The sequence below is a fragment of the Ammospiza nelsoni genome, chromosome 16 (genome assembly GCF_027579445.1).
Source record: "Ammospiza nelsoni isolate bAmmNel1 chromosome 16, bAmmNel1.pri, whole genome shotgun sequence".
Classification (NCBI taxonomy): domain Eukaryota; kingdom Metazoa; phylum Chordata; class Aves; order Passeriformes; family Passerellidae; genus Ammospiza; species Ammospiza nelsoni.
In genome coordinates, this window is record NC_080648.1 from 12,860,014 (window position 1) to 13,077,805 (window position 217,792).

The 217,792-nt window shown below is 55.7% G+C and overlaps 15 protein-coding genes across 26 annotated transcripts; 7 read left to right on the top strand and 8 right to left on the bottom strand.

The window, feature by feature from the left end:
* Positions 1-5,655: 5,655 nt before the first annotated feature.
* ARSI (arylsulfatase family member I) lies at positions 5,656-8,676 on the bottom strand. The gene is made up of 2 exons (XM_059483760.1): positions 8,357-8,676; positions 5,656-7,309 (listed from the first exon to the last, which is right to left on the bottom strand). The coding sequence occupies exons 1-2, from the start codon at positions 8,674-8,676 to the stop codon at positions 5,902-5,904; spliced, it is 1,728 nt and encodes a 575-aa protein (XP_059339743.1). The 3' UTR covers positions 5,656-5,901.
* A 20,225-nt stretch (positions 8,677-28,901) lies between these two features.
* On the top strand, positions 28,902-48,850 carry TCOF1 (treacle ribosome biogenesis factor 1). 3 transcript variants are annotated; one of them, XM_059483369.1, is made up of 18 exons: positions 28,902-29,039; positions 29,570-29,625; positions 32,226-32,368; positions 33,100-33,206; positions 33,484-33,832; positions 34,661-34,746; positions 35,202-35,420; positions 36,013-36,282; positions 40,102-40,276; positions 40,429-40,571; positions 42,366-42,539; positions 42,946-43,165; positions 43,391-43,479; positions 44,161-44,389; positions 45,349-45,945; positions 47,017-47,114; positions 47,608-47,644; positions 48,096-48,850. In XM_059483369.1, exons 1-17 carry the CDS (start codon positions 28,929-28,931, stop codon positions 47,638-47,640), a joined length of 3,099 nt encoding a protein of 1,032 aa, XP_059339352.1. In that variant the 5' UTR covers positions 28,902-28,928; the 3' UTR covers positions 47,641-47,644; positions 48,096-48,850. The 3 variants fall into 3 exon arrangements, with proteins under 3 accessions (XP_059339352.1, XP_059339351.1, XP_059339353.1); XM_059483368.1 differs by having other exon boundaries at positions 47,608-48,850; XM_059483370.1 differs by having other exon boundaries at positions 43,394-43,479; positions 47,608-48,850.
* Positions 48,851-48,919: 69 nt separating this feature from the next.
* CD74 (CD74 molecule) lies at positions 48,920-52,878 on the bottom strand. 2 transcript variants are annotated; one of them, XM_059483371.1, is made up of 9 exons: positions 52,733-52,878; positions 51,390-51,565; positions 51,185-51,276; positions 51,043-51,096; positions 50,786-50,881; positions 50,464-50,554; positions 49,965-50,153; positions 49,562-49,654; positions 48,920-49,460 (listed from the first exon to the last, which is right to left on the bottom strand). In XM_059483371.1, exons 1-9 carry the CDS (start codon positions 52,801-52,803, stop codon positions 49,453-49,455), a joined length of 870 nt encoding a protein of 289 aa, XP_059339354.1. In that variant the 5' UTR covers positions 52,804-52,878; the 3' UTR covers positions 48,920-49,452. The 2 variants fall into 2 exon arrangements, with proteins under 2 accessions (XP_059339354.1, XP_059339355.1); XM_059483372.1 differs by lacking the exon at positions 49,965-50,153.
* Positions 52,879-56,887: 4,009 nt separating this feature from the next.
* Positions 56,888-59,741, bottom strand: RPS14 (ribosomal protein S14). The gene is made up of 5 exons (XM_059483585.1): positions 59,640-59,741; positions 58,313-58,463; positions 57,868-58,029; positions 57,608-57,684; positions 56,888-56,996 (listed from the first exon to the last, which is right to left on the bottom strand). Exons 2-5 carry the CDS (start codon positions 58,459-58,461, stop codon positions 56,929-56,931), a joined length of 456 nt encoding a protein of 151 aa, XP_059339568.1. The 5' UTR covers positions 58,462-58,463; positions 59,640-59,741; the 3' UTR covers positions 56,888-56,928.
* Positions 59,742-64,678: 4,937 nt separating this feature from the next.
* NDST1 (N-deacetylase and N-sulfotransferase 1) lies at positions 64,679-86,080 on the top strand. The gene is made up of 15 exons (XM_059483777.1): positions 64,679-64,712; positions 75,850-76,750; positions 77,295-77,777; positions 77,983-78,070; positions 78,273-78,427; positions 79,442-79,627; positions 80,007-80,135; positions 80,291-80,473; positions 80,796-80,892; positions 81,037-81,160; positions 81,334-81,508; positions 81,975-82,145; positions 83,332-83,441; positions 84,161-84,263; positions 84,368-86,080. Exons 2-15 carry the CDS (start codon positions 76,241-76,243, stop codon positions 84,485-84,487), a joined length of 2,634 nt encoding a protein of 877 aa, XP_059339760.1. The 5' UTR covers positions 64,679-64,712; positions 75,850-76,240; the 3' UTR covers positions 84,488-86,080.
* An 11,608-nt stretch (positions 86,081-97,688) lies between these two features.
* On the top strand, positions 97,689-118,591 carry SYNPO (synaptopodin). Its single transcript, XM_059483919.1, has 7 exons — positions 97,689-97,740; positions 102,950-103,054; positions 105,428-105,523; positions 106,250-106,278; positions 108,026-108,335; positions 114,509-116,445; positions 117,652-118,591. Exons 1-7 carry the CDS (start codon positions 97,689-97,691, stop codon positions 118,417-118,419), a joined length of 3,297 nt encoding a protein of 1,098 aa, XP_059339902.1. The 3' UTR covers positions 118,420-118,591.
* Positions 118,592-119,995: 1,404 nt separating this feature from the next.
* Positions 119,996-126,511, top strand: MYOZ3 (myozenin 3). Its single transcript, XM_059483946.1, has 7 exons — positions 119,996-120,159; positions 121,053-121,139; positions 121,445-121,608; positions 121,855-121,929; positions 122,032-122,179; positions 122,453-122,624; positions 125,059-126,511. Exons 2-7 carry the CDS (start codon positions 121,109-121,111, stop codon positions 125,219-125,221), a joined length of 753 nt encoding a protein of 250 aa, XP_059339929.1. The 5' UTR covers positions 119,996-120,159; positions 121,053-121,108; the 3' UTR covers positions 125,222-126,511.
* Positions 126,512-127,220: 709 nt separating this feature from the next.
* RBM22 (RNA binding motif protein 22) lies at positions 127,221-134,386 on the bottom strand. The gene is made up of 11 exons (XM_059483509.1): positions 134,297-134,386; positions 133,503-133,556; positions 132,569-132,598; positions 131,399-131,531; positions 131,033-131,133; positions 130,697-130,869; positions 129,965-130,165; positions 129,317-129,481; positions 128,821-128,909; positions 128,184-128,315; positions 127,221-127,540 (listed from the first exon to the last, which is right to left on the bottom strand). Exons 1-11 carry the CDS (start codon positions 134,348-134,350, stop codon positions 127,410-127,412), a joined length of 1,263 nt encoding a protein of 420 aa, XP_059339492.1. The 5' UTR covers positions 134,351-134,386; the 3' UTR covers positions 127,221-127,409.
* Positions 134,387-135,556: 1,170 nt separating this feature from the next.
* Positions 135,557-148,093, bottom strand: DCTN4 (dynactin subunit 4). The gene is made up of 13 exons (XM_059483823.1): positions 147,927-148,093; positions 146,577-146,647; positions 145,991-146,169; positions 144,061-144,104; positions 143,213-143,320; positions 141,635-141,708; positions 141,206-141,318; positions 139,807-139,916; positions 138,340-138,413; positions 137,934-137,988; positions 137,336-137,443; positions 136,861-136,958; positions 135,557-136,690 (listed from the first exon to the last, which is right to left on the bottom strand). Exons 1-13 carry the CDS (start codon positions 148,059-148,061, stop codon positions 136,477-136,479), a joined length of 1,383 nt encoding a protein of 460 aa, XP_059339806.1. The 5' UTR covers positions 148,062-148,093; the 3' UTR covers positions 135,557-136,476.
* A 2,055-nt stretch (positions 148,094-150,148) lies between these two features.
* On the top strand, positions 150,149-152,299 carry SMIM3 (small integral membrane protein 3). Its single transcript, XM_059483643.1, has 2 exons — positions 150,149-150,586; positions 151,296-152,299. The coding sequence occupies exon 2, from the start codon at positions 151,297-151,299 to the stop codon at positions 151,474-151,476; it is 180 nt and encodes a 59-aa protein (XP_059339626.1). The 5' UTR covers positions 150,149-150,586; position 151,296; the 3' UTR covers positions 151,477-152,299.
* Positions 152,300-156,682: 4,383 nt separating this feature from the next.
* Positions 156,683-159,426, top strand: GPX3 (glutathione peroxidase 3). The gene is made up of 5 exons (XM_059483652.1): positions 156,683-156,925; positions 157,914-158,067; positions 158,238-158,355; positions 158,524-158,623; positions 158,714-159,426. Exons 1-5 carry the CDS (start codon positions 156,836-156,838, stop codon positions 158,933-158,935), a joined length of 684 nt encoding a protein of 227 aa, XP_059339635.1. The 5' UTR covers positions 156,683-156,835; the 3' UTR covers positions 158,936-159,426.
* A 621-nt stretch (positions 159,427-160,047) lies between these two features.
* On the bottom strand, positions 160,048-175,458 carry TNIP1 (TNFAIP3 interacting protein 1). 5 transcript variants are annotated; one of them, XM_059483420.1, is made up of 17 exons: positions 175,439-175,458; positions 168,106-168,276; positions 167,000-167,122; positions 166,631-166,713; positions 164,487-164,678; positions 164,224-164,318; positions 164,064-164,145; positions 163,735-163,827; positions 163,424-163,489; positions 163,034-163,165; positions 162,821-162,949; positions 162,428-162,544; positions 162,001-162,126; positions 161,632-161,712; positions 161,222-161,416; positions 160,887-160,977; positions 160,048-160,531 (listed from the first exon to the last, which is right to left on the bottom strand). In XM_059483420.1, the coding sequence occupies exons 2-17, from the start codon at positions 168,236-168,238 to the stop codon at positions 160,506-160,508; spliced, it is 1,764 nt and encodes a 587-aa protein (XP_059339403.1). In that variant the 5' UTR covers positions 168,239-168,276; positions 175,439-175,458; the 3' UTR covers positions 160,048-160,505. The 5 variants fall into 5 exon arrangements, with proteins under 5 accessions (XP_059339403.1, XP_059339404.1, XP_059339401.1 ...); XM_059483421.1 differs by lacking the exon at positions 175,439-175,458 and adding an exon at positions 173,951-174,074 and having other exon boundaries at positions 163,735-163,824; XM_059483418.1 differs by lacking the exon at positions 175,439-175,458 and adding an exon at positions 173,951-174,074.
* Positions 175,459-180,440: 4,982 nt separating this feature from the next.
* On the bottom strand, positions 180,441-196,819 carry ANXA6 (annexin A6). 4 transcript variants are annotated; one of them, XM_059483473.1, is made up of 26 exons: positions 196,801-196,819; positions 193,913-193,971; positions 191,323-191,407; positions 190,983-191,077; positions 190,711-190,824; positions 190,514-190,604; positions 190,322-190,401; positions 190,189-190,245; positions 189,948-190,041; positions 189,771-189,866; positions 189,465-189,523; positions 189,087-189,209; positions 188,848-188,906; positions 188,354-188,429; positions 187,388-187,469; positions 187,059-187,153; positions 186,543-186,656; positions 186,040-186,130; positions 185,573-185,652; positions 185,325-185,378; positions 183,508-183,525; positions 182,608-182,704; positions 182,211-182,306; positions 181,870-181,928; positions 181,059-181,181; positions 180,444-180,782 (listed from the first exon to the last, which is right to left on the bottom strand). In XM_059483473.1, exons 2-26 carry the CDS (start codon positions 193,928-193,930, stop codon positions 180,723-180,725), a joined length of 2,016 nt encoding a protein of 671 aa, XP_059339456.1. In that variant the 5' UTR covers positions 193,931-193,971; positions 196,801-196,819; the 3' UTR covers positions 180,444-180,722. The 4 variants fall into 4 exon arrangements, with proteins under 4 accessions (XP_059339457.1, XP_059339456.1, XP_059339454.1 ...); XM_059483471.1 differs by lacking the exon at positions 196,801-196,819 and adding an exon at positions 196,240-196,366; XM_059483472.1 differs by lacking the exon at positions 196,801-196,819 and adding an exon at positions 195,804-195,873.
* Positions 196,820-198,780: 1,961 nt separating this feature from the next.
* LOC132080668 (cationic amino acid transporter 2-like) lies at positions 198,781-205,534 on the top strand. Its single transcript, XM_059483920.1, has 13 exons — positions 198,781-198,789; positions 200,468-200,840; positions 200,941-201,096; positions 201,353-201,521; positions 201,790-201,926; positions 202,288-202,510; positions 202,966-203,102; positions 203,430-203,532; positions 203,628-203,770; positions 204,080-204,246; positions 204,765-204,873; positions 205,122-205,222; positions 205,406-205,534. Exons 1-13 carry the CDS (start codon positions 198,781-198,783, stop codon positions 205,532-205,534), a joined length of 1,956 nt encoding a protein of 651 aa, XP_059339903.1.
* Positions 205,535-205,562: 28 nt separating this feature from the next.
* On the bottom strand, positions 205,563-215,076 carry CCDC69 (coiled-coil domain containing 69). 2 transcript variants are annotated; one of them, XM_059483695.1, is made up of 9 exons: positions 214,936-215,076; positions 209,960-210,029; positions 209,391-209,548; positions 209,123-209,198; positions 208,878-208,951; positions 208,567-208,668; positions 208,266-208,385; positions 207,933-208,030; positions 205,563-207,760 (listed from the first exon to the last, which is right to left on the bottom strand). In XM_059483695.1, exons 1-9 carry the CDS (start codon positions 214,981-214,983, stop codon positions 206,992-206,994), a joined length of 1,515 nt encoding a protein of 504 aa, XP_059339678.1. In that variant the 5' UTR covers positions 214,984-215,076; the 3' UTR covers positions 205,563-206,991. The 2 variants fall into 2 exon arrangements, with proteins under 2 accessions (XP_059339678.1, XP_059339679.1); XM_059483696.1 differs by having other exon boundaries at positions 207,386-207,764.
* Between the last annotated feature and the right edge of the window lie 2,716 nt (positions 215,077-217,792).

A 217,792-nucleotide genomic window follows, 5' to 3' on the forward strand; every position in this document is an offset into this window, starting at 1 on the left:
GTCGCCTCTCTGCTGTGCTGAGCCTAAGAAAGCACAAAAAGTGCAATAAAAGTGGAGCTGTGAGGTCCAAAACCTCAGGGAAGGGGTTTCCCTCTGAGTCCCCACCAACCGTCACTGGGGATCCAGCAGCACCCTCTCTGTCTACACCACCCCTTGCACTTTCCACCTGCTGACTTCCCCCAGAAGAGCTCTCTACTCAGCTTTTGTCCCAAATCTGGATGATTTTGCAGCAGCAGGGCCCTCCTCACAACAGGAGAAGGGACTCCCTGTGCCAGCTGGGAGAGCATTGCCTTTGGCAGCTGAGATGGATTGAGTTCCCTTTCAGGCTGCCATCGAAGGGTTAAAAGGAAAAGAAAAGGTTCTAACCAGACAAAAATAGGGAGAAATCTTTGAGAGGGGAGAGAGGAGGAGCAGAGAGGGAGAGAAGAAAGGAGGTGGAAGTGGAGGAGGACAGCAAGTGGCGGAGTGAGGAAGAGGAGGGGGAGGAGGAGAAAGGTCTAATGGCTTTTCCATTAATTGCACCATTACCCACCTTCATCCCCACCTTGCACCCCTGCATCCAGCCTCCTGCTCCTGCCTGGTCCCATCCAGGGGACCCTGCTGGCAGAGCAGGGACTGATTCCCAGCCAGGGAAGGGCACAGGGATGGGGCCACAGTCCCCAGGGGCTGATGACCTCCAGACCCACCCTGGCCGTGCCCTGGCACGGGCAGAGCACCCCCGGCACCCTCGCTTGGGCTGCAGGCAGTGCACAGGTGCCGTCCGTGCCCTGGGGACATCATGGTCCCCAAAACGCCTCCAGGCATCTGCACAACCCCTCCCCATGCTGCTCCACAAAAAGGGGGTTCACTCCCCATGCCAGGGCGGTGCCAGGAGCTGGGTGCTGCCATGGGGGCCAGTGCACCCAGGTGTTTGTGGGAGTGCTCTCCTCCTCCTGCAGCGTTCTGCTGCCAGCCCCCAGCAGCGCCCTGGGACCCCAGAGGCAGGAGCAGGAGGCCCCCACTGCCAGGACCCCCTGGGTGCCCGTGGGCAGCTCTGAGCCCCCTCCCCACTGCCAGTGCCTCCCACCTGCGCCGCGTTCGTGTCCCCGTGCGCTCGGCAATGTGACCTGCCCCCTCCCGTGCCACCCCCGCGCTGCCACACGTGCTCAGCCCCACACGCGTGACTCTGCGTGCTCCAGGGACGGCTCTGGCCCTGCTGCAGCCCGGCCCTCACCCGGGCAGGGCTGATGGCACAGTCCCCACCAGGACCCTGCCTCCCTCCCCAGGGCTCTCCAGGAAAAGTTTCTCCCTCTCTGCTCTTCTCTCTTTTCATTTATTTTTTTCATTTTCCTCGACATTTTTCCTTCTGGGAGTAAGGGGGTGTCAGACTTCTGCGTGCTGAACAGGCTCTGCTTTGCTGATAATGTTTTCCCAAGCAGGAACTGCTGAGTGGTCCCAATGCTGGGTGCCTGGGGACAATCCCAGGGGAGCAGGAGCTCTGGGTGGAACCTTCCACCTCTGGGCTGGGGGCTCCCCTGCAGGGGGGAGCAGTCCCAGTCCTCTCCCAGAGGCTCAGGATATCCTTAGGACGTGTGTTCCCAGCCATCCCAAGATTTGCTCCTGCAGGGCTTTGGAGCCATGCCGCTCTCCTGCTGCCATGCTCGGGTCTGGCCACCTGATGGAGACCTTCATCCCCAGTGCTCCTCTCCATCACTGGGCTGGCCTCTCCAAAAATGCATCCTGCTCTCCCCACCCTGCTCCAGCTCTGCCTGCAGAGCTCTGGATTCTGCATCCCAGCACGGGACTGGCCCAGGGTGAGCACCCGAGGTTGGATTCTGAACCCCAGCCAGACGGGCTGGGGCGCTCAGGATGGACCCACGTGTCCTGGGGGGGCTGCAGCAGTGCCCCTGCTCCCAGGGGATGGGGCTTGCAGCAGTGCCTCGCACACCAAACCAGCCAGGCTGCCAATTACATACTGCAGAGATCCCAAAATTACTGGGACAGCTTCACATGCAAGCTGGGGTCTGGGGGATGCTCAGTTGCTGTCCTCTGGGAAGCTGAATTTGGGGTTATTTTTAGATAAGATTATAAATACCGTGCTGAAGAGAGCTGATTTACATTTAGGGCTGTGTTTGCAAACGTGCCCTGTCCCTACAGGCCCAGCACCTGCTCCTGCAAGCACAGGAAGATGGTTTTGCCTGAGACAGGGTGCCCTCGGTGCCACCCTCTCCCCTGCAGCTGGGCTCATAGGCAAAGACCCTCCTGGGGACATGCCCATGAAACCTGGGGACACTCAGCAGGTGCCAGTGGCTCCCTGTGCACTGGATCTGAGTGGGGGAACCTGCAAAACCACTTGTGATCCTCAGATCTCTGGCACGAGAAAGGACACAAGTGCCCCCGATGCAGAACACCTTCTGAGGTGCTCAGGGTGCTCTGCCACAGCCACTGGGCAGTTTGCTGGGATGCCCATCCCCTGTCCTGACACTGGGCTCCTTCCCTCTCTCGGGTGGGAGTTGCCTGCAGGGCTGGAGAGGCTCTGACGCACCCCCAGCCCTGCCTGATGCATCCCATCCCTATTCCATCCCTGTCCTATCCCATCCTCTCCTCTTCCAGCCCAGCCCAGCCCAGCCCCACCCTCCTCTTCTCCTCCTCCCCATCTCTATCCCGTCCCAACTCCATTCGTTCCCAGCCCATCCCCTTCCCCCTCGCTCCAGCCAGCCCGGGTGGGGACAGCGGGTCCATGGCTGCAGGGAGGCAGCCACGGCCCCCCTCCATCCCCCAGGGCCCCGATGCATCCATCCCCTGCCCTGCCCTGCCCTCCCCGTCCTACACCCGGCTCCTGCGGGGCTGGAAGGGAGGCTGGCAAGGAGGGGAGCCTCAGCCTGTCTGTGAAAACATCTCCCGGCTGCAGGGAGCTCCACCGCCCGAGCATCCCTCCAGCTGCATTAACTCCTTGGCAGCCAGAGCGTGCACACAGCCCCAGGGGAGTTCAGCTCTCTGAAAGCACGGGGTTTTGGCACATGGCTGTATTCTCCCCAGCACAGACCATTAATGAACATTGCTCTGATGAGGAGAACACGTGGCAGCAGCTGCATCTCCTTTCCCAGCCCAATGTTCAGACACAGCACAGCTGGAATCAGGGGTGAAGGACAACTGCTGCCCTGGGGCTGGAGGCTTTGCTCTCTCCAAGCACCCAGAGATGCTCCTGCCCACCTCTCCTCTTTGTTTTCAGGGACTAAGATTTTCCTTCAGCAGTTTCTTCTTGCAAAGATTCAGAATCCAACTCTTTTTAATTAAAAATAGAGATGACAACAGATCCACCACTGTGGCCAGGCTGACTGCAAACCCAGCATCAGCCCAGCAGCTCCAAACCTGGAAAAAGGAAGTGTGACCAGAGGAACATTTTCATGGGGATGTTAGTAAAAAGGGAAGGGAGAAAGACTGAGCACGTTTTCATGGAAATTTCCATTTTTGAATGAAAAGAAAATAAAATAAGGAGTAAACTTGGATGCATTTATGTAAATATGGAAATGAAAGCTGTTTCCCGAGCCTTGTCATCACCTCATGTCCAGCCCTGCTCTCTCCCATTCCCTTCAGCACCAACTCTCCCTTAGGCAATATTTGTTCCCAAGCCCCTGCAGCATCACCCCCTGCTCTCCCCTGGCTTTGGCTCTGCCTGCAGCAGCCTCCTCTTCTTCAGCAAAGTGTTGCTTTATTTTCAGCAACTGCTTGGCTCTGCCAAATGGGAGCCGGTGCCGCAGTCCCGCTGATGGAGCACATCCCCAGGGACCAGGCTGGCTGGTTTGGTTTGAGGTAGTGTGAGGATGTGGAGCATCCTTCTGGGGCTCACCCAGGTGATGCTGTGGGGACCAGTCCTCTTGGAGTAACACGCTAAGGGAGCAGGGATGGAGATGGGGCTGATGGAGGAGATGAGCCCCCTCTGAACCCTGTGCTTGGGATGTGCCTGCAGGGATGCAGGGATGCAGGAGTGCTTGGGATGTGCCTGCAGGGATGCAGGGATGCAGGAGTGCTTGGGATGTGCCTGCAGGGATGCAGGGATGCAGGAGCCAGCAGGGTGGGATGGCACAGCAATGGGCGTGCGCGGAGCTGCAGGGACTGGCGCACACGCTGCCACACTCCAGCTTTTCAAACTCCTTCCCAGCTCCACAAGAAGAGGCCTCCTCTCTTCTGCCTTGCTGTCAGCTGGTTTTTTTCCTTTGTTTCTATAGAAAATCCCAATACCCCCAAATAATCCAGCTAAGAGTAAGAAAAAAAAAAATACAAACATGTCATTTTCTTCCCATCCTCATCCCTCTCTCACACACAGGACTTGAAAGAGCACTGAAAGGTATTCAGTGTGCATGCTGCCAATTGTCACATCTTTCAATGACAGATTTTAAATGAATGTTATTTTGCAAGGGAGAAAGAGAGGGGGGAAAAGAAAAAAAATAGAAAGCCCACACTGCTCATCCAAGAGCTGACAAGTCCTAACGGGCCTCATTTTCCAGAGACAAAAATAACTATTTTCAAAATTCACAGCAGGGCCTTCGCCTACACACGCTGCACCAAGAGAAACCTGTGGGGAGAAATGTAAAACACATTGTGTAAATGGAAATGCACCATGCATCCAAAATGATTTCAAAGCTATTTACCCCCTTCCATCCTCGCCAGCTCTCCTGCGAGCGCACGTATGCGCGCTCTCACCCCGCCGAAGGCACGGGGGCTCTGCTGGCTTCCCTGGGCCCGGAGCTCCGCTGGCCTCCCTGGCCCCTGGCAGTCCCTGGGCTGGCTCCCCCAGCCGTGGATGATGGGGAGGTGTTTTCCTCCCCACGCGTGCGCTGCTGGAAGAGCAGTGCCCATCTGCGAGGAGGGGACGTGGCGCGGTGCTGGCGGGCGGGAGACGGCCCCGTCATCCCCGTCCTCCACCGTGGCTTCAAAAGTCCTGCAGCTGCAAAACAGCAGATCAGCTTCTGCAGAGAGGTTCTTGAGATCTTCCCTCTGCCCCAGGTTCAGCAATGGGATGTGGGGACAGGGACAGCTCCAGCACTGGGTGGTTGGCTGGTTGGATGTGTAGGATTCATAGGGAGGAGCAGGGGTGCCTAGAGGCTTGCACGTGAAGGGGTGTCCAGGCAAATTTTGGGTGAAAGGCTTTGCTCTACCTATGTAGAGTCCACCACCAGAGCCTGGGACAAACCTTCCTCCCAAATGTGGGGCCAAAGAGAACCACCTGTCCTCTGGGAGCATCCAACCATGCCTCCATGGGCCACAGCTCCCCATCAGGGCTGCTCCTGGCTCCCCAAGTCAGTGGAGAGGAGAAGCCATAGCCCCACATGAGGTCACTGTAGCAGCATGACTTAGTCCAGCCACGTTGATCTCAGGTCTGACATCCATGGTCAGGAATCCATCCCTCCACAAAGAAGCAATGTGGTCTTGTGTTTGGGGAAGGCCCTCGAGTTCCCAGAGCAAGAGTAAATGTTGCAGCTGCTTGGGAGCAGGCTACAAACCAGGAGCAAATAGAGGGGAATGGCGAGGGTTCACGTGAAGGCAGAGCCCCCCATGACTCCTCCTGCCCTTGCAATGGCCAACACTTAAAGCTTATGATTGGCTGCAGAATCCTTGAGGAAAGGGTCTCTCTCTTTGGAAGCCACTGTGCAGGGCCAGCCCAGCTCAGCACAATCATTCACCACCACCAAGCACCACAGCAGAGACCACATCACCCTTCCTCACCCACTGGGAGCAGCTCCCTGTGGCCACCACTCCAGCCAGGGAGGAGAAGTGTTTTGGAGTGAACCCTGGAACAAGGGAGAGCAAGAGAGCACTGGCCACCTCCCTGCCTGTCCTTCTCCCTCACTCCCATCCCATGGCACTGCAGTCCAGAGCTCCACCCTGGCCAGGATGGGTGGATGCTTGGGGAGTGTCCTGTCAGATGCGGTTGGACATGAGCCTGGTGTTCAGCTTGCGGAAGAAGGAGCGCAGCTTGCAGATCTTGCACTTCTTCTTCTTCTTCTTGTTCCTGCCTTTCAGGGACTCCCGGCCTCCTTCCCACTCCTCCTCCTCATCCTCAGTGGCCCACGGTCCCCAGGCACCGCCATTGAAGTCGGGGTGAGCGCGGGGGTTCTCGGCAGGGTAGCGCACCGGGATGGCCGTGCGGTTGTAGTGCACCAGCCTCAGCAGGAGGCTCCTGACCACGTCTGGCCGCTGCTCTGAGAGGTCGTAGCGCTCGTAGGGGTCGGCGGTGATGTTGAAGAGCCACACGGACTTCCTCGGGCCATCGGTGAGACGCTCCAGGTTCCACCAGCTCCCTGGGAAGTTGGTCAGGGTCTGTGGGGGTATCCAGTCGCTGTACCCTGGGTCGCCAGTGAGGAGCTTCCACTCCCCAACCCTGATGGAAGCTTGCACAGCCGTGTTCCAGATGCCGAAGCCGTCCTCCAAGGAGCCGTACTTGGCATGGTTGTACAAGGGGTCAATGTTGTGCAGGATTTCAGTGCGTGGCGACTCCTTACCCTCACTGATAGCAGGCCAGACATCGTAGCCATCCAAGCCTTGGACATTGCTCAGGTTGCCCCTGGCCAGGCTGATCAGAGTAGGGTACCAATCTGTAATGTGAACCAGCGCCCAGCTTGTCCGACGCTTGCGCTTGATCAGGGGACTGTGCACAAAACCAATGCCCCGCACTCCCCCTTCCCAGTACGTCCCTTTGCGACCCCGCAGCGGCCAGTTGCTTCCCCCGGAGAAGGTCTGCCCACCATTATCCGTGGAGAACACGATCACACTGTTGTCATAGTACCCATACTTCTTGAGGGCCCAGGTGATGTTCTTGACCGCCTCGTCCATGCAGGTGACCATGGCCGCGTACTTGCGGCGGGCGACGTTGCCCATGGAGCGGTAGCGGTAGATGTACTCCTTGGGGGACTGCAGGGGCGTGTGCACCGCTTGGAAGGCCACGTAGATGAAGATGGGCTCCTTGGGGCTGTGGGATGCCAGGATCTTGCTGACTCGCTGGGCATAGAGGAAGGTGGAATATTTCCCGCTCTGGTCCCACGCCACGTCCTCCCCCTCGTGCAGGTCGTAGCCGCAGACGTCGGGCCCGTCGCAGTTGTCGTAGGTGTAGTAATCCACGTTGCCTGTCAGGGAGCCCAGGAAGGTGTCGAAGCCCCGGCGAGTTGGCAGGCACTCCTTCTTGTAGAAGCCCAGGTGCCACTTGCCCACCATGTGCGTGGAGTAGCCGGCTTCCTGCAGCTTCTGCGGCAGGGTGACCTGGTCCAGGGGCAGGCAGTTGGGCTGCCGAGGGCGGATGATGGAGTGCTGCAATCCTGTGTGGATCTGGTACCTGCCAGGAGGAAGAGCCAGAGGAAAGCAATGGTGATGAGGAGCAGCTCTGGGTGAGGATGTGATGGCACTTTATGTGTTGGAAACCCAAAAACAAATGCAGATTTCCATGTCACCCAACCCAACCCAACGAAGCAAGCTCCAGCCAGGGACAGGGAGCTCCTCATCCGTCCATAAGTACCAAAAGTAGATGCAAAGAACACAGAGAGAGGCTCAGCAGACATCTCACAAAAATGCCACAAGCGTTTGTCCCCACTGCTGCCAGCCTGGGGAGGTGGCTGGGCTGTGTCAGGGCTGGGCAGCACAAGCAAGAGGGTTCATAATGCCCCACGTGAATGTCCCCACCATCTGTCCTCCCCTGCTTTGCACACCACAAAGATGTCTGGGACCCCTTAAGAACCATCAGGAGAAAAGGGACGCCTTTTCTTGGACTGTGGTGGGCTCTATCACCCCAGGCAGTTGGTGACCTCATCCATAGGCACCTCCCTGGGCCCACTCCTCAGCAGGAGGTGGTCTGGTGGGATCTGCCTCCTACAGGGAGTGCTGACCACACAGCACTTCTCCAGAGAAAGCCCCACCTATCCCAGAAGGCAGAATGGCCCAGGATAAGGGGGCATCTGACTGTGGTGCCATGGGAGAGGACAATGGAGCAACATCCAGCCTGTGCTGGCCAGTGCAGCACTGAACACACATACAGGCAAAGCACAGACCAAGGGCCTCACAGCAAATCTCCAAGGGCCAGTGTGTCATGGGGACACAGCTGCTTGCCCAGCACCAAACACCTCCTGACCAGAGACCACCCTCTCCCAAAGTGTCATCCATCACCCAGCAGCATCCACAGTTTTGCTCTTGCCATGTGCCACTCTTTATCCTGTGTGGAAATCAACTATTCACCCAGGAAGCTTTCTAGAGAAATCCAGATGTGCTGGAGGATCTCCATCCTCTGCCAACACACCAGGGCATCACTCTGGCAGCAAGCTGGGGTTAAGCCCCTCAGAGAAGGGACCAAAGGGGGACATGAGCAAGCTGTGAGCAGGCCCTGGCTTACCTGCCAGTTATCAGCTGGCTCCGGGACGGGGTGCAGATGGGCTGGATGTAGTAGTTCTCCAGCTTCACACCCTCTGCTGCCAGCCTGTCCAGCGTCGGTGTCTGGATATCTGAGCCGTGATAGCCGATATCGTGGTAGCCCTGGTCGTCGGTCAGAATGAAGATGATGTGGGGTGGCCTGGTGAAGGTGGGAGGCGGTGATTTCTCCATGGGGTCTGTGGCCACATCAGCCACCAAACTGGGCTTCATCCAGTCCCAGGACAAATAGCCAAAGCTGAGCAGGCTGACGAGCGAGAAGCCCGTGAGGGCATAGACGGCCATCCCGAAGCGCTGTGCTGCCTGCCGAGGGTGTTACTGTCCCAGCATCGCCCCAGAGCCACGAAAACAGGAGGGCTCCCCCTCCCTGCCCTAGAGGATGCTCCCCGCACCCCTCACAGCCGGTTTTGCGGGAGCAGCTTCCATCCAGGCACACTGGCGTGCACACAAAGAGCTTAATCCGCCGGGCTGGGTCGCCTTCAGTCAAAGGAAAACGAGCCCAGCGCTGCTCCAATCGCGCACATCTGCACGGCAGCACGGGCCCGGGGCCGCTCACCAGCGTCCCGAGCGCTGCAAACACTTCCTGCCTTCCTGGGGCTTTCTGCCTTTATGGAGAGCTCCACAGAATCCTCCTCAGACAAAGTTTCTGCGGCGCCTCGCCCGCTCCAGCCCTGCGCCTGCCCGGTCTCCAGCCGGCTCCTCGTTAAACTCCTGCGGAAGAGGGTGCTAAAGTTCAAGCCAGGGGTGCCGAGCTCTCCTCCGAGCTCTCGGGCAGGAGCCGCCCTCTCCTTTCCCAGCCTCCGCTCCGAGGCACGGTCCCAACATCTGTCAGGAGCTGTCTGAGCCGCCAGGTTTATGGGGAGCCGCCGGCTCGGCCCCTCCCAGCTCAGCGGCTCCAGCAAAAAGCTGGGAAGCCCCAGGGCATGCGGGGTCCTTCCTGAGCGTGGCATTCCCTGAGCCACCGACGCTCGGATCAGGGCCCTTGGTGGGATGCTCAGCTGAAGCCCCCGCAGCATCCAGCCCGGCAGGGCATCAGGGAGAGCTGGATCTCTGTCTGGGAGGGATGGCTGGTGCCGGCTTCCCACACTGGCAGGATCGTCATCCACAGAAATCCTGAGCAAGGAGAAGCTGCAAAAACTTGTTTGAACATCCCCAGTGTTAATAAAACCATCCTGGGATTTGTAGAGCACTGAGTAGTGGGTGCTGCTGCACACTTTTTCCAAGTGGGGAAACTGAGGCAGCAAAGGGCCATTGTCACATGAGAGGGGCAATGTTTGGTGGGAACCAGAGACTTCTGCCAGTGCAGGGGTACAGATCTGAGCTTGGTGTGCTGGGACAGGGGACCAGTGCCCTGATGCTTCAGGGAGGGGGCTGGCAGAGATGAGCAATGGCCCTGTGCAATTCCTTCTGCAGGGCCAGCATGCATCAGGGAGCCCTCGTGCCTGGTATGCCTCTTGTCCCCCCACTTTCCCAGCCAAGGACATGGCCCAGGAAGGGGCATTTTTAGCACAACCCCCTGTCAGAGCTGGGAGCTGCGCCCTGTGGCTGTTTGCAGTCCCAAAATGATGGGGACCTGAGGGGTCCCAGTACAGTGGGGACCCCAAGAGCCCCCAGCCCAGCCATCCCACCTGCCTTTACAACTGCAGGGCTGCGCTGGGGGCTCACTGGGGGCTGGGAGGGCTCTGCCTTCAGAACTGGCTCAGAAGAGCAGATGAGACAGATGGCTCCATGGCTCCCTACACATCTCCTTCCCCCACTCCCTGTCCTTCCACTGACCCTCCAGCCCCCAGGTGTCCCCCCTGCCCCACACCAGCCTGCTCCCTAGGACCCCAGACACCATGGAGGAGCAGAGAGGAGGGACCACCAGGCTCCTCACTCCCAGGGACTCCCTTTAGACACAGGCAGAAAGGATGGGGTCAAGGACAGGCACCAGGACCAGCTCCAGCCAGGGCTCAGGGGCTTGCAGGAGCACAGGGACGGGTGCAGGGGACAGAGCAGGAGGCAGGGAGGGATCACTGTGTTCTGTGCTTTTCCCTGCTGGCAGCAACCCCTGCTCACTCAACAGCTCAGAAGGGCTGGGCTGAGCCCTTCAGTGAGCTTTGATTAATCCCCAGGGGTTCATCTCTCATTTCCTCCAACCAATTCTCTTCTCACTTTCCCTCACTCCTTCCCACCACTTGCCTCCCTTTCCTTCCCCAACACCTTTAGTTTTGAACAATATCCACCTCCTGGAAAAACTTGGACCTGACTGAAGGGAAGTAGAGGTGGGGGATCCAAAGTCTCCTGGGTCCTGTGTTCTCCTGCACACATGGCTCTGCACACACCCCAAAGCAGAGATATTGCCAGGGCTTGTAATCAGAGCTCTTCCCAAATAATAAATAATGGCCCATTTGGGTGAGTGTTACAGATGAGAGAGGAAATTGAAGATGTCAGGCCTGAGACATGGCAGAGAAACTGTGTTCAAGGCAACACAGATCACTGATAAACTGTGTCTTGCTTGGGGCCAGGGGATGAGCAGGAGGGAGGTGCAGGAGGGGGCAGCAGGAGGGATGTGTGGCCACAGGAGTGGGTCTGGAGCCCACCTACGAGGAGCAGGGCTGGATCCCACCTCTGAGGGGCAAAGCAGAGCCAAGCACCTCCTGGGTGTGTGATTTGCTGCTGCACAGGCGTGTGGTGGGGCACATCCAGCTCACACCCTCAGGATGAGGAGGCACAGGCTGGGAGAGTCATCCTGAGCTTCAGCTGCTGTCAGTGGCCAAAGCTCAGGGTGGAAGGAGGGAAGGAGGTGGCAGCAGGGCTGACAGGGGCAGGGGACCTTCTGTGCCAGCCAGGGCAGCTGGCTCAGTTAAATCAGTGATGGGTCCAAGCTGGCCCCAGGTCTGGGGAGGAAACAGCAGGGTTAATTCAGCTGAGAGAGCTTTTCCAAGAGCCAAAGAGGGGATAAATAGTGAATCTGTTGGCAGTGACCCTGATCAGAAGGTTCAGGAACAGCTGGCCGGGTCTCAGCAGCACATGGACACCTTCTGGGTGCTCCTCCAAGAAATGATAAAAGGGTGAAAAGCAGCAAGGGGTGCAGTGAGAACACTCTAGATCCCAGGAAATGGGGTGCAATGGCACCCTCCAACCAGCCCTACTGATATCAGGACAGAGGCAGGAGAAGGGAGTGGCTAGCAGGGAGGAGGAGGAGGAAGAAATGACAAGTCTGGAGTTTTGGGGTCAGGACGATTTAAGCTGTCTGCACAGCTGCTCTGAGAGTGATTAATGCATCACAAGGTCTAGGGATGGAAAAAGCACTCATGGCCTGCAGGCACCCCCTCAACCGCTCTTAATGCAAGGCAGTCACTCGTCCAGCCTCACTCAGAGATGTCTCAAGAGCCAGGAGCTTCCTTGGAGAGCTCCAGCATGTTGCACAATGGGGAGATTTCCCCTGGCAGGCGGCCCGGCTGTGAGCGCTGAGCCAGCCAGCAGACCCTGCCTGCTTTGGTCCTGCATCTGCCCTGGCAAGGACAGCCCTGCTCCTCCCATCACACCAGCTGCTGTGACACAGGACACTGAATCTCCCTCCCAGCCCGGTCTGCAGTGGCATTGCCAGTTCAGGGTGATGAGGGGGTCCATCAGCTGAGCTGGGTGCTGGATGTGGAGCTGGCAGCAGAACATCAACCCCTGAACCCCAGCCCAGCCCTTCAGGTGCCTGCAGACCCTTCCCAGCTGGAACAAAGCTCCCCATGCTGAGGAATCACTCAGCAAAGCCCAAACTGCTCCTTTTTGGTGCTTTGACACCAAGGAACATGACCTGCAGGGCATCAAACCCTGACCAGTGCCTGGACCATATCCCTCCATGTCCCTGCAGCTGTCACAGCTCCTCAAATTTGCACAGCTGGTTCTCTGACCAAATATTTAATTATTCTTTTTTCTTTTTTTTTCTAAATTATTAATTTTATGTGGCCTGGGGCAAGAATGAAAATAAACACAGCCCTTCCTGCTTTTTTCTCCCCACCGCCCCCCGGCTCCGGCCGCACTTGTGTTTTGGCTCCAAAAGTGCTCACTGCAAATGGGGTTATGCAAACAGGCTCCACATATTTCCCTGTGCCTGAGATCTGCCACGAGGGCCACACAGCAAAGTTTAAAACTAAGCCTCAAATCTTTCTTTTTTTTTTTTTTTTTCACTTTTTCCCCCCCCTTTTCTTTATTTTTTAACCCTTCCTGAGGCCGTAGCTGTTTCAGCACTCAATACTGCCTTTCTCCTGCCATCAATGGGGCATTATGGCAGGGGATTTATTGGAAGCAGAACTCCCAGGCTTTACAATGGGAGCTCTGTGCAAGGCAAATATTGCACAATCTGTTTGCACGCCGTCAGCTCGCTGCCCTTCCCCTCCGACAGCCCCACTCACGCCTCGGCCTCCGGCCTGCTGAAACAGGACCTTAAAAATCAGAAAAATGAAAGGTTTTTAATAAGTCCCCTCTCTCCCGCTTCAGAGCAAGACATTTGACCTAACAGGGCATCAGGGAGCCTCAGAAAAACACCTCTGGTCGCTCTCGCCTCTCAGATGTTTAAGGGTTTCCACTCTCCCTGGCCAGCCTGTGATGCATTTACTCTTTTATTGGCATGATGAAAGAGGCTAGGCAAGTCTGGAGAAGAAGGGAGCAGTCCCAGGAATGGGGAAAGGTTGTTTTGTCTAGAAAGGGGGGGGAAAGGCTGACAGAAGGGGTTGGCCAGGTAATTTGTGGTGAAGGAAAGAGGCTGGAGGCATCACCAGTCCCAAGCCCAGGAGAGGATGGTGCTGGAGGTGAGTTCTTCTCCACTGACTTCGGGAGCCTTCAGGTGGTCCTGGACATCATGTCCTCAGCCTGGTGAATGGTTCTGTCCTGGTCTTCTCCCTGTCAGGAGCACTCTTTGCTCAGTGTCTTATCCTCCAGGGATATCCCCAAGGATGATTTTCGCTCCCTGGTGCAGTTCAGGCAAGCAGTATTTCTGCCAGGCAGTGCCAGGCCCTGCCTCCTCCCCCACCAGCCCTCCATATTCTTTTGCCCACTCTGGGACCTCATTTTTCCCACACAGAGCCCAGCACCTCTCTGCCTCTGGCCACATGGACCCTGTGGATAAAAACCAATTTTCCAGTGACAACCGCTGCGGCAAGACCTCCACCAGATTACAGGGTTAGGGTTTGAGTTGGGGAAACTCAGAGGTTTTTAAACACACCATAATTCACTCTCTGGGAGCTGGAGCAAGAGGAAGAGAAAACAGCAAATCTGCATCAGTTCCTGGTTATGCAACCCTGATCAGTGCTGAAAGGACGAGGAGCGGTGCAGCAGCAGCCGTGGCACAGGATGCCAAAGCCACCAAGGCAGCACGTTATGGAGCAGAAGGGAGAGGATCAGCTGTCCCTCTGACAGGGGCTCTGGATTTTTTTCTTGAAGCCAAATGGTCTTTTTTTTTCAATTCCCTGCCTGTATTTCACACCATTTGAGCAGTTGAAAATAATCATCACCATCAAAATGCACTTGGAAGCCATAGCAGAGTATTAGTCTTTTCTAATGTAAACCATAGCCTCTAACAACACATGCTGGGCTTGGCCAGGGTTTGTTCCCCATCAAAACATTGCTGCTCCCCTTCCTCCTCTCCAGGTCCTGCAGTACCAGCAAAATAGGAAACAAAAGCCCTGAATAAGAAAAGTTCCTCTTAGGGTAAGGAATTTTTCTTCTGTTTTTGGTCACTGTGATGATGAATCTAAATGATTCTGCAAATCCTCCTATGAAATTACTTCTACGCCTTCCTGCTCATGTTTGTTTTCTTCCTTCTCTCTCATTCAGGAGACTTCAGTCCATCAGCTTCCCTTCCTTCACATAATATTCCTTCCCTTGCCTTTTCTCCACCCTCTGGGAAACTGCAGCTCGCCGCCTTCTCCTCTCGTCTCTCTAACGACTTGCTTTGAAGAGCTGGAGAGGAGCCCATGGGTTTGGCACCGCTCCCTCCTTCCCATGCCTTATGGCAAGCTTTCCACGTCGCCTGGGTGCTCTCCCTCCTCGTCCTGCTCCCTCTTCTGCAGCCCAAAACCCAGCACTCCCTGAAGCGAGGTGCTCCCCCTGGAGCTGTGCAGCTGAGCCCCAGGGCTCACGTCGTGGCTTGGCAGTCTGGATGGAGAATTCCCTTTGCTTGTGAACCAGGGGTGACTGGAGATGTGGATCCCCACAGGTTTCAGAGAGGGTGATAGGAAGCAATTCAAGTCCGGCTTTGCAGGTAGGATAGGCTGGAGATAGGGAACCGGCCCAGGTGTGGAAGTGTTTGATGGAAGATTGAGAGCACGTGGGCATTGCCTGGTCCCGTCAGGCTCTCATGGCTCAGGTTCCTGGTGTGGACTTCACCCCCAAGACACCTTCCAGAAGGACTGAGCCTTGCTAAAAAAATTTATAAAAAAAGAGTCAGCAGTTCCCTGGACTCCAAGGGCTCTCTTTGAAGCAGAGAAGGTCCCAAGGCAGCGGAAGGAAGGATTTAAGCATTTAGCATAGCTGGTTTCTGGCAGCACTGCCATGTGACCCTGACACTGGCTTCCCCAGCTTATTGATTTTGGACTCCCCCACCTTCATTCCTGACACGATTTATCATGGGAGACACAGAAACTCCTCAATCCTCAAAGTATGCAAGATGCTGGCATCACTTTCAGCCTCACCCAGGCTGGGAAAGAAAAAGCAATTCTTCCCACCACCTGCCTGGCAAATGTCTCCCTATCCCAAAGCCATTCCAGGCTGCAACCCAGCACCTTTGGTGGATTCCCTGAACAGGTTTCCCTCCTGGATCAGCCATGGCCTTCAGGTATGAGGGACTCTGCAAACTCCTGGGTCCACGGGAGCAGCCCCAGCCCCTCCTTGTCCTCCTGATACCCCACCAGGCTCCTGGCTCTCCTCCCAAGCCACAGCAGAGCAAGGGACCAGCCATCCTCTCCCCAGGGCTGGGCAGCCTCCTGGCTCCTGCCTGCCCTCAAATTCCATCTCCCCTTTCAGGTGCAGCCTCTTCAAAGGCAGGCAGTGGGTTTGGGCTGGCAGAAGATGCGAAGGGCGGTGGGCAGGGTGCCCACCCAGAGCTCTGCCTGCTGCCCCAGCCAAGGCATGGAGCACGAGCAGGGTGAAGCCCAGCTTGGCTCAGGTGCCTGCCCCAGACAAGGAGCCCTTTCTCACAGCTGAGCTCGCAGCAGGGCAGGGCAGCATGGCCTCAGCACCCTGCTTGTTTATAACCCCACCTCAGCACAAGGAAAACACACCTGCCCGTGCCAGCAGGGCTCACACCTGTACCCCCTTCAGGCAAACAGCCCCCTGTTTATCCAGGACATGTTTCCTCAGCACCTGGGGGCCATGGCAGAGATGCTGCTGCTCCCCAGCACCAGGGGTTGTTTTCCATCCTGGCAGGAGACAGAGTCAGAAAGCTCAGGAGTGGCATTTCAAAGAGTTTGACATCAAGGCTGTCCACAACCACACTGCTGGAGCTGGAGAAGGGCAGGGAGAACATCCAGCCAGACCCCACAGCTGCTCCCCCATCCCTGCAGGCAGCAGCCAGCCCTGGGCACAGGAGCTGGAAGCTGCTGCCCCCACCCTTTCCAAAGGTCTCTGTGCTGTTGAGCAGTGTCTGGGGAGTGGTTCAGAACAGGCAAAGAGCCCAATTAGACGCTGCATTGCTTAATACAAAAGGTATCAATAATCCAGCAGGAGATGAGAGCTCTTTCTCGCCCAGGATGCCAAGAGCACAAATTGCCTTCTTGTAAAAGAACGGCTTAATTTCCATAGAACATGACAGATTAAAGTACAAGTGGGTGGGTCCACTCTATTATTCATCAGTCTTCAGTGCTAACAGAAGAGGGTGTGCTGCCTCCTTTGAAGTTTCTTCGAAGGCCCAGGGTGCCCACAGATATTTTACCAGGGTGGGAAGCAAAATATGAGGGAATGGAGCTTTGAACACTGAGCACCCTGGGTTTCCCTTCGCCCTGGGTTTGTAACACAGCAGCCTTGCTGTTGCTATTTCTTCCCAAGAGGAGTCAAACCAGAAGGTTTGATTTAAACCCAGACACCCTATAGACCTTAAACCAGCAGAGAAGAGGTGCAGGACAACCATGGTGCTGTATCAGCTGTGCCCAAAGCCCAGCAGAGCTTCCTTTCCTGGCTGTGCAGTGATCTCTGTCAGCAGAGAAATTAAACTTTGGAGCTTGTATTCCACCCTCCTGAATGAGAAACAGAGCAGAATAATGAGAATAAAACCCAGTTTCTCTCAGCTGAATTTACTGAGGACAACACTGGAGTATTTCACTCAAACAGAAAGCTCCAGGAGTGATTCCTCAGAGGCAGCACATGGCATTTGCAGACAAACTCTGCAGGGTGAGATTTTGCCAGGGGAGGTTTAGATTGGATGTTGAGAAAAATTTCTTCACTGAAAGGGTGGTGAAGCATTGAAACAGGCTGCCCAGGGAAGTGGTGGAATCAGCATCCCTGGAAGTGTTGAAACAACATATAGATTTGGTGCTTAGGGACATGGCTTAGGAGTAAAACTGCCAGTTCTGGGTTAATGGCTGGATATGATGATCTTAGAGGGCTTTTCCAAACTTAATGATTCTAAGATTTTGTGAAGGGTGCAAATAACTTCATTCCAAAGCAGAGAGGGGCCTGGAGCAGCCTCCTCCTGGAGCCATGGGTGAGGGTGAGCTCTGCTCACTCCAGTGCAGGCAGCTGCCCACCAGGCACCAGTAAAAACACCAGATCAAGCAAAGAGATGCAGTTTCCTAAACAGAAAACACCAAACCCAGCACTGGGAGATCATGTAGGGCAACATGGGCACCCAGCAGGACAAATGTTGAGAAAGGGCTGGAGGCAAAGTCCCAGGCTGGAACGGGGAGCTGGAGCTGAATTACAGCATGTGTACCAGGACTCCTGCCACACACAGGAGGAGAAATGTGCTCTGTTGGAGAAATGTGCTCTGCAGACAATGGATGTGGAGCATCATCCCCATATTCCAGTCCCACCTGTTACCATTGAGGGTTTTCTGCTTGTAATCACTGGCATAACTTACAGGGTGGTTGTTGGGAGGCTTTGAGTACCTATATCAATACTGCAGAGGGTGATTCATGATTATCTGCAGTAATCCAGAAGCTATACAAAAAATTGCTAATAATAGGTCTTCAAAACCGACATTTTAGTCAAGATAAAAAATGACTGGAACAAAATCCAATCATGCTTTGCTAAAACTATAAATGGAAAGGTATAACCCATATTCAGCTCCCCTAAACACCAAGCTAAATGCAAACAGGGGATGCAGCTCCAAGTCAAGGCAGGGTTGGGATCCCTCCCTGAGAGAAGTTGATTCTCAAATATGCTGAAAGCAGCTCCCAGTGTACCAGGTGCCACAGGACTGGCTTAAATCCGGGATGATGGAGGGGATTCAGGAAGGGGAAAGCATGAGCATGGATTATGTAGCTGCCCTGGCAGCACATGACAGACTGCGTGCTGGCAACTGCAGAGCTGCCAGAGCCGAGGCTGCAGCAGTGGGGATGCAGATGTGGGGCCCGGCAGGGTTCACAGTCCTGCTGAACACCATTTATTTCAGGCTGCTGTGCGATCTGATGCACAGTTGCTAGGTGACCAGAGCCCAGGGATGGAGGATAACGGGGGAACGGCTGCGCAGGTCAGCCCTGGTCCAGCTCCTCAGCACCACATCCCCAGGATGGTCTCTGGGATGCATCAGGATGTGCTTCCAGCACAAGGAAGGGGATAAATACAGAGCTTGTGCAAGGAGATGCCATGCACATGGTCCTGCCCCTCAGCCTGAGCTCCCAGCCAGGAGAAGGGAACAGAGCTTTCCCCAGCCCAGGTCCCAAACCTTCCTCTCCCTTGCAGTTCCCACACTCCTCCTGCCTCCAAATGCCTGCTTACCCTGTTGGGAAATCTCTTCTCACCCCGCCTGACTCGCAGTGTTTCATCTGCCCACGGATGGAGAAGCTGATAAGATGTGCTGAAGGCACTGAGCTCCCTCCATCCGCTCCCTCCATCCACCAAACCCGCGGCCAAGCCCCGAAAATCTCCCCTGCCATTAACACTGAAACAGAGCACAGCGTCTGCAGGGCCAAAGTAAACACCAAATCTGCAGGGATTTTTGTGGTATTGAGGACAACTTAACGACTGGAGCCTGAGGCAGATTTATTGTCACAATTTTCACTGAGGTCGGTAAAAGCCAGCGTGTTACAAGCCAGTCGTTAACATTGGCTTTGGGCTTTCACAGTTCTGCCTTGGGGAGGGGCAGAAAATGTTCCTGTGTGTTGCTGTGGGACTGAAGGTAAGCGTGGGATCAGCTGTTTCTCTCTGAAAAACCCTGGCCCCGTTAGTTTTGGCATAACCAGCAACTCTTCCACCTTCCCCACCCTTCTCAAGGGAGAAAATGTTTTCTCCCACCTCCTTCTTGGGGGGCTTCACAGTCCCAGATGGGTGAGGAAAGGTGGGCTTTAACCCCATGGCAGCTCCTGGGAACCTAAAAGAGGAGTCTTTCTTACTTTTTTCCCTACCAAACCATCAGGCGTTTCAAGCCAACCACTTAAATGAAACCAGACTCCTTAGTCCAAGCAATTACTCATAAGCAGCTTCTAATTACTTCTAGTATTTAAAGAGAACAGAGAAGAATCTCCTTGGAGTGTAAACTCAGTGAAGAAGTTGCAGCTGCAAGGAAAAGCCTGTGTTACCCAGGCTCACACCCTCCCTCCTTCACATCACCCCATGTCCCTGCCACACATGCACCTCCCAAAGCACTTAGGGGTAATCACCCCTTTGTCCCCTTTTTACCAATAACAACAGAAACAGCTAGAAGCGAGGAGATTTGCAAATATACATCCCAATATACCATATCCATAATATACATCCCAATATACCATATCTATACATACACTCCTGCAACAGCATGAGGGGTAAAAGGAACCCACACTCTGTGGGAAAATGTTGCCCAGCTCTCCAGCCAGGCAGGGCCAGCCCTCAGCAGCCAGATAAGATCAGAGGCTGGCAGAGCCACCCTGGTGTCTGCTGCACTGTGGGCTCTCCCATCCCAGCCCAGATGAAGCTGCAAGGGAGCTGGGGCTGGCACTCCAGGCTGGAGATGCCTCGAGCCCACACCCGCTGCCCCAGCCTCCTGGGACACAGGGAGGGTGAGACTGGGGCTTGGAAACCTCCCAGAGCACTGCAATCTCCTGTCTTGGACAGTGCCTTCTGGACACAGAATTGCAAAGATCATCCTGCAGGAAGTTCCCCAGTCTGACCACACCACACCATGGGCAATGCTGCTGTCTCAGAGGGAGGGAGAAGAGGCAGAAGGGGCCACTGGTTCTTCCCAGGGAGAGCCACAAGGGTTGGGATCTGCAACAGAGTCCCCACAGGGCCAGCAGACCCCCAGCAGTACATGGCCAGGGACAGAAGGCCTATAAGGTGTGACATGTCCAGGGTGACCACACACTGGCACCTTGGGGACATCCCAAGCAGAAAGAAGAGCAGGAGCATCTTCCCTTTTCAGAATCACTTCAGGTGGCACAGATGCTCCTGGAGCATCCTGTCCAGTGGCACCAAGCTGCCTCCATCCCATCCTTGTCTGAGTTCAGGCAGCTCCTCCACCAATCCATGTCCCTGAGCCCCCAGCACGTTTGGAGCACTGGAAGGTGCAGGTTTGGCTGGTCATGAGTTCTCCATGAGCACAAAAACCAGCCATGGAGCAGCTCTCTGCTTTTCCAAATTTACTGTAAAACATGGGTTTCACATTAGACCACCAAGGGGGAGCAAGGGCAAGGCTTTTCTCTTTGTCTGCTACAGCAATTTTGGGGAGTTCCCCCCCTGCTTTTGGCAACAAAAATGGTTTGCTGATGCCAGAACTGATGCTAACTAAAGCTAGGTGGAATAAAAAGTCCCCAGCTCCTAAGTACCAGCATTCCATTTCCAGCCAGCACTCCCTTCCATCCAGGACTTCATCGAGGACTTTCCAAGAGTGTCTGGTTGCCCTCCAAAGGAGATCACTGTCCTCTGCCAGCCCGGGACACCTTTGGGTTTGTCCTGGGCCACCACAGCACAGGATGGCACTTTGTCACCCTCTTGTGGCTCACAAGGGCTGGCAGGCTGGCTGTGGCTTTGAGGTGGCCATGGCCAGGACTCCTGCTCCAGGGAAGGCAGGGGAGTGCATTCAGCATCCTCCTCATTGCAGCATCCCTGCTTTGGCTTTTGCTCCCAGGGATTAGGGGAGGCTCTGCACCCCTGCAGGATGGGCTCTCCCAGCTCTCCTGCCCATGAGTCAGGAGTCTCCAAGGCAATCTCAAGTTCAAGGAGGAGCTTCCCTCGACAAAGACATCCCTGCTCACCCCACACTCAGCAAGCCATGGAAAGTGCCTGCAAGTCACTCAGGTTGGGTTGCTTTAAGGCACTCCCTCCTCCCCGGTTTAGGTGGCTGAAAATCTCCTACCCAATTCCCAACCCACCCAAATCTCAGCTAGGAAATTAAGCTGCATCAGCCTCTGAGACACAGAGAGATTCATTCAGCTTTATCTGAAAGCCATTTCAAGTATGTCCAGATTCCTAATGAAACTTGGATAAAGCTCCAGAGATTAATAACAGTGCAGGGCTTTTTCAGATAATGGTTTTCTTCTGTTCCCAAGAGAAACATATATAGATGTGCTTTGGTGGAATCTCTGCATACATTTTTTGGCAGAAAAGCCAAAATAAATCCTTGTACTGCAACAACCCTCGAGCAAGATAAGGCAAAAATCTGTTTGCAATTCCTGCATATTGTTGTCATACACAGATAAACATGGCATCTCTGGCCATGCTGCCCCCTCAGCAAGGCAGGGAGAACAGGCACTAATGTTGCTACAGAGGTTCATCTTGGCTGTACCCATCAGTGCAGGTGCAAATCTTGTCCTCCCACATGTTAATTCTTCACAAGCACACATGCACATGTTGCTCCTGCCTTAAACTTGAGTTTTTCTGGTACATCCAAGTTACATTAATGTAGAGAACCTGTTTTGAGCCAGTGTGGGGTTGTGTCCCACTTGAGCAGAAGCAAAGTTCCTCATAATTCACCTGGGAAGCCCAGGAGCAGAGAGGTTTGGGTCCCAGGAGCACAAGCTTTCCAACCTGCCCACCTTCCTGTCTGGCAGAGGGCAGGCAGAGAGCAGAGCCTGTGCTGGGTCACCCACCCCTCTGTGGCTCCTCTGCTGGGCAGGGGCAGAGGGTTTGGGCTGCAGCCAGTCAGGCTGGCTCAGCACCCACACTTTTAGAGGATGAGGATGCTGTGAGCAGGACCATTGCCCTGCCCACCCCAAGCATCAGGAAGGGCTGGCAGCACTGTGACACGAGGCAAGGTTCATGCTGGATGTGCTCACACAAGTCTCCCCTGCCTTCAGATGAGCCCTGCCAGAGCAGGCTAGACCCTTGCAGGGTGTCATGACCCTTGTGGGGTCCCCCCTCAACCCAGAGCCACTTGGTCATTGAGTGCAGGTCCTGGGGGAGCCATGTCCTTCTCAACTCTCCTCCTCTTCCTGAGGCAAAACTCCTAAGGAAGGAGGCCTCCATGGCTGCCCAGAGCACTAAAGCTTCTGGCATCTGTCCACTCCACTCCTTTAACCACTGTGGCTTTTTCCATCTTCATAAGCAGGGAAAGCAATCAGCGTAATGAACGTCTCTGAGGCTCTCACCAGGGCTCTCAGGATGTGCTAAACGAAATAAACACACATCAAGAGCCCATTAACGGGGCTCTCTCGTGCCCAGCAGCCACATTCAGGCACAAGGGGACCAGGAAGGGATGCTAATGCACAAAGCAGAAACCCTCAGAATGAGAGGCCTAAATTCTTTTTCTCTTTTTCCCTGTTTTTAACCCTGTTTTCAGATTGCTGCATCCCCACTGCTGGCACATGGCTGTGCCCCACTAGAATGGTGCCATGCTAGGGTGGTGGGCCATGCTGCTGCACAGTGGTGCTCCCCTGCGTGATCCATCCTGCTGAGCCTTCCTCTCTTCCCCAGCCTCCCAGACTCTACACAGGGAGAATTCAGAGCAAACCAGCTGGCCACAGGTGGTGGTTATGGTCAGGGACTGTGGGACAGAGACTGCCAGGCTAAGGGGACAAATGCTGCTGGTCTGGTGGGAGCACAAGCAACAGGGAAGTGTCCTGAGGCAAAGCAATAGGATACAGCCACAGCAGTTGGGCTGCTGAAAAACAAGGGGTTGTTCCTTCTTTCCCAGTCTCATATTGTGGCATTTAACCAGGAACAAGAATGGAGCTGAGGAAGCTCAGGAGGCTGGAAAGACACAAACCCCAGCTCAGGTCCACAGCAGGACGCCAGCACAAGCAGCCCCTGCCTCCCACTGCTGCCTCCTTCCCCTTTTCCTGCCCCACACCTTTGGACTTCACTGGGAGCAGCAAAGGATGCCCGATGGGAGAAAAATAATACCCCAGATCCCCGAGTTCATGAAGGCAAACAGAGCCCCTTCCCTCTCCTCCCAGGTAGAGCTGCTGAGTCCTGGATCAACACAGCAGAGCTGTTGTGGCTGTTGGTGTTGGCCGTGCTGCAGGCGAGGCTGCCAGGCCTTTTAACAGGGATAGGCTTACAAAGGAGAGCAGGGGGAAAGCAGGGCTGGGCTGGGGGCTGGTTAATAACAACAGCCCTTCTGCTCACTGCACCCATGTGCCTTGGATCTGCTCCCCAAAAAAATGAGAAATTAAATGGCCTAATGCTACTCGATGTTCAGTGCCAGCACTGAGTATCTGCCACGCCAGCAGACACACAGGCAGTGAGACACAGCCAGAGACACTTCCAACCGAGGCTGTTAAGCATATTGCAACAAAATGTTAATGTCACGTCTTCTGCTCGTTGGAGTTCTCAAATCTGTTCTTTCAGCTACCAAATTTAAAAGACTGCTTTATATTCCGCAGGCTCAGAGGTGACTTTTTTCCCCCTAGTTAATTAGTTTGAAACTAAAAGGGCTGGGTCATTCTGAGTTCCAGTGATGGAGCTGTTGGGATATGGGTATATATATACATTTTAATATTTTTCTTTTTACTTCTGAGCTGCTCCTTCTCATCTGGCAGCAAGCTGCCAGAGAGTGAGTCAATATTATTCGATGCCTGCCTCATAGCTGAGGGGAAATGATCTGATCACCCCAAGCAAAGCCTCAACAGCAAGCAGCCACATCACAGCCCTCAGGTCTGGCTCTGTGAGTCCATCCTGGCTGTGGGGCCAAGCAGGAGGCAGGTGTGGGGACACAGCTTTCCAGAGGGGCCAAGGGCTAAGCTGGAGGTGAGGGGGAGGGCTGTGATACACCAGGTGAGGCTCCCTTGATCTTGTTCTTCCACCTTGTGCAAAAATCTTTTGAACCTAACATGAGAACTGAGTATCATTTATAACTCCTGGAATCCCCAAAGGCAATGTGGAGCAGATGTTTCAAAACTAAACACTGGTTTCACCACTGGCAAAGTATCATGGGCTTGGTTTGGCCTCCAGAAATGCATCTGTTGAAATGAATGAATGTTACTTGGACACCCAGGTCGGGGAGGGCACCTGCCACCAGGCTGGTGGGGAGGCCTGAATGATCCTCAGTGTACTTGCAAAGCTGGAGGGAGAAAGCTGAAGCTGCCCAAGCGAGGGCAGCAGGGCCGGTGCACAAAACAATGCCATGATTCATCCGAGATTGCCATAACCCATCGCATTTCATCAGGATGCTGTGGCATTTAAAATGGCATTTCCTCCCATCTGCTGTGCATTAGCAGACAAAGAAAAAGGAGGAGGGGGGAGAGAACAGCAAAACAAAGTGGGGGGGAGAATAAAACGGGATTCCTGAGTCAGACTGTTCCCAAAGCAGCTCCTTGTCCTTGCAAAGCCCGAGCCCACTGGCTGGGCAGAGGATGGTGACAGTGGCACTGCCCAGGGACAATCCTGCCCCTGGCACTCCCTGGCTGCAGCCCAGCACGGTGCCCAGACGTGGTGAGACCTGCTGTGACTCAAATCCCTGCCGAGCAGCACCTGGCAGCCCCCTCCACACCCAGAGCTGCCCAAGCAGGGGCCCCACTGAGCAAATCCCCACAGGCTACTTTTGTCATTTCCTTCTCAGCCCTCCTCAGATTTTCCTTTGCTTCGTACCTCCCTTCCCTGACTCATCTTCCCTTGCAAATAAGAACCCCTTTCTCTGTCCCTTCACTGCTCCCCCTGTGCCTCTCCCTGCCCATGCTCCCACCTTCTCTCCTCACTGTCCCTCAACACCTTTCATCTCCATCCACCTCCTGCACCTTGTCCTGCCCCATCTGCACGTCCTCCACATTCCTTTCCCTGCTCAGCCCAGGTGGTGCTCCCAGGGCTCTTTCCAGGAGACAGAGGGCTCCAAGCTCTATGGACAGGGCATTCCTATCAGGGAAATTCAGCTCAGCTTCTGAACTGGGCCATGAAGATTATCCTTCTAAACATGACTTGCACTTTCAGCCAATGCTCTGACCCATGAGACACATCAGAGTTACTTGTTTGGGGTCACAAGGGTCCTGTCCCTGGCCACTCATCCCACCCCACTCTGGAGCAGAGGCAGAAGGAGCATTGTGTCTGCAGCTCACATTCTGGATGGGATCAACAGCCATGAAACATGTCAGGTGAGGAGCTGCTGCAACTGAGGAGCAACCAGAGCACCTTTCCTCTTGTCCCTGCTCCACCAGAGCACTTTTCCTCTTATCCCTGCTCCACCAGAGCACCTTTCCTCTTGTCCCTGCTTCACCAGAACACCTTTCCTCCTGTCCCTGCTCCACCACCGTGATGTAAACACCAGCAGCCAGAAGCAGAAACTTCCTTGGGCAAACAGCCTGGGACCTTCCCACATCTAGACCCCACATGTGCTGTGTACCACCCTGCCCCGTGATCCCTATGGATCACAGTCCCTTCATTCTGCAAGCCCTCAACATCATCAGGCATCAGCAACCCCATATGCACCAAACAAAAGGAAAGAGTGTGACAGAAGATGTGTCCCACACTGCTACCACACATGGTGTGCCAGGGTGGACAAAGACCTGAAGCCTGGAGAGCAGCAGTGCCTGGGGGCTGTCAGCTCCTGCTGGGGAAAAGCAGCGAGGACAGAGCTCCCCAGCCTGCAGGCACACTCCTGACCCCAGGCTTGGCTGGGACACAAGCAGTCATTCAGAATGGAATAGGTGTGGACAAGTTTGACCCCAAGCAACAACCAGGCAGCCTGTGAAAGTGGCAGCAAGCAAAGACCTCAGCTTGTAGGCTGAGGGCAGGGAAGGGCTGTGTGGTTATTAGCAGACTGAGCTGAGCTGGCTCCTCAATTACAGCTGTTTTATCCTGTCTGGACTTCCAACAGCTTCCTCCAATCCTTTCGTGACTCAGTGTCTTGGCATGGAGAACACATACCCGAGAGGTTGGCTTTTGAAATCCACCAGGGACGTTTCACCTTCCTAAAATAAAGAGTGGGCAAAATATTTTCAACCTCCTTCCAAAAAAATGTGCACACAAAATAAAATACCACTCCTTAATAAGCGCATGTTGTTGGGTCTCAGCTGGTTTTGGGCTGGGGTAGATTTTCCTGGTTATAATCACACAGCTGTTTGCTGACTGAATAGCTGTATTTATTTTTTGACATGTTTACTAACCACCTCAAATACCTTCTCTACCTGTAATTGTGGTGCAGCACATATATTATTTTTTTTCAGATTTCTTCATTCAAGTGGGTTGTGTTATTCCCAGGCCCTGCACTGAGGTTTGTGGAGCACATTCGTGGTTTGAGGGAATGAAGCTTTGGACTCAGGTGACCCTGAACTATGGCAGATCAGTGAGGAGATACTTGGTGGGGGCAGGGGGAAAATGGAGTCAATTTTCAAGCCATTTGGGTGCTCAGAACTCTAAAATCCTCTATTTGCCTTTCTCAAGCAGTCCCTTGTGAAAGCGTTTCCTCCCATCTGTGCCCATCCACCTTCCTCCCTTCTAGGTTTTATTGAAGTTGGTAAAAGCCAAACCCTTTATGCTTTCTAGTGCATGAGCCATGGGAGAACAGGGGGAGGCCTGAAAATGCAGCAGAGCAGGGGCTGGTTGCATTCCTGGCACCCAGATTCTGGGCTGCTTTCCCCGGGCACCCTGTAAAGAATTGTCCCTTGGCACGGGGATCAGAGGGCTCTGGAAAAGCCAGGCTGTAAAAACACCTCCAGCCTGACCCTGCAGGGCTGTGCTCCCTCTCCTGCCCTCCTTGCCTTGTCCCATCCCTGCAGGTCAGCAGGATGTGCTCCCCTCCTTTGTCTCTCTGCTGGCATCTTGATGATTTGCTGCTCTGGTCACCTGCCACCCTCCCGGTGCGTAATGTCCCACCCAGCCTCTGTCCAGACCTCTCCAAACAGTGCTTTTGCAATTCCCTGCACCACACAAGCCTCCATTAATAGCTTGACATTTGTCTCAAGATGTTTGGAGAGTCTTGCTGCCCAGGAGAGACCTTGAGCCCGGGGCAGCAGCTCCTCTAATCACCAGGGTTAGATGGTGTTAGTGTTCAGATTTGGGATTTTTTTCTTTAAATAAACAAAGCAAACTGAGCAATTCCTGGAGGTATAGAACCATTCCAGACCATGTCAAAGTAGATCCAAAGCTGTTCATTCATATCCCTGCAGCAGACAGAGCTCTTTTTGGGCTCCAGGGGCTCCATCTGAAACCAGCCTCACTTTCTCAGGCTGCCTCTGCTTGCCCAGCTCCATCCATAGCCTCAACAGGAGACATCCTTCTCTCCTCTCTGCTCTGGGATGCTTCATCTCGCTTTTCCTCTCCAGGCAGGGCCACAAACCAGGCCACCAGCTGGGACTTTGTGCCTCATGTCACCTCGGAGCAGCCAGAGCTGTGCTGGGACACCTCGTGGTCCAGCCACCCCATCATGGTGTGTGCTGAGGCCACACTCACACCAGGCTGCAGTGACCGCTGGAGCAGGGGGAGGTCAGCCCCAGAAAGGGCTGTCCAGGGCTGGGATTCATTTACAGGAGCTGTAAAACTGCCACCTGGACCGTGCCTTTACAGCCTTGGACCGTGCTGGTGTCAAAGACGTTTGGTGCAGCAGCCAGCTGGAGCCAGGCCAGTTTTATATTTAATCCTGCCTAGGAATACAAATACAGGGTCTGTATTTCGAATGAACGACAGGCGCACCACGGACATTATTAAACCTTCCAAAAATAAACCCCTGCCAAAGTGATGGGAGCCAGATTTTTCCTGGAAAGTATCAGCACGGGCTGAGGGGTGCTGGTGGGGCAGCCCCTCCCTCACAGGCCCCTCTCCAGCAGCTGCTCTGCATCAGGAGCAGCTTCTTCCCTCTGCCCCCTTGCTTATTTAAGCCCCACAAACACCAGTGTGGCTCTTCCGAGCAGCTCAAAGTCCACTCGGCACTGTTAGGAAAATTAATCCACAAACACCAGAGGTTTATGTCCAAAAAGGAGGCAGAGGAGTCATTTCTTGCTTTATTCGAATAAAGGGAGAGGCCATGGGGCATTCCCCTGGGATGTCACCAATTTTTGGAGCATGCAGCCTCCTTTTTATCCCAATTTCACAGCTGCATTTCCCTTCTCTCTTTCCCCATTGGCTGAGGTATTTGAGAGGTTCAGACTCCCCAATACACCTGATACCAAAGATTTCTCTCTAATGTATAACTCTCCCTTTTAATATTTAATTTTTACGGAATTTAGACGTTTTTCTTCCCCATTGTTTCTTTCATCTCTCAATGTCTAATTTCATTTATCAGCAAACCTGAAGTTTATTTGTAAAAGCAAATATCTTTTTTTCCATTCACCAATCAGTGGAATCCTTCCCATTGTTTCTTTCGCCTTCCAGAGCTGGCTTTACCTACCAGCAGACCCACAGCTTATTTGTAAAGACAAATCCGCTATTCCTCTCGGCATCAGCTCCGAGGATTCGCCTTCAGAGCGCTTTGGATGAATCTTAGGGAAAACTGCTCTGAAATATATAGAATTACATATGGTGCTGCTGAGGCAGCCCCGGTGTGCCACCCCCGCTGGAGGGCGGCTCATCCTTCCCTCGCCCCCATCTCCGGCGCAGGGCTCTGAGGGGCCTGGCTCCGGCCATGGGGTGAGACCCCGCTTTCCTTGCTCTCCATCCCCCTCAGGGCGGTGGAGGGGCCGCCGTGGGCTGGCCGCCCTTTCCCTGCTCACCGTGCCCCGCCAGAGCTGCGGGCACTGCGGGAGGGGACCCCGCTCTTCTTTGGCGCCGTCCCCAGCAGAGGGGGTGTGAGGGAACCTCATAGGGCGTGAGAGAACCTCATGGGGCGAACCCCCCACCCTTCCGTTCCCCCCATCTCCCACCAGGGCGGCATGAAAGAGAGACACCATGGGGTGATCTCCTCCTTTCTCCCCCTTTTCCCCCGGGCCTACCCCCGTGAGGTGCCAGACCGCTCCCCGCCGGGCCCCCCCACATGGCGCCCCCCGGACACTCCCGGCACTACGTTTCCCGTGGGGCCGCGCGGCGGAAGCGGAAGTGGCGTCTCTCCGGCGCGGCACGCGGGCCGCGCCATGGCCGCCGACGGCGGCGGCGGGCGGGAGCTGCTCGCCCTCATCTACCAGCACCTGCTCCGCAGGGGCTACACGCGGGCCGCCCGGGAGCTGCAGGCGCAGAGCGAGCAGGTAACGGGAGCCCGGGCCGCGCGGGAGGCAGCGGAGGCGCGGTCCCGGAACGCGGGCCTCGGCGGGGCCGCACGGCCCGGTCCCGGTTCGCGCCCTCACCGACCACCGGCAGCGCCACGTGGGTGCCGGGCGCGCCGCCGGCCCGTGGCCCCACGGCGGCCCGCAGGTCCGTGCTGGACCCACGTGGTGTCCCGGCACCCAGCGGGCGCTCCCGGTGCCCGCGGGCCGGCCCGCCCCGAACCGGCTGGGGAGAACGCTGGCAGCCCGCCCGGTGGAGGCTCCGGTAGCGGGGGGCTGCTGCTCCCCGAACACGTGCGGCTCCGGGAGAGCTCTCCGGGGAAACACGCGGCCCTGGGTGCCGCGGGGCGGGCAGTGGGAGGGGTTCACCGGGCGGTGTGTGCCGGGAGCGCGGTCCCGTTTTCCGGGGAGGTTTGGATGGGCCCCGCGGTCGCTGCCCTGTCCGGTGGGCACATCCCGAAACTGGGTCACATTTGGGCCGTGCTTGACTGGTGTTCGCTCTGCTTTCACAGAAATTGCTCCCTTCCTTCTCGACCTCTCTCGAGGACATCTTTACCCACTGGGAAAAGTAAGTCACAGGAGGGATTGAGTATCAAATGGATTGCAGACTGTGCTGACATCTAGGCTGCGTGGCATGAGTGATTTCTATTTGTTGGAATTCTATGTTGTCAGAGGATTTCGGGTGATAACTGTGCTCAGTAGAATTCTCTCCTAACCGCTGGTTTCACAGCAATTCATTCAGATGTTCAGGGTTATGCTGGTTTAAAATCTTCTGAACTTGGAGATAAGTTGTTACTTTAGTTTTGAGCAGCTGATGCTGTTTGTGCTGGATGATGCTGGAGTGTTGTGGAGCTCAGAGTCATGCTTTACTGTAAGAAATCTGTTCCAGTTCTGTTTCACTTTCTTTTTAAAGCCACGTGCTTTGCAGGATTATTGACCCGAGAACAGAGGAGTTGAGCAGGTGCTGAAATGCCAGAGCTCTTACATGGACTTAAACCTTGGCATAGATCACAGATGATGTGACTTAGAGGAAATCTCTTGCTTTCAGCCTGTCCTTTCCAGTCCTTACATGTTCCAAACACCCCTTTGAAGGTCTGCAGGAGGGAGCCTTCCCATCTGTGGTGTTTGCACCCACCCTGTGCCTTGTTGGATGTTGAGTGCAGCACTGTGAGGCCTGGGGCAGCCTCAGTGCTGGGTTATCTGGGAATCTGTGGAGTTGGGAGCTCTGGAGTGAGGATCTCATTAGCATGGCCATGTCAGCAGCCTTGGGAGGTGTTTTTTCCAAGGTGTTTTCTGCTCAGTGTTCTGTGCCTTGCTCTGGTCCTCCATACCTGAGCAGGAGAAAGGCTGGATCTACATGAGGATGTGGCAGCATAGAAATGGGTTTGCAGTTCCTCCCTCTCCCAGTTTGTTGCTCTGCTGGGTGCTGATGGTGACCTTCCCACGTGCTGGTTGTCCTGCCTGCTGCAGCAAACCCTCCCAGACACTTGCCTTTAAACCTGGGGGGCAACAGGGCATTTGCATCAGGTTTGATTCCTCTTTCTTCAGCATCACCCTTCTGTTCTGATCCTGCCCTACAAAGACATCTGTTATTCCTGGTCTGCCTGGTTGGGAGTCACAATGAGGGGTGTGTTGGCCACTGTCTTTATCCTGGAGTGCTCCTGTGAGTGAGCTGTCTTTATCACATCCTGTTGCTCCTAGGCTTTTAGCCCAAAAATGTCCTTCCTTAGTCTGCCCTGTGGTTCTTGCCCTTCTCACCAAGGCCACCCCTGGTGCTGTTCTCCAGAAACTCTTCCAGACTGAGCCTGAAGCTGAGATTTGCAGTTCCACAGTTCCCTCCAGAGCTGCATTTACACTTGGAGGATGCAGAGAGGGGGTGGAAGGGTGCCTGGGAGCTGGGGAAAGCTGGTCCAGCTCAGCTCTAGGAGCAGCCTGAGCCCTGCAGGCCTTAGATGATCCAGAATGCCACAGGGGCAGTGCTGGCAGTCACCATTTCTTCCCCTCACAGGGTGTCCCTGAGCTCCTGGTCACTCACAGCAAATTCTCACATCACTCTGTGCTGTGCTGTCAGCTGCCACTGGATCAGGATGGTGCTGCAGGATCAGAGCTGCCTGTGTGGGCTGCCCTGTTGCTTTATTAAAAGGATTATTGGAGTAGTTACAGGACTTTCCAAGAGCAAACGTGCCTTTGGCTTAGCCTGCTTGCACAAAAGTTGCTGTTACAGCTGTGCTGCCAGAACACTCTGACACTAAGCACAGCCTTTACTCGTCAAATTGTTAAACTAATCTTGTTTTTAAAACAGATGAACAAATAAAATGGGCTAAACTGGCCCAGAAGTGAGGATATTTGCTTCTGATAACTGTGTGTCTCAGGGCTGAGGAGCATTGCATGTGTGAGTCACACCAGCTTGTTCCCACTGTTACCCTTGTAATGAAGCAAATGTGTTGTCTTTAATTCTCAAATGAAAACATGGGTAACTTGAGCCACATCATCTCTCCTCGTACAGGTGGGATTTAGAGCCTGGAGGAATCTTTCTCCAACTTCATGTTTTAACTCAATTGAGCAGCTTAAGTGTTTAATACTTATGTGTTCTTTTCCTCCTCTTTTTCTAACACATCTTTTGTAGCTCCAGCCACTTCCTTTCTTAAACTTCTCTGCAACCTGGCTTTCCTTTTGACTTGGGCGCCCAAGTTCAAATGGCTTTTGTACCTTTTAGATTGGCTTCTCCTGGCCCTCTGGAATACCAGGACCTGGTATTTTGGGGATATCTGCCCTACCCCGAGGCTACACTTACTCTGAGGCTGTGACTGTAGCCCCTGGAGAAGGAATTTGTTCTGTAGGATGCCTTCTATCCAGCACCAGCCCGACTCTGTATGTTTTTATTACTCTGCTAAAGTAAGAAGGAGTCTGCCTGGGGCACAGAAAAATCATCTAGGTTCAGTATTTACCTAAGTGTTGCAGGAATATGTTGCTCTTGGAAGTTTACTGAGGACTGGAGATGTCCCTTGGAGGTTAGAGAAGTATTTCCCACCCCCTTAGGAATTCCTCTGTAGAGAGATTACACTGCCTATTCTTAGGCTGGAGCCTGATCTGAGAGTAAATGAATAATTATATTCTGATTTGTTCAAGATATTTTTCCCCATTTTGACACCTATTGTCTTCTCTCAGAACTCCACCAAATTCCAAGAGAAGAAATGTGAGTGATGAGGAGGCAGCGATCCCAGAAAAGATCAGAGTTCCTGATCCCGTGAGCAGCTCTGAGAGCTCAGAGAAAGAAGAGGATGAGAAAGAGAAGGCAAAAGCTGCAAATGGTAGGAGCCTTTCATCTCCCTGGAGCTGACAGGGTAGGATGGAGACTTGTGTAGGAGCAGCCCAGCTTGCTTGGCTGGAGAAAATGCTTGTTAAGTGATGGCTATTTGTTTGTGCTCACAGAAAAATAGGACAACTAATTTAGCACCCCCTTCTCATGTGGAGTTTCTGAGGAGCACAGATGTCTGCTGAAGCTAGAAAAAACCTGTTATGATTCACTGGGGAGGGATGGGTGTTGTGCTGGGTGATGAAGCTTTGGGAACCTCTTTCTGCCCACTGTGGAGCACCTTCTAGTTGGTGCCAGGTGTGTGCTGGGCCAGCAAAGGCAGGCCTGTTTCACAGGTCAGGGAAGGTCTTGATAGTTGGTCTGGAAGGCCAGTGCCCTCTGTCTGAGGTGGGGATGGATCTTGGGTACAGCTGATGTGGGAGGTGTTGGCTTGCAGAGTCTAACAAAAACTTGTGTCTGATACATTTTCACAGATCAGTCTGGTCTGCTGTAGACCAGCCTTTAGAAAAGTGCAAATCTTGACAGATTCCCTGTCTTGGTGGCTGGGAGAGGGATGGGGTGGAGGAGCAAAGTCCTTGCCTGTCATGGGGACAGCAGTGGTGATGGTGTGGGGTCAGGTGTGCAGATCGGACCCTGCCCTGCTGCTGGGGCCCTCCTGCAAACCAGAGACCATGTTAGTGTGAGACACACTCTGACACAGCTGCTCTGTGGCTCTCTCCTGTGTAGCAGCCAGCCTTCGTCTGGCCACAAACTCGGTAGTGAATATAGAAAGCAGTGAGGAAGATGAGTCCTCGTCGGAAGAGGAGGATCTGGCTGGGAAAGAAGCGGTGACGGTAAGGCAACGCTCCTGGCTGTGAAGGCTGGTGGTACTCTGGGGCCAGGACTGTCCCAGACTCCTCAGCATGTGTAGAATTCTCTCCTGGGGTGAAAATCCTGTTTAAATGACCCTCCTATGCTGCCATAAGCCTTTTCTTAGATATCTGCCCCCCAAACATTGCCCTGAAGAGCTCTATGGCTTACCTTGCTTGCCACATGGCTGTTGCAGGTATATTGTCTCCAGTTTTGCTCCTCATCTGTGTGTAGCCTTCTAAGTGCCTTTGTTTCCCATAGGTGACAGCAGCTGTGGTGGGTGGCAAAGCTGCCAACTCCCTGCATTCTCCTGCCAAGGCTGCTGCCCCAGCAGGCAGAGCAGAGGGGCTCTCTGCTGCTGACAGAACTGTGCTCTCCAGCAAGCAGCAGCCCAGTGCCCCAGCTGCAGCTCCATCCCCAGCCAAGGCCCAGAAACTGCCTGGTCCTGGGAAGCCTGGACATGCCACAGCAGCTGTGGCCAAAGTAGGACAAAGCAAAGCACCAGTACCAACCAAAGCACCAGAAAGTTCCAGCAGCAGCAGCGGCTCCTCGTCCGAGAGCGAGGAGGAAGAGGAGACGCCAACTGCGAAGGCTCCATCCCCCAAAGCAGGTAAGGAGCCTGCAGGGTGGTGTAGATGTGTGTGAGCTCCAGCTCTGCTGCAGATTGGATCAGAGACGTGCCTTCAGCTTGTTCCTTTCAGCTCCCTTGCTGGAAAGCTCAGAGTGGTGCTTGTTCCTTGGAGAGGCTGCTAGAACATTGCAGAGCAGCCAGCTCTGGAGCTCCGTGGGATGGATGCTGCATGCCTGCTCCCATTTCAAGCAGCAGATCCTGTGCTAAGATGTCTGGCAGCACCCAGCACGTACCCAGGGGTTGGGGCTAACAGTGTAGCATGTCCAGAGGAGGTGCAGTACTAATGCTGCTGATACTTTCAGCTTTATGGAAAGGCTCTCCAGTGGTTTCTCTTTACTCCCAATTGCAAAGTGATTCGTTTTGGGGTTTGAAGTCTTCAGGGAAATCTTTAAATGCTTTGAAGTGTGTCTGTGTGTGTTGGAGGAGGAGGGTGAGAAATAGATCATTGAAGTTCTGGAAATGATCCTCCTCTTGGCTCTTATCCAGAGGAGGCCCAGCCAGGCTGGGTGCCTGTGCAGGGAGCTGTGTGTGGCTGGGCAGCACTCCATAGGGTCAAGGGGTGGCCAGGCAGCATTTCCCATCTCTACCTGCACTCAAGGAGAGGTGTTTGTGGGCCAGCATTTGTCTGGAGAAGCTGTTCCCAACAAGCTGTTGATGTTTTCAGCAAGGCTAGGTCCCCTTCCCTGCAAATCCCCTTAGCCCTCTCCGTGGCTTGTTTTGCTTCCCTGACTTCAAAAGCCACATTAGCATCACACTCTGGGGGCCCAGAGCAGGCAGCAGCTGTGACATCTCCTCGTTGTGTTTCAGAGCCGGCAGCTGGGGCTGAGAGCAGCAGTGAGGAATCAAGCAAGGACACATCCTCTGAGGAGGAGCTGGTCATTCCAGCCATCCAGGTAACCTCTCCAGCATGGATTCTTTGTCCCTAGGAAATCACTTCCCTTCTTTTGAAGAAGAGGGAAATGCTGCAGGGCTATTCTGACAGCACCCCTTACCTTGGGTGTTCGAGATCCCCAAAACCAGAGCACATGCCATGTGGCTGAGAGCCCCACTAAACCCTGCCGACATCAACCATTCTGTTCCAGTTTTTTCTAGTGCCTGAGGCTGAGGGAGATCCTTGGATCTGTAGGAGGTGATTAGTATGCAATTTGATGGATGTAGTCAGGCAGTCCATGGAAAAAGTGACTTGCTTCAGATAAGCCACGGCTCATGGGTCTGAAAAAGCCTGTCCTGGTCAAAATTAGCTAGGTAGCTGGCTTTAAAACAGATTCCATGCAGTTAGAGCTTTCAACTATTTTCTTCCAAAGTGTTACCTGTTTCTCCTGTTCCCTTTTGTTCCCCCTGTTCCCAGGCCAAGCCAGCTGTGAAAACAGTGCGGTCTAATGCAGCACCTGTGAAAAGTGCACCTGCTGCTGCTTCAGTGTCCCTGAAGAAGAATGCAGTGAAGCAAACAGCCCGGGCAGCAAGCCATGCCAAACCAGCATCAACAGCAGCTCCCAGGGCTGCACAGCCCAGTGACACAACAGAGAGCAGCAGCTCCTCAGACAGTGAAGATGAAAAACGTCCATTGGTAACCCAAGTGCCTGTCTCTGAGATCCTCCCTCTCCTTGCATGCCTCTCAGGGCTAGGAACTGCAGTGAGAAGAAAATTTTGTAAATGCATGTAGTGTGTAGCAAAGTCATGTTGGGGGTGGGAGGAAGGAGGCGTGAGGTGTTAAAAGGCACCTCCGTGTCTTTGCTCTGAGCTTTAATCAACCCATTGTGCCTTTCTTAGAAAAATCCATCAGTACTTTAAAAAAAAAAAAAATACCCAGTGATTCTTTTCCCACCTGAAGGGGCAAATTAGCATGGTGGAATTCGCTTCTCAGGTATAAATTGCAATAAATAGTGTCTAATTTGTCAAACTGTAGTGCAGCTCAGCTTCCCTACTGTGGAGAGTGCAAAGTGCTGCCTTGTACCTCACTGGGGGGGACTGGTAGTAGCAGCAGACTGATGAAGAAAGCCAGATGAAAGAATTCCTTGTGTCCTGCCAGTCACTAATCTCCCTTCAGGGTTTGCCTTTCCTGGGGGGCTCTGAAATTTCTTCCCTTGATTATAGTCTGAGCAAATGAACTATGCTGCTGTGGGATTTGCCTTATTTCACTCTGTTCATGTCTTGTCCAGACAAAGCCACCTCCAAAATCCTCCCATGCCATCCTATCCCCAGTGAAACCTACAGCAGCAGCATCACTCTCTGTCAAAGCAACTCCAGCAAAAACACTTCCAGCATCCCCAGGGAAGGCAGCACCAAAACCAACAGTGCCCAAGCAGGTTAAAGCGTCACCGGGAAAGACTGCTACTCCCACAAAGCCTGCTGAAAGTATAAAGCCAGTGGAGAGCTCTGCCTCGTCATCCAGTGAAGAGGAGGATCTCCCTGTGCCCATCAGCCAGAAGGTAGGTGCTGCATTCAGCCCAGTGCCAAGGCATGGAGTATGCAAGACAAGGGTTTATCCCTTAAATGCTGCCACTGATCTTGTGTACCTTGTTTCTGCAAGGACAGCCTCACTCTTCTCACACAGTTGTACCAGAGGCAAATGGTTTGATACCAGCTATTCACTCCTGCCCCTCTGGAGTGGCCTTGTGTGCAGGGTCACAGGTATCTTGGTCTTGGCTCTCTTGTGGGGTTTGGTCAGAGTTCTCAAACCAAAGGAGAAGGACTGGGAGCTCACAATGGACTCAGGTGACTAAACTCAAAGGAGTGCAAATCTTCCTGAGAGTACAGGAGTACAATGCTTCCTGAGAGCATCCCTAGGCATGTTGTACTGAGACCTGCCTCAAGTCTGGGCTGCAGGGGCCTTCAGAAAGTGCCCTGAAAGCAGTCTTGTGGAGATGCAGCCTTACTGTCTGCAAGGGAAGCTAGGGGTAGAGCCTCACGTGTCCTTGCAGGGAGGCTCTTTGTCAACACATCCTTTGACTATTGACAGGCAAGAGCCAGCAAGGCTCTGCATTTTTGTCTTCATAGCCTTGGTCTGCTAAGGTGGGTGGAGGGGGATGTTTCTCTCACAGTTGGCTCTGTGCTGCTCTCTTCCTGCATGATTGATTTTATGTGAAGATTCAGCTCTAGGTGACAGGAGTAGCTATTTGATATCTGTGCCATGAGGTCCCTGTGTAAAACTATCGAGATTTGTCCATTTTCGCAGGGTTTATGTGCTGGGGTAGGTTTGTGTCCTCTGGTGTTGATTCTGTGAAGCTTTCAACAGCAAGTTTTACCTGCTGATTTAACCACTTCAGCATCTTCCCTCTTGCAAACTGACATGTACCCCTCCACAGCCAGAGTCAGCAAGGAAGAGCTTGTCATCAAGGGAGCTCTATTTTTGCTATGCAGGCTGTTCCTTCCCTTGTTGGTAGCCTACAGGCAGGGACCACGAGTGAAGACTGAAGATAAAGCATTGGGCTTAGCTGTGTCCACAGTCCTGTCCTCCCAGTCAAACTCTTCTTAGCTCATTCCTCACCATCTGCTACTTGGGCATATGCTAACCACTGACTTACTGTATCCTGCAACTTCCTCTGGCTTCTGTGCAAGATCCAAACAGATACAGAGCGTTGGAAGCTGCTTCATCTTTCCCTGTGGGGGTGGATTAGCACAATTGAAATGAACATCATGCCTAAATTGAACTGCTTAATTGGTATGTTTACCCCTGAAGACTCAGGAATATTTAGTGAAAGAAGTTGACAAGGTGTTTGCATATTTTGGGGGGACAGGATAGTGATGGGGGACAGTCTGATCTTAAAGATGCTGTGAGCTGCTTTTCTTTTGGAACTGCTAAATTTTGCTCTGCTGCTTCTTTCCTGAGTGTTTTGAGCCAAAGGTGGCACTTGAGCCCTCTATAGACAGGCTTTGGCTTGTGTTTACAAGGAGTGGGCGTGAGGTACACGTGCATCCATGTGTTGGGAACCCGTGTCTTCCTTGAGCATCCCAGGAAAACCCGCGTGGGTTGTGCTGACAGAAGTTGTGCCAGTAACTTTTAATCTTGCACTGCAGGCTGCGTGGGGAGAGGCCAAATCTCCCAAGAGACAGAGGGTCTCTTTTCCTCCTTGAACACTGTTCCCCCTCCTGTGCAGGTGGCAGTTGCCCCTGGGCTGGGCTGTGGCACAGCTGAGGTGCTGGTCCCAGTGCTGGTACAGGCAGTGCTCACACAGGCAGTGCTGGAGTGTGATTTTACAACGTGCTGGGCACACGTGGCTCAGTGTTGTTCCTCCTCTTGTCATGCAGCGCTGCAGGATGCAAATGGACCCATCGAGTGGCAGATGGGTTGTGAGGGAGCTGAGTCATCACACTCACTGAGCCACAGGCAGCTCCTGCTTTGGGGGCTGGAGAGGGAGCAGGAAAAATGATTTCCTCTTGAGTTATTTTCCTCCTCTCTGAGTAACTTCAGTACCTGTGACTCTCAAGCTGTCAGGAGCTCTCTGCCTGGTTTACCTGCTCCCTGGATGTAACTTGGCTGTGCTGTTGGCCAGATCCCACCTGAGACTGTCTGATCCATCCATCTGATGTGGATGGATGCACCTTGGCTGCCTCCCAGGAAGTTCTGAGGCTGTGTAAACCTTATGGTGGTTTCTGTTGTGTTCTTTCTGTGTGTTATGATGCCCCTGCGTGGCAGCTCTTTCCCACTCCATTACTAAGTTAGGAAATGGAGCAGCCCTGTGCTGTGCATCCACATAGAGGAAGAAGCCAGACCATTGGTATGAAGCACTTAAAACTCAGTGGGCTCAAATCTTGGTAAGCTCTTCCCTTGCACAGCAGTGTTCAGAATAGCAGAGAGGAGTTAGCACGTTCAGAGCAGTGTGTGTGAATTCTTCTGACTGCTTCAAGTACTTGTGTCTCTTCAGCAATGCAAAGCTGGCCTCTCTCCTGGAGATTGTGACTCACTGGTATCAAAACAAAACAGAGAAGTGAGGTTTGTGGTCCCCCCTTCCCCAAGCACTTGTGGAGGTTTCTGTTTCTCTAAGCAGTCAAAATGTGCTTGGCTCGTTTAGAGAGCTGTTCTGTAATGGGATAAACATGCAGATGCTGTTGTCTGTTTCGTGTTTGGCTTGGAGATGATAAACAGTGCCCCAATGGCAGCCCATGGCAGGGCTGTGCCAGGAAGCACTGCAGGATTGATCTTCCCAAAGGGCCGGTGCTCTCTGCTCTGGGGGTATCACTGCATTAGCAGCATAGCAGGGATGGTGCAGCTGGGCAGGAATCTCTCATGGGGCACCAAAGCAGGCTGGCAGCACATGCAGGGTGCACAGGGCCTCCCTGCCCTGGCAAGCACAATGTTCTCCTTGGCAGAGCAGCCCGGAGATGAGCCACGAGTGGAGTGAATGAGCGGCTGCAGAGCACTGCCAGCCTGGGGAGTATCTGCAGGGGAGCAAATTCCCACATCATTCCACAAGCACTTCCTCTCCTCTGCCACCACTGACCTTCAGTGTGCACGAGGGGGATCTGCAGCCCTTGGACAGGAGCCAGGAAGAGAGAGAGTCTCACCTGGCAGTTGTGTATGTGGGGCACAGGTGACTGTGGCTTCCTGGTGCTGACACAACAGGAAAAGTGGCTTGTGGTCTATCCTGAAACATCTGAGTGTTGACAGGTGCTGCACAAAGACACAGCCCAAGTGAGTGTCAGAGGTGTTTTGTTGTCTGGAGATTTCTAAATTCTTAGACCTGTTGACAAATCAGCTTCCAAGTTGAGTCACAGTCTGTCTCTGCCTGCCCTGTGTTCCCAACCCTTGTCTCAGCCCTGTGTCTCTCCAGCAGCTCTGGGCTGTAGCTGCTCCAGTGCTGTCTCTGAATCTTGCAAGTGTGATGGCCCAAGGCTTCCCAACTCCTGCTGATTCCCTGAACTGTGGCTAGGTTGTGCTGAAATGGCTTCCTTGGAGTGGGAGTCTTGGGGCTGCAGTGCTTCTCCTGTTCTCAGCCAGTGTCTCTGTCTCAAGAAAGAATTGCTTTTAGAAACTTACAAGCACTATTAGCCTGTGTGCTCATGTAAAATGTGCTTGGGCTTTCTGTCAGAAGGAAATTGCTAAATTCAGAGGGATCTATCTACAGCAGCTCAGCCCAGGCAGTGGCTGAAGCCCTTTCACTCATAACACACCAAGGAGGGTGAGAATGTTAATAACAGCTCTGTTAGGGTAAAACAAAACCCAGCCTGAGCTGAAACTGCATTTAAACTCCTAAACAACACCTGTACTAATACTGCATTTCTGGGCCTGTGTTTCTTTTTTTGTTAAGAGGTTATCAGACCAGCCCAAGCCTATTCCCAACCTGAGCCAGGCTGCTAAAGCTGGGCAGCCTGAAAAAGCAGTGGTGAGCACCTTGAAAAGCCAGGTTTCAGAAAGTGGGAGCAGTGACTCATCTGACAGTGAAGAGGAGCCTGCAGCAGCACAAGGACAGCCTCCAGCAGCTGGTAAGTTGTCTGGTAGTAGCCAGGATCCCTCACCTGCATCCTTATGGGTTTCTTACTCTCCCCTGCACGTGGAGCAGCTCCTGCTGTGGACAGCCCCAGAGAGCAGGGGCAATCCTTTCTCACAGTGACAATCTCTTACACTCTTCCTGCAGTGAAAACCAATTCTGTGCCCCAACCAACCAACGTGAAAAAGGCACCAAGTTCAGCACCAGCCACAGCCCCACCAGCTGTGGACAGCAGTGGGGATTCCAGTGAGGAGTCAGATTCAGAGAATGAAATAGTCCCTCCTTCCCAGGTGAGGAGCTGCTGACCCCCTGGCTGTGTGGGCTGTAGTGCTGCACTCTCAGGGGTTGGGAGGTGGTGGTTGTGCACGTGGTGAGCAGTGCAGAGCAGCCTCCCCTTGGCTGGATTGGGTTTCCTTGGCTGTGTCCGTGGGTCTGGCTGACCACAGCAATCCTGCAGTGTGTGAGAGCAGTGGAGAGTGTGAGTGCTCTGACAGGAACGTGAGCAGACACACAAGCCCAGGCTTTCCCTGGGACTCTGTCCCCTCTGCTCTACCCCAGGAATTTAGGCTGGAAAAGCAGCCAAATCCCTACAGGAAGAGTTTTTCCATGACCTGTGTAGCTCCAAGGCAACATATTGCCTGGTTCCTCACAGACCTCTGAAGTTCTTTTGCTTTTCTTTTCCACAAGCCTTGGGAAGATGGCAGGATCTGCCCTGAGGGTAGCACAGCAGTCCTGCTGCCTTTCAGCTGGAGAGAAGGGAAGGTGACCCCATATCTGTGCTGAGAGCTCCCCTGAGTGCCATGGAGCTGATCCCAGCTGTCCCACTGGAGTCTCTTTGTGTCCCCATGCCAGTCCTGCAGAGCTGTGGCTGAGCTCCCTGGGGCCAGAGCTGCCTTGGTGTGAAGCTGTCCTGGGGCTGTCTGCACTTGTGCTGCAGTTTGAGCCCAGGAAACCACATTAAAAACCCACTGACTGAGGAACGTGGCTGCTGTTCCACATGGGGGTGGCCTGGCTGGTGTTCTGAGCCCAGGCCTTGGTGGCCAAGCACACCTCATACCCCACACATGCCTTTGCTGGGAGGGGGACATTATGAGCACTCAGGAAACCCTTCCCCATGTTGGCCTAAGGCTGTGGACAGTGCAAAGGCACTCTCCCTCCAGCTGATGGGCAGGCAGCCATCCTGAGCAGTCCCTGAGTACAGCATGTTTATATTACTGGGGTTTTATACAATCCTGCAGTTGCTGTAACTTGAGCTCTGTGTGAGAGGGCCGAGAGCTGGCGTTGGGCTGCACAGCCAGCAGGGCCTGCTCCTTCCCAAGGCAGATGATGTGTGGGGGAAATGTCAGCCCACAAAGGCCCAGCTTGTCACAGACCTGCAGGGAGAGAGCTGCTCACACAGCCTCGTCAGTAACACAAACCAGCAGGCTGAGTGCTCCCCCGTGGCTCTTTCTCCCTCTTCTGCTGCCATTTGTGTCATGGTCCTGTCCTCAGTGCCTGTTTCCATGCCCCTGGCCTTTCTATTTTTAACCCCTCTTATGGTCAGTTTGATGGGAGGTTTTAAATGTGAGGCAACAAAATTGCTCTTGTTAATGTGACCCCTAATCTGTCTTTTGGCTTGTGGACCTGGAGGCAGATTTTCCCTGTGGCTGGTGTCTTTGTTTATCTCCGTTGCCAATTAACTCTTGCTGTGTGATTTTTAGAGTGTAAAAGACATCAGGGAGTCCAGATGCCCCCTCTGCAAAGGTTTACAGCTGCAGACTTGCTGGTGCTGCAGTGGGTAGGGATTCACAGCCTGCAAGCACAGCACGTTTCCCCTGCCTGCCTTCAGGGTAGGTGCCTTTGGGGCTCTGAGCTACTGCTGTTGGCACTTTTGGGGTGCTGGCCCTCATTTCTGCTCCTGGCTGTGCCAGAGGCTCATGGGAGGCAGATCTGGTTTGTAAAGGAGAGAATTAAAAAACAAAAGGTCTTGGTGCTGTGCTGAAAATGATGGAAAGGCTTTGGAGTTGGTGCTGGATTGGTGTAAGCCTCTGTAACATTTCCCTCCAAGTTTGCTCTGTCCTGATTTTCTTTCTCATCTCTTTCAGAGTCTGTCCCAGCAGAATGTCAAAGTAACTGCAGTTTCAAGCATGGTGGCTGCAAAGGCAAATGCCAGCCTGCCTTCAGGGAAGAGGACAAAAGCCCCTGCTGTCCCTGCAGTGAGCAGAGTGTCTGAGAGCTCAAACACTGGTGCCTCAGAGCACAGCATGCTGGCAGGACAGGTAATGATGGAGGAGATCAAGGTGGGGACTTTCCTGGGGAGAAGGAGAAGATGGATCAGCCTGGGGCTGGTGCCACATCCCCAGCTGAGGGAAGTGTTCATGAGGCTGGGAGAGAGGGGCTGCCCTATCCTGACCACAGTGATCCTGCTGTGAGATGAGGCAGAGGAGCAGAGGGCAGCCCTGGTACCTTTGCTGTTCCTGGCTCCCAGCTGGCTCTGGCTGCTTCTTTCCTTTTGTGATAGCAGTTATCTGCTTGGCTTGGGCTGACTGACACAAACTGGAGCAGTACAGCTGAGGAAGGGCCAAGGTGCTCCAAACCCATCTACTCTGGGCTGCTGCTTGTAGTTTATGGATGTGAGCAGTTAGTTATTCCTCCTTCAGATCTATTTCATCTCCCTCTCCACAGGTCCCTGCTGCTTCCAGCCAAAAGCAAACGGTTCCAGTGGGCAAAGCTGCTCCTGCCAGCGCTGCCATCCCAGGAAGTTCCACTGCCAAGGCCAGGCAGCCAGGACAGGACACCCACCCGAGCCAGGCTGTGCCACCCACTCATGCAGAGCACACCTCAGACAGCAGCATTTCCTCTGACAGTGAGGAGGAGGAGGCACCCAAGGACGCTTCCACACCTGGTCAGTTCTCTCCGGAAGATGCTCTCAGTGCTACTGGAATGGGGACAGCCTTTTGTTACCCCATGGCAGGTTGGCAGTGCTTGGAGAGGCATTTCTCCTCTCCAGCCTGGCAGAGCACTCCCCTGGTTTTGGAGGTAGAAGGGCTTTTGGTGGCAGTGCCTGTGCTGGGAAGGTGAGCTCAGCCCAGGCAGCAGTGGTTTAACAGGAGGAACTCTGCTCTTCCAGCAGGCTCCCTGCAGAAACCAGGAGGGACCCAGCCAGCCCACAGCTCCTCCTCAGAGTCCAGTGAGGAGGAGGAGGATGCAGCATCACAGGTATGGTACTGAGCAGTCTGGATTCTCTGGGGTCTTGCAGCTGGCTCCCAAATATGACTGAGAGACTGAATTCCCAGCCATAGCAGATGGGGTGCTGGGTGGGTTTGCCAGCAGAGAAGTGGTGGTTCTCCAGTGCAGTGGTGTGAGCAAGACCTTTTGGCAGAGAGAGAGAGAAGCTTTTGAACCTGGAATGCTTCCCCAGGCAGCCAGGCCTTGGGTCCAGGGTTCATGGTGCCTTCCCTGGGAGAAGAGACAGCAGGATACGGTGCCTTGCAAGGGTTAAACCAGAACTGCTGCACAGTGCCAACAGCAGCAGGGATTTTTTTCCCCCCACTTTAGTTTGTAACTTAAGCCATGTCCATGAAATTACCTTTGTCAGTAACGTGCAGGGCGTGCAGCACATCTGCAGAGCATTAAGTGTGCGTGGGTGATGGCCAGGAGCCTCCCCCAGCCTGCCTGCCTTGCTGGGCGAGAACAAAGGAGAACCTCTGGCTCAGCTGGTGTCTGTCACTGCTGGCCCCTCTCCTGCTAGCCCTGGGCTCTCAGAGCTGCCTCCATACGTGGCCAAAGGTGGGCCCTTCACTTGAAGTGTGGGGATAATAGCAGCAGAGACAGAGCTGCACGTCTGGTGTGTGGGAGGCTGCCCTGCTGTGACTCCTCAGTGTGTCTGTGCTGTTTCAGTCCCTCCTCACAGGCTACCCAGTCCTCTCCAAGAGCCCAGTAACACCCCATGCACCAAAGACGGTTCTCCCCCAGCCTGGGGGTGAGGTGGGGCCAGGGAAGGCAGCTGTGAGTGCTGCAAACTCCCTCGCCAAGGGCTCCCTGAAGGCAGCCCTGGCCAACAGCTCGAGCAGTGACAGCAGTGACTCTGACACAGATGACAACCAGGTGGCTGCAAACCACAAAGCAGGTGGGTCTCCTTTGGCAAGGCTGGGAATTTGCTTGGCCCTGGAGCAAAGCCGTGCTGGCACAGGGGGGTGGCACTGGGGAGGGTGGGCCCTGTTCCCAGTGTGTCTCTGCCATGGAACCCCAGCATGGAGCTCTGCTGCCGTCTGCTGGCTTCCCTGGCCACAGCACAGCCCTGCTTGTGCTGGCTGCCTGCAAGGCTCAGTGCCTTTGCCTCTTCCAGCTTTAACCTCAGTAATGAACAGCAGCAGGTAGGGCTCTCCCTGGAGCCAGTGTACACTGCATTGCTGGCTTCTGTGGAGGGCTCAAACACTGCCTCAAGAACATCTGCTGGTATTCAACCCTCCCCTTGGGCTGTGTGGGCTCCTCTGCATGTCTGGAGAGCAGACGAGAGGAAGCAAGTGAGAAAACCTGTGGAGAAACAGAATGTCCCACCCTTTCCCTGGTTTGTTGGCAAATTGTAAAACTTGGAGCTGAAAGCTGCTTCTGCTCTGGTGTGACCCTGGCACCTTCAGATGAACTCTGGCCTGCTCTAGAAGTTCAGATGGGTCTCTTGGTCCCTTGGGGACATCATGAAATTGTGTAAAGGGCTGTTGAGGAAGGCAGAGCTATCTATATAGGGGCTCAGGAGGGCCCAGGGGCTCTGGGCTTGGCCACTGGTGGTGATTGCAGGAGGCAGTGTGAAGACCCCCACCACCTTGGGATGTCCCCAGTCACTGGGGATGGTGTCCTGGGGAAGGACTGCTCCATCTATGCTCACCCATCTCGTGAAACAGCCAAAGCTGTTGTGGCTGTTGTCACCCACTTCAGGCTGAGGCATCTTTCTCTGACTCTGCTACAGATGCCAGCAAGTTTAGCTGTTTTGGGGGAGAAGAACTGGATGCTCCTCTTCAAATGCATATTTCCATCCTCCTGTGACTAGTCTGTGTAATGAATGCTTCCTGAATTTCTCTGTTTCTGCAGAAAACAACCCCCCTTCAGGGCAGGAAGCTACAGAAGCCTCCAGCAAAGAGAAGGCGGCAGGAAAAACAGAGCCAGGTCATGCCAGCCTCAAAGCTTCCTCACTGAAGAAAACCCTGGCCATGAAAGAGAACAATGTTGGGGCAACAGGGGTGCAGGTGATCCCAGCATCATCACATGCCCTGCCCTCCGTCCCACAGCCACAGCAGCCAAGCTCAGGGAGTGAAACTGAGGTCACCACTGCTGCTCAAGTCCCTGCAGTGCACACAGCAGAGGGCTTGGAAGTGAAGAAGAAGAAGAAAAAAGAAAAAAAGGAGAAAAAAGAAAAGGAGAAAAAAGAGAAAAAAGAAAAGGAGAAAAAGAAACCATCCTCCACAGTAGACAAGGCTGTGAAAACACCCAAGAGCAAAGACAAAGAGAACAAGAAGCAGAAAACGTCTCAGAAGCGGAAGCTGACGGGACAGGATGGGGCTGTGGGGCAGCCCAAGGAGAAGAAATGGAAAGGGCAGGCTGATGAAGAAGCACCCAAAAAGAAAAAGAAGAAGGCAGATGGTGACCTGGAGAAGGCAGGCAGCAAGGAAAAGAAAAAATCAGCTAAAAGTAAGCATCTACACTTGGGGCCTAGTTTGCAGTAGGTTCTTGCAGCTGATGCACTTTCAGCCTCTGGTGCAGTGCCTTGCAGATAGCATCCACTGTCCTATTGGCTTCCTGCTTGGCTGCTTCCCTCGAGGAATCAGTCATGTGGCTTGAAAAAGGTCTCTTAAGATCATCAAGTCCAACCATTAACCCAGGCCCACCCCCAGACCATGTCCCCACATACCATATCTACACATCTTTTAAATGCCTCCAAGATTAGTGACCACATTACTGCCCTGGACAGCCTGTTCCAGTGTTCTAACAGCCCTTTTAGTGAAGAATTTTTTCCCTAATATTCAACTTAAACTTGCCCTGGCTCAACTTGAGGCTATTTTCTCTTATCCTGTCATTTCTGACCCTTCTACAGCTTGTTCTGTAGTGGCCTGCTCTCTGCCCTAATCCAAAGACCATTTTTTTCTTTACAGTGCAGCCTGTATTTGCAATTCAGAGCTGGTTTTGTACTAGATCTGGTAGAAAGAAAACAAAAAAAAAGGAAAGAAAAAGAAAAAATAGGGAGAGAGGATGTGAATTGGCTGGGCCAGGTCTGATGGTATTTCTGTTCTGCTGAAACACAGCCCTTATTTTTGGAGGAGACAGACTTGTCTGTTGGCCCTTGTGTGAACTGTTTAACAGGGATGAGTGGAGCCTCTTGTGCTGAGCTGAACCTCATGTCCACCCTGTGTCAGCAACTCCCCTGGCTCTCATTTCTGCCATGTGTCCATCTACACCAGCTCTGAAGCAATTCCTTGGAGCAGGTGGGCAGCAGGAGGTGGAAAGAAGGGAATTCTGTGTAATTCCACCCATGTGTGTGCACAGATGGTGGGATCAAGCTGCTCTGGCTCAGGGGTATTGGGGAAACATCCCTGGGTGCAGCTGCCTGTGGGTAGAGCTCTGCCTTCACCCAATTCCTGCTCTGGAAATCTTGCTCAGGTTTGGATGTGATCAAAATCTTATTGGAGATGCTCCTACCAGTCTCTGCTCCCTTTAACAATACCAGAGTCCCTCTCTTAGTTGGCTTTTCTTTCTCACTCCTAGAAAAGAAGACTGGAAAAGAAAAGAAGATCAAAAAAGCATTTTTGGAAGGGGAGCCTGCAGCAGATGGCTCTGCTGAGGTTCACAAGAAGAAGAAGAAGGTATCTGTCACACCCTGGGCTGTGGTGCTCACCCCAGCAGAAGTGAACAGAGCCATGTCCTGGCCTTGCTGGCAGTGCAGGGAAGCCCACAGTTCACTGTGGTCAGTCTGGAGACACCCTGTCCTTTGGTTGGGGCTAGAGTGACTCAAAGGCCTTGTTCCTGTATTGCTGCCCTAGGAGATTCCTCTCCCTGGAATGCTCAAACCCAGGGACCCTTTGGTGGCAAAGGACTTGGCCCTGTCCAAGGAGCAAGTGCTGCTCTCCAGCTGCCTGCTCATCTCATTCTCAGCAGAAGCTGGATTCCTGAGGCCTTGGTAGACTTCTGTATCCCATCCCAAGGGCTTGAAGGGTGACAGAGGGAGACTACAGGATGTTCCTTGTGGTGGCTGCCACCTCTACAGGGACATGTCCATGAAGCCTCTCTGGCTTTGCTGGGTCCTTCATGTCTGTGGTGCAAATGATGCTGATGTATTTTCTCCCCTTTCCATTTTAGAAGAAGAAAGGAGCTGATCCTGAAGAATTGTGAGAAGGTACATGGCCTGTGGGGACGGGCCATTGGCACCCTGAGCGGCGTCACCTTGGCCACATTCAGAACTCCTGGGCCAGATTTGGGAAGACAAAAAGAGCCCTCTGAGAGCTCCCTGAGCCAGCCTGGCCTTGGATCAGAGGGCCAGGGAGTGGAGCAGTGTGAGGAAGGTCGTGCAGCCGTGTGCTGGCTTCTCTGGATGTGTGTGACCTCAACTCTGTAGCTGCTGAGATGTCCAGCCTGGGTGTTGCTGACCTCTGTCACAGCAGAGATGAGTGACCTCTGGAAGTGTCTGTCTGTCCCTGCTGACCCCAGGGAGCTTGGAAAAGTGATGGGATTGGATGGTGATGTTGTAGCCACCTGCAAGTGGACCAGCTGCCTTTGCCCACGCTCTGCTCAGCTGTAAGGCTGCTCTCCTCCTCCCCATCCCTAACTTCTAACTCCTCTCCCCAAAGGTACCGCATTCCTGTGATTAAAGATTTATGGGTGAAGATCAAACAGAAGAGAGGAAAAGGAAGCTCACCTGGAGAATTCCAACTTTTTTTAAAATAGTAATTTATAATTTCTTTTAACTGTGACTTTTAGAACAGTTGTGTAACTTTCTGCCTCCTCCTGCCCTCCTGAGGCTCAGAGATGTGTTTATAGTCCCTCCAAATGGAATGGAAGTGGAGGAGGCAGTTTGACCAGAGCAGAGCATAAACTGCTTTTCCCCTTGTTGACACCCAGCCATCCCTTTCTCTTACCACAGAGCTATATTTTTGAGAAAAACTTTTACCTTTTTTCCCCTCCTCCTGTGACTTGTGGTGTCAGTCCTTTTGCTACTACAAAGAAAGCTCTTGGGTTTCCTTTTCACTCTAACACTGACAGCAGTGATTATCATGTCCCTGGAGTTGCACTGAACAGTTGTGTCCAGCAGCTGTTCTCAGCCAAGGCAGAGTCGGTTTTTGTGTTGTTTTTTTTTTTTATGAAATACAAAATAAAAAAAAACAACAGACAGATTTTTCTTCAGCTGCTTTCTTCAGAGCTGGCTGGCTCTGGAGGATGTTATGGGTGGGAGAGCAGAGCCCAGGTCTGCCTGTCTGGGGCAGGGGGACCCCAGGGCCCCAATGACACCAAACAAGGGATGGGACAAGGAACACAGCCAGTCCTGGGTGGAGACACAGCTATCCAAGTGCCTGCAGAGATTTTTTGTTATCTCTTTTTTGTTAAGTTTCATTTCTTTATAACCTCAGACAGCTGCAAACAGCACACGAAGCCCTGCTGGAGTTGCTTACAAGGCTTTGTTATTCAAAAGTTTATTTGAGATTATTAGCTTGTGAGATCATTTGTAAAGGAACAATCAGATATAGTCAGGAAAATCAGCCCCTCTGCCTATGGTTACCCACTGCTGAGGCTGTAGGCGAATCTCTGTACAAACCTGAGCACTCCACAATAAAAACCCATTTACTCCTGGAATCTAACAGGACTCCAGCCTACAGCAATCAGTTAAGAAGCTGGTGGGGGTTATTTGGCTGCTTTTAATATTTGTTCAGTCTAAGGAAGCTTAAGTTCTACAGCAGGGGTGAGCTGCACTGCTGCCTGGGTGTTGTTGGAGGTTGAGTCAAAGAGAATGGGATTTATAGATCTGAGGTGGTTGAAATAATTTTCCAGCCTGCTCTAACCACCTTCTGAGGGGACTCTGATGGTGGTGGCAGCTGTGCAGCCATGCCAACTGTTAACTGCCTTGGAAAAGCAATGTAAGAGCAGAAAAAGAAAAAATTAATCAGGAGCTGAAGGAGCAGGGATGCTGAAGGCAGCTGCTGGCATCCTCTTCTACGCTTCTGTGGGGGAACAAGAGGAGGTACTCAGTAAAACAGCTCAAGGACTTCCCAAATCCCCTCTGCAGCAGTCCCCAGGACTCTGGGGGCTCTAGGACACTCACCTTTGCTTGGGGTCAGCTTAAGCATGTCCACCCCAGAGAAGATCATCTCTTCTGGGTCTGGGGTGCCAGCAGCACCACTGGGAGCAGCAGTGCCTGCAAAGGGAGGGCAGGATGTGGGTGCTGGACCCTGGGGCTGCCCCATCACCCACCCCCATCCCTCTGAGGGCAGCAGGGCACCCAGTGCTGAGTGGGGGGCAAGGGGGGCTCATGGAAAGCCCTGACTGCACATCTCTGCTCCAGTTACCCACGGGGGGCTGTGGGTTTTGGGGTCCCTTAAAGCCTCGACATACTGGCGCAGGATGGGTGAGGGGTGCTCCCTGAAGCCTGGATGCCCACCTCTCCTAGCTCTACTCCCAAGCAGTCCAGGCACTCCTTCCTCTGTATCCCCTCCCTGGCCACCTACCAGGGCAGTCCAGCTTTCCCCGAGTGGCAGTGCCCTCAATCTTGGTGCCATTTTTGTAGCAGCACCAGCAGTAGCCAGCGGAGGGGAGGCACTGCTTGGGCAGGTAGTCGCCGTTCTCATCGCACTGGGGGCGGAAGTGGCCCAGCAGATCACTCCCAAAAGCTGCCTCTGCTTGGCACTTAGTTAGCACTAGGGCAATAGAAACACAGGGGACACTCCATCAGTCCCCAGGGCCTTCCCCTCAGCAGGAGATTCTGTCTACAAACAATTAAAGGTGAACAAGCCCTGCTCAGGGACCTTTCTGAGGTTCTCGGTCTGACCAGGGATGGAGGATTTGGGGTGGGGCTCCAGCCTTTTGTTCACCCTATAGGCAGAGATGTTCTGTGATGTTCCAACAGCCCCAAAACAGGGTTCCCCACAGAACAAATAGGTCCATGTGAGATATCCCATGCCAGCATCTCCCTGCCTGTGCCCAGCTCTGCAGCCCCATCCCCAATACCTTTCTCTGCTGGGATTGTCTTGCGGTCCTCAGCCTGGGGGTTGTTGGCCATCAGGAACAGCAGCCACTTGTGCATCCAGGACTCGAAGGACTGCAATGAGAGGGTCCAGCACATTAATGGGCATGGGGGAAGTTCACCCCAGGGCAGCCATGTCCTGAGCTCTGGCTTGACAGGGAAGGTGGCGAACACCATTCCCTCCTCTGGGTGGGAGCAGCCCAAGCCTGGCTAAAGCCAGACTTTGTTTATCCTGATAAATGTCCCTTCCCAAAGCACTCCTGGACAGGAGGCAGGTGGGACAGGATGACAGTGACAAGCACTGACCTTCCAGTCCATATGATTCATGGTGCTTCTCAGGTGCTTCAAGTTGTCCATCAGGTTGTCCTTCAGCTCTGGGAACTTCCTGCTGGGGTCTCCTTGCTGTAGAGCAACCACCACAGTGAGGGCAAAGAAAAATGAGGTGGGAGGGTGGGGGTTGGAGTTCTGCAGGATCAGCCAGACATGCTGCAGGAGATCAGAGCTCCCACCAGCTCTGAGCACCTGAGAGACCTCAGACCAGGGCAGGGAGCAGGGGACCTTACCAGCAGCAGGTGCTTCACAATGTCCTCGGTTTTGTTGCTAGCAGGAGCCTTGAACTTAAGAGAAAAGGCAAAGGGGCAGTGTGAGCACGGCAGCAAGGCCTGAGGGCAGCAGGAGTGCCAAGCAGTGGTGGACTTCTCTTACCGAGAGGTCTTCAAAGGATGCGGGATGCAGGACATTCATCACCAGAGGTGTGTTTGCCTTGGCCATCTTCATCTTATTCACTGGCATGGCATCTGCCGAGGAAGGAGAACTGTGAGGGGACCCAACCGGGCCGGGTGATCCAGAAGGGTCCCGGAGGGTTTCATCCCTTCTCCCCCTCCACCTCCCTGCCCATGGGGCTACTGACTGCCAGGCAGCTTCCTCTGCAGAGCCTCCAGCTGCAGGTTCTGGGAGGTCTTGGTCAGCTTGCTGATCTGCCCGCTCTGCTGGTACACGTAGTAGACGGTGACAGCCTGGCCGGCGATGAGCAGCGCCACCAGGATGGAGAGCGTGGAGAAGGCGGCTTTGCGCCCCAGCGCAGCCCTGCGGGACACGCACAGGGAGCTCAGCCGCCCAGCGGCAGCGGCAGGTGACATCCTGCTGTCCCCCCCTCCCGGGGGTTTGCAGCCAGACAAATGCAAATTCCCCCATCGCAGAGAGCAGAAGTGAAACCTCAGCACCCCTCCACACCGGGAAGCGAAACCCACAGTGGGGGCGGGGGAAGGGGGGACACGGGAGGGGGACCGAAGGGCGCTGCCAGGGGATTTTGGGGAACGGCATCACTCTGGGCACCGCCTTCTGCGGGATGATGAAGCCGCTTGGAAGGAATCTCGCTGGTCCATGGGGCAGGGGACACGACTCATGGGATGCTGTTCAAAATGTTGTGCCCGATCCTGCCCCGCTGGCTGAATGTGGCGCTGTCGAGGCGCAGCGGTGCCCGGAGGTCCCCCCCTGTCCCCGCGGCCCGGGGACGGAGCGGACCCTGCCCGGCCCAGGGACAAGTCCCGAGCGGGACGCGCTGCGCGGGCGTCTGCCTGGTGACTGGTGACGTCACAAATCTAGGGCTTCTGATTGGCTGCAAGTTTTGGGTGGGGTGTCCCCCCCTGCGGGGGTTGGGACATGGGGAAGAGTTGGGACATGGGGGAGTCAGCCCCATAAAGCCATTCGGGTCCAGGGTCCGCTCCTGCCCCATGGCCACGCCTTCATCCTGCCCGTCCCACAGCCTCTTCCCACAGAGCTGCTTCCCCCAGAGCTTCAGGCCATGGCTCCACGCCCCACCCTGTGAGCCTGGCCCCCCCACCGCCACGCCCTGTCCCCTTGGCCCAGCGGTGCAGTGACCCCTTTCATCCCGCTGCAACCCCGTGCCGTCCCATTCCACAGCCACCCAAATCCCCCATCCCACAGCCGCCCCATGTTCTCCTCCCACTGCCGCCCCATGCCTCCCATCCCACAGCCACCCAATTCTCCCCATCCCACAGCCCCCCGTGCCCCTGCCTTGCCTCACAGACCCTCCCATGGCCCTCTTAGCTCCACAGTGCCCCATTCCCACAGCCTACACCCCATCCCCTGCCCCACAGTCACTCTGTGTCCCCTTGACCCGACTGTATCCCCTTCCATCCCACAACCACACAATACCCCCCTGTTCCACGTCCTCGCTGTGCCCACTTTGCCCTCCCCGTGTGCCCCATCCCCGTGTCCCAGCAGTGGCACCTCTGGGTGTCCCCAACGCTGAGCACACCGCTGGCGCGGTCAGAGATGAGGTCCCTCTGCTCCTCAGCCATGGCTCCGTTGGGGTCCCCGAAGAGAATGAGCACCCCGAGAGAGGCTTCTGGAAATACCCTCGGGTCCCCACCCCGCCCTGACACCCGGGGGGGGAAGCCAAAAAAAATGTCCTATTGGCTGCTGGCACTTGCATCACTCGTTGTCAGGCAGAGCTCTGCTGCAGAGGTCTCCAGTTCAGAGATGATGCTGGACACAGCCCTGAGCTCCACGGCCGCTCTGTGGGGCTTCACTGCCCACCCCACGCCACCAGCAGGTCACCGTGCCCCGCTGGTGACACCGGTGCCAGGGGCCCAGAGGCTCTGGTACCCCCAGGGGGGCAGGAGGTGAGAAAAGGGGGGGTGGCAGTGGGGAGGGTGAGAGGAAAGGTGTGAGGAAGGAAGTGAGGTGCAGAGCTGGGACAGGGGGGTGGGACACCATGGGGAGGACCCCCCGCACCAAAAGCTGAGCAGGAGCCTCCGTGGGGGCACAGTGCCAGGGTGCACCCCTCCTTCCTGGCCCCCTCCCCTGCTGCTGGGGAAAAACTGCACTTGGGCTCAAGCCCCTCCTTGAGGGTCACTCTGGACCCTCCCTGTGTGGGGGCTCTTGGACAGCGCTTCTCAGGCTGAGGGGATGGTGACTAAAGGATCAACGGCTTTCAAGCCCTCCTTCCTTCTAGCATTACCCTCTTTGCTTTGCCTGCAGCAGCTTCCAGGGCTGAACTCCCACAGCCAAGAGAGAAGAAACAGCCCCTCAATGTGAGCGATGCAAAAGCACCAGTGGGAGTGGGGCAATGAGGGTCTCCAGCCCCCCACAGCCCCACAAGGGCCACATGGGCAGGAGCAGCCACTCCATAATGCTGTTTTTGAGGTGTTACACAATGTCCCAGAGCACCCAAGGGTAACAGACCCCCATGTCCATGCTGGGCTGAGGTCACACTGAGCCCAGCACCAAGCTGGCTCCAGCATCAGGGCTCAGCACAACCATGGCCAGAGCTCAGCCAAAAGTGAAACTGCAAATGTGGAGGTGAAAGTCCTGCCACACCCTACCTAAACAGGCACCACGGGTTACCTGGCAAATCTCCTGGGGCGAGCAGGGACATGTTCAGAGACTCCATTTCTTTTCCCGATTCACTGCTGAGCCTCCCAGCTGGCAGGAGCGCAAGCAAAGGGATCATTTCAAAGCACTTAGAGGGGTAGGGTGGGGTCTCCTGGCAGATGCTGTTCCTGGAGGAAACGTGGTGAGACTATGCTCCTGCTTTCCAGGTGGGAAATTGCAGCCCCGCACAGGGAAAGGGTTTTGGTGCCTGGAGCCTGGTCCTGACCGTGCAACCCAGCTGAGAAAGGCCTGGGCACCCAGGGATTCACACAGCACTGCCCCAGGGTGTCCATCAGCCTCACCCCAGGCCTGTAGCAAAGCTGTGTTTAGAAACCATCAGAGGGGTTTGAAAAGAAAATAAAATGGGAGAGGATATCTAGAGAAAATGGAAGAAAGAGAAGTTAAAAAAAAAAAAAAAAAGGAAGAAAAAAAAAGGGGTGGGGGGGAAGAAAGAACACAAAAGCCTTCCATACATTTTTTGTCTCTGCCATCATGGGCACTGGGACTTTTGGGGGACACACTGGTTTTCCTCACAGCCCCAGCCCACACTCAGCTCCTCATTTTTGGGCCACAATCCCTGCCTGGAGGCCACGCTCCTGGTGCGTTCAGTGACCAGCCTCAGCCATAAGGGGAACCAGAGAAAGTCAGAACAGGAACTTCACCAACAAAACCCCAGCAATTCCATGGAGCTGGGCCGGCTGTGCAAACCACAAACGTGGGTGACAACCTGGGGGTGAGCAACATCCCCTCCCAGGCAGGCTGAGCCCCTTGAGCCCCAGCCTGGAGGAGGAATGCCAGCCCCAAGTCAGCCCCTGCTCCACACACAGACATTTCCAGTCAGCTCTTCAATGCCTCACACACAACTTTCTGCCCAGGGCTGTGATAGCCACAGGGTGGTGGGTTCTCAGTCTGTGAACTGATTTTCCAGGGAAGACAAAGACTTTCAGAGAGCAGCTTCCATCCTGTCTGACCCTCCTCACTCTCCCATTGCCTGAGGCTGGCAATGAATTGTCACCACCCTCTTACCCCAAGGCTTTGTGTTTGGTGCTGCCCATCAAAAATTTCACAAGTCTTTTTTGAGGACAAAAAAGCCATCTGGAGCAAGGAGTGATTTCAGGACTCTGATGAGGACCAGGCCAGCAGAGTAATTATTTCAGGCAGTGAGGGGGAATAACCCAGTGGGCATTCACAGGAAGCCATTCACCACCAGCTGGGCCTCATCTCACAGCTCTCAGCCCCAGACCCTGCACAAAGGTTTGGGGAACACACCCACATTTCCCACCAATCCTGAGGTGACACCCTCAGCAGCACAGGACCAGCCCTGGGCAAACCTGAGGGGAAAGGCTGAGCCACAGGGCTAACCAGTGACCACTGACGGTGTCTGGGGAGGGAGCACAGCCCCTGAACAGCCCCATGCCCTCCACAGGACGAGCATCCCTGCCAGGGCGACACAGGGTGGGCAGGCAATCACTCAAGACAAGCCAGTTGGTTGAGACCAGGGAGTGTCCAGAGCCAGGAGATCCATCCATGCCACTCTGACAGGAGGGCCTTTCCCTACAGAAAGCCCCAGGACATGAGCCAGGAAGCTGCTCTTTGCTGGGGCTTTGGTTTCTCTTCCTCATTCATCATTTCCTCTTTGGGGTTATGCATCAACACAGGAAACTGCTTCAAAGACGTCAGGTCAGCTAAGAAGTCAAAGCAATTTTAACCTTTAATTGTGCAGTGAGCCCAGGCACCAGCTTGCCCATGGCACAGCACTGCCAGGGCAGCATGGCACAGCACTGCCATGGCACAGGCTGGATGCACAGCAACTCAGTTCAGCCAGCCCTGTGTGCACCTGCACGGATCCAGCTTCCAAGGACTAAGGGTTAATAGAGCAAATCCACCTTCCCGTGGAGCAGACACCTTCCCCTTTCTACATGTGGTAGAGGCTGAACCAGCCTGGACCAGGGCGGGCAGCAGAGGGAGTCAGTGGAAACACGTCCCCCTGCACTGACAGATGAGCAGAGCCTGCTGAATTTTTGCTGCAGCAAAGGTCCTGTGTTGGATTTCTGATATAGAGCTCTCCCCAGATGTGCCCCATCAAACAGCCATGGTGATGTCCCCTGGGACAGAGTAACTCACATGGAACACACAAATCACTAGACTGGAAGAGACTTCTAAGATCACTGAGTACAACCCAGCCATAACACCTCAACTTAACCATGACAGAGTGCCACATCCAATCTTGTACTAACTGTGGCGTTTCATCGTGTAAAAACCATTACTAACAAAATAACCCAACACCAACCAACCAGCAAAATTGCAACAAACATACTAAAAACCCCACATGCCCTCAGACGTGCCACATCTGTGTGGCCAACAAGAACAGCAACAGCTTTCACAGCATGCAAAGCCTATCAAAAAACAGAGTTGGAGCTGTTGGTAACAGTGCCCCATTCCCTGCTCCCTCCTCTCTCCTGCCCTTTCCTCCTTCAGCTCCATGTTGGCTGAGCTGCTTCTGGTTTCATATTTTTGACACCTTCTCCTTGTGGAGTTCAACCACCACTTTAAGGACAGGAAAAGTGATCTGAATGGCAAATGGTGCATGTTTAAGGCAGTAAGGGAAGTTTGTTCTAATATTTTCCATGGCCACATATAAAATAACAAATAAATCACTATGGCTGTGCCAAGGGAAATGCTGGCTTAGGAACAGATATCCAGGCAGAGAAAGGACTTTTTCCAGAGAAAGGGGAAGTGATGCATTAAGCAACATTTTGCAGAAAATCCAGCAGCAGTTGCTCGTTCCCAGTCCAGCTTTCTTTTCCAGGAGATGCAAGAGGTTATGACTCATTTCAAAAGCAGCTTTTACTATATGAAGCCCAAGACCCCTATGGCTTTGGAGCAGCCAGCCTGGTTCCCCCTCCAAGCCAGAGGCCTCACTCCACAGCACAAGCCATCTGTGGATGGAATTACCTGAAGCCCCTTGGCTTCTGAGCACACCCCAGTAAGGAAACACAGAGCCAAACCGAGGTTTAAGAGAGCTTTAATAACAGAAGGTGCTGCGCTGGTTACAGACGACGTCCACGGCGACCGCCCTTCCTGCGAGTGCTGTCGGAGGGGATGGGGGTGACATCCTCTGCAGGGAGAGAATCCAGAGCACAGTTACCTTCCAGAGGCACCCCAGACACCACCTGGGCACAGCCATCACCCAACACCTGGACACCACAGGAGCTGCACATGTGCAGAAGGAACTCTCTGCGAAGGGATCTAGGAACTTGCCACAGGCTGGGTACCGAGGGCTTTGACGCTGTGCAAGCAAAAAGTCCCATCTCCCATCCCACTTAAACCACGCAGCCACAGCAGTTCAAAAGAAACACAGGACGTTTGAAGAATTTTCAGCATAACCACCACCACTGCATCTTGTGACTTCCCCACAAAGTTCAGGAGTCTCCCTACAACAGCTGGAGAACTCCATTATTACTGAGTCACCGAGACCAACAAGGTATTTTTAGGTGCCAGAACAGCCATGTGACATCAGAGGAGGAGCAGCAACCTGCTCCGAGCTGGGGTTTGCACTGCACACAGAAACCTGGGTTCTGAGTGCTGCTCTCACCACCTACTGGTCAATTTAAGGATCTGTTTACATGAAATTCTTTCACTGACGCCATCTAAGTGACCACGAAGAAAGACCCGAAGTTAAGATCAAGCAGAGCCATCATTTCACTAGATATTCCCTTTTTTCCTCACCAATGCGGCCAATCTTCATTCCAGAGCGGGCCAGAGCTCTCAGGGCTGACTGAGCACCGGGTCCAGGAGTCTTGGTCCTGGAGGAGAGTCAGAACCAACAACCCCTTTAATGACCCAGAAGCTGAACACAGTTTACAAACAGCCAGGAATATGAAAGCCACACTTTCCCCATACCAAACCACTCTCCTGGTGTTCCCCACCCATTCACCACCAGCCCCCACAGCCATATCCCCATCGGTGCCCCAGCCCTGCTGCTGTACCTGTTGCCCCCAGTTGCACGCAGCTTGATGTGCAGGGCAGTGATGCCCAGCTCCTTGCACCTCTGGGCAACGTCCTGGGCTGCCAGCATGGCTGCGTAGGGAGAGGACTCATCTCTGTCTGCCTTCACCTTCATCCCACCGGTCACACGGCAGATGGTTTCCCTACAGAAGGAAAAGGTGATGCTCAAAACAAAGCCATTCCTTGCTCCTCCCCCAAATCAGAACCTATTATTTCCAATGTTACCAGATCAATAAGCCACACAGTACCCTGAACACCACCTTGATCAGATGAGCTCACCAAGCCACCCAGTTCATGTATATGCACCGTGCATGAAGCTCAGCAGAAACTCAAGGATTTGGTGGAACCTCTTGCCAAACCCATTTTCTGCTTTCACACCCGAAGTAGCTGGGCACTGCAGGGAGGTGATGCCTGTCCCATACTCACTTGCCAGACAGATCAGTCACATGGACGAAGGTGTCATTGAAAGAGGCAAAGATGTGGCAGACGCCAAACACATTCTCTCCTTCAGCAACCTGGGGTCCCAAGCTGATGACCTGCTCTTCCTTCTTCTCCTTGCCCTTGCGAGGTGCCATTTCTGAGCAACAACAAAAGACATGTATGAGTGTCAGCAGTTTCTCAGCATTGTTCAAGAATTTTATGAAATTCCTGCTATTTCAACCTTTTACCAAGCAAGAAAAAATGAGTTACCACTGGCAAAACACAGGTACATTTCTTATAAACCCCTTAATTCCCAGCTTTGCTGTATCCTGGCACGCAGGTCATCATGTACAGCTGTTAAGTGGAATCTCTCCTGCTGCACTTCATGGCAGCTGATGTCCCCAAGTCCCAACACAGCAGTGCACAAGGGAGCTCATTTCCTTGATAACCAGCAATGCTGAGCATTTCCCTTTGTTTAAGTGGGTTTATGGGAAGAAAACACCAAAACAAACAATTACACAGACCCGGTATTGTCAGTAAGCCCTGAGTCTGCAGACCTTTAAAGTACCAGCTTGGGTTTTTCCATATTATTGGTCTCCCAACCACATCATTAGGACTAGCCCAGCCAAGTCTCCTGCTCCCGAAGCCCACCCTCAGAGTTGGCAGACAGCAGGAGCAGCACTCGGCTGTGCTCGGTTTGATGGCCGCGGATCTTGTGCATCCGCTCCCAAGCGCAGAAAAACGGTTCCCTATTGCCCTCTCCTGCCAAACTCCTGCTACAGCCGGCGCTCTGCACAAGGGACATGTCCGGCCGCTGCACCGAGGTACCCAACCCAAACACAACCCAGATCACCCTCGGCCGTGCCCTCTCCACCAACTGCCCTGAGCACTATAACATCGATTTACAGCAATATCTGCGCGGCCACTTCCATAGCACCACATCCCCTCCTCGACCCATCCATGGCGCACGGGCTCCACGGACAGCGCTCTCCCCAGCCCAGCGAGGCCCGCAAGGAGCACCGAGCACGCAGCACACGCTGTATCGCCGGTATCGAGCTGCGAGCCACGAACGCGCCGCGTTTCACCGCGGCCCCCACCGCTTAGGATCCGGGGGAGGGCCGGCCCGGGGCCCTGCAGCCCCAGCCGGGCGCTCCGCTACTCCAGCCCGCGGCTCTCCCGCGGCCCATGGCCCCGCTCCACCGGGCGCGCCTGCCCCGCGCCCAGCGCGCTGCCCCGCGCAGCCCCGGTCCCGCGAGGACGGGCGGCGGGCGCGGAGGCGGCGGCGAGGCGCGGGCGGGCGGATGGCGGCGGATGCGGCGCGGCCCGGACTCACCTGCCCGTCTGCTCCGGCGGCTGCCGCGGAAAGGAAGCGGCGGGGTCAGGGGGCGTGGGTCACCGCCTCACCCGGAAGGGATGGCGGGAGGCGGCGTGTCCGTTGCCGCAGGCGCAGGGCTGTGTCCCCATCCCAATCCCGATGTCTCCGGGTCGGGCCAAACCGTGACCGTCCCTCCCGAGGCCGGGCCGGGCCGAGCTGATCTCTGCGGTATAGCGCGGCCGCCTCTGCCCCGCACACAATCAATTCTCCCGCCGGCCCGACCTCCCCAAGATGGCGGCGTCCCGCCCGGCTCCCTCCCCAAGATGGCGGCAGGTCCGGGGGTGTTTGCGCTCCAGACGGAGTCGGCCCGGGAGAGCTTTGGAAACGAACCGGTTTAAAAAACAACCGGAGGGAAATGTGTGTAACTCCAGCAAGCATTCTGCTTCCCCCCGGCCACGCCGCTGCAGCCGGCTGTGCCCCGGCTCGGCTACAGCCGGGTTGGGGCGCAGGCCTTTCTCCCTCGCTCCCTGTCGGGGCTGAGCATGGTGAGGGGTCCTGGGGGTCTGCAGGCAGCTGCTTGTCCCCGCCGGAGCCCTGACTGCGAGGAGCTGGTGGGGAATTCACCCACAGGGGGATGTGTGTGGTGGTTTAATATGTGTGAGTGGCGTATTTTGTCAAGGAGCTGATGGGAGAGGTTTCAGTCGCGGTGATTCTCTCAGGAGCTCTGGCAGCGGATGGGAGAAGCAGAGACTGCAGCTGTGAACCATGAGTGATGGTGCAGGAATACCCTTGAGCTGTGATGGAGGGAATTTGTTCAACTTCAAAAAGAATGTCAGTTTGTAAAATTTTACATAAAGGTAGTCCAACAAGGCAATATTTTCTGTTTCCAAGTGATTTAATAAGTGCTCAGGAGGGTAAGGATGGGGAACACCAAAAACCTTCAGAACAGAGGCACAACAAAATTGAATTTATAGAGCTGATGAAATGCTTCCTGGGCATCATCCTGCCCTGCTTCCAGCTGCTCCACCTGGTGCTGGGCTGCCTCTGGAAAACACAGAGCTCTGAGCCACATGGGCTGGGGTGTGAGTGACAGAGCAGAAGCACCCATGGTCCCTCCATGGGAATGCCTGACAGAGCTTCAGATCTGCATCCAGAACTGTGCTCAGAGTGGGCTGGTGGAGGAGAAGCAGCTGGACAAGGGAGGCTCCTTATAACAGCACTGCTAGCGAGGCTGCGCAGTCCAAAGGCCTGGAAACATCTGCAGGGAGGGTCCAGCACCTCTGCATCACTGAGAGCATTTGGTGCTGGCCCATCAGAAATGTCTGCCTCCCTTCTCATGCCCATCTCCTCTGCAGCTGTGGGGTGCTATGTGTTTTTAGGGTAGCATCCACTTGCCCATATTGCTCATCCAGATTTCCCATACCTTTTCCTTCCTCTGGCCAAGCATTCCAGGATGCAAACCTCTGGGCTGCCAGCAGGAAAAAGAGATTTGATTCTGAAGGCTCCTTGTCCGGCTGCACCGCCCCCACTCTTGCTGGGACTTTTCCCTGGGAAAGCTCTCTGTGCTCAGGGATGCCACTGTAACCCCGGTCTTGACCCTGTGAACACCTTCACTTGCTCCTGTGCTCGATACACTTTTGCCACTGCATCAGGGTTCTTCCTGTTTGGATATTGAAGGAGAGGCTTTTAAAATACACATTAGCAGAGCTGCTGTAATTCTAGCCAGGAGCTCTGGTGGCAGCGGCCTGATTTGGAGGAAAGGGGAAGGAAAGAGTCAGCAGCAGAGGTCAGCCTGTGTCAGGGCATGTGTGCTGTGGGTGCCCTGTCTGAGGAGGAGCCTGGGGCTGGTGAGGTGTGCACAGGCAGCCAGGCAGGCTGGCTTTGTCCCCACGGAGCCACATGTGCTGCTCTGCCTGTGACAGTCCTCCAAGAGGACTGTACGAGACTATGGATATTCCCCCTGGAACAGATGCAAGCCAGAGGCAAAGAGACAAGCCTCAGCTTATGGGCAACAGGCTGAAATAACCATATGAGCTGCTAAAAGAATTAACCCACTGGTTCAAAATCCTGTGCTTCCCTCAGCCCCAAAGTTGCTGGGAGACAGACTGCTCCACTGTGCAGGATGGAGTTTTCTCCACTCCCTGGGACACATTCTTCCCTTTCACTTTGCCTTGCACTAGTTCTGGTGTGTCTGCAAGGGAGCTGCCTGCCCTGCAAAATGTTCCTGGGGCTGGAACGCCAGCTCCAGCCAGGCCGTCCTGCTGCTGAGGACAGCGCTGAGAGCATTCCCTGGCTGGGATGAGAAGGGAGGGGCTTCCAGCAGGGGCTGCAAGGATTGCGTCCTCCAGCCTGGCTGAGAAGGATGCTCAGGCCACTGTGGGGTTAGTGCCAGAGATGATGTGTATTTGCTTTGAGAAATCCCCCAGATTTAGTTCCTTAATGGGTAATTAACATTCCAGCTGCTCCTTGGTAATAGCCTCTCCAGCCCATGGGAAACCCACAGACATGGTGACGCTGCAGGCGGATTTCATAACTCAGCTGGTGACTAAACAAAAAAGGGCAGGCAAAGGGGAATGCTGCTCCTAACATCTTCTCCTGCCGGGCTTTGGCCTTGGGGTAAACTGGTTCAGGCTGAGTGGGGTCAGTGGCAAGTGACTGGCCTGACCTGCAAAGGCCCCAGCTCCAGGCTTCCCACAAGAAAGAACTTTTGGTGCTCAGATATCACTGCTTCCATGGCTGTGAGTCGTTCCCATGAGCCATGGACCAGTGGCCTTACTGGTGGCCTTGAAACAGAGACTGGAACTGGAAGAGGCCAAAATTCCCCCTGCAGCAGGCTGAACCCCAGCTGTCTGCCTAATAGGGAGCAGAGTCTGCAGTTGGGGCTCTCTAACAGACCCCTCAGGATGGCATCTCTCCTCTAACAGCTATGGCAAAGAAACATTCAGGGTCCCAATTGCATCATTCACAGGTGAAAAAAAAATCCCAAACTTTTCCATTTGCTTTTAAGGCCATTTTTAGTTTCAAGAAGGGCAGTTGGTGCATGCACACATATAAAATGATGTGTCAGAAACAGGCGTAGGAAGATTAAAACAAAAATCTCTAACACTGAAGTTAAAGCACTTAAGGAATTGGCAGAGACTTCAAGAGCGAGTTTCTGGTCCTAATGAAGTTGGTGGAAGTGCTGCCATGGACTTCAAGGGGACCATAATGTGGCTGTAACTCAGTAGGGAGCTGGAAGTGTTGATTAATAAATTGGAAACAATGCAGAGGAAAGCTGCTGAACTGCTTTCTGACAGATGTGCTGAAGAAGAGCCTGTAGCTTAAAGCACGCAGGAAAGGAATTGGTTTCCTTTGTGTTTGCAAACAGAAGACAGGCAAGAAAAAAAAGCTACCTGATACTCATGTAAAATGGCAAAGCTGGTATTAATAAATCCCAGTGCGTTTCTGAGCAGTTTTCTGTTTCCAGTGAGTCTTTTTTTCTTAAAAAAAAAAAAAAAGGTATTCACAAATGCCAGACCTAGAAGACCTAGAATTCAACAAATTCCTTTTTCTCAGAAGAAATTATTCAGTGGAAAACTTTACCGCTTGAGACTGTGGATTCTGCAGATTGTTCTTGGAGTTTGGTGCGTGCCTTTGATTACTCATTGCTGGCTTTTTGCTCAATGATTTGTGCATGAATCTCCTCTGGCGGAGGTTAGTGTGGCCTCAGGATGCTGTTCCCAGGGGAGATACTTTTTTCAGGCTGAGTTTGCAAATCATTTAAGGCTGAAAAAAAAAATAATCCCTTTAATACCCTTTACAGCAGTTCACAGTTGAAAAACTTGCTGTTTGTCCCTTTTTGTTTTCTGAGCTTTCAAGTAACTTTGGCATTTGAAAAATATTCAGGGATCTTCAGAGAAAATGCTTGTGAGGGAAGTGAAATGTTTAAGGATAAGAAGTCTTTGACTTCAATGAACACTTAGAAAATTTCCAACCATAATAGTTTGCCATTCTTTGTGTCTATTTCCCTTCAATTTCCTTTCTTGTTTTCCTTTTGTTTGTTTATCTGCTTGTTGCATTTGATTGAAATTGCTTCCTCGACTCTTGTTCAGTCGGAAGCTCTCCCAGGGTATGCTGCCTTAACCAAACCGAGCAGACCTTCTGCCACATATCATCCCCACGGGCTGGACATGAAACTTGTCCCCATGGGCTGGACAGGGTTGTCTTAATGCACCACATCCCTTCTAACGTGGGCAGTGAGGCAGACCTGGGCGGCTCGAGTGGGTGATTAACTCTGGACCTGAGCGTGTCTCCACATGCCGGCACAGTCGCCAGCAGCCTCCAAGGGCAGGGCAGGAATGGAGCAGCTCATTTCCCCCCTCTCTGAGGAATGAAGGGAATTTTGTGTTGTGTGCATGCAAGTTGGGGGCAGCCAGCCAGTAACTTGGATGTGGCCCTTGAGCTTATCTTGAAGACAGGGAGGAAAAGCTGAAACGATGTGATCCCAGCACCCTGAAATGATACCTGGGTTCTGCAGATGGGCAGGAGGCTGGGGACAACCTCAGGTTTGACCGGCCTTAGAAATCTGACACAAAGGGTGTGTGCACACTGGGGGAAGGACGAAAAGGCTCTGGGTAGGAGCCTGACACCCCAGCTACACCAAACACAGCCTGGGCCATACCCTTTGGACACCCCATCGTGCTCATCCCGGCAAACAGTGGGAACGTGAGGGCCTGGCGGGAGCATCGCCGAGCACCACGATCATCACAGGCACCCGGGGCGCGGGGATCTGAGCCCTCCCGCCGGGGGATTACCGCCCGGCTGCTCACGGCCACCGGGCCCGGAGGGGCGCGGAGCGGGGGCTGCGCTGGGCGGGCGGGGCAGCCCCGAGCCCCGCGCTGCCCCCGGCGCTGTCCCGGGCCAGCCCCGCTCCGGACGAGCCGCGGAGCCCCGCGCGGCCCCCGGGCGGTGCTGGCGGGGGGCGGCGGGGGCGGTGCCTGCCCGGGCGGCGGGCGGGACGCGCCGAGCGGGGCCGGGCCGGCGGAGCGGGCGGCGGCGGCCTGGCGGAGCGGAGCGGAGAGGAGCGGAGCGGAGCGGGCCCGGCGGCGGCAGGTACGGCCCGAGGGGGCGGCGGCGCAGACAAAGGGCGGGCGGGGGAGCGGGCGGGCGGCCGCGCGGGCCGGGCCCGCCGGGCCTCGCACCGCCCCGGCCGGGCTGCGCCGGGAACCGGGCCCGGCGGTGCTCCCGTCCCCCGCCAACGGCGGCACACCCCGCCCGGCCCCGCGGCGGAACGGCCCGGTGCCCTCGGGAGGAGCCGTCCCGGGTGGAGCGGGGGGCCGGCGGGAGCTCCCCGAGCCGAACCGCGGCCCCGCCAGGCCGAGGGGTCTCGGGGCTCGGAGGAGGCGGCGAGGCCGCGCCGTGCCCGGGGCTGCCGTGGCCCCGCCGCTCCGGGCACCGCCGGGAGCAGCCGAGGCCAGGCTGCAGCACGGTGCCAGGCGCGGGTGCTCGGCCTGGGGTGTCCCCGCTGCCGAGCAGTGCGAGTGGAGGTGGATAAAACCGTGCGGGAGCGGAGAGCCAGGGCAGCGCGGCCAGGACACCTGGAGGTGCACACCTTGCGCATGGCACGGCTGGCCCAGCCTGGCTGGCGCTCCTGTGGAGCACCACACCACCCCCTCTTGAAGAGGTCCTGGCATTTTCTCCCCCGCTGGTGAGCTCCTGGGCCGCTCGTGCATTGCTGTGTGTATTATCTCCCCAAGTCTTTTGGGTTTGCCTCAACCACCGCACCAGGCTGTCCCCTGCAGATGGGGGCAGCCCCTGATGCCCGGCCGCACAGAAGCCACACCAGCTTGGGCGACCTTTGGCATCACCTGGAAGACTTGGCTTTCTATCGAGGCTGGTGCTCCCTCCCAGCACTGCAGTCATATCCCAGCACCGGGACTCTTCCATCTCATGATCCCAGCCAGCTGCTGCCCCAGCACACCATGGGATGGTTGTCTTCCCACTAACGGTGCTTGCAGGGCTGGGAAACCGGCGCCTTGCAGTGCCCCTTTGTCACCGGCAGCCTTGGAACAGCAGCTCTTCCTGCAGCAAAGCAGCACCTTTGTTACTCACATCTCGACTGTGGTTTTTACTGGGCTGGGCTGGTGAAGATGGGGAGGTGAGCAGCCCCGTGCCTGCTCCTCTCAGCTGCACATGGGGACCACAGCTGAGGAAGCTGCCCTTTTCCAAATAAAACAAGCAGGACAAATTCAATAGGAAATAAGTTCCTCTCTTCTGAGTGAACTTGCCGTGGGTGGAGAAGAAGGAAATTAAACAATAGAAAAAACGTGCGGGGCTTGATATGGCAGGAAAATAAACCCCAATGCTGGTGGCCTCTGGCAAAATGACTGAGCATCTTCCCTTTGCCTGTGTCAGTGTTCATTTTGGGCAAGGATAGTGAAGGCGAAGCTCATGTTTCCCAGTGCCCCTCCATGGCTGGGGCATCCATGTGTGGGTATGGGGAAGCCAGGACCTCCCCATGCCACCCATTGCCCAGCCCCAGTACATGCCATGACACCTCACCAGCTACAGCCCCCCAAATCTGCCCCTTCCAACCTAGAGCTGCTGGCACAGGGCACAGATGCTGCTGGGGAAGCTCACACACACAAAGCCCTTCCCGCTTCCTGTGCCTTTGGGAAGCTGGTTTTCTGATATGATTTTGTTTGGGAAAAAAAAAATCCATTGGAAAATCCATGCCACCAGCATCCAGGCAAACAGACTTTTCCTGACAGGTTGTTTTGGGTTTTTCCCCAATTCCTGTGTGTCTCTGTCAGTACTGTAGAACAGGATGTATTTAATTTGCTGTTGGTGGTAATTTAAACTGAAGGAAGAAGACACCTCGTAAGTCAAAACCCAGGCTGGAATGAAGAGGCAATGATTAATATTTTCTTCAGTAGCGTGTCATGGTGAAGTATGGCACAGCCGAGTGTGTCCCTGCTGCAGAGTGTCACCATCATCGCCTGCTTTTGTAAGCAGGTTTGATTTTGGGATATCTCTGGGTGCTGGGCTGAGGATGGAGGGCTGTGGTCTCACCAAGTTTCCCATCTTGGCCAGCTTCTGACTGCATGCTGGAGATGGAGATGCTCTCTTGGCTCTTTGTACTCTGGGGCAGAGTCATGGAGGGTTTCGCTTAAAAGGGGTTTTTTGTGTAATTCTGCCTTCTAGATGTACGTTAATGAGCTGTGTTTTTATTTTTGGCTGTTGAGGTAGAGCTTGCCAGAATAAGGTTAGGACTCCAGACAAGAGAAGCAAGATACTACGTTTCTGTGTCTTGTCTTTGCTTCATGGCCTCAGAGGACAGGGGTTGCCAGTCTCTCACTGATGTTTCCAACCCTTCCAACTTCAGGACAGCCCTTGACTTCCCTGTGTGTTTTTGGCTGAGGTGGTGGCATTGCTTTGTGCCATTGTCACATGTATGTTGGTGGTATTGGAACTTGACACAGGGGCAGGAGGACCTCAGTGAAGGGAAAATAGGATGCTGCTTTCTTGGAGACCATCCTGTGAGCCTTGAGGGCTGTGCCCAGTCTGCAGGTGCCAATGGGAGATGATGCCCTTGTGCCCCCTCTGTCCCCAGGTGTGGAGGAGCTGGACAGCCCTCATGCCAGGCCCCTGGAAGGGCTGGATGGGTCTCACCCTGCAGACACGGAGAGATGGTGGCCTGTAGCTTGTGATTCATGTTGTTTTCCTGCAAAAGCCACTGTCTGTAATGGCAGAAGACTGATCAATATTGAGCTGTAAATCCCTGTGTGACTGTGGGCAGTGACAGGGGACTGCCACTGGGAGCACCTCAGTTTCCATGCCCTCTCCAAAACCAGCAGGACCTTGCTGCAGCCTCCAGAAACAGGACACTACCTTCTGCACAACCTTCAGGTGGCACAAGCCTTCCTAAAGGGGTTTAGTAAGGCCAAGAGATCCCTAAATGGGAGGTATCCCAAGAGGAGCTGCTCTGGTATTAATGAGTGGGCATGTCGTGAGTTCAGCCCTGCTACTGGTCTGGTGAAAGCTGTGGAATTGGAGGTTGTCTTGGAAAGGTCAGGACTCTCTTCTAGGACCTCTGTCCTGTTGCCCTGCTTCTGCCAGGGAACCCAAAATATCTTGGAATTTACATTCACTAATGTAAAGCGGGAAGAAGTGTCTCCTGTCTCTGAGCTTGGGCATGTTGAGGGTTGGATGTAGTGAGGGATGTCCAGCTCAGCTCCCTCTGCCTCATGGGGAGATGTGTGTCTCACCCCAAAGCTCTGGGTATGCTTAGGAAGGATGGCAGCCCCTAGGATGTTGCTGCTCCTTGGGGTAGCCTGCTGCTGTCCTGGCTCTGCTTCCCATGTCTGGCAAAACCCAGATAGCTGGGTACAGGTATCCAGATACAGGGCTACAAGTAGTAACCTTTTAGCCACTTGTCAGCACTCCACCAAGTATTCCCCTTCCTTCCAACACTATCTGCATCTTCACAGCCTTGTACAGGCCTACAGCCCTAGGCTAAAGAAAGGGGATGCATTAAAGAGTGTTAGCCACAGTTTTGAAGTATGGCTGAGTGCTGTCAATGCCTGGACACGTGGCTCAGGTCATTTTCAGTCTCCTCCATCGGGCTTGATCCATCCCTTGCTGTGCTGGTGCGCTGCTGGTCTCATGGATTTGCGTCAGAGAGTGGGATTGAGGCCAGGAGGGGAGGAGTTGGTGCAGGTGGGGCATGACAGGTTGAGCATTCACTTGCCTTGGAGCCCCTGCAGAGAAGGAGAGGATAGGGCTGATGCTAGAGCAGAAACCAAACCAAAGCAACATACTTATCCTGGACATGCCATTAGGTTCCTGCACCCTCAGACCTGGGTCTGGAAATAGGAGAGGCAAGAGGCAGCTCAGTTGCTTGTTGGGGGCAAGTGTTGCCTTTGCCAGTGATGTTCTAGGGGGTGAAAACAAAACAAATCTCACAAGTGTCCCCTGTGCTCTGTTCCTGCTCCCTGTGTTTTCCCTGAGCTGCTGAGCCTTGCAGCCTCTGGTACATTTGAAGGGTGACAAAGTTTACATGCAGAGGTAATGTCTTTTATTAGCCTAACTAATACCTTTAGGAAAAAACAGATGTGCTCTTGGGGCTGAGAAATGCCTCAGCGGCCAAAATGTGTCGCTTTTTCCAACTGTGTCCATTGGTCTAATAAAAGATCTGACCTCCAGCCTGTCCTGGCCATGACCTTGGAGCGTGCAGGCCCTGGAAGCTGCTGCCTGTGCATCAGTGTGTGCTGCCCAGCCCTTCCCAAAGGACCTGCCACCCCAGGAGCCCCCCCTGGAACACACCCACGGCATGGCAGGGGCTGCCCTGACCCCTCATTCAATGCTGGCTGCCAGCACAGGGCCCTGAGGCTGCTTTGGGCTCCTGGCGGTGTCTGCAGCAAAGTGGAGGTCAGAGGCAGCTCAGCAAAGCACTGGGACATCAGGCAGGATGGATGTGGTGTGACAGGAGCATCCCGGGGAGCCCCTGGGAGGAGGGAGCAGCTCCATCCTTGCAGGGATTTCTCTGGAATGTGGGCACTGGCAGAGGGGGTGGGTTGCTCTGTGTGAGCTGGTCCATGCTGTGGTTTTATGGATTCTGCTTTGCAAAAGTGCTGGTTTGGGGCTGGGTTAGCACTCACAGGGCAGCCTGTGCTCCCCTGAACAGCTGGCAGGGTGGCTCTGCTCTCCTTGCTCTCCTACCAGCTTGGGAAGCTGTCGAGAAAAGGAAGCAGCTGGCCCATCCTGTGGGGCTGGCAGTGCTGCCATGGCTGAGCACAGGGAATCGCTGCTGCCTCAAGGCTCTCTGAGATCCAGTGTCACCCTCACGCTCGTGGCAGGACCAGCATCTCTGCAGGGAAAGTCTGCCCAAGCCAAGTGTCAGAGGCAGCAAAAGGTGGCATCGAGGGGTTTTCAGTCCATGTTTTTTAGGTAAGAGTCCTTGTGCGACCTGCCTGTGAGAGGGCAGGCTGCCACTCCAGTGAAATATAAAAATGCATGTGAGATTATTTTCCCCTCATTCTTTTCCCTTTTAAAATGCTTGGGATTCAGACCCCGATTATCCAGAAAGGCTCTTGGGTGCTTGGAAAGCCACAGGAACCGACACGGCACATTTCGGAGCAGGAAAACCCAATTCATTGAGTGGATTTTTTCCCCCTGTGAACCCACTTAAAATTCATGGGGAGTTTTGTCGGTAAGAACCTGTTTCAATTAACAGACAAAAGAAACTCTCCTCGTTAAGCGCCTCTTTCAATTAAGGTTTGGGAGAATTCCCCAAGCTCTGCTCCGAGGCTGTTCGCGAGGATTCAAGGACAAAAAACACCCCTGAGGAGGAGTCACCTGTGAAGGGCTTCTGCTTTTTTGGGGGGGCTGCAGTGGCACAACCCAAACCATAACCTGGCTGAGGAGTGTTGGGGTGTTTTGTTGGGGTGGTGTTGGGGATCATCAGTGCTGAGGGATCAGCTGCCCAACCCCAGTGCTCCTGGGGCATAGGAAAACTAATGACTGCTGCTAATTGCTGGCCTAGTTTGTGGAGGAGACTGATTTAATGTGGGGACTGGGAGATGGTGAGTGCTGGTCCAGATCAGAGTGCTGAGGACAAGGAGGGTGGGAGCCACTGCTGCCCCAGGATCAGAAATGGGGTGACCTCTGCAGAGGATTCCTCTGTACAGCCTCACTGATGGGGCTGGGGCACCTTGGGGCTGGGGAACAGAGTGGGAGATGGGGATTAGCAGGGACAGGACCTTGGGATGTGGGTTTGAGATGTGGGGTTTGCTAGAACTAGTCTTAGAAACCCACCAGTTAGGCTTACCAGCTGTTCTGCCATGAAAAGTTTTAATCATGGGCTTCCATAAACAACCCAGTTTTTAGGGATTTAGATTAAAAAAAAAAAAAATCAGGTTTTTTCTCCCCTAAAAATTCAGCATATACATGTCACACACACTGAACCTTGCTTTTTAATCCCTCTGCAGGCAATGAGCTGTTCTCATGATTGTTTTTTTGAAGAAAACCTGAGAAAAACATTACTTTTATCTTTTGCAGTAAAACTGAAGTGCTAACAGGGCTTTGTGGGTGAAAAAAAATGCCTCTTCCAGAGCTGGACACTTTGACTAAAAATAAATTTTTTTAAAGTGAAAATTCTTAACCACTTTCACTGGTCTCATTGCTCATATTGGTTTCTTTTCCCCAGGAACAGGAAGGTGGTGGGCAGGCAAAGCCAGAGGTTTATTTCCAGAGCAGAGTGAGTGTCAGGAGGAAGCTTAATTTGGCAATCCAGGTGAATGGTCCAACTGCTCATTTCTGACCAGGCTCTATAAATCAGATCTTAACAAAAAAGATCTGAGAAAAAGGGAGGATTTTCCTGCTGAAGTCCTCCTGGGGTGGAAATTCTTCAGACTTTATAAATCACAGATGAGTTTTCCTGATACTGCCTTGTGTCTGGTCATACCCAGCCTGTGCAGGAAGGGGAGAAGCTGAGCCATGTGTGTTTGCAGTGGGAGCAGCACCAGTGGCTGCCTGTCACTGCCTATCCCAGGGGCAGCTGCTGGGGCTGCCCTTGTCCATTTTTAACTTGGCACCTCTTGGGGACTGGTGGGAGGCTGGTGTCCTCAGGAAAGGAGCACAGGGATTGTCCCTCTCCCAGAGCAAGGTGTTTTTCTCCCTGGTAGGTTGTAACTACTGTTTGCAAAGCACTTAAGCAGCCTGTGTAATTACTACTAAGATGCTCCTTATCTGGCATTACAAAACCTCTGGCAAGTGGGTGACTGGGACAAGCTCTTTTCTGCTCCTCTGTGTCCTTCTCTGTGTTTTCCTCTCTCTGTCTGCTCCTGCCCAGACACCCAGGCTTTGCAGCTTGGCAGGAGGCAAATGGATGTCGCTACAGCTGTCCAGGTCTCTTGGGCCCGTCCTAAAGGCTCATCCAGGCTGTCAGAACATGGGAATCACCTTGGTTTTGCAGTGTTTTTATGCTGGGTTTCTCTTCCTGGGCTGCTATGGTTCATCTCCTGTGACCCAGGGATTGTGCCCCAGCTCCAGGGGCATCCTGGTGGGATCATCACCCTACCATGCACCGCAATAAAGGAGATCATTTCCTGATTGTGCCTTCTCTTGGTCAGTGGGTCCAGCTGTGGCTGGGGAGGGAGGAGATGGGGACAGGGACAGCCAGTGGTCCTTCACACCCTGAGATAGCTCTCTTCCCTTGCCAGTGCTTCCAGCTGCCTGCAAATATTTCCAGTCATAGCTGGGATCACTGTCATTTAGAGCTGATAAAGGCAGCAGTGCAGAGGTGGGTGTTTAAAGGCCATTTTTCCATGCCAGTTACTTTTTAATTTTCAAAGCAACCTCCCCTGTCTTGAGCTTGCAGTTGTCTCCTGAATAATGTGATGGCATTAATCTCCTCTCTAAGGACATGCTTAGCTCAGTGGTTTTAGATCTGTAGCCCTCTAAATATTACCAGTGAGTGAAGGGGATTCCCTCTAGAGGGAACTTAAACCTATTAATAATAATTTAGCTGCCTCTTGTGCATCTTTTACAGGTAGTGCTTATTCCCAGGGCTGCAGGGCACCACTTGGTGATCTCTGGGGATGCTGGCAGGGGTTCCTGAGATGTGGGAGAGACAGAAGATGGGGTTGGACATGCACTATCCACCTGCTGGGGACCTGATCCCCAGCCTGGCCAAATTTAGACCTTCCAGTAGCCTTTTGCTTTCAAGTGGGAAGTGCAGCAGATGTGTAGGTGAGGCTGATCCATCCACATTCCCTGCAGTGGTCGGAGAGGGGAAGGGAAGTGTTGGAGCGAGCAGGAGTGATTGCAAATCGCTGAGCTGTGCAATGCAATTTAGCATCCTGCCTCTAAATCCTCCTCCATCCATGCTTAACCCCCAGGGCTGGCTCACATGGAGAAGTGGAGCTGGCACGGTGCTGAGGAGGTGATTAATCAGCGGTGGTGGGCCTCTCCCTGCACTGATGAGGAGTGAGAACCAGGGATGCCCACCCAAAGGGTGCCAGCAGGAGAGGAGCAGGGTGACCCATCTGGCTGGGATGTTTAGGATGTGGCTTCATCTTTGTGGGTTGAATGTTGGAGGTTTTGGAGCTCCTAGAATTGTGGACCAAGGTTCTTGCACAGAATCTTGAAGTATTTTCTGCATGACAGTGGATGCCTGCTCTTCCTCTTCCACCCTTTCCAAAGTAGTACAAAGGAAATGTGTGAGCAATTTCTTGCTCTGTCACACCCATGGTTTTGAGCTCTCCTCTTGTTTATGAGCCATGGGCTTGGGACAGTTGATTTATCCAACATATGGGACTTGTGAACTGCCTGATCTTCACTGCTTGCACCTGCAGTCAGACCTATTCCACTCCCAATAAATCAAACCCTGCTGTGGTTGTCTTCTGGGATCACTGACCTTTCCTTGTCCTCCAGATATGTTTGCACTTCCTTGCTTATATTCAATCCTTCCATTGCATCTCTGCAAAGTCTCACTGGAATTTAAAGGAAGAGTGCTGTAAGCCACTAATGGAGATGGTTTCATTCCCTCTCATCCCATCTGGTGCCTCCCTGACTTTCTGGGGTGCAGTGGTTCCCCAGGCAGCATTTGTGGAAAATAACTCTGAGCAGGGGGAAACCACCATCCCCAAACTGCACCAGGGGGTGTGTTTTGAAAAGCTTTTAAAACATTTTTCCTTTCCTCCTGCAGCTCTCTTAGATTTGAAAAGCAAAGGGTTTCCCTGTCCCCTGGTTGTGCTCCGTGCCCGCCCTGGGGTTGGATCCGGCTCCGCGGGGCGCTCCGGGCTCCCAGCCACGCCGGGAAGCTGCTTGGATGCTGATTGTGTTTGTCAGGGCAGCCGGATTAAGAGCACAGTGGCTAAGCCTCCTCACTGAGCCTCCTCTCCAGTGGAGTCTGTGCCAGGGCATTGCTCAGAGACCCACAAGAAAAGAGCATTTTCCAGGGCTCTTTCTCCGGGGGTCCTTGATGTGCAGCTGTGGCTGAGCACCTGCCTGGAGATGGGAGCCTGCCAGCACCGATTTTGGGGGCCTGAGGTCTGTGTGTGAGACTCAGGCTGACATTTCCAGCTGGTGCCTTTTAAATAACCACTGTGGTTTTAAAAGGCACCTTAGCCGCATCTAAAAATCAGGTTAAAAGGAAGTTTGACCCTGGCTGTCACCTTGCCAGGTCTTGTGGTTTTTTAAATTTTGCCATCTTGTTTCTGTTTTTGTTTTAGAAAAGCTGTTGGTCTCAAGGACTTGTTTTGTGCTTTGGGGCATGAACCTGCTTCCTTCTCTGGCAATGAGCTCTCCCACCACTGCTGGGGCTGTGCAGCGGTTTGCTGGGCAGGATGCAGCCAGCACCCACTGCGTAGGGGAAAGCCCTGGGCAGGAGCATCCCCACCCTGCAGCATCACCCCAGAGCCCTTGGCATGCTCCCCATGGAGGGTTTGCTCTGGCAGTGAACTGGCAGAGCAGGATTCCTGCCTGCTTCCTGCCACACTGGCAGGTCCTTGGGGCAGGATGCTGCCAATCCCAGCCCCAGCTCTCACCTGGCTGCTCTAGGGGTCCAGTGCTGGCCCCCTGCCTGGGCAGGCTTTGACGTGGCAGCCTGGGGAGACTCAACCAGAGTCTGGCCAGGGATGCTGTCTCCAAAGCCTGATCATTAAGTACCTGTAATTAAAAGCTCTTAGGAGAGAATGGACTAATGAAGCGCTCTTGGAAGTGGCAGGTGATGTAGATGCAGAGCCCTCTTCCCTGTTTCACGGAGGGTGGAGCAAGGATGGACACACAGTCCTGTCCATCAGCTGCTGGCTCTGGTGCTTGGCATCAAACCCACTGCTGCCATTTGCCTGCCTGTCACTGTGGGAATGCAGCTGCCAGCACCCTCTCCTCCTGGCAGATGAAAGAAATGGAGAGGGAGTGGGATGGCACAGCCAGGTGCTGGATAATGCATTCCCAGCTCACTGCATCCCTAGGCAGGGAGGTGCAGGGAAGCCTCTGCACAAGCACATCCCTAAAATCAGCAGACCTGGAGAAGTGCCCTGTCCCAAAACCCCAGCAGTGCTGTTGTCTCAGGGATGCTGGAGGGGCAGAAGGACTGAGGTGGAATAGACAGGATGCACCTCAGGGGGGCTAAGGAGAGAAGGTGCAATCTCTCTTGATTGCCTGGAGATCATCCATGTGCACAAAAATAAATTACAAATCAATAAACCCAAGTGTTCCACCATGCCCAGCACAGACAACAAGGGGAGATTGCTGGTGTGTCCTGGAGATGGTGAAGGAGGAGGAGACAGTGATGGAGGCTGCAAGAAGACTGGCTGCCAGCAGCACCTACAGAGGGCTGGCTGAAGCAGTGCCATGTTGGCAGGGTTGGGAAGCACTGCCTGGAGCAGGAGTTGCTGCTGGGAAGGGCAGGGATGACAGGATTACCCTGCCAAGCCCCAGCCTGTAATCCACAGTGCTGCTCAGCCGGCCACATTTAATCCTGTTAGGAGCCCGGCTGGTCAGGGTGTCAGCAGGAAGGGTGCTCAGCCACGGTGCTGGCAGGGCACAGGGAGCTCTCCCTGGGAGGAGCAGGGACTCCTGCCCTTGTCCCCAACACTGGTAATGCGTCTGGGGACAATGCTGTGAGTCACTTCTTTTCCTTAAATGCATTGGCCTCATCAGTCTGTCCCCTAGTTGGCTTCACCTTCTGGCAAGCAGTGCTTATTGTTTTCCTTTTCTTTTTTCAAATGAGCCTTTCACAGGGAAGACAAAAATATTCCCAAGGTCCCTTTGGTTCCATGTGGTCACTCCTGCATTCCCATCTCGGTGACCTTGGCTGGCGGCTCGTGGCTCAGCATTGAGCCACCCAACTGGCAGGCTCCCCATGTCCCTCCCGTGTCCCTCCCTGCCAGCCGAGCTGGGCCATGGGGGCTCAGACCACCCCCCATTCTCCTCAGCAGAGTGCAGCTCCTGCTGGGCACAGGGAAGAATGGCTTGAGGTACCAGATATTCACTGGGGTCTGGGGTCTCCCCTCCATAGCACCTGGTGATGCACCTGCACTCCAGGTGCACCCACAGCCCGGATCCCACGGCACGGCTGTGTGCCGCACTCCTGCTGCATCCCTGGTGCCACAGCATTCTTGTGCAAGCCCTGGCACGCCAGTGAGCTTGTGAGAACTCTTCTGGGGCTGTCAGGCTGGCAGAAACAACAGCAGCAGGTTGGCACTGTCCCTGCCCTCTCATCCCACCCCTCTCTCTCTCTCAGGGTGCCGTGTGGAGCCGGGGAAGCAGGGATCCGCCATGCCCACATTCCCAGCAGGATCCACGCCGAGGCCGCCCGCCGCCCCCTCGCCCCACTGAGGCCATGGAGCTGCTGCTGCTGCTGTTGCTGCCATCACCACGAGAATTTTGGCTCAGCACAGGGACTCTTGGTGCCTCTGCCATGGTGACATGAAGCAGACGGCGAGGGACGCCGGACTGCTGGAGGGGAGAGCCTGCACAGGCAGCCTTCTAGTATTTTAATTTATTAGTAGTATTCAATTTGATTTTACCTGATTTTTTGTTGGTTGGTTGCTTGCTTCTTCCCCTCCCCGGGGCTCGTGAGGGGAGGGGGCGGGCAGGGGAGAGGGACCCCACCTCACCCAGCGGATGCAAGGATGACTGTGCTGGCCAGGGCCCGGCGGGGTATCTGGCAGCTCTCTCCGCAGGTGGTGTTGCTCCTGCTCTTTGCTTTCTGCCTGCTCAGTGTTTTCGTCTCTGCTTATTATTTATATGGGTGGAAAAGGGGCTTGGAGCCCTCTGGGGACGTGGCGGGGCCGGACTGCGACGAGCCCAAGGTCGCCCCTTCCCGCTTGCTGCCACTGAAGACCCTCAAGGTGGCCGACTCCTCCCGCACGGACCCCTTGGTGCTGGTGTTCGTGGAGAGCCTCTACTCCCAGCTGGGCCAGGAGATTGTGGCCATTTTGGAGTCGAGTCGCTTCAAATACAGGACAGAGATTGCCCCGGGCAAGGGGGACATGCCCACGCTGACCGACAAGGACCGGGGACGCTTTGCGCTCATCATCTACGAGAACATCCTCAAGTACGTCAACCTGGACGCCTGGAACCGGGAGCTGCTGGACAAGTACTGCGTGGAGTACGGCGTGGGCATCATCGGCTTCTTCAAGGTAAGGGGGCACAAGGGGCAAACCAAATCCCATGGCCAGGCTTGATGTGAGCCCTGTGTCCTGCTGCCCCACAGAGACTTTGCCCTCCCCATGCTTTCTACAAGCAGCATGAGTTGGTGTGGGGCACAGGCTTCTAGCAGAGAAGCTCTCTCCCTTTGGAAGGGCTGTGTAGCCTTTGGAGATTTTGGGAGGAAAAAAACACACTTCTGGGATCAGTCCAGTTGCTTTTAGCACTTGTTTTCTAGCAGTGACCCTTGCTGGGGTTTGCCAAAAGCATGAATAGATATTTTGCTCAGCAGCCCTTCTCCTGCGCAGGGCTCCTAGCCTTGGGGCACTTTGCACATAGGACATGAGCAGGACTGAGTGTGTGAGGGGGATGAGGGCACCCCATTCTCCAGAGAGGAAAGAGAGAACCCAGAACCTGGATCTCAAGGGGTGGTGAGCTGCTGCCTCTGTTGCTGTGGCTGTTGGTGAGCTCACCCCAGGTGAGCCCCTGCCTTGTCCCCAGTGTCCCATCTCCTGTAGCTCCCATTTTCCCCATCAGGCTAATGAGAACAGCCTTCTGAGTGCCCAGCTGAAGGGCTTCCCACTCTTCCTCCACTCCAACCTGGCGCTGAAGGACTGCAGCATCAACCCCAAGTCGCCCCTGCTGTACATCACGCGGCCCAGTGAGGTGGAGAAGGGTGTGCTCCCCGGGGAGGACTGGACTGTCTTCCAGTCCAACCACTCCACCTACGAGCCCGTCCTCCTGGCCAAGACCAAGTCAGCTGAGTCCATCCCTCACATGAGCGTGGATGCTGCCCTGCACACCACCGTGATGCAGGACCTGGGCCTCCACGATGGCATTCAGAGGGTGCTCTTTGGCAACAACCTCAACTTCTGGCTGCACAAGTTGGTCTTTGTGGACTCGGTCTCCTTCCTGACTGGCAAGAGGTTGTCTCTGCCCCTTGACCGCTACATCCTGGTGGACATCGATGACATCTTTGTGGGCAAGGAGGGCACACGCATGAAGGTGGAGGATGTCAAGGTGTGTCTGTGCTCTCCTGGCTGGGTGGGCAGGGCTGGACTCTTCTGCTTGCTCAGGGGTGCTCCAGAGATGGACTTTCCTTCTCCCTTCTCCCTCTGAGAGTCCCTCTGCAAAGCGCTCAGGGACATTGGTGCTTGCCCTGATGTGGCAGCTGTCCCTGAGGCCACACGCTGAGGACACTTTGCTTTCTCTCCCCTTGTCCCAGGCACTCTTTGACACCCAGAACGAGCTGCGCACCCACATCCCGAACTTCACCTTCAACCTGGGATACTCAGGGAAATTCTTCCACACAGGTGAGGAGGGCAAGGGCACCGCTTCTCCTGGGTGCTGTACAGCTGGTGCTCAGAGAGGATGCTGTTGGGCTGTAGGAGAGTCCTCAGGCATCCCACCCTATTCTTCCATCACCTGGCCACCAAGAGGGGCTGGCCCTCCCCCTGCCCCAGCTGCTCACACAGCTCTCTGTGCTCAGTGGTGACAGCAAGTGTCGTGCCACAGGTACTGATGCTGAGGACGAAGGTGATGACCTGCTGCTGTCCTACGTGAAGGAGTTCTGGTGGTTCCCCCACATGTGGAGCCACATGCAGCCTCACCTCTTCCACAACCAGTCGGTTCTTGCTGAGCAGATGACCTTAAACAAGAAATTCGCTGTCGTGAGTAAAATGCTTCCTGTGGGGTTGCTTGTGGTGAGGGGAGGATGGTAGAAGAGGAGCAAAGAAGATTCCCAGGGAATACCCCCTTCTTGCTGGAGCAGAGGGACCTGGTGACATTAAGTCATGTCCCCCATGTTGCAGCTGTGTGGGTAAATCCATTTGTACTCCAGTAACTAGAGCTAAAGGATTTATCTGCAGCAGCCAACTTGTTGCTGTGGCAGTGAGCTGCCCCAGTGGCTGTTCAAGGGCTGTGCTCTGCAGCTGTGCTCACCTGGCCTGGAACTGTGGGGATGCAGAGGTGCAGCCCAGGGGGATGCTCAGCCTGGCACCATGTGAATGTGTGCTGGTGATGATGTGGGATCTGGAGCCGTGGCTGTGCTGGGAGGCTCTGGCTGGTGGAAACTCCCTCTACAGGCTGGACTGTCAGGGACATGTTTGGTTTAAAGGGAGCCTCTGACCTTCAGCTTGGTCTTGTGCTGTCCTTTGTGTGACACTGACACCAGTTCATGCTGTGATTGACTGACAGCTGTCTTGAATCCAAACTGGTAAAGCCAGACCTGTTAATAATTGGATCCTGTGGCCTAAGAGAGGGATCTTCAAACTAACTTGAATTTATTATCTGATAATTACAAGTGCTTAATTAGAGAGAGACCAGACCTTTCCTACTTAGGATGGGCAATGTTCCGGCTCAGAATTTCCAGGCTGTTTTGTGTCTACTGATACAAACCAATCTGCAGACCTATATAGCTGTACCTCCTCATTCTTCACACAACAGCTTGGCTGTGGCTGTTCTGTGGGTGACAGCAGAAGACAGGGATGAGGATGGTCTGAATGAAGCAGAGGAGTGGGTGTCCACCCAGCATGGCTGCTCCTGGGCTCCCTTTTGTGGAGACAGCCAGGCTTAGGAGAGGATGCAGAAGCACAAATAGACACTTTGTAGCTGGGAATGGAGAGGGATTGGTTTGAGATTTTGGGGTCTCCACAGTCACCCATTCCACACTCTGTTCTCTGCAGGAGCATGGCATCCCCACAGACATGGGGTACGCTGTGGCCCCCCACCACTCGGGCGTGTACCCTGTGCACGTGCAGCTGTACGAGGCCTGGAAGCAGGTTTGGTCCATCAGGGTGACGAGCACGGAGGAATATCCACACCTGAAACCCGCCCGCTACCGCCGTGGCTTCATCCACAACGGCATCATGGTGGGTGCTGCCCTTTGTCTCTGGGGCCTCTCTTCTCCTGCCTCCCCCACCAGAACCAGCACCTCGGGACGTGGTTTCTGTGCAGCTCCAGTTTGAGGGGGTCGTTCACCCTTGCTCATCCTGCATGGGTGAAGCTTGTGTGAGGACGGTTTTTGGTGTTTCCATCTGTCCACATCCTTCCTTTCTGTGTACAGATTCAAGTCAAGGGTAGTGTGGGGCAGTGGAACTGGTCCTGGCCTCTGAGGGATTGAAGCCAGGTTCCCCCTTATTTTTGGGAAGGGATGGAGACCCAGCTCTCAAAGCCTGGGAGAGGCCATGTGGCCATTTCATTGCCCTGGTTCTCCCACCTGTTCCATCCATATCTTTTTCCCTGCCTCAGGTACTCCCCCGGCAAACCTGTGGCCTGTTCACACACACCATTTTCTACAATGAGTACCCTGGTGGCTCCAGTGAACTGGACAAAATCATCAACGGGGGTGAACTGTTCCTGACTGTCCTCCTGAACCCTGTAAGTACTGCCCAGGGACAGAAAGACAGATGTCTTGCAGAGCTGTCCTGGCCCTGCTGCGGGAGATGTCCCCAGTGTCCTCAGCCAGGGTGGGGCCATTTGTGGGATGGCTGCTGGGTGAGGCTCCACTAACCCCTGCTCTGTCCTGACTTCAGATCAGCATCTTCATGACCCACCTGTCCAACTATGGCAACGACCGCCTGGGCTTGTACACCTTCAAGCACCTGGTCCGCTTCCTCAACTCCTGGACCAACTTGAAGCTGCAGACATTGCCCCCTGTGCAGCTGGCACAGAAATACTTCCAGATCTTTTCCGAGGAGAAGGACCCACTGTGGCAGGTACCCCTGTGCCTATAATAGACCTTTTTTATTGTGCTGGGAGAGGGTAGTGGGGTGCAGCTGGCCCTGCTTTGGGCCTCAGGTAGCTTCCAACCTGGATTTCTTTCTGGTTCCCTTTGTAAGCTGTGCCTTTTCACCTCCTGCTGGTTCTGCAGGCAGTGCCAGAAAGGGGTTTGTCCTGTGGACCTGGAGATAAGCCCAGTCTTTGTCCTGCCTGCTGAGCAGGGTGGCCTCCCCTGTGTCTGCTGAGACTGGAGGGGCTGAGCAGTGGTGTGGGGTCCCATCCAGGCTGCTCTGTATCTGATCCTCCACACTGTTTCAGGATCCCTGCGAAGACAAACGACACAAGGACATTTGGTCCAAAGAAAAGACCTGTGACCGATTCCCAAAGCTTCTCATCATTGGGCCTCAAAAAACAGGTGATTCCCTTCACCTTCAGTTCTGTGAGCATGCTGGGGGGATTGGCAGGACCCACAAAGAGCCTCTGTCAGCCCTCCTGCCCTGAAGCAGAGCTTGGAGGGAGGTTTGGCCTGTGTCAGCTCCCTATTTCTCTCTGTCCAAAGGAACCACTGCCCTTTATCTCTTCCTGGGGATGCACCCGGACCTGAGTAGCAACTACCCCAGCTCAGAGACCTTTGAGGAGATACAGTTCTTCAATGGACACAACTATCACAAGGGCATTGACTGGTGGGTCTCTGCATTGTGGGGACTGTGCTATGGGGGAGTGCCCATAACTTTGGGAAGGCGGGCAGTGGTGCTGTGAGATTTCCCTTCTGAGTGTCTGAGATGTCACCTGTGAGGGCGGTGCTGGGGCCATCTTGTGGTGCCTGTCTGCCAGCCTCACTCTGTGCCTTCCCCAGGTACATGGAATTCTTCCCCATCCCCTCCAACACCACCTCTGACTTCTACTTTGAGAAAAGTGCCAACTACTTTGACTCTGAAGTGGCTCCTCGGCGAGCTGCAGCCCTGCTGTCCAAGGCCAAAATCATCACCATCCTCATCAACCCTGCAGATCGAGCCTACTCCTGGTATCAGGTCAGCCTCTGCCTCTCCCCTGGGTTGGGCAGCCCTGTGGGTTTGGTTTGGGATGTGGGGTGACTGTGGCTGAATGAGGACACATCGTGGTGGCCTGGGAGCTGCTGCACCTCATGGGCAGCCCAGGATTGGGTTACCCTGGGGACAAACCTGCCTTGCTCCTGCCCCCTTTCTCCGGGCAACAACAGACAGAACAAGAGGACACAGTCTCAAGCTGCATGAAGGGAGATACAGGCTAGAATTAAGGAGGAAGTTTTTCACAGAAAGAGTGGTCAAATACTGGAATAATCTGCCCAGGGAGGTGGTGGAGTCACCATCCCTCGATGTGTTTAAAAAAAGACTGGGATGAGGCACTTGGTGCCATGATCTAGTTGAGGTGTTAGAACATGGGTTGGACTCAATGATCTTAAAGGTCTCTTCCAACCTAGAAATTCTGTGATTTTCTGATTCTGTGATTCTGTGACAGCACCAGCGAGCTCACGACGACATGGTTGCCCTGAAGTACACGTTCCACGAGGTGATCACGGCGGGGCCCGAGGCGGGGCCGCGGCTGCGGGCGCTGCAGAGCCGCTGCCTGGTGCCGGGCTGGTACGCCACCCACATCGAGCGCTGGCTCAGCAGCTACCACGCCAACCAGGTAGGGATGGCAGCGACCTGGCACACACACCTTCTATGAAAAATCCTTTCCTTAGGATTTTTTCCTCCTGAGAAGCTGAGAGGCCTCAGGAACAAAATGTAAACAATGGTTAACTGCTGCTGTGGAATGCAACAGGTGCATCTGTGATTGGTCTCATGTGGTTGTTTCTAATTAATGGCCAATCACAGTGAGCTCTCTGTCCGAGCCACAAGCCTTTGTTATTATTGCTTTTTTTTCTATTCTTAGCTAGCCTTCTGATGAAATCCTTTCTTCTATTCTTTTAATATAGTTTTAATATAATATGTATCATAAAATAATAAATCAAGCCTTCTGAAACATGGAGTCAGATCCTCCTCTCTTCCCTCATCCTAAGACCTCTGTGAACACTGTCACAGCAACCAGTCCTACAGCACTCACCCACGCAAGGATGTGGGGGAAAGAGATCTTGCATCCTTTCCCCTGGGAGCTGTTTTTCTTAGACCATTCAAACTACGGGGAGAGGAGTAAAAGTACTTGGAGAAGGGGCAGAGGAGAGGTTCTGTGCAAGAAGGGAGCCTGGTGATGGACAACACACAGTGATGGCCTTGTGTGGGTTGCCACAGCAGGGTTGAAAGGGAGTGGGGGCAGAAGGCTGTGGGTGGCTCTGCAGGGTCACCCAACACTGACCCTCACTCTTGGCCACAGAGCCCTGAGGCTGCCCTGTCTGGTGGCACCATGGCATTGAACAGGACAAAAATAGCTGGTGAAGATGCCCATAGTTCAGGCTGTCTGCAGGGAAAATGGGAGCTGGATGGCAGCCCTGCTGTGACCCACACAGTGCAGCACTGCTGGAGAGCATGGGATCAATCCCTGAATGATTTTTCCACTGTTGATTAACCTTATAAAGTCTTATTAGTTGCCTGCTGCTAGTGTAATTGCTGTGTTGCAATCCCAGCTGCCTGTGGGTTGGGTAGCCCTGAGCAGAAGCTCTGATGTTGTCCTGGGTGTGTCCTGGCCCTGGCTTTAGTTGCATTTCATTTTCCAGCAGCCAGTGTAAGGGAGCACCAGGGCACTTTGGTATTTAGCAGGTGTTCTGGTGGCAGATTTGGCTCCAAGGTGATCTAAGGTGTGTTAAAGGTGTCCTCTTGCCTCAGGAGAGCAGGGCTGGAGCCAGTGACACCTCACCCCTGTGCCTTGCTCCCTGCAGATCCTGGTGCTGGATGGCAAGCTGCTCCGAACAGAACCCGCCAAAGTGATGGACACAGTCCAGAAATTCCTCGGTGTGACCAACTTCATCGATTATCACAAGACCCTGGCGTGAGTCCTTCCCCAGCTTCTCCTTCCTCCACCCTGCCACTGCTCCCATGCACTGCATGCCCTGGGGACACGGACCCAGAGCAGCCCCCAGCCCTGGCCTCTCCACAGAGCTGCTGTTGAGCTGCATGAGGCTGAGGTTTCACCTGAGACTTATCCAAACACTACAGTGAGGTCACTGCAGGCAGCCCAAGAGCAGCCCTGGGCTCGTGGAGGAGGTTTCAGCATTTGTGACACAGATGATGGTATTGAGCCCTGGCACTCCATCTCCTCATAAATGCATGAGAGGAGCTGCTGGCTGTGTGGCACCTCTGCTGGTGTCACCTTGCTCTGAGCCTTCCATTAAACCCCACCGTGGGAAGCCTCCAGAGAGAAATAATAATTTACCTCTGCCATGGCTTGTCTATGTATTTGTCCACTCAGGTGCTGTGGGGCACTTGAGGGCATCCAGGGACAAAAGTGTCACAGAAAATGGTAATTAAACCCAGGTAGACTCTGCTCCATCAGGGCAGTGAATGAGCCTTGGTGGACTGCTTACTGCACAGCTGCAGGGGGGTCCTGTGGTACCAGGGAGTTGATGACAAGATGTTAGTTGGGCTGTGGATTCCAGAGGTGGAGAAGTGCCCTGTGCAGGGCTGGACAGCAGTGGGACCTGCTTGACAGGATGTCCATGGAAGGTGTGAGGGGGATAAGAGGGCTAAGGCAGAGCTCTCACTTCGCAGGTTTGATCCAAAGAAAGGATTCTGGTGTCAGCTTCTGGATGGAGGAAAAACAAAATGCTTGGGAAAGAGCAAAGGGAGGAAGTACCCCGAGATGGATTCGGATGTGAGTATGCAGAAAGCCTCCTGGGCTGGCCCTGAGCAGGGCTGTGCTGGGCTGGTGGGCTCCAGGCGGGTCCCCTGACTCTCCTCTTTCCTCTCTCGTTGCAGTCACGCTCCTTCCTGCGGGACTATTACAGGGACCATAACATAGAGCTCTCCAAGCTCCTGTACAAAATGGGGCAGACTTTGCCCACCTGGCTGCGGGAGGAGCTGCAGAGCACCAGGTAGCTGCTGCTGCCACCCCCAGCAATACCTGAGCGGGGCTGACCCTGTGCTAGCAGGACCTTCTCAGCAATACCTGGCCTTGGAGGGGACCCCAGGAGCACACAGCATCACTGGAGGCTTGGAGGGGATCCCCAGGAGCGTATGGCTGCACCAGAGGCTTGGAGAGGACCCCCAGGAGCACAGGGCTCCACTGGAGGCTGTCTGAGCAGTGATCCAACTCTGCAATCCCTGTGCTCCCACCTCTCTGCCTGCCTCACACCTGTATCTCTTTCATTTTATTTTTCCTTTTTAATTCCTCGTCACTTCCCACCCTGCTCTGGCATAGGGAAGTGGCACAAATCCCCCCTTTCTCTGCTCAAAATGGGTTCCAGCTGCCTTGGGCCTGAGAGCAGCACCAGAGCTGTCCCTCACTTCCTGGTCCAAGGGTGGAGGAGCTGTTCTGGGTGCACTGTGGTGACTTTGCTGAGCTGGAGCAGAGGGATGGAGCTGGTGGAGACCCAAAGCACAGGGGAAACCAGACCCACTCCTGCCATCAGCTTCGTGGCAGGAAACAGGAGAGTCTGCTGGATTCCCCCAGCACCTACTTGGAGAAGCTGAGAACAAGGTGGATTTTCCTTTCAAAGACTGGGGCACAATTTCTTTTGTCATCTCTGTCATCATATTCCAGCTCCTCAGCCTCTGGCTCCCCCTCCATGGGCAGTGTGGTGGGGATGTGGCCTAGCAGGAGAAGGGGCTGGCATGCTGATCTGGGCATACTGGTCCCAGTTTGCTCATGACCCCCAAGCCCTTCCTGTACTCTTGTACACACGTGGTGTTTCCTGTGGTAAAGCCAAGTGGTGCCCAGCACACCCTGGCATGGAGGAGAGCTCGGGGACAGAGCAGACATTGGGATAAAGGCAATCAGAAGAATGCTGAGAGAACTTCAAACCTCTTGAATATTAAAAACGAAAGTATTTTAATAATGCTGGGTTTTAAGGGGGTGGGGTGGGGGGGTGTTCATTTGGTTCCCATTTTGCAGGGAGGTGTTTTTTCTTCAGTGCCAGGATTTGTACCTAAACCCCGAGGGTTTTACATGGTCTCTTTGGTCGTTAGACATGACAAGGACAAAGGTCAGAGGGGAAACAGGAAGATTTCCCAGTGGGAGACACATCTTTGTGCCAGTGGGGCTGCACAGAGCTGCAGCCTCTCCCACGCCCTGGGATTGCTGGCAGAGAGAGGAGACTGAGCCACCACGGGTTTGCTGGGATGTGGGCCCACAGTTCCCCTTGGGCAGAGCTGCCCTGCAGGGTGTGGGATGGCAGCAGTTCCATGGGAGGGGAGCAATGCCCAGTGCTGCCCGAGGGGGCCAGGGCAGTGGGGTGGATGGGGATGGCAGCAGTTCCATGGGAGGGAGGCCATGCCCAGTGCTGCCCCAGTGGGGCCAGGGCAGTGGGGTGGATGTCTCACTGCCCTGCTGGCAGCAGCATTCCCACCTGGACGTTCACAGGAACCTTGTAGCCCACCTGGGGCCACGGGGGCTGTGCTGGGGAGGCTCCCAAGCACTGCTGTAGGGTCCTCTTGAACCAACTGCTAATAAATGGGGGGGCTCTGGTTTTATTTGCTGTTGTTGCCTGTGTCTCTGCTCGCTGGCGTGATCCCGCCCTGCCCCTGGGGGTCCTGGCTGCCTTTGGGACCATCTCTGTGGGGTTTGGAAGGGGCTGTGTGGGAGCAGCTCTCCATGCACGAGGTGGCAGCAGCTCTCCAGTCCCGGATCCGTGGATGCTGCTCAGCTCCCACAGCCTCCTCCTCCTCCCGGGACAGCATCCAGCACCGCCTGCCTGAGCACTGGGGAGGGATTTGTGGGGCCGGGGGTCCCTGCTTGCCTTTCCCCCCTGCCCCACGCTCCATTCCCTGCCTGCCCGAGCCTGCCCGCCCTTCTGCTGCTGCCGCCTCCCCGCTGCCTTCCTGGCCGGCCCCTGCCGAGCGCCGCAGGAAACCAAGACGGAGCCTAATGAATCCCAGACGGCTGTGTTTGAACCTGTCCGAGTGACAAACGACGTGTGGTGCCGCAGGAGCCGCATGGAGGGAGGAGAGGGGGCTGCAGGGGGAGATCTGGGGGAACCATGGAGCTGCTTGCCCAGGAGAGGAGGCTGCTCATTCCCTGAGCTCATTCCCTGGAGCACATCCTGGCCAGGCACCCACCACGGTTCCATTCCTGTGTCCCCATGCCTAGGAAGAAGCATTCTCCAGCCCCAGATGATGTGTAAGGAAACTTACATATTGGCCCTGGGCTGCCCCAGGTGGGCCCAGCTGGTGTTCAGCTTAGTCCTGAATTAATTGCTTGTTAATTAACAGGTTCATAAGCACAGCTCAGCCCCATGCCATGGCCCCGGGGTGCCCAGGAGGATGAGGAGGTCTCTGCCCTCCCACAGCCACAGGAGAGCACTGTGTGAGGGAGGATCTGTTCCCCTTGCCTTGGCACCAGTGATGTTTTTTAGCTTCTGCCAAAAATGTGCAAAGTTGGCAAAATCCTTTCTGGGCTGAGCAAGGGCCAGAGGCTGGGCAGCTGCAGCCAGCAGGCTCAAACCCTCACTGCCCCTGGACTGCAGGGCTTCTCTGGGCTGTCCCTGCTGCAGCCTTGTCCTGCAGCCCCCTACCAGAGACCCCACGGCAGCCCCTGCCCAGCTCTGAGCTTCCACGAGCTGCATGGAGCACTTGTGGCAGTCAGCAGCTCCCTGGGGCTCCCAGAGGAGCAGATGAGGATGCTCCTGGCAGCCCCAGCCTGCAGGCAGGATGCAGTGGCCATGATGAGGGCTGCTTTCCAGCCCACAAACTGCTGTGAGGTTGAGTTCATCCCTGATGGCTGCACTCTGCACCTTGATTCATCCTGCAGCGTGCCCTGACACGTCCCATATCCTCGTCCTGACACATCCCACCTCCGTGCCCCAACGTGTCCTGTGTCCTCCTGGCTGTTGGGATGTGCCAGGGAATCCCTGCTGGAAATGTCTGCAGGAGGGACAGGGAGCACAGCTGTGCCTGGGCTGCTCTTCTCAGGGGGTCAGGGAGTGCTGGTGGTGCCACAGCCCAAACAGGGGCCAGGAGGGACATGGGCAGGGAGAGATGTGGGCAGGAGGGATGCAGGGAAGGAGGGATGCTGGCAGCAGAGTGCAGGGAAGGGATGATGATGATGATGATGATGATGATGATGATGATGGTGATGATGTGGCAGCAGGGTGCAGAGCTCACCTGGCTGGGCTCAGGGCTGGAGGCTGCAGCTGCAGGCAGTGGGGTAACTGATAGAGATGTGCCACTGAATGCAGGGACCTGTGGCCCCCTAACCCTCTCCTTGTCCCCAGCACAGCTGAACAGACCAAACCAGGATCCCACCCCTAGGTGCCTCACTCGATTTGAGACCCCCAGCCGTGGGAAGGAGGGGTTGGAGAGGGGTTTTGCAGGGAATGAGGTGGCAGTGGCAGCTTTTGGGGTCCATGTTCACCCAGCCAGCTCCTCCTGCCTGCTGCCAGCAGTGCCCTGGCTCCTTGTGGCTGCTGGGATGCAAACCCCTGCAGAGGGATATTGTGCCTTCCATCATCTGGTGAGCAGGGTGGGTGGGGGGACAAGAGACAGAACTCTTGGATGACTTGAAAGCCATCTCCTGTGTTTGCTCCCCAAAGCAGATGGAGGTGGGGGTGCTCAGCAGTTTATGGGTGGGATGGGTTCCTCCTCCATTCACTCTGTGCTCTCCCCAGCCTTCTCAGCCTGCTGAGCCTCGACATTTAAATCAAGCTTTACAATGAGACTCAACAGAAATCAGAATTATTTCAATCAAATTATATCTAAACCACAGATTTAGCTTGAAGGCATGTCATTGTCACTCCCCCATCCCTGCTCCTCCAAAGAGGCACACAGAAGGGCCAGAGCCCAGCCAGCACTGGGCTGTCCAAGACCTTGGCTCTGGAATCCATGCAGGAGTCAGGACAGGCCATGGACACAGCTCTCTCACAGGCTGTGTGTGCACCCAGTCAGTAACAGAGATCCCTGACCATGAGGAGCTCCCTGAGAAAGGTGTCCCCAGCCCAGGTGAGGGTAAAGCAGACACTGCAAATATTTCATACTGTGGCAGGACTGTGAGCACAGCAATGGCTTCACCTCCTTCCACAGCCCTTTGCTGCAAGCTGGGGGCCTCCCAGGGGATCTTGTCATGGACAGGGAGGTGACAGAGGTGCTGCTGGAGAGGCTCTGTCTGGGGTCATGCTCCTGCTGGGATGATGGGACCCTCATGGAAGGTCAGATTCAGGGCTGTTGAAAGCCTCCTGAGGCCCCAGGTGGTGTCACACAGTGCTGTGTGCTGGGAGGGGACTGTGGCCATGCCAGGCCCCCCCTGGAGAGCTGTGTCCCTTTGCATCCCCACCACAGCTGCTGGGATGTGACCTTGGCTCTGCAGCCCTGACCCTGCTGCATCCTTGTCATGGGACCTGTGATTGGAGGGGAATGATGCCTGGAAGGGGGGAACCGTGCAAGTCAGCAAGTCCTTGAATAAAAGCCATGCAAAATATTTCTTTTAATGCCTCTCATGATTTTAAAGTGACATATTTACACTTTGTGATAAAACAAGACTAAATCCCAGTGTCTGAAAAAGTCAATGTATTTGTTTACATGTTCATGTTCATCTACCCTTTGACTACAAAGCTGATATAAATGGTTTTGTAGATCTACATTTTCCTGTAAAGATTTATAGCTCTTGTTTCAAAGATACAAATGTATAGAATGTCTCCTATACATGCAAAGCCATTTATATATAAGGTATTTACAACGCCTAAGACTGTAAACACAAATTGCCCATTTTAAATGTCACAGCCCAAATCAGAAAATGCTGGGGATGCAAAATAGACTTGAAATGTCAAAGGACAGATGACAAAAAGATGTTTCTTCCATCTGGGAAAATTCTTATAACCAATTTCCATTAATCCCAGCTTTCCGGTGCTGCAGTTAACCCCTTAGTGTGAGTGCTGTTTGTTCAGAGATGTGTTCATGGGCAGCTGGGCCCTTCCAGCCCCCAGAGCTGCTGGGCTGGTGCCCCCTCAGCCTGCCCCCCATCCCAGCCCTGCACTGCCCCTCTCCCTGCATCCCCCTACCCTCCTGAAGGCGCCTTTGTCCCTTGCCCTGTTTGTTATTGGAACCAGGTGTGGGAGCAGCTCCAGCCTGGGGCAGCAGGGGCTCCTTCCCAGGGCTCTGGAGGCAGGGAAGCACTGGGTTTGTCACCCCCAGAGGGCACAAGGGGATGGACTGAGGGGCAGCACTGAAGGGAGGACCCAAAGTCCTCAGTGCTGGAGGTACTGATGGCGGGCAAAGCTGGAACCAGGCAGGTTTTGCATGAGTGGAAAAAGATAAAGGCTGATAAGGAGGATCTGCTTTAATAATGCAGGGGCCAGCTGGGAGGCAGGCTGGGGTGTCCTGTCACGTCAGGAGGCCGAGGATGAGGAAAGGGTGTGGGGGCATGCTGAGCCCTAAAGAAAAGCAAAGGCAGACACTAAACAAGGCCCCAGACTCTGAGGGGGGCAAAGGGTGACAAGATGTGTGTGATTCTGGCCATCCTGGCAACTTTTCCTTGAGCAAATCCAGCTTCTGGCCACGTCAATGCAGATGGAACTTGTCTGAGCTCACAGAGAGGCAAATCCCATGCTGGTACCAGCACATTCCCACTGACAGGGGGCTGGCACTGCTGTGGGGGTGGAACTCAGCCCACACAATCTGTAATTTTCAACCATTCTAATACTTCTCCTTGGCATTTTAAGCCCCGTGGGGACTCGGTGGCCTTTGTTTGCTGGTGCTTTCGGGTTGCTGCCCTCCCCAATGATCCCAGCACTGCCCAGAGCTGCTGGAGCATCCCCCGTGTGTCCCTGCCCTTGTTCCTCCCTGGGGCAGCATCTGCAGCTCCTTTTCAGGGCACACTTGGGGAGCGAGAGAGGAGAAGCTCGGGAGCCAGGGCTGCTGGAGGGGCTTTCCAGCTGCAGGCACCGAGCAGGGAAATGTTAAAGAGTTCCCGCTGCTGCACATCTGGCTTGAGTTTCACCGCTGGAGCCTCCCGCGCATCACGGGGGGCGCCGCTGCCGGAGCCCGCGGGGCCTGGGGAGCCGTGCCGTGGGTCCCAGCGCCGGGGCGGGCAGGGGAGGCTCGGGGTGTCCTTTCCTCCCGAACTCGGAGCCCATCTCAGCTCCATCTTCCCAGCCCATCCAGGGCGTGAGCAGCCCAGCCCTGCCGACCACCCAGGCGTGCTGGGGTCGCCGCTGCCACCCCGGGCCCTCCCCTGGTCCCTCCTGCCACCTCCACCCACCTCACCGCGGGTGCTTTCCCCCCTCATCCTTCCGTGCAGGACATCACCTGCACCCTCCCCTGGCCCGTGTCCGGCAGGGCTGGGGGTGCTGGGCTTGCAGTAGGAGGGGGTTTGGAGGTGCACAGTGAGCCGGACCCCCAGTCCCGGCTGCCACCAGGGTCTCCTCCCCGGGCCACACACATCCATGTGGATATTTATACAGGAAGGGAGCGAGCATCCAGCCCCGCGCAGCCGCGTGGCTCCCCACGCACACCCCCCCAAGCCGTACGGACCCAACACGAATCAAACGCCTTGGAATGAGCCAGAATAAATATTTTACGGTAAATTACCAAGGCTAATAATTATAAAAATCTGTTCACATAACTCGGAGCCAGGGAAATGTTTCCAAGCAGCTGGTGACCACATGGGTGACGGTCCCCAGCTCCCCAGCTGGGATGGGGGAACCCCCCTGCTCGTGGGGAGCAGCCCAGGGTAGGGATGGGGTGGGTCTGGGGTGGGCCTGGGGTGGGTGTTCTCCCTGGATCCGGTGCTGGGGTTGCTGGGGGGTCTGTGAAATCCCTTGGAAGGGCTGGAGTCAGGATTTCCTGCAACAGCGATTGCTGATGGGGTTTTAGGAGGGGACGGTGTGGGGAGGGGAGGTCCAGATGCCCATGGGATGGGCTTGTTTTGAGCCATTCGACCACTCAGAGATGAGTTTTGGTGTGCAGCCATCCTCCCCAGCCAGCAGGATCCAGATCTGCCCCTGGCCCGCAGCTCTGCTGGGATGGGGCTGTCCCTGGGGGAATGTCTCTTGTCTCAGATTTGGCCCCGTGCTGGAGCTGGAGCAGGCACATGCCGGGCGAGATCCCCATCCCCGCCCAGCGGGAACTGCGGCTCAGGGAGGGGACCTGGCACCGGGGGTGGAAAGCTCTTTCTGCTTCTTCCCCTCTTTCTTCTTCTTCCAAGGATTAGTTGGGATGAGCCCAGTGAAAACATGGGCACACATACGCCTGACATCTCCCAGCCCCTTCCTTTTCCTTGCAGGCTGTCATCTCCTTGTGTCTGTCCCCATTGTGACTCACTGCAGCCTCCCTCCATCTCTGTGGCACCGCCTTGGCCCTGGAGCAGTTTGAAAAAAGGGGAGATTTGAGCAGCCAAAACCCACTCACTGCTCCCCCCTTCCCCCAGCCTTTTTCCCTCCCTCCCTGCCCTGATTCAGAGAAAAGAACCGGCTGGATTTCAGGTCAGCACCCGGCCCTGCCTTGCTCAGCTCCCGCGGGCTGATGACTCAGGCATGAGCGGCAGGGTCTGCAGCTCCGGCTCCGTCCCAGGCTGGCTCCGCTCCCCCCGGCACGGCTGCACCGACAATGGGGTTGGCCTTGAGTGAGCTGCAGCTCCTGCACGGCCTCCAGAGGGATCCCACCAGCAGCAAGGGAGGGAGGCAAGGGGGGACCCAGCACCCGTCCCCAGCCCGGGGCCTTGGATGTTCCTGGTGAGCACTGAGGGTGAAGGAATCCTTGATGGAAATGGGATGGGCACTCCCAGCCCTGCATGTCCACAGGTGGCCATGAGCATCCCACCCACACTCCTCGGTGCTGAGGAGTTGGAGGAAGAATTCCCAATTCTCTGTCTGAGATGGTTGCTGTGTCTCACCAGAGAGCTGTGATCAGCTCCCAGGGGACTCTGCAGCCCCCCAGGAGTGGTTCCCCATTCCCTGAGCTCCTGACTGCCCCGTGCTCAGCCCCTGCTCGGTCTCACAGCGAGACGTGCGCGGGCGGCGCGGCCCTTGGCGGAGGGACCTTGGCTCCCAGCGATCAACAGGAAACGGGAGATGGATTTCTCGGCAAACTGGGCTTTCCATAAACAGTCTGAGGGGCCGACCCGCGACGGCGGGAGCAGCGCAGAGCCAGGGCTGGGCTTTACAGCTGTTTATCACATTTCTCTGCTCTCGTTTCCTCTCTGGCTCAGCAGCTCAGGGTTCCTCTTCTCCCGCATGCAAACCGGGGATGAGTTGGGTGCTGTTGGATGGGCTGCTGCCATTCCCAGCTGGGATGCTCCTGCTGGAGCAGGATCAGGGCAGGCATCGTCCCATGGGTCCTGTGCCCTGCTCAGCCAGGGTGCAAAGTGCCAGAACAGTCTCCAATCATTCCCAAACATAAACACAGGTCCTGTCAGGCTCCCTTTGCTTTGGAGCACACAGAACCCACTGGCACACAAACCTCCAATTTCTCTGCAATCAGGACTTAAGAAAATACAGGCTGACCCCGAGGGCTGAGAAAGGCTGGGTGGAGGGGGGGGGGATGCTGGGCTCTCCACCTGTTTCTCATTAGCAGCAGCTTGTTCAGCGCCAGCTCCGCTCCCCATCCCACCCTGGTGAGCTTGGCAGCTCCACTATTTCCCACTGATTTCTGCCCGTCTCAAAGAGCATGAGATGAAAGGTTTGGCTGTACAGCATCCCTCCATCCATCCGCCCATCCCTCCTGGCTGGACAGAGCAGCTCCATGCCCTTGCACCCTCAATGACCCATGCCCGTGTCCCTGGGCACTGACCCTGACCCAGGAGGGGTGTCCGGGGCTGTCCCCGTCCCTGTCCTCATGCCTGCCCTGACCCATGGGACAGCAGGGACTGTGTTTTCGGGTGGTGAAGGTCACTGGGGTCAGCCAGCCCTGCTGGCTCAGCTGAACAAAGGGGCTTTCTTTGGCTGGGGCTCGGGGCGAGCGCCGCCCGTCTGGGAGTGAAGCCGCCTGCGTCACAGGAGACGGGATGGGATGGGATGGGATGGGATGGGATGGGATGGGATGGGATGGGATGGGATGGGATGGGATGGGGGGGTCCTCCAGAGGGCAGGAAAAGCAGTGGGGCTGCACTGGAGTCCAAGGGGAGCTGCCACTGGACACCTCAGAGATGAGAGCCTGGGACCCTCATGCCCACATCCCCTGGCAGGAGGATGCTGGGTGCCCAGGGCTGATGCATGGCCACTGTCCTCATCCCACGATGCCATTGTGGTGCCAGTGGTGCTGCCAGTCTGCCAAACAACGCCCAGCTTTACAAAATCCATCTGGTTTTGCCTCTGAAAGGCACAGAAATGCCCCACAGCAAGGCCACAGTGGGCACACAGACAGATGTCCAAGCAAAGAGTGAGACACCTGGCGCCACACTAATTCCAGCAGGTCAGTGTTGATGGCAAGTGCCAGCTCCTGGCTCCTCCCCACCATCCCAGGCACCGCCAAAACCACCCCACAACAGCCAAGTGCGATGCACAGCACAGCAGCAGCTCTGTGCAGCCGTGCAGGCGCTGCTGGCGCGGCCGGCCGTGCGTGCTCTGGCACCAGAACGCACATCCCACTGCCACGTGATGGAGGTGGAACAAAATGTGTTTGCCTGTGGAGAGGGGATGTGGATGGCGGGATGGGCCTGGGAGTGGGGCTGGCAGAGGAGGCAGGATGCTGGGATATGGGACTGGCCAAAGGGGGAAGGCTGCCTGGAAATGGGCTCTGCCGGGCCAGGGCTGTGTTAGGGAGAAAAGCTGGTATGTAGGTGTGCTGGTGCATGGGGACATTGAGCTGGGGAGTGTGTTGAAACAGAAGGGTTTGATTTTTTCATTTGAAATGGCATTTCTGTTCCCTTGGAGTATAAAATGAAACATTACCAAAAGAGGGGGAAAAAAAGGGGGGGAGAGACATCAGTAACCATTCCTTCCCACGCTGAAAAATCCCCTTTGTAGTTACATTTTTGCCGCCTTGTTTGTTTTCCAGCCTGGACGTGAAGCTGCAGCTCAGAGGCTCCTGTGTCCCTGTGCCATGGCTCTGCTGGCCTCAGGCTGCAGGGTGGGATGGCCCTCAGGGAGCCACACGGTGGGGATGCTCCCAGGGAATGCAGCAGCATGTGGTGGTGTGTTTGCATCACCCAGTGCCTGGAGGGACACAGCTCAGTGCCCACACTCATGGGAAGTGCAGCCAGGCAGTTCCTGATCCTGCAGAGAGGGATGCTCGTGCCCCCTGTGCCTCCAGCCCTGCATCCCAGTCCTCAGCAGGAGCAAGGGCACTGTCAATAAGGGCCAGGAGGTTCGTTCCAAGGAGGAATTGTGCAGGATTTGCTTTTGCAATTGTAAATCCAAACAGCAGCTGGTCCACGGGCCAGTTTTCTCGGGAAGAATGCTTCCAGCCACATGGAGCTCTGGAGCTTCCCCCTGGCTTCCCCATGGGGGCAGGACAGGTGAGGGATGAAGGTTCTGGAGGTGCAAAGACCTGTGGGGGTCCCTGGCACAGTCCATGCTCCTGCCTGGTCCTGGGAAGCAGTCAAGAAAGGTTTGGATCCATATCTTTTCTCCCATAGAATTTGCACCTCATATTCCCACTTTTAAATCTCTCTGGCAGTATTTGGTTTAATCCATGTTGAACCTGCAGGGTGAAGTGTCTGGAGCCATCCCAGCCACAGCCACTGCTGTCCCACACTGGGCACTGTGTCCTCTGTGTGCAAGGCGCACCCAGGGGTGCAGATGCCAACTCCCCCCAGAGCTGGGAGGCTGCTGGGAGAGTCTTCTCCAAGCTTTGCCCAGTCCCCACAACTTCTCAGCTCCCTGCCAGCTCCAGGAGCACTCCAGGCCCCAGACCCTGCTGATTAGAGACATTTAACATTCTTCCCAATGCCAAAGGGATCTTTTATCAGTGGGGTTTTTTTCCTGCAGACTATTTTCTTTGCATGAAAACATTAAATGGCCTGAGAGATAAGGAACAAATTTATAGCAGTTCACACCGAATCAGCCAAGGCACTGGCAAGGAAAAAATGCCTTCCCTCCTGCTACCCGCCTTCCCTCGCACGCTCCCCACCCCGGCCGCTTCCTCTCATTCTCTCCAAATTCTACAGACTCCCACGAAAAGCTTGGCCAGCCTGTCCCAGCTTTTCCTGCCCAGGCAGGGCTTGGTGCAAGGTCTCCACAGAGCCAGGGGATTTGGCACAAGGAGGTGCTGGCACAGTCCCATTCATCATCTCCCTGCGATGCTGCTGAGGGCTGCCTTCATGTCAGGGTGATGCAGCCCTGTGTCCAGCAGCCCTGGACATGAGGACAGGATCCTGGACATGAGGACTGGATCCTGGACATGAGGATTGGATCCTGGGCATGAGGATAGGATCCTGGACATGCACTCCCTCCTGGCACGAGGATGGATTCAGTCTGTGCAAAGCCTTGCCTTAAAAACGAGCCAGTCTAAATCTGGGTGGATGTTAACTGTGGGTCTGGGTGAGACCTGTCAGCCCCCCCTTCCCTTCCCCAATAAAGCATCCCTTGTTCCATCCCTGCCGCTGGGAGCTGCTCAGCAAACCAGTCCCGGGGCTCACAGAGCTGTAATGTTTAAGTTACCAAAATCTGCAATAAATTTTCCTAGCAGCCCCCAATCATCTGGCCCCCGTCCGCCAGCACTGCCGGTTTATGAGCTCTGAAGAGCTATAAAGGCCTTTTACTGGCTGCCTTTTTTATTTCAAATTAGAGTGTGACTGGATAAACACTGGACAAAGTAAGGATTTACTGGGCATCCTGCGTAGAGCAGGGCTGGGGGCTCAGGGACAAGTGGAGCTGTGGCTCTGTGGGATGGACAGCATATCCCAACACCCTGCGTGAGTGGGCTCCTGCCTTTCTTCCCCTGGCTGGGCAAAAACATGAGGGCTGGTGAAGGGGAGCCCACTTTGGGAGCCCTCATGGGTGCCAGTCAGGGGTGGGCACCAATGAAGGGCCCCAGTGCTGAGGAATCCACCCAATCTGGTGAAAACAGAGCATGCATGTGGCCCACTCCATCTCAGACCACACTTGGAGTTTTGCCACCTGTGGATGTCCTCTCCTGCACAGAAGGTCAAAGCCAACATCTCTTCTATGGGATTAAGGGAAGGATGCAGTGCCAAGGACCCTAGACATCCCCATCCCACCCTGAGGGGGCTGATGCATGGGGCAGTGGCAGTCACTGTCCGTGCTCAGGACCTGGAGATGTCCCTTCCCCACTTGCAAAGATGGTGTTACCCATTTTACAGGCACCATGGCCTGTCCCCAGACACCACAAAAGGGGACAGAGGGGAGAAAATGGGTAAACAGCATGAGGAGGGTATCCCATGCGGGTATTTCCCACTCCTTCCCTGTCAGCACCTTGCCTGCTTGCTGCCCCAGGGATGTCTTTGTGTCCTTGGGATTTGAGCAGGGAGGGGACATGACACCAGCCCTCCTCAGCCCCTCTCTGCCACTGTTAGCCACAGCTCATGGGACCTTTGGGCTCTGCCATGTCCTCAGGACAGGAGGGATGTCTGGGGTCTCATGTTGGGGATGTTTGGGTTAGTTTCTCCCACTTCACATCATGCCCAAAGAACAGGGAAAGGGACATCCCTTTCTTGGCTTCGAGTCTGGGGGCTTGGTTGCTCTTTTGGGCGGACAAAACCATGCAGGGGGTGATCCTGGTGGAGCAGAGCAGTTCTCCAGGCTGTAATTTAGGGTCTCCCCATTCCTGGGGGGGGTCCCAGGGCAGAGGGGCTGCTTGCTGCTTGCTGCAGCCCCCCAGGACAGGCGCTGTGCCCCGAGCTGAGCTCAGGGCTGCGCTCCCAGCCGCCGCCAGCGCTTGAAGAATATAGGTGGTTAATGCCTTCAGCATGTATGAAATATCCCATATGCTGGGAAACAAAAGGGGCTCTGTGCTATTAAAGTTTCATTTCCCCCCTCCCCTCCTCCCGCCCCTCTCCCCCCGTTCTCGCTGCCCTGCGCGGCTGCAGCGGAGCAGGAGCAGGAGCAGGAGCAGGAGCAGGAGCAGGAGCAGGAGCAGGAGCAGGAGCAGAGCCGGGCGCTGCGGCCCCAGCTCCGGCCCCGGCTCCGGCCCCGGCTCCGGGCACGGCTCCTGGGCAGCGGGACGGGACCCGCTCCGGGCTCGGCCCGAGCGCATGGACAGCAGCCAGCTCCGCTTCCCCAGGGAGACAAGGGGAGGAGAAAGAGGTGAGCGTGGCGAGAGCGAGCATCCCCGGGCTCACCAGAGGTGCCCCCCATCCGCGGCCATCCCAGCGGGATGCTGGCAGGGCACGGCTCTCGGTGACCTTGGGGACAGAGCGGTGTCACACGGCAGCCTCCAGGATGGAGAGGGCTCCCGACAGAGCGGAGAACCCTGTGGGGTTTTCTGCTTCCCCGGAGTGCTTTCCTCACCATGGGTGGCTCCTGGCTCCTCTGTCCTGCCCAGAGTGAGGTGCCCCCCTGCCAGCGCCCAGTGCTTGGCTGGGTGAACTGGGAGCTGGAAGGGGGAGCAGCCCTTTCCCCCAGGATCCTCCGGAGCTGTTGGGGAAAGGATGAGCTGTGGAGGGCAGAAAGGAGGTTGGGGAGGAAGAAGAGGGAGGGAAACGAGAGCCAGGGGACTTGAGGGCAGCAAAACCAGCCCAGGGGGGAGCCCTGGAAGCTCACTGCTGTCCCAGCCCTTCCTTGTGGTCAGAATCCCAGGGTTTCATGGGGTTTGGCTCCAGCAGCTCCTCGGGCAGCTGGGCACAGGTCCCCCGGGCTCCTGAAGGGGTTAAGAGATGAGAGGAAAAGCAGAGAAAGAAAAACAGAGTGTTGGGAGAGAGCAGCTCGGTCAGGGGCTGTTTGCACTGGCCTGGATGTGTCCTCGGCGTGTTTATTCCTACTGCACAAGCGGCTCTGCCAGAAGGGAGCCAGACTGCTGAGCACACACACAACAGCCGCAGCCCAAAATGCTGGGGGACCCCTCTGAGCAGCGAGGTGGTGGCATTGCCCTGGCCTCAGGGACCCCCAGAGCCCCCAGGAGCACAGGGCTGCTCTCCTGCCTTGCCTGGGCTGGCCAGGCTCAGCCTTGGGGGAGGTCAATGGGAAAGGACCTCATGTCCCAAGGCCACCAGCCTGCTGTGCTGCTGGGACCAAGGCCTGGGAATGGGCATGTGCTGGGGTTTGGCTGCTTTCCTGGTCTGGAAAGAAAACACTCCCTTCCCCGGGATGCTCTTTGTTTCCCATGGACAGACCCGTGGGGCTCAGAGGGGCCAAACCCTGCACTCGTGTGCACTCTGTCCCTGTGCTGCTCAAATGTCCTTTATCCTGGGCCTGGCAGCTCCCAGGCTGTGTGCACCCATCTCTGCTCCCAGCTCCCATCCTGCCTCCCTGGGATCAGAGCTGGGGGCTGAGACATGGCCCGGGCTGCAGGTTTGGGAGGCAGCAGGGAGCGCTCCCTGTTCCTTAGCAGCACAGTTCTGCTCTTCAGGGAGCTTTAGGGCTTCAGGGATGCCTGGAGGTGATGGTGAGGGGTTCACAGAGGGGAGGACAGAGCTGCTGGGCTCAGCAAACCTTGGCTGAGCTGTCAGGTCTGCTATTGACCTTGGGTCTCTGCACTAGCATGTCACATGCCCTGATCCTGACAGCCCCAGGTCACAGCCCCTGGTTCATCTGTCCAGGAGGACCCAGGCAGGGCTGTGACAATGTCAAACACGGCTGTGCAACCCAGCAGTGGCTGTGCCAGCCCCCAGGGTTACCTGGGAAGTTCTGCAGCCTGGTTGGGAGCCTGGGGAGCTGAGATGCTCAGACTCGGCTGTCCCAGCTCAGGCAGCCCTGAATGCTCAGAGGTTGTTTAAACTGGATTTTCGAGCCCCTGTGGGGTTTGGTTGCTGTCTTGTGCTTTGTGTCTGCTGAGGCTGAGCTCCCTGGGGCCACTGAGGCTGCAGGATGAGCTGTAACTCCACTGCCAGAAAGTTCATCCCACTCATCTCAGGGCTGTGGGATGAGTTCCACCCCCACTGCAGGGTGAACCCCAACCCCACTGCAGAGGCTGCCCTGTCCTCCCACCCAACACAGTTTTTGGCACAACCATCAACAGGTATCTGATATGCAGGGGTGACCCCATCCCCAGAGTGCTCTCCTCCAGGAGCAGGGTTTTGTTCAGTGAGAGTTCCCTCATTCCTCTCCCAGGAAATGTGCTTGGTATTGCCTGGGAAATGCGTGAAGGCGCCGCTGTGCCAGCCCGCCCTCCCTTCCCTTCCCTCCCTGCCCTCCCTCTGGCAGCTGCTGCTGCTGCAGCTCTGAGGGCAAATCTGGGTGTGGGACCTGCTGTGCCAGAGAGCTGGGATGTTCCTGCAGGATGGGTGAGGAGGGGGAGCTGCCCCGGGCACACAGGGAAGTGTGGAGCTAAAAGCTGCCAGAGTCTGGCTTGCCAATCCAGCTCACCCTGCAGCCGTGGTGGTGCCAGTCCTGGGACAGCTGTGCCACGCTGACCAGAGCTTGATTTTCAGTTCATCTTCTCTCTTGGACCTCTGTGGTTTTTACATTCCATTTGAGCTTTGAAAAGGCTGAGCTGCAGTTTCATCCCTGGCTCCCTGTAGTGATCTGCTGAGGCTCCAGCTGATCCCCCTCTGTCCCACAGCAGCAGAGGAGAGGTCCCTGAGGATGGCCACCCCCCGGTGACACCTTGGGCTGGCATCAGGCTGAGCTGGTGGGACATGGCTTTACTCCCTGGTGGGACATGGCAAACCCAGTGCTTTGCTCCCCAGAACTGCACTGAGGAGAAGAAGGGCTTGAGGCAGCTGTGAGAGCCAGGCTGGGGCTGTGCTCGCTGCCTGGAATGCAGCAGCTGGAGCTGGGATCAGGGTTCAGGCTGAGCACAGGGCAGGACAGGACAGGCTGGGACTTGCCCTGCGTGGGGCTGTCATGCACTCAGGACATGGGCAGCTCCCAGGATGGCCTGGTTGGGACCCCCAGGTCAGATGGGCCCCACAGGGGTGGCAGGGAGGGGAAGACTCACTGCTGAACCCAGCCAGGAGGGCAGAACAGGATCAGTGCTGCTTGGCTGGAGTGCACAGACCGATGTTTGATGGATACAAACCCTGTGGAGCATCAGGGTTTATTGGGACTGGGACTGGAACATGGGCTGAGCAGTGGGAGCGGGGGAGTGGGCGTGCTGAGCACCAAAACCTGACCAGAACCCCCATGGAACAGGGGTGGCAGAGTGGGGCAAACACCCTCTGGGGCCGGGCTGGGCTGGCTGTGCCGGGGTACAAACACATTTCAGCCCTCCAAGGGGCAGCATCCCCTTCCTGCTCCCCTTCCTGCTCCCTGCCCTGCCCAGGGAGAGCTCCAGTCCCCCTGAAGGCGGAGGGACGAGCCCCGGGCTGGAGGAGCGGTGCAGCAGCTCAGAGGGATGCGCTCTGCCCACATCCAGCCCTTCCTCCCAGCCTGGGGCGCACAGGGAGGAGACACGGTCCAGCTGGCCGGGATGCCACTGTCATCCTCCTCCTCCTCCTCCTCCCTGCCTCTCTCAGCGCTGAATCACGCCCGCAGCCCCCGTGCCCATCCCTGGCATTCCCCTGCTGCCTCTCCGCAGCAGCTGCGGGCTCGGGGTGCGGGCACAGGGCAGGGACCGGCAGCCGTGCCCAGCCCGGGTCCAAGCTGTGTCCAGCCCGTGCCCAGCCCGTGCCCAGCCCGTGCCCAGCCCGTGCCCAGCCCGGTTCCAGCCCCTGCCCAGCCCCGGTCCCCGCCGGCCGGCCGGGGTGCTGCGCATCGCAGGGGTTGCACGGGGACAGGAATTCAGGAATGTTGTTTTTTCCATCCCGGTTTCCGTCAGGTAGTAAATCAGCGCTGCAAAAGGGTTCTGTTTTCCCCAGCACGCTGCCGTGCCTGCCCTGAGCCAGGACTGAGCCATCCCTGTCCACACTGCCATTGCTCCTCACGGGACATCCCTTGTCCTGCCGAGGGAGGCAACCACATCCATCCCTCTTTCCCTGTGCCCCTTCCCTGGGCACTGGACCCTGCCAGAGAAGGCTTCCCTCCCTCTGTCCCTCCATCCTGCAGAGCCCAGCTGTGTCTGTCCTGCTGCCATCCCTTCGGGCAGTGAGCAGCCTGGCTCTGCCGTGGAAGGATGCTGGGGTGGCACAGGTGACACCTGCAGGGTTCAGCAGTGGCACCTTGTGCAGGGGACACAGGCTGCTCGGCTGTGCCCTGCCCCAGCACACAGCTCAGCCCTCCTGGCCAGGTATCCAGGGAGCCGGGGGGATATTGGATTGCAGCAGACGGAGCGTGGCTGTGCACGGGGCAGCCAAACGCTGCTGGTGACACCCGAGGTGGCTCCGGTGTCAGCTGAGAGGGCAGCGCTCCCTGACAGCGATGTGGGGCTGCCCCCGGGATGCGGCCGCCCCTCTCCGGAGGGAAAGGGCCACGGGAGGAAGGTGCCACGTGGAGGAGGAAGGTGCCCAGCTCCCCCGAGGGGACACTCAGCTGCTGGCACAGGGGAGGTGTAAAGCTCCCCAGATGTATTCATTGCAGCTGGGCTATTTTGGAAAGGGACCGCGCCGATCTTGTGACTGGAGCTGGGGACTGCAAGTCTGGGCAGCAGGGTCTCCAGCCTGAGTGACAGCGACCCGCTGCCTGACCCGGGAAACCCGAGAGCCCCGCGGGGCTGGGGCGGCTTCACAGCCCTCCCCGGCTCGTTTCATGGTGATGAAAGCCCAGCGAGGGGCAGGGATGTGGCTGAGAGCAACACGGGGAAGCGGGAACAGGGCCAAAGTTTGGGTGTGAATCTGCCCCCCATTTCATGGCACTCCCGTGGCTGGGTCACTCACGGTCCCCAGGGCTGTCCTGGAGGTGTCGCCCGTTTTTTACAGCTGTGCCACCTCCTGTCCCTGCGCTGCGTCTGGGACAGAGCAGCCCAGACCCCCAGCCGGGTGCCGGGAGCAGATGGAAACAAAGGCTCTGAGCAGACCCCGTCTCCCCCGGGCTCAGCAGCCTGAATGCCAGCAACGCCTGCCAAAAATATTTGTGTGGGACGTGGAAAGTTAACTTTAGTTTTCCTTTTTTCAATAGCTGGGGGGGGGGAGGGTGACAGGGTGTGAGAAAGGCAGGTGGGGGGGCCGTGCATCACTCGCCAGCGAGTGGGCAGGAAGAGAAGTCGAGCAAAAGATCTCCTCGCTGCCAGATTTCAACACTTTGTGAATTGAAGGATTTTTTGTTGTTGTTATTGTTGTTACTCCCTCCCCAGCACCATTTTGCTCGTAGGGACTTGCTGCCATCAGGAATCTTGAGGAGCCTCTCAGATGGACACAGTGAGCAGCTGCCTCTTGGGACTCTGAGCTGGGCACTGCTGCTCTTTTTGGGTGTCCTCTGGAGCTGCACCCCTGAAATGCTGTCTGGAATGACCCTCACCCCTCTTTACAGCCTTTGTTTGCAGGTGGGGGCTATCTCAGCCTGGCTTTGAGGCTGTGGCTGCTGTTGCTGCCTGTTATTGCCAGCACAGTGATGCACCCGAGGCATTTACACACATCCTACCTGGCTGGTATTCCAACAGGCAGGATCAGCCCAGCAGCTTCCGCTCGAGATCCGTGGCACTCATAAATATTCCCCTGCTGTGCTGCTGGTAGAGCCCAGGAGCTGTGTCCTGGGGGAAGGAGGCTGCTCTCCATAGCTCTGCCACCATTGCCCACCTCTGTGCCAGCCCCAGCTTAGCCCCCAGAGGGGCAGCAGATGCCTGGTTCTGAGAGTGTCCTCAGGGAACACCACAGCTCGGGTCTCAGCAGGAAGGGTTTGCCTGGGGGGCCCTGGGGCTGTGGGTGTCACTCCCAGGAGATGCCTGTGCATGGAAGGTGCTCTCACATGGAAGGGAAGCTCTGGAAGAAGCTTTCAGGGAGTTCCAGCCCTCCCAGCAAACTGTCAAGGCAGCTCTGGATTGGATGGACATGATTGTGCTGCCCCAGAATCCTGCTCCCCAGGGATAGGGTGAGGAAATGGGAGTGGGGAGATGCAGACCCACCCTGAGAGGTTCTCTGCCCACCCACGCCGGGCTGGGGCTATTTTGGGGAACTTTTTCTTTGTCCTCATTTGAGATAAACTGGCTCTCTCCAGCTCCAACAACTTGCCATGTTTCTAAGGAAAGATGTGGGTGGCTTCCTGCAACTATTGATCCCCCAAATTACGTAAAGAGGAGAGTGAAATTTCTTTTCAGAGAGAAACATTGACATTTTCTCCTCAGGTTCTCTTTGCAAATCTGTGCTGAATAATTGCAGCAGAGAGGAAGGAATTCAAAAAGGGCAGAAGATTTCCTTTGGGCGTTCTCCAAAAAATGCAGCCTTGTGTTTGGGAAATGCCCGAGCGCCTGCTTTCTAATCTGCTTTCTTTTCCAAAATAACCTTGCTAAGGACAGGAAAAGTTTTGCAGAGAAGCTGCGTGAGCCTCGAGGAAGCTGCAGGGTGTATTCTTGCCAGAGCTTAACCTGTGATATTGGTGCTTTTTCTTATTTCACTGAGAAACCTCACAATAACTCAGGGAGGGGTGTGGGATGAGCAGGAACCTCTTTTCCTCCCAGCTGGCTGCTAGTTTGGGAAATCCATCATGCTCCACGTGCCCTGGGTGCTGTGCATCTCCCAGGAGGTGCTCCCCAGGACCAGCCTTGCCGTGAGCAGGGCTGGGTGATGCTGTGTGAGAGGACTCACAGGAATTTCCGTACACTGCAACCCATATCCTGCCCTGGGAGAGATGACATCCCCCTGTCCCAGCCGATAACTCATCTGTGCTGGTGCTTGGCTCCGTCATCCCAGCAGGATTTGTGCCTGGCAGGAGGGAAGTGTGTCTGTCTGCGCTGGTCCTGGCTCCGCATGAGTCACTCAATGGTTAAACACAGTTTAATGTGTGCTGGAAATTTTCCCTTTTTTGTTCCTGATAACCCTGAGCAACATCCTCAGGGCTTTGGTGCCTGGCTGGGCACTCCCAGCTGCAGAGCAGTGGTGCCCCAGGGCTGAGCACTGACAGGGGTGCCACAGCCACCTCTGGGCTGGCAAAGCAGGGGGAGCAGGGCACAGGGGGCTGTCCCCGGGGTGAGGATGGATGGATGGATGGATGGATGGATGGATGGATGGATGGATGGATGGATGGATGGATGGATGGATGGTGCTGGGGTGGTGGATATGGTGGTGGGGTTGGGGCATTTCCAAATTGCATCTCAGGGGGTTCTTCCTCATGGGAAGTGGTGCTGGAGCTGGAGTTGGGTTGGGTGTGCTGGGAGCTGCTCCATGGTCATAGGAAATCAGCATCCTCAACACTCTTCCTTCCCTTCACACAGGTCTTTGGATGCTGGTCCTCTGCCTGGAAAAGAGAAATTCCTGCAAAATCCTCCCTGCTGGCCTGCCTGCCCTGGACACATCTGGGTCTCCAAAACCCACCTGCTCCTGTGGCGCCGTGCCTGATCTTCCTGCAGGAGCAGTGGCTGCCCTCCCTCATGTTGCCCCTGCTCTGAGGGGGGATCCATCCACCCCCCTGGCCATGCAGAGCCTGTGGAGTGCCAGTGAGGGCAATCAGTGAAGAAAGATGCTGAGGACAAGGCTGCAGCACTTCTGCCTCCACGCCCAGCCCGGCTGCCCCGTGCCTGGCGAGGCTGAGCAGCGCCCCTGTGTCCGAGGGACAGCCAGGGGGGACACTGGGGGGGACAGGGGCAGCAGAGGGGGGCAGAGCTGCCCTCGGCTCTGGGACGCTCCAGCCTCCGAGCCAGGCGAGCAGGAGGCACAGATGGCACTGCTGGGAGGGAAATCCAGTGGGAGCTGCCAGAGGGACCTCAGGGGGCTCAATGGGGAGGCACCACGGCCCCCAGTGAATGGCAGCAGCCTGGCCTTGGCAGAGGAGCCTGCAGCCCCCCCAAAGTGCCCTGGCTCTGCCCCAGAGCTGCCCCCCACAGCAGAGAATCCCAGCCAGGAGTGGAAAGTGGTGAAGATCCAACGGGTCCTCATCAACCCTGACTTTGAGCCAAGGAAAACAGGTAAGAGAAACCCCCTTTGGCCACTGTCCCCCTGGAAAGGCACTGCTGTGCTCCTGGTGAGAACACCCAGCTCTTCCCAGGGCAGGACTTTCCCTGGGTTTGAGGTCTCAGGCTTCCAGCAGAGCTGCTGGGACTAATTTAGCTTGAGATGATCTCTTTGGCCTTACAAATAAGGAGGAATCTGTGGCTTTTCTCGGGAGGGGGGTGGGAAGGCAGCGGGCGGGTTCCCACTGTCCCCAGGAGCTCAGCCCATCCCTCAGTGGGGCAGGGCCAGGATGGAGCTCCCAGCCCTCACCCTGGCCATGGGACTGGGTGGGATCCTGCCCAAGAGAGATCAGGAGCAGCTCCTGTGGCACTGTCTGGGACAGGGACACCTCTCCTCCATCGATTTGGGATGGCCAAGTGTTCCTCACATGGCTTTGGGCCATTTCTGTCAGCCCCTGGTTTAAATACCAAGCACTTCATTTCAGGCGCTTGGTTCCTACAATGCTCTCTGCCATCTCCTCACTTCACAGCCCGTGCCACAGCCATTCCTCCCTCCATGAGTGTCCCTTCAGCCACAGTGACACCACTACAGGCTCATGCCCAGGGTTCCTGTGGCTGCTCCATGCCTTGGATGCCCCACGTCCCTGTGGGAGATGCTCCCACAGCACCCATCCTCTTACAGGCACTGGACCCATTTTTAAACCCCTCTTCCACCCTGATTTCTATTTTGCTCCTGCCCAGCTGTTATCTCAGCTGCCACACCGTGCCAGGTGTGTCCCTGTCCCCATTGGGGGGGGGGGGGGGGGGTGGCATTTTGGGATGCTGCTGCTCAGCTCAGAGCCCCCAGGCAGCCCCCAGGGCTGGGTGGGACTGACTGGGGGTGCTTGACACAAACCCAGTGTCCAGAACCCACTCCCTGCCTTTCTGCAGGGTCAGGGATCCTCCAAAACAGCAGCTCCTGGATGGGAACGGGCTGGGAAGCTCAGCCAAGCCCTTTGGCTCCCAGCTGCCCCAGCAGCATCGTGTTTCAGGGCTCAGCACACAAACCAGATGGACCCAAATAGTCTTCCCATTTCTCACTGCTCCGGGATGGCAGATCTGTGGTGGGGAAAGGTCAGGCCTGACTCTGTCCAGGCTCAGCATTTTCCTAATCCATGCAGCCATCCAGCGCTTTTGCTGCCAGCCTGGAATTTTAAAGTAACTCAACAGGTTTGTTGGAAAGAGTTTGTCTGTCCCGTTTCCTCCCCCTCCAAGTGAGATCACCAGCAGCCAGTGCCTGCAGGACCCGTCAGACTTTCCAGAGCCTGCAGGCAGGATGTCCCCGAGGGTCCTGGCAGCAGGGACCTTGCCAAAAGCCTCCAGGTTTGGGGGAGAGAGCTTTGGATCAGTGCAGGTGAGAGGGAAGGGCAGGAGCCCTCACAAGTGGCACTGGGGCTGTTCCTGCAGCAGGAGCATCCCTGGGTGGTGTCAGGGGCTTGCTGCTCTTCTCTTTAGCTGCCATGGGGTGCAGGACCTCCCCACCTCTTCCAGCCTCTTCAGGAGAAGAGGGAACATCCATCCACACCCACAGTGGTGCAGGCTGGCCCTGGGAGCCCCACCTGGAGCTGTGTGGAGCCACCCAGGCGGGTCCCAGGCGCCCCTTTGGTCCCCATCCAGCAGCCCAGGGCCAGGCTGGCTGCTCTCACACATCCAGCACGGCAGCCCGGGCTGGTTGGCACCTCTCAGGGCAGCCTGGGGAGCACAGGAGCCCCGGGAAGAGGCAGAGCATGGGACATGCAGGAGGCACGACTGGTTTCTCTGTCTGGTGTGCAAATAAACGGAAGGTTTCACTCCCTGGGGGCTGCAGAGCCAGCGCCAGGCTCCCTCAAAAAACCAGGAAAGCACAAAAAAGCACAGAGGGGCAGGAAGAAAGGAAATTAGAAAGGCAAAAAATCGAGCCAAGAGCTCATCCTGAGGTGTGGACAGGCATGGCAAGGGGGTGAGGCCGGTCTCACTCTGCAGCCCCAGAGGGGTGGTGGAGGTGATGCTGCCTCCCCAGGGATCCTCTGTTGTTCCCTTGGGAGCAGCCCAGCCCTGGCAGAGGGGATTGAGGGCTGTTCCCAGCAGGTCCCCAGGGCAGTGACACCCGGGCTGGATTTTTGTCTCTGGATTTTTGCCTCCCTCCAAGTGCTTCAGAACTTTAGCACTGAGGGAACCTGCGGGAGGGGGAAGATCCACACATCCAGCAGGGTCTGAAACGGGAGGTGCTGTGGGGGGAAGGAGGGAAAAAGGGTGAGGGGCTGGGAAAGGGAGTGTCCTGGGATGGGTGAGAGGATGCTCAGGACGGTTATAGGGAATGTGCAGGGCTGGGAGAGAGGGATGCACCAGGATGGGATCAGGAGATGCCCCGGAGTGGGAAGGGGATGTGGGAAGCTGGGTAAGGGGATGCCCAGGCTGGGTTAGAGGATGCCCAGGCTGGGTTAGGGGATGCCCAGGCTGGGGAAGGGGATGCCCAGGCTTCTCCCTCTGCCCTCACAGCGGGCTCAGGGCAGACCCAGACGGGCCGAGAAGCAGCGGAGCAGGAGCATCGGGGGCGGCGGGGCGGCTGCCAGAGTGGCCGGGCGGGGGGACCCGTCCCGTCCGGTCGGTCTGTCGGTCTGTCGGTCTGTCGGGGCGGGCAGGGGCAGGGGCAGTGCCGGCGGGACCCGCCACCCCCCGGGCCGGCCCCCGCCCGCCGCCCCCCCGGGCCCGCTCCGAGGGCGGAGCTGCCGCAACTTTCCTGCCCGCCGCCTCCTCGCCGGTGCAGTCGGGCTGCGCGGGGAGGCGGCACCGGCACCCGGCACCGCGGGTACGGCGGGGCTGGAGGGGTGCGGGGGGCACGGACCGGGGGGCTCCGGGCGGGGGGTGGCACTGCAGAAGGGACGGGGCAGGGAGGCTGTGCGGGCACGCAGCGGGGCTGTCGGGGTCTGGGGGTGTCCGGGGGGTGGCAGTGAGCAGGGGGTGCTCAGGGGTCCGGGGCGCACGGGGGGGACGGGAGTGCATGCCCGGGTGTCCCGTGGGTGCCGTGGTGGGCGAAGGGTGGGCGCTGGGCGCACCCAGCCGGGGCTCAGCGGGGTTTGTGCCCAGGAATGAGCGGGGCAGGTGTCGCTTCCCTGCGCCGGCACCCGAGTGTCCGATGGGGGTGTGGGAGGCACGGCGAGGACACAGGCGGGGACGTGGAGGGACCTGGGGGTCCTCCCTGGGGGCTCGCAGGGTGGCACCTCGCAGCTCCACAGAACTCCTTCCCAGGCGATGTCCCCTGTGCCCTGCGGCAGGGACGTGACCTCCCCTGGCCGTGCCACCCATGCTGGGGACACGAGGCTGGCCCTGGGCTTGGCAGCCAGCAGGATGGATCCCTTACGGGTTGTGCAAGGGACAGGCAAAGGCCCCGTTGCGTTCCGCCGCCCTCCCCGCTCTGCCCACCCCGCAGGGACACTCGGAGCCGTTTGACCTTCTCGGGGCACCGGCCCGGCGGGGCTGCCCCGGACCTCGCAGCCCGGGATGGGTCACAGAGAGCTCCAGAGGCTTTGGGCACAACGGTGCTGGGAGGCATTTCCCAGGCGGGATGGATGGAGCACCCGTGGTACCCGTGGGACGGGCTGGTTCTGCTGCCCTCGGGGTGGATGGATGGCAGGGCTGTCTGGGCAGCTTTTCCAAGATAAAAGCTTGATTTTAGCCAGCTGGGCAAGGTGCTGTCTCCAACTATGTGGTGGCAACAGCTTCTTCTTGCCCACTGTGGACACATTTAGGGCTGGGGCTGCTCACTGCATCCCCCAGTTCCTGGGGATGGGCAGGGGCAGGCAGCCCCCACTCAATCCCCACCACCCCTTCCCCTCCCCTGTGTGGGAATTGGGTGCCCCAGCACTTGCTGCTTGGAGCCTGTGGGGCCATTTCAGCAGGATTTGGGTGCTGAGTGCCAGCCAGGGCTGGGGACGCAAACAGCTCCAAATCCAGCAAAGCCCCTGCAAACAGAGCACAGGCAGAACTTGCAAGCGCAACGAATTCTCTCGCTGTGCCACATTTTGTCACTGGCACAGGCGCCCGTGTGGAGAGGCCCAGCACAGAGCGTCTGCCAGGCAGGAGAGGCTGATCCCACCACAGCACCCACCACTTGAGCTGGATCTTTTTGGTGCTGCAGGGCCAGCAGGGATGAGAACTTCATGGAGGTTTTGTATCTGGGGCATAGGAGGGCTGGAAGCTGGGAATGAGGCAGAAAATTGTCATCCTTCTGTCCGTATGTTTGAATCATATCCGTTTCTAGCTAGCTCAGCTGCCTGTCTGTGCTACCCTCTGTGTTTTCCTAGCTGCAGATTATTTGGGATAACTGGGAGCTGGAGGGGAATGTGTGCACAGACTGAAATGTGGGTGAGTTGGTACGCGTTGCAAAAAATCCTGCACAGCTGTAGCTGGGGCAAGGGGCCAGCTTGCTGCTCTGCCAAAAAACCTGCTTACATTTCCTCAGTGGCCAAAGTCCTCAATGTTTGGGTGAAAACACTGCATCTCCTCTCCCCAGCCTGGCTGTGGATGTGCACTGGGGTTGGTGTCAGGTGGCACAGAGCGCGTCCCTCTGGAAATGGGGTTTGTCTTGGTTTTGCCAGTGGGATTTTGCCAGCAACAGGCCCCGTTTGGGTTGACCACAGAAGTCCAAGAAATGTTTGGAAATGGGGAAAAGTGCCTGCTGGTTGTGGATGGTGGGTGCTGTGTCAGGGGGTGGTCTGGTAGGACACCCTGAGCACGGCCAAGCTGGGCAGCAGCACCAGGGTGGCTGAGCATCCACACTTGGGCAGGCCAGGGACAGAGCCCAAAATGGAGACTTTGGAGTCACCTGCCAGCTCTGACTCTGATATTTCACCTGTGACACCCTGCAGGTCCCATTAATGCTTGGGTACCTCTTGTCTTCTTCAAACAAGGACTTCTCACCAGGCACAGCTCCCAAGTCACTTTTTCCTTCCTGCGGCACCCCAGCCATGTCAGGATCATCAGCTTTCACTGAATTTGTCAGTTCAGTGAAGCTGCAATTTAAGGCCAGATCTTCATCCCATTTCAGCTCTTGGAGTCCACCTTAGGGCAGGACGGGTCACCAGCCATGTCTGAAACATCCTTCACCTCCATTTGGGGTCAGATGGTGATTCCAGCCTTTCCTGGCTGCACTTCAGACATCCTGCTTTAGCACCCTTCAGGGGGATCCATCCTTTGCATGGAAAGCTGAGATGGAAGGAATTTTTTCCCCCCATCTGTCCAGGAAGTGAGAGTAACAAAAATGCCTTTCATCACCTTCGTCATCCTCTCTCTGGAGGAGAGAGCACTGCACATGCTGTGGGGAGGGTGACTGACAGCTCAGAGAGAAGCTGTTAAGCCCTGCACTCGGGGGATGTTCACCAGGAAATCACCCCTGGAGCAATGGAAAACCTAAAGAGCAAGTGCCTATGTAAATCTATAGATAGAGATCTATAAATCTACAGATAAAGGTCTATAAATCTATAGATAGAGATCTGTAAATCTATAGATAGAGATCTATAGGCTCCTGTGGCCAGAGCTGGAGTGTGTTAAACCACAATAGCACCTGGGGCTGCTCTGTGTGCCAGGACTCTGGCACTTCCATGGGGCACAGGATGCACAGGGGGCACCTCCTGCAGCATCCCTGGACCACAGAGAGACCCAGGGAGGGCACAAGGCAGTGGAGAGGGCTGGTGGGGCTCATTGGCTTGGAAAAAATGGGATCTTTGGAGAGGGGAGATGTTTCCTGCCCAAGGGACTGTGGCATGGCAAGCTGCTGTATGGTGTGGGAAGGAAGGAAGTGTCGGAAGGAAGGAAGTGTCGGAAGGAAGTGTCGGAAGGAAGTGTCGGAAGGAAGTGTCGGAAGGAAGTGTCGGAAGGAAGTGTCGGAAGGAAGTGTCGGAAGGAAGTGTCGGAAGGAAGGAAGGAAGGAAGGAAGGAAGGAAGGAAGGAAGGAAGGAAGGAAGGAAGGAAGGAAGTGTCGGAAGGAAGTGTCGGAAGGAAGTGTCGGAAGGAAGTGTCGGAAGGAAGTGTCGGAAGGAAGGAAGTGTCGGAAGGAAGGAAGTGTCGGAAGGAAGTGTCGGAAGGAAGTGTCGGAAGGAAGTGTCGGAAGGAAGTGTCGGAAGGAAGTGTCGGAAGGAAGGAAGGAAGGAAGGAAGGAAGGAAGGAAGGAAGGAAGGAAGGAAGGAAGGAAGGAAGGAAGGAAGGAAGGAAGGAAGGAAGGAAGGAAGGAAGGAAGTGTCGGAAGGAAGTGTCGGAAGGAAGGAAGTGTCGGAAGGAAGGAAGTGTCGGAAGGAAGTGTCGGAAGGAAGTGTCGGAAGGAAGTGTCGGAAGGAAGTGTCGGAAGGAAGGAAGGAAGGAAGGAAGGAAGGAAGGAAGGAAGGAAGGAAGGAAGGAAGGAAGGAAGGAAGGAAGGAAGGAAGGAAGGAAGGAAGGAAGGAAGGAAGGAAGGAAGAGCTGTCACCTGTTGGAATTTGGACTGGGCTCAGGGTAATGGGTGGAAACCAGTTCCCAGTGCCCTTGGACACATGTAATCTTTTTACTTTCTCCTCCTTCCTGCATGGCTTTGGCTGTCTTCAGCCCCACAGCCCTTTTCCTTCTCCTCCCCGGCACCTGGACATTCTCAGTGCATTCAGCTCCCTCCTTCCTGCCTGGGGCTGGGGAAAAGGACCATCCTGAGCCCACCCAGGGCTGCCAGCTGGCAGGAGATGGCAGGGAAGGATGAAGGAATGTTCCCTGTGGCTGGGAGGGGATATGTGGTGTAGAAGCTGCCCCAGGTGACAGAATCCCTCCAGACACCATGGCACATGGATAAAGGGTGAATAACCTCATCCCATGGCTCAGGCTGCAGCAATTTCCTCTGGACTGCCAGAGGCTTCAGTGCTCTTCATCTGTGTCATAAAAATCGGATGTGAAGAGCAATTCTTACCCCCAGCATCCCCAGAGGTATCCTGAGGGATTCATTTCCAGTGGATCCAGGTGGTACAGCCCTGGGATGACCAGTGCTGGGTGGGCAGGGGGCTGCTGGGAGACTGGAGGGGATGGGTGTGGATGGAAATGGATCGCAGGTGGGGATTTTAGCTGTCAGAGCCCACCCTGCAGCACACCCTGGCCCGGAGCAAAGCCATGGAGACACCCAGGGGCAAAACCCCGGCGGGCAAATCCCGGTGTCGGTCCCGGCTACGTGGGAGCGTATCTGGCGGCTAGTGCAAGCGGGAACGGGCTGGCCGAGAGCTGAGTCATCCCTCCAGCACGGAGGAGATCCCCCAGGGCCCCTCGTTCGCTGCTAAAAGGCAGTAGCAAGAGCAAGAGGCTGCGAAATGGCTCCGCCGAGAGCTCGGCTTCTGAGGCAGCCCCGGCCGCCTGAGGAGGGAGCGGGGATGGATGCTCCGCTCGGAGCACGGAGCCCGCAGACATCTGGAGCCTGTGGCTGCTTTCTCAACGGCTCCTTGGCCGCGGTTCGGCTCCGCTTCGGAGATAAAGGCGGCGAGGGTGACCCCGCGGAGCGGAGCCGCGGTGCTGGCCGCCCTCCAGGCAGCCCGGCCGGAGGAAGCAGCGGCCCCGCTCTGTGCGGCCGCCAAAGCAAACAGAAATGGGGCATAAAACAATGCTGGGCGCGAACGGGGGACTCTGACCGCCGGCGACACCGCTGCCGACGTCTCCAGGAGAGTTTCCACTGGCATCTCTGCCCCCTGCCCAGATAAAACCCTCCCGAGGGCTTCATCCTGCACACCTGAGCTGTGTGCAAGGACTTGCCGGGTGCTGAGGGAAGCAGGAGGGATGAAGGGTGAGGAACAGGAGTTGCCCGGTTTCCAGCAGCCCTCCTGCTAACCGTGGGCTTGCTGGAAGGAATTGGCTTAGTCATCCATCCCTTTCCCTCGCTGGTAGGCTGAGCCACTGCTGAAAATATCCTGGAAGAGTCCCAAGCAGCACAGAAGGCAAGAAAATGAGGAACACATGAAGGAAGGGAAGACGAGAAGGGAAGGGATGGGAAGGAAAGAAGAGCAGGGCTGGGAGCGGGCTGCCTTGGCCACCCACATCCCTGCTGGGGCCAGAGCAGAGCAGAGGCACCGTCAGAGCCCTCCTGGCAGTGCCTTTGGAGAGGGGCTGCCCCCTTGCTGCGTGCGGGGCTGATGCCGATGGTGTCTGTGCCCAGCAGTGCCTCGGCAGGGTGGGGGACGCTGCCCTTCCCACGGACGCTTTCGGGGGGGCAAGCTCATAGGAAATGGCTCACGCTGAGAAAATGCATTCCCGGCAGCTCCACATCCTCTCGGTCTCAGGGAAGGGCTGGTGCCCTGACCTTTGTCCGGCACAGGAGAAGCCCGGCGGCACCGGGCTGGCTCGGGCCAGGCTTTTAGCACATCGCTTTTAGAGCTTGTATTGAGTCCCGAGGTGTGAGCCTGGCTCCTCGCTGTGTCCGTGCCTGTGTCCGGCTGGGCAGGATCTGCACAGCCTCTGTCGGCTGCTGCCATCTCGTGTCGCTTCACACATTATTCTCCCACCAGGGCTGCCCACCGGCCTTGCTGGCATCTCCCCGGGTTTGTGTCCTGCCCGCTCGGGGCTGAGCATGCCGGGATTCGGGGCGAGGGGCCGGGGGACACCCCCTGGCCTCTGCCCTTCCTCTGTGAGCCGGGGTCGAAGCCATGTGAGCTGCAACCCGAGACCCGCTCCGAGAAATTCCTTTCCCATGTGGTCAGCGCAGTGGGTGCGCAGAGCCCAGCCGAAACACGGGCTGGGATGGTGGGAAGGTCCTGAGTGTCACTGGGTGTTCCCTGGGCCTTCCCATCTGCCCCAGCATCTCTGTGATGGCTGTGCTGGGTCCCCGTTGTCCCCGGACCGTGTATCCCAGCCCCGGTGCATCTCCCCTGATAGGGAAGGAGTAGGGATGCTGGGGGATACGTGGAGGAAAGGCTGCCAGTCCTGGGAGGGATGATTCCACCCCACATTCCCTCTGAGAGCCCTAATGCCCCTCTCCTCTGTGCCCAGGTCTCTCCCGCAGCGCCAGCCTCTCGGAGAAGGAGCTGAAGGAGGCAAAGGCGCGGAGCCAGAGGATCGCGGCCCAGCTCACCACGGCGCCCGGGCCCAGCTCCAAGGGCGTGCTGCTGTTCCACCGGCGCCGGCAGCGCGTCGAGGGGCTCACGGGGGCCGGGCATGGCGGGGGGCAGGCCCTGAGCCCCCCTGAGCCCCGGCCTCGCCAAGGAGCCATGGAGCACAGCCAGGGCCAGGGCATGAAACCAGAGCCTGGCCAGCCCGGCAATCCTGGAGAAGGGATGCTGGCAAATGCCTCCCCGTGCCAGGAGCTTCCTGCCGAAGCCCAGCAGGTGCCACTCAGCGTTTACCTGAAGGAGAACATGGCAGCGGCCGCCACCAACGGCGTGCAGGAGCAGGCGGCCAGCGGGATGGAGAGAGGGGTGGAGGGGCTCGGAAATGCAGCAGCCCCTGCGGGGCCGAAGACGGCGGCTTTTGTCCTGCCACAGAGCCCCGAGGAGGGGAAGAACGGCAAAGTGCCCGGTGAAGTTCCTGCTGAGATGCCTGCTGAGGTGCCCAGCGAGGTGCCCAGCGCGCCAGCGGGGACAGCCACAGGGATGGCACCCCCAGGAGGGCAGCAGCAGAATGGGACACAGGGCCGGCAGTACTACGAGATCCATCTCACCCTGGCCAAGCCCAAGCCCGTGAAGAACAGGACAGCCAGACCCTTCGGCACCCAGGCATCCCCTGCCAGTGCCCAGCCGGCCGAGGAGCCCCCTGCCCCCGAGCTGCCCCCACCACCAACCTATGCAGAGACCCTCAGCAGCCCCCCACCCCTCACCCGTGTCCGCTCCCCCCCTGCCTACTCGGCCCTGTACCCCAGCCAGGAGCAGAAGGTGCTGCCAGATCCCCTCCTGGGCTGCGGGGTGAGCGGACCAAACCCCCTGCCCAAAACTGGGATCCTGGAGGAGTCGGCTGCACGCAGAGGCAGCAGAAAGTCCATGTTCACCTTCTTGGAGAAGCCAAAGCTGAGCCCCAACCCCGACCTGCTGGACCTGGTCCAGAGTGCAGACAGCAGGAAGAAGCAGAAGGAGCAGGGGGAGCCCAGTGCCGAGGATGAGCCCTTTGCCCTCGGGGCTGAAGCTTCGAACTTTGTCCCCAACAGCACAGCCAGGGGTGTGCAGCACCTCCCACCAGCTGAGGATGCTCCAGCGTGGTCCTCCTGCCTCAAGTCTCCCACCATCCAGCCCAAGAAGAAGCCACAACCCAGCCACATCCTCACTGAGGCGAGAGGGAAGGGGGCCGAGCTCTTTGCCCGCCGACAGTCCAGGATGGAGAAGTTCATCATTGAGGCCCCCTCCCAGCCCGAGCTGCTGCGGTCGCCATCGCCCACCATGTCCCTGCCTCCCTCCTGGAAGTATGACAACAATGCCTACCTGTCACCCATGGTCTCCAGACGCCCCTCCAAGAGTCCCTGCAGGCCCTCCAAAACCCCTCCTGCATCACTGTATGGCAACAACCTCATGGAGAGCGAGGTGTCCCAGAAGGAGCTGGAGATCTCCAGGCACCAGCCTTACCAGCTCCAGTCTTCTCTCTTCATCCTCTCCCCATCCAAGGGGCCAGCAAGGTCCCTGCCCCAGGAGGTGCCTCCACCCAGACCCTCTCTTCCCGACTCCTACCCCTGTACCCAGCAAGCCTCCTGCCCGGCCTCTCCGCTGCCTCCTTCCCCGGTTTGGCATCCCCCCGTGGTGCCCAGCGCCGGCCAGAGCAGTGCCAGCCCCTTCCCCAGCGCTGCCGGGGCTCTGCCCCTGGCCCAGGAGAGCCGAGCCAGCCCTGCAGCCCCGGCCGAGGCGCTGCTGGCCTCGCCCTGCCGCCTGCTGCCGCCGCGGGCCAAGGCGGGGTTCCAGGCACCCCGGCCCTCCTACTCCACCAGGAACGCCGGCATCGAGCCGCAGGTGTGGAAACCTTCCTTGTACTACAAGTAGTGGTGGCAGAGAGAAAATCACAGCGGTGCTAGGCTAAGTCCTCCCGAACTAGCTGCTCATGGGAGAGCCAAAAGCCAAACCAACCACGAAAAAAAGTTGTGGGGAGGGGGCAGAAAAGAAAATAGAAAAGTGGTTGTGATGTGAGGCTGCAGCGCTGGGACAGTGGGTGACAAGCGCTGCTGAGCCCCTGTGAAAGAGGAGCTGAGGAGTCTCGGGGAGGCAGCAGGAACTGGGCACAGAGGTGCAGGATTCCCAAAGAATCCTGCTGCTCTTGCTCTTCTCTCTCCTGGAAACTGTTATGGAGCATCTCACCTCTGGCTCCCTCCTTTCCTCACCTCTGGCTTTTCCACTCTCAGAGCTCTGCCTGCTCCTCCACATCTCCTCTGTTCTGGGCTCTTCTCAGCTCAACCAAAGCAAACCTGGAAGGGACACACTGCCTTTCTGCCTCACTGTGCCTGCTGCTGGCTCTTCTGTTGCTCCTTCAGGATCTGTCCTCGTTTGCTTCCTCACTGTGGAGGAAGAACTGCATCCCTTGGGGAATGGCAGAGCCCAGTGTCACTGAGCCCAGAGTCCCTGTGGGGTCCCTGTCCCCACCTGGGCTCAGTGTGGCACGGCTGGGATGAGGAGGGTGCTGAGGGCAGGGTTGCTGGGTGATGCTCAGCCCAAGGTTTGTCATCCAGCTGTGCCCCTGCCCATGTCCTCCTGCCACTTTCCCCCTGGTGCCAAGTTGCCTTTTGACTGTGCTTGACTTCTCCTGCATTTTTCTTTTCCCCCTTTCTGAATACACTCTCTGCGCTGTCACACCTGGCTGTTCTCTTTCCTGCCGCCTGGGGAGCAGTGCTGGGTGATGGATCCTGGGGCAGTGCAGGGGGGCTCCGAGCATCCCCCACAGGGAGCCTTTAGGAAGCTGCAGGTAATGACAGGTCCTGGGACATATTCTGGGCAAGGTTGATTAACGGCGGGCTCAGCCTGCCCTCATCTCCTTGGTGGGCGAGGGGGTGCAGGATCAAATGTGTTTTGGGGAGAACTTGCAGGGGTGCAATGCACGAGGAGACATCCCCAGCTCCTGTGAGGCTGTGCCAGCATGAATCTTCCCTCGTCACCCTCCTGGCACTGTCCCACTGCTCTGTCCCCGCGTAACCCCGAGTCACTAACCCGTTCTCTGTCCCTCTCCAGGACAGGCGCTCGTCCCTCCCTGCATCGCCCACCTGGACGCCCCGGCTGGCGCGGCGCCCGGGCAGCCTGGACGGCTGGGCCAGCCCGGCCTCGGTGCCCGAGCTGGACGAGGGGCCCCCCACGTCCCCTCCGTGGAGCGAGCGGTCGCTGTCCCCGCTGCGGCAGGACGCGGAGCCCCGCGCCAGCCGGCAGATGCAAGCGCGGCTGGCCAGGAACATCATCAACGCCGCCCGCAGGAAGAGCTCCTCTCCCAAAGCGCTGGGGCTGGAGAGCTCCCGGCCCTTCACCCCCATCCCCGCCGGGCCCCCCAGCCTGCCCCAATCGCCCCGGCTGGGGCCGAGAGCGCCGGCGCTGCAGGCAGCGGGCAGCGCGCTGGGCAGCCTGGGCAGCCCCTCGCCCACCCACAGGAGCCCCCTGCGATCGCCGCGGGCCGGCAGCCCCCAGCCCTGCGCCTCCCCCGGGATCCCCCGGGCCGCCTGGGCCGAGGGGCGCGGGCTCCTGCCGCCGTCCAGCGCCTCTCCCTGCCCCGTGGCCCGGCTGTCCCCCGTCCCCAAGAGCCCCCTGCCATCCCCCGTGGTGGGCGGGCGCTCCCCGGCCAAGCGCGGCACCTCCCGGTCCCCGACGGACTCGGACGTCTCCCTCGACTCCGAAGACTCGGGGACCAAGAGCCCGGGAATCCACAGCTTCAACCTCTGTCCGCGGGGCTGGAGCAGCAGCCTGAGGCTGAAGACGGGGGCTCTGCCCTCAGGGGCTCCCTGCACCTCCTAGACCAGCCAGCCCCGCCAAAAAACCCTCTCCCTGCACCCGTCAGCCCGGGTGATGCCCCCGCTCATCCCCACCGGGAACACACCAATCCCCGGGGCTGAGGTCCCCATAAAACAGTGTCCCCCCAAAAAACAGTGTCTCCCCAAAAAACAGTGTCTCCCCAAAACCAATGTCCCTTCGGAGCTGCCACGACCCCTCTGTGTGCCAGCGGGGTCAGGTGCCTCCCGGCCGCCCGCCGTCCCATGGCCCCGCTCTATTTTTAGACGCTAACCTTTCGGGGCAGGACTGCGTGCTCAGCAGGCAGGAGCAGAGGGGGGAGCCGGCCCGTCCCTGCCTGCCTGCCAGCCCCATCCCGCACAGCCAGCATGGGATGGGCTGGGTGGTGCCCCGTGAGCCCTTGTCCCCAGCTCCCAGGTGTTATCCCGCAGTGTCACTGCAGCTCTGCTTCCCTTTGGAGGGGGGGGCACATCTGCTGAGGGTGGGCTGCATCGATTGGATGCCATGAGCAGGCTCTCCCAGCCTCCAGATTTGGCTGGTGTCAATTAAAACCAGATTTTGGAGAGGAAAACTTAGTTTTTAGTTACAGCCCACAAGTTCTTCATTGCCTTTTTTTTAAACTTTTGACTCCTTCTCAAAGAAATTCTCCCAAATCCTTCTTTCCTTAGAGACCAAAAAGAGCCAAAGTTATTTATTGCCATGTTAAGGGGACTGTTTACAGGTGCCCTCCCGCCCTGCCCAGACCAAGAGGGACAGCCCCACCGTGTACCTGTCACTGTTCCCCTATCCAAGTTCACCACATCCCCACTCCCATGGATGGAGGCACACACAGGAACCAACGGGTGCTGTGACAGCCAGGGCAGGTGGGGAACTGGAGGAGCTGAAGGAAATGGTAGAAGTTGCAGAGGGTTTGAAGGAGGTGTTGGCACAGAAGGCGATTCTGAGGATGTCAGCGTCCCCACACCTCGGGGCCAGCCCTGGAGAGGAGGCTGTGTTTGGGCCGCCAGGGCTCTGGCATATTCCTGTTCACAGAGCCCATCACCCCTTCCCTTCCCCCAGGACACACTGCTGAAGCCATCCCTGATCCCTGGAGCACCTCCACACTGCAGCAGCCCCTCCTGGAGCACAGTCCCCATTCCCAGGACACATCTCCCCCCCTGGCTGCAGCAGCCAGCACAGCCTGCCTTCACCACACCGCTGTATACCCAGTTCTGAAATAAACCTCCGTTATTCCACCCAGGCTGGCTCTGATCTGTCCCCCAGGTGGCCTGGGCACAAATGGCACACTGCCACCTCCTGCTGCTGCCACATGTCCCCAGGGGTCAGCCCTGCTCCGTGCTAGGTGACAGAGTCTACATCCATGTGGGTGAGCCCTGCTTCACGCTGGGTTGTGGCGTCCTGGTCCCCAATGCTCAGAGCCCTGCTCCATGCCAGGATTGTGGCATCCTCATCCCTGTGAGTCAGACCTGCTCCACGCCGGGGTGATGGCATCGCAGTCCCCAAGGGTCACAGCCCTGCTCCGCCCCCTTTCTCAGCCAGAAATAACTTCTGTCCCTGGCTGGACCTTGGCATCTGGGCTGGAGCCCGGCACGGCTTGGGGCGAGCAGCAGGAGCCTGAGGGGGCCAGGGAGGGCCAGCAGAGGCCACCGGGTGCTGGTGGCTGCAGCTTGGCTTCAGCCTCATCCCCAGCACAGCAGGAGAAGCATCTTCAGTGCCCCAGAAGCATCTGGGGTATCCCCTGGCCAGGTAGGGAAGGTGAGGCCCCACGTGGGGGTCAGCAGGTGGGTGGGTGCACAGGGCTTGGGGATGTCCTTGGAAAAGGGGACAGCACCACTGTGGGGGTCAGGGTACGGTCTCCCTGGAGGAGGGCAGAGGGAAGGATGGGGTGCAGGTCCCTGGCTCGTTGTGAGGATGGTCAATGCTGAGCTCAGAGCTGGCAGGGAGCTGTGCCAGGCACCCCAGCCCCACGGGAACCCCGGCACTGCAGGGCCCTCAGGGGAAGCTGCCCTGCATCAGCCCGAGCTGAGCAGTGCCAGAGGCACCAAACAGGGTGGAACAGCACTTGGGGAGCCGAGTGTCCCAGCAGCACAGGAGGGCTCTGCTGCAGGTGGGCAGCTCAGGGGGCTCACACTGGAGCTGGTTTCCAGCCACCTCTCCACATTGGAGCAACTCAGCTGAGTGGTGCCATGATCCTTCTTGCTGCTGGCTGGGCTCACCATCTCCCTGCAGGTTCAGGGCTGCAGCTCCTGCACCCTGGGAGCCAGCAGCTGAAAATAGCTCTGCTAAGGCGGAGGTGCTGGGGGGGCAGTAGCCAGGGCCCCTGCTCGGCCAGCACCTGCTGCTCTGAGGGCACCTAGGGCACAAGGACAACAGCTCACTGTGGGAAAAGACAGGGGCGAGGACAGTTTCTGCCCTAAAGAAAGGCAGAGAGGAAGAAGGACAGGCAGGGGCTGAGGGACAGTGTGATATGAACATTCCCTATGTCTGTTGAAGGGGACAGAGAGCGGTGCAAGAAGATGCTTAGGGGTGATGCTGACCAGGGGAGATGCTCAGCTGAATCCTAGCACCTCTCTGGGGCATGCCTGGGGCTGACATGTTCCCATGTTTGGTGTCACTCCTGGAGTGCCTTTCTCTTCCAGCCTGACAGGATCCATCCCCCTCGCCCAGAGCTGCCCCAGGAGCACGGCAGCAGGTGATGGCCATCATGAGACCGGGCCCTGAAAATGGTAAGGGAGTGCAGGTGTGTCACCAGCCCCAGGACAGTGCTGGCCTCCCTGCCTAGGGGCCAGACCCAGCTCTGGTTGAGGCCACTTGCCCTGTTTTTGCTGGAACAGTCCATGCACAGGGTGGGAGAGGCTGCTTGAACATCTGGAGCTCCCTGGCACTCCTCACACTGAGGAAACGCCAGTCCCTGAGGTGGGCAAATGGCCCAGCCACAGAGCAGAGACCCCAACAAGGGGACACACGGTCTGTGCTGCCTTGGGGGGGTCCCCAACCCTGCAGCATCCTCAGCTGTAGCTGTGCTCTCCAGCCTCCTCAGAGCCCCAGCTGGACCTGGGGAAGAAGATGAGCACAACACAGGACCTGATGATCGAGGAGCTCTCCCTGCCCAACAACCGCGGCTCCCGGCTCTTCCAGCAGCGCCAGAAGCGCGTGCAGCGCTTTGTCTTTGAGCACCCCAGCGGCTCCAGGCAGGTGGGTCTGAGGCCAGCCCTTCCCTGGCCCTTGCAGCCTTTCCAGGGAAGGAATTCCTGATTCCTGCCAGGGTCAGTGGTCTCTCTGCAGGGCAGCCATGGTTGGCTGACTGCTATGCAGAGGTGAGGGGGGAGGAGAGATGTCATGGTGGGCTGGGCATGGAGATGGGCAAACATGGGGTTCAACATCCAGGAAAGAGGGGGATCATGCTGATCCCCCTCTGCACCCACTGACTGTCTCCTGCAGCTCCCAGGGCAAGGGGTAGGCGGGTCCCACCACACTGGGAAAGGTGGTCCAGAAGGAACAGTGAATGAGCACATGGTGAGTAGATGGAGGAAGCTCTGAGGTGCTTTCAAGCACCCCCTGAGTTCCAGATGGGGCAGGGGGAACTCCCCCTGTGCCTGTTAATTCTCCCCTCCACAGGCAGGTGAAAATGCTGGGGGCCAGGAGAATTATCACTCCGAGCTCCACATAGCAGCATCACCCCAAGGTGGCCCCCCAGAAGTACCCAAGAAGTCAGAGAAGGTCCTGCACATGAGCAAAGTGCTGAACCCCAGTGCCCTGGCCCCAGGTAAGTCAAAGCTTCCTGCACCTGAACCCAGCTCTGCTGTGATCTCAGCAACAGGGGGCTGGAAGCAGTGAGCTGCTGCTTGCTCAGGGGTCTGCCCAACCCTCCTCCAGAGATTTTATGTGTACAAATATGTATGTATAGATACAGAAATATATATATGTTAGAGATACTCATTCCTGCACCAGTAACAGGCCGTGGCCATGCAGAAACCAGGCTGTTCCCAGCCCCCTGGCTCTGGCCCCAGCACCCACACTGTGTCTCTCCCCTGCACAGGGTACTCCAGCCCCCTCAAAGAGATCCCCCATGAGAAGTTCAATGCCACTGCCATCCCCAAGGGCTACCGGTCCCCGTGGCAGGAGCTGTTTGGTGACAGGGACAATGCTGTGTACAGCAAGAACCCGCCACCCATGAGACCCCCTGCGTGGGACTTCAGGAGCTTCAATAGGTAACGGGGGCTGACACCACCAGCCACAACAGCCCTTGGCCAAGCCCTTGAGCCTCCAGGAGCACCCAACATCCTGCCAGGGAAATGTAACCATTGATGTCCTCTTTATACCCCAGAGGGGCTCAGGATGCTCTTTTCTTACTCAGGAGCTCCTCTGTGGCTCCCTGCTGCCTCCAGCAGCTCTGCCCCAGATCTCCTCTCAGCTCCACTACTGGGCTCACACACCCTTAAGCAGCTTGATCTCACTGGGTAACCTCAGTGAGAGGGATGAAATTTGGGAGGACCATTTCTTACAAACATGGCCCTGGAGTAGGAATCACTCCAGTTCCCAGCTGGGCTCAGCTCTGGGCTGCATGGAGGAATGACACAGTGCCAAGTCTCTTTCCTAATTCCCTTAAGGTATTCAAGCAGCTGCTGGAAGCAGTGGGGGTATAAGGTTAATCTTCCCACAGAGTGCTAAGAGGTGACCAGATTCCTTCCAAGCACCTGCTGGAGCCCAAAGCCTCCAGGCCAGGGCAAGCTCCCTGCCCTCTGGCTGCTTCTGGGGGAGCACAGCTGGTGCCCCCTCACACCCCCAAATTACACTGGGGTCAAGGGTGGGACCCTGGAGCAAAGGCTGCCAAGACAGATCTCCTTTCTGGAAAGGAGTTTAGGGGGGATCCAGGAGATGGAGATCTGCTGGCAGCAAAGCATCAGCAGCCCATGGCAGAACAAGGAGAACTGAAGTTTTAAGCTGAATATCATCCCAGGGAATCAGCAAAAAGAGTCCTGTCTGTCCTCCTCCCTGAAATTCTCTGTGATGAGGATGGAATTACATTGGCTTTGGTGGCCTGGCCAAAGTCACCTTCCAGTAGTCAAGTTCCCACTGGAGTTTCCCCCTGGGACACAGCACTGGTCCCCAGCAGACCATGTGCCAACAGCAGCAGCAGCTCCCCAGGGCTGGATTTGAAGCGTGCTGTGCTTTCAGCACTTGGCAGAAGGGGCTGTGAGGGCTTTTCCTTGTGGGAAAAGCCATCCTAAAGAGCAAAGATGAGCCTGGCCACCACCATCCCTTTGCTGCTCTCCTCCCCCTCAGCCCTGGGGCTTTGCCATGTGGCTGTCCTTGAGGAGTTAAAGCCAAGGAGGGGCTGCAGGGGGAGGACAAGGAGCTGCTGCAGACACTTGGCTCTTTTCTTTCAACATTTAGCCATGTTTCTGCCTCAGGATTTATTTATGGACAGGGACTGAAGCAAGGGCATGTTTCTGAATAATACTCTACCCTGTACCATTTCTCCCCTCTCACACACTGCCTTTCTATTTTAAGTCTTCAACTGTAATTTAATACAGATGGATGCTAATTTAACTCCAAGGCTCTTGCCACCTCCTCTAATTCTTCAGTGAGGCAGGAAGATTCAGAAAGCCAATCTGCTTTTAACTGGGCTTTTCACAATTTTCCAAGCTTTTAAATCACTTCTCAGTTCAAATACCAAGCCACAGACAAACTTTTTGGAACAAGCTGGCTATCGAAAAGCCAGTGGTCTTGCCTAAGGCTAGCTGAATCCCAGCACAGCTCTCTCTCATGGGTCACAGAGCAAGGGCAAGTCCACCATCTCCACAACAACTGCGTTAAAGCAGGCTGATTTATCCACAATTTAAGATATTCAGACTGATGCAAAAACCTGGGCCACCTTGCTAAGATGTGCTGCTTTAAGAGAGAGTGAAAACCAAGCTTTGACAAAGACTGTCTTTTCCCAAAAGAAAGTTCCTAGAACAAACTTGTCTTATTTGCCTTTCCCCTCTTATTGCAAAACAGTGCCACGTTATTAATGTTCTAGCTGTGCTTCCCAAAGCAAACATTCCCAGTTTTGCCTCACTGATAACTCAGCCCCATGTGCTGCTCCAAAACCAACATTCTTGGCTTTTTGGGGGCTGGCACACTTTTCCCCAGTCCCTTTCCACATTTCTCCAGAAAGAGATGACAGCTCTTGCCCCCACACTGCTCCTCCTGTTAGTCATTGTTCAGGAGGAGCGGTCCCAAAAGGCAGGATGGAGGCAGGGCCAAGAGAGCTGCATGTGCTGGTGTGATCCAGAGCAGTGTCAGCCCCAGCCCTGTGCAGGACACAGGAGCTGCAGATGAGGCACTCTCAAGACCAGGGGTTTGTCACTGTTACTGGTTTGAGTCTAAGCCCTTCCACGTGCAGAACACTTCCACCAACACCCAGGCATCAAACCCCACTCTTCAGGCTTGAGTTGAGGTGGGCTCTGTACCAGAGAACCATCCCAGTGGGCTGGCAGGGCTCTAACAGTGTCCTGGGGAGGAAGAGGAGGGTTAGGCAATGCAACAGGCATTGCTACATTGTGCTGGGCTCAGTAAATCCAAATTTGTTTTTTCTAACACCTTCACAACACGGCCAGCCTCTCCTTGGGACTAAGTGTGCTTCTCCTTGTGCTGCAGGACCCCAGCCCCGTTTGACAGGGCGTTGGTTGGTGAGCTGTTCTCCCTGCCCACCGTGGAGCTGGATAACCTGAGTGTGCTGGAGGTGATTTCCCACAGGCCCAACTTCAACAGGGTGGCCCAAGGCTGGGTGCGGATCCTGCCGGAGAGCGAAGAGCTGTAGGACGTGTTCCCTTCCCCATGGCCACGGATGGTTCCCTCACTGGACTCAGACATGCTCACAGGAGAGGGGAGGGAGGGCAGGAATCCTCCATGGAAGCTCAGCTGGTGGGCTTGGGTTGTCATCTTTGAGTGGGGTTTGAATGAGCTCGAGTGTGGGACCATTCTGAGCTCCCCTTGCAGTCAGTGCCAAGCCAACCAGCCAAGCCCTCACTGTTAATCCAGCAGATCCCTGCAAGCTCCCACAGAGCCTGTCCTCTCCCCTGCCTCATGGAAAACAGCAGCACCACCAGCTGCAACACACCAAGGCTGCCTCACTGCATCCTCACTGGCACACGAGACCTGCTCGCACACCTGGTGCTTTTGCAGAGAAATTCCATCTTCAGGACAGCTCTGCATCTGTCATTGCAGTCAGGACACAGAGAGGAGGTGATAATGGAAGAGCAATAATAAAACAAGTTACTTGAGGCACTGGCACGTTTAAAGTACCTACCTTGAGCTTGGCTGGACAACAACAAATGTTTACCAATACAGCACAGCCATGATAGAGGGGAGAGGAATGCTGGGAGTTGGAAACTTGTGCTCTGTTTTCCAGAAGCTACTGGCTAGCACTTGGCAGCTATTTCCCCTTCCTACTGCCCTTTGCATGTCTTGCTTGAACATCTAATCCAGGCTCTCTGAGTGACTTATGACAGGTTTGCTTCATGTAGTTGGTCAATGATAGGCCCTGCAGAACCACAGCAGTGTGAGGATGTGCCAGGGTGCTCTGGTAACTTCCACACCAGTGGGAAGGAAAAGCAGCACAGCTGTGCCTCCAGAGCAAGCACAGGCTTTCTTGGGAATGTGGAAATCAGCAGTGAGGATCCAACTACACCAACATTTCTAGCAGTGACACACAGTGGGACATGCAGCTAACAACAGCTACAGTCACCAGAATACCTGGGGAACCCCATTCACAAAAACCTCTGACTCAACACAGGCTTCCTTCAACTGCTTTTGTCAGGTTCTTAACATTACCCTTTCTTATACTCCCAAAAGCACCAGGATAAAAGTTCCTTTTTCCACCACTGTGGTTAAATGGGGCAAGTTGTGGTAAAATTGCAGTTAGCAGCTGCCTCATTTGTGAAGTTTGTAACGCTGTGCAGAGCAAACCCCACGCAGGGATTCTGCTGCCACAACACATCATTCAGGTGGGAAGCTTTCATTACTCAGTTTCCCACAGAAGCAGGAGGGGGCAAGCAAGCAGAAAGAAAAATGGTTTGTTCCTTAGAAACAATAAATCTGTGATGTTTAATTGCTGCTCTGTTCCAGTTCCATTTCTCTCCTCTTTGTCCAGCATCTGCAGAATCTAGGCACTCCGGGTTACTGGCTGGTTACTGGAAATAATAAATAAATTGGGATGATGTGAAGTCTCCTGCATGCCAAATCTGTTACAGCATTCACAGGTTCTGGCTACAGACACTCTGGACCAGAGCAGTGCAAATGCCACAGCTCTCTCCCATCCACCAGCATGTCCAACACACCCTGGGTGAGCTCTCCCCTGACAAAAGCAAAACTAATCACCCATACACAAAGCCCAGCTCTTTCTCCATAGAAAGCCAGCCTGTGGTGCCACAAGTTCTACTCCTCCTCTGCTTTGTTTTCTTGTCTTTTCTTAACCAAGAAGTCAGGAAAAAGGAGGGAGAAAAATTCTGTACAGTGGTAAGGCCAAGCCATGGGTTTGGCAGGTCTGATGAACTCATTTTCCAACTCCTATTCAGTCCTGGTTTAATACCTCATTAGAATAATACATCATTAGTTACCTGACAGAAAAGTCTCTGGTTACATTTTTACAGTCCATAACATTCCAACTGAGGATATCAAATGGCTAGAAAAGGGTTTGGTTTTGTTTTTCCAGAAGTTTATTTCAAAAGTGTGCCAATGGGATACACAGCTAGTACTGCAATTCTGGTACCCCAGACCCACAGACCCCTGACAGCCCTTCTGTCTGTCCCCCACCCACCCCCCACACTAACAGAAAGACCTGGGACATATCAAGAACCCGATTATAAGTGGAGACACGGAGCTGAGCTTGCCCTGTGGCTGCAAGCAGGGAAATAAGGCATCTCTAGCTCACCCACAGCTCAACATATGGTGCTACCATGGTAACTAGAAAATAACATTTACTTCAAGGATGAGGGTGGCAGGACGTGCTAGGGGCTGCTGTGCTTTCCTGCGTGGGCACCCATCCTCTGGGGATCCTGGGATGGGTAGTGGATGGGGCCTGGGGCTCTCATGAAGGGAGGTGGGGGCCCCATGGCGTGGAACATGTGTGGTCCAAAACCTGCAGAAACAAAAGTTGGCAGCTTCAGGCAAAGCAAAAGAAAACCTGCTGTGTGTGTACTGCTGCTTCAAAGTGCTGATACCACAGCTGGCTGACAGCTGTAACCCACAAATGTGCACATCTCCCATCTCCCCAAACTCCTGCCCTCTTTTCAGTACAACTAGGGCCAATCCCTACCCAATACACATCCTTACAAATAAAAGCTGGTGGGGGGACTGGGCAGGTGTCTCTTATACCCATCTAAATGTTTCCTACTCAACCACAGAGCAGAGCAAATACATCTGTGAGAGTCCAAAATTCCATTAAAAAGAAAAAAAAGTATCTCTGGATAGATATATAGAAAGCCAAGGACATGCCAGCATTCAACCATCTGCAAAATTACCCTTTCAAGTCTGGGTTAATGTGCCATTTACACAGCCAGCAAAAGCACTGAGTATGTCTCGGTACCAGTAATCAACGTGCCTGGGAATTTGCAAGCAAATACCAACCACAACAGGCAGCTCAGTTCAATTAAACTGTGCTGACAGCTCAGTTTAGCTCATCCATTTACACTGTGTGATCAGGGATGAGGAAAATGAGCTCAGGAGGAAGAGACTGTCTAACACTGAATTTCACACCCCTCTGGAGGGGGAGGCACAGGTACCTGGAGGCGGCGGTGGAGCGATGCCAGGAGGGGGTGGCAGGGCAATGTTCACCACGGCTGAAGGGCCACTTGGAGGTAGATTGAAGTAATTTGCAGAAGCCTCCTCTTCTGCAGCTGGAGGAGGGGGGAGGGCTGCAGAAAAAGTACATATAGTTATGGAAAATCTCTCAGGCAAGACAAGCAGAGGTGTCTGCCTTCAGACACGGACCACAACCCACGCTTTCACAAGGGCAAACTGTTTTTACTATTTCATGTATGAACTGGAGTGAGAAGCTGAACTGCCCTGAAACTCCAGTCACCACATTCCTTCATCTGAAACCAGCTTTGCTTTGTCCATCACACAACACTCAATGGACATTAAAAGCGTGGGTTGCAAGTATCTGTGAGCTAAGGAAGTTGAATTCAGCTTTAACTTTTCACTCATCACATAAAGAACTCTCTTTTCATCAAGGATCTGCTCCTAGACAAAGCTCATCTCCCATCCAGCTGGATGTGCTGCAAACCTCCTGTAACTGCTCTGGGCTCACCACAGCCTCTACCATCCTGAACTGTCACTGCTCCTGGAAGTTTAACAGCAGTCTCACTGGTGGAAGTGGGTCAGCATTAAGTGTTTCAGGGATGAATACAACTCCTTTACCTCCAGGAAGTCCTGGAACTGGCTCCAGCTTTATCCCTGATTCTGTAGTGCCTTCCTTGTCTTTTTCTTTTCCTCTTGCTGCCTGGGACCTGAAAAACAGACAAAAGTTTGAGAGCAAGGATGAGAAAAGCAGGATAAGGAGATATTTACGTCACAGTGGCTTCACACTATCTATTCCAGATCTATTTCTTCAGGCCAAAGACGAAAAACTCATAGAACATCAGACAGATGGTACCAAGTTTGCAAACAGTGTTTACAGGAGATGGACTAGGAAAAAAGCTACCAAAGCTCATCCATAATCCTCAGCCAAGAAATCCTTTATGCTGTTTGTGTCATCTCCAAGCCAGATCCCATTGTAAAAATAAAACCAAAATGCAAGAGGACCCCAAATATTTACCAAACAAGTATCAACTTCTGCATAATAATCCTGGTGGTCAAGACTGTAAACTGAGAGAAGAACTTGCAAATCCTCAAGGCTTCCTCCCCCCACACTTACCTTCCCCATTTGACATTGAGCCTGCGGCCGTTGACGATGAGTTTGTTGAAGGATTTCTCAGCAGCCACCTCTGCAGCCTGCCTGGTGGCAAACTGGATGAAAGCACATTGCTGCCTCTGCACCACCGTGATCGTCCGGATCTCCCCAAACTGGTAGAAGTGATTTCTGTATGGGACAAAAAAATGTATTATGATTCTCCACTCCTCCCAGTCACAGGGTATAGAGCAGGTGAGATAGGCATGCTCAGAAACTTTGTCTTCTCCATTTCCAGCTCGAACTAATCATTAGAAATCAATAATCAATCAGTTAATCATAATTAGCCTCCATGCAATTATGGAGCAATTAAAGCTCTGCAGCACCTTCTCTCAGTAGCTAGCTAGAGGATACAGGACCTCCTTGTAAAAAGGGTTACACAGTATCCCCAACAGCACAAAGGGATGGCTCATCTTTAAAGAGATACATTTTAATCAAAGCATTTGAAATGTGCCTGCTTGTTCTCCAACAAGAGGGCACTCCTCTGCACTTGCCCACCAACCAGTTCCCCATTAAAAAAACCTGAAATCCAGATTTATTTTTGTTCCTCACTTGAAGAGCCATTATCAAAGTGTCAAACAAAAAGGCAAGGGCAATACAAATTCACCAACATACCGGAGATCTGATTCAGTGATGGTATCTCCAAGCCCTCCAACATACAGTGTAGTAATAGTCTTGTCCTCAGGAGGATCTAGACGAGGCATAGTTGATGCTCGTTTCAGAAGTTTGTCAGCTACAGGATCATTAATTCCATAGTAACGATCCTTGATGTTCTGGTCAGCCAGAGGATCATCTGGATCTGTAGGTTTCTCATGTCTAAGGTTCAGCAAACAAAGCACTTTATAACATCAGGGATGACTGAATGGATTAAAATTACTGTAGCTGCCAGTTTCCCTTCTCAAAGCCTCGGGTCAATTATATCCTTAACCCTGTCCACATAAACATGCCAAAATGGAACAAAGCCCTGAAGACTTCAGCTGCAGCCAGGACTGCGTCAAGTTCTGAATGAATGGTGCTTCTGACAGCTCAGCACTCAGCACTACAAAACACAAGAGCTGGGTTTGAAACGGCCTCTTGTTCAAATACAAAGATCTCTGCTTGAGGGGACTGACGCCACAAAGGGGAAAAATTGACTACACAAGAGAAGAGCTGCAGTCACTGCTTTGGTAAAGGACACAGCCAACTTCTCACAAACCAACTTCCACCACAGAGATTCATTTGCTGGCACTGGATGCAAGTGTTGCCCTGACCCAAATCACTGTAGTGTCTCCTGCCCACTGCAGCATCTCCAAGGGAAGCTGCATCTGCCTGTGGTGCAGAGATGGACTGTCCAAGCTGTGTCTGTACCTGTAGGGACACTCCTCTCCTCTCTTGCACTCTCCTTTCACCCAGAAGGAACAGATGTGAGGACGGTTGCGTTTGTAGTATGGAGTGGTTCGGGCCAGCTTCAGCAGCATGTCACTGGTAGAAGTAGCTTTTCCTAGTGCACCAACTGGTCTGGTGCCATCAGAATTGGCTATCTAAAAGCAGGCAGAACACAAATAATTGTGTGCATATCAGCACTGAACACTAATGCACAGAATCAGAGCAAGCAAGTGGTCTTAAGAGAAGCTAGGTCATTGCTGCCCTTTCCTCCCTACACACAGGCACACAAAAACCATGATCATGGCTGGCTACACTCACCTCTCGCTCCATGTTCTGGGTGTAGTATTCTTTGTTGACGTCAGATTTAGGCATTTCATCCTTAAGGGAGAGTCCTGCATCCCGGACTTGGATAGGCAAACCTAAAATGAAACAAAAAACCCCAACCAATCCATATGAAGAACAAGCTGAAAGAGCAGAAAGAGTGATTTCTGTAACCTGCAGTGACCAGAGGTAAATCATCTGCTTCTCAGGGAAACCACTCTGCCCTTGAACCTCTGAAGAGACAAGACCTGCTCATCTCAAAGACTGTGCAGTGCCAATTACATGCACACATTTAAAGTGATTCCACCAGCTCCCGTTTCAGAGGGCAGCTCCCTGTCCTGGATGAGGTTTTTGGGTACACACCATACTCCAGGTCGAGCAGGCAGGTCTGACAGACATTCTTCAGCTTGCTGCAGGTCTGGCACACTTCTGTCTTCTTGAAGCGCATCCGCACGCCGGGGCACCAGCGGAACACCGTGAAGGGCCTGGCACAAATCTGGGACACAAAGGGGGCACTTGGTTCACCCTGCACACAGCTACTGTCTGCTCCTGCATGGAAACACACTCCAAACCCATCCAGCTTCTCCAAACCATAAACACAACTTCTTTGTCCTAAAGCTAAAATTCAGAGCTCAGGAAAAACTCGTTTCTAATTGGGGTTTTACTTTGACAGGAATAAGTGTTAGGGAAGCTGGTTTTTTTTTGACTGCTGTTTTTATTTTTATTTATTGCATTTATTTATTTCTTTATTTAAATGCAGATCTACTCAAAGATAAATAAATTCTCTTTGATTCCAGGTGATGTCAGTGTGGAGCTTCTAGAGATGAATTACAATGATGAGTACATCAGGCACCAGCACAGCAGCAACCTGCAGGAGGTCATGAGAGCTTTGGTGCAGAAGAGTGATGTTCCCTCTTATCTCATGGAATGATGTATTTGCTTCCTCTGCAGGTACAGCCTGAGCTCATAATACAATCTCAGTATGTGCAGACTCCAAATTACACCTTTTCTCTACCTCAGATGAAAACTGATAAAAGGGCAAAAATTTAATTTCCCTCAGTCCAGGCAACACTGAGTATTTTTTGTTCTTGGAAATAACTGTGGCTTATTTCTTGGACAGCCAACACAAATCACCAAATAGCCATTAATAACATACACAGTAAAACCCAAACTCCAGGTATTTTGCACTTCTCAGTAAAAACAACCAACTCACCCAAGAAAACATGGATCATTTAAAATCCTGCAATAACTTCACATATAGTACAAAAGTATTTGCAAAACCTCATTTTGATAAACATGAAAACTTGTTTAGACAAACTCAGGATTTGCTCAATAATTTTACTATTTTAGAACCAACTGACTTTGTCTAACAAGCACAGTAGACCGACCTAAAAATTTAAGTAGTTACATAAATATTTTAAGTTAACCCAGATAAGCACTCTTCTGAAGCTGACAGGTTTTTAATCATTAAAATGGATTGTTCCTAGATCTGCACCAATTTTGACAATCTTTCTTCAAAACACACAAACATACCTTGCATTCTTTTCCATATTTTTCTTTGGTCTGAAATATAGAAAAATAAAAATGAAACATATCATTGATATGATAACACAGTAGGTTTTTTTATATTTATGCTGCATTTAGATACACTCATCCCTATGTATTTGGTTTACACCTTGGGAAGTCAACAGGACAAAAAATAATAAATTCTAAATACTCTCAATACACTTTTGGTTTAGAAACTTTCAAGTAACAGAGTACCTCAAGTCCCACCTCCTGTACTGATGAAAGGTGAGAATGAAAAGGAGCATTATCAGCTCTTTTTAAGGAAAGGTGATGTTACATTAAATAACCCATAGAAACAAACAGGTTTAGAAATATCCCCCACAGTAGCATTAGGGTTCTGTTTCATAAGAACAAACCAATCTCTCTGAGAAAATTTGTGGAACATGAATATGAAGGAGATAATGTCAATGTAGGTCATGGGCAACCAGGCCAGGCAGAGAAAAGCATCAGAACATGGACTGACTCACCCTGCACAGAGCAAACCCAGGAAAACAAACAGGAATTTAAACTACCTTCATAAACCACTTTTAACTTAATTTTAGAGGTGGGTATTTGGCACATTTTAGAAATTGCACTTATTAGAATTTGAGCAGCTCACAACTGTCCATGTTGGAGATTGCCAACACTAAAATTTCATTTTCTACCATTTCCTGCACTCCAGACACTGGACTGGATCATCTTCTCTCCTTTGTCATTGATTTGTTCTTAAATCACACCTCTAACTGTGATATTACACACCAACAACAGCTGGAACCAGATCCTGTTGTGCAGAACCAGCTGTTCAGCAGTGTGTGCTCATTTCAGCACCTCCTCCTGTACCTGGCCCTATTTCAGTCCCCAAACCCAGTTTTAGGGCCAGCACAGAGAGAGGGAAGGGCTGCAGGGCCCAACAAGCACCTACCATCCGAATGTAGGGATTTTCTCCAAGACATGTCTGGCACAGGATAGGGAAGTCCTGAATGGAGCAAGAAGAAAATCAGGAATTTTTAACAAGCTCTGCCACCACAACAGCATTCAAGTCACACTATGAAAAATTATCTAGTTTAACTCATCAGACAGATTAAAAGATGCAAATGGTTTCAGAGACACTGGGAGAGCTGCAAACCATGACCCAGGCCCAGCTTCTTGCAGAATGATAATCTGCCGGCTATTATACTTGGAGTAAATCTTAGAATAACCAAGTAAAAATCGTATTCTTGAGATGTGAACCTGTCAGCGCCCGGACTGCAGCAGGCGACACCGCCCCCGTTATCCCTCAGCAGCGATTGCCTGCACTGGGCCCGCTCTGGGGAGGCTTCAGCAGGAAGGGACGCGGCCAGGGGCACCCGAGGGGCCCAGCTCGGCCCCGCAGCTGCTGCAGCCCCTCAGGGCGGCGCGGGGGAAGGAGCGGCGGGCAGCTCGCTCCCTTTGGGCCGCGGGGAGAGCCGGGGAACCGCGGCACAGCCTCAGCCGAGCTGGCGGGTCCCCAGGGCGGGTGAAGGGTCCCCACGGCAGCTGGCGGGTCCCCAGGGACGGCAGCGGGTCCCCAGGGACGGCAGCGGGTCCCCCTGGCAGGTCCCAGCCCCGGGGCCGCCTCCCCGCGCTCCGCCCGCCTCGCGGCCTTGTCGCCCCCCGCGCTCCCGCGGCGGAGCCGAGCCCGCCGGCCCAGGCCCGCCCCTCCCGGCTGCCCCGGCCCCTCGCGGCCGCCCCGCTCACCGCATCCTCCCAGTTCTGCCGGTTGTACGTGTTGGAGCCCAGCGATGTGGACATGGCGGCCCCGCTCCGCTGCCGGCAGGCGGCGGCCGGAAGTGACGCCACTTCCACCAGCGCCGTGACGGAAAAGGCGGGCTGCGGCAGCGGTGACGTCACAGCGGCAGGGGGCGCTCCAGGCACGGCTGAACGGGCGAGACCACGAGAAATGAAGGGGGGGAGCACGGGGACGAGACCATTGGGAACGGACGGGGGAGCCCCGCCTTTTGTTTTGTTTAAATAACGATTGTTTTGGAATAAGAGGCAGCGCACTGAATCCGAGAGCCACGTGTGGTTTATTGAAGGTCACTACACGACGTCAAGCACAAGGCAACAGGCGCCTGTCGGGGAGCAGGGACAGGGGCAGGGACACGCAATTCCTTTCCTATGGCCTACAGCACCTGCGGGGAGGGGAGAGCAGCTCGCCGAGCTCAGAGCGCCACAGCCCAGTGCACCCTTTGTTTGTAGTGACAAGAGCCCAGGTCACGTTGCCTGCAGCAAACCCCAGGCACAGCTCCAGGCCTGGGTCCTGGGAGGTCTTTCTGTGGTGGTGTCCAAGTGCAGCAGCTGCTTTGGCTACTGAACAGAGAAGTTGTGGCCAGAGGTGAAGTGCTTTGTTATCCGGACAGGGAAAGCCACAGCAGGCACTAGCATTACACATTAACTACTAACTACAAATCTCAAACTCATGCTGTACATCTGTGTGTCACCTACACAGAGCTGTAAACGTGATGCCTCGCTGCTTTGAGACCCGCTGCAGGGCCGGGCTGTGAGTTGTGAGCCCCCAGCACACCACAGCAGGCTCCTGGAGCTAAGGGAGATGTTTTGGGGGGCTGCAGTACCCCCGAAGAGAGCAGGCAGCCTCATCCTGCCCCTCCATGCAGAGGATTGCCAGAGCCATGGCACAAGCATCATGACAGGGCCATGGCTGGCTGGTGTTCAAGCCTTTCCCAGCACAGCAGCGTGTCAAAGCCCCTCAGAAATGTTTAACAAAGGTCAAGGTCTGAAGTGGGAATGCTCTGCAGGAAGAGCCATCTCACCTGCCTGCACCAGCCATGCACTTCTCAGTAATTCAGTCTCCTGGATACACAGCTCTTAATCACCCATTTTAGCTTGGACTGCAGCCAAATTATACCCTGGGTAAATGACCTTCTGGTACAGTGTGTGTCCTTAACACATAATGAGTTTCCACCTTTACACCTCCCTCCCACCCGCCCTAACTGGAAAAACAAAGATTACACACCCAAATCACCACTGTAGCTTTATAATTACCAGAACTAATCTTAACTATCCAGGTTTCATACCCTCATAGCTACAACCCCTAGCAACACAACATTTACTGAGCTGAGGTCTGCCAGGGAGCCTCTCGGGAGCATCCCTGCCTCTCCAGAGCTTTCTGAGAGCTGCAGCAGCACCTGAATTCCCAGCTTGCAGCACATCCTTCTGCCACACCCAGCTGAGATGCAGCAGGCTTGGTTGCCGGTCAGATCCATGAACACTACAGTACGCTATGTTTAAAGGCAAACTGATCAACTCCTTTGTGAAAAAACATCTGCCACCTTGGCTAAGCAAGCTACATATGCCAGAGGGGTAGGGCTCTACAGCCCAGCCCACACAGCTGAGGTATCCTATGAGGGAGCAGAAAACCAAACTAAAAGATCATGCTGCTGGCAGTAACTTGCCAGGATGCAGAAGGCAGGGACACTCCTTAAAATGTTTGTTTGGGAAGGGCATTGCTCTGTGTGAAAGAGAAGTTTTTCATTATTGGGTATGTAACATCAGGTTTGTGGGCTGAGAAAAAACCAGTATGGGTTCTTTTCTGCTGATAAATCCAAATTCAGCCCCAATCATCTGTTGATAAAGCCCAATTCAGTGCAAACCTGGAGGGAGATCTTTTTCTGTGCTCTAAGTCGTGCTGCAAGTTACTCTAGCCTGGGGCAGTGAGGGGAAGTGGAGTGGTGGTTAGTGGGCACTACACAAGGGGAGAGAGAACAAACCAGCCCAAACCACGGCAGCTCAGCCCCCTCCTGGCAGCTGGCCGGGCCCGTGGCACACCCACACATCACAGGGGAGCTCTGCAGAACCTTTCAGAGGCGCTTCCTCAGGGTGCCAGTCCATCCAGCCGTCGGGAGCAGCGCTGGGAGCCGCTAGGGGAGCACGGGGCCGAGGCTGAGCTCCACGTGGTGGGTGAGCCAGATCACCTCAGAGGGGTGGTCACCATCCTCGTTGGGCCTGATGGGAGCAGTGAGGTTTTTGAACTCGTGCTTCATCTTGAAACTCACGGTCACCTCGCCCTCTTCTTTCTGTGGGGTGACCTTGATGAAAACTCCCACCTTATTGGCTTTTCTAAAGGCAATAATGCTGCAGGGCAGAACACACAGGAACACTGGGTCAGCCAAGTTCTCAAAGCATTGTTCCAAGTGGAACAATGCTCTCACAGGAACTCAAGCCACACTGGAGACAGACAGGAGGAGAGGGAGTTACTCAAAGTGCAAAGTTTTTAAGGGAGAGGATCCCCACAGGACACTCACTCAGGATCATCCTGGAAGTCTTGAGGCTCTGCCAGCTCATCATATTCTGCTGCAGCATCTTTGCCAGCCAGAATAAGCTCCTTAGGAGGAACTGCCACCTGAAACAGAGCAGGGAGAGAAAGAAGCTCTTTAGCACTGCAAGCAGGAGGGCTCTCCTCTTCTGAGGTCTGCTTCACTGCAGTTTAACAGAAAACTGACTCATCCTCAGCTTTTCTCTGCTCCAGGACCACCTGATTACCACCCTGCCAGTGAAATAATAAATTTCTCCCTTGGGTTTTCATTATCAAGGAACAGCCAAAATTTCAAAATACTTAATGAGCTGCTGTTTATATTGGTGACAGTAATTTATGCTCCAAGGAGGGAAATGCAGCACAGCTAGCAGGGGTTGAAGTACATATGAAAAGTGTGTCCTGTGGAAGGACAAATGGGAGTGGTAAACCCATGGGCTTACCCAGCAGGAGAGTACAATCAATACCTTGGCAGTGCTGTTGATGTTATCAGGGTCTCCCTCCTCACACTCCAGCAATGTGACATGTGTGACGTTCTCCACGGGGTTAGTCAGAGTCAGAAGGACCTGGCTCTCCTGGGGAGATTCAGGAATCACAGTTCAAGAAGCAATTGTGCTAAAATTCATTGTTACTGTAAGCACCTCCATCTTCTCTGACTCATCAACACATTCAAAAATTGCATCACATCCTCTCAATGGATGGACAGTGACTGCCCCCTGTCCATAAAAAAGGCATCAATACCATGCAAAACTCTTAATATAAGAAATATGTAACTCTTAATATAAGAAATATGTATCTTGGGAGTCTAGCTGGGATATCAATTCCACACCCTTTGTTCTTCAGACATTGACAAGTGGTGATGTCACACTTCACAGCAATCTACTGCTGCAGTGACAAGTACACGTAGAATTACTCTGGCCACTCCCTTAAACCCTGCACCCTCTAAATAGAGTGAGTGGAGCCCTCAGGGAACAATCATCACATCATGTCATCGATCAAGAAGATCCCCCATTCACAGCTCCTGGCTGTGTCTCAGCCCAAGACATTTCTGGAGAAGCTACTGACCTTCATGTAGCGCAGGTTGGGAATAGACATGATTCTCACTTCAGGGATGTAGTTACTACAAAACAACAGAGCAAATGACTGTGAGGAACTGTGCTGTTGTCTGTAAAGCTATCAGAGCTTTCCTAAAAAGAAAAATTAAGTGTCCTTTTGCTGTATAACCCTAACCCTACAAAACCCTGCTACAGTCTGGGGCTGGCACAGCAGGCAGTGTTTTTGTCAAACTGCTGAAATCTTTAGTAGATCAGCAAGCAAACCTATTACAGATAAGCTAAATATATTTAAAAAGGTGATTACACCATCCTAAGGGATGACACAATCCCACAAGAGGTCAAAGGAAATTAAAATAGAAGGCAATAACTAAGCATGAACAGGGAGTTGTTGTCCCCAATTCCCATTTCTTACTTACACAGCAACCAGCTGGATCTTGAATTTGATAGAGGTTGGATTGAATTCTGGTTTGCTCAGGTTATGCTCACATTTCTAGAGAGAAAGGTATTTAAGTCAGTACCAAAGGCAGTGTGCAGTTACACACTGAAGAATCAGAGCCACAAGTGCTGTGTCACCAGCCATGACATTACAGCCTCCAGCACAGCACACAAAAACTATCTGGGGTGCATGCAGCCATCAATGTGCTCAGCTATTGATACTCCAAAATTTCATATCCAGCACTACCAGCACAACCTCAGAAACACGAGACTTGGAACCAATCTTGAAAACACCTGGACGCTGACTGCAGCACAAATAACTGCCTTATGCTCCAGAATCCATTAAATAAATGAAGCAGCTAGAAGTCCTGATCTCCTTATAGGCTACTCTTCAAATACAGGATCAGTCTGACATTACTTATTTCTGAGAAAATACTCTGCATTTGTTCAGCATCCTGCATATTAAATACTTACAATAATATTGCTCTAGTACTTTAGGAACTAGACAAATAAACATCCTTGTATGACTGAGAAAACAAATAGTGTAATAAGGGCCATACAGAGAGCCAACAGCAGAACTTGAATTTAACCCTTGCCTGTCTTCATAGATCTCTGCTTTGCTTCTCTGAAATACCATCTTCCTGCCTTCACTGTAGTGACATCTTAAGTATTCTGCACTGCCTCTCCCTAATAATTTGTTTGTTGACTTTTGTCCTTAGTAACAGCAATTTTTTTTTTTATCTCAACTGCACTGGCAGTATTCTTTGACTCCCTGGCAAGGCAGGGCATTAGTTTTGTATCTTTATGCATCTTCGACAGTGCTGTCCCCCTTTCACAACTGTCATCACACCAGAGACACCACAGCCTCCCTCACCCCCTCAGTGTTGCTACCACTAACTTGGCTGAGAACTTTCAACAACCAGAAGCATTTGAGCCATTTCTTTTAAAAGAGAAACACAGAGACCATTTCCCAGCACCTGAGTGCTGAGAGCCTGGAAAGGGCATGTAGGAGCTCTTTGTTGGCAGAGTGACAAAACTATCCTTTGTCTCCTTAAAAAGAAAAGAAGCTCAGAAGTTTCTCTCTTTGATTAGGTGAAAAAGCCACCTCATAGGCCTAGGAGACTTTACCTCAAACTTAAAGCTAATTAGACAGAAGCCAAAATGTCCTGCCTGGGCAATAGACGTAAACAAAAAAACTAATCACTTTTGTAAGGTGTTTTACCAAGAGCAAAGACCTTCTGTATCTAGCTCAGTTTCTCTCTGTTTGTTATTTCACCTTTTATTAAACCTTTTTGTTTCCAACACTGCAACAGAAGCCATCCTGCTGATTTTTACGCCTCCAAGTGTGGCTGAGCTACCTTGGGTGTGTTCTAGGCCTCTGGGAGCTCATGAGACCAGGCTGGAGGAGGCTCCTGTAGCAGGGCAGTGCTCAGGATTGAATTGCCTACCCGGCAGCGCAGCGAGCGTTTGATCAGCAGGTGCTTGTGACGGGGGTAGAGCTGGGAAGCGCAGATGGGCTGGAAGTCAGGCTGCAGCAGGCGCTGCCGCAGAGTCGTCACTGGCAGCACAACAGAAAGCAAGACAAAGAAATGACTCAGGAACTGAAACTGGATTCTACATAAGCACCTTGTACCGTGTGGAGATCTGCCACCATCTCTAAGACACTTAATTTCACCTGCAGCTCGTAATTCAGAAGGTACTGGCAACTATGACATTTCTAGAAATAAATAGAAAGGCAAAAGCTGAATAAAGGGCTGCCCTGACTGGGCACAGTAACACGAGAGCAACATCAGTGCTAGCCCAGGAGAAACAAGGTACTCGCATCTTTTTTCACAGCTGAACTGGGATGGAAACAAGAGTTTTCTAACCATTTGGAACACAGTTCTTTTCCTCACTACAGAAATGAGTTTCACATCTTTGTTACACTCACAGCTGGGTGCTGCATGAATACAATACACAGCTTCTTAGCAAGGAGTTTGCATAACTCAGACTCACACGTAGAATTAGAGAAAACAGTTCCCAAAGCAAGAAACTCCCAGCAGTCAAAACCTCCCATGGGTTTCTCTCAAAATGCAGGCTCCTCACTGCACCAGTGCCTAAGAGACAAGTGAGCCATCTGGCAGTCTTTTCCTCACTGTGAGGAACCAGGGAAGTTGTCTTCTTCAGCAGCATCAAACTCACAGTGCCAACAGCCTCTTGATAAAAGGAGACCAAGAAAATCTACCCCTTTCCATAAATCTCTCATGAATTTATTGATACTGGCAGACTTTGTAGGCCTGCAGAACTACCAACATCATCCGTTCCACTTGGAGCCACCTCAGCTGGAAGCCCACATCACTCCTGTACCTGCTGCTTTATCCTGCTCACATCAAGTCTTACTGATCAATTTACAGTATTTATGGATTAAATTTATGAGTCAGCTAAAGAACTGGCAAGTGTACACAGGCTGTTCCAAGCTGATGTCAAAGCAATGCGCAATTGTTACTCAACAGCCCACTTCTGGTGCCAGATCCCCAGCAGCTGCTATTTCCTTATTTCCTGCTATTATTTGAAAAAGGACGTCAGCTTTTTTCTCCATCCAAAAGTTGATGCCTCACACACACAGAAATTAAGGCCAGCAAGAAAATTAAATAACCCTTCAGGCCTTCTGGCTCTGAGCTTTCCATGTACAACAAGAAGCTGAGGCTGCATTCAAAGTTACCATTTAAAAAGTCAAGTATTTCTCAGTATTTCAATCCCAGCATAAAATGACAAGGAACTTGGGTCATGACAAAATGTCACAGGCTTGTAGTCAATGCCCATGTTACAAAATATAAGCCAAAAAGTAACAGAATGCTAAGGTTTTACCTTCTGTCAGATTGATTGGTCTTGTGTAGTAATCTTCAGGAAGAGGCTCCACTTCTTCCACTGCATCAGCTGGCTCGATCTTGATCTCCTTGTGGTCTTCTCCTTCTTTCAGACTGAAGCAAAATAAGGGGCAACTCAGTCATGAAATAGGGCATGTGTGCTCTGACAGCAACTGCATTATATCCCAAAAGACAGTGAGAGCTGAGATTGCACAACAATAATTGCAACAAGGCTGTGAGCAGTCCCTTGTTCCTCTTGGGAGAAAGCAGAACATCTGGAGGTGCTGCACAGAGATGCCTGAGGATCTGACACAAATCTCCTCTCACTGCTATCTGCTAATTGTCTATCATCTTCCTAGAGCTGCTTTACTCCTCTCTTGCCTACCCCTCCAAAGCTCCCCCCAAAGGTAACCCCAACCCTGAGACTCACGAGAGTCCAGCGAGGGCACTGATGGGAGCTCCGGGCCTCTGGCGCTGCAGCCTCGTCCCAAGGCTGTATTTGTCCTACAAGGAAAAAAGGAACTGTCACCCTCAGGTCTGCCCCTGATGGGACACAAAAACCTGCTGCAAACTCATCCTTTGAGCTGCATGACAAGCATGGGGGTATAAGCAAAGGAAAGCAAAAAGGAAAAGGTATTCAACGCTTCCTAAGATACATTTTTCTGCTTAAACTGTTAGCAAGGAGAAAACAATTCCCACTGCACTGCAGATGGGGAAAGAAAGATGTGTGTGGCTACTGCTAATAAAGCTTTTTGCTACTTCCACAAATCACCAGCCTGCACTACTAACACATCTTCCCTGGATATTCTCTTCAGAGCAACTCCATGTCAACTAGTGTAGAATGAGAGCTCAGCTGCCAAAAAAAGTGGGTTGATGTGGTTATGCATCAATCTGAAAGGCTCTGTAGCACTACTTGAAGCAGCTGAAAGCTGTTAAAAGCTCCTGCAAGCCTTGTTACCTACAAGTGTCTCTCACCAGCAATAGCTGAGCTACTCCTCAGCTTTCTACAGCTGAGCTGTAACCAAGGTGCTTGGGGGCAGCCATCTTCCTTCTGGGCAGGACTAAAAGCCTGAATTCTCACCAAATGAGAAATGTAAGCATCAGCTACTCTGGTGATTTTTCAAGGATGAGATGATTAATGTTAGTACCACCTGCCTTGGCCAAGCAGACAGCTGTGTTTCAGCCTAGTTTGGTGAAGGACTGCTTTTCAAGTGTACATTACTTACTCAAAGACACCGTCCTGTTTCTAAACACAAAATACTTTTTGTAACAAATGTTACCCTCAAAAGAGTTAGGCTTCACATGTGTTTGTTCTAGGCACATCTAAGCCAGAGGCCCTGAGGCATGGTGTAGGATCTGTTACTCCCCTTCAGTTGGTACCATGAGAGCTTTAACACCAGCAGAAACTGTGAAAGGACTTACCACTACATGTATAGTGTGTTGCTGTGGAGAGCCCCCAAAATAGCAGCAGGTAGCAACGGAGACAAAAAATGCAGCCATAAGACACAAGCAAGGGCACAGAGCAAGCACAGTTCATTGAAGTAGCAAGCATATGCAGTCACCCAGCTAAACAAAGTGAGCATTTACCTGCCAGGTACAATAAACAAGTCATTCAAGCCACAACCAAGTCTTAAGGTTAACTTCAGTAGAGATTTCAAGCAGAGAAGTGTCAGACAATGCTGATCTATCTGTCACTAAGCTGTGGGATGAACTGTCCTGAGAAAGAGCTGCCACAGGCAATGTGGCTGCAGCTGGACTGCACTTCACTGCTGGAGAACATTCCTAGGCATGGCAAGTATAAACCTTCTGGCACTGCTGGGGAGGACTATCAGAGAGAGTAGCAATGCATGTAAAAGTATTCATCCCTAAACAAAGCCTTGTTTCCTTCATATTGTCCTCAATTAGCCAAAGTCGGGCAGCCCTATCATGCTACCAACTATCTGATTTTCCAGGCTGAGGCTGTTGTGGATCCCTTTTGCTGCTCTGGGAGGATGGCACAGCAGCTCACCGAGAAGGCCAGTGGGACGTAGTTGCGGCGTCGCACCAGCTTCTTCCTGTCCCGCTCGATCTTCTCCTTCTGAGCCAGCTGCTGGTAGTACTCAACCAGCTTGTTAATCTGGAGGGAGGAACAGGGAGCACTGTCACTTCAGCTGCAGCATTTCCTAGTGAACTAGCTGGGGTTCCTGCTGCTTGTTTCACTCTGTTCCTAGTACCAGCTGTATTGTGCAGGATCTACTTCAAGAAGTCTGTGTACCTTAACGTGTCTTAACCCACACTATGGGTGACAAAATGACCCTTCCTTGGAATGATATGTGCTGGAGAGCAGTGTCCAAATCTCACCTTGCAATTCAGCAACTGAGACTTCATTCATGAATTTGCTATCACTGCATAGAGTAATGTCATGTGGCCAACTCTGAGCAATTTGGACTGGCAGAGCAAACAGCATCTTTAGCATCTTTTCCCCCCTCCCCAAGGCTGGTCACATTTAGACTGGAGCCCTAATGGGTAAAAAGGGAAGGGTGTTAAAGGTGCAGTTGTGTTTTCCAGATTCTGGACACACTTTTGATTGGAAAACAGCTTTTTTTTTCCACATACATACACAGCACATTCACCTTAACAGCACCATTAGATAGGTTGGTTTCAACTGAGCTTCTTCTCAAAAGCAGATTTTATACTGCGATATCCTCAGGGAGCCTCTAAGAGGCCTTCCCTCCATTCAAGGTGCAGATTAGGAACTGGAACTGGTATCTGAAGGATTATATAGATGCAGAAAAAGTGATTGAGAGGGCCTGACACTCTAACAGTTCTTTCTGGCTGATGCATTTCAGCCCAAACACAGCTTTCCCATTCACTCACCCTCTGTGTGTGAGGATTCTCCGGCTCCTGCCAGCCCCCACTCGCTGCACAAGAGAAGAGAAAAAGCAAAGTCCACAGGAGGTTTCCAGATGCCACACAGAAATCACACCCAACATTCAACTATCTTGGTGTTATTTATAAAATATGGCATTCCCTATTTTTGCTACACCTACCACTGCAATTGTTTAAGTTCATGTCTGTACAAATCACAAATACACATCTCAAAGAGTTGCACAGGCAGGTTTGGAATGAAAGAGCTCTGACAGCTTTTTTATTGTGTTTTTAAACAAATGTTGCTTGAGAGATACTCAGGACAGAACCCAAGAGTCACTTCAGCAGCAGGTACTTGTGTTATTATGTGTGTCTCTTATAACTGGTTTCTGCTGTCTCTGCATCCTCAGCTCCATTTTCAGTCACATCAACACTGGAAGTCAGAGGATCTGCTTGGTCTACTCAACCCCACCTGACAGATATTTTCTGTACATCTCATGTACCAAAAAATAGATGAAAGCTTTGTTCTAGTGCTCTTGTGAAGAGAAAAGCCAAGTTCAAACACTGACTAGCAACTCTGGAACAAGTCTAAGTGAACAAAAGTGATGGAAAATAAATTAGGTGTTTATGCTGTCAGACTGAGCAGCTTCAAAGCCTGTGAAAGCACACAAACAAGATCTCAGCAGTGGGGAGAGTGCACTGACTGAAACAGTTTGACAGTTTTCTCACTAGTCAGGTAACACAGGCATGAAAGTGGGTCACACATTCCACTAACTCAGCTCTTCAGAGGACTCCTCAGCAACAAAGAAGAGTTTTGCTGTGAATTTCCAACTACAACTCCAATCCTCACCAGATATCAAGTCTATAGCACAGTCTGGAGCTAACTGGATTATCTGTAACCTTCAAAACACAGACTGGGCCCTTGCTGTAACTCAGTTTTGTGTTTTGTTCCAGATTGCAAGGCAAGATGTATTCTATTACCATCTGTATGGCAGTTGTCTTTTGTCAAGTGGGCAGTTTCCCTTATCTCTCCCTAAGTGACCACAGTGATTCCCTCCCCTCTGGAAGGGACATCTGCTGATAACAGCTATTGAATGTCACTGCATGACTGATAAGAACTACAGTATCCCATTGTGAGATGCTCTCCCCAGAGGGAGGAGCCAAGCATTGCTAGCCAGATATAATCTGGAGATTTTGGAATACCAGCACGGCTTCTCCACTGGATTTCCCAGAGGAACAGCAGCTGCCTCTTCTTCCACTGATCTTCAGAAGGAAGAGACTGCACCTTTCTCCAGGATCCCTGCTCCAACAGAACCACACCTGACACTGCAGGAGGGCTGCAGCCACAATTCCAATTGGACTGCTACCAACACCCTGACCAACAGGGTGTCAGGTTGAGTTCTGACTCTGCCAGCATTGTTCTAGTTTACTCCATTGATTATTTTATCCTTTTATTTTCTTCCCTATTAAAGACCTGTTATTTCCGCCTCCCATATTTTTTTTTTGCCAGAGAGCCCCTTAATTTAAAATTTATAGCAATTCAGAGGGGTGGGAAGGGTTTACATTCTCCATTTCAGGGGAGGCTCCTGCCTTCCTAAACAAATACCAAGACAGTCTTTGAACTGTCCCTTACCAACAGACTTGTCTGCCATGCGAGAAATTTGCAAACTTTGCCGGATTCCTCCAAAACTAAAGCCGCCAACAACTAGGACCCTTCAAACCTCAGAGCCTCAAACACCACCTTGGATCTGATCCCCAGACTCTGGGGAAATGACTCCTTTTTCCCATGGAAAATGGCCTGGGTTTGCAGCCGCTCGCCCTGGCCGACAGAGTGGTGTGAAACTGGCAAACTTTGCTGGAACTGGATTATCTGTTACCTTCAAAACACAAACTGGGCTCATGCTGTCACTCAGCTTTGTGTCTCTGAACTGTCCCTTACCAACAGACTTGTCTGCCATGCCCACATCCCGGGAAGTCCAGCGGCAGAAGCCACAGGCCAGGTAATAGGCTTTCTTCATGGTGGTCTTGGCCGGGTCGTCGGGCAGCGGCGCAGGGATGCTCGTGGCCCGTGTGGAGAGGGTGTGCATGCAGCACGGGCAGTCAAAGCAGTTGGCACACCTGCAAACAACAAGGCAGGGCTCTGAGAAGCGTGCCAGGCTGAGAGAAATGTTCCCAACAACCACATCAGCACTAAAACAACAGATTGTTAATTCCTAGGCAACAGCACTAGGGACAACGGGCTGGGACAGGAACAGAGTCAGCATAAGAGCAGCAGCAGTGAGAAACATAAAGTGACACTAAAAATCCTCTGTATTAAGATCCCGGGTCATAAAAATACCCCCAAAAGTCATGAACAGCCCTGTTCATCATGGAAAGACACTTTCCCTGATACATCATGGAAAGACACCTATTCCCCAAAACAGACTCAAACACGAAAAACAGCCATGAAATATTTCAGACAGACATGGGAAGGGATTGTTTTAAATAGGGAGCCTTGATGAAAAAAAACTCCAAAGCAATTTTACCTGTTCTTTTTCAGCTTGGCTTCAGCTGAAGGCATGTTTTCCAGGCAGCTGGGGCAGTAGTGAGAGTCAACCTGAAGAAGACACAGCCATATCACACATGTTATCTGGCACACCTTTGTCCAAAAAGCCACAAACTGCCACATGACCCAACAAGGATCTGTGCCTTGCAACAGCAGGGTGAAGCCAGCGAAGGCTTGAGACATTTTTTGGTATCCAAAACCTTAGCCCATCTCAGCCAGATTTTGATCTTTAATAACAAAAATTATAAGGTTTCTTAAGTCAGAATGGATTAAACTACTCTGCCTGGTAAATAGGAAAAGATCAGCTGGGTGTTGACTTTTAGCAATAACCAGAATCTCATTTTTCAGCTTGAACAAAAGTTGTAACATTTTGTTTTCTATTTGGACCTAAATTTATTGTGTCCTCACAGTTACAGTGGTCAGATATATGAATATTTCAGAAGATGGTTTGTATCTCTCGGCTGTCACAGTGAATTTTGTTCATTAAAACAACAGCAGCAAGACTGGGCCCCCTTCTTGAAGAGGAATTCAAAGTGATTATTAAGCATGGCCACGCACAATGACTGCACTGCTCACACCACAGTGAATTCATGACAGATACAGCCAGGTCACGAATCCTCTCTTCAGAGGCCTTAATTTCATTAAAGCTGCCTTTTCTGACATCTGGGCTGCACAGTCATTCCTTCAACGCTTCCCAAATCTATCACAATTTCTTAATTCAACCATGCTTCCAACAAAATGAGTCTCGGCGATTTTAATATGACAATTTACGAAGTCAAACCCTCCCTTCACAGCAAAAATCGTAGCTGCAAAAAAAACCCGGCATGGGGCGCGGGTCTGGGGGTCCCTGTGCCCCTCCTCGGCCGGGCCCTATGGGCATGGGTGTGGTGGGGAGGGGTCTAGACCTAAAGGTTGGGTTCCCACGAGGGTGAGGGGTCCCCGCTGAAGATGAAGGGTCCCCGCGGCCCTGCTCGGGCCCCACCGAGGTTTGGGGGGCCCGGCCAGTGCCATTTAGGGGGGCTCGTCCCCCATGAGGGGAACCGCCCCTGTGCGCTTGCCCCAGCCAATCACAGCCCGAGCGCCGCCGACAGACAGGCGAGCACAGCCAATCAACGCACAGCCCCGCCCCATCCGTCACTCGCGGCCAATCCGCGCGCTCCGTGCAGCGCTGCGCCCACCCGCCAGCCGCGCCAACAACCAATAGAAAAGCAGAAAGTCAGTGAGTGGCAGGAGAGCGACCCAATCGCTGCGCGCAGAGAGAGCACCGTCCCGCCCGGTCCCGCCCGGTCCCGCCCGGTGCGCGGGTGCGGCGCGGCCGGTCCGCCGTTACCTCGTGCGAGACGCACTCGAGCGAGCGGAGCTCGCTGCAGTAGCGGCAGAAGTACAGCTGCGGCAGCGGCGCCCGCAGCTCCTTCTCGCCGCGCACCAGGTACAGCACCCGCTCCGATTGCAGTAGCGACGCCATCTTGGGAGGGGGCGGGCTCCGCCGCGCAGCCGCCTGACGTCACCACGCCGGTCTTCCCACGTGGCACTGCGTGCTAGCAGGGGGTGTGGCCTGCGAGGGGGCGCGACCTCCCCCTTAGTGCCACCAAGTGCCACCCGGGGCCACCAAATGCCACCGAGTGCCATCTAATGCCACCCATGGCCACGGTAGCGACACCTTCCTTGGTCCCGGAGCCCCTTCAACCCGGCCTTGGACCCTGCCGCAGCTGGTCCGTGCCAGTGCTCCCCACCCTCACAGAGCAGGATTTCTCCCTAGTATCCCATCTGTCCCTGCCTCTGGCAGTGGGAAGCAGTTCCATCTTATCCCGTCACTCCGAGCCCTTGTCCCCAGTCCCTCTCCAGCTCTCTTAGAGCTCCTTTAGGCCCTGGAAAGAGCTCTGAGGTCTCTTGGAGCCGTGCCTTCTCCAGTTTTCCCAGCCTGGCTCCCGAGCAGGGGGGCTCAGCCCTCAGAACATCTCCATGGCCGCCTCTGGAGTCCCCCCAGCAGCTCCATGTCCTTGTCACACTGGGGTCCAGAGCTGGACACAGCCCAGGTGGCTCTCACCAGAGCAGAGCAGAGAGGGTGATCTTTTCACACCCCAAAGGTGGTTTCTCTTCAGTCTCACCTCCACCAAGACACGATCCTGACAAGAATGAACATTCCCCTGCAGTGGGATCAGCAGCAAAGCACGAGGTCTGCGGATGCTCTCTGCGTGCAGAGAGAATAAACACATCAGTAGGCTTTAAGAGATCTGAAGCTCGGTGTCTACACTACAACTGCTTCATTCTCTGCTGAAGGCAGAGCTGGCATCAGCAAACCCCTCCCAGTGTGCTGCTGGAGAGCCCAAACAAGGCAGAGCCAGCCTGGCCTGTGGCCTGAATCTCACCCCTACCCCGGGATCCATCCCCACACAGTGCCTGCGCTCAGTCCCTGCCCTCTGCCCCACAGGAAAGCCCTGTCCATGAGGATGTGCTGCTGCTCAGATAAAAGTCCCATGGTTTTATCCCCCTGCAGCAGCTGGAGGGGCAGGGAGGAGGCTGCCCGTGCCCTGCTCCCACAGAGCTGCATGTCCAGGAGTGCCTGGAACATAGGGGTGTCTTGGGAGTGTGAAAAGTGCATATCATATGGCTCTACGCAGATATTTACTATGTGTATTTTGTTGTATTGATTAGTAGTGCTGTATTAACATTTTAATAGTATGTATGATAAATGTAGTTTTCTAGTTAAAAGGTAACTTTTGTAGTTAAAATAGGAACTGTGTAAGTGGGATAATTTTTTTTAAGAAAGGAATGAGGTACTCACACCAGATAGCAGCCACAGGACTGCTAAATCTTTCAGAGAAAAAGAATTTATTGTTCTCTTATCAGAAGAAACTGACTTCTTCCTGCCTCTCTCAGGATCGAAGGCACCTTTAGGATTTGGAGGAAGAAGATGAGGATGACCAGACTGAATCCTTTCTTTGAATGCAATTTATGCATCATGTATGGGATATATAAATATGCAACAGGCTATTGCTTTTAAGGGTTAATCCTTGGTTAACAGGTGTCCTTTTTCCGGCCTCTGCTGCCCAGAAAAATGTACCTGGACGTCTGTAACTCTTTATTTCTGTTGTCTCATATTATCCTAATTCAAATTGTCCAAATTATTATTACTCTAATTTTATTACTATTTTTATAACCATTTTATTACTATTAAACTTTTAAAATTTTAAAAACAAGTGATTAGTGTTTTTCACAGGAACATGTGGTAGAGCTTTCCACCACCAGGAACCCAAGAGGTTTCCCTGGGAAAAGGTAGGAGTGAAAGGTGCAGTGTGGGGCTCCCACCATGACTGTCACTGAGCTTGTGTCCCAGAAGGAATGTCAGAGCATCCCATCCTGCTTTTGCCATTCAGCATCACCAGTGGAGTGGAATATTCCACTGGGCAGCAGAAACAGCTTTCCCAGCCGGCGGCTGAGCTCTGTCCCCCCTCTCTCCGGCCGTGTGTCTGTAAATCACCGTGCCCGAGCCCCTGGGGACTGCGGGCACCGCGCTGTGGCTATGGAGGCTCTGGGTGCTCCTGCCCTGGGCCTCGGGACAAGCGGGTGCCTGTGAGCCCTGCTGAGGCAGGAGGGGACAGGGCAGGGAGGACCCTTTGTTAAGGACTGTGAAGTGAAATGTCCCCACAGTCCCTCCCTGAGACCTTCGTGTTCAACTCCAGAGGCACTCCCCCAGTGGAACCCCAGTGGGTGGGATGAGGTGGAGTGCGTTCTCATTTATCCTGGTGCAGAAAAAGCCTCCTGCCTTGCTTTGCCTTTCCCTCCTTCCCTCCCCTTCCTCCTACCCCCTTCCCCTTCTCTCCCCGTGCCGTGCCCCGCGGGCCGGGCCGGGCCGGGCCGGGCGGGGCCGGGCGGAGTCTCTCTCTCCCCGGCGGGAGCGTTTCTCTCCGGGCAGGATCCGCCGCTGCTCGCCGGAGCTGCAGCAGGAGCCGCCTTCGGAGCGGGAGCCGGAGCCTGGCAGCGCCGCAGGTACGGGGGTGCGGGCAGGTGGGACTGGCACGGCACGGGCAGGGCACGCAGGGCACAGAAGGGCACGGACAGGGCACAGCAGGGCACGGGCAGGGCAGGCAGGGCACGGGCAGGGCACAGAAGGGCACAGCAGGACACAGCAGGGCACAGCAGGGCACAGAAGGGCACAGACAGAGCACAGACAGGGCACGGCATCTGCCGCCTCTCCCCCACGGCATCGTGTCCCCCAGCCCCGAGGTGCCGGGGCAGGACGGCGGCACAGCCGCGGTCCCCGGGCAGGGGGTCCCCGCTCCCCGGCCCCTCGGTTCCCTTCAGCTGAAGGATAATCCGTGACTCAGCACGAGGTGTGGATGGGGGGACACACGAGACTCCCCAGAAACGAGGTGGGTCCTGGCTGACCCGACCCCACCGTGTCCCCGTGACCGGCGGGACACCCGGTTGTGGCTTCCTTTATCAGTTCCTGTAACAAACAGTAGCAATTAATAGGGAAGTTTTTCCCTAGGCTTTTATCCAGTGCCTTTTAAAGCATGCTGTAAATCCTGCGGGTAATTGAAGGAGCCTTTAGCAAAGGCTCTGGAAGGAGCCCAAGGTGAAAGCTGGACCCGGCCACAGGAGTGTCTCTGGAGAGAGCAGCAGGGGACTGGGGGGACTCTGGCTAGGGGAGGGATGGAGCGGGCTGCCCCACCTCCCCTCTGCCTTTTCCCTGCAGGATGGACCTCCCTCACCTCACAAGTCCCACCGACCTCCCCAAGCACATCCTGGATATCTGGGTCATCGTGTTGATCATCCTGGCCACCATCCTCATCATGACAGCGCTGCTGCTGTGCCCGGCCACGGCCGTCATCATCTATCGAGTGCGGACACACCCCACGCGCAACGGCATCGTGTGAGCCACGGGCACGGGGGCACGGCCAGCTCGCTGGGCTGGGGGCCACAGCCATGGCACCCTGTGCCAGGCACCTTCACACGGCACCCTGAGAGCTGCAGCCTGGCCAGGAGCTGGGGTGAGCCAGCCCAGACCTGCTCCTGCAGCTGGCTCTCGCTGGGTACCCACTGCTCATCTTCCCACTGAGCTTATGGGGACTGTGGGGGAAATGCCAGCATGGGCAGCAGTGGGGAGAGGTGTGACTTTGAGGACACGTCCAGCTGGGAATATCTCACTCTATGAGAGAGGCAGGCTGATCTGTCCTTCACTGGTGACACTGTCTCCTCCCAGGCAAGCAGCAAGGAGTGGAAATACCTGACAAAGCTCTCCTTTGGAGCCCAGCTGTCAAGGTGGCTGGGGAAAAAAGAGTCAAAGCAAGATGGATGTGGCTTCTGGTTGTGCATTTAGTGCTTGGCTAAAAGCAACGGTGACAAAGCTTGTGCTGGCTGCACAGCAGATGTGCAGCTGGCACCAGCTTCTCCTCTACCCAGTATCTGCAGAAATGGTAGGAAAATCCTGCAGGACTCTTGGTTCCTCTGGGTCTTGTGGGGCAGAGGAGTGTGTGCAGTTCCTGCCAGCCCTCCTGTCTGCATGCTGGCTGCACTCCCCACTCCTGAGAGTGAGAGCTCCCACTGTTTGCCCAGCACACCAGCCCTGCTGGGGAGTCTGTGTGTGCCTCACCTGGGCAGGCAAAGCAGGAGGAGCAGGTTTGTGCCCAGCCAGTGGCAAGGGATCATGTAAGCTCTTGTACTGCCCTTTGTTATGAAATAAATGGACTTTATCCTTCATGTGAATGTGTCATGCAGCTCTGTCCACACTGCAGGTGCTGTCTGGCTCTGCAGGATCTGGGATACTTTGCAGCCTCTCCAGAAAGTCTCCCTGCTCTGCCCTCGTGCCCTGCCTTGCCTCAAGGTCCCTGGAGCCCAGCAGGAAGCTCACTGCCAGCCCAGCCCCACTCTCCAGGAGGGCAAACCTCAGTCTGGAGCCCGTGGGTGGGAAGGATCCCTCAGGACTTTCCGACAGTGCTTGTGGCTGTTTTTATCCCACTCGGGTGACTGGCACCACTTCCCTCACCCCAGCCTCGTGCCGGGTCAGTGTGGCAGGAGCCCTGGGGCTGAAACGGTGTCTTGGTGACTCACAGCAAGGAAGGTCACAAAATGAGCAGCATGAGTCAGGAAGGATGTGGGGAAACACTACCGTGATGCTGGTGGGAATTGTTTAAATCCAATTTTCTGTGCTGAAAGGAGCAACCAGCCCTGCAGTGTTGGAAACCTTGTGTGACTTGATCCACAACATCCAGATTTTGCATTGGGTGGTGGGGCCAGAGGGGCAGGAGGTTCCCAGGGAAGCAGGACCTTGGGCAAACCCTTCCCACCTTAAGGAGGGAGCCTAGCACAGGGATACAGACCCTGGGAGCAGAAGTGCCTGCACTGGAGCCACTGGCTGTGGTTGTGCTGGGAAGGAGCAGACACTTATTCTTTGCCCAGCCAAACAAAACATATTTCTGTTTTGAGCTGTCAACTCTCTCTTCCCCTCTCAAGTTCCAGAGTTTGAGACAAATAACCAGAGTTATTTTCCTGTTTTTCTTCCTATCTCCCTCCCTTGCTGGCATGGTGCAGCAGCAGCTGGAGGACATTACAGATGTGCAGGGTGGGAGCAGTCCTGGCTCTGCTCTCCTCCATGCTCCACCCCAACATTGCTTCCCTGGGGACAATGTGGGGACAGCCAGCAGCACCAGGAATTAGAGCTGAGCAGCTTTGCTATGAGAGGAATAGGGGAGAGGCCACAAACCTTGGAGTGGTTTGGAAAGGAAGCATGGTTTGGAGCAAAACATGAGGAAAAGCATGGAACACCTTCCCCCCATCCATGCAACCATCCATGATTGCTGTTCCCACCTCTGCCTTCCCCTTGTCAAGAGCAGCAGAGGGAATTGAGAGATTTCCTTTATTGGTATGAATTTTCTGGGAAGTTTCAAACCCATGGCAAACATTTCCAGGAAAGACCTTGGAAAGATGGGTTTGCTCGTAACAACAACAAACATGGAGCTAAATGGCAGCAGAGGTAAAGCAGGGAAAAGTCACAACATTTTTAAAAGCATTAAGACGTCGGAGAATGAATTTAAACTGGATTTCCAACACTGTCAAGTTAGAAATTCCTCCTCCAGTATGGAGCAAGATAACAAAATCCCCCTGTGGCCATGGGTTCAGTGCCTGGACAGTGCTGGAGCTTGTGTTTGCATGGAGTTTTGCCAAGGAGAAATGCCTTTCTGCTGAGCAGCGGGTCCTGCTCGGTGACGCTGCAGCAGGCAGGGTGATGTGGGCACTGAGGTGATTCAGAATCCACTGGGATGCTTCCCTGGAGGTGCTGGCATGTGCCAGGAGCTGGCTGCTGGCGCCTGGGGGCTGCTGCTGGGCGAGGCAGGTGGGGCAGCCCCAGAAGGGAGAAGACACAGGATTCTGGCTCTCACCTTGCCTCCCTTTGCAGGGGGAAGGGGGGCAATGGGCCAGGGACATTTCCACAGGGAGCAAATCTCCTGGAAAAGGAGGGGATGGCAGTGCTGGAGGGGGCAGAGCACAGAGCCTGGGGCTGTGGGGGCACTCGGGAAGGGGACCCCCTCTCCAAAGGGTGCTCGCACCATGGCCAGCAGGGAGGCTGCTGCTGAGCCAGGGCAGTGTGTGGGAGCACATGGGCTGGGGCAGAGCAGCGAGGGCTGGCTGAGCTGTGGGCTGGCAGTCTGGGGAAGCCTGGTGCTCAAAGAGCCGGGGCCTCTCTCCTGGCAGAACTTGCTTTGCTTTTGCTTCCCGTTGCGCGCTTAGAACAAAGGTTCAGAGGTTGCCCTGGGATTGATGCCAAGCCAGGCTGCCAGAGGGAAGCTGCACTGCTGCCAGCCAGAGCAATGCTGCCTGCTGCTGTCCTGCCACGCTGCTGGCACCATCCCTGTCCCTCTGCATGAAAACACCTCTGGGTCAGCTCTGGGATAACCCCAGCAGGCAGCACTGGATGGTCCCCACCGCTGCTTTCACATTCCTCGTGCTTAGCTGGGGCCCTGCAGCCTGGCACAAGGTCCCTGCAGCCCTGGCACGCGGCTCAGGGACTCCAGGGAGGCTGGTGGCAGTGGCAGTGGCAGCGGCAGCATGGGGGACAAGGAGCTGGAAGTGCCTGGCCTCCCATCCCAGACTGCTGCCAAACATCTGCAGCAGGCTGGGGCTGGCTCCAGATCAGCTCTGGTGGAAAAAACAACCGAGCAGGACGGTTCGTGTGAGGGTCAGCCCGCCCTGCACGGCTGCTTTTGGGGTGGGGGACCCCAATCCTGCAGCATGCAGCCTCCAGCATGACGTGGCACAGTGTGTTGGGAACACTGGGTGACATGCCCGGGATGCCAGGGAAGATCAGTGGCAGTGAGAGAGTCCATTGGCTCTGTCTCATTAACTCCTTCCCCACTCCCAGCCTCCACCAAGGCTGATTTGGCACTGGGACCCAAGGAGGAGGGACTTGGATGAACAGGTCCCTTATTTTTATTTTGGTTTTAGGAAAACCGAGTTCAGGAGTGACTCAGACTTTCACTGCTCGTGGCAGGGATCAAGGACACGTGGAAGGGACCCAACCACACTGTGCCACACACCACATTAACTAGATATGGCTGCTCCTGTGGTGGGAAATGTGGGGCAGGGAGCTCAGTCCTGAGCAGCTCCCCAGACCTGTCCCAGCTCTGTTGCAGGAGGTGGCTCAAGCCCTGGGCAGGCTCAGAAGTGTGAGCTGTGTTGGGAGCACAGCACTGGCACATACTGGTTCTTGTTGGATGCAGAATGTGTCAGGAGCTGCAGCCCCATGGCCTCAAACCTCCCTAGAGCCTGGGAAGTAGGTGGGGAGGATCAAATCCTGGTTTTGGCAAGGAGCCAGCTTGCTCCACTCACAGCCATGTCTGTGAGAGTCACCTGGAGCACCCTTGTGGCTGGCCGGGCTCTTGGCATGTTGTGATGGGCTCTGTGCAATGCCCAGGCAGTGGCTGAGCACCCTGAGGGTTTGCCCGGACTTGGGGGAACACCCCACACTGCTTGGGCTCCAGGCAGGGCAGAGCTAAGCCATTCCCCCAGCAGCAGGGCAGGTTTAAAGCTTTGGGAAATGCTGCCAGTGACAGAGAAACCCCACAGCTCCCCTGCTCCGTGGCTTCTCTGTGTGCCTGGGAGATGGACCCCACCCCCAGCCCTCCCACGCCAGCTGAGGCTGCAGTTGGAGCCTCACACCACCAGCCTTTCCCAGGACATGATGTTCCTTCTGGTGAGGAACACAGATTGGGAGATTGCTCCCAGCTTCCTCTTAACCCCTGGCCTCACTCCCCTTCCTTGGTGGCATCTCCGGCAGCTGGCTCAGTGACAGCATGGAGGCAGGGCTGACCCTGCTTTCTAGCAAAGCCAAAGCTCCTGCTGGCACTCATGGTCCCCCCAGGGCTCACCCCCTGCCACCCCACACTGTCCTCCACCCCAAAACCACAGCTAGCCAGCCTCCCCCCAAAACACCAACTCCCCCAGCTCCCCTCCAGCCAGTTAATTATCCCACTGAATAATTTTGGGGGGGATTTCAGGGAATTTACTCCTCACCACGAATATTTTCCTTGGAGACAGCCCAGGGTAAATGTTCACATTCCTTGGCTAAGTAAGGACCCTGGAAACTCCTGTCCCTGGGGACACCCAGCAGTGCCCTGCCCTTGACCCCAGCAGGGTCACCGAGCAGCCACAGCCCCTGGCAGGAGGGATCCTCCTCCGGAGACGCCTCTGGCAGCGCCTTCCTTCACCGGGCACACAGGAGAGGAGCGGGACCAGCCTTCCCCAGCCTTCCCCAGCCCAGCCCAGCCCAAGCAGCCATTGGGGGCACCCAGCGAACCCCGATGCTGCTGCTGGGGGGTTTGGTCCGTGCTGCTCTTGGGGGGGAAATGTCACCTGGCTGGGTGACCTGGGCAGGATGGGGCACCTCTCCCCTCTCCCCCCGTCCCCCCTTCCCCGGTATCTCTCCCCCACCCCGCGGGTTTAATGCCGGCTCGGGTGACACATTGCATAAACCCTGGGCACATGCCGCTGCCCCGTGTCCCCCTGGATGCCAGCCCCGGGCGGTGTCTGTCCATGTGTCCGTGTGTCCGTCCCAGAGCCCACACGGTTAACGCGGGCCCGGCCCGGCCCCCCCCGGCCATTGGCTCCCCCCTCGCAGCCCGCAGCTATTTCTCGGCCGCCGCCGGGCTCCGAGGTGACAGCAGGCGACAGCGGCGCTTGTCCCGGCCGCTGGCCCCGGGCTGTCGGGGGGTGCTGGCACCCCACACCCCGCACGCAGCCATGGGGCGCTGCTCCCGCAGCAGCAGCTGGATTGTGCCCCTTTTCTTGGCTGGGCTCGTCCAGCTGGGGCGAAGTGAGGAGAGGGAGAAGGTAAGAGCAGGGGGACACGGGGCGGTCCGGGCGGTTTAGGGGCTGTGTGACACCCTGGGGACGCGCCTGCTCCCCGGGCTCTCTGCAGGACTCCCCGGGGCACGGGAGGGACACGGTGTCCCCCTGAGTCCCCCTCCTTCCCCCTGCAATCCCGGTGCCTGGATCACGGGGACAGTTTGAGTTGGTTCCTGCCAAGGGCCAAGAATCGCTGTCCTGGAGTTGGGGACAAAGGGGGACAGAGCCTTGTGTCCCCCAAGTGACCTCCCCGGGGCAGAGCACGGGGGCTTTCCCCCCTGCAATGTCCGGGTGGGTTCCCCCATGTCGGGAAGGTGTGGGACCCACCGTGTCCCCACAGCTCAGCGGGCAGGGGCACCGTCACCCCCCAGCCAGGCTCCCCACCCTGCCACAGGGACCCCACAGCCCCACGGAGCCTTCATTCCTCGAGTGCAACCCCTGTGATTTCACCCTTTGCCAGCTCCCAAAATAGCCCCTCGGTGGCACTGGGCTGAGCCTGGCTACCCTGGAGGGGACAGGAGGGGGCTCCTCTGGGTTAACCCCTGTGGCCCCGGATGCAGAGGCTGCTCCAGCCCAACCCTTCCCGGCCCATTCCCCATCCCACCGGCACCCCCTGCCCTGCCGCTGTCCCCCAGGGCTGGTGGGTCCTGTTCCCTTGCCCACAGCCTCGGCATTCTGGCTCTGGCCTCCCCCGTGTCCCGGCTGTTTTGCAGCCACTCGCCTTCCTGCTGCTCCCTGCTCGGCAAACATCCCCCAGCTGCAGCCAGACCCCCGCCCCAGCCAGCCCGTCCCGGCAGCGCGACCTTGGCACGCCGCAGCGCGGCTGCTGCCAGCGGCACTCCGGGCAGGGGACACAACACTGGCAGCTGTCCCGCAGCAGGGCTGGCCCCATTGCCCTGCTGGCCCTGGGGACGGGGAGGGGGGTGGCTGGCAGCCCCCAGCCCGCTGCCACAGGATGCTCCTCGCCCCACAGGTGGACTGCTACCCGTCGGTGAATGACACCATCTACAACTACGGGGCCCTGACCATCGATGGGGACGAGTACATCCCCTTCGAGAGGTACAAGGGGAAGACTGTGCTCTTTGTCAACGTAGCCACATACTGAGGCCTGACACTGCAGTATGTTGGTAAGGGTCCTGCAGGGCCCCATGGTCCATTGTGCTTCAGGGAGCTGGGGAAAGGGTTAATGCCTGCTCCCCAAGGCCCGGCCTAGCTGGAATGGTCCCAGATGGTAACTGCAGGTGTGGAGGTGTGCCCAGCCCTCTGTTAACCCACTTCTGGCTCTCCTTGCATGCAGAATTGAATGCACTACAAGATGAGCTGAGAAACGAGGGGCTCGTGGTCCTCGGTTTCCCCTCCAACCAATTTGGGAAGCAGGAACCTGGCCAGAACTCAGAGATCCTCCCTGCGCTTAAGTGAGTGCTGTGGTGGGGGCTGTGGGACACCTCTCCCCCAGGAGTGGGAGCCCAGGCTGCAGCTGCTGCTGGCTCAGGACCCAAACAAGGGGTTTGGGGACCTATCACCACCCCTGTGCGAGCACCCAGAGCTGTCCATTGCACGACATCCTGTTCCCCGCCTTGTAGGTATGTCCGGCCAGGAGGTGGCTTTGTTCCCAACTTCCAGCTGTTCCAGAAAGGGGATGTGAACGGGGCCAAGGAGCAAAAGATCTTCACCTTCCTGAAGGTAGGTGCTACGGCAAGGGGAGATGAGGGGGACAGACCCAGTTTGCTTTTCGGAGGGGCAAAGCAGTGATCCATTGGCTCCCTGTTGCAGAACGCCTGTCCCCCAGTGGTGGAGGACTTTGGGAACCCCAACAGGCTCTTCTGGGAGCCTCTGCGGATCCATGACATCAAGTGGAACTTTGAGAAGTTCCTGGTGAGCCCCGAGGGTGTGCCTGTCATGCGCTGGTACCATCGCACCAACATCGCCGTCGTGAAGAACAACATCATGACCTACCTGAGGCGGCGGCAGCAGGAAAACCACGATGACCAGTAGAGCCTCGGGCTGCTGGCACGAGGGCCAGCATCCCCCCGGCTGCTTCCCATTCCATTCCCTCCCCAGATGCTCCCCAGCAGCAGGAATCACGCCCTGTTCCCTCCATTGCTCCTTTGGCACCCCCCAGTCAGGATGCTGGGCTGAGGATCTCATGGCAGAAACCTCAGTAAATACTTCCAATATCCCTGTGTCCCACCTCCACCCCTGGTGGTGACATCTCCAGCCTGCCCCCTCCTCTCCACCATCCCGGGCAGTGGGAGGATGCAGGGGCTGGCTGTCCCTGGAGGAGACCACATCTCCATGAAGGCTTGGCCCGAAAGCCCCGGGCTGGGGCGGGCCCGGCCTGAGCGTGCCGAGCACGGAGCAGCTCTTCAGTGCATTCAGGCTGCCCGTGCTCCTGGCACACAGACGTGCTGCTTTCCTGGGCAGGGGTGGCCAGCCCCTCACCAACCCACCAGAGAAACACCAAATAAAGGCTCTGCAAATGTGCAGCCCCACGTGTTGGCCAGGGGTAGGGGAGGTAGAGTGGGGGGCACAGTGGCCAGCCTGGGGGTAGCAGTGCCAGGCTGGAGAAACTCAATTTTTTCCACAGAATTATCATCACAGCCCAGCATTTGGGGACAGGATGGGGAGGGAGTGCAGAGCACAGGTGGGCAAAAAGGGCTGGAGGCAGGACCAAAGACAACCCCCAGTGAGGAGCATACTGGAATCCTGTGCTTCCTGCTGTCACACCTGTGACAGCCACGCTTACAGAAACTGGGTTGTGTTTGTTTTTTCCTCTCCAGACCTATTTCGTGGAGCAAGATTTGCTGTGTGCAATGTCAAAGACTGTCCCCAAGGCCACTGTTGCATGGAAAGGCAGAGGGGGCAGCAGGGGCTTCCCTGCCCTGGCAGAGGTGGGGGGCAGAAAAGGGTAGGCTGAGGGGCTGGGCTCAGCACACAGAGGGAGGTGGGGGCACGCACTTGGGGCAACAGATCCTGGGGTGCCCAAGCAAGGGTTGGGGTCTCCTTGCACTCAGTCTGTCTCCAAGCACACGGGGACCAACAGCCCTGGTATCCCTCCCTCTCTCCCTCCCCAGAGACTGCCCAGGACAAAACCAGAGGGACTCAGGCACACTTCAGTCCTTAAATAAATACGAAGACACCAACCACCCTCAGGCCGGGCCACGGCTGCGGCCAGCACCTGCCTGCGAGTGTGGGGTCTCCCACCACCGGGAGAGTCCCCGCTGTTCCCCACTCCTCCAGGGGCTCTGCTCTGGGCAGCTCCTGGCAAACACTGGCTCCTCTTCCACTGGCTCGGGTCTGTAGCGCTGCCAGGCCAGGCCTGGCTCCTCGTGGGGAAGGGGATGGCTGCAGGGGACTGACCCCATGCTGGCTGTCACCACGATGGCACCTTCAGTCTCTCCTTCATGATATCCTTGGGGGAAGGCGCTGCTGAGCCCCCCACGTGCAGCACATGTCCTTGCACAGGCATTGGCGGCCGGAGGAAGCTCCTGGACACACACACACGGGCACACACACACACCCTACTCCTCTTCCTCTGGTGTCAGAGCGTGGCTGGTCCTTGACGTTAGGGCAATCCGGGACCTGCCTGTTCTGAGACACAAGAGAGGGGTGGCACAGGGTAAGCACAGCTCTTCATCCTCACACAAGCCCCACAGCAGAGATGCCAGCTGTGGCATGGTTGCTATCCCTGAGCACCAACTGCCATAACTCCATGAGCTGTTTGGGCTCAGCCTGACTTTAGGTGCTGTGGGGATGCTGGCAGGGATGCAGCAGGCACCAACCCCATGGCAAAATCATCCCATCAGCTGATGAGAGGTGGGGGCTAAGGGAAAATGGCCACTGCCTGGAAAGCTGTGGCCCCATCCCTCCCCCATGTGTTTAGCCAACTGCCTAAAGTCTCAGGGTGAAGGATGAGCACCCCTGTCAGGGAGGGTCTGAGCCTTACCCAAGTCCTTGGGGACTGGTTTCACCCCAGCCACTGGTTGGGCGTTCTGGCTGCGAGCCATGGCACAGGGCGGGCGCCAGGGGTACTCAGGCTGTGGGAGGAGATGGAACAGAGACAGGGAATTACCTGCCATGTGAATCATCAGGCAGCACTCTGACCGAACGTGTGAAGAGGAGAAGGAGGGGGAGGAAAGGGGCTGAGCAGTCACATGCCACCAGCACACACTTGCTCAGCTCCCTGCTCTGGGACTCAGTGGCCCTGGAGGGCAGGGAGCCCCAGACCCGCCCACACGTCACCCTCTGCTCCCCCTCCTGCTGGCAGAGGTGGAGTCTCACCGGGGGAAAATGGTGGAAGTTCTGTCCTTGCGTGTGCTCGCCAGGCATGGCTGGTGGGTACCGGACCTGTTGCCACTCCTCGTAGCCGTGGTACATGGGGGGAGCCATGGGGGGACTGTACTGGTACTGGTACATGGGGCACGCTGGGCCCAGCGGCCCCGGGCCTGGCTCGGCGTGCAGCCTTTCTCCAGAAGCCTGCAAGGAGCCAGGACAGATGATGGGGAGATCCCAAGGGCAGCCCACCATCACCCATCACCTACAGCCACCAGCCCCTCTGCCCAAGGAAGGTTTCATCCCATCCCATCCCATCCCATCCCATCCCATCCCATCCCATCCCATCCCATCCCATCCCATCCCATCCCATCCCATCCCATCCCATCCCATCCCATCCCATCCCATCCCATCCCTACCTGTTTGTGCTGTTTCAGCAGCTTCTTCAGTTTCTCCTTCTCCTCCTTCTCCCTCTGGCAATCGTCTTTGGAGGCTCGCAGCTGGGAGGAAGAGGGGTTAGTGCAGAGCCCACCCTGCCATCCCCCATCTACATGAGTTAGGGTTGCTGAGGGAATGTCTGCACCAATCTCCCCCCATCAGACCCCCAGGAGAGATGCAGAAAGAGGAGATGAAAGGAGATTCTCTGGCAGTGACAAGCAAAAAACCCCTCTGGCCTTCCTGTCCTTCAGCCTTTACTCTTAGGTGACACAGGGGGCGAGCATTTCTGAGACACATGGGGTTGACACAGGGCTCCCAGAGTGCTGCTAGTAGCACCCAGCACTGCTCACCTGGTTGTTGGAGAGGACCAACTGCTTCTGCAGCTTTTCCAGCTGCTGCTTCAGCTCTTCCTTCTCCTCATTCATCCTCTCCCTGTCACTCCGTTCCCGTTGGAAATCTTCCTCAAAAATTTTTACCTGGCAGGAAAGAAGAATGTGGGTACACCTGGCTGAGGGCAGACACCTCCCCCAAGCAACCCCATCACTGTGCTGCCATCCTTGACTCCACCAGCCATGCCAAGCCCCTGTGGGCTGGCTCCAGTGCCCATGGCTGCAGTCCTTCCAGATGAATGCCTGGAGGATGCTGAGTTGGGTCCCCAACCCCACCATCCCAGCACTGACACCTGCCCAGCTGCTGCTGGCACACAAAGCTCTTTGCTTGGAAATTCAGGACATGCATTTCCTTGTCTGTCCCCAGTGGCTCTGTGTCCTGACCTACCTGCTGCTTGAGTAGCTCATTCTGGGTCAGCAGCTCCTGCTGTGGCAGCTTCCCTGCTGGCTCCATGGCAAAGATGGGTGGTGGAGAGGCTTGGACATTCAGAGCCTCTTCTAGTGCCTAGAGAGAAAGAAAGGGGAGCAGGGTCAGAGCAAGTTCAGTGCCCAAGATGCCACTGGAGGACCCTGGGCATGTGCCTAGCATGGGAAGTGGGTATAACTGGGCAGGGGCAAGAAGGACAACAGACTCTCCTTGAACCCTCCTTTCTCAGAGCCTAGAGGGATGTGGGGGACCTGATATAAGTCTCTGCCTGGGCAAGAGTGGGTTATCAGGGTCAGTTTTGGATTTGAGAGAGGTGAAGAGACTAGAGAACATTAAAGACATTTTGCAGTGCACCTTGTTCAGCCTCTGGATCTCCTTTTCCTGGTATTCCCGCTGCCTGGTGACCGGAGCCAGCTGCTCCTGCAGGAACCGCATCCTCTGCTGCAGGTCCCTCACCTCCATGGCCAGCCTCTCCTTCTCTGCCTGCAGGACCCAGGGTGGGGGGAGATCAGCCAGGGCAGGACAACAGGGCTGGCAGCTCCCTGTCACCCTTCCCAAGGGACTCACCTCCTCTGTTTCGATCCGGGACTTGGCCAGGAGCAGCTTGCGGTCAAAATCCCGTTGCTTTTGCTCCCGCTCCGACTCCAGCTCGGTCACTGCCCTGCGGGCCTCAGCCAGCTCCTGGTGTAGGTCTGTGACCTGCCAGGAGGGAGTGGGGACGTTGGCCTCAAAGGATCCACACTGGGGGAAAGGAGGCACAGGCAGCCTCCAAATCTCCCTATACCATTTCCTCTGAGTGCCCACAGACAGCACCCAGCCCTGAGCACCCAGCAGGAATGTGCCCCCCAAGCACCCAGCCCTGAGCACCCAGCAGGAATGTGCCCCCCAAGCACCCAGCCCTGAGCACCCAGCAGGAATGTGCCCCCCAAGCACCCAGCCCTGAGCACCCAGCCCTACCTTCTGCTCGTACTTCTGCTTCATGGAGCGGAAATGCTGATCCCATTGTTTATTCACCTCCAGCAGCTGCAGGGAGAGAGGGATGGCTGAACAGGAGCCCAAATCCTGCTATGAACCAGCTGTGGTGGTCCCCAGCAGACTCCTGTCATGAAAGCACTTTGGGGACCAGCTGGATGGAGATCCCAGCTCCAGCAGTGCTTCCCTGCAGCTCTGAAGCCCTGCCCCAGTCTCTTGGTGCCATCCCAGCCCTGTGCCCACTCTGCCCACTCCCCGCCTCCTTAGTGGTGCCTCCCTCCCAGCCTGGTCCTCACCTCCCTGCGCTGGTGCTCCAGGATCTTCACCTTCTTTTCCTTGGCCTCCAGCTCTTCTCTGCCCGGCGCCTTCTCCACCATGGCCCCGCTCTGCTGGACGCGCACGGGGGGGACCCTCAGGGCTTTTGTGGAGGCTGTGCCCAAGGCCGGCTAAACTCGAGCCAGTTCCCCTCCCACTGCCTCCCCCATCCCCTTGAGACCCTGAAAAGTCCTGCTGGTCACACTGGGACAAACTGGGGGCTCGATTAAAATGAGGCCATCTTTGCTGAAGTGTCAGCGGGCTCCCTGCCTCCTTCCCAGCCCTCTCCAAGGAGATGCTGCCTCCTCACCTGCTGCTGCTCAGCAGCCTCCCTCTTCCCACTGTCCTGGCTGCTCAGTGTCACCATCCTCCGGAGCTCCTGGTTCTCACACCTGTGGGCAGGAAGAGATGGGTCAGCAGGAAGAAGCTTCCAGGGCAGCCCTGTCCCCATCCACAGAGCCCATCCTCACCTGAGCTTCTCCAGAGCCTGGTTTCTCTGCTCCAGGTCATGCTCCAGCTTGGTGCGCAGCTCCTTGTTCTCACTGTGCAGCGTCTCACACAACGTCTGCAGGGTGAACACTGCCAGTGTGAGGACCATGGCCAGCCCTGGGCCACCCACACCTCCCACCAAGCCACGCTAAGGACATGGGGGTCCACCTCAGGGTGGGTATGAGGGGTTTGGAGGGAAAAAACACCACAAGGATAATCTGCATGAAGTGCCAGCCTTGCTCACCTGCAGGAAGGACGTTCTCTGCTCATTCTTGTGCACCTTGGAGGCCAAGCGCTTGAGCTCGGAGGCCATGTAGCCCATGCGCACAAAGACCTGGTCCTTGCTGGCCTCCTTGGCACAGCCACTCAGCGTGTTCTCCAGCTGCTGCAGCTGGGGCAGCAGGTTGGCATCCTCGCTCGGGGCCTGCTCCAAGTCCTGGGAATGGCATCAAGTGTGGTCAGAGCAGCTAAAGGAGCATTGTAAAGTTCTTCTTAGGGCAGATCAACTTCATGTCTCATGCAGGGCTGTGGTGTGGAGCTGGGCCAGCACCAAGACACTCTGCAGCACCTCTCAGCATGCTGAAAAACTGTGGCAGCTTTGTAAAGGTCTGATTCCCAGCTGCTGGGTATGGCACACCGAGTCCCTGGGTGGAGGAGCAGCTCATGGATTCCCTGTGCCCCTTGGCAGTCTGGGCAGAACACACTCTCAAATCGCTGTCAGCAGTGGAGGCATCTCCACCCTTGGTCTCCTCCACCTGAGCTCTTCCCATCTGCATCAAGACTAAAAATCCCAGCTCCTGAGACTGTCCTCTCTACATAAATCCTGGTCAGTGCTGGAAGGGGTGGTGGTCTTACCCCAACTCCCATGCTCTCCTCCCACCTGTCCTACTTCTGTGCTCCCTGCTGCTGTGGCATGCCAGGCACCAGGAACCCGAGACCTTTGGCAGGTAACAGCCAAATGGGTGATGTACCAGATTTAAACAGTGCCTGGGAAAGTCCAGGTCACACCCACCAGTGTCAGGGTGCACCCTGCCCATGGGGAGTGTCTCCAGGAGGTTTATACTCCTCTGGTGTGGTTGGTTAACTCCTCCATAGCCTAGGAGGTGCCACTGGCACACATGGACTGCTGGGAGGAGCTGGGGTTGTGCTGGCACACCTATGTCTGCTCCACTCCCAGCCCCGCTGACTCACCTGCTGCCTGTGGGAATGCCCCAGATTGCACCACAGGGGCAGCCCAGTGTGTCCTCAGCACCCTGACCCTGGAGTTTACAGCCCCAAACCTGCTGTGGGAGAGTGTGTGTGGGGCACAGCACAGCCAGCTCCTCCCACCATGTCTGCTGGCAAGGGAGGCAGTGAGGACCCAAGCTGGGAGAATCCAGGTGTGGGCACACGACTTGGACTTGGCTCAGGCACCAGCAGCTGGTGGCCAAGCAGATCCCGTTCTGCTCTCCATCACCTCACAGCTGCATCCCAGGAGTGTCCAGTAAGACCCAACCCCTCCAAGAGTCTCTCTGGGCAATGAGAATAGGATGTGCAATGAGAGCATGTCCTCTTACTGGTGCCAGCTGATGTTCATTGCCCTTGGGCTCCCCATCCTTTCTCCCCTCCATTTCAGCACACAAAAAACCAGAACAGGATGGGGCAATGACAGTCAGGAGGGCATTCAGGTGGCAGCAAATGGAGCACACAGAGCTTTGGCTAGGGCAGACCCTGTCAACAATAACAGGGCTTGGAGGCCTGGTCCTTCCACCCAGTGTGGGCACCAGCAGAACATCAGAGCATCACTGACAGCTACCTGGGCTGTCACAGCTCTTCTGTCACTGTCATGTGGCATCTGCAGACATTGGTGTCCCCATATGGCCGGGGCTGCTTCACTGACCCCTCACCCAGGCCAGTTGTGTCTGGGGAAGGACGCTTGCCCAGTTTATCCCCACTCTGTGCTTTGCCCAAGGGCTTCCTTGACATGGGTCAGCCAGCCCTGCTGGTGCCTGCCTGGGTACAGAGCTGAAGCCCTTCACACTCTCAAACCCCTGACACTGGCTCAGCTTCCCAGCTGCCAACACCAAATCCTGCAGGGAGCAGGGCCACTCACTGCTCTCCTGCCTTCCTGGGGAAACCCCTGTGCTTGGATGGCAGCAATCTGAAACTCCTGAGGAGGATCCCTGCAAGGGGAGGCAGCCAGGTCAGAGCTCCCCAGGGAATGGCAGCCCAGGATGCCCATCACACAAAGAGAGGAACCACCAGGAGTGCAGCAGGGGAGCTGACCCCTCCTTCCAGGTTCCTCCCTGTTTCTAGAGGCTAAAGGCTTCCTCCTTTTGCTTTAATGAGATGGACAGTGCCTCACTCTGCAGCCATGCCAGCACCAGCTTCCACACTCAGCAGACTCACAGTGGGAGGTGATTTCTGTGCTTCCACGTCCGGCTGGGCACTGCCCGGGGCTGCCCGTGCAAAGCTGGGATCGGGGCCGACGGCTGTGGAGAGGGGAGAGGAGGCAGCCATGAGCCTTTTGGAGAGCAGAGCCTCCCTCCTCCCAGCCCAGGGATGCAGACAGCACACCCCTGCAAGCTCAGGCACTGATGGATGATTTCTACCCAGCCTATGGGGATGGGACAGAAACCTCCTTTTAGAAGGGAGGATGGCAGTGGTTTGATACACCACAGAAGTCATTAAAGTCTCTTGCACAGCCTTTCCCTTCCCCCAAGCTCAGGATTCTGAGCCATCAGGTTATTCCTCCCCCATGAGCCTCACATCTCCTACCTCCAGTTTCCACTAAGTCCTCCAAGGAAGATGATCCAATCAGCATTTTATTGTCCTTCACAAGGTCCTCTGCCTTCTGCCGCAGCTTGGATGCCTCGACCTGGGACTCCTCCAGAAGCTCTCCTGTTGTGGGCAACAGAAGGGTGCTCAGCCTCCTTCCCCCAGGGCCTGCAGTACTTAAAAACCCCATTTGGCTGGAGCAGCACCCAGAATAGTCCTTCTTCATCTGGAAACAACTATTCTGGGATAAATCCAACGGCAAAGCTGGATCAGCGGCTCACTGGTGTCAGACATCCTCATGCTGACACACAGAGCACTGGTTACAGGAGGCAGAAGGCACCACTGGGGCTCTCCTCTGCTTCCAAGAAGAGACAAATTTAAGCCTGAGTGGCGGACTTACAGGTCCAACCTCCCCACTTTGGGGTCTGCCATGAACAATGTGATCCTCCCTCGATGAGGGGGGGCTGCTGTCACACCAGTGAGTCCCTGTCCCAGGTAAGGGCATGGTGACACAACAGGAATCACAAGGCAGGTGGAAATTCGGCTGCAGAAGCAGGACTCAAAGGAGGAAGCTGGCTCACGAGACAGAAAGCAAAACTGGGGGTGGGAGTGGGGGAAGGCTGACAAGGAGAAGAAAGAGGGTGGCACAACTCAGCTGGAACATTTCAACACTGGCATGTTCCTGCTGCCACAGGAAGCACTCAACAGCAGGTTCCTTGAGAAACACCTGGGAAAAGCCCCTGGCCCAACAGGGTTTGCAGGAGGTGAGGATTTTCATCAAAAGCAGAACTGGTCCCAGCACCCATGAACTCCAAGGAGTTGTCCTCGCTTCAGCACTTGTCTTTTCTTTCCAGCCATTTATTCCAGCATTAAACACCCCAGAAGTTCAGCAAAATTCTTGCTCTTTTAGCACTGCCATGTGAAAAAACTCAGACATCCTGCTCAACCCTCCAGGACAGGGAGAGCTTTGCTGCTGCTGCCCCAGTGCCAAGACCCCAAGCTCCTACAAGCACCTTTCCTCAAGCAAGCAAGCAAGCCCTGGCTCTGTGGGCACAGGCTGGGCTGTCCCAAAGGCAGATCTCATCCCCCTGGCACGCAGCAGTTACCAATAGACTTGATGCCTTGCATCTTCTCCTTCAGGCGGGCGTTCTCCTCCACCAGCCGCTCCAGGGCCGTGCATCCATCCTCCTCTGAGCCCCCACCAGGGTCATAGATATGATAAGGTCCTCTCCCTTCCATGCCTGCTGTTCAGTCACCTGCCTCCCAGCCAGGCATCCCTGCAAGGCAATGCAGCACGGTGTCACCTTTCTCTATCTCCCCTGGTCACAACTCTGCGGGGGTCTGGGGTGCTGTGCTGGTGCCTCACTGCCTGCCAGCCAGCCAACAAGTAAGCCAGGTGAAGGCACTTCCCCTGCAGCCCTGCTTGGGGAGAACGTGTGGGGTGACTCATGGCCATGAGAGCGGTCACACGAGCAGGCATCACCAGCAGCCCCACTTGGGGCTGGCTCTCACCCATGCAGGGCACTGCAGTCACAGAGAAATCTGCAACCCGTGGTTGCTGCATGCCAGGAGAGATGGAGATGCAGCTCAGCAACATTCACCCACACCAGACCAAACCTGGCACTGTCACCGGGGCATGCTGCTCAACACACGGTATTTCTGGGGTGCATGAAGGCTTGTCAGGGGCTGTCTGGGGACAGGCAGTGTCTGCAACTCCAAAAGCCTTAACCAGCAGCTGGAGGGACATTTGGGCAGTATTGGGGATGAGCCCTAGGAGCTAGGCAGTGACCTACTCTGTCCTCCTGCTCAGCCAGAAAAACTGGCTGCCAGCAGCATGGTTCCTGAATTGGGCACAGGAAACATCCAGGCATGAGCCAGGCTGGGAGCAAAGCCCAAGGAGACAAAACACCCACAAGCAGGATGCTGACTGCTTTTCCAATCCCTTGCACTTGTGGGTGGCCTAAGGCCTCCCCCTTGCTGAAGTCTGGCCTGGGGACAGCTGGGCAGGATCCTGGCTGCAGGTCTCACCCATCTCCTGGGGGGATAAAGCAGCAGCTGTGAATCACAGCACAACTTATCAGACCTATCCCCCCTGATGCCAGCTTGTCAGGACACGGAGCAGAGCAGCAGCTGAGTAGGTCCTGGTGCTAGCTGAAGCTGGGATGCTGCCTGGGGGCACAACAGGAGCACCCCAAGGGGCTCTTGTCCCAGCCAAGACAGCTGGTGAGCAGGAGAGGAGGCATTCAGAAAGGAGAAGGGGGTAGTCTGTACCCGAAACTGCCTCAGCCTCAGACTAATGCTCACACCATGAGTGATCCAGGCTGATCTCCAGTTTGGATGACCTGCCTCCCAGGGAGCGGCAGGGACTTTCCAGATGACAGCTGTCACCTGGCAGCATCCACAACTGGAACAGCAATTAATGCCTGCCTCAGCGACAGGGAATCAGCCCTGGCCTCAGCAGCTCTCTGCTTCTGGGAGATGCATTGGTGCCTCTCATCATCCTCCTGCCATCCGTGGGTGCTGCCAAGCCCTCCATTGTCTCTGGCCCCTTGATGGGGAGCCAGTGACCCCATCCCAAGCAGCTGGAAGTGCCACTGGGAGCTGCCCAGCTGTGTGGTGCGGGGTGAGCTGAGGAGAGGCTATTCCTGGAGCCCAGAGCAGCTGACAGGAAGCTGTGGAAGAGCCAGGGCCATTTCTGAGCTGTGGTTCCCAGAGATGGCAGCACTGTCACAGCCTTAAACAGAGGGCAGGTTTGATTTAGGTATAAGGGAGAGATTCTTTACTGTGAGGGGGTGAGGCACCAGAACAGGCTGCCCAGAGCAGCTGTGGATGCCCCATCCCTAGAAGTGATCAGGGCCAGGTTGGATGAGGCCAGCACGCAGCCCAGTGGGACTCTTGTGGCTGGGAAATGCCATCACCTGCGTCCACACTACCTGGCCAGCCTGGCAGAGGATGGGGACAGTGCCACAGGCTGGCTGGGGACCCGAGCCTGCTTCTCACTGCTGTCCAGTCAGCACATGCTGCTCCAGACCTGGGGCTCTGGGAGGAGCTGGGTACCAAACCCACCCTGCAGTGACCACCTTGTGGGGCATCTGCATCCTGCACCAGCATGAGCCCACGTGTGTGTCAGGGAAGGTAGGAAGAGGATGAAGAAGAGGGAAGAGCTGCCCTCTCCTGCAGTACCATCTCCCCATGTGGCTTGGAAGCAGCCTGAAATACCAGTCCTCATTCTCTTAATGCCAGACCCAAAACCTGGAGGTTTTCTGCCTTGTCCCATAGCACAAGGGAGGTGCCTGTCCCCTGTGCACCCCTGCAGGAATCCCTCAGAGTCCAGCTGCACTGGCCACCCTGCCAAACAGCACAGCACTTGCAGTGATCCCATATTCTCCCAGCTGGATGGAGCCACTGCAAGCCTCTGGTATTCCCTGTTCTCAAGATTCTATCAAGAACTTTTCTACTCAAGGTCTGTACCCTGCCAGGGAGGTTGTAGCAAAGGGACCACAGGAGCTGCTTTCAAACAACAGCTGCAGAGAGGAACTGGACTATCTCCAGCTGACCCTAGCACAGACCAGCCACAAATTCACAACAAACAATAGCCAGCAAGAGGGAGGGGTTTCCACAGCATTCCAGGCCACCACTGAGAACAGGGTGGGTATTCCTGGAGTGAAGGCACAGTCCAATTTCTGCAAGGCACTGTTGATACAGAGAGGTCACCATGGGGTCCAGAGACCAAGTCACCAATCCCAGTCTTGGTTTGTTGTGTATTTTTTTTAAGAGTTCTGACAGGTGAGATTTACAGTGAAAAATCTCATTTCAATAAAAACAAAAGTGGAGGAGAGAGAGACCATACACCAGCACCTAGCAGTGGTTAGATACGCAAAGAAAACACAACTACTACAAACTCCAGCAGAAACCACCAAACCACCAGAGAACACTTCCCTCTTCGCCAGTCAACAGTTCCTAAGGTGATCTGACAATATTTCACAGCCCTGGGGCCCGAGGGCCAGGCTCAGACCGTGGCTGCAGCTCACTGGCTCCGTGCCCAGCCGTTGTCAGAGGCTGCCAGACGGGCACCTGTGGGCGTTGCTGTTTCCATGTGGGACACCAAGACCTTTAGGTAGCAAATTTTTAAGGCAACTCAGCAAAAGTAGAGAATGAGAGTGTGAACTGGCAGAGGAGACTCATGGGCAAAGATGAAAGCAGAGCGGTGTTTAAATAGCTGTGCTGTGGCTTGGGAGTGAGCTGGAGCTGTCACTGCTGTCACCCAGAACAACATGCAGCACTGCCACAGCCATCACTGCTCCAGCCATGCAGAAGTGGCAGAAAGATGTGATTCCTACTTTGAAATTACTCAACACTGAAGATACCAAGGCTTAGGATGTGAAGCTTGTGCAGGAGGGGGCTGGCACTGCTGGGGGGTTGCTTTGGGCAGTGACCCCAGGTGGGGAGCAGCCTCCCAGAGCTTGGCAGCCCTTCAATTCCCATCCTACGATGGGAACCCCCTAAAGAGAAGGGGTTTTTCCTTACTTCAGTGCTCAAGATTCACAGGAAGCCTCCTCCGCAGCAGGATCACAGGAGGTGAAAGCAAATCCCTGCAGGCTGCCAGCATAATTTTCCCATGGCTGGGGCTGCTGGGTCCCCAGCCTGCCTCCTCAGAGGGAAAGCAAAAGCCACACAGACAACATGGAGTGATTTTGTTTCTTTGTTTCATCATTTTACTGGAAAACACTGTAGCCCCCAGACTGGTTTTCTTCTACACAGGGCTCCAGCAGCTTCCCAGACAAGGGAAAACCATTCCTGGACTGCTCTAATTTGCAGGAAAGCAAAAGTAGAGTTTGCTTTAGGAGGCAGCAATAATGAGACTTTTTGGGCACTGCAGTCCACAGGGCTGGGAGTAATAAAAGAAGGGAAAAGCATGTATTGCAAGGCTCAGGTCTCAAAGGGAAAGGTCTGAACCTCCACTTGCAGTGTGCTGCTCTCCAGCCAGTTTAGCCACAAAGAGAGGGCGGGAAAGGCAAAAGACCTACCCAAAACACAGCAGGTATTAAAGATGTCCCCCAGCCAGAAATCCCACTCTTGCCTCAAAAGCCCACCTTCCAAAGAGGCCTCATGAAACAACCTGCTTCTGATGAGGCTGCTCACAAGGAAAATAAAGCATTTCCCTGGGTCTGCCAGGTTTACAAACACAGCTGACCACACACAGCTGCAGAGCTCCTCGGGATGGGCTCAGGCTTCAATGCAGGCAGGACATGCAGCCAGGCACGGTGGTGGTGCTCTCCTGGCAGCACGGGGTGGGGATTTATGCAAGACCCTGTCTTCTGCTGCAAAGACATCTGGCTCATCCTGCCTGCTCCACTTCTCCCTGCAGAGCTCAGCAGCATCATGGCTGCTTGTCACAGCACTCCAGAGCAGAACAAGGCACAGCCACCCCTTTCCTTGTAGCCTTTCCCTCGCTTCCAAGCTACTCCTGTCCAGCTTGGTGTGCTTCAGCCAGCAACAACCAAGCTGATAGGTGATAGCAGATAGTGACACCACAAAGCTACACCAGCAAAGTGCCACCCAAAGTGCAAGAACTGCTGCTTTAAAACAAAATCTGCAATGCCACAAGAGTAGATGGTTTGGTTTCCTCCACCCACGAGAGTTTTATACCAGCTGCTGGCAAGCAACAACCCACGGCCCTGTGCTAAATAGGTCTGCCTGGCGTAGGTCGGGCTGAAAGGGCGTCGTGGGATTTCTTGCAGAACCAGGAACGATGCCAAAGGCAGCAAAAAGCCTCTCCTGTTTTCCTCTTGCTTGCTTCACCTCACCACAGAAGCAGCTCTCAAGGACGTGCCTGGTTGGAGCCTTCCTGTCTCCAGAATTCACCCCAGTGCCTGAAGTCCAGTCTCAGGAATGCTTCAGCTGACGGTGCTCTCCATGAAATGTGCACTCCAAAAGAGCTTGTGGCAGCAGAACAGCTCCCATTCCCCCAGGGGCTGGGAATAACCCACCCAAGCGATGGGAATAACCTGCTCAAGGGAAAGGGCTGTGTTTGACCTCTTGATACAGGGGGCAACCCGTGTGCCAGGGACACAGGCACAGGACAGCCAGATCTCTGAGGGGATGCAGATCCCCATGAGTCCCACATGGAGCTACTCTCACCCAAACGCAGCAGCGACAGGCAGCATCTTTTCTGTTTGGGTTTTTTGTTCTTTTGGGGTTTTTTTTTGGTTTTTTTTCTCTCTGCCCTCCATGAGGGTCTTGAATGGAATTGAGGGAGGGGAAAGGGGGAGACAAGCTGTGCCTCCCTCCCAACAGAAGAGGATGCTGCCATCCCTACTCCAGCTGTTCGAACCTCTGGATCAGCATCCGCTGCGGGCACACGCGGTTGGCCCAGAGGGAAAAAGTCAAAGGGAAAGAGAAACAGCACGGACAGGGGGGTACCTGAGGCCACGGCCGCCGCCCCCCTGGAGGGAGCCCAGGAACCGGCTCTGCCCGGGGGGATCGCACACCGGGGGCAGCCGGGAGGCAGAGGCGTGGGCCCGGGGAAACGCCGGGGTTGTGCAAGGCGGGGCGAGGGAGGAGCGGGGCCGCCCCGGGCACCAGCACCGCCCGGGGGCCGGGGGACCCCCACCCGCACCCCCCGGGCACCGCCGGCAGCACGGACAGCCCGCCCGTCCCCCGCCCTGCCCGGCAGAGGGGAAACTGAGGCACGGCACCATTACCGCGACACCGGGCGGCTCCGGGACAATCCCCCGGGGACGGCGCGGCCCCGGCCCCCTCCCGGGCTCTCACCCCGACCACCCGAGAACCGGCCAGACACGGGCAAGGCGCACCCCCGATCCCGGCAGCTCCCGCCGGGCCGGGCCCCTTCGCTGGGGCGGCGCGACCCCGCTGCCCGTAAGCCCCCGGTGCCCCGGGCAGGGCTCCTGTCCGCGAGGGCGGCAGGGCCCCGCAGCGCTCCGAGCTCACCTGCCGTGCGCCCCACGGCGGGGCCGCCGCCCGGATCGCGGTCGGGGTCGGATCGGGGTCGGGGGTCTCGGTCCGGGTCCCTCCGCTCCGCCACCGGCACCGGCACCGGGTCCGCCCCCGGGAAATTCCCAGCCTGACGGACAGGCGGCGCAGCCAATGGGCGCGCGGCGGGGGCTATAAAGCGGAGGGCGGGGAGCTGCTGGGGACCGTGCCCGTCATGGCGGAGGCGCCGTCTCTGTGTCGTGTGGGTTCCCTGGGGGTACACGGAGGTCCCGCCCGGCTTTTCGGGGCTCTGAGGGGCGGTGTCAGCCGGCCTGCGCCTTCTTCCTGCGGGAGGTTGCGCTGGCACGGGAGCGGCGAGGCCGAGCCTTGCAGCGGCTCCCCCGGCTTCTGCAGACACAAAATGGCGGGGCCGGGGGGGGGCTCCTCGTGTACCCCCTCATGGCTGAGGGGAGGCTGTGCCGAAGCGCTCTGGTGGCCTCGGCCCCGGGAAGGAGGAGCGCGGTGCTGCCAGCTGGCCGAGGCTGGCGTTCCTCTGAGGCACAGAGAATTCCCCACTGAGCCTCCAAGTTAATGTTAAATGAGGGAATTCCACCCTCTAAGAGTATTCCAGGGATCCTTTTCTCTGTGCTGCTGCTGCTGCAGTTGTGCCGTGGTCGAGCACCGAAATCAGCCAGAGGAGCACCAAGCACAGGGAACATCTGGGTTCACTCTGCTCTTCGAGACTTGCTCAACAGCTACCTGATTTTCTTTGTCCTGTTGGTTTTGCCACAAGGAGAAGGTGGTGGGTTTTTATTAAATATACATGTAAATAAAAGCAACGGACCAGGAATGAAGAAGTCTCACTGTAAGCAGCTGTGCTGCTCTTTGCCGTTGCTCTAGACGTGTCCTCCTTAGGTGACCTGGTGCTGGCTTCATCAAGGACCTTCACTGCAGATTGAGCTGTTTCCAGCTGCCCCAGGCCTGGCTTCTTACTCAGCTATATTCACACAGCTCCACCACTTCTTGGGGATTTGATGTTTTGGGTCGAAAAAATTAAAACCCCAGAAACTCCTTTTACTGACTGGCCCTTCACTGCCAGTACGTCAGCCTGGCAGCCTGGCTGGGTTATGAGAGCTCAGTCCTGATGGGACCCTGACGTGCTCTTTGTGCTCGTGTTTGAAGTCTCAGCTGGGGATGAGAGACCAGGACCCCACATATGCCCAACATCTTCCCTTCCCTGAAAGACTTGTTTTACCCCAACAAGCGGCCCAGTGCTGTTCTGTAAACCCTCAAAAACCTGTCTTCAAAGCTGAATGCAGTCCCACAGAACGAAAAAAACACCTTGTCTATAAATTAATGCCTCAACCTGCATGAAATAACAAAACCCTGCTTATTTCTTTGAGGAGCAAAAGGGGTGGCTTGTTTTTACAGCACCCCAAAAGATGCCTGCCTTCCCCTCACTCCATCACAGGAAATCTCCCACCAAAATATCATTGTGCTACTCACCAGCTGGGTCCTGGAGGGGCTGGGGGAGGGAGAGCCCTTCAGAGCAGGAGCTCTGTGCCTGCGATCCCCAAATGCAGGAAGGCTGGCCCAGCTGAGCTTACTTTTAGGCATGGAGAAGGGGAATTCCCCATGATGGAGGTCCCAGACAGCCTCTGTGTGGTTTTGATAGGGAGCCAGGCACCACTTAAAGGGCTCTCCTGTGCTGCTCCTCCCAGGGGCCCTTCGTGTCAGGTATTAGTCAGCAAAAAGGGGAGGGGGGGGAGCTGTCGTAGAGGCTGTGATTCACTTTTGGACAACTGGAGAGCCTCGTTACATCATTTTCCTTGCCTGGTTTCTGGGCAACTTCACTGGGATTGCAAATGTGCTCTTCCTCAGAGAAACTGCTGCCTCTGGCAAGAGGTTTTGTTGTTCCATGTGTATTTCCATCTCATCCTTGTCCCTATCTGTAGTCAGAATGGGATGCATCTTCCTGGGGGAGCAGGGAAGAGCTGGGTCTGTTGATGGAGGTGCACAGGTGCTGGTTTTCCTGGGTTGCAGAGAATCCCTGGAAACCATCCACCAGGAGAACTGGCGGTCAGAACCAAGGCTGGAGCCAGCTGGTGCTGGAATAAACACCAAAGCTTTAAATGTTTCTATTTTATAGAGGCTGATTCCAGCTTCCCCAGCTCCTTGCCAGCAGGTAGAGTTGTACCTGGCAGGGTGTTTGGTTTACACTTGCCAGGTGTGAACTGCAAGGCCTGAAGAAGGCTCGGCTTTAGTCCATCTGGTTTGGGTGGCAGGAGAGTGAGTGCTGGGCAGGAGGGTGAGGAGCTGTGGGTCTGGGGTCTGCCTGCACCTGGGAACCTGTGGATGGCACAGCCTCACTCGATGTATCTCCACCTCTCTAGCCAGCTGCTCTTTGTGTTTTTACCAGAGGTTGCCAGCTCAGGCTGGCCCAAACGCCAGCATGAATTTCACTATGAAAATGAAAGGCTTTTGGTCCTGCTGGTCCTTCCTCGTTCCTTTGGTCCCACCATGCTCCCAGGGGAGAAGACTTCCCTGATGGCAGCTGTGGTTTATGAGCACGCCTGTGTGGCTGTGAGGGTGTGTTCACAGCTGACACGTTGACACACTAGGGTTTTTTTTTTGGTACAGAGATTCAGCACCTTCAGTTGCAGCTCACTGATGTGAACATGCCCTGATTGCTGCTGTGCTGTGGGAAACAGGCTGAGAAGGAGCACAGGCTGCAGATGGGGGTGGTAGAACTCCCCTGTCCTCAGGTCCTGCTTGTCTCAGATCAAGCCTGGCTTCCTTCAAGTTGATCCCACTCTGAAGTGAGCAGGGTGGGCCCAGTGATGTGAATTCAAAGTGGCATTGGCCCAACAGCTCTTATTGCTCAGAAACCCCCCTGCCCTCTGCTGCTGGGCAAACAGAGCTCACTTGAACCCTGACGGGGCCAGCCAGGACCTGGCTGTGCCTGGAGCTGGTCCCATATCTCTGGAGCAAGGCAGGAGCAGAGCAGGCAGGGGATGCAGCTGGTTGGCACAGCATTCCAGGGCCACTCAGGGCTCAGCTCTGCCGATGGATCCCTCTCAGATCAGCAGCTGGGGGCTGCTGTTTGTGCAGTGCTGGTGGGATGTGTCCCAGTGCTCCGGCAGCGAAAGGAAGCAGGAGGCCGACAGTGACGCTGTGAGAGCGGGGAGGAAGCTCTGGCTGCAGGAGGGGATTTCCAGAACATTGTGATCTGCTGCTTATGCAAATCAGAAACTCAAATTAACCTGGCAGGATGGGAGGGCTCTGGGATGGAGGGCAAGGGAGAGGCAGGGGAGGGAGCCTGGGATAGTTGGCTGCTGGGAGGGCAGAAGGGCCTGTGGAAGGGATCAAGATAGGAGAGAGGGGAGGTGTTGGGGAACATTCCTGCTCCACCAACATTACTGCTCCTCTGCAGTACCCTGCCTTCATGGGGGGCTGGATCACACCCTGGCTTTCCAGGGATACTGCACTGCTTTACCTTCTCACTGAATGAGGGCTCTCTTCTTCCTCTGCCTCTGGCATGTGAGGCCAGACTCAGTGTTACCCATTTCACAGGAGATCAGCACCTCCTGCCATCCTCTCCCTCCTTCACAGCCAGCAGGATGGGCTGTGGTGGGACCTGGTGCAGTCGCATAGTGTGGCCAAAAACTGTGGGAACCAGGTGTGGGATTGCTCAGAGGATTTCCTTGCATGACTTAAGCTTTGAATAATTTGGAATCTCATTGTATGAAACCAGCAATAGGCACAGAGGGGATTTTCCCCTCTTCCTCTCTCCCCAGGCTGTGTCTCATCCAGTTGCAATACCTGAGAACAGGGCTCAGCAGCAGTCATCATGTCCTGTAGAGCTGCTCCAGAGATATGGGAACAATCCTGGAGAGCTCAGCTGTTTGTCCAGTCCCAGCTCTCCACCTCCCAAGGCTGAAGGCTGGGTTTCTCCCTTCAGAGGGCAGGTGGGACAGAAGGGGCTCACATTGTTCTAAGGATTTAGGCCAGCATCCCATGTGCCTCTGTGGCTCCTCCTCTCCCGGGGCTGGCAGCAAAGAGGATCTTTAGTGGCTGACTCACAGCAGAGGTCGGCCCTCTCTGAACAGCAAACATGGGCTAGTGGGGTTTTCTGGATGTTGCAACCTGTGAAATCTGGCCTTGGCTTTGCCTGGAAGCGAGCCCTTGCCCCCGACATTGCTGGGCAATGTGCAAAGTGTAAATCCCAGGCTCTTCCCTGCAGTACCCCTGAAAGCTAAAGTGTGGATGGCCAGCATGGACCTGCCTCCAGCCCTTACCCTGCTCACAGCCTTGCTGATTTTTCCCCCTTCCTTTCCTAGCCTTCTTTGAAATGCTCACCTCCTTGTTGATCTCAGAGGTTAGGCATGAGATTTGTACTGATTGCTCTCAGATTGGGTGGGTTGGAGCCAGAGCAGGGAGCAGAGGTGTTTATGAACAGTGGTGTTATGAAGTCTATTTCCTCTGGAGACTGGGGTGCTGCAGGGATAGGGATGAAGCTGCTTTATGATTGAGTCCCAGAGGCCATGCTAGTGCTTCACAATATCCCATCACCCTCCTGGCATTGCCTTAGGATAGGCAGCTCTGTTGAACTCAGGCCAGTTTGTGGTTCTTTGTAGGTCAGACCCAACCCCAGCATGGGGCAGGTGCTGAAATAACCTGTGCTCAAATGCGGTATTGACTGTGCTGAGTATTTGCAGCAATTAAAATACCACCAGCTGTTTTCTGCTCCAGCTGAAACAGCAGGTGCTGCAGGAGATGGATTACTATGGCACTGGGGCAAGACAAAGGATTTTTGTCTGCAGGACTTTTCCAGAAGAGGGAGTTGTTCAAGGAGGAAGCCCCACCTCACTGTCCCTTCCTGTGCCCAGACATTGTGTGACTCTGCTATCTTGTCTGCATTGTAGGAGCAGCCTGCAGCAGGCACCAGGGAAATTCCTGCCCTTGGGAACAGTGTGCTTTGATCAGCCAGTCCTCCTGGTGGTGGCATCACCCTGAGCTGGGCTGGGGACTGGCCCTGAGGGACTGACTTGTGGTCCTGTGGCACATCCAGGCTGTGGGTGGTGATAGGCCCAGGCCATTGGTGTACAGCAATTGTGGTACAGCCAGAAAATTCACTGATAAATAGTGTATTTCCCAGGAGTGTTTACTCCTGAGAACATCCCCCATGTACAAACCCCTTGAGTGTGTTTTGGCACCAAGGATGAAGCAGATGATGGTTCACATATCATGGCCCTTTGCTAACACTGAGCAGGGTTCCCCCTGCTCTGGAGGAACAGGGCTCCACTGCCCCAAATCCAGCTCTGCCAGGGGTGATGGGCTGTCACCCAAGCATCACAGCTTCCTTGGGCTTTCGTCACTGCTGGGCCCTGTTCCCAGCTGCAGGAAGGTGCCCAGCTCTGCTCCCTGCAGTCTCTGTGCCACCCTCTTGTCCAGAAGGTTCTGCTGCAAAGCTCGGAGCTCAGTGCGGGGCCGCAGGAAGAGACGGGCAGATGAAGGTTGGGGTTACATCCTCCCTTCAAAACAACTTCTGCAGCTGCTCAGTCTTTGCAGCAGGTTCCTGGCCAAGCAGGTGATCTGTAGGCTGCTGCAGGTGTGGAGTATGTTGAGCCCCCAAGATGCTGTCTGGACAGGAATGCCCAATCCTATTTACAGAGACTAGACAAAGGAACCCAAATCTCTATGGGGAGGGTGAAAAAGCTTCAACCAGACTGTTTTTCATCAAGAAAGGTTATTTTGTTACAAGGGGATGTTTTACAGGAAGGCATCAAGGGAATTTTTAGTGGGATAATACCCAGCTGAGTCGTTTCAGCCTCCCTGGTTTGTCTCTACATGTTGCTGCTTCTTGACCTCAGCTGGTTTTGAAGTGTTGTAATAATATTGTGTTATTATTCCTAACACTGCTTTGATATTTTGAAGGTGAAGCTTTCCTCACCCAGCTGTTCTGAGGAAGACTAGGGTATTCACAACTTTTTGTTCTGACTTGGAAACAATTGAAAGTGCTGGAATTTCCCGCTTTTGGAAATTCCAGTTCTTTTCTCCCGAGTGTTGGGGGAAGTGCAAACAAACTGTTTGGGGGTGTAGCCTGTATGGCATGTGCCTTTCTACTGCTTCTTCAGCAGCTTGAAAGCACAGGAAACCGCGTGTGAGGACGGGTGGATGCCATCAAGTCTGATTTGTATCTCTGGTTTATGAAAGCATCATCCACACAACGGCATGAACCCTGCCGGGGATTTTCAGAGGCATGAAGTGAAGCCCTTGGTGAAGTCCCTGCACTGCTGCCAGCCCCACATGCATTTTCAGTCCCTGTCTCAGCAGAAGCTTGCTCAGAGAGGTTTTGTGGTGTCTTCAGGGCCCTCCCTGGAGCTGGGGCTGGGCTCTTACCCGAGTTTGCCTACGGGAGCAAGGAGACACCAGGGCTTCCCAGTCCCACCCAAACCCGCCCCAGTAAGTCAACTACTCTCGCCCCAGGGTCAGCAACAGTGAGGTTTTATTTATCAGATTTAAAATTGTCTTTTCCATCTGGGTAAATTCTTTGGTTTAGTGGCATGTTCAGGTATGAATTATTTTGCTTCAAGACAGACAATCTCCCTACCCAGACCCCTCTGCTCCCCTCCCCGAGACTCCCCCGCTTGCAATGTGGTGCTGCTTTCCAGCGCAAAGTGAGCTGTTCTCCGGAGGGGACTGAGTGTCCCCTGAAGCCCCTGAAGCTGCGGTGACATCAAGGCAGTGGCTGTGTGCTGGCTCAGACACAAAGGGCCCCAGGTGCCACCTAGTCCTCCCCACCACACAGGGCCAGCAGAGCCTTGCGGTAGTCGCCAGAGGTGTCCTTCTGCAAGAGGGAGAGCTGTGTCAGAGAACCAGCCCTGGGCAAGCCTGGTTCCAGGTGCTGGGCACAGCTCCATGTCCTGGACACCCTGCAGGCATCCCTGCAGCAGTGGAAGATGCCAGCACATACTCTCTAGGCCCAGACCAGCCAACTCTGGGGCTGCTGGGTGCAGGTTCCCCCTGCCCAGGTGATGCTCAGCCCTTGTGCCACTCATGGCTCAGGGCCAGAGCTCAGCCAGACAAGCTGATGTGCCAGGAAGGGATGTCCCTGTCCCCTCACCTCAATCATGTGGTGCAGTGATTTGTCAAACAGGTCTATGAACTCGCCCCGGATGTTGAACAGGTCAATCTCGCTCCGAGAAATCATGATCCGGGTCAGGGTCCTCTCATCTGTGCCGGCACCCTGCAAGGGAGAGCTTCAACAAAAAGCCCTGTAGGGACTGGGGCTCACAGGTGCTCCTGGCATCTCCAGCACAGTCCAAGCTGTGGCCCACAGGAAGGCCACAAAAATGAGTCTGGAACACCTCTCCTGTGAGGAAAGGCTGAGGGAACTGGAGTTGTTCAGCCTGAAGATGAGAATGCTCTGGAGAGACCTTTAAAAGGGGCTTTAGAAAGATGGGGACAAACTTTTTAGCAGTGAATGTAGTGATAGGAAAAGGGGTGATGGTTTTAAGTTAAAAGAGAAGATTCAGACTAGTTACAAGGAAGAAATTTTTTGCAGTGAGGGTGGTGAAACTGGCACAAGTTTCCCAGAAAGGTGGTGGGTCTCTCCTCTACAGAAACATTCAGGTTGGATGGGGCCTTAAATAGTCTTGAAGACTTCCCTGCTTATTGCAGGGAATTGGACTTGATGACACCTTTAAAGGTCCCTTCCAGCCCTAACTGTTCTGTGATCTCTCCTTGCACATATGCTGGACTTGCTGCCAGCAAGACATCAGCCTGACACATCTCCTGATACTCCCAGATGTTGGTTTGAGCCCAGTCCTCCCTACTCCCTCAGGGACAGCCAGAAGACAAACCCCATCCCTTCCATGGGGTTAAAGCACAGTCCCAAAGGAGCCCAGCCCAGCCCCACCAGGGTCTGTCCTCACCTTCATGGACTTGTAGAGCTTGTCAGCGAAGAAAGCTGGCTTGTTCTTCACACTCCGGACTGCAACACACAGAGGGGACAGAAAGAGCGTTCATGGCACCCAGGGGACACAGCACAGCAAGGAGCTGTGGCACCACTGTCTCAGCCACAAGCCCTCCTTGGTACAAGGGTGCAGGCCTGGCCCTCTCTAGGGACCCCGTAAGTGCCCCAACCCCATGCCCCAGTGGAGTCTCCATGGCCCAGCATGGAGATTCCCAGCAGGAATCTGGTGCCCCCCTGCCTTGGCAGTGCCAGCTGGAGGGGCTGCCTGCCCTTTGAGCCCTGTGCAGAGGCAGCACTGACCGATGGCCACGAAGGCGTCACGGACATCTCCCGACATCCGCTTCTTGATGGCGTGCTCCACGTCGTGGTTGGTCATCTTGATGAACTCCTGGAACACTGGCCATGGGGGAGAGGAAGGGGCCACTGCTGAGCTGCTCCAGCCCAGCCCTGGGCACCCCAGAGACTGGAGCCTCAGCTCTGGAGACTTCTGGACAAGGTGGGACCAGAGCAGGCTTGGGTGACTTCAACAGGCCACCTCAAATGCCAGGCCATACCATCTCTTCCCACTGCCTCATGCCCACCAGAGCTGGGGAGACAGGGCTCACCCTCAGCCTTGAGGGGACTCCCATCTCCCCATCTCCCAGCCAGCCCAATTCCAAGCACTGGTGTTGCAGCTGATGGAGAAGTGTGATCCTACCTCTGCGGAGGTGGGGGTAGCTGCGGGTGCAGAGGATGCTGAGGAATCGGGTCTCCAGGGAGTCGCTGGAGTCATTGCTGGACACATCAGCAAGTTTCTGGGAGAGAACAAAGAGTGAACATGGAGACATAATAAAGAGGGACACAGGTGTCAAAAAGCTCTTCCTGGGACAGCCAATCCTGACTGGAAACCCTTTTGTAAAGAGATTATGAGCAGGAAAATAGCTGAGGATTTTTCCTGCTAAAAAAGGCATTTCCTCTGCATGGATGTGAAGGTGCATACTCAGAGATTATCTCTAAGAAAAGATGTGTTCCAGTTTTTATGGAAAAAGCTCCGCAATGCTCATGGTTAAGACTTTTTTTGTCCTTTGTGGAGGATGTTTCAGGGGTGACCAACACCACCTGAAGAGGAAATTCAGGGCTGCCAGATACAGAAGCCACCCTGGGCTACAGCAGTGCTGCCCATGAATGAAATGGCTGCCATTCCTCTGTGGGCATCAGTGGGAGGCTGTGCTCATCTCATCCATTAGGCCATTGCAGGAGAAAGTCACCCCATCCCCAATGCCCACTTTTGGGGAGCCAGGGAAGGCAGCCCTGAGTCCCACACTGCCTGGAACACAGGTCCCACATGCAGGCAGCAGGCAGGCTTGGTCCCCAGGGGCAGGGCAGGTGCCTTTCTCCCTCTCCTGCCCCACACTGCAGGGAAGTGCCCTCATTGCAGGTCCCATCTGTCCCCTTGTCCCCTATCCTGATGCAGAAGTCCCAAGACAGTGAGCACAGCCCATGGGGTCAGAAAGGCCTGGCTTGTGGGGCTGCAATTCCCAGCCCCAGCCCTGCACCCCAGGGCTGCAGCATCCCTTCAAACGTGCAGAAGGGTGAGGAGCAAAAGGCAGGCACTCACCAGGGTCTCAGCAACAACCTGGTGGAGAGAGAGAGACAGGAAGACAACAGGGTCAGAAGGTGCTGCTCAACTTTTATAACTCGCTGACAGAGCAAGGGAAGTCTAGCAAAATCCCTTCAAACTACCTGTCCCCAGGTCTCCTGCTTCCCCATGAGCAGGACCTGTGTCCTCCTCCTCTACACCAGGACCTTGGGAGGGTGGTCTTTGCCAAACAAAGTGAATCCCCCAACCCTGGAGCTTGGGTGCCAGCCTGTTGCTCCTCTTGGAGCATCCTTGCCTGGCTTTAGGCTGGCTTCCACCAGCCCACCTCTGCCATTGGGATGAGGGGAAGGGCAGCTATGCTGACAGAACACAAGTGTGGTGCCAGGTCAGGTGCCACCTGGCTGGCTTGTCCTTGTGCATGTCATCCCTGGCTCTCTCTGTGCAGCAGGGGGAGGTGAGCAGCAGAACATGCAGCAGGGGTGCAGGCAGTGAATGGGCAGTGATATCTTAGGATTTTAGCTTTTGTATTTTTCACGTATTTGTAATCCTGCAGTGCCTTAGTGTATAACTCTAAACTCCATATAGAGTTAAACTCCATTATCTGCTGCTTTCCCATTTTAGTCAGACAAAACAATTCCTCTCTAGGCGTGGGAATCAAGGACACCTTATTGTCTCAGGCCCCACGAAATGTAAACAAAAGGGAGCTGAGGGGGAGCAAACTTGGGGTAAATGACTTCATTACCTGAAGCTGTAATTGGAATATTAACCCCTAATATGCAAATGGAGCAAACTTATAAAAGTATGAAAACCTTTGACCTGTCACCCACTTTGGGTGTAGCCCCAAAACGTACCTGAAGGCCCTTCAATAAACATAACTGCTTTTTATTCCCTTAATTTTGTCTGGCCTCTGTTTTTAGGTAGTCTCGAAAAGGCAGGAGCAGAAGTACAGGCAGAGAGGGTGGCAGGGTGCGGGCAGTGCATGGACAGAGGTACAGGCAGAGAGGGTGGCAGGGTGCAGGCAGTGCCAGGGCAGAAGTACAGGCAGAGTGTGACAGGGTGCAAGCAGTGCACAGACAGGGACACAGGCAGAGAGTGTGGCAGGGTGCAGGCAGTGCATGGATAGGGACACAGGCAGTACAGCATCCACTCCCTCTGCTGGTGGCAGCCCTGCTGGGAATGCTGTGCTGCTCTCCTGTGCATTGGAACATCCAGTGCTGGCACAGCACAGCCAAGCAAGATCTCAGGTTGGACCCTGCACAGATCTTCCCAGCCCCTTACAGAAAAGATGCAGCCCTGAGGAGCAGGGACTCAGGGGACACAGCCCGTGGGTCACAGGTCTCCTGGGACCAGGAGCTCAGCCAGGGAATGGCCCCCACACGTCCCTGCACTGCTTCTGGTTGCTCAGCCTTCTCCCTCCAGTTGTGTCTCACCACACCAGGAGAAGTGTGGAGCACCCCAGTGTGTCAGGGCTGCCCCCTGCACAACACACAGAGGTGGGTGGCTCCTACAGACCGGCCCAAAGCTGTGTTTGAAACTCAAATTTCAGCATCAGTGTGTGTTACTGAACCACAGAGTGGCAGCTCTGCAGCCTACAGGGGGGGAACTCCCTGGGGCTGCTTTCCCCATGCACGGAGCAGCAGAGCTTTAGGAATCAGGTATGGGAGCTTTACTTCCAAGGGTGTCATTTCACCTGGCATCTCCCCCTGCAGTTCACAGACACCCTGGCCCAGCAGCATTTGCTTCCCTGAGAATGTCAGTTCCAGACCAGGGCATGCAACATCCTCTCCTTTTTTTTAATGCAAAGCCCATGAGAGCACTGCCAGTATGGGTCTTACCTTGGCATCTTCGTGTGCCTGGGTGAGGTTTTCTGGTCCTTCGTCACGGTTGCCCTGCGGTTGGATACAAAAATGATGGAGATGGAGAGGGGACATCTCCTGGGAGAGCCCCACGTGAGGGGGTGGCAGACAGTCCAGCAGCACTGCCCAGCCAGGCAGGGATGCTGTGTCCCTCCAGCCACTCCTTCCAGACCCCCAGCACTGCCTGTGGCAGGGAAAGGAGAATTCCCAGTAAGAGCTGCTCTTACCAGAGCCAGGGAGACGAGAATCCTCTTGAAATGCCCCGATGTGTCAGAGCTCAGGTCATCTTCCAGGCTCTTGTGGTAGGCTGTGGAGAAGGGATGGCTGAGCCCTGCAGCTCAGATTCCCACCCACCAGTGCCTGTTGTCCCCATGATCTCCATGGGAAGCAGGGCTAAGCAGATGCTGAACTCAAACCCAGGGAAGAAGGGATCACCCCAGCAGCTCTAATGCCCTGAGCATAAGCACAGCTCTTCTCTAGGTACTCTGGAGGAAATAGGATCATTGTGAAAGAGCTCTCAGGGAAGGAGACATTGATGGCAGAGCTGGGACATGTCACCATGAGATGGAGAGAGGCGAGGACCAAGCCACAGACCCAACCCAGAGACAAAACTTTGCCTGGGCTCTGGAAGGACCTTGCACAGGGTGCTCTGTGCCCAGCACCTGGGTGCTCCCCTGTCCCTCCTGTGCCCTACCTTCCTGATAGGCCTCGTTGATAGCCCTGATCTCCTGGTTGTTCCGCGTGGCCATGATTTCGATGAGGACGCTCTCATCTGTGCCAGCCCCCTGGAAGAGAGAGCCATGGTGGGTGCTGCAGGTGCCAACACCAAATGGGGACAGGATGGCACTGCCCTGCAGTGCCAGGCAAGGAGGGGTCCAGAAACCATGTGGCAAAAGTCTATGCCCAGCAAATGGGCTGGTAGGAATCAACATGGAAAAGTGCAAGTACACTGCTGGTGGGGTACCAGCTGGTGTGACTGGTGGATAGCAGTGCATGTCACTGGTTTGTCCCTGCCCTGGCTCTCCACTAGCTGCCAGCTGGCTGAGCATGCTGGGCTGCAAAGAGGCATGCAAGTCTTGAGTGCAAACCAGGTCTTTGTTCTCATGCTGATATTTTCTTCTCCATAAGAGAGAGACCCTGGGGCACGTGAAGCTGTGGGCATTGACAACTCTGGCCCACCAGCAGTGTGACAATTACCTCCACAGCCTTCCTCAGCTGCTTGGCATCGTACTGAGCCGGTGTCAGCATCAGCCCGAGGATCAGCTTGGCCAAGCTGCCCGACAGCTCAGACTTCAGGTCTGCCAACAGGTCCTGCAAAAGCATTTGAGAGTTCAGTCCCCAGCTGCTTCTGCAGGGATGGACCAGTTGAGGCAACATGAGAGAAAAAAAGGGGAGGAGAGGTGAGGGATTAGAGACATGTGTGAAAACCCTTGGGGCAGTGTGAAGTCACATATTTGGGTGGCTCTGGGGAGATTCTGGCTCTGGAGTTCTCTGTGCAGAGCTGGGGATGGGACAAGGGAAGGGGAAAGGACACCCTCGCTTGGGCTGCTGTGACAACTGTTTTCCTTGGGGGAGCCATGCCAGGGCATGTGGGTGTGCCCCAGCTGCCCACTGCTCCCTGGGCAGGATTCCTTCCAGTGAGGGGCTGATCTCCCTGTGGGAGGGGGCAGGATGTGGGCAGGAGGAAGCAGGGTGGGATGGAGGCTGCAGTACCCTGCCATAATGAGCCTTGTAAGCCTTTATGATCTGTTGCCTCTGTGCGTTGCTCCTCTTGGTCACCACCTCTATGATGGCTCCTTCATCCGTGCCTGCAAGGACAGCAGAGCCACACCATGTCACTGACAGCAGAGCCACACTGTGTCACCCCTGATCACGGACACGTCACCACCCCCGCAAACTGGGTAGACAGGAAAGGGAGAACTCCCACAGTCTCTATTCCCCCTGGGGCGTCCATGCAGCCCTGTGTGGGCCAGGATGGATTCTGTGCCCCAGGAGCTGCTGAGGAGCAGCAGGAAGGGCCCAAAGTCACGGTCCCCACTTACCCAGGCCCTTCATGGCCTTCCTCAGCACCTGTGCATCACCATCATCATTGAAGTCTCCTGCAGGCTGCACGGTTCCTCGCAGCTGTGGGTGCAGAGAGGGGGCCATGGTCACCCTCAGGATGAGAGGGAGGGAGGAAGGGATGAAGGGATGGAGAGATGGAGAGAAGGAGAGATGGAGAGGAGGGAAGGTGCCACCCAGCAAGCTGAGGCCAAAGCAGGTTCTGTGTTAGTGCAAGCACCTGGGGATCAGTGAGGATCTCCCCACCACTGTCACCCCTTCCATTAAGGGGCAAACCATAGCCAGACCAGCAGAGTGCAGGAAGAGGACAGCAACAGACAGTCCCTGGAGCCTCAGTGTCCTACCCAGTGTTACACCTGCCTGCCCTAGCCTGGAACATCTCAGCCTGGGCTGGCCATGTCACTGAGAGAGAGAGGAGGAGTCACTAAAAGGTTGCCCACTCCTGCCCTATAGTTCTATCCTTCAGTGTCCCTATGCTCCAAACACATCTCCATCCTCAGAGTGTTCATGTAGGGCTCAGGGTGTATTTTCTGCACATCCCAGAGCACCCTTTTGTGGGAGTTTCAGCTGCAGGCAGGTTGCCACTCCCCATATGGAGCCATGCCCTGGCCAGCTCTGGGCTGCCCCAGGGGGCAGGAGTTCTTTGGTGGGCACTGGAGCCAGGGCTGCATGTGATGCATTGCAGAGACATGCAGGACCCACTGCCCCAAGGGAGGAAGGCCTCAGAGAGAGGAGGGGGTTAGTGGAGACCTTGGGGGGCAGCCAGCCCTGCCATGGTTCCATCCTGCCAACCTCATACCCCAAAACCAGAGAATGGCACCGAGAGAAGCCAGGGAGCGAGAGTCAGAGCAGAGGAGTGGGGCTGGCTGTGCCCCATGGCAGAGAGGAGCAGCCAGGGGTTCCCAAGCTGGCAGGCAGCACACAGGGGTGCAGGGGTGGGTGCTGACCTCTACTTTGACCGCACTAAGCTCCCACATCCGATAGGCCACCTGCGCCGCCTCGGGGAAGAACTCACCTGCAGCACTGCAACGGAGGGCAAGGACAGGGGACAGTGAGCCATGGGGGCCTGCACCTGCCAGCAGCCCCCCTCACCCTGTCCTGCTCCTCCACGAGGGGTGTTTTGTATCCACTGGGCACAGGGGCAGGAACCAGGTGCTTGCTGTGGGGCTGGATGAGTGGGAATGGGAGGAAATGTGTGGTGAATCCCAACCTCCCCCACTAGAGCATCCTCCCTCCAGGGAGGCTCTGCAGGGCTCCCATGTGCCAAAAAGGGACCATGACATTGTGGCTGGCCATGCACAGGGGCCACAGGGCCCCCTGTACCAAACCACAGTCACTGTGGGTGCTGCTGGTCCAGGTGCTCCACCAGGCTCTGACCCAGATGTTGTACCCAGCACCAAGGGAACAAAAAGGGACAAAGGGGGGTGACAGGTGGTCTTACTCATCATCCCCTCCACACAGCTTCAGCAGAGCCTTCTTGTACTCCCCAGACGTGTCCTCCTGGAAAAGCAGATGGAGACAGAGGACCATGCAGTAGGTAAAAACAAGGTAGTGCCATGGGATGGGCTCATGGAGAGGGATCTCCCTGAACCCAGCACAGCCCTCCCAGGGGTGCTGGCATCATGAGGGAGGCAGCACCAGCAGCTGCTTGGAGGGTGAGCAGGGACCCCCAGCACTTACCTTTATCATGTTGTAGAGAGATTTCTCATACTTGGTCCTGAACACCTCCCGGATGTCCAGCATGTCGATCTCGCTGCGCGACACCATGATGCGGATCAGAGTGTTGTCCCTGGTGCCCAGACCCTGCAATGGACCAGCCCCACATCAAGCCTGGGATGGCCCAGTAACTCTGCTCAGCCCATCACATGTGGGACCCTCTATCTGATTTCCAGCCAGCCCTTGCTCTGAAGGAATAACTCCTTTGGAGGGAAGCGCAGAGACCCCAGGTCACCTAAGTCCTGCCTTCATGGACCTGTGTCACCCTGCTCTCCAGCAGCACCCCATGGCAAGGGGACCCTGCAATGCTGGGGACCTGTAGATAAGGGGAAATACACTCACCTTCATGGCCTTGTAGAGCCTTTCAGCAAAATACTCTGCTTTGCTCCTGATGCACTTCACTGCAGGGAAATTGAGGTGTGGTGAGGGATGCCAGCAGCCAGCTTCACCAGTGCCCCCAACCTCTGAGCACCCACACCCCATGGGAACCACATCCAGCATCCCCACCCATCCTGAAGGAGCCTCCCTGAGCTCCCAGATACCAGGTACAGCCACAGCCCTGACCCTGCTGGCCCCTGTGCTGAGCCCTCCCAGCCCAGGAAGGGTAGTGCTGTGTTTCTGCAGGATCCCCATGTGGGGCTGGCTTACCCACAGCCAACATCAGCTTCTCAAAGTCACCAGAGAGCTCCCCCCGGATGCTCCTCTCAATGGGCTTCCCAGCAATCTTCAGATATTCATCAAAGACTGTGGGATGAGAGCAAGGAGATGCCTGGAGAAGCTGCCAAGGCACCTTCAGGCCACCCTGAGCTTGCAGGTGATGCTCACCCAGGCGGAGATGCTGCCTGCTCCTCCGGCCAAGGATGAAGATGAACTGGGCCTCATCTGTGCCCCATTTCAGCTCCCCAGCTTCCAGCAGGTCCTGGTGGGATGGGGAAGGTGGCACAGCCTGACTCAGGGTGCTCCTTTGGCACCCACCCACCTTTTGCAGCCTAAATCCAGATGTCCCAGTGCACCAGCCCCATCCCTGCCCAGATACCACCTATCAGAGCGACCCACCAAGGCTCACCTTGGCATCCTGCTCCACCAAGTCCTCGCTCACCACATCGTCCTCTTCCCTGGCACCCTGTGGGAGAGAGATGGGCTCAGCCCTGCAGGGTACAGGCACCCACCACCTGCAGATGCTGGACAGATGGACATACCTGAAGCAGAACAACAAGCATCTTCTTGAAGTGGCCTGATGTGTCTCCAACTATGTCAGCTTCCAGGTCTCTCCCATAGGCTGGTGGAAGAGGAAGGAAGAGGTCAGGCCTGGAGCCCTGGATCCCTTCACTTCTGCCCTTTTTGTGGCCCAAGGGGACAGAGGGCAGCCCCTTCCCTTTCTCAGCCCTCACCATCTTTGTAGGCAGCCACCAGGTCATGGATCTCCTGGTTGGTGCGGGAGGCCAGGATCTCAATGAGGCACTTCTCATCTGTGCCGACGCCCTGCAGGCACAGACACAGCCCCATGAGCCCTGGGCTGGCTGGGGTGCCCTCAGAGGGGCCCTGGGCAGCGTGCCCACCCCTGGGAGGGTGCCCACCCCTTCCTCACCGAGATGGCATCTTTGATCTCTTTGGCATCTCCATAGGCTGGGGGCCGCATCAGGCTCACGATCAGCCGCTCAAACTTCCCCGTCAGCTCGTACTTCAGGTCTGCAATCAGGTCCTGGAGGAGGGGGAGAAAGGAGCTGGGGGATCCTCTGCTCCACAGCATCTCTGAGTGGCTCCAGGGAGTGGTGGGTCCCTGCATGGGCTGGGGGGTGGCAGCCCTGGCCATTTGTGTTTGCAGTGGGGCCAAGGGCCAGGGAGTGTTCCTGGCCTTACCTTCCCATAGAGGGACTTGTAGGCCTGGCAGATCTCCACCCGCTGCTTGTTGCTCCTGGAGGTGATGAGGTCGAGAATGGCCTCCTTGTCACTGCCTGTGGGGAGAGCCAGGAGTCACCACAGCCAGCCTGCTGTGCCCAGAGCTGCTCTGGAGCTGGGGCTGGGAGGACAAGCAGAGCCAAGCTGACTCCAGGGAGGAGAGGAAACCAGGAGAGTCAGTCAGCTGAGAGGGGAAGGGATGCGGACACCCAGCCATGCAAGGGTCAACCAGGGAAAAAGGGACACCAAGGAAAAAGGGACACCAGGGGTAGCCCTGGGACAGTCTGAGGAGCATCCATACCAAATCCCTTCATGGCATTGTACAAGGCCTCTGCATCCTGGTTGGCATCAAAGCCCTGGAAATCCTTCACTGAGCCCCTGTAGACCTGTGGGAAAGGAGGGAGAAGGTACAAGAGGAAGGAGCAGCCTCAGTGGGATGGGGGAAGGAGAAATTGAAGCTGAGCAGGACTGAGGTCAGATCCTTTATGGCTCAGGTTGCCCAAAGCAAAGCTCAAGCTCAGACATAAACAATTGTTTTCCTCTGCAGTTGTTCCCTTTCTTGTTTACTCTCCCTACAGAGGGAATTAATTTTCCACTGCCTGTTGCAAGCAAGGAACCACTTTGGATGCTGAGGATGAGACAAAATTACAGGCAGAAATGGGCTGCTAAATGGAAAACTCTGGGAAGCACCAGAGCTGCCAACAGCGTGTCCTGCTCCAGCATGCACTGCCATGGGGCCCAGGCTGATCCAAGGGGCTGGAGCAGAGACCCTGGGTACTGGGAAAGGCTTTCCTGAGAGCCTGAGGGATCCTGGGGGTTGATATGAGCCACTTCTATCTGCTCTTCAGCCACTTCCAGACTGCCCAGGAATGACACCTCCAGAGAGCTCAGGAAAAAGGAGGGACTAAAATCCCCCTTCCCAGGTCAGCTTTGTTCAGGGAATTCACCCCACAGGAGCCTGAATGAGATCAGCACTACCCTGGGTGAAAGCAGAGGTGAAACCATCCTGGCCCCACGTGAGGAACTGGATACATCCCCACCAGAGGCACAGAGTGGGGAGAACTGAGCAGCAGCATTTCTTTAGCTGTCATGCTGACAAACAGGAGGGAGCTGAGCTGGGGCTGTCAGCTGTGTCAGCACTCAGGGAAACTGAGCATCCTCCCTTGGCTCTGCTGGCTCTGTGCACCTCCCTGGGCTCATCTGCTCAGGATCTGCTGCACGGCTTCCTGAAGATCTCAGGAGCTGCACAAAGGCCCAGGCCTGCTGCCAGCATGGACATCTAAAGCCAGCATATCCTCAGAGAAGATGGGCATCAATGTCCCTGACCCAGGAAGTGCCTCCAGGAATGAGCCCAAGGAGATGGACTCAGGGCAGCTCTCCTGGCTCCCATCCTAATGTCACAGCAGCTCTGCTGCACATCCCCCCAGCACCTTCACAAACAAACCAGCCTCTCTCCTCCTGTTCTCCAGAGAGAAGCTGGGCACATCCCACAGGCCCTCCTGGGAGGAGCTGCTGGCACTGGTGTCCCCAAGAGGAGATGTTGCCCTTCCAGGGAACCAGGCAGGCACGGGACAGATCGTATTGCAGGTGATTCATCAGGAGAGCTGCATTTAGCCCCACTTCCCAGCAGCTCCCAGACCCTCCTGGCTTGGCACAAGCTGCTCCCACACACATGCCTTACAGGCATGGAAATAAATTGCAAGGCAAAGGAGGTGCCTGGAGGCAGCAGGAGTGGACAAGGGTGGCTGGGGGGTATTGGAAAGTCAAGATATTTGCTTTGGTTAAATGGAGAAGAAGAGCAGGGCTATGTTCCTGCCTGCTGAGCCATCAAAGCATGAGCTGCCTGCCTTGCTGGAGCAAGGGAAACTGAGGCAGGAGCTCAGTGCTCTCTGCATCACCCCACACTCCCGGCATTCTGTGTGGGAATGAGCCCCAGGCAAGTGTGGGAACATCAGCTGGGATGGAAAGAGCATCCTGCTCACCGCATACTCCTCATACCCCCTTCCCCCTTTCCGTGCTGTTTCAGCTGCCAGGGGCCTCCTGCCTCCCCTCCTCCAGCCTCTGAGTCATCCTGGCCTGTCCAGGACCTCCCAGCTAAAAATAAGCCACACTGGGGCCAGGAGGGTGGAAGCGAAATTCCCAGCGTGGCTTTGCTCTCTCCCACCCCATGGCTGCTCGGGGTCCTGGGCTGCTGCAGGAAAATGCTGCATTGTGCCTCAGTTTCCCCACCCAGAGCAACCACTGCCTTAGCTGGGCAGGAAGCTTTGGGTAGTAAGGCGGGAGGGAATGATTGCTGGATTTCTCCAGGGGATGGGAAGCAGAGCCTGGCCCCAGCAGAGCAGAAGGAGGCTCTGGGCTGGACTCCTCCCCTGGCAGCAGGCAGGCTGCACCGAGCCAGCCACGCCTGCCCATCCAGGCAGGGCTTCCACCCACACCGAGATGTTTTCCTGGCTGCAGGGGAGCACCTGCTCACACAGCTGCCACACTGCACCAGCCTGGAGTGGGAAATAATCCAGGCTGGGAGAGGGGAAAGGCCCAAACAGGGCTGCATGCCTTGCAGCGTGCTCAGGCAGGAGTTTTGTCCATCAAATGCCCAAATCCCAAGTGCAACATCTCCTCTCCTCCCCTTCCCACGGCCCTGCTTCTCCTCCCCATCCCACTGTGGTCCCAAAAGGATTTTTGCTCCTTGCTGTCCTTGCTCCCCAGCCCAGCACTTTCCCCATCTGCATCACATCCAGACAGCACTGGCTGGAGAGGCAGGAATGTAAACAGGCTCTGGGCAGCACAGTGTCCATGCACATCACCCCATCCCTGCTGCTGCTGCTGGAGACACTGCCCCAGCCCTGGGGGCTGCCCTGGGCCCAGCCCTGCCCTGGGGAGGTCACCCTTACCTTTCCTTGGGGTGCCATGATTCAGAGCTGGAAACCACTGGCGTGAGGGCAGGGAGGAGCTGTGGAAGGGAACAGAGAGGTCAGTGTGAGCCAAGGCCCCTCTCTGCAGGCTGGGTGAGTCAAGGGAGGGTTTGCTCTCTCCTGGGGTGCTCTCTCACTGCCAGGTGCTGCAGGATGGATCAGGAAGAGGGGCTTTGCTGGCTTTGCACAGCCACACTGTGGTTACTGAGCCTTTGGTATCTGGCACTGAGGGCACCCCACAGGCCAGGGGCAGAGCAGAGCCTGCACAGTTTCCTGTCAGTACCAAGAGAAACCAGAGGAGAAAAATGTGCTGAATACGTGGAAACAGGCCGAGCATCCTCTGCAGGGCTGGGCTTCTCCCTGCACCCCTCAATGTCCCTCCTGCTCCCCTGCAGCCCCAAGCCCTGGGGCCATCCCAGCTTCAGCAGCTGCTGGGGACATTTCCTTGTCTCGTGTTGCTGGGCAGCCCCCACAACATCCCCAGAGCTGTTATCTGAGTTTCTGTGCAGCCATCAAGGCCACCACCGGTCCCACACATCCTTGGAGACCAGGAAACACCGCTGGGTTTCCAGGGTAACTCGCAGGTTGTTTTCTAACACCAGCACCATTTATAACTGCAGCCCACTGCGGTGTGGGCTTTCTCACCCTCCCAGAGAAAGTCCCCCAGCAGCGCCATTTGCTCCAGAAGAAGCTGGTAGAGGGAAAAAAACAGCTGGAAAATGGAGCCCGGCCATGAATGAACCGCTGAGCGTCAGCTGAGGCCCCGCCTGGCTCCTTCACCCTCCCTCTGAGACACGTTGCAGAAAAATGCAGAGCAGAGCAGAGCAGGGCCACCCCGGGGGATTTCTGACCCACAGGAGTTCGGTTTCATGCCATGGAGCGGGCAGGAGAAATCACATGAACTTCCCATGCCTTGGCTGCACATGCCTGCAAGGGGAGACCCAGCCCTGCCACCATCTGTGCAGCTGAGTGTCCCTGCCTGGGCACAGGGAGCTTCCAAAAGCACCCACAGGCTCCGTGCTTGAGGGGAGAGAGTTTTGCAGAAACGCGGAGCTGCTTTCACCTCCCCTTTCGCCTCCAGCCGGGGAGGGTGTGAGCCTCGCCCCTTCCCGTGGTGCGGGCCGGGGACAGCCCCACATGTCCCGCAGGCGGTGGGGCCGCACTGCGGATGCTGGGTGGGTGCCAAGGGGTCCCACCCCGCACAAGCAGCCTGGTAATGCCCCTCTGGAGCCTGTGAAACCTCCTGGGCATGGGGAAATCCCAGCATGGCACAGCCCCGCTCCCTCACTCCATGCATGTGGCAGCGGGGCTGAGAACACCCAGCTCATCTCGGCAGCGCTGGGGAATCGCCGACCACACCCAGTCCCCGACCTGTCCTTGTAGTGTCCCGTCCCTGTCCCCGCTGCTGGTGACACCTCCGCGGATCCCGGGAGAGCAGCCCGGGAAAATCCCCGCACAAACACAGCCCGTCCATCGGGCAGCATGGGGGTACACCTGCCCCCCACCCAACAACCGAGACATGTGGGTTATGGGGATCCCGTGGGAAGTCCTGAGTGATGCACACAGCCTCTGTGGAAGCTTGTTTTGCCAGCAGTGCACCCCTCCAGGCTCCCCAAAGCCCCCCCAGAGCTGTGATCTCAGGGCTGCACCCCAAGAGCCCGACTGGCTTAGGGGGCTCCCCCAGCATAGAGCCACAACACCCAGCGCCCCGCCACCCCCTGTCCTGGAGCAAAGGGAGCTCCCCCGGCTTATAAATACCGGACCATCCTCCCGACAGGGCTTCCCCAAAATGCCCTGCCCCACCCCACTGCCAAAAGCCTCCAGGCCTTGAGGAGCTCCGGGCCCCGGGGCTGCTGTGGGCTGCCTTTACCTGTGCACAGCTTGGTGGGTACCAAAGCGGGGGGAACCCTCCCCAGCCTGGATCCCGCTGGAAGGAGGGCAGGAGGGATGGGCGGTTCCGCAGCCGCCGCAGCACCAAAGCCCGGACGGACTGAGGCGCATCCCGGCCGGGACACACCCAGCGGGGCCCGCAGCCCCCACCTCAGAAAGCAGCACCGGCAGCGCAGCCCCCGCGGTTTGTCAGGAAGGAAAGATTTTTCATAAATATAAAAACCCCAGGGATTCCCCCTACAGCCACCCCTTGGATGGAGCCTCCCCTCGCGCAGCTCACCGCCCAGCCCAGCCAAGGCTTTCCACGACTTTCCTCCCCCCAGGCCATTGCGGTAAAAAGTGCCCGTCCCGGTCGGGCACCCCGCCCCGCACCCCCGCCCCGCAGCCGCGGTGCCCCGGCCCGGGCGGGCACTGACCGGCAGCGCGGAGCTCTCGCCGGGTGCGCTCGCAGGAGCCGCGGCCGCGCTCGGGCTGTGCGCGGGGCCGAGCGCTCGTCCTTGGCCAGCAGCTGTTTCCTCACGGCCACAGCGTCACCGCCCCCTGTCCCCGCCTGCCACGGCCACATCCCACCGCCGGTGCCGTGCCAGAGCTCAGCCCGCGGCGCGCAATGTCACCCCCGCAAAATCACCCGCAAAATCACCCGCAAAATCACCCGCAAAATCACCCGCGGGGCGGCGGCCCCCGGTGCCACCCGCAAAGTCGCCCTGCTGCGGGGAATGGGGGTCTCCTGGCACAGAGCCCCGCTGGTGTGTGCGGGGCGCTGTGCCAGCAGCGGTGGCTCGGTGCCACACGCACACTGCCAGGCAATGCCGGTGATTGCATTTCAGCGCAAGGAAATGTCACCCTCCTGTCCCCCCGGCTGTGGTTTCCTGCCAGGCGCAGGGTACCCCAGTGCCTCCCGGCCCTGCCGCCAGCCAGCCAGCTCGTCCCGCACCAAATCACCCCAAATCATCCCAAATCACCCCTTCCCTGCTCACCGCTGGGAAATGTCTGTCCCTGACTCTCTGCAGGAGTCTGAGGAGGGACAAACGGCCTGACCTTGGTCCCCCAGGACCCGTTTCAGGAGGGAGGTGCTGACCAAGGCTCTGCAATGAGCACCCACAGGACAGGACGCGGGCTGGAATGATGAGCTGGCTTTGCCCCCAATCTTCTCTTCCCGTGCTGCAGACAGGGATGAGATGCAGGCTGAGGCTCTCCAGGATGCTCCTGGCAGGCTGTACCGCTGCCTGCACTGCCCTGAGGCCGTTTCCTTCCCCGCCTCACCCACGTTTAACCTTCTTTGCCACCACCCAGCCAGTGGCAGGGCTGGAGGAGCTGACGGGGCGTCCCTGGAGCCACGGGCGGTGCTGTGTGACACCAGCCAGAGCAGAAAACCCCAAGGGACTCCTGGAAATGCTGAAGGCTGCTGGTGTGTAACCTTTCAGGCATCCCAGCCCTGGTGGTACCCACTGGCCTGGGCGTCTCTCAAGGCAGCTGAGCTGCTCAGCCCTGCCTGTGTGGGGCAGCACAGCCCCCAGGATGGCTGGCATGCAGCCACAGGGCTGTGCTCCCCTGGCAGCGTGAGACCCTCACGGCCTCCCAGCACTGGCTGCTCCTTCCTGCCCTGTTTTCCCCTCAGAGCAATGTTCCCCAGGGCTGGCACTGGTATCTGGAGACCTCGCTCATGTGAGATGGCGTGGGAGACAAGCACGGCTTTGTTCAGGCTGTGCTGCAGTGTGGGACAACAGCCCTGCTCTCCCTGGCTTGTGTGCTGAGCCCCCCTGCCCCAGAGGTGCTCACAGGGTCTCTGGATATGGGGCTGCCCCACAGAGCCAGGACAGAGTGTACCTCTATGCTTTGGGTGCTCTGGATCCTTCCTTGCTTTCCTCCTCCATGGCTCCCACTCCCTTCCTCTGCTCCTTGCAAGCTGAAAGCCAGAGGATGGGCTGAGCCACAGCCTGAGAGGTTTTTGTCTCAAAATACTGTAAGCAGACCCAGTCAGAGTGCTATCTACAATAAAATTAAAGTTAGCTTCTCAAACCAAAACACCTCCTCAGAGCCCAGACTTGGTCTTCTTCTCCCAGGATGCTGATGACCAACCAGGTCACCCCATCACCTCCTCCATGGCCTCTCCTTGCCAGGAGCAGCAGTGCAGAGCAGCTGTGCTGGTGCCCAAGGACACTCATGTGCCCTTCTGGTCCCAGGGACCTCACCTGGGACCCCCACCCACACAGCCCTGTGCCCTCATTAAACCCAGCCCTGGATTTACCCCTGCCCTGCTTGCCCTCCTCTGCTCAGCCCCTGTGAGCTGCACCCCAGGAATGCCCAGATCCCAGAGAAGTGCAAGCAGCCCCAGGATTTTGCTTTGGGGAGTTTCAGCTGGACATTCTGCTGCAGACATCCCATGGAGCTGGGTCTGTGCTCCTGTGCCTTGCTGCTGCAATCCATTTCACCTCCCTCTGTGTTCCCCAGGGGCTGCTGGACTCAGTCATAGCTGTAGGAGCACACACCCCTAAACCCCAACCCAGCCTTGTTACTGCTCCTCTCTGCCTGAATTTCCTCCAAAAGCAGCTTCACAAACTGAAATGTGCACCTTTAAACCCCAACCCAGCCTTGTTACTACTGCTCCTCTCTGCCTGAATTTCCTCCAAAAGCAGGTCCACAGACTGAGATTTGGGTCCCGGGGCAAGGAGCAGGGACAGAGGGAAAGAGTTCCTCTTTCTACCTGCCCAGGGAGCTTGGAAAAGTGAATTAAACCCCCTCAATAATACCTCTGAGCCTATTAGCATTGCAGGCTGTGTGTATGATTTGGAAGGCGTTGTGGGAAAAATATTTCCGCATAGATTTCCCATTGTGCAGCCCGGAGCGGTGGTCAGCAGGGGGAGGGCCAGGGTGCTCCCAGAAGGGATTTAAGGGGACAGCCTCAGGGGGGCATTCCTGGTGCTCCCTGTCCTCAGCAGCTCGTTCTGGAGCAAAGGATGGCTGCGGTGAGTCTTTTGTTTGCAGGAGAGGGGAAAATCGCCGGGGCTTGGTGTCCTGGGCGGGACTGGGGCTGTGAGAGGGTGAGAGATGCTGGGCACGGCTCCTCCTCACCCCCAGGGCACAGCATTGTCCTGAGGGTGAGGCATTGGAGCTCCCTGCGACACCAGGAACGGCTCATCCTGCGGGTCTGGGTGCGGGCAGGGCTGTCCCTGTCCCCTCCAATTCCAGGCCACAGCAGGGATCGCATGTCCCCTGTGCCCCTGCCCGGGGTGTCCCCCCATGGAAGGAGCAGATGATGGCGTTTGGAGTGTGTGGCACGGCTTTGCTTTGCCGTGGGGGTGACCTGGAGGTCCTGGCAGCACCGTGGGATGTGGAGCAGATTCTCCAGTCCTGGAGCTTCTGGGAAAGGATGTGTGGGATGGGGGAAGGCACACAAATCCCAGGCATGGCATACCAAGCACACCTTCCCCAAAGCACAGATGTCACACAATTTGGGGTTTCTGCCAGGCTGACATTCCCATTGGTACCCCCAGAAACCAAAGCCTTACTGCACGGGCTGATGGCCCAGGAGATCCCGTCTCCCCCAGAGCTGTGCCATTGACCCACAGTTACAGGTGCTGGGGGAGCATCTCCAGCTGAGCACGTGGGTCCTCCCTGGTGCACTTCAAGGCAATTTCCAGGAGCAGAGCATCTCCCATCCTTCCTTGTTTGGCATGGGTTCTGTATTTCAAATAGTTTCATTGTCAAAGCTGGGATAATCCTGACTGTGTGTCCCTGCTGAGGAGGCTGCTGGAGCAACAGGACCTTCTGAGCTGGCAGGGGGGTCAAATACTTGTCCTTGTCCCCTCTCTCAAATTGGACAAGCATAGCTGCATTTGTCACTGGGGATGAGAGAGCAGCACAGCTGCTTGAGCCCCAAATCTGCTCCAAAATGGGCTGTTTTACTGGCAGGGACAGAGAGCAGGCAGCACCCAGCAAGTCCAGGAGCACTGGAGATGCAAGGCCACCACTGAGGCTGGGTTTGTGTCACATCAGGGTGGTCAGTGGGTGAGACAGAGTAGAAATTTTCCAGGGTAGAAATCCATTTTGATTTAGGTGGAATGTACATCTTTAAGTATGTAGCTTGCAGTGTAGTCTGACTGCAAAAGCCTGAGCTCAGAGACACTGCTTCAGTGAAAGACAGAGATAAAGGGGGGGAGACAGAAGGTGATAGAGAGAGACAGAGACTGCTGTGAGAGCAGGTCAACCTGACCTAGGAATTCTTTCTGATAAAGAAGAACTAGCTGCAAATGCCACGCTAAATTTGTAAAAATGAATCTGTCTGAACCTATTGTGAAATTGTATGCATATGGATTTGAGAGGGGGATAAAAAGGAACCTGAAGTTCCCAGAAGTACACATGTCATTTTAAAGGAATGATTCCCACATGTGTCCAGCGCTGTAATAAACATTCCAGCTTTACAACTTTCACAAAAGTTGTGGAGTTTTGTTTATTTCTGCAAAACAATGTGGCAGCAAACAGTGGGGCAGCAAACAGTGGGGCAGAAAAACAGTGTGGCAGCAAACAGTGGGGCAGAAAAACAGTGGGGCAGCAAACAGTGTGGCAGCAAACAGTGGGGCAGCAGTGTGGCAGCAAACAGTGGGGCAGCAGTGCCCTCACCGCTGCTGCTCTCCCGTCCTGCAGGTGCCGTGCTGGAGCCGGCTGCGCTCCGTTCCCCGGCTGCTGTCCCGCAGGAAGCGAGTCCCGGCCGGCCCGGGGGGCTCCAGCCTGCGCCGCTGCCTCTCGCCCCTGGACCTGGCTGCCCTGGGGGTGGGCAGCACGCTGGGGGCTGGGGTCTACGTCCTGGCAGGGGAGGTGGCCAAGAGCAGCTCTGGCCCGAGCATCGTGCTCTCTTTCCTGATTGCAGCCGTGGTGTCTGCCCTGGCAGGGCTGTGCTACGCCGAGCTGGGGGCCCGAGTGCCCCTGGCTGGCTCTGCCTACCTGTACAGCTACGTGACAGTGGGGGAGCTCTGCGCCTTCCTGGCTGGATGGAACCTGCTGCTGTCCTATGTCATCGGTACAAGGCCCTCTTGATCCCTCCCACCGTGTGTTGGTGGCTTTGCTGGGTGTCCTTTGAGACCTCACAGGACCAGACCACAGCCATCCCCTCTCCCCAGGTACTGCCAGCGTTGCCCGGGCCTGGAGCGCTACCTTTGACCAGCTCCTCGGCAAGAGGATGGGGAGGTTTTTGGGTGCTCATGCAGCCATGAGCTCTGTGGGGCTGGCAGAGCACCTAGATGCCTTTGCTGCTGGCCTGGTGGTCCTGCTGACAGGTAGGATGCCTCCCCCTGCGCCACCCTCCATCAGGTAGGATGAGCTCCTCACCCCACTGTGGGGTCTTCAGGATGGGGCTGACCCCTCTGATGGCTTTGCCATTTCCCTGAGCAAAGAATGGGGGATGGAAAGGGAATCTGGGGAAATCTGCAAGTTGTCCTGAATTTACCACTGCCCCCCTTTTCCACCCTCCCCAGGAATGTCTACGCTGGTGTCATCCAGGACCTCATCCAGTTTTGATTTTTTATTCTCCAGCGCTTCTTTCCTTTGGAGTGAAAGAGTCCACCATGGTCAACAAAGCCTTCACAGCTCTCAACGTGCTCGTCCTGCTCTTTGTCACAGTGAGTGGCTTCATCAAAGGCCACATGAGTAACTGGAAGCTCAGGGAGGACAACCTGCCGCAGGCAGCTGCCCAGGAGGCTGGGTATGAGGGGCTTCACTCTCCCTGTGCTGCCTTCAGAGTGGGGTGGGAGTCAGACCCCCAGTGCTTCATGCCAGGAGACGCCACTTTATCCCAGGAGACATCACTTTCTCTGTTTCTCCCTGTTGGCAATGTGCCAAAGAGACAAAATCCTAAGCCCTGCTGGGTTGATGCTGTGGGTTAAGGGGGCTGGATGTTCAGCTTGACCCCATCCTGTGTCCCCATTGCACTGACCCCCCTGCACGGCCTGGTTCTTCTTCCTCCTCCCCAGGAACCAATCCATGGCTGACAACATCACCAGTGCCTTTGGGGTGGGAGGCTTCATGCCCTATGGCTTCACTGGCACCTTGGCTGGAGCCTCTGCCTGTTTCTATGCCTTTGTTGGATTTGACTGCATTGCTACCACAGGTAACTGGGGTGGGGGTGCTGCTGGTGGGACCCTCCCTGCATGCTGGGCTGGCAGTGACTGTCCCCACAGTGCTGGGAACTGGTGTGAGGCTGGGAATTGGGCACGTTCCCAGCTCTGTGCTGCAGCCACCCTCTCCTGCCTTTCCTGAGTCCTCGTGGAATGTCTGGGCTAATCCTGGAGCAGAGACATTCTCTATCCCAATATCCCTGGGGCCCAGAACATCCAGTGGTCCTTGCTAGAAGGTCTCTGTGTCCTCTCTTGGGGGGATATAGGATCTGCTCTCCAGCCTGTGCTGGGCTCTTAGCCTGCCATGCGCATTAAATGAGCCTCTGTTCCTACAGCTGAGCTTTTTTTCCCCAGGGGAAGAAGTGAGGGACCCCCAGAGATCCATCCCCATGGGCATCATTCTCTCCCTCCTCATCTGCTTCCTGGCCTACCTTGGGGTGTCTGCTGCCCTCACCCTGATGATGCCCTACTACCTGCTGGACACCACGAGCCCTCTGCCAGTGGCTTTTGAGTACATTGGCTGGAGCAGTGCCAAGTATGCTGTGGCTGTGGGGTCACTGTGTGCCCTGACCACCAGGTGAGGGGCATCCTCCGATGGCATTTCTGTGCTTCAGAGCAGCTACTGGAGCTGAACACATCCAGGAGATATCCCCAACCCCTCCCTCCTGAATTCCTCCTTGCCTTTCCTGCTTGGTTAAAATCCCTTCCAGACAATGATGTTCCCACCCTGGCCCTTCCTGATCAGGGAGAGCAGCCAAAGTCCTTGGCATGCCACTGAAGGAAGTGGCCAGGTGGCACCATGTCCACAAGGATGAGCTGGGATGTTCTGGCATGCACAGGTGACTGCAGACATCTCTTCCCTGACAGTGTCCCTCATCTGATGGTGAGGAAGGTGATGATCTTGTTAGATGGTCTTGAGAAGGTTATGGGCCATACAGATGAATGGGAGCTCCCTTGGAGGGGCAAAAGGCAGGATGGCACCTCCTGCATTCCTCCCCTCTTCTCCCCCATGTCCTCCCCTGTCTCATGCAGCCTCCTGGGCTCCATGTTCCCCATGCCAAGGATCCTGTATGCAATGGCTCGGGATGGGCTCCTCTTCCAGCCTCTGGCCAAAGTCAGTCGCCGTCAGTGCCCGGTGGTGGCAACTCTGGTGTCGGGGGCAGTGGCAGGTGGGTGAGTGCTTGGGTCACCCTCAGCTGTGAGCAGGCCTTGGTGGGTGTCCTCCTTCCCTCTAGCTTGCCTGCAGCTGTTTGAGCCTTGTCTCTTCACCCAGAGACAGATCTCCTCACGGTGGGTGAGGACCATTTGGCCTTGATGGAGTCCCAGCCTCTCTGCACTGCCAGGCAGGAGGTGACGGGATGCTTTGTGCTAGTGACCAAAGCATCACCAGTCCACTGAGGTTCTGTTGCAGTGGGAGTCAGGAGAGTATGACTGAGGTGGGCACAGCAGCACTGCCAGCTCTGCTCAGAGGCTGAAAGGGCTTCTCCTCCCCCCAGCTCTCCTGGCCCTTCTCTTCGACCTGAAAGCCCTGGTTGACACCATGTCCATTGGCACACTGCTGGCCTACTCCATGGTGGCTGCCTGTGTGCTGCTGCTCAGGTGAGACTGCTGGGACAGGGGACAGGGCTCACCCAGCTTCTGGGACAGGGCAGGTGCAGGTTTGTGTGCACTGACACCCAGTGTCTGCTCCTCAGGTACCGGCCTGAGCCCAGCCCTCAGGACACTCCTGTGGGGAAGGTCCCAGCTGTGCAGCCATGGTGGAACCACCTGGTGCAGCCACCCCCCCATCCCACCCCTCGCTCCTCTGCCCTGGTGGTCCGGGCTCTGACAGCTGCAGGTGTGTCTGGGATGATGGATGGGCTCTAAGGGAGCTGGCCTGGGGGACCCAGGGGGGACATCGCTGCTGTAGCAAGGGCTGCCCTGGTGGAAACCACCCAGCAGCAGATGCAGGGGCTGCATGGCTCCTTCCTGCCCTCACCCCACTGCCCAGTGGGACCTCAGGAAACCTCCCAGAGGGAGAGAAAAGCCAAACCCACCATGAGAAGCCACAGCAGTGTCCCCCAGTTGTCATTTGTCCCCCATGGCAGCCTGGCAGAGGGATGGCACAGCCCAGGGGAGCTGCCCTGACACTGTGCTCCCTCTGCAGCTGCCCTGGCCTGTGCCCTGGGCTGGGTGAGCTCTGCTGGTCTGCCCTGCCTGTGGGCTGGAGGTGCCTGGTGCATCACAGCCCTGGCCCTGCCTCTCCTGGGGATCCTGGCAGCAGCTCTTCTCATCTGGAGGCAGCCTCAGAGCCAGGACAAGGCATCCTTCGTGGTGAGCACCCAGCCCAACCCTCAGGGTGTACCCAGGAGGGTGTACCTGGGGCACAGGGAGCAGGAGGTGCTGCAGCCCTGTGGGGATAGGATTCCATTTGGGGCTGTTCCCTCAGCTGCAGGTCAGGCACATTTTTGCTGCATCCACATTAATAAGGCACTGCTGGAGGCAGCATGTGGCTTGTGGGGTTTTCCATAGGGACCATGAGGGCTCTTCCCCCCATGGGCTGAAGGGGCATCTCCCAGCTGAGCCCGGTGCCTGCTGAGGAACCAGAGGTGCTCTTCAGTAAAAAGATATCTGGCCCTAACACCTTGGCTTACTTTTACAAGCCTCTCATCTCAAATCCTGCAGTGCAGGACCTGTCAACCAAAACACCCTCCCAAGCATCCCTCTCCAGCACAGGCTGCAGCCCCAGCTTGGATCTCTGAGCCTCACAGCCAGGCTGGGCTTCCCCTTGCCTGTGGACAACCAGCCAGAGCAACAAAGAGCTGCATTTAGCCGTGGAATTTACCCTGCAGGTTCCCTGCCTGCCCTTCCTGCCTCTCCTCAGCATCTCCACCAACGCTGTGCTGCTGGCCCGGCTCAGCGCGGCCCCCTGGCTGCGGTACCTGCTCTGGATGGCGGCGGGTGAGCACGGCCCCTCCCGAGGCCCCGGAGCTGCCTCCAGCCCCTCTGGGTGGAGGGCTGGTGGTTTGAGGCACCAATGTTGCTCTGAGCAGTGGTGGGGAGGGAGGGGATGCTGACCCTTGATGTCCGGCAGTGGTGGGAGCACCGTGTCCTCTGAAATGTGGCCCAAAGGAGGGGGCCAGCGCTCGGTGGCTGGGAGGGGAAGGAAGAGAAGCAGCCCATTCACACCCTATTGTGCCCTTTCCCAGGTTTCCTCATTTACTTTGGCTATGGGATCTGGCACAGCACTGAGAGCCCCTGGCCTGAAGGGACAGGTCCCCAGGAGCTGCCCCAAAGCAGAGCCAGGGAGGTGGCCCTGGAGCCCCGTGGGACTGCCCTGTGCCCATCTGCTCCGGGGCAATGAAAGGGACTGGCCAGTTCCTGAGTGCTTGGCTCCCTCCACCCTGTGCCCAGGGGCAGGGAAGGGCCTGGCTCCCTCCACCCTGTGCCTGTGCCCAGGGAAGCCCCTTGGGCTGTGGGTCCTGTCCCACAGAGGGGCCAGCCCTGCCAGAGCTGCAGGAGCTGCTGCCCGAGTCTGGTGAACCTCCCTGAGCACCCCAAATCCTCACAGCGAGCCCCTGCACACAGAGTTCTCTTTGAAGAGGATAAAGCACACAAGTAGTTTTGCTGTTGTTACTGGGCTGTGTTTTTGTGGTTTTTTTTTTCCTTTGAAACCTTTCCCTGCAGCCCCCCACAGGCCCCTTGCCCACCCTGTTCCTTCAGCTGCTCACAATGAGGTGGACAGGCCTCTTGTGTTGCCCTGACCCTCCTTTTCACCTGGGCACCCAGCCTGAGCTGCTATCATCCCCCCTATGACTGCCTGATCCAGGCTGTCCCCCTTCACAGTGTGCAAGTCCTTTTCTGCACTCATTTATTCCTCCTCCTCAGTTCCCAGTGTCCCCTTTCCCAGAGTCGGGCACATTCTTCCAAGTCCCACGCAGGATCTGCCCGTGGGGCTCTGGGATGTGGTACCAGGTGTCCAGAGCAGCATCCCAGAGCCCACCAGCTCACATCCCTTTGTCCCAAAATCCTGATCCCTCCAGCCATAGCCAGGCAGGGTTTGCTGAGCTATCCCTGCTTTGTGTTACAGCACCTGGGGGAGGCACAGATGGTGTGGGGAGCAGAGGGTGCCCTGGTGGGACGTGGTTGTGACACAACAGGATCCCCCATTTCCCGCTGTGGCCACCCCATGGGGGTGTGTGGGTCAGAGCTGGACCCCACATCCACGTTGCCTTCCTGGCTGCCCGTTCAGCTGCTGTGTTTGTGATTAGGGTCAGCACAAAGGACGGAAGTGGCTGATGCAGTGGCCCTGATGCTGGGAGGGCCCGGGTCTGCCCTGAGCTGGGAGCTCATTGAAATGGAGGAAAAGGAGCAGGAAAATGGGGATCAGCCTTGAGGCCCTCATCTGGAGCTTCTTTGTTGAGACTTTGTGGTCCAGCTCCCACCCTTCCCCTTGTCCCCACGGTATGGGGTGTGGAGAACACAAACCCCCCACTTTGTCCCCCAAACCACTGACATGGGATTGCTGAGGCTGCTGCTTCTTGCAGATCTGTAATCCCTACAGCCAGCAGGACCTTGGCTGGTGCACACACACACCCACACACATACCCATACACCTACACACACCCAAACACCCCCCCCACACACACACACCCACACACACATGTACACCTCTGGTTAAACAGCACTGGGGAGGGAGGGGACAGCCTGTGACAGCCCCAGAGCAGTGACTCCCACCACACTGGTGCACCCAGGGGAAAGTGCTTGTGTGCACCCAAGCCCTGACCCTCAGCCTTGCTGGCAGCACCTTCCCTGCTGGGGATGCCCTGCCTGGAGCAGAGGGTGTGACCTGCCAAAGCCTGGTACCCCTGGAGGATGCTCTGCTCCCTGATGTGCTGCTCCAGCTTTTGGGGGAGGAGATGGGACTGGTGGTGCTGCTGATGGGCAGCAGGGACAAGTAGGGCTTGGGGTCTTTGTGAGCTGGGACATGCCTGAGCTGCAGGAGCTGTACCTGGGGGACATTTGCTGAAGGTGGAGGAGGTGATGGGAATAGTAGGGTGGGAGCCCTGCCTGGTGACGTTAACACCATGTCCCCAGTGCCCTCCTCATCCTCCTGGTGCTTGTCCTAGTGGCCTCCTCATTGTCCTCACGCCGTGGGGCAGCACTGGTGCTGTTTATATTCAGAGCCAAGTGCTGGGTCAGATCTGGCCCAAAGCAAGTCTGTGTGTCCTGGCTGACCCCTTTCACCCCCAGACACCCCATCACCAGAGCAAAGGGTGCAGGGACTGCGTGGGTGGGAGGCCAGGGTCCCTCTGCAGCCCCACACGGGCTGGGGAAATGCAGAAGTAAATGTCCGTGAAATGCTCCATCACTGCCGTGAAATGCTCCATCACTGCCATGAGAGGCTCCATCACTGCCGTGAAATGCTCCATCACTGCCGTGAAATGCTCCATCACTGCCGTGAAATGCTCCATCACTGCCGTGAAATGCTCCATCACTGCCAGGAGAGGCTCCATCACTGCGGTCCGTGAGGCGCCCCGAGGGCTCGGCCAGCCCAGAGCCCTGCCCCGACTGGGGGCACTGGTGAGAGCAGCGCTGTTGAGAGCAGCGCCGGTGAGAGCAGCCCCGGTGAGAGCAGCCCCGGGCTCGCAGGGCAGCCCCGCAGTCCCCGGTGCCGCCGGTGCTACGTGGCGATGAGGGGCACCTCGCCGGTGGCCATGGGGAACGCGGCACCGTCCCCGGCGTGCAGCACTCGGTACAGCAGCTCCTCCTTCTCCCGGCGAGCCTGGTCCAGCAGCTGCGCCTCCTTCTCCAGAGCCCCGCGGGCCGCCTGGAGCTCCTCGGAGAGCTGCCTGCGGGCACAGGGCACAGGCTGAGGGCACAGCCTGAGCGCCCACGAGCCCCTCTGCTCCCTGCAAAGCACCCGGTGGCACCGCAGGCTGCGAGGTGCTCCCGCACTGCCACCTGTCCCCGCCAGCAGAGATGTCACCTGTGTCCCGGTGGGTGGGACCAGCACTCACCTCGCCATGACCAAGTGGTTCTGGGTGCGAACTTGCAGGTCCTCGTTCTCCTGCTGGAGAGTTTTCACCTTCTCCTCCAGCTGAAGGTTCCTCTCCTCCTGGAAGGGGGCAGGAGGGTGAGGAGAGAGCTGGGAAGCACTGCTGAGCCCCCTGCCACCCCATTTTGGGTGAAATGCTGGCCTGGTGGCATTGCTCACCCACCCCCTCCCCATGCCAAGAGAGGAAATGGGCTCCATCCACCTTTACTCCAGCTGCAGTTTCTGGGCAGAATTTAGGTGGGTAGAGGAGCTGAAAAGAGGAAAGCCCATCTGTGACCCCCCCCTTTCAACCCACCACGGTCTCCAGGTGCAGCAGCTTCTTGTCCAGGCCGTGGATGTGCTCGTTCTTCATCTCGATGACGAAGTGCAGGCTCTCCAGCTCCTGTTCCCAGAACGGGCTGGGGCTCCCGTGCTCCTGCAGGGCCATCACTTGTGTCCAAGGGAGCTCAACACCCCCCAGGACAGGCTTTGCTCCCCCCTTCAGCTGTCCTGTGCTCCCCTCTGGTTCCAGCCCCCCCTGCCAGGCTCCATCAGAGAGGCCCCTTGGCTCTGGGTCAGCACCCATAGCAGGTCCCTCCCTGCCACCCTCCCTGCACCTGGATGTGCTTCCTGTAGTCCGTTCTCAGGAGTGACTCCTCCACCCGCTTCATCCTGTCCTGGAAGGATTTCAGCTGGGAATTCAGTGCCTGAATTTTCTCCTAGGAGAACCAGGGGGAAAGCAGAATGAGAGGTATTTGGGGTTTCTTTCTGGGCTATGGTACCCAAATAACACCAGGGCTGGAGGAGCTGGTGCAGTCCCCAAGCACACCAGGGACTGAGGTGGCCATGTGGGGCACCATGGCAGAACCATCAGATGGTCCTTAAGCCCTCCACAAGCCCCCCTCCCCAGGGATTTCTCTGCTGGTACCTGTAAGGCTGCCTCAGACCTGTGATGGGACTCTGTCAGCAGCAGCTTCTCCTGCTCGTGTGCTCCCTGGAGCTCTGTGGGGGAACATGAGCTGAGTGCCACCAGTGTGGGGACATTGGCTCCACCTGAGCCCCACAGAGGTGGAGAGCAGGGAACAGCATTCCCATGGCCCCACAGGCAGCCAAAGGGACAGGGCAGTAGCAGGAGAGGGGAGCTGCAGGGAGCCCCAGTGCCCTGGCCCGCACCTTGCAGGGTTTCTGTGTGCTCTCTCCTCAGGGCATCAAGCTGTTCCTTCAGCTCCTGCTCTTTTCTCTTTTGTACCTGGGAAGAAGTTGGATGAGAAATCTCAGTGTGAGGGATGTAGAGCTTCCCTGCTTTGGGCTTCCTCACCCTTTCTTAGACCCATCCTTCTCCCAAAAATGGGAGAGCCCATCATGTGCCAGGGAAGACCAGGCTGGTGACGTGCTCCATGCCCAGCTGCTGCCTCCAGCAGCACCAGCTCTTCCAGCTCACCTGGATCTCGATGTCCTGGGAGATGCTGGCAGTGCCTGCCTGGCCGGCATCCTGCTCCTCCTCCTCCTCCTCCTGGCCTCGGAGGAATCTCGCACTCTCCGCCCACTCCTCTGGCCGCGCTGCCTTCTCGCCGTGCTCAGGAAGCAGGCAGGCATTGGCTGCGGGACAAACACGGCTGAAGCAGCGCTGGCTGCCTCCCCCTGGCTGCGCTGCCTGCACACCCTGGGCAGCTGAACCTGCCAGTGCCAGGGCCGGGTTCAGCACTGCCGTCCTCCCACTGGAGAAGCACCCTTCTCCATCCCTCTGGTCCAAATTAGCCCAAATTGGGATGGTGCTGCCAGGCTCAGAGAGCACACAGAGCTTGTCGGGTCTCCTGTTCTGGGGTCTCCTGTTCTGTCTGACTGACAGGAGGGGATGCTGCTGTCTCTGGGATGCTCTGTTTGCCCTCCTGCACCAGCATGCACCTACATCCTCCCCATCCTCCCTGGTGCCATGCTGGGGCCTGACCACTGCTTCCTTAATATCACTCTGAGAAAGCAAAGCAGGGGGAAAACACATTTTTTCCTCACCATTCTGTGTCTTCAAGGCTGAGAGCTCCTGGGAAGCCGATCCCCTCTGCTGCTGGGCTTTTAGCTGTCTCTGGCAGAGAGAGAGGGGGCTGGAGCAGGGGGGAACAGAGTGGGGCAGGTGGCTGCAGGCAGAGAGCACCCTGCACTGAGCCCCCATCAGCTCTGCTAAAACACAGGTCCTGGTGGAGCAGTGGCCCCTCCCCAGCCCCCTGCCCTCTCCCAGTACTGGGCACCCATGGGTGTGCATGTACTGCCCATCAGGCAGCCTCAAGCTCATGCCAATTCCCTGCATCCCAGACAGATCACCAGGTAGCATTCAGCTGGAAAACCTGGGGGATGCCACCCCCACGGTGCTGGTGCAAAATGGGCTCCATTAGCAAAACTTTTGGTGGAGGAGAGCAGGCAGCACTTGGCAGGGCCCAGCTTTGGCACTCTCTTGCCACCCTCCTCCTGTCCTGGGACGCTCAGCTCAGTCTGGTCCCTGGCACCTTGCAGCCCCCCAAACACAGGGCTCTGCCAGGGCCTTACACAGATGGGCTTTGACACAGCTGGAGCAGGAGTGAGAAATGAGAAATAGCCATAAATCAGAGGCGGTCCAGCCCCTGTGCAGGGCTGGCAGCAGGCGGGAGCAGGCGGCCAAGCAATGAGCTCAGGAGTGCAGGAATGCGCTGCACAGCCCCGCATGCTGCCGCTGCTGCCTCGGGGCTGAGATAACCCAGAGCCAGGAGCTGCCTCCAGCAATACAGCTCCGTGGGATGCCTTCCAGCCCTGCATGGGATTAATTTAGTCACTTGGAGGGGAGAAAAGAAAAAAAAAAAAAAGTGGATATATTTTTATCAGTTGCTGAAAGATAGAAGCAAAGCTTGCAGGCTCTCGGCTCGGCCTCACTGGCAGAGGGCAAATCTGGTCCCTGATGCCCATCACTGAGATGTGATTCTGGATATTGCATAGGTGCACGAGGAGTGAGAAAATTCACCTGAAGGCACAGAGCTGCTCTCCATCCCCGGCAGAGCTGTCCCTAAAAATCCCGATCGCTAAGGAGAGCAGCCCTGTGCCCGCTGTGCCGGCTGCTCCCCGGCTCGGCCCCGCACGGCGGCGCGGCCAAATCCAGCCCGGATTAGGGAGCCTGGCTTGGGAAAAAGCACGGGAAAGCAAACAGCCGTCCCTGTCCCCGCCTCCCCTGCAGCCCCCCTCCTGGAGCTGGGGGGAGGCGCAGTTCCAGCGAGCAGGAGAGCTCCAAGGCTCTGGGAAGCCACGGCTTTATCTTCCCTTCTATGGCATGAGCAGCCGCGGCATTGAACGCGGCCCAGGCGAGGGGGCGAGGAGGCAGCCGGCAGTCCGAGCTCACAGGGCTCGTTCTCCTTGTCCATGCAGCTCATCCAGAAAGCGAGGGGTGCCCTGGGATGATGCTGAATCCTGGCACACCTGACTGCAAAGTGTCCGCAGGAATCCCTGCCTGTCCCCTGACACGCCTCATGCCAGCCCGCATCTCCCTGGCATTTACCGTACCCTTGTCCTGTGAGGGGTTTTGAAGTCAGGGGATGGGGGCAAGGGGAGAGATAAATGAGATAGCTGAGGCTCTGCAGTCCTGAGGGCATCACAGGAGTCCTAAAAGGCCTTCTCCCCTAGCCCCACACCCCATATCCCCCCTCTTTTTCAAAGTCTGCGTAGGAGGGCCCTGCTGACACAGGGGGGTGACACACACCTCAAGGGTTTTGGGTGATCTCAGCAGAGCTGAGAGCAGGATGCTGTTACCACCTCCAGGAGGGACCCCAAACCCCCAAACCAAACCACCTCTGCTGCATTTGTCCTGCTCACTGGCATAAGTGATGCCTAAGGACAGAGAGTTGAGGGCTGGTGACCTCCATAGCACAAGCAATGTCCCCAGCACACACCCAGGGAATCTTCACCTCTCCCCCACACCCCAAATCCAGCAGGATGGGACCTCAGAGCCCCTCAGTCTCTAAAGGAAGATGATTTGAGACACCAGCACTGAATTCAGAAACAGGTGAAGCGAGCAACAGGTTCACCAGCATCAACAGACAAATCTAAATACTTGCCCTGAGGCTATGAGTGAGGCACCTTCCTACCTCTAGGAGCAATTAAAACAGCATCTAGAGCTAATTTTAATCATAAGCACTCAATTGTCCTTTGGAATAAAAGCTCCACCTCTGGGATGAACAGCAAAATTTGGCTGAAAGCTCTGAAATATGGAGGGACTTTCCACTGTCACTTCCAGAGAAGCTTTGCGGCACCCAAACCTCTAGTATCACCTAATGCATTTTGGAGAGCTGGAAAATCATCCTGGAATCCACAGTGTGTGCAAGGAGCAGGTTGGGAATTGCTCCAGCTGGAACAGCTTTGGCCAGGGAAAAAGCAGCCTGATACATCCTGCAGGTGGGGGCCATCCACAGTGTAGCTTATCCTGTAAGTTCTTGGGAACCTCTGCCAAAAATACCTTCTAGCTATGAAAAACCAAAAGTATCTACATTCTTAGAACTAAATATTTCTAATAGTCTGGAGCAGAACTGTTTATGGATGGATTAATAGGGATTTCCAACAGGACCTGAGTCATCTCCAAGGGTTCTGGGGTGGGGAGCACCAGTGCAGAGCAGCTGGCACAGTGTGGGCAGCCGGGGTGGCTGCAGCCTCTGCTTCAGCTCTTAGCGTGAGGTGCAGTTTTGGACTGTATTTTTCTTCCTCTTTTCCTGTTTTACAAGTACTTTAAGCAATTCAACCATGCAACCTAGCAAAGGAAATCACAAAGAGGCAGGAAATGAGTATTTAAATCCTGACTCTGCTCCTGGGGAGGAGGCTTTGCTTTGTGGCTGTGGAGAAGGGGGCCAGGATTTGGCCCATGACTGTAACACCTCCCAGGACCTGCAGCCGACGCTCAGCGCTGCCAGAGCAGTGCTGGCACAGCTCCGTGGGACCTGTTTCTAACCCTGCTGCTGTGTTTCCTCCAGCGATGGTGATGGTTGTGTTGGGAGGTGATTATCACCTCTCCTGCAGTCAGATCTGTGCCGCAGACCATAGGCAAACACTTCACACTGTTGACAGCCCCGAGTTTTGCATTCTGACCCTTCCCTGACTCCTGGTGCTCCGTACAGTTCCTAGCACTTCAAAATAAATTCACCCCAGCCCTGGAAGGCGGCCAAACCTCAGCCCTGACTTTTGGGAAGGCAGCTTGGCCTCTCTCACGCCAGAAGCGTGACCAAAGCGCGAGCGGTGACCGTGAGCGGCCAAGCAGGGGTGGATGGAGCTGAAGGGGAAGGAAACCCCCGGGGCAGCACCCACAGCTCAGGGCTGGGTTCTCTCTGTGCCTCCCTTATCGCCCTGCTGCCCGCAGACTGGTGCCAGGGAAGGATGAGGCTGCCAAGGCACCTCCCCCAGGGCACACAGTGGCTCCTGGTGTGTCATCCACCCGCCAGACCCAGCCCAGCACCAGCTCCTCAAGGTCAAACCTGGGACTGGCTTCAAAAGCCTCTGCAGCCCCCAGCCCCATTAGAGTCCCCAGCCCCATGAATTACACATGCCTTCTGGATGGGCTTATCCCTGGGGTCTGAAGTCTCCCCTAAACCTAAGCAACCTCAAGGGACCAACTTTGCAAATCCACCCATCAGCATGGAAGGTGAAGGTCTCTCCTCCTGCTTTTTGGTACTCTGGACATGAGAACATGGGCAGGAGTGGCCCCATGCCTGCCCTTATGCCTTTAAGCCATAACGGGGATTCTAAGTGCTTCTTTCAGAATGACTTTCAGTCACAGCAGCAGGGCTGTTTATGGGTAATGACTGTTGGTGACACAGGGCTGAGCAGAGCGCGGGCAAGTGCAGGAAGGGAGATGTCTGTAGGCAAATGACAAATTTCCGTGTTTCGGTGAATGTGGGGCTCTCAGCACCTGGGGCCTTGGGGCTGTTGTTTCACCCTGTCCTCTGCCTGTTCTTGAGAGCTCTCAGAGTCACAAACCAGCCCAGAAATATCTGATCTTATGGCATAGCATAGAGTGAGATTTTTTCCATGATGTGGAGAAGCGACCAAGCCTGCAAGTGCTGTAAATAAAGGCACTTGTTGGATGCGTGTGAGCCCCGTGCCTGCTCCCCCTGCACATCCTGCAGTGGGTTCTGTGCTCCCAAGTGGGGACTCTCACAGCTGGATCTGCAAAGGGCCACCCGTGCCAGGGGTGTTCCTGCCTTCCCTCCTTCCCCTGCCACCCTCCAGCAATCACAACAGCAACAGCAGTAAGCACAGCACATCCAACAGCAAAAACATCTCCCGAGGTCAGTGGTGAGGCACTGGGGCAGCATGAGCACATCAAATAATAACAATAACAATGATAATAACAATCAGCAGATAATTTCAGATCTTGCTGAAGAGCTTTTCAGTACAGAGCAACGTGCTGAGATCTGAGGGGACTCAGAGTGTTCTCCTACAGGAGCGATGCCTTCAGCTCAAGGGGACACAGCCTTTGGGATGAGGGAGGATGCTGTGGGAAGCTGGCAGAGGACTAGCTGGGGGAATCCATCCCTGTCATCTATGGGACCAGCATTTCCAACTGGCATCATCATCCCAGATCCTGCACCCCGTTAACTATAAAATCCCCGTGATGTCGCGGTGAGCCTGGAGGGGTGCAGCAGAGTGCAGGAGGATGCAGGAGGGCGGGTGGCTGCCAGCTTTCATTGTCCCCGCTGCCACCTCCCCATCCACAATGCCCGTGGGGTCCCACACAGCCGGGGACAGCCACACCGCCCGACACCACCGCTCCCGGGACAGGGAGGAACCCACGCCGGGTGCCCCAGCACCCCATGTCCCCAGCAGTGCGAGCAGGACTCCCCGCAAACATCAGCCCCGCGCGAACCCCAACTCCATCGAACCCCGACAACGTGTGCACTCGCTCCCACGAGAGCCCGACCCCACGGAGCCCCGACCCCGAGAGAAGCCCAGCCCAAGCCCAGCCCCAAAGCCCCCGCAGCCGCTACCTCGGCACCGACGGGGCAGCAGCGCAGGGCGCTGCCGGTGCAGCCCATGGAGCCCCGGCGGGACCCGCTCAGCCGCGGGGCGCGGGGCGCGGCATCCCCCGGCGAGCGGCACCGCTCCGGGACGGGACGGGACGGGATGAGCCGCCCCAGCTGGCAGGCAGAAAAAAAAAAAAGAAAAAAAAAAAAAGTAATAAAAACGTCCGGCAGCTGCTGACAGGCAGCGCCGGGAGAGGGTGCTCTGCACCCCCGAGCCGCGGGCAGGGCCCCCGGCCGCAGCCTGCCCGCCCCCGGGGCTGGCCCTGCGCCCCCTCCACCCCGGGGTGTCCCCGCCCTGGGCCGGGGTGCTGCGGGAATGCTCTGTCCCACGGCCCCCTGCACTGAGGATGCTCCGTTCTGGGTGTGGGATAGGGAGAGCCGGACCCCTGCGTTGGAGGTGTCCCCTCCTGGGCGAGGAAAAAGGGAACAGGAGCCCTGCACCAGGCTCCTGGGGTGGGAGCAGGACCAGCTGCTCAGGGGGCTGCCTCTGCTGAACCCACCCCAGCCCCCTTCGGAGTAGGGATGAGAGTGAGAAAGCAGAATCCATCTGCCTTTTGCCATCACCCCATCAAGTTTCAGCTTGTGTGGGGGTACTTGTGGACAAGTGGTGGGTTTGGGGTGTTACTCCTGGCAGGAGCTCTGCTCTGGGGGTCGTCGTGCTGGCTGGAGAGGGTTTTGGTGTGATCCATATTGCCTGAGGGATTGCATCCTGACAACCCTTCCCTTGAGCATCCCACACACCCCAAACGCTGGGCCTGGAGCCAGGGTTCCTTTTCCAGGGGGAAATCCTACACTTTGGAAGTGGGTCCTGAACACGTAGGGAAACACATGGATTTGAAAGTGTCCCATCTAAAAAATAATGCGAGGAAAGGTAGGTTCTTCCAAATGTTTTGATTTTGATTTTATTTTTAAAATACTTTTTAAAAATTATTATTTTTATAGATTCCTGAATGACCACACATTTTGACCTGAATACCCATTGCTGCTAACCAGAACTGCTGAAATGGGAGTGTTTGAACCTGTTCACGAGGCCGTGCCTGTATGGAAACATTGCAAGTTTTTTGTCAACAAGTTTCTATTCTGACATTTTCCAAATATCCCCTGGGAGAAGTCCAAGCAGCCTGCGGCTCTGGGGATGCCAGCACCTTGGCATTTTGCCTGGGCAGCGAGGGAGGAGTGGAGGTGCCTGGTTGTCCTGTCACGTTCGGCTTGGAGGTGTTTTTCTTGCCCTGGTAACCCTGGCACGGGAGGAAATTGTGAAACACCACTTGGATGGGAGGGTGGGGAAGGTGAGGGGCAGGCCCACGATGACCCAAGTCTCCAGGGGACTGGTGGGGCCAGTTGCCTGCGTCCTCTTGGGTGGGTGCTGCCAAACCTGAGTGAAATTTTGTGAGTCACAGAAGCTTCTGGCATCTGCTCCCACTGCTCAGAAACCACCGAGAGCGTCTCAGTTCTTATCTCTCCCAGCACTTCAGCATGGGGCAAGTCTCCTTCCCTGCATGAGAGTACTTATTTGGGCTGAGCAGATCGTTTGTGGGATAAAAGCCAAGCGCAAGGTGCTGTTCTCCACCTCTCCAGGGTTAATTAAAAATCCTGGTCCAGACTTCAGAGACTGCAGGCCTACAGGGGCAAGCACAAAGCACATGCAGATTTCCAGGCTGAATTTACATCGCTGGAGCCTGGCTGCAAAGAGAAGCAACTGTGTGGGCAGCTGATGACGACCCTGTCCAGCTGCCATCACATCTTGCTGGTGCACAAAGGGACAGTAGTTTGCACATGTGCTGGTGGAAATTTCAGCTTTTTACTGTGGGGTGCTGAGGGGGTGCTTGGGGACACCCCCGTGCCACAAAATGGGGCTCCTGGTAGGATTTTTCATGACGATGGTGGAGAAAAAACAGTTTGGTCACATCAGACTAAGGCAGAGCTGGGGCTTGGGGATGTGCCTTGCAGCAAGGCCAGCTGCAGCACCCCCATCCCCAGATCCCCAGCCTCTGCTTGCAGGCTCTGCTGTGACAGCCCTGTGCTTCTAGATTGCTGCCTTTTGGGGCACGGCTGCCCAGACCATGTTACATCCTTCCTTCAGCCTGTGGGTGCACTTGTGAGGCTGCCTGCCAAAAGCCCTGCCTGTGCTACCCCAAACCTCTCTTATTCTAGCTTGATTTTAGCAATTCCTCAGTTTCTCCAATCTTTCCTGTGGAAACTGCATGGGATATGTGCCTGCCAGACTGGTCTTTCATCTCAGCCCTGCTTTATCCTCCTCTGCCCCAATGCACTGAAAACTTGCTCCCTTTTCAGGGCAGCACTTCAGCAGCCAGAAACTGTTCTGTTCAGCTGCTTTTAAGCAAAGCAGGGGGTTTCCATGGCATTGTAGGGGTAACCAGAGCACCCTGGGGATCCGGGGAGCACAAGGGCCTGGAGACTGCATGAGGCAGCCTGGAGAAAAAGGGGACTGTGGGAGCGAGGGAATTTCAAGCCATGCAAAGACAGGAAAATGAGTCCAGGAAAGCAGAGGTGGTATGGTGCCCCCACCTGAGGCAGCTTCAGCTCGTTTTGAAGTTTGCTCTAATGTCTTTTTTTGGTGTTATCTTGAAGTCTCCCCAGGAATGACAGCAGCTGGAGACATCTTCAGGGCTTTGTCTAGAAAAGTGAGACAAGGAGGCTTTATCACATGCTCCGCTGAATTGCCGCAAATGGGATAACAGCTGGAAAGTCGAGGTAATTTGTACCAATGGTCATTTAAAATGTTTGCCAAAGCTTTTGGATAAGAAAAGCAGAAAAGCACTTGTGCAAACTGTTGAAATGTCTCTTGTGGCTCTCTCTC

Bases quoted from the DNA above. Each gene is read 5' to 3' on its own strand.
- CD74 (XM_059483371.1), bottom strand. From the start codon at position 52,803: ATGGCTGAGGAGCAGAGGGACCTCATCTCTGACCGCGCCAGCGGTGTG. The intron at 50,882-51,042 runs GTAAGGTCCCCT...GTTGCTCTACAG, and splicing joins TTGTGAAGCACCTGCTGCTG to CAAGGAGACCCCAGCAGGAA. The intron at 49,655-49,964 runs GTAGGTGGCCAG...CTCCCTTTGCAG, and splicing joins GGGAAAGCTGGACTGCCCTG to GCACTGCTGCTCCCAGTGGT.
- RPS14 (XM_059483585.1), bottom strand. From the start codon at position 58,461: ATGGCACCTCGCAAGGGCAAGGAGAAGAAGGAAGAGCAGGTCATCAGC. The intron at 58,030-58,312 runs GTGAGTATGGGA...TTCCTTCTGTAG, and splicing joins GTGACTGATCTGTCTGGCAA to GGAAACCATCTGCCGTGTGA. The intron at 57,685-57,867 runs GTACAGCAGCAG...ACTCTCCTCCAG, and splicing joins CGTGCAACTGGGGGCAACAG to GACCAAGACTCCTGGACCCG.
- ANXA6 (XM_059483473.1), bottom strand. The intron at 191,078-191,322 runs GTATGGATGCTC...CTCTCCCCACAG, and splicing joins CAATGCCATGAAGGGATTTG to GCAGTGACAAGGAGGCCATT. The intron at 190,042-190,188 runs GTGAGCCTTGGT...CCATCCCACCAG, and splicing joins TGGTGGAGCAGGATGCCAAG to GACCTGCTGGAAGCTGGGGA.
- CCDC69 (XM_059483695.1), bottom strand. From the start codon at position 214,983: ATGGGCTGCACCGGCAGCGCCCTGCGCTGCTGCCCCGTCGGTGCCGAG. The intron at 208,952-209,122 runs GTGCGGGCCAGG...GTTCCCCCACAG, and splicing joins GCACACAGAAACCCTGCAAG to AGCTCCAGGGAGCACACGAG. The intron at 207,761-207,932 runs GTGAGTGCTGGT...GCCCGCAGGCAG, and splicing joins AACCACTTGGTCATGGCGAG to CTCTCCGAGGAGCTCCAGGC.
- TCOF1 (XM_059483368.1), top strand. From the start codon at position 28,929: ATGGCCGCCGACGGCGGCGGCGGGCGGGAGCTGCTCGCCCTCATCTAC. The intron at 35,421-36,012 runs GTAACCCAAGTG...TGTCTTGTCCAG, and splicing joins AAGATGAAAAACGTCCATTG to ACAAAGCCACCTCCAAAATC. The intron at 43,480-44,160 runs GTATGGTACTGA...GTGCTGTTTCAG, and splicing joins AGGAGGATGCAGCATCACAG to TCCCTCCTCACAGGCTACCC.
- ARSI (XM_059483760.1), bottom strand. From the start codon at position 8,676: ATGGCCGTCTATGCCCTCACGGGCTTCTCGCTCGTCAGCCTGCTCAGC. The intron at 7,310-8,356 runs GTAAGCCAGGGC...TCCTCCTGGCAG, and splicing joins AGCCAGCTGATAACTGGCAG to GTACCAGATCCACACAGGAT.
- RBM22 (XM_059483509.1), bottom strand. From the start codon at position 134,350: ATGTCCACATCGCTGGGCTCCAACACGTACAACCGGCAGAACTGGGAG. The intron at 132,599-133,502 runs GTAGGTGCTTGT...TCTATATTTCAG, and splicing joins AAAATCCCTACATTCGGATG to ACCAAAGAAAAATATGGAAA. The intron at 128,316-128,820 runs GTAAAGGAGTTG...CTTTTTCTGCAG, and splicing joins AGTTCCAGGACTTCCTGGAG to CCCTCCCCCCTCCTCCAGCT.
- TNIP1 (XM_059483420.1), bottom strand. From the start codon at position 168,238: ATGGAAGGGAGAGGACCTTATCATATCTATGACCCTGGTGGGGGCTCA. The intron at 167,123-168,105 runs GTAACTGCTGCG...TGCCCACAACAG, and splicing joins GCAAGGCATCAAGTCTATTG to GAGAGCTTCTGGAGGAGTCC. The intron at 164,146-164,223 runs GTGAGGATGGGC...TCCTGCCCACAG, and splicing joins CAGGCTCTGGAGAAGCTCAG to GTGTGAGAACCAGGAGCTCC.
- MYOZ3 (XM_059483946.1), top strand. From the start codon at position 121,109: ATGGCCATCATGAGACCGGGCCCTGAAAATG. The intron at 121,140-121,444 runs GTAAGGGAGTGC...TGTGCTCTCCAG, and splicing joins GAGACCGGGCCCTGAAAATG to CCTCCTCAGAGCCCCAGCTG. The intron at 121,930-122,031 runs GTGAGTAGATGG...TCCCCTCCACAG, and splicing joins GAACAGTGAATGAGCACATG to GCAGGTGAAAATGCTGGGGG.
- LOC132080668 (XM_059483920.1), top strand. The intron at 200,841-200,940 runs GTACAAGGCCCT...CCCTCTCCCCAG, and splicing joins GCTGCTGTCCTATGTCATCG to GTACTGCCAGCGTTGCCCGG. The intron at 203,771-204,079 runs GTGTGTCTGGGA...CTCCCTCTGCAG, and splicing joins CCGGGCTCTGACAGCTGCAG to CTGCCCTGGCCTGTGCCCTG.
- DCTN4 (XM_059483823.1), bottom strand. From the start codon at position 148,061: ATGGCGTCGCTACTGCAATCGGAGCGGGTGCTGTACCTGGTGCGCGGC. The intron at 144,105-145,990 runs GTAAGGGACAGT...TCTCTTGTGCAG, and splicing joins CATGGCAGACAAGTCTGTTG to CGAGTGGGGGCTGGCAGGAG. The intron at 139,917-141,205 runs GTAAAACCTTAG...TTGTGCTGCCAG, and splicing joins ACCAATCAATCTGACAGAAG to TGACGACTCTGCGGCAGCGC.
- NDST1 (XM_059483777.1), top strand. From the start codon at position 76,241: ATGACTGTGCTGGCCAGGGCCCGGCGGGGTATCTGGCAGCTCTCTCCG. The intron at 76,751-77,294 runs GTAAGGGGGCAC...TTTCCCCATCAG, and splicing joins GCATCATCGGCTTCTTCAAG to GCTAATGAGAACAGCCTTCT. The intron at 84,264-84,367 runs GTGAGTATGCAG...CTCTCGTTGCAG, and splicing joins ACCCCGAGATGGATTCGGAT to TCACGCTCCTTCCTGCGGGA.
- SYNPO (XM_059483919.1), top strand. From the start codon at position 97,689: ATGGACAGCAGCCAGCTCCGCTTCCCCAGGGAGACAAGGGGAGGAGAA. The intron at 103,055-105,427 runs GTATTCCAACAG...GCTCTGCCCCAG, and splicing joins ACACACATCCTACCTGGCTG to AGCTGCCCCCCACAGCAGAG. The intron at 108,336-114,508 runs GTACGGCGGGGC...CTCTGTGCCCAG, and splicing joins ACCGGCACCCGGCACCGCGG to GTCTCTCCCGCAGCGCCAGC.
- SMIM3 (XM_059483643.1), top strand. From the start codon at position 151,297: ATGGACCTCCCTCACCTCACAAGTCCCACCGACCTCCCCAAGCACATC.